Source organism: Hemiscyllium ocellatum, chromosome 12 (assembly GCF_020745735.1).
Source record: "Hemiscyllium ocellatum isolate sHemOce1 chromosome 12, sHemOce1.pat.X.cur, whole genome shotgun sequence".
Classification (NCBI taxonomy): Eukaryota; Metazoa; Chordata; class Chondrichthyes; order Orectolobiformes; family Hemiscylliidae; genus Hemiscyllium; species Hemiscyllium ocellatum.
The window spans coordinates 70170596-70446007 of NC_083412.1; the positions used below are offsets into that span (position 1 = coordinate 70170596).

The 275412-nt window shown below is 40.1% G+C and overlaps 8 protein-coding genes across 9 annotated transcripts; 3 read left to right on the top strand and 5 right to left on the bottom strand.

Annotated features, from left to right (window-relative positions):
• Positions 1–13924: 13924 nt before the first annotated feature.
• Positions 13925–58172, bottom strand: LOC132820820 (NXPE family member 3-like). Its single transcript, XM_060833152.1, has 7 exons — positions 57757–58172; positions 53767–53857; positions 36981–37158; positions 28567–29354; positions 26189–26262; positions 25852–26061; positions 13925–14535 (listed from the first exon to the last, which is right to left on the bottom strand). Exons 3-7 carry the CDS (start codon positions 37095–37097, stop codon positions 13982–13984), a joined length of 1743 nt encoding a protein of 580 aa, XP_060689135.1. The 5' UTR covers positions 37098–37158; positions 53767–53857; positions 57757–58172; the 3' UTR covers positions 13925–13981.
• A 44769-nt stretch (positions 58173–102941) lies between these two features.
• Positions 102942–150695, bottom strand: cep97 (centrosomal protein 97). Its single transcript, XM_060833658.1, has 11 exons — positions 150469–150695; positions 133652–133794; positions 130180–130338; positions 127320–127421; positions 127036–127149; positions 126370–126536; positions 121944–122108; positions 116269–116402; positions 109726–110509; positions 105868–105943; positions 102942–103736 (listed from the first exon to the last, which is right to left on the bottom strand). Exons 1-11 carry the CDS (start codon positions 150518–150520, stop codon positions 103029–103031), a joined length of 2604 nt encoding a protein of 867 aa, XP_060689641.1. The 5' UTR covers positions 150521–150695; the 3' UTR covers positions 102942–103028.
• rpl24 (ribosomal protein L24) lies at positions 150671–164796 on the top strand. Its single transcript, XM_060833659.1, has 6 exons — positions 150671–150773; positions 150900–150975; positions 160436–160546; positions 162053–162189; positions 162616–162679; positions 164674–164796. The coding sequence occupies exons 1-6, from the start codon at positions 150769–150771 to the stop codon at positions 164752–164754; spliced, it is 474 nt and encodes a 157-aa protein (XP_060689642.1). The 5' UTR covers positions 150671–150768; the 3' UTR covers positions 164755–164796.
• A 4397-nt stretch (positions 164797–169193) lies between these two features.
• zbtb11 (zinc finger and BTB domain containing 11) lies at positions 169194–207621 on the top strand. 2 transcript variants are annotated; one of them, XM_060833656.1, is made up of 11 exons: positions 169194–169745; positions 172545–172783; positions 175894–176125; positions 177660–178564; positions 181294–181470; positions 184153–184359; positions 193920–194064; positions 196176–196293; positions 200242–200400; positions 203626–203801; positions 205500–207621. In XM_060833656.1, the coding sequence occupies exons 1-11, from the start codon at positions 169436–169438 to the stop codon at positions 206132–206134; spliced, it is 3303 nt and encodes a 1100-aa protein (XP_060689639.1). In that variant the 5' UTR covers positions 169194–169435; the 3' UTR covers positions 206135–207621. The 2 variants fall into 2 exon arrangements, with proteins under 2 accessions (XP_060689639.1, XP_060689640.1); XM_060833657.1 differs by lacking the exon at positions 169194–169745 and adding an exon at positions 169879–170061.
• An 18602-nt stretch (positions 207622–226223) lies between these two features.
• Positions 226224–248675, bottom strand: LOC132821114 (PEST proteolytic signal-containing nuclear protein-like). Its single transcript, XM_060833660.1, has 5 exons — positions 248588–248675; positions 245895–246133; positions 242878–242952; positions 233403–233458; positions 226224–227388 (listed from the first exon to the last, which is right to left on the bottom strand). Exons 1-5 carry the CDS (start codon positions 248631–248633, stop codon positions 227265–227267), a joined length of 540 nt encoding a protein of 179 aa, XP_060689643.1. The 5' UTR covers positions 248634–248675; the 3' UTR covers positions 226224–227264.
• Positions 248676–254395: 5720 nt separating this feature from the next.
• Positions 254396–256585, bottom strand: LOC132820821 (tRNA methyltransferase 10 homolog C-like). Its single transcript, XM_060833153.1, has 2 exons — positions 256498–256585; positions 254396–255976 (listed from the first exon to the last, which is right to left on the bottom strand). Exon 2 carries the CDS (start codon positions 255891–255893, stop codon positions 254580–254582), a length of 1314 nt encoding a protein of 437 aa, XP_060689136.1. The 5' UTR covers positions 255894–255976; positions 256498–256585; the 3' UTR covers positions 254396–254579.
• A 467-nt stretch (positions 256586–257052) lies between these two features.
• txnl4b (thioredoxin-like 4B) lies at positions 257053–267164 on the top strand. The gene is made up of 3 exons (XM_060833154.1): positions 257053–257264; positions 261336–261487; positions 264964–267164. The coding sequence occupies exons 1-3, from the start codon at positions 257133–257135 to the stop codon at positions 265127–265129; spliced, it is 450 nt and encodes a 149-aa protein (XP_060689137.1). The 5' UTR covers positions 257053–257132; the 3' UTR covers positions 265130–267164.
• A 2960-nt stretch (positions 267165–270124) lies between these two features.
• LOC132820612 (putative protein FAM172B) lies at positions 270125–271156 on the bottom strand. The gene has a single exon (XM_060832816.1). The coding sequence runs from the start codon at positions 271154–271156 to the stop codon at positions 270125–270127; it is 1032 nt and encodes a 343-aa protein (XP_060688799.1).
• Positions 271157–275412: the final 4256 nt, after the last annotated feature.

Below are 275412 nucleotides of genomic sequence, written 5' to 3' on the forward strand. Positions count from 1 at the left end.
TTGGACTTTTCTCTCTGGAGAGAAGGAGGAAAAGCGGTGACCTGATTGAGGTGTACAAAATAATGAGAGGCATGGATAGAGTCAATAGTCAGAGACTTTTCCCAGGGCAGGATTGACTGGCAAGAGAGGTCATAGTTTTAAGATATTAGGAGAGAGGTATAGAGAGGACATCTAGAGGAAGGTTCTTTACACAGAGAGTTGTGCATGCATGGAATGTGTTGCCAGCCGTGTTAGTGGAAGCAGAGTCATTGGGGACATTTAAGCGACTGCTGGACATGCACATGGATAGCAGTTAGTTGAGGGGTGCATAGTTTGAGTTATTTTATTTTACGTTAGGATTAATATTCGGCACAACATCATGGGCCAAAGGGCCTGTTCTGTGCTGTACTTTTCTATGTTCTATGTTCTATGTTCTATGTTTATAATCCTAAACCACGTACTGTGATGTAGTGATGATACTATAAGCATGTCTATTAAAGGTCTGCTGATAGACTGATGATGAGATGTAGCATAATATTCCTCTTTTTCGAAAAATAAAAGCTTATCCCATGGAGCATGGAGTGCCTGGAGTTACAGGTAGATTCACTATGGAGCATCCATGAGGCTGAGAATGTCATGGAAAGCATGTTTAGTCATTGGTCACGCCACTAGTAAGGGCTACACAATTTGTTTTAGAATTCCTACAGTGTAGAAACAGGCCATTTGGCCCAATAAGTCCAGACCGACCCTCTGAAGAGTAACCCACCCAGACCCATTCTCCTCCTGTTCCTCGGATGCTGCCTAACCTGCTGTACTTTTCCAGCACCACACTCTTGATCCATTCCCCTACCCTATTACTCTACATTTGCCCCTAACTAACGCACCTAACCTACACATCCCTGAACACTATGGGGTAATTTAGCATGGCCAATTCACCTAACCTGCACATCTCTGGATTGTGGAGGACACTGGAGCACCAGAGGATCCCTACGCAGACACAGGGAGAATGTGCAAACTCCACACAGATAATTGTCCGAGGCTGGAATCCAACCAGGTTCCCTGGCATTGTGAGTCAGCAGTGCTAATCACTGGACCACCATGCCACCCCGGTGGTCTGGGGTGATCATCAGGAAGACGTTAATTGTGGGCAGGCAGCCATTCCCCTCTCAAACAGGTTTACTGTTTATGATATTGTTGGGGCTGGGACAGACCACTCAGGGGAAAGCAGCAGCAGCAGCAGCAACCAGGTCAGTGACACTATGACTGCCATTGTTGTACAGCAGGGAGGGTCAAATTGTAGGTGAGCAATAGTGATAGGGAATTCTATAGTCGGGGCACAGAATAGTGTGTTGTCTCCCTAATGCCAGGGTTAAGGATGTCTCTAAGCAGGCACAGGATATTTTGAAACAGGAGGGTAAACAACCAGATGTTGTGGCCTATTTTGGTACTAATGACTTGGGCAGAAAGAGAGATCAGGTCCGACAAAGAGAATTTGGGGAGTTAGATAGGAAGCCTTTGACAAGGTTCCATATGGAAAACTGGTTAGTAAAGTTAGATTATATGGGATTCAGGGAAGGCTTGCTAATTGGATTCAAAAATAGCTTAATGGGAGGAGAAAGAAGTTGCTGGTGGAAGCCTGTGACTAGTGCTGTTCCACACAGATCGATGCTGAATCCACTGTTATTTCATTTATATATAAACAGTTTGGATGAGAAAATAGGAAAGCATGGTTAGTAAGTTTGTGGATGACACCAAAACTGTTGGCAGACAGTGAGGAAGGTTATCTAAGATTACAAAGGAATCTTGATCAATTGGGCAAATGCACAGAGGAGTGGCAGATGGAGTTTAATATAGATAAACGCGAGGTGTTGCACTTTGGTAAAGCAAACAAGAGCAGGATTTACACAGTTAACAGTAGGGTTCTGGGGAGTGCTGCAGAACAGAGAGATCTAGGGGTGCAGGTACATAGTTCGTTGAAAATTGTTTCACAGATAGACAGAGTGGTTACAAAGGAGTTCAGCACACTTGAATTCATTGCTCAGATCATAGAGTATAGGAGCTGGGAAGCCATATTGTGATTGTACAGGGTGTAGGTGAGGCCACCTTTTGAGTTCTGTGTACAGTTCTGGTCCCATGGTGGAGGAAGGATATTATAACAGAAAAAGATTGACAAGGATGTTACTGAGATTGAAGGGTTTGAATTAATTATAAGGAGAAGCTGGATAGGCCGAGACGTTTTTCACTAGAGTGTAGGAGGTTGAGGGAATCCTTAAAGAGTTTTATAAAATAATGAAAGGCACAAATAAGGTGAATAGCAAAGATCTTTTCCCTCAGCTTGGGGGATGAGAGGAGAAATATTTAAAAGGGACTTTAGAGGCAACGTTTTCACACACAGGGTGGTTCATATGTGGAATGAACTGCCAGAGGAAGTGGTAGATGCAGGTACAGTTACAGCATTTAAAAGGTACTTATGCAGACCATGGATAATAAAAAAAGGTTTAGAGGGATATGGGTCAAACCCAGGCAAATGGGACTAGACTTTGGGAACTTGGTCAGCATGCAAAGGGTCTGTTTTCATGTTGAATGACTCTGTAAGTTAAAAAGTGGGACTCGTCGGGTTGTTCTTGTTTTTTTTAATTTCATTGAGGTGTGGGCAGTGGGGTACGAATGTGGGTCCTTTACTGAGGACAGACTGTTCAGCCTAGGGTTCCCCTAGGGTTGTGCTGACCACCTGCTAGTGAGGCCAGAAATAGGAGGATAATACAGTTAAATGTATTAAAGCATCAGCCTTAGCTTTATCAATGATGTGCTAGGTTCTTCCTTCTTTGAAGATGAAGAAATTTGCCCAGCCTCCACCAGTGAATTGTTTAATTGTTCACCACCAATAATAATTGGATTTGGCAGGATTGCAGAGCTTAGATCCGATCCATCGGTTGTGGGATCACTCAACTCTATCTGTCATTTGCTGCTTATGTTGTTGGCATGCAAGTAATCCTGTTTGGTAGCTTCACTGGGTTTACATTTTTAGGTATGCCTTGTGCTGCTCCTTGCATGCCCTCCTGGACTCTCCATGGAACCTGAATTGTACCTCTGGCCTTATGTAATGGCTAAGTGGAGTCTATGCCAGGCTATGAGGTTGTAGATTGTGATGGAGTACAATTCTGCTGCTGTTGATGGCCCACAGTGCCTTATGGATGCCTGGTCTTGAGCTGCTAGATCTAATTGAAGTCTGTCCCATTTAACACAGTGATTGTGCTGCACAACATGATGAAGGGTATTCTCAATGTGAAGGCAGGACTTTGTCTCTGCAAATATTGTGCGATGGTCTCTCTTACTGACACGGTCATGGACAGATGCATTTGCAGCTGGCAGACTGGTAAGGGTGAGATCAAGAGTGTCTTTTCCTCTTGTTAGTTCCCTTGCCACCTGCATTAGACTCAGTTTAGCAGCTATGTCCTTTAGGACCTGACCAGTTCATTCAGTAATACTGCTGCCACACCATTCTTGGTGATGGATATTGAAGCCCCTCACCCAGAGTCCATTTTGTACCCTTATCATCCTCAGTGCTTTCTCCAAGTGTTGTTCAACATGGAGGATTACTGATTCATCAGCTGAGTGAAGATGGTACGTGGTAAGCAGTAGGACGTTTCCTTGACAATGTTTAACCTGAAGCCATGGAAACCAGAGTCCATGGATGTTAAGAATATCCTCCGCCACCTCTGCTGGCTCTCTCCTGTCAGCGGAACAGGACAACTCCTGGGATCCTGGTAATGGTGCCTAGGACATTGTCCATAAGATATGATTCTGTGAATATGATTATCTCAGGCTGTTGCTTAACTAGTCCGTGAGACAGCTCTCCCCAGTTTGGCACTAGGAGGACTTTACAGAGTCAACAAGACTATTTCTGCCATTGTCCTTTCTGGTGCCTAAGTCAATGCCAGGTGATCTGTCCAGTTTCATTTCTTTGAGACTTTATAATAATTCATACACCTGAATGGTTTGCTCAGCCATTTCAGAGGGCAATTGAGAGTCAACCACATTGTTGTGGGTCTAAAGTCACATGTAGGCCAGATCAGGTGAGAATGGCAGATGTCCTTCCCTGAAGGACATTAGTGAATCAGATGGATTTTTCCCAACAATTGGCAATGGTTTCATGGCCATCAGTAGATTTTTAATTCCAGAATTTTTTTTAAAAATTGAATTCAAATTCCACCATTGACTGTGATATAATTCAAACCCAGGTCTCCAGGACATTAGTTGAGTTCCTGGTTTAATAGGCTAGTGATAGCTATCACCCCCACCCCACCCCCTCCCCAAACCCCCAATAAATGCCTTCATCAGTAATGGCATTGAGTGTAACAGTTGGCAAGTTAAGCTGCAATTGAACAGGCCACATTTGAATTTCTGGTCACCATACTACAGGAAAAATTCTAGTTCCAAAGACAAAGCCAGATTCCATAAAAAAAACACAAGTAATCAATAAGATGCTACAAAACCACAGCAGTGGCTACAAGGGATGAGTTAAGAAGGTGCACAAATGCCAACGTATCAAATAAGATTCAGAGTCACCCAAGCAAAAGGTAAATCTCAGAAGCAGACCAAACTTTCCATATCATTAAACTGACTCATCGTGCCAATGCTCAGAGGCAATCAAAAACTTTGACAACCATTAGCATCATATGTCCTGAAAAAGCAGGACACCGCACATAAAAAGCTAAAATCTAACTTGGGAGGCAGTATCAGCATATTATCAGTATGCATCCTAAAGGACCTGTAGCTAAGCAAGTGTCACTCTATGTCCCTGTTTCGGAAAGATCATCTCACAGGATATAATAGATAACCAATTCTGTGCGTTGGAAGAAATATACTGCAGTGTCAAAATGCAAGATCCTCTTGGCTTCCTTAACTCCTCTACCTCTTAGTTACTAACAGTCCACCAGTGATTATTGACCAATGTCAATGTAGTTTCAATTCATAAGATTCAAATGACATCCACTGGCATGGATCAGACCACATGGGTTGTAATTGAATCAATCAATAATCTACAAGGGTTTGACTTTGAAGTGTACAATGCATGTACTAGGATGATTACATCGGATTCATTGAGCAGATTACACATCCCATACAAGTAGCAAGATATCCCTTTTAATCCACAGTTGATGCTCTGGACAAGGTTAATCAGTTACCCATTGGCCAAAGCCAGTGTGAACAGATACATCTAGGAATGTCGGACAATTCTACAGAAGTGCCTGAAACGTATTGGTCATTTTGGTCAAACATAAGTGAACTTGGTATATCACAAGTCGTTTTCAAAGGCAAATATGCTTTAACACAAAATGTCTAATGCAAAGTTTTCATCTCCATGTTGTACGAAGCATGAGGAGAAACAATCCCAGGGCAGTGTCCGGCTCGGGGGCAAGCAATCCCAGAGCAGTGTCCGGCTCGGGGGGAAGCAATCCCAGAGTTGTGCCTGGCTTGGGGGGAGCAATCCCGGAGCAGTGCCTGGCTTGAGGAGAAGCAATCCCAGAGCAGTGCCTGGCTTGGGGAGAGCAATCCCAGAGCAATGCCCACTTAGGGGGAGCAATCCCAGAATAGTGCCCACTTAGGGGAGAGCAATCCCAGAGCAGTGCCCGGCTTGGGGGGAGCAATCCCAGAGCAGTGCCCGGCTTGGGGGAAGCAATCCCAGAGCAGTGCCTGGCTTGGGGAGAGCAATCCCAGAGCAATGCCCACTTAGGGGGAGCAATCCCAGAATAGTGCCCACTTAGGGGAGAGCAATCCCAGAGCAGTGCCCGGCTTGGGGGGAGCAATCCCAGAGCAGTGCCCGGCTTGGGGGAAGCAATCCCAGAGCAGTGCCCGGCTTGGGGAGAGCAATCCCAGAGCAATGCCCACTTAGGGGGAGCAATCCCAGAATAGTGCCCACTTAGGGGAGAGCAATCCCAGAGCAGTGCCCGGCTTGGGGGGAGCAATCCCAGAGCAGTGCCCGGCTTGGGGGGAGCAATCCCAGAGCAGTGCCCGGCTTGGGGGAAGCAATCCCAAAGCAGTGCCTGGCTTGGGGAGAAACAATCCCAGAGCAGTGCCCGGCTTGGGGGGGAAGCAAGCCCGGAGCAGCGTCCGACAGGGTGGGGATGCAGTCCCGAGAAGTGGCCGGCATGGTGGCGGGGAAAGCAATCCCGGAGCAGCATCCGAATAGGAAGAAGCAGTCCTGGGTGGATAACAATGCAGGGAGGGAGTCCTGGGTGCAGACTGGAGTGGGGAAGCAGTCCCGGAGGAAACTTACCCTGGAGAAGCTGAGAGCCAGAACGGAGCGGACTGGAGACTTGGAGCAAAGTGGGAGACGGTTGTTGGACTGAGCTCTGGCACAAGTAGAACAGACCATGTGTGGAAGCACCTGCCCTCAGCTACTGCAATGTAACGTTTATTTGAAATGTTTTTTAACTGACTGTAAGTTCAATCCTTTAACCATGTCTTATTTCTAACTTGTTCTTTGAACACAGTACAGTAATGCAACTACTTTTCTTTTTATTCCTCATTTGTATCTAAGATTTGCACCTACATACTTGTACCTAAGATGGTGCCAATAAGAGGTGACATTGTGAAATGTTTCACTGTATTGGATGCCAAACACCATTCTCTGTAAATTTAATGTTCATCAGTCAGAAATTTGTTCTGTAAAACAAAATGGAATATTAATTATTAAAATGCTTCAGTTGTGCTGTGTCTTTCCAGCATCCTTTTCCTTTTACATCCAAGTGAACATTATCATAATTACCTTGTCTGGTCCCACCCACCTACATTCAAGTTTTAAACTCCCATCTTTAGCTTGATCCGCTTTCACATCTGCCTTTCGATCATACAGAAATAGCTGACCTCTAATCTTTTGTAACACATGCAGCTGTTTGTTCTGCTTTCTCAAATCATTTAATCCTTTCACTTCTGGGTTCTGCTTCATCGTTACCAGTTACAATATTCCCTCGCAATCTCCTCCCCTTTTCATTGTCAACTTAAGTGGAGTTAATCCACTCGCCCCTGATGAGACTGGGCATTGCCCTCAGTCCCATCAGGAAATTAAATCACCCTCTCGTCTCTTGTATAGCATTTAGCTAATACTTTCTCCAATATCATATTCATTTGTTCTGTCATTTCTGAGCTCTGTGGTGAGTAGGGGATGTGAAATATTATTTGATTTTCAGCAATTTATAAACATGATAAAAACAGAAAGGTTAATGAGTAGGCCATCTACCCGCTCTTAAACCTGCTACAAGCCTCAACTTCTTGATATTACAAAAACCTATTGTCCATTTCTTCACATATTTTCTGCGATCTATCCTCCACAACCCTCTGGGGTAGGGAATTCCAGACATTTACTGATCTCTGAGAGAAGAAATTCCCTCGAGTTTCAGTTTTTAATGTGTTCCCTTATTCTGTAACTTTGTCCCCTAGTTCAAGACTGTCCTACAAGTGGAACCATCAATTCTGTCATCCAGCATTTGTACATCCTTATGGCGAAGGTACATCCTTTCCTTCCCCTTCTGTAACACTTTGTAAAGGTACCACATCTATTTCCTCCTGACCAATTGCTGCTGCTACTACTACGTGATGCTCAGAGCCTGTTACAACTGCCTTCATAATTTCCTCAACTACCCATCAGTCTGTTCCCTTCTCATGTGCTTTAACCGTTATCACTGCTGTCTTTATTGTTAGTGTCACAGAGTCATTCAATCATAGAGTTGTACAGCGCAGAAACAGACTCTTTGGTCAAATTCGTCCATGCTGATCAAATATTTTAAACTAATCTAGTCTCATTTGCCAACATTTGGCCCATATCCCTTTAAACCCTTCCCATTCATGTACCTATCCAAATGTCACAATTGTAATAGTCTCCTCCATTTCCTCTGGCAGCTCATTCCATACACGCACCATTCTCTGCAAGATACAATGTCCCTTATGTCTCTTCTATATCTTTCCCCTCTCACTTTAAACTAAAGTCCTCTGGTATTAGACTGCTCTATTCTAGGGAAAAGACCTGGCTATTCCCCCTATCCATGCCTCTCACGATTTTATTAACCTCTATAATGTCATGCCTCAGCCTCATCCTTCCAATGCTCCTTGGAAAATAGCCCCAGCCTCTCCGTTACTCAAAACCTCCAACCACCTCAAAATCCTAGTAAATGTTGCCTGCAATTGAATTAACCTTGACTGCCGTTTGAGGAAGACTGTTCCAAATCTCCACACTCTTTCCATATTGAAGTGCTTTCTAACATATCTCCTGAATGGCCTGGCCCTAATTCTGACATTATACCCCTGATTCCCGAATCTTCAACCAGAGGAAATAGTTAATCTTTATCTATCTTGCCATTGGAGGCAGTTCAGTGAAGTTCACTCGGATGATCCCTGGTATGGAGGGACTGTCTAATGAGTAAAGACTAAACAGTTGGGACTCTACTCATTGACATTTAAAAGAATGAGAGGTGATCTAATTGAAACATAGGGGATTCTTATAGGGCTTGCTTGGCAGGGTAAATGTTGAGAGGATGTTTTCCCTTGTGGATGAGTCTAGGACCAGATGGCGTCATCTCAGAATAAAGGGGCGCCAATTTAAAACCGAGATGAGGAAGTATTTCTTCTCTCAGAGGGTTGAGGAGTTTTGGAATGCATTGCCACAAAGCGCTGTGGGGACAGAGTTCCTGTTTATATTTGAGGCTGCGATAGATAGATTCTTGAATGTAGTAAAATCAAGGATAATGAGAAAACCACAGGAAAGGGAATGTGAGGAACATCGGATCAACTATGAATGGCAGAGCAGGCTCGAGAGACCAAACAAGTGAAAGTGAGGATTGCAGATCCTGGAGATCAGAGTGAAGCTGGAACAGCACAACAGGTCAGGCAGCATCCGAGGAGCAGGGAAATCGATGTTTCAGGCAAAAGCCCTTCATCAGGAATAAGGCCTTTGGGCATAAACCCACATACCAAGTGATAATATGTAAATAAGATTCTCCCTTCTGTTATAAGTTTGACACCAATTTGCTTCAGCTTTGTTGAACTTTATTTCCCAGTGTACAGTAAGAGATTCTCACGAAATTTCAACATAAGTAACCAATAGGCTTACATTGCAGGGTATACTTTTGCAAGAAAATATATCTTACTAATCATGTCTCTGAGCAAGGGACTGGGAGTTCCTTTCCCAAATGCTACATAATAGCACTGCAAAAATTGGGTGTGCCTGGATTGGAACATCTGCTGTGATATCTATCAATGTCAAATAATGTGCTGGCAACCGATCATTCTTCAGGCCCACAAATCACCAGTTGCCACTTGGAAGGGATTCTGGCCAGAGGAAAGGGCTGCAGAAGACAACGAGGAATGATGCAACCATAACCCACCATGAGTTAATATTATCAGCAGAAAAGGAGACAGAAATTGTGTGATCATTTTAAAATGGCAACTGAGATTGGAGTATCCATTTACATATTCATAAATATTTGAACATCTGAGTTTCAGATAACAAACAGCAGAATTCACCTTTCAGATAATTCCAATGTACTCTCACAAGTTCATATTCAGCTACCAGTAGATTCATAAATTTCAATACTGTCTGAAACAGGTCAGGATGAAAGAAAGTAGCACAATGCCATTAAAGTATGCAGTGTAATAATGTCATTATTCAATGGTCACACAATTGCACTACAATAGCTGTCTTATGCAACAGATTCTGGTTGGTATGTACTACCATGAAGAATACAGCAAGGTAGTTAAAATCAAATCAAGCAGTTCTGATTGATCAAAGATTACCAAAACCCCCAGGCACTTTTTAGTTGCAACATATGACATACTTGTACAAGTCCTTTCTGTTTGTAAAGTATGGGGCTTGTTAATTATGTACTGGGAACAATCCAGACATTAATATCTTCAAGGTCCTACTTTTTAATTATCTGCTCTAGTTCATGAAAATCGCATCATATGACCTCAATATCTGTCCTCTTTATGTCATTGGCACCAAGGTGTAATGCAATCACTGGATCACTCCCTTCATGTGTGGAATATTCGCCTCCCAGTGATTGCCTCTACATAAGATCACAAGATTTAGGAGCAGGAGTAGGCAATTCAGCCACTTGAGCCTGTTCCACTATTTGATATGATTATGCCTGATCTCAGGTCAGCCTCAACTCTTTTTTTCCAGCCTGCTTTCCATAACTCTTCAATGCATTATTAATTAACAATCTATCTCCTCCTTGACTTTACTCAATGTCTCTAGGGTAATAAATGCAATGGATTCATGAACGTTTGAGCGAAGTAATTTCTCCCTCTCTCTGTTTTAAATCTGCTCTTATCCGAAAACTATGACCTCACATTCATGATTGCCCCACAGAAGGAAACATCCTTTTTACATCTGTTTCGTCAATTCCTTTCACTATCTTACTTACATCAATTAGATCTCATCTTATTCTTATAAAATTCAAATAATATAGGCCTAAACTGTTCAATCTATCTTCAAGTCTGGAATCAATCCAGTGAATCTCCTCTGAAATGTCTTCAACATCCATTAAATCATCCCTCATAGTGAAGGAGATGTTTGGTATGATATTTTATTATTGGTCAGAGTATTGAGTACAGGAGCTGGGAGGTCATGTTGTGGCTGTACAGGACATTGGTTAGGCCGCTGTTGGAATATTGCGTGCAATTCTGGTTTCCTTCCTATGGGAAAGACGTTGTGAAACTTGAAAGAGTTCAGAAAAGATTTGCAAGGATGTTGCCAGGGTTGGAGGATTTGAGCTATCGGGAGAGGCTGAACAGGCTGGGGCTGTTTTCTCTGGAGGTTGAGGAGTGACCTTAAAGAGATTTACAAAATCATGAGGGGCATGGATAGGATAAATAGACAAAGTCTTTTCCCTGGGGTTGGGGAGTCCAGAACTAAAGTGCATAGGTTTAGGGTGAGAGGGGAAAGATACAAAAGATACCTAAGGGGCAACTTTTTCACAGAGGGTGGTATGTGTACGGAATGAGCTGCCAGAGGAAGTGGTGGAGGCTGGTACAATTGCAACATTTAAAAGGCATTTGGATGGGTATATGAATAGGAAGGGTTTGGAGGGCTATGGGCCGGGTGCTGGCAGATGGGACTCGATTGGGTTGGGATATCTGGTCGGCATGGATGGGTTGGACTGAAGGGTCTGTTTCCATGCTATACATCTCTATGACTTTAAGCGAGGGACAGAAATAGTACTCACTACTGTAAATCTGAGTTCCCTAATGCCTTCTCCAGTTACAGCAACACTTCCCTACTTTCACACTTTTAGTCTTTACCAATAAATGGGAGAAAGTGAGGACTGCAGATGCAAGAAATCAGTGTCGAGAATGTGGTGCTGGAAAAGCACAGTTGGTCAGGCGGCATGCGAGGAGCAGAAGTGATATTTCGAGCATAAACCCTTCACCAGGAACGAGGCAGCCTCATTCTTGGTGAAGGATTTATGTCCAAAACTTCAATTCTCTTGCTCCTCAGATATTGCCTAACCCTCTGTGCTTTTCCAGCACCACACTCCCGACTCTTTACCAATAAATGCCAAGATTCCATTTGTTTATATTTGCTAAACTTGCATACTAGTTTTCTGCGATTCATGTACAAGGACAGCCAGATCCTGCAGCGCTTTAGCACTATTACATTTCTCTCAATTTACATACTCGGTTGCCTTCTGAATCTTCAGCTTCCCTCACCTTCTGAATGAAGGTGCTATATTAGAAATCTTCCAATCCACAAAGCTTTCCCATGCCCAGGAAATTTTGGAGTTTTGTAAACAATGGATCACTAATCTCTGTTGCCACTTCCTTGAAGACCTTGGGATGTCGGTCATCAGGCCCTGGGAACTTGCCTCCTTTAATTCCAATAGTTTGCTCAGTACGTTTTTTTCCCCTAGTGATGATAATCGGTCTAAGCTCCTCCCTTCCTATCGCCTCTGCATTACCTGTTATTATTAGGATGGTACTTGTGTCCTTCACTGTGGAAACTGAAGTAAAATATTGATTTACCGGCTCCATTATTTCTGTGCTCCCCACTATTCACTCCTCAGTCTTTGCTAGCAAGGGACCAGCTACACTCTTCCTTTTTATACATTCATAAAGCTTTTCCTGTTTTTATATTTTGCACTGGTTTTATTTCAGATTTAGATCTTTTCAGATTTTTGGTGTCACGTATACTTAAGTACAGGAGTACAGCGAAAAGTGTACACATGGTGCCAACTTGGGTACCAAAGTACAAAGAAAAGCCTCAGGTAGTAAGAGAAATGGGAATTAAAAAGTTAAGCATTACATATTACTAAAAAATACAAAGCACAAAAGGTAACTTTGGTTAATCTTTAAAACCTCCCCAACCTTCCAGTCTGCCACTCATCTTTGCACAGTGGCATGCCTTAGTTTTTAGACTTTATATTATCCTTAATGCTCTTGTTTAGCATTAATACTTGTTGTGACTCTTATAATCTTCCTTCTTTCTGAAACATATCTCAGCATGGATGTCATGATTTGGAGATGCCAGTGTTGGACTAGGGTGTACAAAGTTAAAAATCACAAAATACCAGGTTATAGTCCAACTGGTTTATTTGGAAACACTAGCTTTCAGAGCACTGTTCTTTCATCAGGACCACCTGCTGAAGAAGCAGCGCTCCAAAAAGTAGTGCTTTCAAATAAACCTGTTGAACTATAACCTGGTGTTGTGTGATTTTTAACTTTCAGCACGGAGCAACTGAATATCACCAACTGTCCTATCTTTTTGTCTTCCCAGCCAGGCTACTAGGTCAGCTCTATCCCTATGCCTAAGTAATCACCTTTATTTAACTCCAAGTCTTCAGTGTGGGACTTGTTTCTTATTCTACCATGTTCTGATGCCTCTTCCCAAGAGGATCCTTTACGATGAGATAAGTCATTAATCCCACCTCATTACGCAATACCAAACTCAGAATAGTCTGCTCCCTGGTTGTTATTCGGAGGAAGATGTTGTGGAACCAATCTCTAATACATTTAATGAGCTCTCCCTTGAGGCTATCCTTGCTAATTTGATTAATCTAATTCTACCTAATACAGTTTACCTTGACATCAGGGAAACAATACACCATGCAGGACTCGTGACAATTGTAAGGAGAGAAACTAGAGGAGTTCACCTGATATTCACCAGATTTTAGAAGAATTGGGGGCGGAGGGAATGAATCTTCAAGAAATCTATAAAATCCAAACAGGACAAACTTAGGAATGAATCTCCCAATGCATGGGACTCCAAAACCAACAGTCAGATTCTAAAGACTGAAACAAGATTTTTTTTCCCCACCTGGTCTGATAAACCCTTGGAATTCTCAGCAACAGAAATTGGCTGAATCTAAAACAGAGTTAGATTAGTTCTCAGGGTTAAAGGATTCAAAGGTTATGTGGAAAGCCTAAGTTTAAGGTACTGTGTTGGTTGATCAAACATGATCATATTGAACAGCAAAACAGGCTCAGAGGCCTGCTCCTATTTTCTATGTTTTTTATCTCCCAACTGCATGTCTACTCTTCATTGTTCCCTTCTTTGTGGCGCCTTTCCTATTGTGGACTGCACATTTTTCAATGGATTCCTTCCTCACCCTCTGTATCTGGCATGTTCTTCATTTACCCAAGGAAAATTCCCACTGATAAAAAGGAAGACTGTGTTTGCTACAATCCTATCCATAATACAGTACTTAATGTTGCTTTGGAAAAATTCTCTGTTACACAGCAAACAGTTTGTTTGAGTTACATTTCTTCAGTAAAAATGGAAGTTTTGAATGCAAAAGTAAAATACTATTTGGCTCCAACCATAATGAATACACCCACACATTAAATAATTTTAAAATTATTCTTGTTTAAAAATGTGTTCTCATCCATGTTAGAAAATGCATATTAATTTAAGGCAAGTATATAAATCTAAGTTTTCTGATATCACAGATTTTGAATCCCACGGTAACTAAAACCTGTTTAGAACAGATTTAATACATAATTTATTTCTTTATTTATTTCCAGAAGAACACACATATGAAAGAAGTACATCTATTTCATTTTTTACAATGATTCGCTCAGGGTGTAAGTTATGTGGCAAGTAATGTGCTATCGTCATTTCCCAGGCATCTACAAATGCCACATTGATGCCTGTGAACATCTTTCTCATTATGATATCAAGCTGGTAGGAGTACCAGTCACTGTTATACAGACTGACATCTCCTGGAAGGGCCTGCACATTGGCAGTCTTCAAAACAACCACTGTTTCGGGACTCCTCCCTTTTAACTGCAAAATTGACCTGCGGATATTCTGTAGTCTTCTGATGTAAACTTCCACTGGAAAAGTGCTGAAATGAGACCATAAGGTGATAGCTATGACCGTACCCTTTCCTCCTTTAATTTCATCCAGTTCATTTGCAATGTAGTGTAGGTCCTGGCTCGAAACAGTGTTGAATCGGATTGGTGGGCCATGAGGATGATATTCTACCAGGATATTGTGTTCCAAATCCACAGCAAGATGAGGGCCTATGTTTTTTGGATTGTGAAGATCAAATATCTTGAGACCTAAAACAGAATAAAATTGGTTGAAATGCAATGCCACAATATTGTTGACGTTAATAGATCTAAACTAGGAAGGGTAGAGAATTTCAAAGAGACCACTCAAATGCAGCAAGATTTAAGCATGCTCATCTCATGAGTGAGAGACATAATTGTAATGTGATATCTTACAACAAGCACAGACCAGCTGACAAATAATCATGCACCAATATCCCACTAGTTTACTTCAATCTGTTAATCACTTATTCTTCTTTTACGTACAGGACATTGGCGAGGCCACATCTGGAATACTATGTTCAACTCTGGCTTACATGTTAAAAGGAAGGATGTTGTGCAAAATTTACAAGGATGTTGCCAGGTTTGTAGGGTCAGAACTTTAGGAGAGTCTAAATAAGCTGGGGCTACTTTTCCGAGAGCATCGGCGGCTGAGAGGTGATCTGAGAGGTTTATAATATTATGAGGAGCATGGATAGGGTGAATAGTCTGTCTTTTCCCCAGTGTAGGAGAGTGCAAAAGTAGAGGGCAGAGGTTTAAGGTGAGAGGGGAAAGATTTAAATGGGACCTATATTTTTCACACAGAGGGTGGTGTGTGTATGGAATAAGCTGCCAGAGGTGGTACTGGAGGTGCGAACCATTACAAAATTTAAAAGGCATTTGGATGAGTCTACGAACAGGAAGGACTTGGAGGGATATGGGCCAAATGCTGACAAATGGGACCAGGTTAATGTAGAATATCTGATTAGCATGGACAAGTTTGATTGAAGGGGCTGTTTCCATGCTGTACATCTCTATGACTACGTTTCTTCATCTTAAACTGATGCACAGAACTAGACCAGCCCGACTGCTTTCCTAGTTGCAATGCGCTGCCAATGCTAGCTCAGTTGTCTGGGCAGCTGCTTCATACTGAAAAATGTGTTGCTGGAAAAGCGCAGCAGGAATGATTCCTGAAGAAGGGCTGATTCCCAAAACGTCGATTCTCCAGCTCCTTGGATGCTGCCTGACCTGCTGCGCTTTTCCAGCAAAACATTTTTCAGCTCTGATCTGCAGTCCTCACTTTCTCCTAGCTGCTTTGTACTACAGAGTGATGCTAGAAGCATGGATTCTATCCCTGAGAAAAGCAGCAATTGCTGGATAAGCTCAGCAGAGAGAAATCATGGTTAACATTTTGGTTTAAGTGACTCTTCTCAGAACAATTCCTGAACTGGCTGAGGTGATCATGAGGGCTCTCCTTCTCAATCTCTCCCTTTGCCTGAGGCATGGGGGTGGTTTAAGCTCAGGGTCACCAGGTGTCTCTCTGTAATGAGAGCGCAACCCCATCGTCCTGTAGGACTACAATTATCTTACTTGGTATTAGTTAGGCACAGTGGACTATGAAATTCAATTGCCTCATTCCTGATGCAGGGCTTATGGCCGAAACATTGATTCTCCTGTTCCTCAGATGCTGCCTGACCGGCTGTGCTTTCCCAGCACCACATTCTCGACTAAGAAATTCAATGTTACTGATGTCGTCTGAAACATTTTCTATCAGTTGATCACAGTTAACAAAGACTGTCTCCTTTCCTGCAACTAACACAACTTCTTCACACCTTAATTCCTTTAGTCCCTGTTTGTTCATCTGTTTGCCTTGCTGCTCCTACTATTTTATTTTGTATTCCACTTCTTACACTTTTTTGTTATTTCTATTTCAAGCCATCTTCTAAACAATCATCTTCCTGCTTTTCTTTCCTTTCATCTTGGATAATGTGATATTTATGAAAGAAATGCACATGCTGAATCATTTTTAAAACCCCAGGCAGTACAACAAAATGGCTGACAACATCGAATGGATCAGATGTTGATGTCTGGTCCAATCAGGAAGAGGACAATATTGGATGGGGAAGAGAAATAGTATCCCAAGAGCTACAGCCACTCATATCATTGAGGGAAATTAGAAGCTTGAGCTGGGAGGACAGACATTGCACAGAATGAGACTGAGGATTCAAGGTTTTCACTTAGTGACAGAACAAACATCTGGCCCTATCGAGATGAATCAGAACAATCACTACAATTGCTTCAGACATGGGGACCCTCTGCAAAGATTTACAGGTAAAAACAGAAGCTCAGGCCTGTTATTGGAAAGAAGGGAGGGAGGTTGAAGCTAGGTCTGGAACCTAGGAACATGGCGAAGAAACAGTGAGGTGGCAAATTCTGGGATACTGAGCTGTAGAATCGTAAGATATGTAACCATGAATGAAACGGTCAGAAACATTTTTAACTGAATAATTAGATTAATCATACTGCTGTCTCTGTTCAGTGCACCACACACCCTTAAGGAATCCATTACAGTTAGGGTGCAGGTTGAACATTCACATATATGACCCACCTGCCAAAGATGCCAATCTCTCACAGTCACTTGTCAGAGTTTCCACATCTCCAGTTATTCTTCAACCTCAAATACATTAGCCTACACATAACGCTAGATAATCATTGTTGATTTACCTTCGATGCCACAGCATAAGAACATATACAGCAAAACAGAACCAAAGCAGCAAACCCTAAATCCTGCACGAGAGATGGTGCTTCACATTGTGGGGCAGGCTCCAACCACACTCTAGCATAAATAGCATCACAGAACACTAGAGAGGTCAGAATGATACTGCCTTGTGCCCATTCCCACTTCCCAATAAACCTTGCACTGCTACTTAGCATGAAGTGCATTATGGAGATCTTGCTTTCCATCTACTCTCACGACAATCCCTCTGCCCCCAGTGATCTGCTTTCAGATATTAAAGAACAGAAACCCAGAGAATAGACCAGGAGTAGGCCAATCAGCTCCACCATTCATCTGACTGTGGCTGATCATCCATCTCAGTAGCCTCTTTCCACTTCTCCCCATGTTCTTTGATCCCTTTGGCTCCAAGTGCTACATTCAACTCCTCTCGAAATCACATGACACTTTAGCCTCAACTGCTTCCTGTGGTCGGGAATTCCACAGGCTCACCATTCCCCAGATGAAGAAATATTTCATCTCCATCCTAAATGGTCTACCCACAGCCTCAGATTGTGACCTCTGGTTCTGGATTCCAACAGCAACATCTTTCCTGCATCCATCCTGGATAGTCTAGTTAAAATTTTAAAAGATTTCTAGGAGATACACCTCATTGTTCTAAACTCCAGTGAGTATCAGAGGTGGCACGGTGGCTCAGTGGTTAGCACTGCTGCCTCACAGCACCAGGATCCCAGGTTCAATTCCTCTGTTCCATTACACACCTTAAGGTCCTACCATTCACCATGAAACTCCTACCATGATTTGAGGTTCCAACAGACAAGACCTTTCACTTGTCTAGATTAAACTTCATTTGCCATTTCTTGGCGCCGTTCCCCAGCTGATCAAGGTCCTGCTGATAACCTTCCTCACGGTCCAAGATACCACCTATTTTAATGTCATCAGCAAACTTACTAATCATGCCTTGTCCATTCTCATCCAAATCATTGATATAGATAACAAGCAACAATGGGCCCAGCACTGACCGCTGACGCACTGCACTAGCCACATGCCTCCAGTCCAACAAGCATCCTTCCACTATTACCCTTTGCTTCCTACAATCAAGCCAATTGTGTATCCAATTTGCCAGCTTGTCCTGGATTCCATACGACCTAACCTTCCAAAGCAGCCTACCATGTGAAACTTGCTGAAATCCATATAGACTCCATCTGCTGCCCTTACCTTGTCAACCTTCCTGGTCACTTCAAAGAACTTTAACAAATTTGTGAGGCATGATCTCCCACTCTCAAATTCATGCTGACTACTCCTAACCAAACCCTGTTTTTCCAAACGCATTTATATCTTATCCTTCAAGATCTGTGGTGAGTAAGTTACTTGAGAAGATTCTAAGATTACTGGTCCATAGTTCCCAGAGTTTTCTTTGCACCTCTTCTTGAATAATGGCAGAACACTCACTACCCTCCAGTCTTCCAGGACATCATCCATGGCTAGCAATGATGCAAAAAAAATCAGCCAGATCCCCTGCAATTTCTTCTCTCATCTCTTGCATATATCTGGTCAGGACCAGGAGATTGATCCACCTTCATCCATTCTAATATATCAACACCTGCTCTAGTGTGATATGGGCTGTCCCCAAGATATCACCACTAACTTTCCCAAGTTCCCAGGTCTTCATGTCTTTCTCTGTAGTAAACACAGTCTCATCAAAGTACTGTATAATTACAACATGACATCCATGTCGCCCTACTCAAATCATTGCACTATGAAGTCCACTATCATTTGCAATTTTACTGCCTACTGCACCTGCATACTTACCCTCAGCAACTGGTACATGAGAACACCTAATTCCTTTGCTCCTATGACACCCAGATCTCATTGCACATCCCCCCCTCTCAACTTATGGCCATTCAGATAACAACATGCCTTCATGTTTTTTTCTCCCAAAGTGGATAACCTCACATTTATTCATAATATACTGCATCTGCCACACATTTGCCCATTCCTTCAGCTTGTCCAAATCAAAGTGAAGCATCTCCGCATCCTCCTCAAAACTCACCTTCCTAATCAGCTTTGTGTCATTGCCACCTTGGTGATATTACATTTAGTTCCGTCATCTGTGAACAGCTGGATCCTAGCACTGATCCCTGCAGTACCCCACTCTCTGTCATTGGAAAAAGTCCTATTTATTCCTACTGTTTGTTTCCTGCTGCCATCCAGTTGCTATCTATCTCAATACACTATCCCTAATCTAATATGTGCTTTCATTTTACATGCTAATCTCTGTCAAAAACCTTCTGAAAGTCTAAATAAAACATATCATCTGGCTCCACTTCATGAACTTTAAATGTTTATCCTGAAAAAATCCTGAGAGATAGGTCAAAAATGCCTCCTTTTCATGCTGACTCTTTCGGATCATGTCACTGCTTTCCATAGGCTCAACAACTAAATCTTTTTTCAATGGTATTAAGCTGATTCGTCTACAATACCTAGATTTCTCTCTGCCTCCTTTCTTAAATTAGAGGGTAACTGATGTAACCCCCCCAAAATCTGTAGGAACTGTTCCAGAGTCTACAGAAACTGGAAAATGCCCATCAGTGCATTTGTTGTCAGGCCTTGGGGATTTATCGGTCTTCAATTACTCCAAAACCATTTCCCTATAAATACTGATTTACTTCAATTTCTCCCTCACACAAAACCATGCTTTCTCCAACATTTCTGATATTACTTTTGATGATCCATTCTGAACACAGAACCAAAGTTTCTATTTTGCTTTCCATTACAAAATTTCCCTCTATGGGACCTACATTTGTCTCCAATCTTTTTTTTTCTCTTCACCTCTAGAAACTGTTCTAGAGTTGATGAAGACTGACAGAAGTTAACAGTGCACTGCTGATGAAGAACCATCATTTGATCCAGCACCTACAGTAATGAGTGTAAATATTGGCATTCTAGAGGCCAGCATAGAATCAAGAAAGGCACATGGTGAATTAATAAGGGTCAACAGACAGCAGTCAACCACAGAGAAAAAAAACCTCTCATCTGCTAGCTCACCAGAGTGTGAGGCCAATATGTTCTAGACTCAAAAAAACTTTTACTCTGTTTCTCGCTCCACAAATGTTGCCAGACCAAGTGAGTTTCTCCAGCATTTTTAGGTGTCTAAGATTTCCAGCATCCACAGTATTTTCTTTTTAATTTAACAGATCATAGAACAATACAGCGCAGATCAGGCCTTTTGGCCTTCAATGTTGCGCTGACCTGTGAACTATTCTCAGCTCGTCCCCCTACACTATCCCATCATCCATATACTTATTCAAGAATTGTTTAAAGCTCCCTAACGTGGCTGAGTTCACTACATTGGCAGGTAGGGCATTCCACGCCCTTACCACTCTGAGTAAAGTACCTGCCTCTGACACCAGTCTTAAATCGATCACCCCTCATTTTGTAGGTGTACCCCGTCGTACAAGCTGACATCATCATCCTAGGAAAAAGACTTACACTATCTACCCTCTCAAATCCTCTGATCATCTTGTATGTCTCTATCAAATCCCCTCTTACCCACCTTCTTTCCAATGAGAACACACCCAAGTCTCTCAGCCTTTCCTCATAAGAACTTCCCTCCAGACCAGGCAACATCCTGGTAAATTTCCTCTACACCTTTTCCAATGCTTCCACATCCTCCCAGAAATATGGTGACCAGAACTGTACACAATATTCTAAGTGTGGCCGCACTAAAGTTTGTATAGTTGTGGCACGATATTGCTGAACTCAATTCTTCTACCAATGAAACCTAACACACCGATAAACTTGGGTGGCAATTTTCACGGATCTATGTAAATGGATTCCAAGATCCCTCTGGACATCTACACAAGCAAGAATCTTTCCATTGACCCAGTAGTCTGCCTTCCTGTTAGACTTCCCAAAGTGCATAACCTCATATTTAGCTGCATTGAACTCCATTTGCCACCTCTAGCCCAATTCGGCAGTTTATCCAAGTCCCCTGAAACCTGTAACATTCTTCCAAACTGTCCACTACTCCACTGATTTTAATGTCACTTGCAAATTTACAAATGCATCCACCTATGCCTGCATCTAAGTCATTTATAAAAATGGCAAACAGCAATTGTCTCAAAACAGATCCTTGTGGCACACCACTCGTAACCAGACTCCAGGTTGAATATTCTCCATCAACCCCACACTGCCTTCTTTCAGAAAGCCAGTTTCTAATCCAAACTGCTAAATCACCCTCAATCCCATGCCTCTGCATTTTCTCCAACAGCCTACCTGTAGAACCTTAAAGGCTTTACTGAAGTCCATGTATACCATGTCAACTAGCCTACACTCATTTACATGCTTGGTCACCTTCTCAAAAAACTCGGTGAGGTTTGTGAGACACACTGCCTTTGATGAAACCATGTTGATTATCTGAAATCAAATTGTTGCTTGCTAGAAGATTATAAATCTTATTTCTTATAATCCTTTCCTACAACAGAAGTAAGGCTCACTGGTCTATAATTACCTGAGTCATCTCTACTGCCCTTCTTGAACAAGGGCACAACATTTGCAATCTTTCAGTCCTCTGGTACCTAAACCTATAGACAATGACGACTCAAATATCAAAGCCAAAGGCTCTGCTATTCCCTCCCAAGCTTCCCAGAGAATTCTCGAACAAATCCCATTCAGCCCAGGGGACTTGCCAACTTTCACTCCTTCGAAAATTGATAACACCTGTTCGTAACTAGCCTCGATCCTTTCTAGTCTAATATCTTGTACCTCATTCTTCTCCTCTACAATATTCTCCTTTTCCTGAGTGAAAGCCGATGAGAAATGTTCGTTTAGCACTTCTCAGATCTCCACAGAGTCCATACTCAACTTCCCACATCTGTCTTTGACTGGCCCTATTATTCTATTTGCTAAAGACTACTAGTGTCCTCTCTTTGCTCTTCTTAACTCTCTCTTTAAATCCTTCCTAGCTGATCTGTAACTCTCCATCGCCTCATGAACTATCTTGCCTCATCAACACATAAGTCTCCTTCTTCTGCTTGACAAGAGGAGATGCAATTTCTTACCTGATCACTTTCTCCCTGCCTGACAGGGACATACCTATCAAGGACACACAATATCTGTTCCTTAAACCAGCTCCACATTTCCATTGTCTGCATCCCCTGTATTTTGCTACCCCATTCTATGTGTCCTAACTTTTGCCTAATCATATTATATTTGTCCTTGCCCCATCAATAACTCTTGACCTGTGGCACGTAGCTACCCTTTCCATCGCTAAACTCAACGTAACTGAATTATGGTCACTCACACCAAAGTGCTCACCTATAACTAAATCAAACACCTGGCCTGGTTCATTACCAAGTACCAGATCCAGTGTGGCCTCCCATCTTGTTGGCCCTTAGACATACTGTGTCAGGAAACCCTCCTGTACACATTGGACAAAAACTGATCCATCCAACATACGAGAGCTATAACATTTCCAATCAATGTTGGGGAAGTTAAAGTTTCACTCCTACCCAGAATAATTTTGCCAATCCTCTCTTCCACCTCCCTGGAACTCTGCCGAGGCCTATAAAAAAACTCCAAGCAGTGTGACCTCTCCTCTCCTTTTTGTAACCTCACCCCACACTACCTCAGTAGATGAGTCCTCATCAAAAGTTCTTTCAGCCACCATTATACTAACTTTGACTAATAAGGCCACACCTCCCCTCTTTTACCACCTTGCCTATTCTCAATGAAAGATCAAAACCCTGCAACCTGCAACATCCACTCCTGACCCTGCTCTATCCATGTCTCCGAAATGGCCACAACATCAAAGTCCCAAGTACCTATCTATGCTGCAAGCTCACCTACCTTATTTCAGAAACGTCGGATGTTGAAGTTGACACACTTCAAACCAGCTTGCTGTCTGCCAGCACATTCCTGTGACCATGAAATCCTGTCCCTGTCCTCCCTACTCTAGTCTATGATTAAACCTCATATATCCACCTTTGTTTCATACCCCTTAACATCTTTGAGATTGAAAAATATTTGCCAGCCAGTTTCAAACATAATTAGACTAGAATTGATTGCTGTTTGCAAAAAGTAGAGCTTCAAACTACACCCCCACTTTGCATGAAGGAAAGTCTCAAGTTCATTCTGAAAGGTCTGTGATTTTGAATGGACATGATAAGCTTCACCAGTAAGTATCTTATGCCTCTAACATAGAACTCAAACTGAAACTGCTATTTTTACATGGACAAAGTAGATGATTAAAATGTGTAATATTTGAAAGTAAATGCTGACAAATGTGTGTCAAGAATGGATCTAGTTCAATAGTTTACTAAGCTGTTTTCTGGAAAATAATGTAATAGCAGCGGATGGTGGAAAGTACAAAAAAAAATTAAGTTAGAACACTAGAAGCTTAGTGGCAGAGAGCAAGTGCAGAACGTCCAGGCATATATTGAAATCTCATCCAAATATGGGATGAAGTAGATATGCCAGCACAGGTTAAGTCCCTACCAAAGAAAACACAGTGTAGTCATTTCCCATGAGGGGGAAATTTAGGAAGAACATATTGTATTCAAAGTCTGTTCCTTCTACTGGAGTTCTTGAATGAGCTGTACAAGACTGACTGTGCGTATGGGGTACAGTTAGTGTTGAGACATGCTAAGACTTTCATAGATTTTAGAAAAACAGATCACCATTCCACAGAAGAATACACCATGGGCTTTAAATGGCCAATATGTTCTTTTTCAGGAATGATTCCCAGAATTGTTCAGAATACTCCAAGCTTTGATTCTTCAAGTCAGTGTTTTAGATACTTAAAACGTGCCTTCCTACCCTCTGATATCAAACTCTTCAGATATCCACTGAGTTACCCTATACAAAGTACCTTTGTTTTACCCATGTTTGAAATAAACACTTATCTACATTGAAAAACATTTATCAATTTTAACATTGCATGAGGTCTGGCTCCAACCTGGCAGAGACATTATATTGAACGTGGAGCTGATTATTTGCAGCATGTGTGAGGGGGGCAGTGGCATGACACCTTTTGCAGAATCCAGCATGATGTAATGTCTGGTGACTGTTGTCTCAGTTTCAATATCAATCACAAGCAAAAGTACCCAATGTTTCAATGCTGCTACTGAAGCTCAGGCCCAGAGTGTTGTCATGTAAATCCAAAACCTTCCACAAAACATACTCATTACATCCTTACTAGCACCCTTTTAGCAAGGCATGACATGTGTTGTGAAGGAATTATTCAGAAGCAAAGCACACTGTCACGTTTAGACCTTGGGTCTTCCATAGTAGTGACACAAACAACATAATAAAGCCCAGTTTCAGTGTCTGTGACTGACTGATAACAGTATGACACTCATTCTGAAACACTGCCAATACAAGCTGAAATTGTTAAAATGTACAGAATTAAGATCATCTCAGAGGGCCTCAGCTTGACTTTCACATTGAAAATGTATACTTTCTACATGTACTGATTTGTACTGAAGGATGTTTGGAAATATGCACACTCACAGTCTATAGCATTCACCTTTAACTAACAGATGATACTGGAGGAGTATTCCCTATCTTCACTCGAGTCGGACAGAAACAACAGTCTCAAAGTATGGAGACAGCTGGTATTTGCTGCCCAAGCCAGTACATGACCTACGGTTTCCCCATTCTGGGTCCACTGCTCAGACTTCCAACCTCAATCATGATGCACAATCCAGATCTTCTCCCTGCGAATATAGGCATGAAAACCAACAAAACATTCCAGGGAGACAAAACTGAAGATTAAGAGTTACCTATTTCTCTTTACCTTGCCACTGTGACCACTCCTCACTCCCCTAACTTTATGATTAATGAGGGTCCTGAGCACAGACCTTAACTTCATTGAGTCTATCAATATTCCTCTGGGTGAGTGAGTAATGGTGGGTGGGCTGGTGCTGGAAATTCTTAGCTTTGGTGACAAGTATTTTGTTTGGGTAAGTGTTATTGCAAGCACTTTCCCAGTTCCTGCCACTAGGGAAATCCTTGAAATCCTGAGGCAATAAAAAAAAGTCATAGATGGATCAAAACAGATCTCTAATGACTTTTCCTGCTCATTGCAACAGGGAAATGGCCATGCCCTTTGCTCAAAGGACAAAGGTATCAATCATCAGAACTTGTGTACAGAGAACATCTTCAAATAAAATTGCTGGGGAGGTGCCGATGTTAGACTGGTGTGGACAGGGTCAGAAGTCACATGACACCAGGTTATAGTCCAATGGATTTGTTTGAAATCGCAAGCTTTCAGAGCATGGATTCTTCGTCAGGTGGAGTGGAGGGATGGGAAGCACACAGGCACCATTGTATGACCCTTTGATCTCTCTGCCTCTAAATTCTGTGCCTGTGTGCTTCTCTTCACTCCACCTGACAAAGCAGCAGCGCTCCGAAAGCTTGTGATTTCAAATAAACCTGTTGGACTATAACCTGGAGTCATGTGACTTCTGACCTCAAATAAAATTGTTAATAAAATACTCAAAGATAGAAGATGTTATGTCTGCAATACATATTTTTAACCTTTTCGTACTGAGTGGATCAGAAAGGTATAACAGCAGACCAAAACAATTTCCCAAAAGGATTTTGATCTTTTTGATCAATTCACCTGCATTTTTATTGGATGGTGCGTCACTTTCGATATTTTTCCTAAATCCTGGAGGTATTTTCTAATTGCTTTCCTTATTCAGATGTATGCTTTAGCCAATTATGTATAAATGTCATGTACATTTAATCCGGTAGATAAATACAAGTAAGTAACAAGATTAAACAGGCAGACAACAAAAGACGAGCAGGCTGAGAGTAAGAAACCCAACCTGGAATGAATTCAGTCAAATATTCAAACCACTGACGAACAGTGGAATCTCCAAACAGAAAGACACTTTTTCCATGAAGACAGTCTGTAATTTTTGCAGGAGTGTCGAAGCGGTGAATATTGCAGGTTGTTGACATCCACTGGTCCTTATAATAAAAACCAGATGGTGACACCATGGGCTGTCCCTGGACACATTCTCCAAGAGGTGGAGCTGCAAATAACGAGAAAATAAAGACAGAAATCACAATACATGACACATTCAGCAATCAATACATTTTCAAAGTTTCAATTATGGCAAATCTTTAAATTTAACAATCGTGTGTTTAGATATATTTTACCTGCATGAGGTGAAGGCTCCACCATTACATAACCTGCAGAACTGGGTAATATAGGCCTCTTTATGTTTATTGCACTGAAAATGCAAAGATGTACCACATTAAACCAGTGCATCACGATAAAGACCGACATGTATAGGAGGCAACCCAAATTTATTTTTTAAAGTAAAAGCCTAAACCTACACACCAAGAAACAGTTAAATATATAAACCTTTAACTTGAATTTAAATTCATAGATTTTACAATTAGTTATCATTATAGACCAGAGGGGAGAGAGGAGTTTTGGATGATGCACCTCAAAGCAGGTTTCTCTAGACATTAATAGCAGGAAGATTTATTGCTCAACAGCCAGCCAGATTAACAGGAAACTGCCCTGCTTTGTAGGAAAACCAATAGCACAAAACCGTAGCAAAAAAAAAATCCGACAGCGGGTGGGGCTGGAGACATTGCAAAAGATGGATCACAAGATCAGGGTGGAGAAAGAGAATGAGTAATTAGGGAGAAAAAGTAGAGCTCACAGGGACGGGGCCAGGAATGAAATCAGCCGGGGGGAGCCATAACTTGGACATAGAAATAAGTGGATCAAATAATCCTGGGGAGAAAAAGTAGATTAGTTTATTGGGTAACTGGAAAAATATTCCTGCACCTCCAGGCACACAATCAGTAACATAAAAAGCACTAATCTTTTGGATTTGGCTCTTCTTGCTGCTTTTACCTGCTTGATTTCCATTCATGACTGCAGCATTAAATAGCTGGTTTTCAGCTGAAATTAAACCTGTGAGCTCTGTGTAGGTTGATAGTGTTGCTTTCTCATCAGAGATCTACAAGGCCTTTTTGAGCAATCACTACTCCTATGCAAGATTATTCATTGTATATTGATTTTTATTCTGCCTGATATTCAGTATTTCACCCAACAATACACCTAAACCTCATTATCCATAGGGAACTGGAGCACTGTCCTCCTGAGAATGACAAAACTCCAGATAATGCTGTAATGGGAGTTCATTACCTATCACAAAGGACCTAGAAGTACTGAGTGATCCAACAGGATCTGTCAAGGGAATAAAAAAAGAGAGTGATCAGATCTGGAACCTTCCTCACATGTTTCTATCAGTAGTGAACCTGCAGATAATGAGGACCAGGAGTCAAAGCCAAGACAAATTTGAAAGCATCCAGTACTTCAGTGCATCATAACTCTACTGTACAGCAACATTTCAAAATCCATTCAAAATCTACAATGCCATTGGTATTTCCTTTCAAGTGCCACACAATATACCTCAGGTGTCCTTAATCCCACCAAACTCTCAACTACATCTCACTTTCCATCTATCTGATCATTATCAAATGACTGTTTGCAAGGACAGGTTTATCTGAAGGGAATAGAATCAGATGTGGTGTACAGTGAATTTCTTTTGTTCTTTCCTGAAACTTGCGCAATGGATAATAAACTGCATTTGTCAGCATCTCGATAGAACCTAAAATGTTCCACTTTCTTATTGCGATCGACCAATCATCTTCACTATTTAACATGGTAAGAAAAATTACTAATTGAAGACAACTGACACTTTGTAATTGATGCATTATAAATTTAGCATCACCGCAACACAAAAATTATGCAATTATTTATATTTTAGAACTATCCAGGGTTTGCATGAGAGATGTGGTATATTTTGAATATTCCACAATTTTTAATACATTCTTCTTTCTCACTGATTTCCGTCAGCACTTTGGCTCTGCCAATTCAGCAATTGCAAAACCCCCAGAGGTTTAAAAGAGTGGTATATAAATTGTTGTTTAATTTTCCTTCCTTCATTGAAGTAATACGTGAATTGTCTGAAATAAGTGATGACACCAAATCAATACACCAAAAACAAACTTCAAAATTCTCATGACAATTTCCAAAGATTTGCCCCTCCTTACTTCTGTAGCACCCTTCAGCCTTCTGTTTCAGATAACCTGTGTCCAATTCTGCCCATTGCAAATTTTCTATTTTAAAAATTGCTTGAACACTGGCAACTGGATCTTCAGTAGCCTACGCCCCAAGTTCTGGAATTCCCTTCCTACACTTGTTTTGCACTTTCCATCTCCTTTAAGAGGCTCCTTAAGACCTTACACTTCAACTAAGCTTTTGATTAACTAGCCAATATTTCGTATGTGGCTTAGCCATATTTTATTAGAAAACTCCTGTGGAGTACGTTTTGCTATGTTAAAGTCACTATATAAACTCAAGTTTTGTTGCCATTAAATACTGTCCTGCTTTTAACTGACATCCCAAAGTTGGGGAGTTTGGTTCTATATCTCATGCTTTTCTAATGATCTGATTGAAAATGAGGTCTTTTTTTAAAAAAAAACTATAAATAAAAAAACATTAATTCAATTACCTTTGGAAATAATGGTCCTCTTCTCCAATTAAGAGATTTTTCTCATAACCTCCTTTAAAATGGTTGATTCGAGCAGAGCAGGGAAGCTTCTTTGGTTTGTAACAGAACCAGGGTTCCCCAGTCCTGGGATCAGTAAAGTTACAGAGTGGTTTAGATGGAGACAAATAAAGATTACAGACAGTGGTCTCTGAAGTACCCCGATATTTGAAGGTACTTTTAAAATACACTCTTTCTGGCCGCTCCTGACGTAGCCTTTTAAGTGCTTGGACCCCTTCACTGGGATGAACCAGTAAAACAGAGACTTCAACTTTCCCTGACCAAGATAAATTAAAATTGATATAATAAATTCCATTTTCATTGTCTACAACTGTTCCTGCTGAACCAGCCTTTAAAGCTGGTGTGTGGATCCGAGCTTGGAGATAGTCACCCCCATATCTCTTTGGGTGACCTTCAAAATCACTCATCTGCAGCATCACTTGTAGCTGATCTCCCACATAGAAAGTCTTCGCAGAATTTAAAATTACAAAGCGAACATGTGCTGGGTCACTGCTTTTCTCAAAGGGCACAGCAGAGTTGGGTGATTTAGGCCATTCGATCATTTTCATAAGGAATGTTCCCTCTGACCTTTCTTCAGAGGTGAAGCTGTGATTCTGGTAGCCATATTGCAATAATCTGTCTGTCCAATGGAGATTCCTTGGCTCGGTTTTCTGCCTCATAGCAGAATAAAATTTTGGAGTTGGATAACTCCTCCATTTAGAATCAGAGCCAGAAATTGAATATTTATCATACTATGAAAAAGGAAAAAATATGTACAATTAATATCTTTGACACACATTTTATCTCCAAACATTCTTTCAACAAATAAAGAACAGAAGTGTAGCTCAGATAACAGACTTCAAGATTTCTACACTACAGGCAGGGCTTATTTGGATAACACACATGGGTTTGGTAGCATCTGTGGAAAGAGAAATGCAGCTAACTTTTCCAGTCTGGTAGAAATGTCATATTGAGCTTGAAATCTTAACTCAGTTTCTCCCTCCAAAAATGCTGCCAAATAAATGTGCTTAGGTTCTCTAGCATTTTCTGGGTGTGTTTCAAATGTCCAGCATCTGCAGTATTTTTGGCTTTTATTCAGGGGTTTTCCAGGCCTCCTGCAATGCCGCCCAAAAAGCCACTGAGAATGCACCAGCTACCTCACAACAGGATATTTATTTATTTAAGGGCAAGAGATCCAGCCTGATCTAAGCTAACAGAGCTGGCAGCTTTTACTGTCCAACAGTAGCCTCTGCATTGAAAACTGCCAGGTTACCTACTTGGCATAGGTCTGTTAGCTCAGAGAATTAGGTGACTGCTGCACAGTTTAGAATAATGTCCAACAGCACAGCTTTAATTCCCATTCCAGCTGGAGTAGACTTATGGTCTGCCTCCTTGCCCTGTTCCTGAGGGAATGGCACCACTTCTGACGAAAACAAAACCACAAAACGAAAACAAACAAGCTCCTGAAGGATCACAATGGGATAGATATGGAGAGGATGTTTACTCTTACAGAAGAATCATGAACAAGGGGGTCATGCTTAAGAAATAGGGACTGCCCCTTTAGAATAGAGATAATTTTTTTAAAATCTGAGGGTATCAGGAGTCTTTGGAACTCTTTTTCTCAGAAAAGATGGTGGAAGCAGAATCTTTGAATACTTAAGTCAGAGGTAAATAGATTCTTGTTAATTGAAGGAGTGAAAGGGTAGCAGGGGTAGGCAGTAATGCAGATTTGAGGGCACAACCATGATTTAATTAAGTGGCAGAACATGCTGGGGGGCTTGAATGTCCAATCCCTGTTCCATGTCTTATGGAAAACAGTTTAGGAAGAAAAGTCAGCAGATAGTGAGCCAAGGGCCAGAGAACAATGAAAAGGAGTGGAATCTTCTTTGCATTTATAGAGCAGGATATGTGTGAACTGTGCTCAGGACATGAAGCACTTGCTTCAGTAAGTTGACGCACAGAGTTTCAAGAAAAGGTTTTATTTAAAAATCAGTCCCATTACCGTAAAACAATGTTGACCAGTTTCCGAGTACTGACTGTTAGGAACGGAGTGGAAATAAGTTAGTACACGATTGTTAGGTGGGCAGGTGAGTTCTTTAAATTGTTGAAAAGATACAAAAATGGAAGGGAGAGTACACTTAAGCAGCTACATTTTAACTTGGAAAGTGTCAAAAAGAGCTAGAGCTAAACAGAGGACAAAATGCAGCCATAGGGAGCAGAACTCAATCTAAGTTGGAAAATGTAACATCAGAATTAAAATAATATGACATTGGTTCAGCAGAAGGAACCATCTGGTGTGTAATTACACCTTACAATCTGCAGTTTACAATAACTCGTCTGCAAATTTAAAGTTAACACACGGCAGGGCAACTCAGCTGCACAGAACTTGCATCCATTTGCACAGGTAAACATTTGCACTTCCTCACGATTTAGACAACAATACATATAGGAAGTGTTACTAGTCACAAAAAATGGAGCTCAGAAAACAGTTTGAATCACTGATGTGTATGTGTATATATATCACATTTAGGAAAGCAGTCACCCTGCAGGTTAAGAGAATGCAGGCAGATCTGAAATAGGTAACCACCAGTCAATTTAGGGAGGCAAGTGCTAAAGCCCCCAGTAGGGTCTGTTCTGTTATAATGCAGTAGTTCCATTCTCATGCAATCCCACATTCTAAGAAAATTGCATACTAGCAGCACCATTTAAACTAATGAGGCTGGAATCATGTTATAACCAATACATGCTTTAAAAACTCACACCTTAGATACAGTGTCCCCAATTCGTCAATCAATTTTGCATTAACAAAATGCACGGTATAGCAGAACAACGCATACATCCGGTTCACTCACCGCTGTTCTGTTTTACTATATCTGAGGGTTATTCCTTGGCTGACTGTCTGCTGATTTTCATCCTAAGCAGCTTTCACTGACAGTTTTCTTTTTGACAGTGTTGGTTTGCCACTGCCTTCCACTTTCAGGAGTGGGGCAAGAAGGTAGATCCCAAGTCAACCTCAGTTCAAAGTGACATTATTTTGAACTATGTACCAATCATCTAGCCAATGGAGCTCCTTACAGAAGTACAGCCAAAACTAATCCACAGTGCAATGTGTGACCTAGCTGCACAGATAGGAAGGGAAGAAAGAATGGAAGGGCGTAGTGGTGAGAGATTCAGTAACTAGGAGAACTGACAGCAACTTTTGCAGTCGCAGATGTGATCAATGGTATGTTGCCTCCCTGATGCCAGCATCAAGGATGTCACTGTGTGGCTGCAGAACATTTGTTTTTTGAGAGAGGGCGAACTTCCAGAAGTCACGGTGTACATCGAGGACCTTTTCCATTCTTTCCAACGGAGTAGAACGTACGAGTTCAGTAGGACACGGAAAAGCAGGACTTCAAAGACAGTAATTTCTGAATTACATCAAATGCCACAAGCTAGTGAGCACACAAATAGGACTGAATAAATGAACACATAGCAAGAGTGATGATGCAGGAGAGACTGCTCTGGGTTTCTGAGGTATTGGAACTGGTTCTGAGGCAGCTGGGACCTGTAAGAGGAGGATAAGTTACACCTTGAGAACTAATACCTTCACGGCAACTACTGTTGGGGGAAGGCCTAAATTAACTCAGCAGTAGGATAGGAACCTGCCAGGGAAGTCAGATAAAAAGAGAAGCAAACTGATAATGATAGGAAAATTAGAAAGCAATATTGAAAGACAACGGAACAAAGACCAGTATCAAATAGGGTTGAAATCTATTAGAATGTTCAGGGCATTCTACATTTAGGAACAATAAACAAAAGGGAAAGAGAGGTGAAGGTACTATTAATAAAGGGGAGGTTCAGTACATTAGTGAAAAATGATTTTAGATTGGAAGATCAGGATGTAGAATCAGTTTGGGTAAAGCCAAGAGACATCAAGAGGCAACAAACATTGCTAAAAGTTGTTTATGTGTCACTAGTAATAACATAGGGCAACGTATAACACAGGAAATTAAGAGATGCCTGTTAAAAAGGTATTATGGTAATCATAGGGGCTATAGAGACTCAGTAAACTTAACCAGTACTACTGCAGTGAAAGTTAAATTCCTGGAATTTATACAAGATGTTTTCTAAAATGCTGCATTGAGAAGCCAATTCGAGATTGGTCTATTTTAGATCCAGTATTGTGAAATGAGAAAGAGATATTAATAGTCTTGTAGAACAGCCTTTATGTTAAATTTGAAAGAAGTGTAATTCAATACGAAACTAGGGTCTTAAAGCTGAATAAACAAATAACGAAAACATGAGGTGAAAACTGGATGTGGTAAATAGTGAATCTATCGATCTTTGAGTGTATGAGAGTAGACAGGCAATGGCTGATGTTTAAAGAATTAATACGTGCTTTAGAACGAAAATGCACTTCTTTGAGGCAGAAAAACCCAACAAGAACTACCATGGCTAACAAGAGGAGATAAGGATTATAATAGATCAAAGAAAAAGTCAACATGGCTTCATGAAAGGGAAATTATGTCTGACTAATCTTGGATTTTTGAGCAAATATCAACCAGAATAGACAGAAAGGAACCAGATGATGTGTTGTATGTGGACTGAAAATGTGTTGCTGGTCAAAGCACAGCAGGCCAGGCAGCATCTCAGGAATAGGGAATTCGACGTTTCGAGCATAAGCCCTTCATCAGGAATGGCATTCCTGATGAAGGGCTTATGCTCGAAACGTCGAATTCCCTATTCCTGAGATGCTGCCTGGCCTGCTGTGCTTTGACCAGCAACACATTTTCAGCTCTGATCTCCAGCATCTGCAGACCTCATTTTTTACTGTTGTATGTGGACTTCAAGAAAGCATTCAACAAGCTACCTCACAAACATTAAGTCATATGGTAACAGATCAGTGCTAGAGGTAGCATATGAGAATGGATACAAAATTAGCTAATGGACAGGAAGTAGCAAGTGAGGATATGGGGTTCTTTTTCAGACTATTGATCTGTGGCATGGAGTTATGCAGGGATAAATGCTGGGACCTCAACTGTTTAACATGTACATTAATGACCTAGAAAAAAAAGTAAATGTACAATTGTCAATAAAACAAAATTGGTAGAAAAGCAAGTTATAGGAATTAAAAACATGTTAGAGAGAGAAATTGAGAGCATAAATAAGGGGGCAAATGGACATTAATGTGGGATGAGTGTCTTTGGAATACCTTGTCACAGTAAAGCTGTGGGGACAGAGTCTTGTGTATATTTAAGGCTGAAATAGATAGCTTCTTGATCACTAGGGGAGATTGAGACTTATGAGGATAACAGGAAAGTGGACTTCAGGAATGTTGAATAAACAATGATGCTATTGAATGGTGAAACAGGGTCAAGGGGCTGAACGACCTATCCTGGTTCATACTTCTCTTTTTATGGTCTTATAAAGTTGCCAAATGAAACGAGTGAGCTTGAGGAATTGGGAAAATTTTAAGAATTTCTACAAAGTGAACCAAAAAAAGTAGAATAGGGAAATAAAGTATAAAAAACAGACAGTAAATGCTTCCAGAGTACATTAAGTGGAATAAATTAGCAATGGCAGTTAAAGGTCAATTGTATATAGATACAACAGATGGAGGAGAAAGGAAATTGGTAGGAAAACCTAAACAAATACATAGTAACCTTCACAGAGGAAGCTCAAATTCCTCCCAAAACACTAAAAACACAGCCAATGTGAACAAAGAAAGAACAAGATAAAGTAGTCCTTCAAAAATTGGGTCTGCAAGTTAATGCATCCCCTTTATATCATGATTTATATCCCAGAGTGTGATAGAGATTGGTCGCAATTTTATGCACTGGTGATCATCTTCCAAACGTTTACTGAATATGGAATGGTTCTTGTAGCTTGGAAGATAGCAAGTGTAAGGGGACTTGGACAAGTTGCGAGAATGGAGGGAAAAACAAGGTAGGTGAAATATGGAAATCTATGAATTTGACCACATTGAAAGAAAGCAAACTAAAAAAGCATTCTTAAAATGAAGTGAAATTAATGAGAGTTGATGTCCAAAGTGAATTTGTTTTCCTTATACACTAGTCACTTTCAGCTAACATTCAGATGCAAAAAGCAATTAGAAAGGCAAATAATATCACAAAGGATTGGAGTTCAAGAGCAAAGATATCTTACTGCATTTGTATAGAGCCTTAGTAAGACCACATCTGGGGTACTGAAAACTATTCCTTTTCCAATGAAGGACATCCTTGTCAGCAGAAGGAGTTCAACACAAGTTCATAAGACTGATTTCTGGGATACCAGGACTGTTTTTGAGATGTGATTAAGGAGACTGGGCCTGTATTCTCTAAAGTTTACGACAGTGGGATGATCTTAAAAATATTTCAGCAAGAATATCTTTCATTACTTGAAATGCTGGAGATTATGAGTATGCTATAATTTAATGACACATATGAACAACAGCATAGAGATTCCTTTGGGCATCAATACTTCCCAACCCCTCTCAGCTTATAAAATATTCTACATTTCTGCAATTTTGTACCAAAATGGATAACTTCACACTTCCTCACATTATATTCAAGCAGAGTCACATTATGTCAGAGTTACATTATGTAGAGATGGCTTACCAGACTAACAATTGGAATGTGAGATTTACCTTATGAGGAAACAGTGAATAGGCTAGGTTTGTGCCTGCTGGAGTTTAAAAACGTCACAGCTGACTTGATTGAAACATACAAGATCCTGAGAGGGTCTTGACGGTTGTATATGGAAGATGTTTCTTCTTACAGGAGAATTATGAATTGGGGTGACTGTTTAAAAATTAGAGAATGCCCATTTAAAATGGAGGTGAGGCAATATGTTTTCTCTGAGAAAATCAAAGACGTTGGAAGGCTCTTCTAGAAAGGTGGTGAAAGAAGAGCCCTTGAATATTTTTAAGGCAAAAGTAGATCAATTATTATTTAACAATGGGTGTGAAAGGTTATCAGGGTTAGGCAGAAATGTGGATTTGAGGTGACAATCAAATCAACCATGCTCCTATGGAATGGAGGAACAGGACTGAGGAGCTCAATGGCCTACTCCCACTCCTTACTCATTTGTTCATATTCCATCTGCCATGTCCTTGCCCACTCAGAATCTTCAACTCTGTATAAAGCCTCCTTAGATATTTATTTTTTAAAAAAACATTCTCTCATGAGATGGGGACATTGCTGGCAGGACCTAATTCAGAAGATAGTGGTGAGTTGCAGTCTATGTGTTGTACGTAGACCCACACGCCCTTAGGAAGGGAATTCCAGAATTTTGGTTCAGTGACATATTTCCAAGTCAGGATGGTGAATGGCTTGGAGGAGAACTTCCCAGGGTCTTCCCATGCATCTGCTGTCCTTGTCCTTATAAATGGAAATGGGTCTAGACAGTTGTAGGTTTGGAAGGTGCTGTCAAATGAGTTTTGGCAAATTTCTGCAGTACATCTCGTAGATAGTACACACTACTACCACTGGACACTGGCGGTTGAGGTAGTGGATGCTGTGTCAATCAAACTTTGCCTTGGATGATGTCAAGCTTGAGTGTTACTGGGACTTAAATCATCTCAGTACGTGAGGTGTACTCCATCACACTCCTAACACATGCCTTGCAGGTGGTGGACAGGCTTTGGGAAGTCAGAAGGTGAATGACTCACTGAGTATTCCTGGTCTCTGGTCTTTTCTTATCCCATGACTGTCTACAAATTCAAGATTCCTTGAATAGGAGTAATCATCTCTTAATATCCACTATATTAATCCCCCTTAAAATCTTCAAAGTTTCAATGAGATCACTACTCATTCTTAGAAGCTTCAGCAAATACAAGCCAAATCTACAGAGTCTCTCATCATAGAATAAACGCACTATTTTAGGGAACAATTTAATGAATCTTCGTTGCAACAAATCCATAATAAATTTTAGTTCTTTCATAAATGTGAACAGCAAAACTGCACACTGCACATAGAGACAATGAACTTAAACTTCTTACTGATGCCACTGCACTGGTTAGTAAGACCCAAATTCACTATTCCTACTCTTCTGAAATCCTGATAGTGATTCTGCAGAGGGTATAATATTTACCTTCATTTGGTGGGGAAAGTGAGAAGAGGAAACAGACAAAACATCTTCAAGGCAGCTGTTGTATCCCTTCCAACAGGTGAGAGGAGTGGTCTGGAACCCAATAATCATCATATACTGAGCACATACAACCCAGCAGCATTCAAACTGGGAGAAAACACCAAAACTTTACCAAATTGATACTCTCCATTTCAACGTATGGTGCAGGAGAAACAAACTATCCTTTTTTTAAATAAACAATCCAACTTTAAACCACAGTACATGTGATCATTTTACTCCAAGTATGTTGGCTATATTGCTCTACATACCCTTATACTATGCAAATTTAAAATCAGCATCAGTACTGTCATCAGTATCAGCAATATGAAAAGGGATCGATGGACGTAGCAGGGAAGAGTAGTTTCTTTCGTGGTGCGTTCATCCATACTGGAAGATCACTCTGCAACAGTGCATAATCAGGCCAATCTCCACAGTTACTTTGTAAATCTGAAACAGAAGATAAATTTATAAATTTAATCAAGAAATCATTGGAATTTAAATGGTACACTCAAACATGAAGGAAGCTTCTGACCATAATTTCACAACATGCCCTGGGAAGTCAAATCATGCTAGAGAAGCAGAGGGTCAGAAATATAGCAACCTTCTGAAAACAATTAGCCAAATAATTATGAACTATTGAGTCTTACTTCAGCTATTGGTCAATTAAACTATATCACAAAGCATTTGGAACAATACAAACAGTAGCTGTCGGTGAGGATTTATTTAAACAGATCACACTGGAGCAACATGACAAAATTAATTAAAAAGAGTGAAAACACAGATAAAAGATAGATGTATTGATGTTGTTTCTCTGGACTTACATAGAGCACTGGAAAAGATAACATACAAACTCACCGAAAGCAAAATCAATTAATTTAAGGAAGTACGGTCATGTGCACAGAAAGCTGTCTATAGATCAAAGAAAGAATTTTCTCAGATTAAAAATTATGGTCAGAGCCTTTGCAAGTTCTTCAAAGTTAGTAGTCCAACACTGGCATTTCCTCCCAAGTCAACGTGCTCAATATCAAGGAGATAATCACACATAACCAACTCTGCTGGAGAGACATGTTGACAATAGACTCCAGAAACAACTCTGTTGCAGCAGAAGCTGCAAAGGGCTACAGAGGAAATGCTTTGAAAGACACTTTCAAATTAACCATGAAGAGAACAATCAACCCTTCAAATTCATGGGGTTCCCTGGCTTCCGAGTGATCAAAATGGAGAAGGTTTCTTTGAGAAGACACGAAACACATTTAACAACTTTATCAAAACCTACACAGGCAAAGTCAAAGCCTGAAACTGAACAACAAACATCTGAACAAGGCTGAAAATGTGTTGCTGGAAAGGCGCAGCAGGTCAGGCAGCATCCAAGGAACAGGAGATTCGACGTTTCAGGCATAAGCCCTTCTTCAGCAATGAAACATCTAAACAATCCAACCACCCAACCCTTCAATCACACATTGAATTTAGCTATTTCAGAATCCCTCAAAACTGAGTTAAAGCAATTTACCCCCATCCTAAGGAACTGCCTACAAAGGGAAGATATTGCAAGTTAAGAAATTTGCTATTGATTAATTTAATTCACATCTTTTAAATTTATTTACAAATTGATGGATGAAAATCAACTCTTCTCAAAGTTGATTCTGCTGAGAGTGATTTCAACTATGACAGTAATCAAGCCAAAAAAATGGCCATCGTCACATTGCAGGCTGAGTGATCTGGCCAAACACAAAATACAGGTAGTGTAGAGGTCCTCGAAGATAACCTTGCATACAAATTGGTTTTCTGTATTAAATACACGAGAGGGTGATAGTTCCTCAGAGTATGGTCACAGCCAGGTCAAAGCCACCACAAGCTGCTTAACCATATGGGAGTGGAGGAAGAATAACAGAAGAGCAGTACCGATGTGGGGGGGGGGGGGGGGGGGGGGGGGGGAAGAGAGGGGGGGGTCTCTCAAATCAGGGGAAGGGACAAATGTTTCTGTGGCTATAAACATGACTCCAGGATGGTCTGTTCCTTTTCTGGAGCTACGGACAAGTATGTCGCCAAGGGTATTCTTCTGGATGAAGGCACAATGCTAAAGGTCATGTTCTATTTCAATACAAATGACTTGGCTGGGAAGGAGATGAAATTCAGAAAGCATATTTCAGGAAACTACTAAGGAGGGCAGGACTAGGCCTAACCTTTTCACAGGGAAATATGCTAGTGCAGTTTGGGGAGGAACTAGATTGACAGTGGGATGACAGCTTAAGAGGAAGCTCAGATTTAAGGAAAATGAAACAAGCAATTTAGAAGATTAATGATGCAATGGCAAAAAGGATCAAAATGGAAATTATTATTAAAAAGTCTTAAAAGGCACTAACAGAATGCAAGTAGCATTCACAAAAAGACTGAGGATTTGTATGTACAAGAGGTAAATGGATAAGATTTAATTGCCATTAGAAAAAAAGTGATTATAGGGTGGTCAAGATCAAATGTATTATCAAATGATAGTCCACATTTAGGAGGGCTAAACAAAAATGTAAGAGAGGTGGGATAGCATACTTAATGAGCAATCACACCAATACGTTGATACTGGAGGAACTTTGTTCCAAAGATCAATATATACAAAGAGTGAGGGTGAAGATAATAAACATCAATGGGGAAAGAGTGTTGAGAATGGTTCAGAGAACACCAAAATGTAGTACTAATGCTGACATGCTGTTAGTTGGGAAATTAAAGAGGCATGTAAACATGTGTAATAAATAGGCAATTTTGATTTGCATATACCCTGGATTAACTAAAATCAACAGTAATTTATCCATCCCAGCATTAGTAAGGCATTTATAAAATGGATTTCTGGAACAGTATGTTGAGGGGCCAACTCAGGATCTGGCAATTTTGCATTTGGAATTGTATAATATGGATGGGCAACTAATAGCCCTGCTAAAAGGAGTCACGAAAAACAGTGTCTATAATATGACAGAACTTTACATGAAATTTGAATGTAATGTAGCTCATTGTGAAACTATAGCCTTAACTACGAGCCAAGGAACCTAAGGATACGAGGGCCAAGAATGAACTGGGAAAATACACAAGATTTGACAGTAGATAGGCAATGGCCTAGAATTTTAAAAATATACAACAAGGTCTAGAACAAATACGTATTCCTCCAAGGTACAATCAAAGAAAAAGGTGAATCAAGCATAGTAAGTGCAAGTAGTCAATAACTGCATTAAAGGAAATAGCATCTAAGAATGCCAGAAAGTATGATAAACCTGAGAATTGAGTGTAGTTTAAGATCAAGCAGAGGAGAGTAAAATATTGATAAGGAAACAACAAAAAAAAACTGTTTCTACTGATGTGAAAGGAAAAGCCATTAGAAAGGATAAATATGGGCCCATTAATGGGGAACAGGAACAGAAACCGAAACCAAATTGTTATTTGTTATGACGAAAGATGACTCAGGAAATGTCCTAAAAATAGTAAGTGACCAAAGGACTTGTGAAATGAAGTGCTAACAGAAATTAGCACTGGGGGAAAAAAAAAAGGCATTACTTCAAAAATATTAGCTGCACTCAGGTTTGATAAGTCTCCTGGACCAGATGAATTTCACACATGGCTGTTGAAGGAAATAGTAGTAGAAATCATGGATACATTAATGACCGTCTTTTTTCAAGATTACAGAAAGGTTCCTGTTGCAAATTAGCCAACATAACTTCCACAATTTCAGAAGGGAGAAATAGAGCGAGCAGAAGACTAAACTCCTGTTAGCTTAATTTCATAGTTGGGAAAATATTAGAACCTATTCTAAAAAGTATCACATCTTCTCATTTCCCCAGTTTTTCAATTATGGACTAGACAAAGGAAGATACAACTTTGAATCAAAATTTTAAAAGAGCTGTGCAAAGGGATAGCTGCAGTTTTAAAAATAAAATCGAGCACATTGTGCTAGCGAGTTTTGAGAAGATTTGAAGGTCAGATTGAGGTTCCAGATGCAGTTTTGCTCGCTGAGCTAGAAGGTTTATTTTCAGACGTTTAGCGACCATACGAGGTAACATCTTCAGTGAGACTCTGGACGAAGCAATGCTAGCGTTTCCTGCTTTCTATTTATATGTTTGGGTTGGTGGTGTCATTTCCTGTGGTGACATCATTTCCTAAGCAAAGCTAATGTCATTTACAAAATACCGTGCAACAACTATAACAAACACTACATTGGACAAACAGGCAGAAAACTAGCCACTAGGGTACATGAACATCAACTAGCCACAAAACAACATGACGCTCTCTCACTAAGATCCTTACATACAGATAAGGAAGGACACCACTTCGACTGGGTCAACACATCCATCCTAGGACAAGCCAAACAGTGACACGCACGAGAATTCCTAGAAGCATGGCATTCCAAATGGAATTCTACCAACTTGGATCCCATTTACCACCCCTGAGATAAACAGGAAATGACATCACCATAGGAAATGGCATCACCACCAGAAATGACATCACCGACCCAAGGAAACCCAAACATATAAACAGAAAGCAGAAAACACCAGCATTGCTTCATCCAGAGGCTCACTGAAGATGTTACCTAGTATGGTGACGAAACATCTGAAAATGATCTTTCCAGCTCAGCGAGCAAATCTACATCCAGAACATGTGTTGTATAGAGTGTTGTGCTTTGTAGACTGGGAGGGCAAAACAGACATAAGAATGAGAGAAATACCAGTAGGAATAGGCCATTCAGCTCCAGAAGCCTGTCATTATGTAAGATTATGCTTCATCTGCTTAGGCCTCTGCTCCGCTTTCATGCCAATTCCTAATAACGCACAACTTCTTGATATTTTTGAACTAACTGTTTACTTCCCCTAAAATACTTTAAGCGATCCAACCTCTACAACTCTTTGGGGTATAGAATTCTAATCATTCACTGCCCTTTGAGAGAATAACTTTCTTACCACCTTAGATCTGAAAGAGTGTCCCATTATTCTGGAACTATTCTAAAAGTTATAGCCTCATCGTAACTCATCTCTTGTTTAAAAAACCATCAATATTAATTTTTAAAAACCTAAACTATTAGTAAACTGCCATAAAATGTACATTACATTGACTCTAAGCATGCAAACATCACAACTGCAGCATATTTCAGTCTGTTTATTCCTGCCACCAAATACCCCTACCTGTCTTCAGTCGCAACAACCTGTCACCAATTAAGTTTTCTCATCCTGCCACATGTATAATTTTCAAACTGAATAGCTGCAATAAGAAGCTCCACCTAAACAGTCTGGAATATATGTCCTTAATCTTCTCCAAAAACTTTAAGAGGTTATGATCAGTACATACAATTGTCTCAGACACATGACTGGCAATAAATGTTGAAATTTTGTAATACCAACACAAAGCTGAAGGTTTCCTTCTCGATCGTGGTAATTTCCATTGATGATCACTCAATTCCTTGGGGAAATACTCAACAGGTCTTTATTTTCTCATCATCTTCTTGTAAGAGTACATTAACACCCAATCACTCTCACCAGTGCCTAACAGTTTTCAGGCTGTCAAATGCCTTCTGACAGTTTTCCATCCAATGAAACTTTCTGCATTTCTTCAATAAGTCAGTCATGTAACCACACTGTTAAATTTGGTGTGAACGTCCGATTTAAAAAACTCTCTCGAATTGCAGTACGTTCCGGTTCGTTGATGGTATTAGAAACTCCCCAATAACCTTTGTTTTCACATCCCATGGGGCCATCTGATTATATCCAATGACATGGCTCAGGAATGTTACTTGGGCTTTTACAAACTCACTTTTAGCCAGGTTTATCACCAAGCCAGCCTCTCAAAGTCAATCCACAATTCTGATAGATGATGGAAATATTCTTTCCATGAGGTTAAAAATCACCAGGTCGTCAAGTATACCATACAATTGGGTAATCCAGAAGTGACTTTACTGGTTAGTCTTTGAAATGTGGCTATGCATTTTTTATACCAATGGCATGAATTCATACAGCCCATTCAGTATCATGTTAAAAGTCCTTGCCAGTATCCTCTAAGAAAGTGTAACTTGGAAACATTAGCTGCTTGTCCCAGCTTCTCAATACAGACTTCCAAACATGGAATCAGATATGAAACAGACTTTGTAACTGCATTGACTTTGCAAATAGCCCACACAATCATTGGGTACTATTGGGTTTTGGCACCATTACAATAGGTCAGCTCCAACTAATGCAACTCACTTCCATTATGCTGTCTTGGAGTATGCGCTCAATCTCCTTTTGAACCAGTATCAACTACAAAGCAATAGGTCTAAGGATGCCACTTAATTGGAATACCATTTCTGATCTCTACATCAATTCGATTAGTACAGTCAACTCTTCTATAACACGATGGTTGCATTCTTATGCAAGCCCCCATTCTAGAAAAATCATGCTTTGGAAACAGCATTCAAGTTGTTATTGCTGTAATTGCATTATAACACATTTTGAAAGGTTGCACTGTAGAAACAGCATCCCCAATTTGTCAAACGCGTTACAGCAAATCCACAATGACGAAATGAGTTATAACAGAATGACCTGTACTGTCCAGCATAATATCACATATCTCCTTGTGATTGCAAGAAATCTTTCAAATTATTTCAATTTTCCTCTGAAGGTAACTCAATAATTTATCCGAAGTTTTAAGAAATTCCTCATTCCTCAACTTAAATCAGATAATGTCCAATTCAGAATCATCTGAACTGGTTCTTCACTGGTGCTATGTTGTAATCAGTACCACATTCTCCTTTTGCTTTCCTTCCCAATCAAAAAACATTGAGAATACTTACATGACACTTCTTTCTATCTGACATTCTGATCAAATGATTCACCTCAGTCACTTAATTTCCTTTCAATTTGATAAGACCCATTAACCTGGCTTTTAAAAGATTCATTTAACACTGGAAGTAACAAACACTTTATCTCTACCAGGTAAATTAAAAATTTTTGACTTTTTGTCTGCTTCCTGTTTCATTACATGCTGTGCTATTTTTAAATTCTGTTTAGCCAACCCACACAATCTATTTAATCTTGTCTAAAATTTGTGGTCTTTGAACTCTGACTCACCAATTTTTCCTTAATTTCAGTAGTCCTCTCACTTCATGCCCAAAAACTAATTCAAATGGAAGGAACTGACTTTGCTAAATTAATTTGGTCCATCCACAATTGTAAAAAATACAAATGGAATTCCTTTATGCAAATCCCATAGATAGTCTTGACTATGAGCCCTCAACATGGTCTTTAACATTTGATGCCACCGTTCTAATGCACCCGGTGATTCTGGATGGTATGCAGTGGATTTGAAATGTTTTATTCCTAAATTATCCATAACTTCCCTGAATAATTTCAATGTAAAGTTTGACACTTGATCTGATTCAATCTGTGGGTAGTCTGTAACTAATAAAAACATTAGCGTAAATCGTCTACAATCCTTTTAGGGATGATATTGCATAATGGAAATGGCGTCTGAAAATATAACTGGCACATCCATTATGGTCACCAAAAACTGAATAACTTTTTTTTTAAAAAAGGTAGGGGTCCTATGCAATCAATTAAGACCCTTGTAAAACATTCTCCAAATGAGGAAATGGGGTATTAAGGATGTTGGTTTTATTGTTGCTTGAGTTTTTACAATTACCTGATACATGTGACATGTCCATCAAAATTCAACCACATCCTTACACAATCCAGGCCAATAGAAAGGTTTTTGTATTTTGGCTCAAGTTTTCCTTGCACCCAAATGAGGTTCTATTGGTAATCCATGTGCTACCTGCAACACTTCCTTTCTACAGCCCACCGATAATACAACTTGATGAACTTCTGCCCATTTCTCGTTCACCTGAATATGTGGTGGTCTCAATTTCCTCATTAAGATGACATCTTTAAGAAAGTACCATTCTAGGGTACGCTCTGATTCTTCTTTGTATGATTTTTTGATCAACTGTTTTAGTTTTTCATCTTTCTGTTGCAATTCTGTTAATTTCTCTGGACTAAAAATATCCACTTTGTCCTCTGCCTAGCTTTAGGACACTTAATCCACCAAGTGTCATTTTTTTTTCTCAACCATTTGATCAAACATAGTCTCTGATAACTGTACTTCAACAAACATCCTTATCTTTATTCTTTGATTTTGTTACCATGTTACCACACAGTTAGGAGATATCCCAGGATATATTTCGTGTATTATCTCAGTTGCCTGATTTTCCGCTAGCTTTTCAAGTGCAGTAGGTATCACTCCCATCTATAATCCAGCTACAGCATCACCAAGGACAAATTGTATTCCTGAAACCAACAGTTCTTTAGTACACCAACCAACACTTCTCCATTCTATCAGACTAGCTTTATATAATGGAACACATCTTGTCTCACCATGAATTCCATACACTAACACTTTTTCTGGCAATACTCCTGAATTACATATCTCATCTCTCACCAAAGACTGACATGCTCCCCTATCCCTTAAAATTTTAATTTGTTTACCCGCTCCTCCTAGCATACAAGTTGGTTGCTGGAGGAACTTCGGCTTAGATTGATGAGCTGGAGTCTGAGCCTGGGACACTGCAGTACATCTGGGAGGGGAAGAGTTACCTGCACACTTTGTTTCAGCAGGCGGTCAACACTTGGTAGATTAAGTGTTACAAAGCCAGTCCTTTTTTCTCTAAAAAACAGTTCCTTGGCTCAAGGATACTCTGTCCTTGACATTTTTCAAAAGAGGTAATAAACCGGGTGGGCCTCCAATCAGACTGGTTTGGTACAGAGATTAAAGAGTATTGAGAGACTTTTTTGTTTCAATGTAAACAGATGAGACTTCAGGCTAAAGTGGTCATATTTTAGAAATTACCTGTATAAAGAAAGGAGAGTGGTCAGCTCTCTAACTGAGCAGTTTAGTTCCATCCAGAACTAGTTGGGAGTTCAACAGTAAGCTGTGTGGAAACTCTTCTTTCCCTTCTAACTTCAACCTGTAAGCATCTGACCCGTTTTTGTCCTGTATTTTAAAGGGGTTTGCTTATTGGGACTGTTGCGTATATTCTGAACAGTATAATTAAGTCTAGTTTGAATAGACTGAGTTCCGTAGGTTTTCTTTGTGTTCATTGTGTAATCTTGTGAATAAATTTTTGTCTGGTAGTCAACTTAGCTATCTCACTCCAGGCAATCTTCACTGTACACTTACTGAAACAAATTGACATTTGTTTAGATTAGATTAGATTACTTTACCAGTGTGGAAACAGGCCCTTCGGCCCAACAAGTCCATGCCGATCCTCCAAAGAGCAACCCACCCAGACACATTCCCCCTACATTTACCGCTTCACCTAACACTACGGGCAATTTAGCATGGCCAATTCACCTAACCTGCACGTTTTTGGACTGTGGAAGGAAACTGGAGCACCCAGAGGAAACCCACGCAGACATGGAGAGAATGTGCAAACTCCACACAGACATTTGTCTGAGGTGGGAATTGAACTCAGGTAGGTCCGTGACTGTCTTGAAAGGATATTTGGGTGAGAGCAAGAGCAATTCAGTTATTGCGTCCATGTCAGGACAAAACAATATAGACAAAGCGAGGAAAGGGGACTTTCTTGGAGATTATCAGACAGTAAGAACTAAATTGAAGAATAGGTCCTCAAGAGTTATTGTGGGATATAGGTAAATCAGTGTTACTTCTGCAATCATAATTACTTATGCAAGGTAAATGCACTCGCACCAGTGTATAATTGTTTCAGCCAAGAGCTGAATCAACAAGGATGACAACTATGTGAAGGAAATATATAATTGTTTTTGTATTAGCTGAAATGCGCATGCAAGAATGAAACGTGTCTGCAAACAATGGTAGATGTTACAGACAAATAGATAAGGTGCTGTGAGGGTTAAGCTAGATATGCCTGTATTTCCCGCTTCTGCAAAAACAAGAACCAGCCACAATCAAGAGGTCATAAGAGAGAGAGAGAGAGAGAGAGGAGAGAGAGACTTTAAATGACACTACCGATTCAGATCTTGTCTCGGACTGAAATTATTGAAGTGAGTGAGCTTCGTTTCTCAGAGTTACAAACTCCAGATTACTACCCCAGCCCTGTGCAAATTGGTCTAGGGACGTGTGATTAAGGGATGTAAACATGTGACTAAAGGAGTGGTCCAAGAAAGAGGGCTTCCATTTCATGGGGCACTGGCATCAGTATTGGAACAGCAAGGATCTGTACTCTGGGACAGTCTCCATCTGAACCGAGCTGAGACCAGCATTCTAGCAAAAAGGATAAATAAATAGTGTGGTCATCAGCAAAGTTTGGGGTGGGAGGAAGGATAAAACAAGGGTAAAACTCCAAGAGGCATAATGGTCAAAGCAGCAGGTTAAAGTCTGTGGGGGTGGGTTCAATTGCATGGAAAAGTATGACAAAAATGGCAAGAAAGGAGAATGCAGGAGAAGTTATTAAAGTCTCCACAATACACGATAGGACATAACGTTTTGAACAGGTTAGCAATATAACTTCAAGCACATTGGATAAAGAGATGACAACGAGAAGGGGGATGGTAAATACAGGACTGAAGGTATTGTATCTAAATGCATGCAGTATATAAAATAAGGTAAATGAGCTTGTGGCGCAGATTGAAATTGGCAGAATTATGTGGTGGGTATCACGGAGATGGAGCAGACACGATGGGCTAAATGGCCTAATTTCTGCTCCTATGGTGTCATGGGGCTGCAAGGGGATCAGGACAGGAAGTTAAATATCTTAGAATATCCATCCAATCAAAAAGGCAGGCAAGGTGGGCAGAGGGGTTGGGGTTGTCTTATTCGTAAGAAATGAAATATAATTAATAGCAAGAAATGATATAGAGTCAGATGATGTAGAATCGAGGAACTGTAAAGGTTAAAAAAGGGTATGTACAGGCCTCCAAATAGTAATGAGGATATGGAATGTAAAAGAAAATACAGGAGATAGAAAAAGGTGTGTAAGAAAGGTAAAGTTACAGAGATCATGGGGGGTTTCAATATGCAGGTGGATTGGGAAAACCAGGCTGGTAGTGGATCGCAAGAAAAGGAATTTGTAGAATGTCTATGAGATGGCTCTTTTGGCATCTTGTGGTGGAGCCCACTAAGGAACAATCAATTCGGGATTTAGTGTTGTGCAATGAGGCAGATTGGATAAGGAAGCTTAAGATGAAGGAACTCTTGGGAGACTGTGATCATAATACTGAAGTAATATGATCACCCATGATCATTGTAACCTTACTAATTAACTGTTCCAATATAGTAACACCCCATAAACATACCCACTTGGCAAAAAGGCAAAGTCAGAAACAAATTGTCTCACATGCGATCCAACAGCAGGGAGAAAAAGAGCAAGAGAAACTATTAAGCGAAGAGAGAGAGAGAGAGAGAGAGAAGCAGCCTCCAACCCTGTTGAGACTCCAACATCTTGATTAAAGCTAATAAAAACACTAATATCCTGGTCTGAGAGAGCTGGCCACACTCATCCTGCTTTTATTGTTCCAATCTTTCCAAAAAAACCGAAGGCCTCACAAGCTATTTACATTACCATTGCTGCTTGTCACGTCTTGTTCAATCTCTCAAAAAGAAACTGGGACAAAATAAAACCACAGCCACATTACTCACTGTTCCCTAGTTTGAGGTTCCTCCCAACTACAAGAAACATCTTCTCAACTTCTAATCTGTCAAACCTCTCAGAATCTTGTATGTTTCAAATCCCCCTTCATTCTTTGAAATTCTCATGAATAAAAACCCAATCCCGTTGAGCCATTCTTGATAAGTCAAACTCTTCATCTCTGGAATCAGCCCAGTGAATTTCTTTTGTACTGTCTCCAATGCCGGTACATCCTTTCTTAAATACGGAACCATAACTTGACACAGTAATCCAGGGTTGCCTCAGCAACACCCTGCACAATTGTAAGAAAACTGGACTATTTCCAAACTCCTCTCCACACCAAGCAATAACAGGCAAATTTCCACTTGTCTTTTTAAACTACTTGCTGCACTGCAAGTTAACTTTTTGAGTTACTTGTACAAGAACAGCTGCATCCCTTGGCACTGCACATTTCCTCTCTCCATTAAAATGTCAGCTTGCCTTTTCATTCCTCCCACCAAAATGTATGACCACACACTTTTCCACATTAAGTTCTACATGCCAAGCCTTTGCCCACTCACTTGACTCTGTCTAAACCCCCTTGTAGATTTCTTATCACCTCATCACAACAAGCCCACCCATCTATTTTGCATTATCAGCCAATTTAGATGTATTACACACCGACTCTGCCTCCAAGTCATTAACATAAACAGAAAATAATGGAGATGCTTGGACTGATTCTTGTGGCATTCCATCATTTGTCTCTCTCCAACCTGAAAATGACCTAATAACCCTAAATCTGTCTTCGGTTTTATCTAATCCTCAATCCGTGCTAACATTATCCCTAATACTGTCAGCTCCTACCTTTTGCAATAAGCTATTATGTAGCAGCTGATCAAAAGCCTTCTGCAAATTCAAATTCACATCTACCTGTTCCACTTTATCAACTTAGATGTTCTATTCTGAAAGAACTGTCAAATTTATCAAACATGATTTATCTTTCACATAACCATGTTGACTATGATTATGTTAAAGATTTTCTAAATGTTTTGTTATTCCTTCCTTAATAAAGGAACTCTAGCATTTTCCCAATAATAGACATGAGGCTCAGTGGCCTATACTTTCCTGCTTTCTGTCTCTCTGACTCCAAGAGCAGGGGCATCACACAAACATTTTACCAATCCACTAGAGCCCTCCCAGAATCCAATGTATTCTGGAATATTTTCACCAATGCCTTCACTATCTCTGCAGCTACTTTCTATAAAACCGTACAATGTGGGCTATCAAGTCCTGGTATCCTCTCTATCTTTAATGTCATTATTTTGTAAAATGCTTTGCCCTGTATGATAGAGACTTTATTCTATATTTATATAATTTATATAAATATATCTATACTTATACAATCTTTATTCTCATTGGTATTCTACTTATCTTTGAGAGGTTTATATGGCTCCAATACAAATTATTGGTTGTAATTAATTCATCATGTCCCTGTTTCCATTATCAACTCCAATGTTATATCCTCCAAGGTTACTTCATTTTGGCTATTCTCTTCCTTTCCATATAACTCTAAAAAAGTTTTTCTTGTCTGCTGTTATATTTAATTACAATTTATTTAGTGATTGGAACCAGATGAAACTCATTGGCTCAGGCTAACAACCCAATCAGCAAGCCCTGGGTGATAGCTATAAACAGGAAATTCAGGATCTCCTGACTTGAAGGACCAACTCATGCTGGCTGGCCACAGTCAGTGTACTGTACACAGGAAAATAAAGAGTAACTGTGACAGAATACTGGACTCTGCCATTATTTCACTTCCATAATCCATTTTCTCCTTCTATTAGCATTTCAGTCATCCCTTTCTGGTTACTAAACAAAATCCTAATCCTCTAACTATCAACTGTCGCTGTCTTGCACACCTTAGATTTTAATTAGATACTCTCCTTGACCATGTTTGTTAACAACAGGTAGTTCATTATGCTCAGCAAGTTCTCCTTTTAGCTGAAATAAAGTTTTACTTCAATGTCTGCCACTGCTTATTCACTGACTTCCTCATTATTCTATTTCTCCAGCCAACATGTGAGAACTCTTTTCTTCATCTTCTGTAATTTCTTCATATCTCAACATAGAGTTTGTGGCTTCTGAATGAAAGAAAAACTGTTTGATAATAACATTTTGGTTGGCTCCTGATCAAGTGGCTGGTGGGACAAGTGCAGCAAAGAAAACAAAACAAACCTTCTCATCTTCCATTCATTTTACTCTACAATACATCGTTGAACAAGTAACTTTCAAAGAAAAGCGAAAGAACACATTCAACCAACGCAAGAAAGAGAGCATTGATGTGCAAATAACCTTGGATCGACAGCAAAGAACTGAAAGGAATTGAAAAGAAGAGACTGTAGTAATTAACATTATCAGAACCAATTAATCAAAATCTTCGACAAAAACAAGGACAAAGACAGACTAATCCTTTCTTAAAACAGAGAGAAACAGAATATCAATAACTGTTCTGAGAGGCGGAAGATAAAGCTTGTAAAGGTTGGCAGAAAGTTGTTACAAACATAGCTACAAGAGGACAGCCAGGACTACAAATAGTTATTAAATGCAAGAATACAGAAACAGTACTAAGCATCATTAAACTACACCATGACTAATGTGGATGTACATTTACTCACTGAGCTGGAAGGTTCGTTTTCAGATGTTTCGTCACCACACGAGGTATCATCATCATCAGTGAGCCTTCGGATGAAGCCCTGGTGGTATGGCCCCCTTTCTATTCATGTGTTAGGTTTCCTTGGGTTGGTGATGTCATTTGCTGTACTTTTTCTCAGAGGGTGGTAAATGGGATCCAAGTCACTGCTTGTTAAATGCCATGCTTCTGGGAATTCTCGTGCATCTCTCTATTTGACTTGTCCTAGGACAAGTGACGAAACATCTGAAAATGAACCTTTCAGCTCAGCGAGCAAACCTACATCCAGAACCTCAATCTGAGCTACAAATATTCTCAACACTGGCCAAGACTAAAGTGTATCTTCATTCTACCCACCCATCTTGGTTCCATAACCCTCAATACCGTTTAGGAAAGGAGTATTACATTTCCATTGCCTTTTGAGAAGAAATGCTTTCTTATAAACACAATGTTCTAGCTCCAAATCTAGAGGTCCATACTCTTGTTCCATACTGATCACCACAGAAAATAGTTTTTGTCTACAGGATTGACTCAGATAATTTTGAACACAATTAATTACTGTTTAATCTTCCGTACACAAAGAATAGAAGCTAGTCCTCTCAAATTGTCTTCACAATTTATCTCTATAGTCCAAATATCTGATCATTCTGAGCTGCAACCTGACAAAGCCTAAATATCCTTGCTGAGTTGCAGTGCCCAGAATTTAGAAATTAGGTCACACTAAAATCTAATATGAAATAATGAAATTTCCACTGTATTCCAGTTCCCTTTTGTTAATGCTAGTATTCTAATGACCTTTTGGAGTTTTTTCTCCCCCATTACTTTCCAAGAGCTTGTTAATGATTGCAAAGACCAACAATTGTCACTGTTCTCCCATAGAATCTGACTTCTCAGCATTTAGAATTGTATTCAACTTTCTTCCAGTATAAAAGTAGGTTACCTCAAAACCTATTTTGAACTCTCATGTGTCACAGTTTTGACTACTCACTTAAAATGTCAATGCCCCTTTGAATTTATCAGCTTTCATATTATTTATGCTGCAAACTTGGAGCTGTCAGTATATGGCCTCTTAGTCCTTTCATTTGGATTGTTTATAAAAATAATGCAAAATTAAGCTTCCTGTATAGATTCTGGAGAAGCAGCGTTATCACAAATTTAATACGCATCTATAACCTCCTACCTCTGAAACAAATCCCTTACTAATTCTCTACCTATCCCATAAATTCCCATTTTTTTATCTGCAGTCTACGAAATGGATCCTTATAGAATGTTTTCCTCTAGACTCTGCCCCAGAATTTGTGTTGAGAACAAGAGTCACGCTTGCAATGCTCACCGTGATGATGGAATAAATCAAACAACCAGAAGTCACACTTGCACACAATTTCAGAAATGCAGAAGTTGCTGTCCAATTAATCATTTTGTTCCAGAAGCTTTGCTACCCAGATACCTCTCAGAAATTTAGCACTGAAATTCACAGAGGTGTCCTCATCAACTATGCACAATCTGTTTTGCAAGACATCAATTCCATCCCTTTATCTGGCAACAGTCTGAGGCTGAACCAAGCAGTTTGCAACCTTTGTGTTACATCTGAGCCAAAGCATATACCTACAGCATCATGGAGACCTCAGAGCCATACAGCATGGAAACAGGCCAACCATATTTCTATCAGAATAAATTACAATGGAACAAAACGGAATGTCCTTACTGTCACATGTATTCCAGTACAGGAGTACAAGAAAAGATTTTGCAATGGCCACCTTTATGGCACCATCTTATGTATAAGTACCTGGATACACATCTTAGAGTTAAAAACATATAGCATTATTACAGTGTAAAAAAAAGAATGTGGATAAGCACAAAACAGTGAAGAAGTCCAGAATGATAATAAGTGACCATGAGTACTTAAGTTCCAGAGCAGACCTGCATGCCCCAAATTACAAGACCACGCTGCCTCTGCGTGCCAGCCTCTATCTGCCGCCGCTCCAGGAATCATCCGTTTTTTTCTGCCCCACACTCACTTCATTCGACTCCACTCTCGAGGTAGGGTTGGGGGAGAAAAAAGCCATAAGAGGGGACTTTTAAAAAGGAGAAAGGGAGAGGGACTGGCGAGCAGAGGACCTCTGGCTGGAGCATCCTACCTCTACCACCATCTAGGACACAACCAACAAACTCAAAATTACACTAATCTCATTTGTCTGCACTTGGACCACTGCTTATTATGCCCTGGCATTTTAAATACTCATCCAGATGCTTTTGAAATGCTGTGGATGTATCTGTCTCCACCAGACAGCACAGCCTCTTGCACATCCTCAACTTCCATTGCACTGGTGGATGTTCTGTCAGCCATCTAGACTAGAGGCGATGGAGTTCTGTCCCCATATCTCTCTGCCTCTATCCTTAAGATAATCTTTAAAATGACTTCTTTAGTCACCTGACATGGTATATTTTTGAGTCAGATTTTGCTCAACAACCATCCTTGCAAATGCAGAGGGCTGTCCCGCATTATGTAAGTGCAAGTTGTTGATTCCAAACTCTTAAGAGGCACTGCATATACTTTACTTTCCCCCTTTAAGACACTCCCTAAAAAACTGCTTCTTTGACCAAGAAGCAGTTCCTTATGGGAAAAGCATCAAATTATGACTTATACTATGCCTGTGAAGATTATTGGTACATTCTATTATGTTTAAGGTGCGATATAAATGGAAACTGCTGCGTTTGATAATTAAACATCAGTTCGTCACTTCCTCCAAATATTCAACTGAGTTCATGATTCATGACTCACCCATTACAAATCCATGCTGGCTTCCTCTGTTTGGATTCTTCTGGTCTGGGCACTCATTTGCATGTGCTCACAGTACAATGCAATAATGCACCTGAAATCAAAAAAAAGGAAAAGTACATTTAAAAGGTCAGGCTAATTTCCAAGTTCAGAAATCTGCAGCCACACTTTGACCTGATTCTTACCATATTTTCTTCTCAATGAACAAAGCACAAGATAAGAGTGTGTTTGACAATCCCTATTCAGAGACCAGTTACTTATAAGGCCCAGCTCAAGTTCCCACAGATATTGACCCTGCTGTCCACGTGGTTCTAATGCTCACTCACCCTCCTACCCACATGTCCTGTTCTTGGCTGCTTATATTTCCCATGCTTCTTCATGCTCCACCCAGACGGTCTCATTCCCATTTCACCTACACCTAAACACATAGTCCATGCAATCAGAATGTTCTTGATTTCTCAGCAGGATCCAGCCCACCATGGGCTTCCAAACTCCATTCAATGCAGTCAAAATATTAGGGAAAAGTAAATTCTCTGTAGGCTGGTCAATGCTGTCTCAGGCTGAAATAAGCAAAGATGGATTTTGTACAGACATGACATTCATGGTAAGAAATAAATGAGCTTTGATCAGACCAAATGAGTACTTGCTCTGAGTCCCATATTGCAAATTCAACCATTAAAAACACCATCACGTAACGTGGTTATCTGAGAACTGAAAGACTCCCAAGCCTCTTTGTTGCAGTCCTTTTCACCTAACAGGCATATTTGTTCTACACTGAAAATGTGTTGCTGGAAAAGCGCAGCAGGTCAGGCAGCATCCAAGGAACAGAAAATTCGACGTTTCAGGCATAAGCCCTTCATCAGGAAGAATATTTATTCTATATTCAATCCAGTTCACGTTTTTAGATTTCCCTCTCTCAGCAAACAGTTTGCTGATAGCCTTCCCAACTAATTCAAACCATTTTGCTTCCTAGAATTGACCTTGCTCAGCGATAGTACCCAGCTTTACTCCAAACCCACCTACCAGGAACATTGCCCTAATTTGTCATGGTGTATACCAAGTGTATAATATGGATGAGAACAATCTCTCTCCAATTCAATAACCAAAGATCAAAGTCAAAGTTTTGGTTTCCACAAACATCTCCATTTCATTCCTGACAACTGCCTGAGGTTGACCAGACAGTTCATTATGTGGATGTCCCTTTTGACCTTGAACTAAGCATTTGAGAGCAATATAGATAATGCTAAAACTACCTATTTTCACCTCCATGACCGTGTCTCTCTGAATTGTTTTTTTTATTTAATTTTATCTTTAAATCATGAAAATGAAATAAAGGAAAAATAAGAGTTGCTATCTCTTCGAGCCTGTTCCGTCAATCTGTTAAAAATCACAACACCAGTTTATAGTCAGACAGGTTTATTTTGGAACGCTGCCCCTTCATCAGGTAGCTGTGGAGTAGGATCCTAAGACACAGAATTTGGAGCAAAAGATCAGCGTTGTGTGTGCAATTGCTTCGATATATTGCACAATTCCAGATAAAGAGCTTACGCTCCAAACGTCAACTCTCCTGCTCCTCAGATGCTGCCTGACCAGCTGTGCTTCTCCAGCACCACACTTTTTGCCTCAATGCCAGTATCACTTTTTCCTGAAGTAGTTAAAACTAAATCTAGTAACTCAGATATGGCCCAGCTTGCTAAACTAACTGCTTTCTCATTTTTGTATTTCATCACTCAAAGATCATGATTTGATTTTCCATTTGCATTCTGGATTACTGAATGCATTCTCAAAACCTCCCCCACTGTAAACACACATATTAATTTTATCATAAGCCATTTTGGGCAGCTAAAAATGCCTAGTGCAGCTTTTCATAGTATACATTTCCTCCTTGTTTAAACTGGAGGTAAAATGAGCAAGGTGGACAATGGGGACCCAGTGGACGTGGTGTACCTAAATTTTCAACTCCTTTATGAATGGTTTGACTGAAACTGCCTCCTGCACATTCTCAGGCAGTGCACTCCAGACATTACCCCACTTGCCAGGCACAAACAAAATTCACAGCATTTTTGCTTTGTTTAAATCTCATTCATGTAAATATGCACTCTCCTTCTGATGACACCAGAAGCAGAAACTATTTCTTCCTATCTATTTTAACCAGACCCCTTGTGATCTTGAATTTCCCCTCAACCTTTCATTCTCCAAGGAAATAAGCCCTATCTTTTCCAATCTATTTTCATAGCTGAAGTCCCTCATCCCTGGAATTATACTGGCAAATCTTTTTTGCACTATATCGAATGCCTTCATTTCCTTCCTAACGTATGGCACCAGAACTAAATGCAATATTGCAAATAAGGAATGAGTCATTAGTCAGAGAACAAAGTACCAAGTACATGAGACAAATATTTAGATTGTAGATTCATTTGCTCCAGTGTAGGAGCATCATAAAATTAGAGCAAGTAAGGCGGTTCCAGAGGCGCAGACATGAGGTAGAACTAGGTGTCATGAATATACATATCAACTCTTAAAACACATTAGAGTAGAAGAAACACAAGTTCAAAAAGGTACCAAGACACCTGAAAAAATCCAAATCACTGATCGTAAGGCTGACCAATCCAATAAATCACAGCCTTAAGGTAATCGGACAGTATTAGATTAGATTAGATTACTTACAGTGTGGAAACAGGCCCTTTGGCCCAACAAGCCCACACCGACCCACCGAAGCGCAACCCACCCATACCCCTACATTTACCCCTTACCTAACATTACGGGCAATTTAGCATGGCCAATTCACCTGACCCGCACATCTTTGGACTGTGGGAGGAAACCGGAGCACCCGGAGGAAACCCACGCAGACACGGGGAGCACGTGCAAACTCCACACTGTCAGAAGCTGCTCCCCAACTACAGACTGGTGTTCTCTCACTGATCAACTTATAACAGCAAACACAAAATGAGAGACTGCCTGTGATTAGAACAGTGAATGGCAAAAGTGAGCAAACCAGCTGGAACTCAAGGTATGAGTGTGGAGGCAGCAGAAAATAAGGCGAATGTGGCAGGTAAGAAACTAGTGAAAAGGGACAAGGCCAGGTCCCAGAGAACAGCAAGGCAGGCGAAAGCAAAGGACTGGGGCTGCAGGAACTGACGTAATGAATTCTTTGCAAATTAATTTGAACCCTCCAGCTTAAGACTGCAAGAATTCAGGAGCTACTATAACAGGGATAAAAATCTAATGGAGCATATTGCAATGAACACTGTGCCAGCTAGATTATTTCATATTGAACAGTTTTATCTCAAAGTTTTGCATTTATGCATTACACAAAATGGCTTGCATACTATAAACTACTAAAGTGCAGTGACTGTTGAACACAAAAATTGCGACCTTAATCTGTGAAAAGCTTTTTTTCCCCCCAGATTTAATTTGTGTCAGTTTTATATTAACTAGTTAACCTGCATCCCTTGTGCCAATTTAAGTAGCAGGGCCACCGAAGTTGTTGCTTTCCATGAGTGTTGTAGCTTTTAGGCTGAATAAAACTGTGATGATTGAGAATGTTGATGAATTATTCCAATTCTATTCTGAAAAGTCCAGATTGCCACATGTCAAATCAAATACAGAAGCTGTTGTTACCAGATAACTGCATAAGCTAAGCAAAGGTGATAAAGGAACTTTCAAAAACTAAAACATAGCCCTCAGAAATCTAAAAATACCCCTCAGGGAAATTCAAGCAGAGCCCTCGGGAAAAACCCACTGCATATTGGGCTTGAAATTTTCAGATGGTGGGGCCAAAGGGAAAGTGAGAAGAAAAATGAGGTGAAGGAAAAGGATACACTTATTAAGGGTTACCAGAAGTAATAGGATGGGAGTACAGAAGCCATTGAGGCGACTGGTTATCTACGACTTGATAGACCAAAGATAACAGCATGGTTAACCAAACATAAACATACTGCATTATGAAATTATTCAGTGACCCAGGTAGCAGTCGAAATAGCAGGTACATACCTCAATCAGAGTGCGCACATAATGCTTTCTAATGGATGAAAGAAAGTGTGGAAAACGCAATAGCTCCAGCACGTTTGTAACCAGCCCAGCAACGAGGAGAAAAGGTCAAATCTAACCGTCAAATATAATCCTAGCTCTTTTTTTTCCGCGAGGAAAGCAAAACCATCTTATTATTTCTTCCATTTGCGCAGAGACTTTACGAGAAGAGAGACCAAATAAACCGTGAGAGCTTCATTTATTGTTTGACCACCGCTTTCAGCATTGGTAATAAAAACTTCAAGAGCAGACTGGAAAATGCAGCTGTGCAGTCGATCTGAAGGGTTTTCTGATCAGGTGACAAGGGACAGAAAAACATTCCCCCGAATTATCACTGAGAAAGGATAGTGACAGTAGCAGCACTCCCCCTGTACCGCACTGTCGCCCTCCCACCCTGCCTCTAACTGCTGCTCAAGCTCTCAACCGCACTGCGTCCCCCTGACACGTGATTGAATGCTCTTCCAACCAACCACCATCCACCCCTCTGTCCATTGGTCAGCGTGTGGAATCCAGTCCCCGCCCACGCCACCGAGCCAATTAGACTATGGAGTCGCTGATTGACATTATTATTGTCCAATCGGACTGCACCTCTCCCCAGCACGCTCCATATCAGTGATGTTGGTCCGCTTGTGCAGCAATGCAGGTTAATAATTTTTGGTGCTACTGCAATAAAACTACACTAAAGCCGGTTTAAATGTCCTCGGCATATCCTTTCCTACTGACCTACCCACCTCGATGCTAAGTAGCAATTGCAAATATAATCTGAAAATGAGTCATACCGAACTCGAAACATTTACTCTTATTTCTCTCCCCAGAAATGCTGCTACATCTGCTAAATTTCTCCAGTTCATTTTTGTGCTTATTGCAAATATAATGCACACTGACTTGGAGTCAGCTGCAGTTAGCTCATCACATTGCCCCGCAAGGTGCATTGGTTGCTGCTGTTAGCACGAAAGAATAATCTGAAATTTATTAACTGATTTTCGAATAACAGAAACTAAACCTGCATTTTCTTCCATATACCCGCTACTTCCAGGTCTTGGGTTCTCTGAACTACGAGTTGCACATGGGATTTCATTGACCCACATTCCCAAACTCTTAATACCGTTGTGCTTTAATATTGATTGCTGCATACTTGTCCATCTAAAAATAATCTGAAATTTGGAATGGCTCGTACAGTTCCAAGATGTGTACTTTCGCAATTTACACTGAACACGATAGAAGGACAGGAAACCTTGAGTTTCCCGCAGGGACACAGTGGGAGGAAATTGTTGGGAGCTGCCTCTGGTAGGTGAAAGTAAGGACTGCAGATGCTGGAGATTAAGAGTCCAGAGTGTGGTGCTGGAAAAGCACAGCCGATCAGGCAGCATCCGAGGCTCAGGAGATTCGACATTTGGGCAAAAGCCCTTAATCAGGTTGATGAGCCGAGTGTAATTGTAACATTGGAGGTGGTGAGAAAGACAGCTAAAATGATTTTATTGCCTGATGGACATCTCAGATGTCGTTTTTTTTGGAAGGCTAAGTTGGTATTGCTGAATGAACCCAATCATCCTCACCGAACCTAACTCCTGCAGCAGGCCAACATGATCAGTGCCTCTGGTCTAAGCACCACATCTGTGTTCCAAATGATCACCTCGAAGGGTGATAAACCTCCGAATGTGGCACCCGATCTCAAGGAGGATCAGAAACTTTCATTTTAATTTGTTCATGAGATGGGGACCTTGCTGACTAGAACAGCACTTAGTGCCTAACACTTATGGAAAAGGTGATTACGAAGTGTCATCTTGTCCGACTGAAGTTTTTGGAGTGTAGAGGCACTCACAATCCTATTAGGAAGTGTATTCCAGGATTTTAACTCAGCACAATAATAGAACAGCTATAGAATTCTAAGTCAGGATAGTGTGAGTCTTGGAAGGTACATTGCTGATGGTGGTGTATCCATTAATCCAATATCTTTGTCCTTCTAAATAGTATTGATTACAGGTTTGAAAGATCCTGTCAAAGGAACTTTGGTGAGTTGCTGTTGTGCATCTTGTAGGTGATAAACATAGCTGCCCCTGTGCATTGGTGATGAAAGGCACCAGGTTGCTTTGTTTTGAAAAAATAGAATGCTGGACAAACCCAGCAGGCCTGGGATCAATATGTGTTCTTCTCAGGATTAATAAAAACAAAGTACGAAAGCTGGAGATCTGAAGTAAAAACATTAAGTGCTGGAGAATCTCCAGGATCAAAACAGACATTGATGACAAACTCAGCAGGTCTGGCAGTATCTATGGAGAGAAAACAAAGTTAACATTTCAGGTCCAGTGACGCCTCTACAGAACAGGACAGAAACTCCAGGTCTGGTCTTGTCTGTGTTGAGAGCAAGAGAGTTAATGTTTCAATTTGACTCTTCTTCAGAATGCTGGAGTGGTGTACAACAGAATGCAGGGGATGTCAGAATGTGGGGGTTGGCATGTGTTCTGTTACTCACCTTGCCTGCCCTCATTAGGTCATTAAACATCTTGTAGCACTGCCTCCAGCTGCAAAGGGTCATAGAGTCATAGAGGTGTACAGCACAGAAACAGACCGTTCGGTCCAACCTATCCATGCCGACCAGATATCCCAACCCAATCTAGTCCCACCTGCCAGCACCTGGCACACATCCCTCCAAACCCTTCCTATTCATATACCCATCCAAATGCCTTTTAAATATTGCAATTGTACCAGCCTCCACCCCATCCTCTGGCAGCTCATTCCATACACATACCACCCTCTCACCTGCCTGCTGCTCACAAACTCAGCAAACGTTACCCTTGCATGTTCAGTCTTCTCACATCCATGATGAACAACATTCTGCCTCCAACTGACTCAAGCATGATCCCAGGGAACAGTCAGAAAATCTGACAGTGCTGGTGTTGAGGGTTGACAGTTGGTGAATAGCTTCCTCATCTCTTCCTGTTGTCCTCTGTTGATAAGTTGGAAATAGATATAGTGACCATATAGAAAATGGAGCTCAGAAATGTTAACTAAAATGGCCCCGGCATATTGGCCGTATTTCCCGGCATCCTAAGCGACAGGCTAAGCGAAACTAATTGCTAACATAGCAATTTGTAAGAAGCCAGCCTAGCGGTAAACAATCCTCCCCACAGGTATGACGATGAGATAGTACATAGCACCAGATCAAAGGGCAACCATCAGAGGAATACTGGTGCCTCATTGTTTTAGAGCTGTACTAATGAATACATGTTTTGTTTAGAGCAATTTTTGATATCTGAATGTTACCTTGAAAAGCAGAGTAAGAATAATGAGGGCTATGTCAGACTTTAGAGATAGTGTTAAAAGCTTAACCAGATGGCTGTTGGTATCTGTGTGTGTGTTAGATTTAGAGCATTTTTGATGTGTAAGCTTCCAATAAAGTATGCTTTGATTAATACACTGTGCGATAGCTTAATGATACGGGACTCTGTATTGCGTGAGAAGTTATGTATAAATGTAACAACTTTCCCTATCAACGGTGAGAGAATCCACTCTTTAGTACCCAGCGTGGTCTAAGGTGGCTTTTCTCCCAAGCCTTGTTTGTATATTCGTATACTGACAGTCTTGAATAAAAACAGTGCTGTTGAAATGTGTTAATCAAGTGGTGGTTCTCTGTTCTTGGACAGGCGTTCACAAGAAGCCCAGGAGCTCAAGGCTGAGCTTCCACATTTTGGTGGCAGCGGTGGGATCCCAACGGAAGGCGGCTCCTGGTGACGGTTGAACAGGACACGGTCTTGCTGTGGCAAGGTGGACACGGGCCCAACTAGGACGTGAGTATACCGTTTGGGACTCACGACTAGTGTCTCCCCAAGTCAGGGGCGGACCTGGATCCAACTCACCGCAGCAGGAGCAGCTACCGGACGGGATCCAGAACGAACCAGTGAACAGCTTTTTAAAGGGACCACCACAAAAGCGCTGGGAGTGCTATAGAAGGTAGGACAATTTAATAAAAAAGCTGGGAGCGCGGGGAGAAATAAGAATAGTTAGATACGTACGGGTTTAAAGTCCCTTGAGGTTAGAGTCCCCATAAAAGCACCACAGTACGTCTGTGTGAGAGGGTTTAAAGTCCCTTGAGCAGGATCTCATAAAAGCACCGCTCACAAGTAGTTGTTTAGATACGTACGGGTTTAAAGTCCCATGGGTTAGAGTCCCCATAAAAGCACCACAGTACGTATGTTTGAGAGGGTTTAAAGTCCCTTGAGCAAGATCTCATAAAAGCAACACTCACAAAAGGTTAGGGAAAGTTTAGGGAACATTATGGGACAGTTCATGGATAAATGTGAGGATCCAGGATCATTAATTGTAACAGTCTGCGCAGAATATCCTGAGGATGCGCAGTCACTCAGGAAATTGTCAGGATGGCTAACAGAAAAATTGGGACCTGATGAATGGCCTGCAGGGGGTACGTGGAAATTGGAGATTGTAAAGAGAGCTACGGAGTTAGTATGGTAAAAGGGAACAGGAGGAAAGAAGGGTAAAAAAGTTATGGCTAAACTAAGAGATGCATGCTTAAAAAAGAAAGAGGAAGCTAAACAACAACACGAGCAGAAGGTTTACAACAGTTGGTTACATAATGCTACAAAAAGGGGGCTAAGTGTCACTAAGGAGGACTTCCTTTGACCCTCCATGAGCTCAAGGTTGAATGTGCAAATTTTGATGAAAATATTAACAAGAACAAACGGTTGGCCAACCAAGCGGTGGAGATGGCATTGTCAGACCTGAGGCTGGGTGCAGGATGGGAAGATAAGGGAATTAGTTCTAGGAATGTGGAATCCCCTCCCCAACCCCCTCCATCGGGTACAATACCCCAGGAGGCACGTAGTGAAAGGAGTTTTACCCCAAGCACAGGTAAAAAAGGATTCTAAGCATCTCCTCAACAAGCTGGCCGAGTTAGGTTATGTAGTTAACTATGACAAGGTCGTCATAGGCCAACGTAAAATTAAATTCCTGGGGGTAGAGATTTCAGCGCATGAGCGTAGATTGGCCCCGGATAGAATTAATCTGATTGTCAATACTCCGGCCCCTACCACGGCTAAGCAGATGAGACGGTTTTTGGGATTAGTTAACTTCTGCAGACAATGGATTCCTAACATTGCCCCCTTAGCAAAGGTTCTCACTCCCTTTACCACTGAGCGACAGCCCTTCGCTCTATCCGAAGCTGCACTTGAGGCATTTAACCAGTTGAAACAGGCGCTAATCAATGCTCCTGCTTTAGGGAGACCCCTCTATGATAGGCCTTTTCAGCTTTTTGTGGCCACTACCTCGGGCTGCGCGATCGCGGTTTTGACGCAGGACCATGGAGGTTCCCGTAGACCGGTGGCATATTTTTCTACTAAGTTGGATTCTGTGATTAGTGGTCAGTCTCATTGTATTCAACAACTGGCTGCTACGTATTTGATGGTGTTGGCTGCAGCAAACACAACGCTCCAACAACCGGTCACTGTTTTTGGTCCTCATGCAGTAGTTTCTATGTTGGGCCAAATGCAGACGCAACACCTGACCTCTGCCCGCCAGTCTCGCTATGAAATCTTCCTTTTAGGGAACCCCTTGTTGACTTTCAAATATTGCGCAAGTATTAACCCGGTAACTTTTATGCCTGACATCCCTGCTGAGACTCCTGTCCCCGTTCACGATTGCGCCCACAAAATCATGCTAGACACTAGGCCCAGATTTGACTTGACTGACCGCCCCTTCCCACATCCTGATGTCACTTTGTTCGTGGATGGTAGCTCCTCTGTAAACAAGAATGGAGAAAGGGTGGCTGGATATGGTGTAGTGGATGCGGGGGGTAGGATTGTGGAGCAGCATCGCCTCATACCCGCAGTATCCGCTCAGAAAGCTGAATTAATTGCATTAACTAGGGCATGTGAGCTAGCCTCCGGACTTACAGCTAATATATATACTGACTCTAGATATGCTTTCGGGGTTGCCCATGATTTTGGGACACTATGGGAAAATCGAGGCTTCCTCACCTCGTCGGGGACCCCTATCGTACACAGGGAGGAAGTCATTAATTTGTTACAGGCCATTCAAAGTCCTCGCGAATTGGCCATTATTAAATGTTCCGCGCACTCTGCCGGAACGGATCCGGTTTCTATGGGAAACAAACAAGCAGATGAAGTTGCTAAACAGGCTACGGAGCTCCCTGGCTCCTTTATGATGGTTCAGAGGAAATCTATTAGGGCCTCAGTTCCTGACAAGCCGCCTCCCTCCACCGCTGATATTGTTGCTTTACAGGGGGATGCCCCTGACAATGTACTTCATGAATGGACTGATCTGGGATGTTTCAAGGACGTTGACGGTCTTTGGAAAACCCCAGCAGGCCAGGTGTGTATGACTGATGTTTTAGCCGTCTGGGTGGTTGATGTTGTCCATCACTTAACACACTGTGGGGCTAGACAAACTGCAGATTTAGTCTGGGAATCTTGGTGGCATCCCAGTGTTCTGCAATTGGCTAGAGCACAAACTAAAAAATGCTTGACATGTATGCAGCATAACCCTGGCAAGGGGGTCCCCTGTGAACAGGGTAGAACCCCGCTGCCTGAAGGCCCCTTCGATACGTTGCAAATGGACTTCATTGAGCTACCCAGAACGGCCAAGTGTAAATATGTTTTAGTTATTGTAGATGTTTTTAGTAAATGGATTGAGGCTTATCCTGCAGCCGATAACAAGGCTGACACTGTTGTTAAGACTTTACTCAAGGAGATTATTCCTAGATTTGGTGTGCCGCGGACACTCAGTTCCGATAATGGCCCTCATTTTGCTGCCAGGCCTTTGCGGTCGGATTTGCCGTTGCCCCCAAACATCCAACCTGGTACCTTTGTATTGATCAGAAACTTTGCCAGAAAGCACGGCTTAGAACCCCGGTGGGAGGGCCCTTTCCAAGTCCTCCTTACCACCCCGAATGCTGTTAAGGTTGAGGGTCATAAAGCCTGGATCAGCCTACACCATTGCAAGCTTATTGGGGAGGAATGATAATAAGGGGCAGCTACTGCTGTATGTATTTTCTCTTCCCTTGACATAGGTGCCACTAAGGAAGGAAGACTGAAGAAAAGTGAAACGATGAAACCTATCCTCTTTCTCTTTGGCCTCTGCCTAACAGCGACATGGACATCAATGCAGACCGGTAACACCACCAGCGGTGCACCTCCCACTCTCCAAGGGCCTACAAGCAACTCTAGTGCAGCCACCGCGAAGACGTGGATAAAAACAGGCACCCCCGCGATGACTTCACACTCTACAGATGTTACTACTAAAATGACAAATGGTTTTGTGAGTATGGCACCACGTATTGCTTCTGATGGCCCCAATGGTACAGTAATAGTCCCGAGGAATCTCGTGAGTACTATGAGTGACAATATGACTATTAGCACCCCCCCCAATGAGTTTATCACTGCCCAGAGTGATAGGTACCCAGTCTAATAATATAAGTGAGTCCAGTCAGACCCTAGCTACCCCTTGCAACCTCATCGGGGATTGGTGGGTATGGAAACAGGAGAATAGCATAACGCTGAATAACACAGGCCCCACAAGAATAGTTCAGGTCAGAGTGAATGCCACGTGTGATCGTCATGGCCCAGGTAACAGTGGGTTTAACCAGACAATTTGTCCCTTGGTCGGCTTTCCTGACTACTCTAAGGCCACTTCTAATTATAGCAGCATAGTCATCCAAAATCTTGCATGGTCACAGGATTGCGTAGAGCATTTGCAAAACCTAACAGGAGTTCAACAGTGGTGTCCTGGATATAATGTTACAACTCTGGATGCCAGGACAGAATGTCCCCGTAATATAACAATTCACAATACTGGCATCTGCCAGGAAGTAATGTATGTATGCCTACGAGGAAATGGCACCAAATCCGAGGATACCTATACGTACTTAAATGATACACGCATGTGCAGCCATGCCTTTGTGAATAATACTGCAGCATTTGTTCCACCAACAGACATTTTGGAGCAGATTCTTTGGCGCCCTTCTGCCCAATTATGGGGTCATGCAAGCCCTGGACCAGATTCGTGATCTCAGTCACGAGCTTGAGGAAATGGCTAAGGCCACTGCTGATGCCCTGGGTCATTTGGAACACGAGCAGACTGCCCTACGAATGATGACCTTACAGAATAGGATGGCTTTAGACTATCTCTTAGCAAGCCAAGGGGGTGCATGTGCAGTTATTGGCCCTGAGTGTTGTACCTATATTGAGGATGAGAGCTCGGCTGTATATAATGACACTTCACTAATTAACGATGTTGCCACTAAAGCATATGACCTGGACCATTCAGTCTCAGAAGAGTCCTGTGCCTGGTGGAATTTACTGTGTCAGCTGTTGGGATGGCTCAAGTCTATTGGGCTGGACATTCTCTCCATTCTGGCCATCATTCTTGGCATTTGTATTAGTATCCGAATCGCTTGGGCCCTTATTAAGAGAAGTTGTCAGACTTGTCCCTCACGACGCCGATGTAAAAAGGAGACAAGCCCGATATGGACACAGAAGGAAGGATTGACACCTACACTTTTGACTGATGACAATTCAGATGTAGAAACAGGAAAAGAGTTTGCTCGACTTCAACGTATTAATATCTGAGGGTTATCATAAAATGATAAAAAGGGAGGAATGATAAGTTGGAAATAGATATAGTGACCATATAGAAAATGGAGCTCAGAAATGTTAACTAAAATGGCCCCGGCATATTGGCTGTATTTCCCGGCATCCTAAGCGACAGGCTAAGCGAAACTAATTGCTAACATAGCAATTTGTAAGAAGCCAGCCTAGCGGTAAACAATCCTCCCCACAGGTCCGAGGGTGAGATAGTACATAGCACCAGATCAAAGGGCAACCATCAGAGGAATACTGGTGCCTCATTGTTTTAGAGCTGTACTAATGAATACATGTTTAGTTTAGAGCAATTTTTGATATCTGAATGTTACCTTGAAAAGCAGAGTAAGAATAATGAGGGCTATGTCAGATTTTAGAAATAGTGTTAAAAGCTTAACCAGATGGCTGTTGGTATCTGTGTGTGTGTTAGATTTAGAGCACTTTTGATGTGTAAGCTTCCAATAAAGTATGCTTTGATTAATACACTGTGCGATAGCTTAATGATACGGGACTCTGTATTGCGTGAGAAGTTATGTATAAATGTAACAACTTTCCCTATCAACGGTGAGAGAATCCACTCTTTAGTACCCGGCGTGGTCTAAGGTGGCTTTTCTCCTATATTCGTATACTGACAGTCTTGAATAAAAACAGTGCTGTTGAAATGTGTTAATCAAGTGGTGGTTCTCTGTTCTTGGACAGGCGTTCACAAGAAGCCCAGGAGCTCAAGGCTGAGCCTCCACACTGTCTTTATTTTACCTTCAGCAGCAATGCTTCCTGCAGTCTTTCTGAGCCCCTTTTAAATAGGGATCCTTCCTTTGCCAAAATGTGGGTTGTCTTCATGCCCATGGTCTTCTCACTGGTTGGAAACCAGAGGTGTGGTGCTGATTCCAAGGGTGAGGTAAAAAAGATAGAATCCTGAGATTCTATCAGGATTCCTAATTGCCTGCTGGTCACCCTCCTCTTCCAGTAAGTGGGTTATTTCAGTAAAAATATTATCCAGTTAGTCCAAGGCAAATGTAAATCATCACAGATTTCTTAAAAGCAAATTATAGATGACCAACTTGATTGAATACTTTGATTAATTAATGGAGACAGTTAAGTTTTTTTTAGAAACTTCAAACAAGACCTTTGACAAAGTACCACAGAAGAAACTTGTCAGCAAAATTAAAGTCCATGAGAATAAAGAGACAGTGACAGCATGGATGCAAAAATGCTGAACGTTCAGAGAGACGAGAGTTATGGTGAATGGTTATTTCTTAGACAGGACCTGACTATATTGTGGTTTTCTCTCAAGATTGGTATTAAGATAAATGCTCTTTAGGGACATATGATAATGACCTGGTAGACACAGCATTATTTCAAAGCTTTTCAAAGTCAGGATATTGCAAGCAATTACAGCCTGGTTAGTTTAACCTTGCAGTTGAGAACATTCTAAAAAAAAATTATTCAGTATAGAATTAGAAGATACATGAAGACAATTGGGTTGATTAGTAAGAGTCAGCACGATTTTGAAAAGGGGAAGTTGTGTCTAACTTAGAGATGGAAACAGATGGAAACTTATGAAAACAGATCCTTTGGTCCAACTTGTCCATGCCAACCAGATATCCTGAACTAACATAGTCTCAGATCCCTCTAAACCATTCCTAGTCATGTACCCATCCAGATGCCTTTTAAATGTTGTAATTGTACCAACCTCTACCACTTCCTTTGGCAGCTCATTCCATACACACACGACCCTCTGCATGAAAAAGTTGCCCTTTTGGTACCTTTTAAATCTTTATCCTCTCACTCTAAGCCTATGCCCCCTAGTTCTGGACTCTCCCACCCCAGGGAAAAGACCTTGACTATTTACCATATCAATGCCCCTCATGATTTTATAAACCTCTATATGGTCACCCCTCAGCTTTCGATGGTCCAGGGAAAACAGTCCCAGCCATTTTAAGCCTCTCCCTATAGCTCAAATCCTCCAACCCTGGCAACATCCTTGTAAATCCTTTCTGAACTCTTTCATGTTTCATAACATCCTTCTTATAGTAGGGAGACTAGAATTGCACACAATGTTCCAAGAGTGGCTGAATCAATGTCCTATACAGCTGTAACATGCCCTCTCAACTCCTGTACTCAATGCTCTGACCAATAAAGGAAAACATACTAAACACCTCCTTCACTGTCCTGTTTACCTGAGACTCCACCTTCAAGGAACTATGAACCTGCATTCTAAGGTCTCTTTGTTCAGCAACACTCCCAGAACCTTACCATTAAATGTGTAAGTTCTGCCCTAATTTGCCTTTCCAAAATGCAGCACCTCATATTTATCTAAATTAAACTCCATCTGCCACTCCTTGGCCCATTGGTCCATCTGGTCAAGATTCCATTATACTCTAAGGTAACTCTTTTCACCATCCACTACCTCCAATTTGCAAACTTACTAACTCATATGTTCACATCCAAATCATTTATATAAATGATGAAAGGAGTGGACCCAGCACCGATCCTTGTGGCACACCACTGGCCTCCAGTCTGAAAAGCAACTCTCCACCACCACCCTTGGTGTCCTATCTTTGAGCCAGTTCTGCATCTAAGTGGCTAGCCGTCCCTGTATTCCATGTGATCTAACCTTGCTAACCAGTTCTTCCATGAGGAACCTTGTTGAATGCCTTACTGAAGTCCATATGGATCACGTCCACAGCTCTGCCCTCATCAATCCTGTTTGGTACATCTTCAAAAAACTCAATCAAATTAGTGAGACATGATTTCCTGTGCACAAAGCCATGTTGACTATCCATAATGAGTCTTTGCCCTTCCAAATACATGTAAATCCTGTCCCTCAGAATTCCCTCCAATTACTTACCCACCATCACTGTCAGGCTCACAGGTCTACAGTTCCCTGGCTTTTCCTTACCACTTTTCTTAAGTAAAGCCACCGCATTCAGCAAATTCCAGTGTTCTAGCAGTTCACCTGTGACTATCAGTGATCCAACTATATCAGCAAGAAGCCCAGCAATCACTTCCCTAGCTTTCCACAGAGTTCTAGGGTACACCTGATCACTTGAGGTTTTTTTTAAAGAGGTCATAGAAAGGGTTGACGAAAATAACATTGTCAATGTAGTTTGCATGGATTCCCTAAAGGCATTTGATACAGTGCCACACAACAAACCTGTGAGGAAAGTTATAGGTCTTGATATAAAAGAGTCAGTTACAACATTGGCACAAACTTAGCTGAGTGACAGGGAACAGAATAATAGTCAATGAGTTTTTTTGGGTTGGATGAAGGTTTATTGTGGAGTTCCCAAGGTATCGGTACTGGGACTTTTGCTTTTCCTGATATGTATTAATGATCTGGATCTTGGTGTTCATGGGACAATATCGAAGTTTACAGATGACACAAAACTTTGAAGAGTTGTAAACTGTGAAGAGAACAGTGTGGAACTCCAAAAGAGCATGGACAAGTTGGTGGAATGGGTGGATAAGTGGCAGAACATATTCAATGCAAAGAGGCATCAAGTGATACACATTGGTCAGAAAGCATTGAAAGACAATATAAAATGGAGGTACAATTGTAAAGGGGGTGCAGGTGTAATAGGACCTAGGTGTATCTGTGCACAGATCATTGAAGATGGTAGGAAATGTGGAGAGCATTTAATAAAGCATACAGTGTTCTCAGCTTTAATAATATGGGATTAGAGTACAAAAGCAAAGAGGTGATGTTGAATTTGTCCAAGATACATTTTAGACCTCAGCTGGAATATTATGAACAGTTGGGGTGTCACATTGTAGGAAAGATGTGAATACACTTCAGAGGGTGCAGAGCGATTTACAAGGATAATTCCCAGAATTAGAAATTTCACTAAAGAGGATAGACTGAAGAAATTGTGACTCTTCACCTTAAAGAGAGGAAGGCTGAGAAGAGATTTGGTAGAAGCTTTCAAAACCAAGCCCAGGCTAGGCAGGGTAAATAGGGAGAAGCTGGTACCACTCATAAAAGGTACAAGAGTGAGAAGGCATTGATATAAAGTAATGTGCAAAAAAAAAAGCAAAAGCGAAATAAGAAAAAAAATCATACAGTGAGTAGTTAGCATATGGAATGCTCTGCCTGGAAATTTGGCAGAGACAGATTTATGTGAGGCATTGAAAGGAGTAGTGAGTGATTGTTTTGGTTAGAAATAGTGTGCAGGATATGAGAAAAAGGCAAGAAATTGGCACTGTGTAATAGGCACAATGGGCCAAATGGTCTCCTTCAGTACTGTAACAATTCTGTGATTTTCCAGCGCACCAAATGCAAACAATAACAATAATAAGAAGGATAGATTTCAGGAGGATAGAGAGATTAATGAATTGGACAAACACATCACAGATGAAATTTATCATGCAGATGTGTAGAGTGATGCATTTTGATATGAAGAATGGGGAAGGACATTATGCACTGTACAGCACAACTAGAAATGTAATGCAGAAACAGAGAGACTAAATGGTATGCACACACAAGTACTTAAAGGACTTAAGCCAAGTTGAGAAGTCTTTAAATCAGTGATAGTTCTGATGAAGAGTCACTAAACTCGAAACGTTATCTCTATTTTCTTCCCACAGATGCTGTCAGACCTACTGAATTTTATAAAACAATTCTGTTTATGTTTAAAACCACATGCAACACTGGCTTGATTGATAGAGAAATAGTGTATAAAGGGAAAAAGAGAAATGATATATACATCACTGGAGTATTCAATGGAATGTTCAACTGTGGGGACCAAACTTTAATACTGATGTCAAATCCTTAGAAAAGATGCAGAAAAGATTTACTAAAAGAGATGCAGCAGATGAACAGAATTTCTGTGAAAATGCAATATGGCTGAAGCAGCAATAATCCTGAAACATGATTTGGAAATGAAATATGAGGATATACCTTGCCAAGAAAGACAAGGCAAGGTTTAGTCAAGGATGGGAATGAAGCACCGATTTCAGAGAGGGGATAGGATAGCACCTGGAAGATAGGGAGTGGTGAGACCAAGAGCAATGGGAACCTTGCCACTTTTGGACTATGTGATGCTTGTCTAAAACAGACCATTTTAGAATACAAGTAATTTACAATGTATCAATATCTGATGAATCCTTGTTGGGTTAGAGTGCTACTTCGGAATTTTTTCTGGGGTAGAATCTCCCAATATTGGCTCAATGAACAATCGTTAACCTGAAACTCCTGAGATAATTTCCTGAAGTGATCTGCCATATCAATTGACGTCACAAACTGGATATTCATAGCGGATCATCAGAAAGGCTCTGCAAAGGGGTGAGTATATTTTATTTACCACCCATGGTGAGTGCGGCAACCAGGAAACAATCTGGTCGAGTGCTAAAAGAATCTGAAGGAGTATTGGGACTGGAGACACCAAGGATAGACTGTGGAGGCTAGGTCAATTCCACATTGGACAACTCATGTTGGCTCCAAGGGAGCAAGGGAAGCCAATCCGCACTGGACAAGCCACACTAAGGCTAGGTCATATCCACACAGGACTAACCGCACTAGGACCAAAGATAGAGTAAACCATATCTGGACTGGGACTGTACAAAATTTGCAAAAATGGCACACACGTAAGTAAGGAGATCTTCCTTATACAGTTTATAGGAGCTATGCAGGTTTAAGAGCTGACCATACAGGGAGAGGCAGGAGTATGCTGGTGGAAAGAAAGAAGAAAAGTTATCAATTTTAAAATGGGAGCAGAAGGCTCCATCACAAGGTTCACAATGGAACAACAAGCAAAATTAGTTCAGAAAAATGCAGACAGCTGATTGGGACCCATATAATTTGCCTGTAGAACAGAAGTGTTGGTGGATGGGTCAAAACAGGGACCAAGAGCAGAAAGAAATGTTAGGAGCTGGTCTATATTTACAATGGACTAGACAAGCAAATGTAAAGATCCTGGGGAGGGGATGGCCGATGGTTACAGCTTGTTACATGTAGAGTGAGCATCCCATATGATTAAGCCCATCAGCAACCATCCCTACATGTGGGGACATTAACCCTCTGGTCCTGAAGACAATAACCAGTAAAACTAGTAGCTCCAGGAAATGGGCATAACTAAAACAGAAGGAAGAAATGATTATCATTTTAAATTTGACATTGTGCAGATGAGTTAATGTTAGCAGAACATGAAACTGCAAATCAGTTGCTGTGGTGGTGTCAATGAGGATATGGTCGAAATGGCTGAAAAATGGGGAGAAGGCATCCAGATCCATATAATAAATCACAGCTGCCTACTACACTACAGTGCGAGAAGGCAGTAACCCACTCTATTGTTAGATAGAAGTCAATGAAAGTTAGAATATTGTTCACAAAACATCTGTTCAAATCTCTGGAAATGGTGTGAACTATCACTTTTGGTTTAATGTGAAAACATTCTTTTATGTTGTATGAGTTCACAAAATAGATAACTTCAATTTGGAAGATATCAACTTCAACTTAGAATTTGGAATAAGAAATACTTTGTCCATATAATTTTCTGTAAGCAACGAAGAGTACAGCATAGGAAAAGCCCTTCAGCCCACCAAGCCTAGTTAGCCATGTATCAGTGGTAGGGAAATTACTGGAGAAGGTTGTTATGACGCAGAGGCTGTACCCTTCTGTTAATTAAAACTAAACACCCAGAAAAGCGCAACTCACCTCGTAATCTGTTAAACATGTGAGGGAGTGAAAGAGAACACCTCAATTCCATTATTTAAAGAAAAATAACAATTTATTTTCCCAACAGAAGACTAAACAAAAACTATTAGCAAATCGAAGCCCCCTTTTTCTTAACTAATTACTATCTGACCCAAACTCAAAGTGCTGCTCCAATAACATGATTATTAAACATTACATTAACTTAATCTCAAGTCCACACATCTCTGTCTTCTCCGCTGTCTTCACTCTTCCATCTGCTGATTTCCCTAGGTCATCTTCTTACTTTTTACTGCTTTTACAGGAAAAGCTATGTTTTAATAGAGAGAGTGCCTTCTTATTTCTTTGAGAGCAAGATATTAGATGGGCAGTTAGCTCTCTGGTTCTACGGCAGTTGCTGTACTGTTCAGTGGAAGTTGCTCTGAGTAATTTTCAAAATGCCCATGTTTTATACACCCCAGTATCATACCCTTTCATTGATCCAATGTTGTCAATGTAATAAATTCAAACTGAATTGCATTTTAGAACCTTGGCCATAATTTAAATTAATTGGTTAAATTTGAATTGTTGTCAAAACAGCAACCAAAACTCAGGTATCCATTTAACAGCCATTTGTTACATGTACCTATTTTGGAACAGCCCATCTCTTAGCTGTTCTGTTCTGGCAGCTGAGGATGTACTTTAAATTTACTTTAACATTCAGAAAACACTTCCTATCTTAAAGTGAACATACACTCTTTCGACTTCATAACAAGATTCTTAGGAATAGAATTTACTCACATTTGGAAAAATATAGACTTAGGATTGAAAGGCAGCATGACTTGTGGGGAATGTTGTTTTTCACAAACTTGAATGTTGGTTAAAGCCAAATACTCAGAAAAGCTCAACTCACCTCGTATTCTGTTAGAAGTGTGAGGGAGTGAAAGAGAGCTCCTAATTTCCATTATTTAAAGAAAAATAACAATTTATTTTCTCATCAGAACATTAAACAAAAACTATTAACAAATCCGAGCCCCCAATCCAAGTTTTTTTGAGGAAGTGTCAATGATGATTGAAGAGAGCGGAGCAGTAGAAGTTGTCGATATGGATTTTAGCAAAGCTTTGACAAGGTCCCTCATGGCAGACTGATACAAAATGTGAACTTACATGATATTCACAGTGAGTTGGTAAGATGGATACAGAACAGAATTAGTCATAAAAGACAAAGAGTAGAGGTGGAAGGTCATTTTCCTAACTGGAACTCTGTTATCAATGATGTTCTGCAGGGATCATTGCTGAGAGCCCTGTTGTTTGTATTATGTAAAAATGATTTGGTGTAGAATTAGGTGACTTGGATATGTTTGCCAATTTGAGTAGGGCAGTTGTGGATGGTGAGGAGGATTATCAGAGAATACAACAGGAGATAGACAGGCTGAAGACTTGGGTAAAAAAATGAGATGGAATTTAATCCAGATAAATGTGAGGTGATGTATTTTGGAAAATCTAATACAGGAAGGAAGTATACAGTAAATGGAAGAACCCTTAGTTGCATCAACACAAAGAGAGATAGGGGCATACAGATCCACAATTCTCTGAAAGTGATAACACAACTGGATAAAGTGATCAAGATGCATATGGCATGCTTGCCTTCATCGGTCAGGGCATCGAGTATAAAAATTACCAAGTTTTGTTTCTACTGTATAGACCTTTAGTTAGACCTCCATTGAACCAGGGTGGATCTTCTGGCTTAGTGGTAAGGGTTGAGTGGAGGATATGCCACGTTATGAACCAGACTAGTACACCTCAAAATATAGTAATAAGGTAGCTTACCCCCTATTTTTTTCTTATTTTAATAGTAAATGTGAGGTGCAGTGTCCGAGATGCAACTCGATTGGTCAAACTACTCGCTGTTAAGCAAAACACACTTTATTCATACACTATAGTTAAAAGGCAATCAAACAAAAAGGAACTTAGAGTCATAGAGTCATAGAGTCACGGAGATGTACAGCATGGAAACAGACCCTTCGGTCCAACCCGTCCATGCCGACCAGATATCCCAACAAAATCTAGTCCAACCTGCCAGCAGCCGGCCCATATCCCTCCAAACCCTTCCTATTCATATACCCATCCAAATGCCTCTTAAATGTTGCAATTGTACCAGCCTCCACCACTTCCTCCGGCAGTTCATTCTATACATATACACCCTCTGCGTGAAATAGTTGCCCCTTAGGTCTCTTTTATATCTTTCCCCTCTCGCCATAAACCTATGCCCTCTAGTTCTGGACTCCCTGACCCCAGGGAAAAGACTTTGTCTGTTTATCCTATCCATGCCCCTCATAATTTTGTAAACCTCTATAAGGTCACACCTCAGCCTCCAATGCTCCAGGGAAAACAGCCCCAGCCTGTACAGCCTCTCCCTATAGCTCAAATCCTCCAACACAGGCAACATCCTTGTAAATCTTTTCTGAACCCTTTCAAGTTTCACAAAATCTTTCCGATAGGAAGGAGACCAGAACTGCATGCAATATTCCAACAGTGGCCTAACCAATGTCCTGTACAGCCACCACATGACCTCCCAACTCCTGTACTCAATACTCTGACCAATAAAGGAATGCATACCAAACACCTTCATCACTATCCTCCACTTTCAAGGAGCTATGAACCTGCACTCCAAGGTCTCTTTGTTCAGCAGCACTCCCTAGGACCTTACCATTAAGTGTATAAATCCTGCTAAGATTTGCTTTCCCAAAATGCAGCACCTCACATTTATCTGAATTAGGTAAGGGGTAAATGTAGGGGTATGGGTGGGTTGCGCTTCGGCGGGTCGGTGTGGACTTGTTGGGCCGAAGGGCCTGTTTCCACACTGTAAGTCTAATCTAAATCTAATCTAAACTCCATCTGCCACTTCTCAGCCTATTGGCCCATCTGGTCCAGATCCTGTTGTAATCTGAGGTAACCCTATCCACTACACTTCCAATTTTGGTGTCATCTGCAAACTTACTAACTGTACCTCTTATGCTCGCATCCAAAGCATTTATGTAAATGAAAAAAAGTAGAGGGCCCAGCACCGATCCTTGTGGCACTCCACTGGTCACAGCCTCCAGTCTGAAAAACAACCCTCCACCACCATCCTCTGTCTTCTACCTTTGAGCCAGTTCTGTCTCCAACTAGCTAGTTCTCCCTGTATTCCATGAGATCTAACCTTGCTAATCAGTCTCCCATGGGGAACCTTGTTGAATGCCTTACTGAAGTCCATATAGATCACATCTACTGCTCTGTCCTCATCAATCCTCTTTGTTACTTCTTCAAAAAACTCAATCATTTTGTGAGACATGATTTCCTAAGCACAAAGCCATGTTGACTATCCCTAATCAGTCCCTGCCTTTCCAAATATATGTCATCCTATCCCTCAGGATTCTCTCCAACAGCTTGCCCACCACCGAGGTCAGGCTCACCGGTCTATAGTTCCCTGGCTTGTCTTTACCACCCTTCTTAAACAGTGGCACCACGTTTGCCAACCTCCAGTCTTCCGGCATCTCACCTGTGACTATCGATGATACAAATATCTCGGCAAGAGACCCAGCAATCACTTCTCTCGCTTCCATTTAACTCTCCTGGAAAATGTAACAGAATGATAGTAACTTTTTCAATATAATAACATACTATAGACACACCATTGACAAAAGGCAAATTTAGAAATCAGATTGTCTCATGTGCACTTCAGCAGCACAAGAGGAAAAGCATCCAGAGAAAACGTAAAGAGGAAGTGTAGCAGCTCGGAGAGAGTCACTTCCTTCCAACCCCACTGAGACCCCAGCAGCTTCTGCTGAAAGCCAAATAAAAATCCTGGCTCTGTGTCTGGTTGTCAGGCTGCTTCTATTTTACCAACTTAAAAAAAAACACAAGGTCTCACAAGATGTTTACTTTACTGGCTTTCCCCGAGGCCAAGGGGTGACCTTATATTGGTTTACAAAATCATGAGTGCGTGGATAGGATAAATAAAGAAAGTCTTTTCCCTGGGGTGGGGGAGTCCAGGACTGGTTTAGGGTGAGAGGGGAAAGATATAAAAGAGACCTAAGGGGCAAATTTTTCACTCAGAGGTGATACGTGTATGGTATGAGCTGCCAGAGGAAGTGGTGGAGGCTGGTACAATTGCAACATTTAAAAGGCATTTGGATGGTATATGAATAGGAAGGGTTTGGAGGGATATGGGCCAGGTGCTGGCAGGTGGGACTAGATTGAGTTGGGATATTCGGTCGGCATGCACGAGTTGGACTGAAGGGTGTGTTTCCATGCTGTACATCTCTTTGACCCGATAAGACAGCTCATTACCTCTGTCTTATATTAAAAAATCTCTTTCCAAAAATCTGAACCAAACAACTTCTTACAGCCACAGCATCATCACAGCCAGTCCATAGGTTGCAGATTGAGCTGTACTACAATTTTGCTACTTTTGATGGTGCACAGTGTCTCATGGTGCTTAGGCCTGCTACATCTGTTTGAAACCGGTCCCATTTAGTACACGGATTGTGTGGCACGTAACATGATGGAGGATCAGTAATGTTGCTGCTGAGCCATTCTTGGTGGTAGACATTTAAATGCCCATCAAGAGTACATTTCATGCCTTTGAACTCTGATTCCTTCCTCTAAACATTCAATATGGAGGGATACTGACTCATCAGGCAATGGAGGATGGTACATGGTAATCAGTAGGAGGTTTCCTTGCCTATGACCTGAAACCATGGTATTTCATGGGGTCTCGAGTTAATGTTGAGGACTTACAGGGAAGCTCTCTCAGATTGTATACCACTGTGCCATCACTCTGCTGGGTGTGTCCTGCTGGTGAGACAGGACATATCAGGGATGGTGATGGTGTGACTGGGATATTATCTGTGGGGAATGATTCCATGAGTATGACCATGCTGGCTGTTGCTTGACGAGTCTGTGGGACAGCTCTTCCAATTTGACACTAGCCCCCAATAGTTTGTAAGGAGGACTCTGCACGATTGATAGAGCTAGGTTTCCTTATATTTTGAGGGGTTCTGGCCTGGTTCAGAACATAGCATATCCCCAACTCAACCATTACCATCAAGTTAGGGGATCCACCCTGATTTCTGTACAAATAAATAGATACCAACTGTGAACAATGAACTGTCAACACAGAAGTCCACCAGTTAAAACGCTAATCCCCTTATAAACTCCCTCTTTACATACAGATAGACAGACAGACACAGACAGTTTATTGTTCAATATTCACAGAGTCTGTTGAGATGGGCCTTTTACCTTGTCAGGACATGATGCTCCTTAATTCTCAATCTCCATATACTTTCACTTGCTTGTGAAAAGTATTGAGTGGTCAGTTCACATTTACAAAGTCTCTGACTTCCTGGTTAAGAGACACAGCTGACAGCTGAGGATAGAAAATTGAACCTTCATACTATGAGTCATGGAGCACAGAAACAGCTCCTTCAATCCAATCAGTTCATGTTGATCATAATCCCAAACTAAACTAATTCCACCTGCCCGCACTTGCCCCATTTTCCTCTAAGTATTCCTTATTCATGTACTTATCAAAATATCTTTTAAATATTATAACTGTACGCACATTCACCACTTCCTCTAGCAGTTGATTCCACAGACGAACACACGCTTTATGTATAAGGATTGCCTCTCTGCCTTTATTAAATCTTTCCACACTCACCCCAAAAAATATGGCCCCTCCTCTCAAAATTCCCCCACTCTAATGAAAAGTTACCTGCCATTCACCTTATTTATATCCCTCATTATTTTATAAACCTCTATAAGGTCACCCCTCAAAACCCTACGCTCCAGTGAAAAAAGTCCCAGCCTATCCAGCCTCTCCTTATAACTCAAATTCTCCATTCCAGGCAAAATCTTTTCTGAACGCCCTCAAGCTTAATAATATCCTTCCTATAATGGGGCAACCAGAACTAGACACAGAGTACTTTGGAAAAGGCTCCATCCATATCCTGTACAAACTCAACATTCGCAAAAATAGCTCCTCTTCTCCAGAGTTTCAATGGTTTCTGCCAAAACATTCACACTCACTAACTATTCAGCTAAATCCAATCACATTGTTGTTGTCAGGCAGAAGCAATTGTCACCAACTACTAGCCACTAATTTACAGTCTAACCAGTAACATGTTGCCGGCTAAACCTCCATTCAACACAATCCTTGGCTCCAACTCATATGCAAACTAATCTCCCATTTCTGCTTGAACAAGAAGCTGTGTAAATAAGGAGGAAGTGAGGACTGCAGATGCCTTCCTCAGCACCTGCCTACGGAACTGACTGATCCCGCACAGATTCCGGACTACATTCCGACCAACAAAATTTGGACCCAACCAGGACAACCAGTACCTACAACAAATCCAAAGCCTCCAACAACAGACCTCCCTCCAGATCCTCTGCTCCACACTTGCAGCCATGCGTCGCTACCTACACTCCCTGCAATTAGCCCTACCCCAGCTCAGGACAACACTCTCACAGACCTGCAAAGGACCTCTACTGTTCTTCATCCACAGAAGAATCCATACACTAAACAAACAGTTCTTCCTAGCCATATCAGAAATTAAAGATAGTAAGTACCAAAAACTTTAAGGGACACACTTTCCTCATTCCTGAAGAAGGGCTTATGCCCGAAACGTCAAATCTCCTGTTCCTTGGATGCTGCCTGACCTGCTGCGCTTTTCCAGCAACACATTTTCAGCTATGTAAATAAGACTTACAATGAGCATCAACTTTCTTGACTTTTAAAAATGCTGAGGGGGATCCAAGATGGTAGCAACCTAGGAGGATCACATTTCTGGGCTCCGTGCCACAACATCGGCAGGACAGAGCTAGAACCTGGCCCATCCATGAACAAAAAAAAGAGTAAAAGTGCTAGAGAGCCTGAATATTTTACTTAGCTTCATTTTTTCTGCAGAAGAATGCCGATGAAAGGAGGGAGGTCACCCAGGGCTGGGATCGCAGCCCAGTCCACTGAGGTGGTGGGCCTGCTTACTCACCAGACCTCGGTTGAGGAACTCACCAAATCTCACGAGGTCCTGGGGAAGCAGATTGAAGAAAAAAAATCGAGGGAAAGCTGGCCCTGGTCAGCTTTATGCTGCAAAAGTACAAACAGTCGCTGCAAGACCTGAGGAAAGGACTGATGAGTTTGAATGCCAGGTCACAGGTGTGGGAGCTGAGGCTGATTCATCCAAGAGTTGGATTGAAGCCCTAGAGACTCAGGTCCTTGATTTGCTGGATCTGGTGGATGACCCTGAGAACAGGGACAGAAGAAAGAATCTTCGTGTTGTCAGCATGTCAGAGGAGACAGAAGGTGAGCGGCCAGTGGAATTCTTTGAGAAGTGGTTCCCAGAATTCCTTAGTTTGGAGACTGAAAAGGGAAGGATAAATATCGTGAGAGCCCACCAGGTCACAGCAGAAAGGCCAGGAATGGACTCATGCCCTCACCCTGTCCTGATATGGTTCCATTATTATAAAGACAAACAAGCAGTTCATCAAATAATGTCAGGAGGTTATTTAATATGATCCAAGTATGTCAACAATGATCGGGTACAGGGATTAGGGATCTCTCTAGATGCGGAGAATGCATTTGACTGGGTCAAGTGGCCATACCTTTTTTATACTTTAAAGCGGTTTGGCCTGGGCAAGGTCTTTATCAGATGGGTAAAGGTTTTGTATAGTGACCCTCTTGCCACAGTTCTCACCAATGGTGTGCAGTCAAGCAATTTCTATACTCTCAGGGGAATTCAACAGGGCTGTCCCTTATCACCATCGCTTTTCACATTGGTGATTGAACCGCTGGCAGAGGTAATATGTAGGGATCCCAATATATCTGCTCCAGAAGTGGGGACAAAGTTACATAAGATTGCACTGTATGCAGATAATGTTCTTGTCTTTTTATCAAACCCAACAGTTTGGTAGCTTTTCGGGTTACAAGATCAACTTTGCGAAGTCAATGGCCATGCCTATGGGTGGTTTCCCAAAAATGCCTGGTCCTGAGAACGAATCTCGATTTCCCTTTAAATGGTTACAGGAAGGCTCCCTTTACTAAGGTATATTCACTCCTCCCATCTTTGATTGACTATTTAAAACCAATTTTGCCCATTTATTCGACAGAATCAAACAAGACCTTCGAAAATGGGAGGTGCTTCTGATCTCTTGGCTATGTCAGATAGCCATCATTAAAATGAACATTCCTCCCTGCCTGCTGTATCCTACATGAAAGCTCCCTCTGCCTTTTACTAAGCAAACATTTAGAAGACTGAACAGCTGGTTCAGTTCCTTTATCTTATATCACAAGCAAACCCCCTTATTAAACTGACTAAACTGCAGCTACCCCACAGGCTGGGAGAAATGGTCCTCCCAGATATCAAAAACTATCAATTAAGCTGGTTGCTATCTTACATGAATGACTGGTCCTTGGAGGACCCTCATTCACTATAGTTAGACATCAAAGCATCTCAGGCAAGATGCCCCCTTACTAGTTTGCTGTTCTTGGACAAAATGACGGCAGTTAAAGAATATTGCCATAGCCTAATAGTTATTAATACAGTTAAAGCATGGAGGGCAATAAGTCAGCATGAGGGCAATATTGCCAAAGCATCATTTTTTACTCCCATAGATGATATGCCAGGTTTTCAGCCAGGGTGATGGTCTTGGGTTTAATACATGGGCAGCTAGGGGTGTGTCATGCCTGGGTGACTTAGTCGAGGGGGATAATATTGATATCTTTTGACCAGTTGGCTTAGAAATACGAGTTGCCCAATACAGACATCTTCCATTTTTTTCAAATTAGAAATTTCATACAAATTTCACACTTGTAACTGATTATTATAGATCTGACATGGAGAAGAGGGTGATGAGTGCTGAGAACGCACTTTCTGTCAGCAATGTCTATCATCTATTGGGAGAGGGCCCCTCTGATGAGTCAGAATGGCTCTGGAGGGTATGGGAGAGGGAGCTAGATGTTAAGAAAATGCAAGAAGGATCTCGATTTGCAACAGGACCAATGCCTTGCAATTAAAGATTCTCCACAGGGTGCACTTGGCTCCAAAGCACCTTTCAAAATTTAAAGTGGGAGTATCTCCAATGTGTCCGAAATGCAAGATGAGTGTGGGCACTCTCACTCATTCTCTCTGGTCCTGTCACAGGCTGTGGGCACACTGGAGCGCTATGGACAGCCCGGGACTGTCCAATAAGTCTGGGCTTGGATGGGTTTTAGGGACAAGTTGATTATAGCTAACAGATACTGCCTCAGGAAAAAGGCTTTCAAGTTTTAAAAAAAACTTATACAATGAAAAGGGAGTGGATAATTCTCCCAGCTCAGCTTTTCTCTGGTTTGATTTGGTTTGTGGGCAGTCTGGCTGTTCACTGAAAGCAGTCAGGCAGTTCTGAAGCTGCTGGACTCAAAGAAGCTGGTCTCTCCCTCTCTCTGACTTCTCTCCTATGTTTGATTTTACCTATCGTGCCAAGGTGTATTTATGGGGATTGTTGTAAGTATTGGAAAGAGCACCATTACATTGGTAAAATCTGTTGGGTTTTTGGATAGGTTAAGTTATTCTGTATTCTGTTCTCATTTGCTTGTGTTTCATTTGGTAATTAGATTAGATTACTTACTTCGCCCACACCGACCCGCCGAAGCGCAACCCACCCATACCCCTACATTTACCCCTTACCTAACACTACGGGCAATTTAGCATGGCCAATTCACCTGACCCGTACATCTTTGGACTGTGGGAGGAAACCGGAGCACCCGGAGGAAACCCACGCAGACACGGGGAGAATGTGCAAACTCCACACAGTCAGTCGCCTGAGTCGGGAATTGAACCCGGGTCTCTGGTGCTGTGAGGCAGCAGTGCTAACCACTGTGCCACCGTGCCGCCCGTAATCTTGCAAAATAATTTTGTTTGTTTAAAACTAAGTGGTTTGACCAGCTGCATCACTCCTGGATTATCCACAGTGCACCTGCTTAAAACAATCAGCAAAGTTAGGGTCTTGCCTACTTTCTTGAAATGTTTTGAGGAGGTCTGATCTGGTCCATAACATCATACTTATCCTTAAATACACCCATGTTATTTGCGTCAACAAATCCTTATAGTTACAGGTTTATAACTTTCCGCAACTATCCACTGAACTTGCAAATTGATTTTTTAAACATAGAAACATAGAAGAACAGAGCAGGAGGAGGCCATTTGGCCCTTCGAGCCTGCTCCACAACTCACCACGTCCTGTTGGCTGATCGTCCAACTCAATTGCCTCATCCTGCTTTCTCATAAGAACATAAGAACTAGGAGCGGGGAGGCCATTTGGCCCTTCGAGCCTGCTCTACCATTCAATGAAATCATGGCCGCTCTATTTGTGGACTTAGTTCCACTTAACACAGCCCCCATGCCTCACCATAACCCTTAGTTCCTTTACTGTTCAAAAAATTATCCATCTTAGCTTTAAAAACATTTACTGAGGAAACCTCAATTACTTCACTGAGCAGGGAATTCCATAGATTCACAACCCTCTGGGTGAAGAAGTTCCTTCTCAATTCAATCGTAAATCTGCTCCCCCTAATTTTGAGGCTATATCCTCTTGTCCTACTTTCACCGACCAGTGGAATCATCCTCTCTCCTTCTATCTTATCTATTCCATTAAAATTTATGTTCCTATAATATCCCCCCTCATTCTTCTAAATTCCAATGAATATAATCCCAGTCTACTCAGTCTCTCCTCATAAACCAACCCTCTCAACTCCAGAATCAACCTACTGTACCTCCTCTGCACCCCTTCTAGAACCAGTACATCCTTTCTCAGGTAAGGAGACCAAAACTGCATGCAATACTCCAGGTGTGGCCTCACCAGCACCTTATACAGCTTATGCAACATAACCTCACTGCTTTTAAACTCGAACCCTTTAATAATGAAGGACAAAATTCCATTTGCCTTCTTAATTCTCTGCTGCACCTGCAGACCAACTCTCTGTGATTCATGCACAAGGCCACCCAGGTCCCTCTGCACAGTAGTGTGCTACAATTTCTTACCATTCAAGTAATAATTGTTTTTACTGTTATTCCTACCAAAATGATGACTTCACATTTATTCCATCTGCCAAATCATTGCCCACTCACTTAAGCTATCTCTGTCCCTTTGCAATGATTCTACTTAGTGTCATTTGCAAACTTTGATACACGACACATAGTCCCCAACTCCAAATTATCTATGCAAGTTGTGAATAATTGCAGACCCAAAACTGATCCCTGAGGCACACCACTAGTCGCTGATTGCCAACCAGAATAGCATTCATTTTTCCCAGTCTTTGCTTTGTGTTGGTTAACCAATCCTCTATCCACGCTAATACATCGCCCATAAAGCCTTGCATCTTTATCTCATGCAGCAGCCTTTTGTGAGGCACTTGTCAAATGCCTTTTGAAAATCTCGATACGTCGCATCTACTAAGTCCCGATTGTCCACCACATTCATAACATCTTCATAGAATTCCAAAAGTGTGGTTAAGCATGACCTGCCCCTCATGAACCCATGCTACATCTGCCCGACGGGACAATTTATTTCTAGATACCTTGCTATTTCTTCCTTGATAATAGATTCAAGCATTTTCCCTACTACAGAGGTTAAGCTCACCAGTTTATAATTCCCTATCTTTTGTCTACCTCCGTTTTTAAACAGTGGTGTCATATTTGTTGTTTTCTAATCTGCTGGAACTGCCTCAGAGTCTAGTGAATTTTGGAAAATTACCACAATTTATTATTTCTCCTGCCATCTCTTTTATCACCCTGGGGTGCATTCCATCAGGGCCAGGAGAGTTGTCTACCCTTAGCTCCATTAGCTTGCCCAACACTCTCTCTTTCATGATAATAGTTGTTTCCAGGTCCTCACTGACCTTCATCTCTTTGTCAATGACTGGTATGGTGTTTGTATCCCCCACAATGAAAACCAACACAAAATACCTATTCAATGCCTCAGCCATTTCCTCATATCCCATTACTAAATCCCCCTTCTCATCCTCTAAAAGACCAATGTTTACTTTAGCTACAACTTTTTTGTTTTGGAGATTTACAGATATTTTTGCTATCTTCATATTCTGAGCTAGTTTTTTTTCTCATAATAGCCCTTTTCTTTATAGCTCTTTTTGTGGTTTTCTGTTGATCTTTAAAGCTTTCCCAATCTTCTAGTTTCCCTCTAATCTTAGCCACTTTGTATGCCTTCTCTTTCAATTTGATAGCCTCCCTTATTTCCTTAGACATCAATGGCAGATTGCAGGCATTAGTTATTTCTTTGTTTATTGTCCACCCCAATGTGATATTATTATTTGGTGGTCTACAAACTACATCTATCAGTGATTTTATTTCTTAGAATTTCTAGATAATTTCCATCCAAACAGATTCAACCTTATTCTTCACAGAACCTATACCATCTCTTCCTTCTGCCCTGATGTCGTCCTTAAATATCAGAGCTATACCACCTCCCTTACCTCCCTGTTGTCTTTCCAGATAGTCTGGTATTCCTGGATATTTAACTCCCAGTTGTGACCATCTTGCAACCATCTCTCTGTAATGGCTACTAAATCTTATTCATTCATGATTTGTGCCAAGCTACGACCATTCAGATAAAGTGCCCTTATGCTTGTTTTTGTACCCTCTGTATGAATTCCAACATCTCCAATAATAATATCTCCTGAGTTTTCCTTCCTTTTTATTTCTTTCGTATTCGGCCATATAGTTAAACCCTCCTACACAAATGCTAACCTGCTGCTTTCCTTGCTATTTTTTCCAAACCTTCCCCCGCACTTCCCCTACTCATGAGTTTAAAATCCTAGTGACCACCCTATTTATCCTTTTCACAAGAACACTGATTCCAGATTGGTTCAGGTGGACACCGCCCCATCAGTATAGATCCATCCTGTTCCAAAACTGATGCCAATGGCCCATGAAATGGAACCTCTCTTTCCCACATCACACCACACCACACCACGCCATGTGTTTACTTCCCTAATTTTCTTGTCCCTTGCATGTGGCTCAGATTGTAATCCGGAGATTGTAACCCTTGAGGACCTGTTCCTTAATTTCATTCCTAGTGTTTGATAATCCCCAAACAGGTCCTCCTTCCTCGCCTTACCTATGTTGTTTGTCCCAAGGTGGATCACAACAACTGGATCCTCAACCTCTCACTCCAATATCCTTTCAAGCCAGCCAAAAATGTCCTGCACCCTGGCAGGGGGCAGGCAATTACCATGCAGGTCTCATGATCCTGCTTGCAAAGGATACTGTCTATCCCCCTAATTATAGAACCTCTCATAACCTTTGGTCCAATTCACCACAAGTACTATATCTAGCCACCCCTTAAATACATTCAATGTTTTGGCATCAACTTGTGGCAACGAAGTCCACAGGCCCGCCACTGCTTAGGTAAAGAACTGTCTCCTCATCTGGATCCTAAATGGTCCACCCCCGAATCCTCAGACTGTGACCCTTTGTTCTGAACACACCCACCATTGGGAATATCCTCTCTGCATCTACCCTGTCTTGTCCTGTTAGACTGTTATAAGTCTCTATGAGATCCCCCCAACTCATCTGAATTCCAGTGAAAACATCGTAACCTAGTCAGTCCTGCCATTCCTGCAATCAGAAATTCCAGAAGAAGGGCTCATGCCTGAAACGTCGACTCTCCTGCTCCTTGGATGCTGCCTGACCTGCTGCGCTTTTCCAGCGACACATTTTCAGCTCTGATCTCCAGGATCTGCAGTCCTTACTTTCTCCTAGAAGATTTTAACCTACTGCGAATCTTCTTGCAAGGATGTCTTCCTTGAAGAAGCTCTCTTCCTCCCTCTACAAGGATTTCAGTGAGTCCCTCTCACACTGCACACCACAGGTCATCTCCTCTGCCCAGAAGCTCTTCAGCCTCGTTCTCAAACATTCCTGAAGAAGTGCTCATGCCCGAAACGTCAACTCTCCTGCACCTTGGATGCTGCCTGACCTGCTGCGCTTTTCCAGCAACACATTTTCAGCTTCATTCCTGGAATCAGCCTGGTAAACCTTCACTGCACTCCCTTTAGAGTAAGAGCATCCTTCCTCAGAAAAAGAGTCTAAAACTGCACACAATATTCTAGGCCCCATATATCTGCAACAACACAGCCCTCCTCCTGTACTCAAAACCTCTCACAATGAAGGCCAACATATCATTTGCCTTGTTTATCGCCTGCTGCACCAGCATGCCTACCTTCAGTGACTGGTGCACAAGGACACCCAGGTCCCATTGCAGATTCCCCTCTCCCAATGTACAGCCATTCAGGTCGTAATCTGCCTTCTTATTTTTGCTTCCAAAGTGAATTATCTCACATTTATCCAAATTATACTGCCATTATACTCCCATTTATTTGCCCACTCACCCAACCTGTCCAGATCATGCTGAAGCATCTCTGCATCCTCGTTACAGTTCACCCTCCCACCCAGCTTGGTATCATCTGCAAATTTTGACATGTTACATTTTGTTCCCTTATTCAAATCATTAATATATATTGTGAATAGCTGGAGTCCTAGCACTGACCCCTGTGGCACCCCACTAGTTACTGCCTGCTAATTTGAAAAGGACCCATTAATTCCTACTCTTTGTTTCTTCTCTGCCAACCAGTTTTCAATCCATCTCAATACATTGCCCCAATCCCAAGCACTTTAACCTCTTATGCGGAACTTTGTCAAACACTTTCTGGAATTCCAAATATATCATGTCAACTGGTTTACCCTTGTCAACTCTACTAGTTACATCTTCATAGAATTCCAACAGATTTGTCAAACATGATTTCCCCCTCATAAATCCATGCTGATTCTGTCTGATCCTGACACTGCTTTCTAAATGCTCCGCTATAAAGTCCTTGATATAGATTCAAGAATTTTCCCCACTGTTAGGCTTACTGGTTTATAATTCCTCAGTTTCTCTCTACCTCCTTTTTTGAATATTGGAGTAACATTATCTACACTCCAATTTGCAGGGATTCTTCCAGAATCTATAAAATCCTGGAAGATGACCACCAATGCATCCATTATTTCTAGAGCCACTTCCTTACATGCTCGGGATATAGATTATCAGGCCCTGGGGATTTATACACCATCAATCCTTTCAATTTTCCCAGCATCATTTCTATACTAATATTGATCTTCCTCAGTTCTTCCCTCTCATTAAATCTTGCATTCTCCAACATTTCTGGAATCTGAATAGTATCCTTTTTCATGAAGCCAGAGCCAAAATATGTGTTCAGTTACTCAGTCATTTCTTTGTCCCCTATTATGCACACCCCTGTTTCTGGCTGTAAGGGACCTACATTTGATTTCACTAATCTCTTTCTCTTCACACATCTATAGAAGCTCTTAGCATCAGTCTTTATGTTCCCTGCTTACTTTTGTACTGTATTTTTTCCCTTCTTAATCAATCCCTTAATCCTTCTTTGCTGAATTTTAAACTGCACTCAACCTATTGTTTATCTTGACCAATCTGTATGCTTCTTCTTGAATCAAATACGATCTCTAATTTCCTTGGTAAGCCATGGATTGCTTATCTTACCCATTTTGCTCTTGTGCCAGACAGGAATAAACAGTTGTTGCTGCTCCCCCGCGCATTCCTTGGATGTTTTCCATTGCCTATCCACTGTCATCCCTTTAAGTAACTCTCCCAAACTATCAAGGCCAACTCACACCTCACATCTTCATAGTTTATTTTATTAATACTCAGCACCCCAGTCTCCGAAACAACAGTCTCACTCTCTATCTTGATAAGAAATTCCATCATGCTATGGTCACTTATCCCCAAGGGATCTTGCACAGCTGGATTGGTAACGATTCCCTTCTCATTACACAATATCCAGTCCAAAATGGCATGCTGTCTCGTTGGTTCCTCCATATATGGTCAAGAAAACCATCCCATTTTTGGTTGTTTTTTTATGGCACCTAATTCTTGCTCTTGCCCAAAAATACAAACCTCTTTCAAGTCTACAGTAATACTATCAGCTCTTCCCTTAGTCTTCACCCAGCCTGTGGGTAACAGAAGGCAAGACAGTTCTACGTGTCCCAAACGAAGCCTGGGAGAAAGCAATCACTGACCTGAAATTTTGATCAGAGTGATTCCTTAATCGGCATGTACACAGGTTCCTTGCAAAATAAAGGTGGATGGAGGGCTGTCAAAACTGGATGGTCAGTCTTCCAGCTGCAGGGGAGCACAAACTGCTGTAGTAAATAATTGCAAGGCATGCTCTCAGGCACTTGTTAAATTTTTTAAAGAAGAAAATTTGTTTCGTTGATCAGTGGTTAGCATTGTTGTCTCATAGCATCAGGGTCCCAGGTTCAATTCTAGCCTTGGCTGACTGTGGAGTTTGTACATTCTCCCCATGTCTGTGTGGGTTTTCTCCCACAGGTCAAGTGAATTGCCCATTGTGCTAGGTGCATCAGTCAGAGGGGAATGGGTCTGGGTGGGTTACTCTTTGTGGGCGGCACGGTGGCACAGTGGTTAGCACTGCTGCCTCACAGCGCCAGAGACCCGGGTTCATTTCCCGCCTCAGGCAACTGACTGTGTGGAGTTTGCATGTTCTCCCCATGTTTGTGTGGGTTTCCTCTGGGTGCTCCGGTTTCCTCCCACAGTCCAAAGATGTGCGGGTCAGGTGAATTGGCCATGCTAAATTGCCCGAAGTGTTAGGTAAGGGGTAAATGTAGGAGTATGGGTGGGTTGCGCTTTGGCCGGTCGGTGTGGACATGTTGGGCTGAAGAGCCTATTTCCACACTGTAAGAAATCTAATCTAATCTAATCTAAAATACAGAATAAAAGCAGCCAGGCCTTGACCAACAGCCGCAGCTTATAGGTGCAATCCTATCCAGGCAAGAAGTGAGGTTCTACAGACCTGAAGCACTGACATACAGTGCTTCTGGGTAACCACTTCTAGGCAGTTGATCATACTCCCCAACTCCTGCAGATGGGAGGCCAAGAAGAAATTGGCTAATGTTGGGAAAAACCTTCTGGAAGCTTTTAGCCTGATAATTTTCAGGCCCTACTTTTCTCTGTTCCTAATGTCAACAGGGTGTGAAAAGTCAGTCTCTGGATCCTTTTGACATCTTCTCCAGTGCATCCACATCCTTTTAATAATGAGACCACCAAAGTGGGCCCAAAGTTCTACACATGTTTAACATTTCTTCTCAATGTTCAGTTTTTGAGGCTTATTAATCTGTGTCATTACTTAGGTATTTGTGTGTGGATCAAAGTGTATAAGATTCAGAATGTTATTGACAAGGTAAATGTCAAAGGAGTGGGTAAATCCGGGACAAGTGAGCGCTGTTTTAAAACTAGCGATGATATGGAGGTGCTGGTGTTGGACTGGGGTGTACAAAGTTAAAAACCACACAACATTCTGAAAGATGAGAAACTTAACAAACAATCCAGGTCTTTTTCAATATATAATTTCAGTTACATCACACTGTAAACTTTTGCTATAAATTCAGTGTCTTACAATCTTATTCTCCACGACGTCCTGATGAAGGAGCAGCGCTCCGAAAGCTTGTGCTTCCAAATAAACCTGTTAGACTATAACCTGGTGTTGGGTGATTTTTAACTCAGAAGACAGTGGAGGTGGAAGTGGAGGTCAGTGAATATTTTTATGGTGGAGGTATTTGAATTAGAACCACAAAACAATAGAAAATGTACAGCACAGGAAGTGACCATTCAGCCTATCTAGTCTGCCAGCCAGAGGGAAAAGAGACAAACCAAAACTAGGCACCTGTTCTAATCCCACTTTGTCTTCAGGTGCAGATTCAGTTATAGTTTCAATTAGTTCAAGGTTGGTGCCTCAACCAGTGAAAGTGTTAAAAATAAACATTGTAAAATAATATGTAAATTACGTGCTGTTTATTGTGAATAAACTGCCACAAAACAGGTAGTTCAACCAAACATAGAGAATTATGCAAATCATCACACTATAGGAACAGGTTTATCTACAAGATAGCAAAGGAATGATACAGATAATGTTTACAGCTAATGTTTACACAAAAAAGTCATAAAACTATAAGAGAGATCGCACAGGGGAGGATGATCGATAGTGACTCAAGCCACAGAAAATTGTTATGTTAAAACAAATTGTAGCCTGTAGTGCAAATGAACCAGACAGTATGTTCTTGCCTTCATACTAACTGTATTTTACTATAGTTATGTGTATGGATGTAATTATTGGTTAATTGTACCTTTATTCTACATGTGAAAAAAGCCTAATCAATAACATTGGATTTCGTTAACGGTATATCTCTTAATTGGTATATGTTAATTTCTTGTAACTGAATACAAAAGTATAACTATCTTTGTTTAGAGTCTTCAGCATGTTATTTTTAGATACACTGGAATTTCCTACTACAGCTTGCATGACAGCTTTTAACTCTCTATAGGTCACTCCCTGCAGATATATATCAGACGATAGTAGAGCGATTGCCAGTTTGTGGAATTTTCTGCAACAAACCACCAACCAGGCAGTGAATCCCAGCTATCCACCAACCTTTGGGTGAAAATATGTTTCCTCATATCTCCTCTAATCCTTCTACCACTCACTTTAAATCTGTGCAGCCAGTTAAGGTAAAAGGTTTATCCTATCTATGCTCATTATAATTTTTCACATCTGAATAAAGTCAGCTCTCAGCCTCTCTATTTTAAGGCAAACAAACTTAGCCTATTTCAATCATTCTCATTCCTGCAATTTGACCCCAGCAACATTATTCTAAATCTGCTCTGCACACTCACCACAGCAATTATGCTTTTCCTGTAATGTGGTGACCAAAACTGTGTAAAATATTTCAGCTGTGGCCTTAACAGGTCATGACTATTAAAAGTCTCAAATAAGGAATGAACAGGACAAAATCATCTGTCATCAATGTCGGCACCAGAAAAGACATTGGCTGAAACAACCCTGTCAAGTCTTCCTGACCAACATATGGGGCTAATCCAAAATTGGGAGAGCTCTCTCACAGACTAGTCAAGCAACAGCCTGACATAGTCATACTCACTGAATTGTACTTGCAGACAAAGTCCCAGCAGAGGTGGGGGCATTATGGAGTACAATCAGAAGATAGTTGTTCTGGGACTCCTCAAAATTCACTCTGGACTCCATGCAGTTTCATGGTATCAGGACAAACATGGTCATAGCAATCAGCTTACATTGCAATAAACTGCTTACTAACTCTCAGTTTGAGTTTTGCCAAGACTACTCATCTTCTGACCATTTTACTGCCTTGGTTCGAACATGGACAAAAGAGTTGAATTCTAGAGGTGAGTTAAGTGACTACCTTGATATCAAAAGCTGCTTGTAATCAAGGGTGGCATCAAAGAGACTCAGCAAAGTGAAGTCAATAGGAGTCAGGTGAAAACACTCCACTGGTTGGAATTATACCTAGCACAAAGGAAGATGGTTGTGTTTTATGGAGGCTAGTCAACTTCATGTCAGGACATCTCTGTAGGAATTCCTCAAGGTAATGTCCTAGGCACATCAATCTTCAGCTGCTTCAACAAGAGTCTTCCCTTTATCACAAGGTCTGAAGTGGGGATAGTCACTGTTGATTACACAATGTTCATCATTCTTCTTCACTCATCAGATATTGAAGTAGTCTGTATCCAAATGCAGCAAAAACACATTGTTGTCAAGGTTTGAAATGACAAGTGACAAGTGATACAACTGCCAAGCAATGCCCATCTCCAACAAGAGCGAACCTAACCGATGCCATTTAACATTCAAAGGCATGACCATCACTGATTCTAACCCCTCTATCAACATTCTGAGATTTCCCTTTTCCAGAAAATGAACTGGACTTGCCTTGAAAATACATTGGCTATAAGAGGTCAGAGGCTAGTAATGCTGTTCTGAGTTACAGACCCCTGAGTCCCCAACTCCTCCCCATAAATCAGGACTGTGATAGAATACATACCCCTTGACTAGATGAGTACGGTTAAAAACATTGAAGCTTCATAACATTCAGGACAAAGCAACATATTTGATTGCCATCACATCCACAAACATCGATTATCTTCACCACCGACCCTCAGTAGCAATGATGTCCATCATCTGCAAGGAGCACTGTAGAAATTCCAAAATGCTGAAAGGCCTCTGAGCCAGCATCTTTCAACCCACGATCACTACCATCTAGAAGGACAAAGACAGCATATTCATGGGAGCATCACCATCCACAAGTTCAACTGCAAAACACTCACCATCTCACTTTAAAATATATTGCCATTCCTTCACTGTCACTGGGTCAAAATCCTGAACTTCACTCCTTATTGTGGTGTACCTACACCAATTGCAACAGTTACAGCAACTGTGAAATGTTGCATATGCCACCAGTCACAGATAGCAGTGCAGTGGTGACGTCCATTGCCCATGATAAGACAGTGCGACATCTCGAGTTCAGCACCAGATCATCATTCAACATTTCGCCAGGGGATCCAACTGTAACCTTGGTGAAATGCAACCTCTTTGAACATCATTTAGTTCAATGATCTCTGCTTGTGTACTCACTGAGGTGGGTAATTGACCCTCTGAAAACTCAAACAAGAATGTTGCTGTGCCCTCGGATAACCCCTGAACAACAGCAATATAAGGGAATTCAAAGCTGAGGGAGAAGGCAGCAAACGTGTCTCCAGATTACGGTTTCCACACTCACAGGACATCATAACAATCTGTTCAAAGTGAAACATAACAAAGCTTTTCATTCAATTTCAGCCATGCACAAACATATTTACTAAACACTTTAGACCAATTGCTATGTTTGTCAAAACGTTATTTCAAACATTTTGTTAAGATCAACTTTGAAAATAGTATTCAAAATGGAACAGGAAGTAGCCATTCAGCCTATCTAATCTGCCAGCCAGAAGGAAAAGAAATAAACCAAAACTAGGCACCTGTTCTAATCCCACTTTATCTTCAGGTGCAGATCCAGTTACAGTTTCAATTAGTTGAAGGTTGGTGCCTCAACTAGTGACAGGGTTAAACATAAACATTGCAAAATAATATTTAAGTGACATGCTGCTCACTGTGAATAAACTCAAGGCCACAAAACAGTTGGTTCAACCAAACATTGGCGATCTGCATATCTCCCTCACTGTAGGAGCAGACTCATCTGCAAGATAGCAAAGGAATGATATTGGTAATGATTACAGCCACACAAAGAGGTTCCTAGAAAGAAGTCATATAAATATAAGGGAGATTGGATAAGGGAAGATGATTGATAGTGACTCAAGCCACATAAATCTTTTATATTAGTTGAATAACTATTAAAATTCTAAATGCAGAAGAACAATGCTATCTTACAGATGGTACAGATCTTAAAATGTTTGACAATAACTGATATTTTCACTGTTCATGCACATTCCCTAAAGTTTCAAACCATTTAAAAAACTTCTAACTTTTTTAAACTCACATTCACATCACCCTCACAATTAGATCTGTCTAACTCCTTTTAGATGACAAATGAAAAGACAGTAATAAAAAATTAATCCACTGACATTAATTCATTTAGGACATCAAGCCAAATATTATGCTTTATATATATATTTAAATGGCAGGTGATGTTATGCAATTTGCCGAGTTGGAGAATTTAAGCCAGTATTTCCTAATTGATGAGAAACTGGGACCTTTAGAGGAACAGAAGGATTAACAGCTCCATGTACAGTAACCTCTGAAAGCTAGTGGACTGGTATAATTGTGAAGCTAATAGAATGATGCCTTCCATCAAAAAGGTTGAAATAAATAGCAGTGGAATCATAGAACCACAAAAAGGTTATAGCACAGAAGAACGCCATTCTACATATCATGTCTGCACTAGCTACATATTCTCATTCCACTTTCTAGCACCCAATCTGTAACCTTGTGGGTTACAGAGCTATACATAAAAATTCACATTCCTTTAAATGAATTGACAGATTCTGAGCATTAAATTTCAAGCACACGCCACCCTTTGGGTGAAAAAGCTTTGTCTCAAGTCCATTCTAACCCTTTTACCAATCACCTTAAATCTGTGCTCACCTTTCCTTCCACTAGGAAATGCAGGTCATCCACTTCATCCAAGCTCTTCATTATTTTGCACACCACAATTAAGTCACCTTAATTTCCCTCTGTTCAAAGGAACACAAACTTAGCCGGTCCAGTATTGCTCATATCGACAATTATTGATTTACATTCTTGTAAATCTCCCCCGCATGCGCTATAAAGCAATTCTGGTCACTCATTACATGGAAGGCAGAACTGAGCATAAAACCCAAGCTGTGGCCTAACCAGTGTCTTAAATAGTTCTAGCATTACATTGCAGCTCTTGTATTCAAAGCTTCATCAAATGAAGGGAAGAATTCCACATGTCTTCTTTACCACCTTCTCTATTTATCTTTCCACCTTCAGGAATCTCTGCTGTTATCTTCGTCCTTCCCAAATACATAACTACGTACTTCTCGGAATTGAATTCCAATTGCCACATTTCTGTTCACTCAACCAAATAATTAAAAACTTCCAATGTTAATAGTCATTCTCTTCAATATGAACTACCCCAATTTATGTAGCCTGCAAATTTCCCAATCAGATCTATCACATTTAAGAATAAATCATTTATAACATATGTTGTGGACTAGCCAGACCATTCAAAACATTCTTAAGCTGTCAGCCCAGATGGTAACTTTGCAATTTCTTTCAGTAAGTGTACAGTGAAAATTACCTGGAGTAAATTAACTAGGTCGACGACTAGGTTTTAAAACGGACAAAATTTATTCACAAAATTACACAATGAAATTCAAAGAACAGAATAAAGAACCCCTACAGAACTCAGTCTATCCAAACTAGACTTAATTATGCTGTTCTGAATATACACAACAGTCCCAAAAAGCAAATCCCCTTAAACATAGTAAAAATAAAACAAAAGCTTACAGGTTAGTTAGAAGGGCAGAAGGAGAGAAAGTTTAGCAGCCTTTTCCACACAGCTCCACAGCTGAACTCCCTAACTAGTTCTGGACTGAACTGTGCAGCTAGAGAGCTGGCCACGCCCTCTTGACTTATACAGGTTGCTTCTAAAAACATAAACACTTTGCCCTGAAGACTCATCTGTTTACATATAGGCAAAAAGGCCTTTTATCTCTACCAAACGCAGCCGTTTGAGAGCCTGGCCTGTTTGTGTTCCCTCTGAAAAAAACCAAGAACATATTATACTTGGGAAAAGGAACAGCTTTTAGAAAAAAGGACCAGCTTTGAGACACATAAAAGGTATGAGACCCAAAACTAAGCCATGTAGAACACTACTGAAAATTGATTTCTACTTGCAAGTCCATCCATTAACCACTACCTTTATTATTGTCATTGAGTCAATCTTGAATCCAACTCAACACATTATTTTGTAATCATTGGGCTTTAATTTTTCTCAACAGTTTGCCATTTGGGATGTTGTCAAATGCCTTACTAAAATTCATGTGGAGGACACCCACTGCACTGCCAATTCTCCTTGTTACTACCTCAAAAAACCAAGCTAGTCAGACAACCTTCCCTTAACATACTGACTATCCCCAAATAACAGGTGCGTCTCCAAGTAACAGTTAATCCTCACGCTCAGTATCTATTCTTGTAATTTGCCCACCACCAAGGTCAGACTGAGCAGCTTATAATTATTTGGCCTATCCCCTGTACCCTTTATGAATAATTAAGTTGGGAAATCTCCAATCCTCTAGTACCTTGCCTGTATCTTTATCATCACCTTGTTTCTAATGGCCTGGTAAAATATCTTTGGACATTCTTAATTTCATTGACTAATATTTATTCATGTCCTCTCTGCCTTCTGAATTTCATTTTCCACTTCAGCCCTATATATTTCACAAATCTCTAAAAGTTTCCTGAAGTATTACAATTTTTTCCAGATTGTCATTTACTGTCTTCATTTGCTTTATCTTACTCTATAAGCTTCTGAGTTAGAAACGAACATATAGGCAAATTTCTGAGTCAAAAATACGCAGCAATAATGGCAGAGGACTTCAACTACCCAAATATCAACGAAGTGTGAAAGGCACAGAAGGCACAAATTAAACTGCATTTAAGAATACTATTTTTGCCACCATTTGACAAACCCAACAAGAGAGGAAACAATTCTAGGTTTAGATTTCAAGAAATGAAGCAACAATTCTCAATTTAGCTGAACCACCCTTTTTTCTTTGAGAAGAATATGTTGACACTATGTCTGTAGAATCTCACTTTTGGAAGGTTTCCATGGATTTGTCATGATTCAAGTAGCTGTAATCACTTTTCCCAGATCAGCCCTCAGCTTTGTAAAGTTTGCCTTCCCCCAGTTTACAATTTTCACTCCTATTCTCTCCTTTCCCATAATGATGATAAATGTAACTGTATTATGATCACTCACTCCCAAATTGTCAACCGTTGTTAATTCATCAACCTGCCCAGATTCATTTACTAAGTCAAAACCTAGAATTGCACCCTCTCCTGTTGGGCATCACACTTACTGGGATTAAAAAAAGTTTTCTTAAATGTTGTGCTGTCTGTACCATTCAAATTGCTTGATTCCTAGTTGATATTTGCGTAGTTGCAGTCCTCAACTATTATTGCCCTTTCATTTTAGTACTCCTACTTGACTAAATATTTGCTCCTCATTTTCTTTCCATTATTCTGAGTCTATCATGTACACTTTGCAAACGTAACTGTTGTTTTTTTTTGTTTGACCTTAACTCAAAATGGCCTCATTTGATTCTTCCTATCCCAACTATGGGCCTCATCTCAACCCCAGTAACTTGCACCCAGCATTGGACTCAACATCAGGGAAGCTTGAAAAACAAACCTCTTAAGATTGCTTGCAGCCATTCAGGTGAAGAGAATCCCTCTTTCAAATGTACTCATTTGCACACATATTTCCCTCTTCCATTTGCCTTTCAAGGTACATGCATGCTAAACTCTGTGTGAGGTTGCGCAATCTCCCCATGATTATTTGGGTTTCCTCCCACAATCCAAAGATATGCAAGTTAGGTAGACTGGCAATGCTAAATTGCCCATAGTGTCTAGGGATGTGCAGGCTGGGTGGGTTAGCCATTAGAAATATAGGGTTACAAGGCTAGAGTGGGTCTAGTTGGGATGCTCTTCAGAACGCTACTGTAGACACGATGGGCACAAGAGCCTGCTTCCACACTATAGGGATTTGATGATTCTTTGGTTCGTGTATTCCCCAGAGTAGCAACATGACCTCAGAAACACTTTGGACTATGTTTAATTTTCAACTATGTGCATGAATAATTTCCAAATGATAGCTCATGCAATCTTTTTCGAAAGAAAAGTGGAATGTCTGGATAAACACAGACCTTTATTTCCAGGGAAATCATGAGAATTGTGCAGAATTGAACTGTGTAGAATGAGGCATTGCTCTGACAAGGTGTAGTTGAAGAAAACAACATAGATCCATTTAAGAATCTGCCTCTAAATCCTTTCAGGTAATAAATTCCACATCATAACTCGCTACTGAAAAAGAAAGCTGAACTCATCACCTCAGTGGCTCTCTTGAAAGTTTACAAAAGTCTGTCAGTTTTGGGTAATCTATTATATCTAGTTTCTCTGATTTTCTCACATATATCAACTAAAGCAAAATCTTCTTTCCATTCTCTTCTGTACTTGACAGCTTTCCTATAATGCATATAGCTTTGAGTTCAAATTTGTGGCACCAGTGAGCAAAACTATTATTTTTTTGGCCCCATGTTAAACAAATACATTGCACCCAAAGGCAACATAAATGCAGTAACATTTTCTTTGAATGCATGCAAGTGTCATGCATTTATACCTCAAGGAAGATATCGGAGGTCATTCAGATTGAGTTCAAACGGCATATTTTAAACCTTAAATATCTTTAATGAAGTCTCCTTACAGTATCATGTTAATCATCCATGTTCCATTTTAATACTTTGATGATTTTAGCTCTCATCTTGTGTGCAAGTTATTTTTTTCCTTTCTTTCTTTGTTTCATTTAAAGTGCTATTCATAAGAAATAATAGATTGGGTCTACACTTGAAATATTTAACTTAATTGGTCTCGATGCCATTTGTTCTTGTTTCAGGTTTCCAGTAGCTGAAGTTTACCACATTTCTTCCAGCAGTTCGAGACTCAGCTGTTTCCTTATGGTGCCAGATTCCCAGCTGAAACACTGTATTTACGTACAGCTCAGGAAAAAGGTCAGGTAAATTTCATCACCACTCCAATTCAATTAAATGAGGCTGAGACACTGCAGCTGACTATTTAACTGAAAGTTAAAGTCTCCAGTACAATGCTGTTTTCTATTCCAGTGGATAGAATTAAAATATTTCACACTCCTACCGTAATTCTTTAAATTCTTAACACTTCCATTTGTTGTGTAAATATAGGAAATATTCCAAATCACACAATAGGTGAAAATTAAATAAAAGAGAAATGACAAATGATAAACTTTCTCAAACTTTTACTCAGATGCTTGAAACTCATTTTATTAAGTTTTAAACTGGTATACAAAAAAAGTATGAAAATATTCAAATAAATATAACGTAAACAAACTAGGCCACAATCTTGCCATTCAAATATAGAAATAATAGTTTACACTTTCATACAAAATAATTTTCTTGATCTGTACTTAATTGGGACAAGCTTTTGGGTGAAAGCGTGTGCACTCTGGTCAGGTTAAACAGCACCCAAATTTGGTAGGTTGTATTGTAATTGCTCAAGGTTAAATTGTGCCACAATTCAGATCAAGAATAGTTTTTCTTTAAGTCTACTAACTTTGTTGCATTCGACTCTAGAGAGAGAGTGTTCCAACTAATCCCTTCATCATAATTAACTTCCATCAAGCGATAATTTGGACTTTGGTCTCAATGTTGAGGTCATGTTGTGAATGGACTGACTTATCAGCTTGTATGCTAAATTTGTCAATCTTTTGGGAAATTAAGAACATAAAGTAAAACAAGGAAAAAGGATGATTGAATCCAAAACATTCTCTCTCTCCACAGATGCTGCCAAACCAGCTGAACTTTTACCAGCAATTTCTGGTTTTGTTTCAGATTTTCAACATCTGCAGTTTTTTGGCCCAGATTCCACTCACTCAATATCAAGTTGTTTCTCCCTTGATTATTAAATTAATATGCCAAAAGGGAGAATCCTAAAATTTATGAAAGTTGATATTTTGAGTAGAGACCCATCATCATAAAGTGAATTTCTAAAACAGTAACTCATTTGTGCTTTTCAGCTGATGGAACTCGCATTTTAATTTCAATTTGCTGCAACTGTTAATTTCCCCCATCTTATCTCTATAAAACAACAAACAACTTCAGATAACTCATGGTAAAGATTGCTTAGAGGAGGTAATAAAGTTGTATATATGACAGACATACACAGACTAAATTTAAAGATCTAATCTGAGACCAGGGTACAAGGTAATTCTGTAAATTGTTTGTGAACCTGAATTGCTTGTAAATCTCATCAGCTGTTTTAAAACATTAGATTATGGACTGTTTCAAATAAAATAGATAGCTGACTGTATTAAGTAAATCTTATGAACAAATGAAGATTAATATCGCTGCTCAGTTTGATAAATCAGTTAAGTAAACCACAAAATAAATTTGTTTTAAAAAGCCATCATGTCTAAAAAAGTTTATTACTATACTGATAACTTAAATTTGAATAATAAATAACTGCATTTCAAGTTCTTACCCCAATAAACATAGAAAAATTAAAAGTCTATAGTGTTTAAGCTAAGTTTAAAAATGGCAGAAAGAAGGTGAAAATTACTTTAATTTTGCAAAAAGATTGTTTTGCAGAGACACTAACCTTTATGGAATTGAATTATCGTAATTTTTGTCTTCAGTGGATGGTGCAGAGAATTTTAACTCCAGTATGCACAAATCTGAAGACTATGCTTTTGCTCCAAGAATAAACAAATTTGACCCAGATTTTAAAACCCTTCAGGTTAAACCAATGAAAATAATACCACAAAAATGTCTACATGGAAGACTGTGAATTCTCAGTGACTTAACAGTTTGCTCATCTCACTTCCTAACTCTTTTCTCCACCCCCCCCCCCACCCTTATGATTAACAATTCTTACATATGGCACAGACAATTATGGCTCATAGATTTTAAATTCATATTTCTGATGGGATATACATCCGTGAACCAAAACTAACAAAGGTCAAAAAGAACTTTGCAACATTTGGAAAAAGTGTAAAAATTGCCAGTAAAAATAGGTGGGTCTAGGTTACACTAAAGTAAAATAGTCACTTAATTGTTTAGATACTATTTTCTTTCTTTATGCTGCCATTGTAAAATGCAATTTATTTGAAAATTGTAATATTTGTGAGTAAGATCTATGTGCATATTTTAGTGGTTAGTTATTATTTGCCATAAATGTCAATAGAAACTACTTGAATGTATCAAAGATATATGTATCATGCATTTTATCAATAATCCTAACATCATGAGCATTTATATATTCATTACAGAAAATGAAACGATAAATCACTCAAGTAAGGAATCTAACTTTTTTCAGTGTTAGTAGTATTTTCTTCAGTTCAATTGCAAATAGCTCTCAGATCAGTAGCTTGTTTCATGCCACATATCTAATGTGTAATGAAGCTCAACAGGATTTGCTCCAAACCACAGTTACATATAACAAGACCTAATAGTAAAGGCAAAACCAATCTGTGTTGCTTTTTATTTCTGCTATAATTTCACAAAAGTAATTCTCCAGTAAATTCATTGCTCCACCTCATCACAGATAGCAGAGCAAAGTGCAGGATATATTTTCCAGGCTTTGACAAGTCAAAGTTAATTTTCTAAGTGATGCTAGGTAACAAAAGTTTGGTAAATTACTTGACATCACAATCCAGGCTGGGTTTTATCTTCACCGGATGCTCACAGACACATGAAGAATTATGGAATAATGATCAGGGGCAATAAGCTGGTTAAAGTAATGTCTCATTACATCCTTTTCTATGAATGGAGACCAAATGGTTTGCATCTCAGAACCATATTTGCAATATATCTCGTCAACTTCATCAATTTTTGGTTTGAAGTTCCAATAAATCTTGCTCTTTCCCAAGGAAGGACAAATAAATTATTCCACAATAGTAAAACAATGCACACTCGTAACTGCTTATGGTTTCATGTTTTTTTCTTAAAAAAACTCCATAATACATACTAAAATATAATGTTTCTGCTTTTGATTAACTGTTTTCTGTTGTCCATCAACTGTTCATAAATTAGAATCCTTGGGACATAAAAACTGTTTACTAACATAGGATAATTTAGAATGGAGAGAAATTATGGTTGCAGAAATCTGTCAATAATCTAATCCTTTCTTAGAGTAGTGCTAAATCAGCCCAACAAGAGCAACGTCTCACACACAGAAATAACTTCTTGCAATGAAGAAGAATATTTTTCGACCAATAAAGGCTACAAACAGAAACAAATTGGCAAACTAATGACATTCTAGATTGCTGCTACATATGTTTTACTAGTGTGGTGTGTGAAATCAACCCCAATGATACTGGAATGCAATAATCTTGGTTGTGCTACCATGCTGAGAGGAGGTGTCAAGGGATGTGTGAATTTTGAATCAGGAATTCTGAATGGCTCTGTACACCAACAGAAGAGAGGAAATCCTTTTTTCAGAACAGTAAAAGCCATTCAAAAATGTTAAGATTGTAGATACTGGGGCTGCAAATCATTGTTAGCTGGAATGTTGACAAGAAAAAAACTAAATAATTAAATGATAGTGTTCCATTTAAATCAAATCCTAACAAAGTTTCTGAAAATTGGTATCATAATTATCACGATAACATTTCATTTTCAAATGTAGCATTTTCAGCATATGGAATATTTCTATGCCTTCAAATATTGCTTTCACATAAGTATGCATCTAGTCAGAAAATGATTTTATTTGCACTGTTCCTAACTGACTGTAGTTATTAGTTATTGGCATCTACACAATGCTTCAGAATTGGCTCGTGACTTTTTCCTTGCACATCTACACAGTCCACAATGTCAATTTCAATGACACTCTCTTGTGCCTGACAGAAAACCTCTGGAAACTTGGTATTAGAATCTTCAGACATTTGCACTGAAGCACCACAGAGGGAATCATGAACATTGTTCATAGTACTGCATTCTATTCTCCTGCTAAAATTTGGTTCATCTTCTTCAGCATCTAGTTGCCTTAATGAATTAAGATACTGCTGTATAAGACTGTTGTCCTGTTCACTGTTATCAGAATTTTCTTTACTGCTGGGTGTGAGACTGGAATCAAGGGCGTCTGGCTCCTGAAGCTCTTCAGTCAAACACTCACTGTCTTTTGTAATAACACAGGGGACTTCTACAACTGTGTTCGTGCTCCCTGCTGAAGAACTACGATGAGAATTCAGGGAATCTTGGAGACAATTACGGGTGATGGCTGATGACTGAAAGCCAGAATCGGGAAATTCTTGCAATGAACAGCCCAAGTGAGTATCTTGTCCAGAGTTTGGACTCAGGTGGTTATTCAAGAGGGGAGACTGTGGCATGCATTGAGATGAGTGGATAAACGTATGTTGAGAGGAAATGGAATCTTTAGTGTCAGGCTGCAATACTCCATTCTGCTTCTGCGTCATGCACATTTGCCATTCTTGTAGGGTCCGAACCTGCATCAAAGATGAAAAGAACAATAGAATGAAAACCTGCCATCTAAATAGATATTTTTAATAATCCATAAGATTAAATGCATATACATATGTTTTGCACATTTAATATTAATTTCCAATCACTTACTTATTGGGCTGAATGCTAACACTCAAGAATGACTGGGTTGGGTTGGGTCAGATGTCAAAATTTTAAACCCATCTCCAAACTGTGGGATGATCCATTTGATGGGAAAGCCTGTAATTGGATTTGTGTAATTTCCCCTCAACCATTATGGGCTGGTGAGTATTCAGAAAGATGATTATTTGGTTTCCTGATTGTAATGTGGCAACCATTTGGAATTAAATAAGGAGCAAAGGGTAAATAGGAAGCTAATTGCAGTGGGGTTGGATCAGCCTATCATTTCTGTTTGGCAGCTCTGAACATGGAGTATTCATGTTAAAGGGGAAACAAAAAAGTTCTCTTCAAGTGGAATAGTTTTCTGTTTGGAGTCTTTAAACAGATCCTGGTATTGATGCAGGCCTCTGGGAATAGAGCAGAGACAGCGTTATTGGGGTTATTAAAGTTATAAAGAGCAGCATGTTGAAAACAGGAAAGACTACTGAATATGGATTGGATAGGACCATTGCTGCTGTATCAATACTGCCAATCAGACCAATTATAAAGGTATTGAAGAAGAGAGATTTCAGACATTGCGCCATCAGGATTGTTGTGACCTCAGTGAGAAACTGCTTACAGATCTCCATCTCCTCAATCGTAACCATGTCTGGTGACTTTAGATGGAGTATAGATAATGGTGAACGTCATGCTAGAGCCAAAATGATTATGTGGGAAGTAGAAGATTATACATTAATGTGGACGACCTTCGATTCAAAATGGACCAGATAAGTGGCCACAGAGACATAAATACATAGTGGCCTTTGGAAATTTTAAAAAGGCCTTGTAATGTACCAGTTAAACTTCATTGGTGTAGGGCATGGGAGTTAACATTCAAGTATTTTGTTTTCAGAGCCTGAGGTACAATTCAGACCCCATTTTAAAATTTTTGTATTGCTATTGTAAAGTCTTACATCTGCATTTACAGTGGAAACTTCCCAAGTTAATTTGTCAGACAGTAATTATATTCTACTCATAGTGGGTGACGCACAACAGTAAATGAGTAAAAGACGAACTCTGAAAAAAAAACAAATGATGAGTTTAAAGTGTGTTTTTTTCCAGCAGGAAAATTGGTCAACAGGTGAAGGGGCTCAAGAACGTCGACTATTTAGTTACTGTGTTGCTGAAGTGACATTCAATAGAAAGTGAAAATAGTCTTTCATAAGCTGTGGGTAACTAGCCTGGTCAGCTCTCCTTTGTTACATTGTAAATTTGGAGACAGCACCTAGGAATATATGGTGCCAGTGTTTTGGGATAGATTTCAACAGTGCTGAAAACGTGTTGCTAGAAAAACGCAGCAGGTCAGGCAGCATCCAAGGAGGAGAATCGACGTTTCGGGCATGAGCCCTTCTTCAGGAATTATCAAAGATAATTAAGATAATCGAAGATAAATCTCCTCGAAGATTTTAACCTACTGCAAATTTTCTTGCAAGGATACCTTCCTTGAAGAAGCTCTCTTCTCTCCTCAGATTTCGACAGTAGCAAGCGTGAAATTCCACAAGGAATGCTGTATATATACACACATCAGTTCAAGGAGAATACTCCCAATCACTATAATAGTTTGGTACTTTGCAGAATCATGTCTTGAGTTGCAAATTTCACCGGACACCTCTTGGCAGCAATCTTAAGAGTTTATCAGGGTCTGTTTTTGAATAAATATTGGGAGATCCAGATGCTTCCACTACGACACAAACCATGTTTTAAGGTATGTATGCTTTTTACTGGGCATGACAGTTCTATTTTAAGGTAACTATCTCAAGCTTCTGCATTATCCAAGTCCTTCTTCAAGGAAATATTAATAGTGTATTAGTCTAAATGTTTCCTTTTTTGATACTCTTTGATTATTGGAAATATGAATACGTGCAATATGCCCTTCATTAACAATATTCAATTTTAAAACAGTTATGTATTGGGAATAAATTCATTTATTTTTGGGATAAGCAATCTCATTGAGCCACAAGCATCAGGAAAAGTTACCTGGTTCCATAAAAACTTTATAGCTTCTTCCTGCACCATCCTCTGCATACGTTCTTCTTCATATTCTTTCCTCCATCTACAAAGGTCCAAACATAGATAAACAAAATTGAAACATTTTTGGAAAGCACGTATTCGAGAAGTAGTGAGTATAACGGAGAGTATGCAGGTCGTTTAGGACATATTGATGAGGGAAGAGAGTGAAGGCAAGTTAGAAAAATACTTTTTCTCACTTCCCCTTCAGCGATATTTCCCTTTAAAGATTCAGACACTTTTAAGAGATTCAGAGCCCCTTCAAAATCGATAACAGTGATTTTGCCAATGAAATAAGAAATGCTGAACAATTCCTTTTCCTCTACTAAATATTAATGCAAAATTCACAACATGGCACACCCAGTGAAATTCATAATATATGAAACACCAAACTTAATAAAATTAATGTAAGCAAAATAATACATCGAGAAAATAATGCATTAACTGTCAAGTTCCTAATACCAGAGGTTTTCATCCCAGGATTTGAAATTAGATGAGCATATTGCATATACCCTAACTACAGGCCATAAGACAAAGGAGCAGGTATAGGGTACTCAGCTTCTTGAGCCTCCTCTACCATTCAATGAGATCATGATTGAACGGATAATCCTCAGTGCCACTTTCCTGCCTTATCCCCATGATCTTTGATGCTTAGCAACTAAAAATCTGCCTACCTCAGCTTTGAATATTCTTAACGATCTAGCCTTAACACCTCTCCAAGTTAAAGAATTCCACAGATTCAGTGTACTCAGAGAAGAAATTCTTCATCTGTATTAATGGGTGACTCCTTACTCGGATTATATCCTCTGGCCATAGACTTTCCCACAAGGGCAAACAATCCCTCCGCATCTGCTAGATAGCTCCCTCAGAATCTTATATATTTTAATAAGGTCTTCTATTATTCTTCACATGTCCAAGAAAATCCCTCTATACACAGAATGAATGTACTAAAATATCTCTGGACTGTCTCTAATGCCAGTAATATCTTAGCTTAGATATGGGGAAAGTTCTGAAGAAGAATCACCAGACTTGAAAATGTTAACTTTGCTTTCTTCCTGTAGATGCTGCCAGACCTGCTGTGTTTCATCAGCAATTTCTGTTTTTTTGTACAAGGGGAACAAAACTATTCTAGCTGTGGTCTAATTAGCATCTTGTGCAATTTTAGCAAGAGTTCCCTATTGTAACACTCCATTCCTTTGAAAAAGACCAGCTGTCAATTTGTTTTCTCTATTACCCATGGAACACATATGCTAGCTTTTTGTGATCCATGCATAAATAATCCAAAGCCCACTGTACGGAATCTCTCTATTGAAAAAATATTCAACTCTTCTGTTCTTCCTACCATTTCTTAATATTATATTTCATCTACCAAGTTTTTGCCCACTCACTTAACTGCTTTATGACCCTCTGCAGACTCTATTGTTCTCACCATTTGCCTTCCCATTTATTCTTGTGTTACCTACAAACCTGGTGAAAGTCTTCCAAAGTGAACTTGATTTGGGATCCATCTGTTACATTGGAAAATTGCAAATTACTGTACTTTTCAAGACAGATGAAATAGGAAAACACGTCATAATGCACCAATTATCCAGTATCAGTTGTTGGAAAATTACTAGACGCTGGGCTAGATTTCTGCAAACCTTGGCGTGACTCGTACAGACTTTCAAGAGATATTTGGTAATGCTCTTCATAAAAAAAAACTTAATTAAATTTGAAACGTGGCATTGCAGACAGGTTACAGACCTGGTTAGAAAATTTCACGTAGGGACAGAGAACAGCAACAAAGACCAACTACTTCAAGTGACAAGATGTATTTTGCAGTGTTTAGCAGTGCTCTGCAAGGATCTATTTCAGATTGCAATAATTGACCAACGTTTTAATGACCTACATGATGGGAGGAAAAAGTGACATACCCAAATTTACGAAGACTCAAAAATCATCAGAATCAGTGTAAGCAGATTAAATGCAAGCATAAGTGTATACAGGTATTAATTAAGTGACTGTGCAAATAGATTTCAGTGTAGGCAAATGCAAGTTCATTCACTTAGACTCTGATTATCCACTGCATCCATGCCTCTCATAATTTTATATACATCTATCAGGTTGTCCCTCAGCCTCTGACACTTGAATGAAAATAATCCAAGTTTGTCAAAAATTTCCTTGAAGCTAATACAGTCCAATCCAGACAACATAGTGGTGAATCACATTGCACTCTCTCCAAAGCCTCCACATCTTTTTTGTAGTGTGGCCATTCGAACTGAACACAATACATCAAATGTGTCCTAACTAATACTTTTATACAATGATCACAAGACTTGGTGACTTTCATACTGATGAAGGCAAGTATGTTATATGCCTTTTTAACCACTTTATTCATTTATGTTATCACTTTCAGGGAACTATGGACTCACACCCAAAGATTCCCCTCATTATCAATGCTTCTAAGGGTCCTGCCATTTATTATATATTTTTCTCTTGCATTTGACCTCCCAAGATGCATCACCTCATATTTGTCTGGATTACACTCCACCTATCATTTCACTGCCCAACTTTTCAACTAATCTATACAAATCCTGCTGGATCCTTTGATAACCTTCCTCACTTTCCAAAACACCATTAGTTTCCATATTGTCTGCAAACTTACTAATCAGACATCTTACATTTTTATCCAAATCATTTATATGTATTACAAACAAGAGAGGTCCCAGTAATGATCCTAACAGAACACCACTGGTCTCAGACTTCCAATCAGAAAAACACCCTTCTACAAGTACCCGCTGTCTATGATTAAGTCAATTTTGAATCTAACTTGTCAACTCAACATTGATCATCAAATACTAGGTGGCATCGGTTTAAGGTGAGAGCTGGAAAATGAAGGAAATGCATGAGGCAAGTTGTTTTTTAAAAACACAAAGGATGGTAGATGTCTGGAATGCGCTGTATTGTTATATGTTCTAGGATTGCCCAAAGAATGAAAAGTGAGGAACAATGGAGAATCAAAATGAATTTAGAATCCAGGTACATCTCATTTAAATATCACGAAAAGACACAGAAAATGATCCAAAAGGTTTATGCAACATTAACCACTGCTTATTGAAGACAGAAATGCAGGAGTAGAAGTCATGCTATAGCAACATAGAGCTCTGGTTAGTCCAGTGCTCATGTCCTATGAACTATTCTGGGCACGAAACATTAGAAAAGGTACGTTAATGTCAAAAGGACTACAATGTGGACTTACCAAAATGATAACGTGTACTCCAAGGGCTAAATTACAAAGGAGGATTACACAAACTAAGTTTCTGAAAATTAAAAGGCAAAGGGGTGATATGACCAGAGTTCTAAAGTTAATAATGGAATAGACAGGATAGGGAGAAAGGTACTATTTTTACATAGAGTTGTAGAATTTATATTCAAGAGTGTGGTGCTGGAAAAGCACAGCAGGTCAGGCAGCATCCAAGGAGCAGGAGAATCAACATTTCAGGCAAAAGCCCTTCATCAGGAATTCCTAATGAAGCGCTTTTGCCCGTAACGTTGACCTTCCTGAGCCTCAGATGGTGCCTGATCTCCAGCATGTCCAGTCCTCACTTTTGCCTCAGAGTTTACCTTAGGACAACTAAGCCTCAGAGGCACTGTCTAAAACTTTGAGTCAGACCTTTCAACAATGAAGTTAGGAAATAGATCTACACCTACAGTGATAGAATTCTCATCTACAAATAGCAATTCATGCTAGATCAATTCTTAGGTTTAAATCTGAGATTGATTAATTAAGATATATTTAATCAGAATTCTCAAAAAGAGAAACGAACCCCTCCCTCTCAAGTATTTCACCTGATTAGTTCCTCAGTCAAGTACTGTACATGTTCCTGCATCCTACGCAGCCGGATTTCACAACGTACTTCCTTCCCCTTCTTATTGCAATTCCTGGCATAGAATCCTCGCCAGAGTGCTTGAATCTTTATGGCTGCTGTATTAATTTTATTTAGAAGTTCTGGATTTGGCTCAACTGTTACAGATGAACCAGATTTATCTGGCTTTGAGTCTTCTCCCAGCAGCTTCTGGTCAACTTCCATTTGTGGCTGTTTGGGGAATCTGTTATCCAGCAAACTGTGCTCTTTTGTTAATGCAGCTGACTCTAGGCATTTGTTTACATTTGAACCAACATTTACACATGATTTGATTGTATTGGATACATGGAACAATTTGCTGTCATTCCCTTCTTTACTTTTATCGATGGCTTTTTCCATCCATCCTCCATAGTTTTCTGTTCTTCTTGCAGCCCTCTGATATTTTTGATCATCGCTGTCCTTATGCATATCGCCAGTTTCCAAATGCAATGATGACATAACATCAGTCTCTACAGCCAGGATATCTCCCGGAAGCCTTAGATCGCTGGAAGGTGAAAGAGGAGACATTGCATTGGTTACAGGCATAAATGTAGACTCTGAAGAAAGAAGACTGCAATTAAGTTTGTCTTCATCAGTCTGAATATCCTCCAAGAAGAGCTCACAATGACAAGTCCCTGCAGTCTGTCCTGATGAGAACTGCTCAACTGTCTGACATTGGTCTCCATGGCCAGTTGGTCCAATCCATGTGTTAATTCGAATTACGGGTCCTACAATATAACAAAACAAAAGAATTTTAGCTTTGTAGCATGAAAGCAGAATTATTTTTGTGCTTTTGCACAGCAACGCTGTAAAATCTCATATTCTTTGACATCGACTCGGTTAACCAGCTCAAGGGAAACAGTCATGTTTGGTTTCTGTTAATAGGAAGTAGTGGAGGTCACAGCTGCCAGCATGCTATAACTGCCATAGTCTTCACTACAGTCGCCATCTCAATGTTAGATATGATATAGCATATCTTGGGTAGATTCACGGCCAATGATCATTCTTGGTGATACTGATAGCCTGTGGGAAAAGATGCCCACTTGATATCTTAGACAGAAGCTAAACCCATTCTTGATGAACAGTAAAAGGTTGATGCATATTACTTAATAGTTACATCACTTCAAAGATACATTACTTTCTCTTAATCTAACAGTAAATTCATGTTACTATTTTAGCTCCATGCTGTTAACATGCTTTCGAAAAAGTTCTACTTAAGGGATTAGCAGGTAAAGCTAAACATGGGATTGAGAGTATAGATTGAGAACTCATTGCTGACAGAAAACAAAGGAGGAATAAACAGGTCTTTTTCAAAGTGGCTTGTACTGACTAGTAGGGTACACAGGAATCATATGAGTCATACAGCATGGAAATAGATCCTTCAGCCCAACTAGTCCATGCCGACTAAGTTTCCAAACTAAACTAGTCCAATGGGCCTGTGTTTGCCCCAAACCTTTCCAATTCATGTACTTATCCAAATGTCTTTTAAACTTTATAATTGTGCCCATATCCACCACTTCCTCAGGAAGTTCATTCCACACATGAACCTGTTTGCATAATTTAAGTTGTCGCTCATATCGTTTTTAAATCTTCCTCCTCTCACCTGAAATATATGCCACCTTAGTCTTGAACTTAGGGAAAAGACCTTTGCTATTCACCTTCTCTATAAACTTCATGATTTTATAAACTTCTTTAATATCCCCCTCAACGTCCTACGCTCCAGTAAAAAAAAAGTCCTAGCTTATCCAGCCTCTCCTTATAACTCATCCTTCATTCTCAGCAACATCTTTGTAAATCGTTTCTGAATCCTCTGCAGTTTAATAATATCATTTCTAAAACAGGATGACCAGAACTGTGCACAGTACTCTGAAAGAGGCCTCACCAACGTCCTGTAAAACCTCAAAATGATGTCCGAACTCTTACACTGAACGATCTGAGTAATGAAAGGAAGCATGCTAAACACCTTATTAACCATCCTGTCTACCAGTGACACAAATTTCAAAGAATTAGGTACCTCAATCCATAGATCTCTCTGTTCTCCAAAATCACCCAATATTAATTGTATAAGCCCTGTCATTGTTTGCTTTATTAAAATGCAATATCTCGCTTTTATCCAAATTAAATTCAGTTTGCCACTCCTCAGCCCATTAACCCAATTGATCAAGATCTCTTTGTAATGTTAATGATCTTCTTTATTGTCTACTATAATACCAATTTTGGTGTCATCCGCAAAACTTACTACCCGTCATTGGACAAGCATATGGACGTACATGGAATAGTGTAGGTTAGATGGGCTTCAGATTGTTATGACAGGTTGGCGCAACATCGAGGGCCGAAGGGCCTATACTGCGCTGTAATGTTCTATGTTCTACCCATGTCTTCTTTATCATTATGCAAATCATTTATATAAATGACAAACAGAAGTCGACCTAGTACCGATCTCTTTAGGACACTGCTGGTCACAGGCCTCCAGTCCAAAAAACAACACCCTCTGTCTTCAAACATAAAGACAATTTTGTAACCAATTAGAAAACTTACTCTGAATTCCATGAGATCTAACTTAACTAATCAGGCCATCTTGCAAAACCTTTAAAACAAATGCCCCTCATAGAGAAATCATCAGTGTCAAGGCTGTGGACTGTCAGTTCCACTATGATCAGTAACCTCTCCCTGTTTGTTCTTCCTCTTAGTCTTACTGGCCTTAGTCTCAAACTCCTCCTTGGTCATTTTACTTGCTGACATCCTGGCTCCCACTCCCTTGTCACACTACTTTAAACTCTCCCATATGACAGTAACAAACCTCCTAGCCAGGATATTAGTCCCCCTCCAGTTAGGTGCAATCTGTCATTTTTGTACAGGTTCCACCTGCCCCAGAAAACATCCCAATGACCCACATACCTAAAGCTATCCCTCCTACACTAGCTCCTTAGCTATATATTTAATTTTACTATCTTCCTATTCCAAGCCTCACTGGCATATAGCACATATAGCACAGGAAGTAATCCTGAAATTACAATCCTAGAGGTCCTGCTTGCCAACTTCCTACATAACTCCCTGTGCAGACCTCATCTCTCTTTCTGCCTGTGTCATTGGTATGCACATGGACCACAACCTCTGGCTGCTCACCGCCTCCTTTCAGAATATCCTGTTCCTTCAGAATTTCCAATCCAACAACTGATGCTTTGGGAATAGCAGAATGATCAATGTGGGAGTGGGAAGAGAAACTATTGCAAGTAATAGTTTGGCTATTATAAACAAAAGTAGAACTATGTGAGCACAACTAGCCACATGATTGTGGAAGGCATTTGAGGAACATAGAGAAATCATCAGTGTCAAGGCTGTGGACAGACCAAGGAGGACATAAAGGATCGTTTGCTTTGGGCAAATAAGGTGTCATTTATGGCTTTGTTCACAAATGTTTTCAGTATAATGACAGAAGCATGGTCAGAAATCCAATTGGATTCAAATATGGAATCTTGGGAAACATGGGCATTGATATGGGTGTCAACACCTCATTCAAGGGCTAGGGAGAAGAAAGGGAAGCTGGAAACAGAGTGATAACTTGCAGAGCTGATGGGGGATTAAGGGTTAGTTATTGAGAAACAATGGTTACAGATTTGAAAAGAGAGACAGAACATTACCTGGGGAGAAAGAACCATTAATACTGGGATCAGAATTAGAAGTTTGTTGGCAAGTAGTTTAATGAAAATATGGCTAAGGAAGGTCCAATAAACAAAGTGAACTCAGGAGAGGGAATGAGGAGAGACAGGAACAATAAAAAAAAATGTAAATTCAGGGCAAGGGGAAATGTAAGTGTTTGGCTCAAATCCAGAGCAGCTGCAAATGTGCACATGACTAGATTCAGGGAAAATACAAAGTACATAGATAGGTGGTTACAAAGCAAAATCCAATAGTAAATGGGAAACAAATTGGAGACATTAGGTGAACATCCAGAGTTAAAGTCAGATGTCCAAGTGTAAAATAATATTTATATACATCAGCAGGAATGCACTAATGACCATCCAAATTTTTAATGGGTACAATGACCGAGGTCCAGAGACATTTGAGGGTAGAGTATCAAAGGACGTACTGATAGAGATAATTTTGGTGTGAATGAAGTTTCAGTAAGTGTACAGAATTGGCTGAAGGTCAAAACATACAATGGTAATGTTTAGGTCGCTCTAAATTCCAGGAGCAGAAGTTTATTTCAACTCAGTTTCTGGCCAGGCACATGATGAAGCTGAAATGCAGAAGAGAAGGCAGAAATCTTTCAGTCACAGTTGTGGGAGAAGAGTTGCAAATTAATAAACTCTTACAGTTTAGTCCAATGTAGTTCAAGTTCAAGTATGCTATTGATATCCAGACAAGCCTGGGAGTTTGAACTAAATTTTGGAAAAGATTCAGATCTTTAAGGAGATGACAAGGGGAGGGGATCAGTATTTAAAATTAATACACATGTCATCTAAACTGGCAATTAACTTGAATCTCAGGTTAAAATGCTTTCAATATTAGAGCCTGGAGAACTTAAAATAGTTCAAAGAAAAGATGAGAAAGAACAAGGGATGGGAGGAAATAGCCAAAGAGAGCTGTACAGCGAGGAGCTCTCTTTGGAACCGATTGTCTAGGTGCCATTTTGAAATAAGTTTTTGCTATTTTGCTTTGCCTCTTCATTGTCCTTATTCTTAACTCATTACCATATAGGAGAGATTTGCTCCAACCTATATCATCAATTTAAATGGTCTCTCATTGCTCCAACTACGGTCTTCCCAAGGCATTGACCCAACCTTTCCAATCATCAACACATCTCCCTGATTAGAAGTTTGAAATTCTCTGTCGTACGCAATCTTTCAAGAATTGATGCTACTAATCGGATTCATTCGAACATGCCCTGTTTCAGACTTGGGGAAAGCACAAGAACAGGAATGGATCATCTAACCCACACAAACCTATTTCATCGTTCGATTGGATTATGGCAATTCATAACTGCATATATTTAATACTTTGTTCAATTCTAATGCTGTTGCTAATGAGTGCTAGCTCGCTATGCTCTTCTACTCCAGGTTTATTATTTTCTGATATATAGATTTTGTTTCTATTTTCCCTATGAAAACATATTAAAGTTACAGAGATGTACAGCACGGAAATAGACCCTTTGGTCCAATTTGTCAATGCCAACCAGATATCCTAATCTCATTCTAGTCCCATTTGCCAGCTTTTAACTCATACCCCACAAAACCCATCTTATTCGTATGCCTATCCAGATGCCTTTTAAATGTAATTGTACCAGCCTCTACCATTTCTTCTGGCAGCTCATTCCATACATGCAATACCTTCTCCGTGAAAAAGTTGCCCCTTAGGTCTCTTTTAAATCTTTCTCCCCTCACCTTAAACCTTTGCCCTCTAGTTCTGGACTCCCCCACCCCAAGGAAAAGACTTTGTCTATTTACCCTATTCATGCCCCTCACGATTTTATAGACCTCTGTCCCCCCCTCAGCCTCCGACGGTTTAGGGAAAACAGACCCAGTGTATTCAGCCTCTCCCTATAGTTTAAACCCTCCAATCCTGACAACATCCTTGTAAATCTTTTCTGAACCCTTTCAAGTTTCACAACATCCTTCCTATACCAGCGAGACCAGAATTGCAGACAATATTCCACAAGTGGCCTAACCAATGTCCTGTACAGCCACAATATGACCTCACAATTCTTATACTCAATGCTCAGACCAATAAGAAAAGCATACCAAATGCATTCTTCACTATCCTATTGCCTGTGACTCTACTTTCAACGAGCTATGAACCTGCATTCCAAGGTCTCTTTGTTCAACAACATTTCCCAGAAACTTACCATTAAACATACAAGACCTGCCCTGATTTGCCTTTCCAAAATTCAGCATCCCACATTTATTTGTTAAGGCTCATTACAAAACTTGGATGTAAGTGGCAATTGTTTTATCTCGTATTACATAGCATTTTTGTTTCATTCCCTCTCCCTACTTTGGTATCATCTGTAAATTCTGATACTAAGTTACTCAGTACTAAGGATTAATGTAAATTATGCTGATGCTTGTAGAACACCATGTTCTATTTTCTTCCGATCTGAATGACTATGGTTATCATAATTCTTTGTGCTCTTTTAAGATAATTCATTATCCATTCAGCTATTTGCTTCCTGACTGCATAGGAGCTAAATTGAAGCATAAGCCTACTGTCTGTGACCATATTAAAGATCTTTCTCATTAAGTTTGTTCTATTTCTACTAGGTATCGAACCATTTTGAGTTGAGTTGTCAGAAATCATTTAACCCAACAGATTGCTGCAAAGCTCCTATATCACATTAAATTCATCAAATGCTAGAGACACAGGGGTTATAAACTAATTTAAACATAAAATCAAAAACATTGCATCCCAGTGCAAATAAAATGGAAGGGCCACACATTCAAACATACTTCAATCATTTTTCAGCTACTGTAAATTTGTGGATTCTTACCTTTTACATTATGACCATCACAACTTTGAGTTGGGCTGTTGCGTTCACTCTGAAATGACAATTCTCGGGTTGGACTTGATTGTGAAATATGGCTGCTATTCTGGAACTTCTCCAGAAGCTCCATTTGGTGAAGCCTAGCATCAGACCAAGAAAACAAAATAAGCTGCCCAGAATCTTGGGCTTTGCAAAAAGAGGCATTGACTACAAAAGCAGCCAAGTCAAAATGAACTTCTGGAAGTGTCTGGTTAAGCTCCAGCTAGAACATTGCATCCAGTACTAATCAGTGCACATGAGAAAGGATGTGAGGCTTTTTGAGTGGGTGCGTAAGAGATTTACCAGAGTAATTCAGAGGGAGGAATTTTAACTACAAAGTTAGGATGAAAAAACTGGGCTTTTCCTCCATGGAATAAAGGAGGATTTAACAAGATTTGATGGAGGTCTACAAGATCAAAGGAAAAAAATCCTATTAGCTGATAACACACAAGGATTATGGAGTACCAACTTAAGGTCATAGAATTTGTTTTTACAGCCCATTCCATCGTATCCGCACGAGTCATCAAATGTCCAATAATCCTAATCCCATTTTCTAGCACTTGATCCTTGGTGTATATGCTAGTACATTTCAAGTTCTCATCTAAAAAGTTCTTAAGTGTTTTGAGGATTCCTGCTTCTACCACTCTTTCAGGCAAGGAGTTCCAAATACCCACAACCCCTTGATGAAAAATTCTTTCCTCTAAACCTCTTTACATCTCCAGCTCCTTATCTACATACTGTGCCCCATGGTTATTGACCCTTTTAAAGGGGAAAAGTTGCTCCTAATTCCACAATGTATGCCCCTCAGAACTTTCCCCCTTCAGTATTCTTTGCTCTAAGGAAAATAACTCCAGCCTATCTAGTCGCTGTATATAACTGAATTGCCATTGCACAGATAACATCCTAGTGAATCTCTTCTGCATCTCTCTAGTGTAAATATATCCTTCCCATACCGTGGCAACCAGAACAACACACAGAACACCAGCTGAGGCCTGTTAATTTTTTCATACTGGTCTTGGGCAACAGAGTGATTGAAAGAGTATTTTCATAATGCACTGAGTGATTATGATCTAGAACTCACAGTTGACAAGGTGAAAGCAAAGATATTTGATGATTTTAATAGGAAACCGGATTGGCTCATGAGAAAAAGTCTTGTAGCATTAGTGGGATTGAGCAGGGAGTTGAACCGAATGGACTGCTCCATGGAGAGCAGACATGGACTCAATGAGCCAAACAACTTTCACAAGTCCCGCAAATGGTGCAATGTAAAACAAAGTGAATTTATTCCATTCACTGCATTGATTTTATGATCACTGTAATTGCCATTGAAAACACTTGATATCACGTTATATAATTGGACCTTAGTATTCAAATCATTTTCCAGATGCCTTAGTCTTTAGGAAATCTCTGCACCAGACATTTAATTATGGAAGGAAATTTTCAGTGGAACAAATTTTAGAGTAGTTGAAACTAAGCTACTGCTTAATTGCTATTACTTACTCTCAAATTCATAAAATTCCAACTATTTGATTTTAATATACGTATGATGTAGAGCATTATCCTCTTGAAGACTATACTCTCCAACATTGACCTCAAACCTACATATTGAGGTACAAAATTTCCCTTTATTTTATTTCTACAAACTGCAATCCCACAGGTAATAATTGTTAAGGTAATCAATAAATTCAATTAACATTGCTTCCTGAAAATAAAGTGTTCCCCAAAGCACTTGACATGATGGAAACTGAGGTTAACTACCAATAGGATAGGAGTTAGTAGACATCACTGAAGACAGAGACAGGTTTTAAGGATGGAGTTTAAAAGGGACAGAAGGTTTGCAAGACTTTTGACAGAACATTCCAGAATGTGAGGCTAAAGTCCAAGAAAGTTACATTAACCAACTTGAAATAGATGGGATTTTGGCAAACAGCAGATTACCACGTCTGGAGTAGAATTCAGAAGTATGAAGGATCCATAAACAATTGAATGGCCCATTTCATGCAATCATCAGCAAAGGAACAGCAGAGATTAACAACCATGTAGCATAAATGATCTTAAGCAGAATGTTGCCCTCTAAACAGGATTTGCAGCATGTGAACAAGACAGGGAATAATTTCAAGTGGAATCTAAATCAGGAAATATGAACTTGCATACTTAATTCATAGTATGAAAGCTAAATAGAGATATACAGATGGGGTTGATAGAAATATAAAGTAAAAAGAAAGAGTAAATATTTCTAACAACAATTAAACTTTGATGAATGAGGCACAACACCTTAAAAATCAACATTTTTGAACATAGGAGGTATGGTTAATAAGTTTGCAGATTACACCAAAATTGGTGGTGTAGTGGACGGTGAAGGCACTTTCCACAGTTTACAACTGGACCTTAATCAGATAGGCCAAAAAGTGGCAGATGGGAGTTTAATTTAGATAAATGTGAGGTACAGCATTTTGGAAAGGCAGATCAGAGCAGGACTTATACACTTAATGATAAGGACCTGGGGAGTGTTGCTGAACAAAACAATCTTGGAGTGCAGGTTCATAGTTTCTTGAAAGTGGAGTCCCAGGTAGATAAGATTGTGAAGTAGTATGCTTGCCTTTATTGATCAGTGCATTGAGTACAGGAGTTGAGAGGACATTGGTTAGGACATTTTTGTAATATGGAGTGCAAGTTTGGTCTCTCTGCTGTAGGAAGAATGTGTTGAAAGGCTCAGAAAAGATTTTCAAGGATATTACCAGAGTTGGAGGGTTTGAGCTACAGAGAGAGAGGCTGAATAGGATGGGGCTGTTTTCCCTGGAGCATTGGAGGCTGAGGGGTGACCTTATAGAAGTTTATAAAATCATGAGGGGCATGGATATGGTGAACAGACAAGGTCTTTTCCCTAGGGTAAGACAATACAAAACTAGAAGGCATAGGTTTAGGGTGAGAGGGGAAAGATTTATAGAGGATCCAAGGGGCAACTTTTTCACAGAGAGGGTGGCGTGTATATGGAATGAGCTGTCAGAGAAAGTAGTGGAGGTTGGGGGGAACCAATTACAACATTTAAAAGGCATCTGGATGGGTGTATGAACAGGAAGGGTTTAAGAGGGATATTGGTTGAATTCTGGCAATTGGGTCTAGATTAACTTAGGACATCTGGTCGGAATGGACGAGATGGACCGAAGGGTTTGTCTCTATGCTGTACAGCTCTAGGATTCTATTTCAAATACATTGAAAAAACTGCACAAGCTCTCTAACATTTTTGTTAAGGGGCAAGCAGCTTTACTTCACACCTGTATACATATTCTAATGCTACGTAAATTGGTGACGTATTGTGGAACAAATCTCAGTAGCAAGATCAAATCTGATAGCAACTTAAGGATTCCCTGCACGTTTAACCATGTGTGTGAAAACTCAAGAGATTGCTGTCTGAATTAGTCCCTAATAGTGGAGAGTACTACTGTATTCACTTCACCTTTATTCTTAATACAGACTTTGGCCAGCATATTTTGTAATGGGAAACTAATAGAAATTAACATGACAGAAATAACGAGGAGTGAGACTTTGTGAAAAATGAAATATTGGCAGTGACATTTAAATGAGCTGTAAATAATGAAGGGTGGAAATGGGGGAGGCGGGGTCAAGTGGGAACATTGGATTGGCCAAACCTACAAGTGACCAATACAATACTAGGTAAGCATTTCAAGATATTAAGAAAGCTGCAGCAATGGAAACAGATTGTTTTGGAGACAAATAGAAAACAATTTAGGATCAAAAAAAAAAGATTGAGGTTATGTCCACTCAGATTCAGTCTGAATGTACTGCTGGGCAGGTGAATAAAAATCAGGAATTAGAGTTGTAAGTCTGGGTAGTAAGAGATTAATAGAATGAATTGGATTTTGTCCATTTTTGACATGACATTAGACAAACAGATAGACTGTATTGAGGCAATCACCTTAATATTTCACAAAAATATCTGACATTATTGTTCTGAAAGATTAGCATAGATTAAATAGTCATATTCTGTAATGGAATTCTGTGCACACATATCTATCAAGAGCCAAGGGTACATTTTTATATTACTTATATGGAAATGTGCATAAATTATCTTACATTCAGCACTCCCAATGCGTTCCTAAAAATGGCTTGTTGAAAGAAAATATAAGGAACCATGCAATAAACGTGGGTTCACTTTCTCGACTTGTAATTTTTACATTAACAAGCTTATTGGTTGCCTTAAGCCTAACAGGTCCAAAATCCTCTTTCAAATTGCTCATACTAATATTTCATCTCCCACCTGCTGCTATGTTCTCCTGGCTCACTTGTCCCATGCTGCTAGTCTTGTTATGGACTGGGCCAGACCATCAGAACATTCTTAAGCAGGCAGCCTAGACCATAACTTTGCAATTTGTTTTGGCAAGTGTAAAGTGAAAATTACCTGGAGCAAGATAGCTAGGTTGACTACTAGGTTTTAAAAACAGACAAAAATTTATTCACAATGAAACACAAAGAACAGAATAAAGAACCCCTACAGAATTCAATCTGTCCAAACTAGACTCAATTATGCTATTCTGAATATACACAACAGTCCCAATAAGCAAACCTGCTTAAAAAAACAGTAGAAATGGAAAAAATGCTTTCAGGTTTAAGTTAGGAGGGCAGAAGGAGAGAGAGAGAGAGAGAGAGAGAGAGAGAGAGAGAGCCTGTTTCCACACAGCTGAACTCCTAACTAGTTCTGGACTGAACTGCTCAGCAAGAGAATTGACCACTCCCCTTTCATTATATAGGTTACTTTGGCCTGAAGTCCCATCTGGTTACATACAAACAAAAGGCCTCTCAAAATCCTTTTTCATCTCTGTACCTAACTAGTCACCTTGGAGCCAGGAGAGTTTTATCACCCCTTTGAAAAAAAATCAAGGTCACAGTATCCTTGAGAAAGGAACAGCTTTTAGAAAAAAAAGGGACCAGCTTTGTGACACCCTATACCGAACTCCTCACACCCTTCTGCTTATTCATTTCCTCGTTTGTCTCACTCACTCTCCTCCATCTTCTTATGGATTCACACCGTCCCACCTTGCCCCTCTCCAGAACCACTTGCAAACCTACCACCGTACCAATCTACACATTTTTCTCATTACTTTACCTTTCCAAATCCCCTACTCTCCCCTTCCTGCTCACAATCATCTCCCAAGTCCTTACTCACAATGAGGGGCAGGTGGTCGAGAGCAGTAGAGCGAAAAAGCTGTATGCTTAAGAAAACAGGCTTGATCAAGTGTAAATACAAAATAGTTCTTGGCACATGCTCAATACCCATGCTGAATGAAAATGGAGCTCCAATATTTTTGTGCTTTGTGTGATAATGAAACACGCTATTAGAAAGTGCTTTAAATGGAAGATACTGGTACAGGCTCGTGTTTAAATGTAAACATTTGGATATATCTGTATTTGTGTGCATGTATATGCAGACACGCATTATTTCTACATATATAGGTACGTATAACCGCTATTAATATCAGTGTATAAAACATTTGTAAATTCAGTATGCAAATACACTCCTTCCAGTAAAAAGAGAAAATTTTAAAATGGACTGATTATCCATTGTTTGTATATATCTACACAAACCATTTGGCCACTTTTAGATGGTGGGTGCAACTTTTTACCTCTGTTTACTTAGGATTTTTTCAAGTTTAGCATCCTCTGCAGATTGTAGTGCTGGAGTTGACGTGAGAGGACAAACTGATGCCAAATATTGAACCAACTGCACATGCTGACCAGGTCGAAATGATCGGCCTTTCCCTTGACTATAAAGCCACTCTGCTTTGAGACTGAAACAGAACAAGGTAGATTGTATAATGTCATTCAGTATATTTGTGATGTTCCTCACTTCCACTCAAAAAGTCTCTTCAAAAAGTCTCATTACTTCTCAATACAACTGAAGGGCTACTGAAGCTCATCTACCACAAAATACCAGTTACCAAGGTGGCGGTCAAGTCCTTTGTGATATGGTGGCACATTGGTTAGCACTGTTGCTCTCACAGCGCCAGGGACCTGCATTCAATTCCAGCCTTAGGTGACAGTCTGTGTGGAGTTTGCACATTCGTCGGGTTCTGCTTGTATTTTTGCTGGATACTCAGGCTTCCTCCCACAGTCCAAACATGCGCAGATTATGTGGATTGGCCATACTACATCGTATTGCAGTGTTAAGGGATCAGCAGGCTAGGTGAACGAACTGCGGTAAATATGGTGTAACAAGATAAGGTGAGGGGTTGTGACCGGGCAGGATGCTCTTTGGAGGGTTGGTGCAGAATTAATGGGCCAAATGGCATGTATCTGCAACTATAAGGATTAAGACCTAGCGGCTAACTAATATTACTGTCATGGAATTGGAAATCATTTAAGCACACTGAAAATCCTCTAGTGCTTCACAGAGAAAGCAATTTGAGGAATATTGCTTATGTTGTACAAAGAGAAAGTGAGGACAGCAGATACTGGAGATCAGAGCTGAAAATGTGTTGCTGGAAAAGCGCAGCAGGTCAGGCAGCATCAAAGGAGCAGGAGAATCGACGTTTCGGGCATAAGCCCTTCTTCAGGTATGAGGAGGGTGTGCCAATCAAGCTAAGATAAAAGGTAGGGAGGAGGGAGTTGGGGGAGGGGCATTGGGAATGCGATAGGTGGAAGAAGGTTAAGGGGAGGGTGATAGGCCGGAGAGGGGGTGGGCGCGGAGAGGTCGGGAAGAAGACTGCAGGTCAAGGAGGCGGTGCTGAGTCCGAGGGTTGAGATTGAGAAAAGGCTGGGGGGGGGTGGAGGGGAAATGAGGAAGTTGGAGAAATCTGCATTCATCCCTTGTGGTTGAAGGGTTTCTAGGCGGAAGATGAAGCGCTCTTCCTCCAGGCATCATGTTGTCATGGTCTGGCGATGGAGGAGGCCAAGGACCTGCATGTCGTTGGTGGAGTGGGAGGGGTAGTTGAAGTGTTGAGCCACAAGGCGGTTGGGTTGGTTGGTTGCAGTGTCCCAGAGGTGTTCTCTGAAACATTCCGCAAGTAGCCAGCCTGTCTCTCCAATGTATAGGAGGCCACATCGGGTGCAGTGGATGCAGTAAATGATGTGTGTGGAGGTGCAGGTGAATTTGTGACGGATATGGAAGGATCCCTTGTGGCCTTGAAGGGAAGTGAGAGGGGAGGTGTGGGCGCAAGTTTTGCATTTCTTGCGGTTGCAAGGGAAGGTGCTGGGAGTGGAGGTTGGGTTGGTGGGGCATGTGGACCTGACGAGGGAGTCGTGGAGAGAGTGCTCTTTCCAGAACGCTGATAGGGGAGGGGAGGGAAATATATCCTTGGTGGTGGGGTCTGTTTGGAGGTGGCGGAAATGACAAAGGATGATACGATGTGTCTGGAGGTTGGTGGGGTGATAGGTGAGGACTAGTGTGGTTCTGTCCTGGTGGTGATTGGCGGGGCGGGCTTCAAGGGCGGAGCAGCGGGAAGTGGAGGAGATGTGGTGGAGAGCATCATCAACCATGTCTGAGGGGAAATTACGGTCTTTGAAGAAGGAGGCCATCTGGGTTGTTCGGTATTGGAATTGGTCCTCCTGGGAGCAGATGTGGCGGAGGTGAAGGAATTGGGAATATGGGATGGCGTTTTTACAGTAGCCAGGGTGGGAGGAGGTACTCTAGGGAGCTGAGGGAGTCGGTTGGTTTATAGTAAACGTCATTTCCACCAGCTCCAAACAGACCCCGCCATCAAGGATATATTTTCCTCCCCTCCCTTATCAGTGTTCTGTAAAGACCACTCCCTCATTAGGTCCACACCCCTCACCAACCCAACCTCCACTCCCGGCACCTTCCCCTGCAACCGCAAGAAATGCAAAACTTGTGCCCACACCTCCCCCCCTCACTTCCTCCAAGGCCACAAGGGATCCTTCCACATCCGTCACAAATTCACCTGCACCTCCACACACATCATTTACTGCATCCGCTGCACCCGACGTGGCCTCCTATACATTGGGGAGACAGGCCGCCTACTTGCAAAATGTTTCAGAGAACACCTCTGGGACACCCGCACCAATCAACCCAACCACCTCGTGGCTGAACACTTTAACTCCCCCTGCAAGGACATGCAGGTCCTTGGCCTCCTCCATCGCCAGACCATGGCAACACAACGCCTGGAGGAAGAGCGCCTCATCTTCCGCCTAGAAACCCTCCAACCACAAGGGATGAATGCAGATTTCTCCAACTTCATTTCCCTTCCCCCCCACCTTTTCTCAGTCCCAACCCTCGGATTCAGCACCACCTTCCTAACCTGCAATCTTCTTCCCGACCTCTCCGCCCCCACCCCCTCTCCGGCCAATCATCCTCACCTTAACCTCCTTCCACCTATCGCATTCCCTACGCCCCTCCCCCAAGTCCCTCCTCCCTACCTTTTATCTTAGCCTGCTTGGCACACCCTCCTCATTCCTGAAGAAGGGAATATGCCCGAAACTTCGATTCTCCTGCTCCTTTGATGCTACCTGACCTGCTGCACTTTTCCAGCAACACATTTTTCAGCTTATATTGTACATGGCTGCTTAAAAGACATTTTGAAAAACTGTAGCACCAAGATCCACATTGAAAAAGATATTTGAACAATCAATTTCTTCTTCTGAAGAGCATTTCACTTACTAAGTAGTACCCTGTGTTATAGCATCATACAGAGCAGACAATAAAAATTGCATCATGTAAAGAATATATTCATTTGGGAGAATGTTGATAATAAGGACTTGACAGTTCACAAAGGCAGCTCACTCACTTTTTCTTAGGGCAACTAGAAATGGGCAATAAGTTATTGCCTTTTCAATGAAACCCATGGTGTGAGAATGAAATATTTCCTGGTCTCTTTTTGCAGGATAGATAAAAATTTAGGAAGCTGATATTTACAATTTATCTTCCCCTGTTTGGCTGTAAAATTCAGGAGAAAGTGGGGACTGCAGATGCTGGAGATCAGAGCCGAAGAATCGACATTTCGGAGTATAAGCCCTTCATCAGGAACGAGCCACAAACCTTCATCATTTGGCAACATCGTAAACTGGGATCTAATTCAATGCTGTGCAGGAAGCTGCATGAAATAACCAGACATCTGCTTTAATTTTTGTTGTTGCAACGAAGTAGAGTATACTAACTGACCTAGTTGGGTTCCTTTGAGTCCATTTCTTATGGCAGGACAGTGGAAACAGATAATGTAAAGAAGTTGCATGACATAACAGTGTCTGGAAACTGAGTGTCCAGGACCTCCATGGGTGCAAGAAATGAGTGCAGTCCTCAAGTCTGTTGTTTCAATAAGGAATAGAAGGGTAATAATCGAATAATAACGAGATATTGGACTGACATGAAGCTTACTTCCAGCATTTTCTGCTTTTTCATCCAATGTGAAAACAGCATGCCAAGACGAAAAATGCACATTAAGCGCATCTGTGTAGGACAGTGCATTTGTAAGTAAACACATTATCTCTTTTGGGACTTCAATCAAATCTAGATTGAAGATGTTTTACCATTGCATTGGTAAATAAAAGTTTGACAAGTCTCAATTCAGTTTTAACCAATTGAGAATTTATAGCATCTACCTATTCTTAATACGTATAGCATTAATCATTTCTCAAATTCAACTTATAGTAGCATCAGTAGGGGTTCTTTGACGTTAAAGCCTAATATCAAACTTGTATGTTGCAGCTAATCATTTAATATCTACAACTTTACAGGTTAGCTCTGCCCATTAACTTATAAAGTGCAATGATTTAATACATTACTTACTTACAGAAGACATTATAAAGTACATGCCTAATTCCCTGATTCATCTGGTTGGCAATTCCTCGTTCCGTTCCTGATTAGACTAGCAGGTCATATGACTCCGCCCTCAGGGATTGTCCTTGAGGAGACCAACTACTACAGTAACAAACCTAAAATACTTGTTACAAAAACTAGCAGAAAAAGTAACCTATTTCATAAGCACAACATTACCGTGTAATAGATATTCAGTGAACAAGGTTTGGTTTTGAGCTGAACGTCTTAGGTCTTATAAATTTCACATATAATTCTTCAACAGAAACTACATTTTCATTTACCTCTCTTTCTGTGAGATTACATAACCATCTAGAATCCGCAGGGTTAAACACCAACTGACTATATATGGTCTATAGTCAAATCCAGGGAGGGAGGGGGTAGCCATTACACAAGGATTGCTCATAATTGACAGCTGTTCCAACTCATGAAGGAATCCAAGATAAGAAACCTAATAGAAAACATCTGTCGTCATTTAAGCATTGGTAAGGAAGAAGCTTTATTACGACATGACGTTCTGTTAGCAACGAAAAACATTTGATTTGGAATGAAAATATTTTTAGTGAGTTTTGAGAAGATTTGTAGCTCAGGTTGAGGTTCTGGATGTAAATTTGCTCACTGAGCTGGAAGGTTTATTTTCGGATGTTTCATCACCATACTAGGTAACATCATCGGTGAGCCTCCAGTGAAGCACTGGTGTTAGTGAGCCACTTTCTTTCTAGAACACCAATGCTTCAACATAGGCTCACTGATTATGTTACCTAATGTGGTGATAAAACATCTGAAGATGAACCTTCCAGCTCAGTAAGCAAACTTACATCCATGTAAATATAGAATACAACTAAAAATAGATTGGTACTAATACTTGACATTACTGTTACAAATTTATTTAGCAACCTGAATGATATACGTTTTGCATTATTACTTCTAAGAAATTAAATGCGGTGTACCTCATTTAGATCTCTAATCTCATTCTCAGCTAGAGAGAGGATGTTCAAGTCTGGTGGCAGATGGCTAGAAGCAGACCGGAGTGTGGTGATAGTATTTCCATGCAATAGCAGTATCTGTTAAAGAAATATATATATATTTTCCAGATATATTCTTCAAAATAGCTCCATACATATTGTTTGAAAAAAAATGTGATTTACTGTTATGGGGAAGAGTAAAGTTTTCCACCTTGTCCTGAAAAAGCAATTATTTCAAATTAGGATCGACTATTGTTTGCATATCTTACCCGCAGAGACAAGAGTTTTGATAGGTCACCTATCAGGGAAATATTGTTGTCTGACAAATCTAAATGTCGAAGTGCCAAGCAGTTATTGACTGGTTCCATCATCTGTAAAAATCAAAACAACATGCCAGATTACAAAGGAAATTGTAAATCATCCCAATAGTCTCTGGAACACTGATTAAATAAACTATATTTTTGGAACATGGAAACCCACTTTCAGTAAAATCTTACTCATGAAGCAGAATATCAAACCATTTTTCCAAGGGCTCCTAGATGGCATACTCAGTCAAATGCTCTCTTGACATTGAACTCTCTTCATTTTAGCTCCTTGTCTATGTTTAGACCAAGGCTGTACTGAGATCAGGAGCTGTGTGGCCCTGACAGAACCCAAACTGAGCATTAGTGAGCAGGTGCTTTTATACAAGCGCTACCTGATGACCCCTTCCATCACTTGACTGATAAGGGAGAGTAGACCAACAGGGCAGTAATTGACCAGGTTGGATCTATCCTGCATTTTGCCAAAGTCATACATGGATGATTTTCCACATTTGACAGGTAGATATCAGTGCTAGAGTACAGTTCTGCTGCTGTTGATTGCCCACAGTGCCTCATGGATGCCAAGTCTTGAGCTGCTAGATTGGTTCAAAATCTGTCCCATTCAACACAGTGATAGTGCTACACGACACGATGGAAGTTATTTTCAATGTGAAGGCAGGTCTTCATCTCCACAAGGACAATGCGGTGGTCACTTTTACCTATGCTTCTGCAGCCAGCAGATTAGTAAGGATGAGTTCAAGTTTTTTTTCCTCATTGGTTCCTTAACCACCAGCCACAGACCCAGTCTAGCAGTTATATCCTTTTGGACCTGACCAGCTGTTGCCAAGTCACTCTTGGTGGTGGACATTAAAATCCCCCATCCAGAGTACATTTTGCTCCCTTGCCACTTTCAGTGCTTCCTCCAAGTGTTGTTCAATATGGAGGAGTACTGATTCATCAGCCAAAGGAGAACGATATGTGGTAACCAGTAAGAAGTTTCCTTGCCCATGTTTAACCTGAAGCCATGAGACTTCATGGGATCCGAAATCGATGTCAAGGATTCCCAGGCCAACTCCCTCCTGACTGCTTACCACTGTGCTGGGTCTGTCCTGCCAGTGGGACAGAACTTATCCAGAGATGGTAATGGTGATGTCTGAGGTTGGATAGTTGACAAGAAATGTCTCTGAAATATTCATTGTATCAGGAAGAGACCACTTGATCACTGCACTGAAAAAACATTGAAGGTTGCTGACTTGCCATGATCAAACAGTTATCAACTACACCATATTTAAAGCAATTTAACGAAGCTGCAGAGTTTTGCAACTGAAGTCATATGTTAATAAAGTGATGAAAGGTTCACTGTACCATTTCCTTCAAAGCCTTGGAAATATCCTGGGTAAGAACAAATGGTGCAAAGCTTAGTAAAGTCAAGATTTTAGAGTCACATTATTTAGGGAACAAAGTCACCAGTGGAACAGCAAATCCAAACTGACAGTCATGGATTAGGCTGGAATTTACAATGTAATAACACCATAATCTCACAACATTAAAATGAAATGATGCTTAAGCAATCAAGCAGTAGTTCAAAGGTAGAAAGGATCATCTTTATGAAGAAATAGGATAAGAAGTAACAATTTTTGTTGATGAAGGTGAAACGAACTGCAAGTAAAAGATTGAAGAGGGAGCATATGACAGATGCGTGGTCAAAAGACTATTTATCCCCTTGAACCTGTTCCTTTATACAATGAGAACATGACTGAATATGCGACCGAACTCTATATATTTGCCGCCATGTCCATGAATTCCTTTGCCCTACAAAAAATCATCAAATTTCAAATCAACCAATCAAGCTTCAATTACTTTTTGTGAAAGAAAGCCCCCTTTGTGCTGGTCTTTTCTAATTTGAATCCAGAGGTCTGGCTCTTTAGTTTATGCTCCTTTGGTCTGGATTCCAAGAGCAGAGGAAATAGTCCTTTCTACAGCTCTATTTGTATCCTTTATTACATTAAAATTTGATCAAACCAACACTTAACATTCTAAATTACAGGGACTACAACCCTTGATGTCTGATGTCATTCAATTAAGCCAATATTCCACTTCCTCCAAGGCTAATAGTCCTCAGGTGTGGCACTAAGAACTGCTCATATTTTTGCAGAACTGATCTAGCTTTGTACAGCGAAAGCATGTGTCCACTCCTCGATAAAGAGAGTAGTATTCCATTAGCTTTTCGCTTTGTTTCCTGGACTTGTTCTTGACTGTTTAATGATATGCATAATAATCGATATCTATGCCTTTTTGGATCTCTATTGCTCTTCGTTTTTCAACATTTACAAAGTACATTGTTCATTGTTTTGGCTTCAAAATGGATATCCTCACATTTGCCACTAAAATTCATTTTCCACAATTTTGTCAATTTATTTAATCTATCAATATATATAATATTACACTTCCATCTATGCTGCTTACAATGCCATTTTGCTTTCAGCCAACAACAAAATACAATGTGTGGTTTCTCTGTTCAATCATCCAATCATTAATGAATATACAGTGAATAATTGAGGCTCCAACACAGATTCTTGCAGTACACCACCAGTCACCTTCTGCCAATTAGAAGCAATGGCTACTGCACACAGCTGTTATTACTTGTGTTTGATATAACTGTATAGAGTTTGAGATAAAGAAGGAGAAAAAATCATAAATGATGCAAATTAACTTCATTTTGGTATTTATTTGACATTAAAAAATCCTCAAGTTATGATACTGCAAAACAAAACCATTTTATGTTGGGTAGAGGTAATTCAAATTTAATTAAATAAACATACAATACCTTAATGTTGTTTCCAGCTAGGTTCAGCCACTCCAGATGAACCAAGTCCTTCAGGCTTTCCACATTTCCAATACTGTTGTTAGGCAAGTTTAAGACTCGCAAATTGATCAGCTTTGCTACACCTGTCATCCGGACTAGGCGATTGTTGGCTACAGACAACTGCAATAAAATAAAACTTTTTTGTTTTACACATGTACAGTATAGAGAGAGTGTACCAGGTATATTCATGCACAATGAACATTCCTTTCCAACAAAATGAATATGTTCAGGCCATGCCTTTTAAAATTACCCAAAGGCTTTAGGAACTTATTGTTGATTGCGGCTTTCTCCACAGCAATATGTCAGCCAAAGTAGGCTTCCCAACCAATCTTTTTCCCCATTGTATAAATTGTTTGGATAATTTGAAATGCAGCAAGTTTGCATTTGTTTGGATGAATGCAAGGTGAAAGGTTTTAGCAATACGTCCCTCTTTTAGTAATTTTCAAGCTCTGTACAAGCAAGGGACTATTTTATTTATACAAACCAAAAGAAAATCAGAAACAAAAACAGAAGATACTGGAAAAGCTCAGTTGGTCTGGCTGCATCTGTGAAGAGAAGTCAGAGTTAGTCTTTTGGGTCAGGTGACCCTTCCTCAGAAATGAGGAAGGGTGACCGGATGCAAAAGCGTTAACTCTGATTTCTCATCACTGATGCTGCCAGCCCTGCTAAGCCTTTCCAGCTTCAACTATTATACCAAAATTCAGCAGGAGCTGGGGAATGTAGACTGGGAGCAGCTGTTTGAAGCTAAATCCACATTCGATATCTCGGAGGCTTTTAAAGAGAGATTGATTAGAGTTCAGGAGAGATATGGTCCTGCGAAAATGAGGGATTGAAATGGTAAGGTTAGGGAACCATGGATGACAGATGAAATTGAGAGACAAGAGAAGAGGAGAAAGAATGCATACATAAGGTCTAGGATACTAAAGACAGAAAGCTTTGGAAGAATATTGGAATGTAGGACCAATCTGAAACGAGGAATTAAGAGGGCTAAAAGGGGTCAAGAGATATCTTTAGCAAACAGGATTGAAGAAAATCCCAAAGCCTTTTTTTCATATATAAGGAGCAAGACAATAACTAGAGAGGGGGTTGGCAAAGGAGAAAGTTATGTGTGGATTCAGAGAAAATGGGTGAAATTCTTAACAAGTAATTTGCATTGGTATTCACTGAGGAGAGGGACATGACAGATGTTGAGGTTAAGGATAGATCTTTACGTACTCTAGGTCAAGTCAGCATAAGGAGGGAGGATGTTTTGGGTATTCTAAAAGGCATTGAGGTAGACAAGTCCGTATGGGATGTACCCAGGTTACTGAGGGAAGCAAGAGAGGAAATAGCTGGGATTTTAACAGATATTTTTGCAGCAGCCGTGAACACGGGTGATGTCCTGGAGGACTGGAGAATTGCTAATGTTGTTCCCTTGTTTAAGAAGGACAGCAGGGATACTCCAGGTATTTATGGACCGGTGAGCCTGATGTCAGTGGTAAAGAAGCTGCTGGAGAAGATACTGAGGGATAGGATCTATTCCCATTTGGAAGAAAATGGGCTTATCAGTAATGGGCAGCATGGTTTTGTGCAGGGAAGGTCATGTCTTACAAACCTGATAGAATTCTTTGAGGTGGTGACAAACTTGATTGATGAGGGAAGGGCTGTAGATGTCATATACATGGACTTTAGTAAGGCATTTGTTAGGTTCCCCATAGTAGGCTGATGGAGAAGGTGAAGTCGCATGGGGTCCAGGGTGTCCTAGCTAGACAGATAGAGAACTGGCTGGGCAACAGGAGACAGAGAGTAGTAGTGGAAGGGAGTTTCTCAAAACGGAGACCTGTGACTGGTGGTGTTCTACAGGGATCCGTGCTGGGACCACTGTTGTTTGTGATATATATAAATGATTTGAAGGAAGGTATCAGTTGCCTGATTAGCAAGTTTTCAGATGACACCAAGATTGGTGGAGTAACAGATAGTGAAGCGGACTGTCAAAGAATACAGCAGAATATCGATAGATGGGAGAGATGGGCAGTGGAATGGCAGATGGAATTCAATCTGGGATAAATGCAAGCTGATGCATTTTGGAAGATCCAATTCAAGAGCAAACTATACAATAAATGGAAAAGTTCTAGGAAAATTGACATACAGAGACATCTGGATGTTCAGGTCCATTGTTCCCTGAAGGTGACAACATAGGTCAGTAAAGTGGTCAAGAAGGCATAAGACATGCTTTCCTTCATTGGACGGGGTATTGAGTAAAAGAGTTGGCAGGTCATGTTACAGCTGTATAGGACTTGGGTTCGGTCGCATTTGGAATACTGCGCACAGTTCTGGTCACCACATTACCAAAAGGATGTGGATGCTTTGGAGAGGAAGTAGAGGAGGCTCACCAGGATGTTGCCCGGTATGGAGGGCACTAGCTATGAAGAGAGGTTGAATAGATTAGGATTATTTTCATTAGAAAGATGGAGGTTGAGGGGGAACTTGATTGAGGTCTACAAAGTTAAGAGAGGTATAGGCAGGGTGGATAGTAAGAAGCTTTTTCCCTAGAGTACAGAACTCAATTACTAGGGGTCACGAGTTCAAAGTGAGAGGGGAAAGGTTTATGCAGAGTGTTGGAGGCCTGGAATGCATTGCCGGTGGAGGTGGTAGAGGCGGGAATGATAGCGTCATTTAAGATGTATCGAGATACATGAATGGGCAGGGAGCAAAGGGATACAGCTCTTTAGAAAATAGGCAGCAGGTTTAGATAGAGGATCTAGATTGGCGTAGGTTTGGAGGGCTGAAAGGCCTATTCCTGTGCTGTAATTGTCTTTGTTCTATATTTAAGATGATTTTTATATCAATTTAACTCTATTAAATTCTAGTTCTTAATCTTACCATATGGAAATATTTTCAACACAAATGAGAAAGAGAAGGAAAAAGAAATAATGGAGTGGAAAAGCACCTGAACGTAACACATGGAGCAGATATGTACACTTGAGAAGGATACATTAATGCTTGTACTTGGCTACTAATATCATACTGTATTCTGTTAAGATGGGAGTCAAGGTAACACGAACCTACAGAAGGCCTGACCTGGAACAAGTCCAAGTAAGAATTCTAGAATACATTTCTGAAGCAAAATGAATATTGAACACATTTTTCAAAACAGATTTTCTTTTCTACAAGTACTTAATTGATTATATCAATGCATCTTGTAGGCTACTTTATAAGGAAGCATAAAATTGTATAGCTACTTCCCTAATTGGCCCTGATGTACAAGATGTCAATTTCATCAAATGTTCATGTTAAAATTAACAAGAGCAGTATGCCATGTAGACTACATAACATGTTACTTCTGTTTCGTCTAAAATAGTGATTTGATGCAGAGGTCATTGTAAAGATTTAGCACACTACGAGCACATGTCCTTTAAAATCTCACAAGAAATTTTTTTCAAAGAACACCAACTTGTACTAAATCTCCACATTTCTCCACATTTTCCAATTTAGTCAGTTGGTTCTTGTCCAGAATCAGAGTAAAAGTACTCGTCGGGCACAGCGCAACTGTATTCAAATGCTGCAGTCCCATCCCTGATAAGTCAACTATTCCACCTGAAAAATAAAAATAAAATCTAAATTAACATAACTTATTTAGCACGCATGAATTATTGGATCCATCCCATCCTCAATTTTTTTAAAAATAGCATTTAATTATGAACAATCATTTAAAAATCAGAGGATATCCTATTTACAATACAAAAGAATAATCAATAACATAATTTCCAAATTGTGAAAAATACCAGTCAGTAGTATAACAGAACAGGACATGCATGCTCCAATACATTCCAGCTCGAGAATGACATAGTTAGGGAGAGAGACATGTACACAGCAGCAAGTCACTCTTTCCGCAGAATCAGAGCGCTTGTGAAAAACCCCACTGGGACTACAGAAATCACAGCAGCAATGAAACATTCTGGCCGAATTACAGGTCAGGAGAAAACAAATCCATAGCACCAATAGTTTCCCATCGATTTAAAATTATCTAAGATTTTTAATACATCAAAAAGACCATAGAAAAACGAAAGAATATTGGACCATGTTTCAGAAGAAAAGGCCAGATTTCAGGCAAGTGACTATGTGGAGCCATCCAACATAGAACTTTATCATAGACTTGGAAAATCAAATTGGCAAAAGGTAGCCATGAGGAAGAATTAAGAGTGTATTCAAGACAATTTCCTAGAACAATACACAATGTATCCAACAATGGATCATGCTATTTTTTTATCTGGTAGTATGCAATAACGCAAGTTTAATAAATGATCTTCAATGAAGCAGTGACCATAACGTGGTTGAAGTTAGTATTTTGTTTGACATTGAGAAACTTGAGTGAACAACTGTTCTAAATTTAAATATAGAAAATTACAAACTGATGCGGGAAGACTTGCCAGGAGTGGACTGGGAAAGATGTTTCGCAAGAACAGCTGATGTTTAATTCATGGCGGCACGGTGGCACAGTGGTTAGCACTGCTGCCTCACAGCGCCAGAGACCTGGGTTCAATTCCCGCCTCAGGCGACTGACTGTGTGGAGTTTGCACATTCTCCCCGTGTTTGCGTGGGTTTCCTCCGGGTGCTCCGGTTTCCTCCCACAGTCCAAAGATGTGCGGGTCAGGTGAATTGGCCATGCTAAATTGCCCGTAGTGTTAGGTAAGGGGTAAATGTAGGGGTATGGGTGGGTTGTGCTTCGGCGGGTCGGTGTGGAGTTGTTGGGCTGAAGGGCCTGTTTCCACACTGTAAGTAATCTAATCTAATCTAAAAAAAATAGCTCATGATTCTGGAAAGATATATCCCAATGAGAAGAAAAGATTCTAGGAAAGGGATAAACCAACCATGATTAACCAAGTATATAGTAGTATAAAATTGAAAGAAAAACCATACAATGCGGCACAAAGATTACAAAGGTAATCCAGAGGATTAGGAAAATTTAAAAGACAACAACAAAATGACCAAAAAAAACAAGGAGAAAATAAATTTTGAGGGTACATTAGCAAATAACAAAAACAGAGAGCAAGACTTTCTTGAAAAATATTTTGAAAACCACAGCAAACATAGGCCTCTTTGAGAATGAGGCTAGGGAAACAAAAATGTGGAACCAGGAAATGACGTCAATCGGGATAATACTGTGTCTCAGTCTTCACAGTAGAGGAATCAAACAGCATTGCAAAACTACAAAATAATCAAACGGATTGAGTTGGGGAGGTGGAAACAGACAATAACTAGCTAATGCTAAGCAAACTAAAAGGGTTAATGGTTGGTAACTCTCCTGGTAAAATCCAACGTAAAATTTTAAAGTAAGTAGCTAGAGATAGTGGATGCACTGGTAATAATCTTCAAAGATTCCTTAGATTCTGGAAAAGGCCCGAAAGATTAGATAACTGAAAATGTAAACAAACATTCTTATACAGAAAGGGAGATAGATAAAAATGACTCATGTGGCACAGTGATGGTGTCCCTACCCCTGGACTGAGGGGCTTGGGTTCAAGTCCTGACTGCTCCAGTGGTGTGTAATAACATCTCTGAACAGGTTGATTAGGAAAATAGGTTACATTTGAAGAAAAGGTTAAGTATAGCTTAGCATTGATCCTTAGAAAAATGTTAAAACATTTTAAAATTACATCCCTTATTGTATAATAGCAGAACATTTAGAAACACACAATATAATCAAGCAGAGTCAGCATGGCTTCACAAAGGGCAAATCGTGATTGACAAACTCTAAGAGTTTGTTGAGGATGATACAAAAAAAGGGAACCAGTGAGTGTAATATATTTAGATTTCCAAAAAGTGTTTCCTCAGATATCACATATACATATACTTAATATGATAAGAGCACATGGAGTAGGAATAGTATAGTCACATTGATAGAAGGTTGGCTACCTAGCAGAAGACAGACAGTTGGGATAAGGAGACACTTTCAGGACAGCAATCTGTAACCAATGGAAGAAGATGAAGTCACGGGCCGGAGTAGTGGCTACACTAAGAAAATGACAAAGGAGAAGAGGGTCCAATGATCACGACAGCAACATCAGCACAAGGCAGACCCGGCTCTACTCCAAGGTATCCCAGCAAGCGAGGAGCAGGTGCTAGGCATAATCCTCTAGCCCAGACTCGCAGGCTGAGCCAAGGCTCCAAGTCTGCAGCTAGTCCTGCGTGCCTGACGGCATGGCAGCAACAGCGCCAAGTTTGCTTCCAGAGCAGGACCATATGGCACTAGCAGCAGCTACATCAGTGAGGTTGGCTCAGCGGAAGCTCATGGCAGTGAGGTGAGGTGGCGCTGGAGAATGGTGACTGTTTCTTCCAGTGGTAGCAGGGGCATGGCAAAGTGCAATTGCAGCAGTGAAATTAGCTTAGAGCAGGGACTTGAGGCATTGGGATGGAGGAACCTGGATCCAGGCCCATGACTCAGCTAAAAGAGGAAGGTTTACTAAAGACCAAATAACTTTATTGAGGTAAGAATATAAGATTAACTTCATTGTTTTATTTTTCTGGCTTTATATTCTATGTTTTGATTTATTTTCTGTGTTTTGAGATGGCGCTTGAGAGTGGCGATACTAAGCAACACTTTTCATTGTATTTGTAATGAATACACAACAATAAATCAAATGAAGTCAAGGCTGGAGGCACAATTTTTTCATAATATGTATTAATGGCGATGATGAGGAAAGCAAATGTACCATGTTTGCAGGTGACAAAACAGATGGGGTGACAAACAGTGAGGATGACACAAGGACTATCCAGAGAGACACAGACAATTAAATGAGTGGGCAAAAATGTGGCAGATGGAATGTAACATGGGAAAATGTGAGATTATATATTTTGACAGGAAGAATAGAAGAGATGAATGTTATTTAAATGGAGAAAGACAATAGAAATCTGCAACCAGAGGGTTTTGGGGGTTCTATTACATGAATTACAAAAAGCTACCATCCAAGTTCAGTGGGTAATAGGGAAGGCAATTGGAACATTGCCCACTATTTCAAAGGGAATGGAGTATAAAAATAGGGAGATCTTGCTAAAACAATTCAAGGAACTCGTCACATCATACCTGAAATACTGTGAACAGTTTTGGTCTCCTTTTCAATAAGAGATATACTGGGATTGTTGGCAGTCCAGAGAAAGTCCACTAGGTTGACTCCAGGTATGGAGGGATTTTCTATGAGGTTGAGGAGAGTTTGAGTAGGTTGGACTTGTACCACTGGCATTTAGAAAAATATGGGGAGAGACCTTATTGAAACATAAAAGAGTCTCAAGGGACTTAACAGGGTAGAAACTTCCTCTTATAGAAGAATAGAGAACTTGAGGGCATAACCTCAGTGTCATGTATCTATGGAACGCTTACTGCAAATGCTTGTCGAGGCCGGGTCCTTAAGCATACACAAGCCAAGACAGATTTTTAAGCAGCAAGGGAATCAAAGGTTATGGAGAAAAAGCAGGAAAGTGGAATTGAGGATTATCATGTCAGCTACGATCGCATTAATGGCTGAATGGCTTTCATCTGATGTGATGCTTTATGGAAACATAACTCAAGGACTGGTAGAACACATGCAAAGTAAGGACAAAAATAGTAGAAATAGTGCAGCAAGCAACCAACCTTTAAATCATAAGCATGTTCCTTAAAGAAATTTTCATATGCGAATATGCTATTCCCAATGCCATATGCTCTTCAAGTAAAACCTGAACTTAGAAATTAAACATTGAAGTTTACAGATGATATGCATTCACAAACACTGACTAATCAAATATGGACAGATTAGCTCACACTAACAAATAAGATCTTAAATCTTGTAGTTTGGCAGGAAACCACAGGCCATGACATCAACAGAAATCCTTTTTGTTCTTTACAAATGTCAGTTTCTACTCAATGAGAACAATCTTACTTCTACATGAGAAGGTTTCAGGATTGATTGCATAACATAGGCTGACACTTCAGTGCAGTATTGTATTTTAATCAGTAGGAGGTTTTCTTATCCATGTTTGACATGATGCCATGACAAGATTCCAGGGCAACCATGCCTCACTGTACTGCAGCCCTGCCAGAGTGACAGCACATATCCATGGATGGTCATAAGGCTGCCTGGAACATGATCCCAGGAACCACTCTCTCAGAATTTTACTTGACAGTCTATGCCAGGCTGTTGCTTGACTAGTCGGGTTGTTCAACTTTCAAACAAATCCCCAAATGTTCCTAAGGTGAACTTTTCAGCTTCAACTGGTTTGGTTTGGATGCATAAATCAAGTTGGTCCTGTGTTAAGGTTTACATCAGTTTGATAGAACTGAGAACTTTCTAGGTCATCTCTTGGGACAATTAAGAGTCAGCCACATTGCCACGGACTGGAGTATGGACAGCAAATTTGTTCCCTAAAAGGCGAACCTGATTTTGTTTTTACAATCATCAACAATAATTTCAAGGTCAACCTTAAGTTTGATTTTACTTCAAGGTGGCCACATCCATTGTACACAGCTCATCACTTTAGGCTCTAAGTGCCATCTAGTGGTGGCATTGGCCATCCACCCTTTGCCAAATTGTTTTTTCACTACACACTAACTTTTGAGGTTGATGAGAGAGATTTCCATCTCACCACTGGTTACCACATTCTGGACAGGATGAACAAAAGTATCCATTTTTGTTTCAATTATAGATGCAATATTTCGAAGAGGAAGGAAGGCGTACTTTTGATTCAAAGCATGCCTTTTGGCAAGAAGAGAAAATAACTAAATAATCGTCAAGTTAAATAGCAACATAGAAACCCGAAACAGGACCAATTAGAACAGAACATTAAAGAAAAGGAGCATTTGATTATACCTTAATTGGGTGTACTGAAATTGAACCATTCTAAGGTAGGGTAGCAAACTGGCCTGAGGGTCAAGTTTAAAACCATATGACCCAGTAAATCAAACCACTATTGGGAAATCTGCATTTCCCAAACCACCATATTTTTCAAGTGAAGCATGGATTTCCAATAAAACGTACAGCCATTTAAAGTGGCACCACTCACTTTTTCCTATACAGCAATTTGGGCCATTCCCTATAATTAATATCATTGAAATTGAAAATCCCTTTGACTGATATGGAGCAAAGTAACATGGTGCTCTTGTGGGCAATGGTAGCATCCCCATCTCTGGGCCACGATACCTGGGTTAAAGTCCTACCTGCTCAAGAGGTATGTAATAACATATCTTAGCAAGTTCATTAAAAAATATCTAGAATGTTAACAGCTAACATAGTATCTTCAATTTATTTTAAAACAGCTCTTAAATATGAAATTTTCTCTTTAAAAATTATTTTACAATAGAATGTATATCCCATTTTAAACCTAATTAGAAGCATTAAAACAAGGTTAAAACTCATAGCCCGGGTCAAAGGCAAATGCAAAGACAAACATTTCAAAAAGAAACAAACGACATGTCGCAATTAGCTAATGGTAAACACAAAGTAAAACTGAAAACTGTATGTAGTGGAGAGATTAAATGGGGCCAAGGATAGACCAGATCTAAAAGTTGAAGTTCTAAATTGGAGAAAGGCCAATTTTGACGGTATTAGGCAAGACCTTTCAAAAGCTGATTGGGGGCAGATGTTAGCAGGTAAAGGAACGGCTGGAAAATGGAAAGCCTTCAGAAATGAGGTAACAAGAATCCAGAGAAAGTATATTCCTGTCAGGGTGAAAGGGAAGGCTGGTTGGTATAGGGAATGCTGGATGACTAAAGAAATTGAGAGTTTGGTTATGAAAAAGAAGGAAGCATGTTATAGACAGGATAGCTCGAGTGAACCCTTAGAAAAGTATAAAGGCAGAGGGAAATCAGGAGGGCAAAAAGGGGACATATTGCTTTGGCAAATAGAGTTCAGGAGAATCCAAAGGGGTTTTACAAATACATTAAGGAAAGAAAGGGTAACTAGGGAGAGAATAGGGCCCCTTAATGATCAGCAAGGCGGCCTTTGTGTGGAGCCACAGAAAATGGGGGAGATACTAAACGAGTATTTTGCATCAGTATTTACTGTGGAAAAGGATATGGAAGATATAGAAAGTAGCGAAATAGATGGCGACACCCTGAAAAATGTCCAATTTACAGAAGAGGAAGTGCTGGATGTCTTGAAATGCATAAAGGTGTATAAATCCCCAGGACCTGATCAGGTGTACCCTAGAACTCTGTAGGAAGCGAGAGAAATGATTGCTGGGCCTCTTGCTGAGATATTTGTATCATCGATAGTCACAGATGAGGTGCTGGAAGACTGGAGGTTGGCTAACGTGGTGCCACTGTTTAAGAAGGGTGGTAAGGACAAGTCAGGGAACTACAGACCAGTGAGCCTGATGTCGGTGGTGGGCAAGCTGTTGGAGGGAATCCTGAGGGACAGTATGTACATGTATTTGGAAAGGCAAGAACTGATTAGGGATAGTCAATATGGCTTTGTGCATAGAGTCATAGAGATGTAGAGGTGTACAGCATGGAAACAGATCCTTTGGTCCAACCTGTCCATGCCGACCAGATATCCCAACCCAATCTAGTCCCACCAGCCAGCATATATCCCTCCAAACCCTTCCTATTCATATACCCATCCAAATGCCTTTCAAACGTTGCAATTGTACCAACCTCCACCATTCCTCTGGCAGCTCATTCCATACACGTACCACCCTCTGTGTGAAATCTTTGCCCATAGGTCTCTTTTACATCTTTCCCCACTCACCTTAAACCTGTGCCCGCTAGTTCTGGATTCCCTGACTCCAGGGAAAAGACTTTGCCTATTTACCCTATCCATGCCCCTCATAATGTTGTAATCCTCTATAAGATCACCCCTCAGCCTCTGTTTTCCCTGAGACTCCAGGGAAAACAGCCCCAGCCTGCTCAGCCTCTCCCTATAGATCAAATCTTCCAACCCTGGCAACATCCTTGTAAATCTTTTCTGAACCCTTTCAAGTTTCACAACATCTTTCCGATAGGAAAAAGACCAGAATTGCATGCAATATTTCAACAGTGGCCTAACCAATGTCCTGTACAGCCACAACATGACCTCCCAACTCCTGTACTCAATACTCTGACCAATAAAGGAAAGCATACCAAACGCCTTCTTCACTATCCTATCTACCTGCGACTCCACTTTCAAGGAGCTATGAACCTGCACTCCAAAGTCTCTTTATTCAGCAGCACTCCCTAGGACCTTACTATTAAGTGTATAAGCCCCTTTAAGATTTGCTTTCCCAGAATGCAGCACCTCTCTATTATCTGAATTAAACTCCATCTGCCACTTCTCAGCCCATTGGCCCATTTGATCAAGATCCTGTTGTAATCGGAGGTAACTCTCTTTACTGTCCACTACACCACAATGTTGGTGTCAGCTACAAACTTACTAACTGTACCTCTTCTGCTCACATCCCAATCATTTATGTAAATAACAAAACGTAGAGGACCCAGCACCGATCCTTGTGGCACTCCACTGGTCACAGGCCTCCAGTCTGAAAAACAACCCTTCTACCTTTGAGCCAGTTCTGTATCCAAATGGCTGGTTCTCCCTGTATTCAGTGAGATCTAACCTTGCTAATCAATCTCCCATGAGGAACTTTGTCAAACGCCCTACTGAAGTCCACATAGATCACATCTACCTCTCTGCTCTCATCAATCTTCTGAGTCTAAAAATCCTGCTGCAAGTCATACTTCTCCTGATTCCCCAAAGCCTCTCCATCATCTACAAAACACAAATCAGGAGTGTGATGGAATATTTTCCATTTGCTTGTATGAGGGCAGCTCCAACAACACTCAAGAAGCTTGACACCATCCAGGAGACGGCAGACCAACTTCATTGGCACCACATTCACGTATATTCCCTCCACCAGCCTACAATTGCAGCTTGTGTACCCATTTACAAGATGTAATGCAGAAATTTACCCTTTGCACGTTCCAAACCCATGACCACTACCATCCAAAAAGTCAAGGGCAGCAGGTACATGGGAATCTTAAAATTTCCTGTTAAGCCCCCACCCAGACTTAAAATTATATCGCTGTCCCATCACTGTCGCTAGATCAAAATATGACCCCAGTAGCATTGTAGGTGTACCTATACTAAATAATCTCCAATAATTCAAGAAGACTGTTCACTACTCTCTTTCCAAGGGAAGAAAGAGTAGGCAATAAATGCTGGCCCAATCTGCAAAACCTACATTCCCACTGACTCAATGAAAAAAAATCCAACCAGCGCTGAGCCGGCACTTTTTTTTATTTTAAGCTATTCAATAACGGGCTGTTGGTATTTCTGGGTCAGCCAATGTTCATTACCCATCCCTAAATGCCCTTGAGAAGATTATTGAGATGCCTTCTTGAACCATTGTAGTCCACGGAGGAAACATATACCCATACTGGCATTCTGCAGCACTTACAGATTACATCAACTTCTTCAAAGCAGTCGATTTCTGAAAGCCTTTCTTCTTGTGTCCCCTTTAGCTCAAAACACTCTGTTTGATGGGCCTCTGAGATCTTCCTGGGGATTCTGCACAATATGTATGCTCAAGGCCTGTCTTGTATAGATTAAAATTTAAAATGGCTATTATGCCAAAACTAGCAAACTATGCTAAGTATTAACCTATGCCTTCCAGTGCCTTTTAGTCAAGGTGACCTAAGTTTTCTAAACGGTCTCAGCCATAATCTTTTGTTGTGAGATATTTTTGTGAGTGCAGATGGGTTATTAACACTGACAGGGGGAGCTACTGTTCACTATATTGGTAATTCTTGGCAGGATCTATTGAATTTCAGTAGGCTGTGCATAACTGCTTCCCAGAAGAAGTACAACCTAATCCTAACAACAATTGAATATGCAAAGGTAGTAAGGAGACTTCAGGGAGCCTTTGAAAGATTCTTTGTCTATTTTAAAGACAGTGAGCATTACAAAATATATAATTTATAATACGGTCATAACAGTCCTCACTTATGCCATGTAAATGATGGACAGGCTGTGGAGAGTTGACAGTGAGAGTGAGAATGATAGTCTTGAGTTGAGGATCTTCGTTAACTGGTAGGAATGTTACTTGCCATTTGTAAGAGGAAGTTTGGATGTTGTCTCGATTTTGCTGCATTTGGACATGGACTGCTCAGTATTTGTGAAGTCTGAATATTGCTGAATCTTGTGCAACAAGAGAACACCCCTATTTATGACTTTATGAGGGGAGAACTGACAAGTAACAAAGTCACCAACAATTATTTGTGTGACTATGTCAGATACTATTTTCCTCTTCACTTATAAAAATATTTACCAGTTCATGCTTGGAATATTGACATCACCAGAAATACCAGTATTTGTTGCCCTTTCCTAACTGCCCTCAAGAAGGTAGGACCTGAATTACTGTAGCTACTCAGGTGTGTATAATTTTAGTATTGGGAAGGGAGTTCCAGGATTTTGATCCAGCATCAGTGAAGGACTGACAATTTACCTTCCAGATAGGATGTTATGTGGTTTGGAGGAGAAATTGCAAGTGATCGCATTCCCATGCATCTACTGCCTTGTTCACTTAGGTGTTAGGGTTTGTAACATGCTATTGTAAGTCTTAGTAAGTTGGCACGATATATCTTGTAGATTGTGCAAACTGATATGTGTTGTGTTGGTAGTTGCAAAAGTGAATGTTTACAGTGGTACATAGAATTCCAATCAAGCTGTCTGTGTTGATCTGCTGAACTTGAGTATTACGAGAGCTGTATTAATCCAAGAAAATCAATTGAGGTAATTCCAAGTCACCCCAATTTATATCTGGATTAGTACATTTATGTACTAGAACATTTTTTTTCAAACCAGTACCCCCTGAGCATCTGATATCATATCTTGAAACCTACCTTCTTCCTTTGAAAACTTCCTTTACCCTATTGTCTCAATTGCCTAAATATTTCCAGTTTTTGAACAGGACTTTAGCGAAATCATACTTTTTAAAAATTCATTCATGGGATCAGGGTGTCACTGGCTGGACCAGCAGTTATTGCCCATCCCTCATTCACCCAGAGAGCTGTTAAGAGTCATTGCTGTGGGTCTGGAATAACATGTAGGCCAGACCACGTAAGGATGACAGTTTCCTTTCCTAAAAGGACAATAGTGAACCAGATGGGTTTATCCAATAATCGACAATGGATTTTATGGTCATCATTAGACAATTAATTCCAGATCTTAAGAAAATTGAATTCAAATTCTACCATCTGCCATGGCAGTATTTGAACCTGGATCCCCAGAACATTATCTTGGTCTCTGGATTAACAGTCCAGTGATAATACAACTAGGCCATTGCCTCCCCTTTGCAAGACTTTGTGCTGTTTATCTCTATTTAAAGAAGGACGTCCTTGCATTGGAGGCAGTATTTCAAAGGGTCCCTGAATGAGAGGGCTATTCTTTGATGAGAGACTGAGTAAACTAGCTTTACATTGTCTAGAGTTGAGAAAAATTAGAGGTAGTCTCAAAAAAATTCATAATTTTGAGGGAGTTGAAAGGATGTACACAACTCATTTCCCCTGTTTGAAGAATCTGGACAGATGGGAGCACAGTCTTAGGACAATGGGATAATCATTTACAACTGAGAAGAGAAGAAATGTCTTCACTAAAAAGTATATAAATTATTGGAATTTTCTACACAAGAGTTGTTGAACACAATTAAGGTCTGAGATGGCAAAATTTTTGAGGTCTCAGATAGTCAAGGGATACAGGAGTCTTGCAAGAAAATGCCGAGACTAAAGATCAATCACAATTGCATTGAACAGCAGATCAGGCACTTTGGACTGTACGAGCTTGCTCCTAATTATTATGTTCCTCTCATTTAAACACACTCTTTGATACCCAAGGAAGCAATAGAAATAATACTCAATGGGAACATCTTGTCTTAATCAGAAGTTTGAGGATTCACATTCAGCCGAGTGACAGAGTCCATAATCTGTGCCGGCACTTCAAACATACAGCACTCTCTTTGTATGGCACTAAAGTGCCATCTTTCGGAGTGGATGGTCTAAATCCAATTAATGCTCTTCTATGCAGTATTAGAAATTTGTTTAGATCCTTTCAGTAGAGATGCTGTCTGACTTGTTTGTTTCTGTCTCATGCAGTTCATAGAGTCATACAGATGTACAGCATGGAAATAGATCCTTCCATCCAGCCTGTCCATGCCAACCAGATATCCCAACACAATCTAGTACCACCTGCCAGCACCCGGTCCATATCCATCCAAATCCTTCCTATTCATATACCAATCCAAATGCCTTTTAAATGTTGCAATTGTACCAGCCTCCACCAATCCTCTGGCAGCTTATTCCATACACCTACCACAATCTGCGTGAAAAGGTTGCCCCTTAGGTCTGTTTAATATCTTTCCCCTCTCACACTAAACCTATGCCCTCTAGTTCTGGACTCCCCGACCCCAGGGAAAAGACTTTGTCCATTTATTCTATCCATGTCCCCCATAATTTTGTAAACCTCTATAAAGTCACCCCTCAGCCTCTAATGCTACAGGGAAAAACAGCCCAATCCTATTTAACCTCTCCCAACAGCTCAAATCCTCCAACCCTGGCAACATCCGTGTAAATCTTTTCTGAACCCTTTCAAGTTTCACAACATCTTTCCAATAGGAAGATCAGAATTGCACGTACTATCCAACAGTGACCTAGCCAATGACCTGTACAGCTGCAATATGACATCCCAACTCCTGTACTCAATACTCTGACCAATAAAGGAAAGCAGACCAAATGCCTTCTTCACTATCCTATCTACCTGCGACTCCACTTTCAAGGAGCTACGAACCTGCACTCCAAGGTTTCTTCGTTCAGCACTCCCTAGGACCTAACCATTAAGCGTATAAGTCCTGCTAAGATTTGCTTACCCAAAATGCAGCACCTCGCATTTATCTGAATTAAACTCCATCTGCCGCTTCTTAGCCCATTGGCACATCTGATCAAGATCTTGTTGTAATTTAAGATAGCCTTCATTGCTGTCCACTACACCTCCAATTTTGGTGTCATCTGCAAACTTACTAACTGTATTTCTTATGCTCACATCCAAAATCATTTGTATAAATGTCAAAATGTAGAGGATCCAGCACTGATCCTTGTGGCACTCCACTGGTCACAGGCCTCCAGTCTGAAAAACAACCTTCCACCACCACTCTCTGTCTTCTACCTTTGAGCCAATTCTATATCCAAATGGCTAATTCGCAGTGTTCCGTAAGATTTAACCTTGCTAACCAGTCTCTCATGGGAACCTTGTCGAACGCCTTACTGAAGTTCATATCGATCACATTTACTGCTCTGTCCTCAATCATCTTTGTTGCTTCTTCAAAAAACTCAATCAAGTTTGTGATTCATGATTTCCCAGGCACAAAGCCATGTTGACTATCTCTGATCAGTCCTTGCCTTTCCAAATACATAGGAGAAAGTGAGGACTGCAGATGCTGGAGATCAGAGCCAAAAAATGTGTTGCTGGAAAAGCGCAGCAGGTCAGGCAGCATCCAAGGAGCAGGATAATCGATGTTGTGGGCATAAGCCTTTCTTCAGGAATGAAGATGGTGTGCCAAGCAGGCTAAGATAAAATGTAGGGAGGAGGGAGTTGGGGGAGGGGCGTTGGGAATGCAATAGGTGGAAGGAGGTTAAGGTGAGGGTGATAGGCCGGAGAGGGGATGGGGGTGGAGAGGTCGGAAAGAAGATTGCAGGTCAAGAAGGCGGTGCTGAGTCCAAGGGTTGGGACTGAGATGGGGGGGGGGGGGGGAGAGAGGAGAAATGAGGAAGCTGGAGAAATCTGCATTCATCCCTTGTGGTTGGAGGGTTCCTAGGCGGAAGATGAGGCGCTCTTCCTCCAGGCGTCATGTTGCCATGGTCTTTCCAAATACATGTACATTCTGTCCCTCAGGATTCCCTCCAACTTGCCCACCATCAAAGTCAGGCTCACTGGTGTATAGGTAAAAAAAATGAGGTCTGCAGATGCTGGAGATCACAGTTGAAAACGTGTTGCTGGTTAAAGCACAGCAGGTTAGGCAGCATCCAAGGAATAGGAAATTCGACGTTTCAGGCATAAGCCCTTCAGGATGAAGGGCTTATGCCCGAAACGTCAAATTTCCTATTCCTTGGATGCTGCCTAACCTGCTGTGCTTTAACCAGCAACACATTCTCACTGGTCTATAGTTCTACCACTTTTCTTAAACAAAGGCACCACGTTAGCTAACCTCCAGTCTTCCGGCACTTCATCTGTGACTATAAATGATACAAATATCTCAGCAAAAGGGCCAGCAATCACTTCTCTAGCTTCCCACAGAGTTCTAGGGTACACCTGATCAGCTCCTGGGGATTTATCCACCTTTATGCGTTTCAAGACATCCAGCACTTCCTCCTCTGTAACATGGACATTTTTCAAGGTATCACCATCTATTTCCCTACAATCTGTATCTTCCATGTCCTTTTCCACAATAAATACTGATGCAAAATACTCGTTTTGTACCTCCCGCATTTTCTGTGGCTCCACACAAAGGCCACCTTGCTGATCTTTGAGGGGTCCTATTCTGTCCCTAAGTACCCTTTTGTCCTTAATGTATTTGTAAAAACTCTGGATTATCCTGAACTATTTGCCAAAGCTATCTCATGTCCCCTTTACCCTCCTGATTTCCCTCTTACGTATACTCCTACTGCCTTTATACTCTAAGGATTCACTCGATCTATCCTGTCTATATCTGATATAGAGCTGAAAATGTGTTGCTGGTTAAAGCGCAGCAGGTCAGGCAGCATCCAAGGAACAGGAAATTCGACGTTTCGGGCTAAAACCCTTCATCGGGATATATGCTTCCTTCTTTTTCTTAACCAAACCCTCAATTTCTTTAGTCGTCCAGCATTCTCTGTACCTACCTGCCTTTCCTTTCATCCTAACAGGAAAAGACTTTCTCTGAATTCTTGTTATCTCATTTCTGAAGGCTTCCCATTTTCCAGCTTCCCTTTACCAGCGAACATCTGCCCCCAATCGGCTTTTGAAAGTTCTTGCCCAATACCGTCAAAATTGGCCTTTCTCCAGTTTATCTGGTCTATCCTTTTCCATCACTATTTTAAATCTAACAGAATTACGGTCACTGGTCCTAAAGTGCTCCCCCACTGACACCTCAGTCACCTGCCCTGCCTTATTTCCCAAGAATAGGTCAGGTTTTGCACCTTCTCTTAGTAGGTACATCCACATACTGAATCAGAAAATTGTCTCGTACACACTTAACAAATTCCTCTCCATCTAAACCTTTAACACTATGGCAGTCCCAGTCAATGTTTGGAAAGTTAAAATCCCCTACCATAACCACCCTATTATTCTTACAGATAGCTGAGATCTCCTTACAAATTAGTTTCTCAATTACCCTCTGATTATTAGGAGTTCTATAATACAATTCCAATAAGGTGATCATCCCTTTCTTATTTCTCAGTTCCACCCAAATAACTTCCCTGGATGTATTTCCAGGAATATCCTCCCTTAGTACTGCTGTAATGCTATCCTTTGTCAAAACGCCACTCCCCCTCCTCTCTTGCCTCCCTTTCAATCCTTCCTGTAGCAACTGGATCCTGGAACATCCCTGAGCCATGTTTCTGTAATTGCTAAGATATCCCAGTCCCACGTTCCTAACCATGCCCTGTGTTCATCTGCCTTCCCTGTTGGGCCCTTTGCATTGAAATAAATGCAGTTTAATTTATTAGTCCTACCTTGTTTCTGCCTGCCCTAACTGTTTGACTCGCTTCTGTCCTCAACTGTATCAGTCTCAGGTTGATCTCTTTCCACACCAGGTGCCACCGCCACCTTACTAGTTTAAATCCTCCTGAACAGCTCTAGCAAATCTCACTGCCAGTATGTTAGTCTCATCTCAGCCTCAACTCCACTGTCCATAACCCTTCAACCTATTGCTAACTAATAATCTGTACAAGTACTCCTTAAAATTTACTCCATGTCCCAGCATCTCCTGCAGACTGGAGTACTGAACTCCTCAAACTCATGACCTTTAGAGAGAAGTAATTTCACCTCATCTGTTTTAAATCTGCTACTCCTCATCCTAAAACCATGACCTCTCCTTCTAGATTGCCCCACATGAAAAAACATCCTTTTTATGTATACTGTGTCAATCTTCTTTAGCATCTTACATATCTCAACTAGATATCCTCATTTTTTTAAACTCCAGTTGAGGTATTACATTTCACAAATAAAAATAAGGAAATGGATTCTTATTTTCCAAGTAATATACAAATCTAAATGGAGCAAAGGAGTAAAATCATTTGAGTATAGAAATAAGAGAGAGTGAAAAAGATTAGGATGGTCATTAAAACTAGGTAATTAAAGTGCTTTTTGTGGAGGGACAGAATTGAAAGAAAACATTACGCTAAACATCTATCAAAAAAATTTTATAAAATCACAGCTAAAGGACATTAAAATCAAGTCATTATAAAAATGACAGCAAAGCAGTAGAGATAATGCAAAATGGTTCAGGAGGAAGTTACCAGAAATAGAGGGCTGTACTTCTGAAAAGAGGAGGCTGAGGGATGATCGAAAGTCTTTACAATTAAAGGTTTTGGCAAAGTGAACACACATTTCCACTTGCAGAGATCTTAAAAAAATACAGCCCACGTCAAACGCACGACTATCAAGAATCAGACAAATTAGCAGAAAAAATATTTATCCAGAATGTCTGAGAATGTGGAAGACACTTCCACAAGGGTGACTGAAACGAATGGCCACGATAGATGCATGTCTATATGCAGACCACCATTCGTTCTAGATGAAAACCAGATAAATCTTAAAAAAAGGTGTGAGGTATCTTCTGACAATTTAGATGAGATTGGATGGGGAAAGGCTGCAGGGGAGTAGAACAGTATCGGTTAGTTGGGCCAAATAATAGGTTACTATTTTGCGTTCCAAATTAAAATTACTGGGCAATAAATATAAAACGAAACAAAACGATACAAAACAATAGAATCGCGCGTCACTAGGGAAAAAGAGAAGGATTATAAAAAGTAAGAACGTTTTGGGGCAGGAATTCCATATACTAGTCATTTGTGGGAATGGTAGTTACAAGGCACTCCTCCCTGACAGTGATCAGGGAACTGCACAACTACAACCTCCACCCAGACTGCAGCAGCGACAGTACCCCCTCCCCCTGCCGCGGAATGTGGCGTGAGGGGGAACAAAAGAAACATGACAGCAACGACATGAAACAGCGAGGTGTCAGTGCAATCGGGCGGTTCGAATGCGATGCTCGGAGTCACAAACAAGCACCTACTTTTATCAGTTTTAAGCATCATGTCAGCATCCTCTCCCCCCTCAGCCGCCATCACGCAACAACTTCCCGCGTGCTTAACGCCAAGCAACCGCTCCGCTCACTGATTGGCTCCTGTCAGGGCTCGATAACACGCCACCTTTCTTTTTCGAAAAACAATCAATTCGTTTAAACTGTTTCCTCCAAACATATCCGCTTTAATTCTCCAGCCGCAATTTGCTTTATAATATTTCTTCCCCCGCCGGAAACGTAAAGGCCTTACCCACAATCCTCCTTTTCCCTCGCGCCATCTTAACTGTCGACATGAAGTGAGTGTTATCGTTAATTTAATCCGGTTCCATCCGCTGTTTTTGCCCTAAAATCATTCTATCCGCGGTTAAATTATGTTGCTACTTTATCAAAGCAACCGTATGATTGGTTATTTGTTTCCGCAGGGTCGAACTGTGCAGTTTTAGTGGGTATAAAATATACCCGGGTCACGGGAAACGCTATGCCAGGATTGATGGGAAGGTAAGCCCAAGGAAAGTTCTAAAGCAGTGCAATGCTGCTCTAACTCCGTCTTCAGTATGTGGGTTCGCACTGATCGCGTAGGGTACCGTGTGTTAACGTATTGCCCATGTGCAATAAAATCGTGTATCTTGCGATTCGTTTTGTCGAAATGTGAATGGACAAGGCCAGCATCCTCTTTGCAGATCTCTTGTTAGGAATCTGTACAACTCGATCTTGCCAAGCCTTGGCACTTGTTTCTTTTCAATATTAACATTCGGCCTAAATCCTTATTTTTGAATCAAGTCGGGTTGAGCCTATTTTTGTACTGACGTAATCCAATTTTATGCAGTGGTGTATCATCGGACTTTCTTAAAGTGAAGTTTTGGAGTAGTATTAGATTAGACTTAGTGTGGAAACAGGCCCTTCGGCCCAACACGTCCACACCGACCTGCCAAAGTGCGACCCACCCATACCCCTACATTTACCCCTTACCTAACACTACGGGCAATTTAGCTTGGCCAATTCACCTGACCCGCACATCTTTGGACTGTGGGAGGAAACCGGAGCACCCGGAGGAAACCCACGCAGACACTGGGAGAACGTGCAAACTCCACACAGTCAGTCGCCTGAGTCGGGAATTGAACCTGGGTCTCAGGTGCTGTGAGGCAGCAATGCTAACCACTGTGCCGCCCAATAATTTGATTAGATTAGATCACTAACAGTGTGGAAACAGGCCCTTCAAGTCCACACCAATCCGCAACCCACCCATACATTTACCTCTTACCTAACACTACGGGCAATTTAGCATAGCCAATTCACCTGACCCACACATCTTTGGACAGTGGGAGGAAACCCACACAGACACAGGGAGAACGTGCAAACTCCACACAGTCAGTCGCCTGAGGTGGGAATTGAACCCGGGTCTCTAGCACTGCGAGGCAGCAGTGCTAACCACCATATTCAGTTTCTAGATTAATGAATGTGGTAATTATTTAAACAGCTTCATACTTTTTTTAAAAAATGAGGTTCTCTGCTTTGGTAATGTTATGTTGGGTGTGCTTTAACACAAGTTCTGTCATGCCCTGGTGATAGTTGAAACCTGCATGAAATTAAGGTGCAAAACTTACTTTAATAATGTTAATGTTTTATTTTTGCCAAATAGTGGACATAAGATCCTTAAATAACCTAATCACACCTGGTTGTCTGAAAGTATCTTTCTAAGAATAGTTAAATGTTGCTGACTTATTCTGTCAAGACCTTTGCTGTGTTGGATGGAGATTCTGTTTGTATTGATAGTGGGAGTTATCTAAGTGCAAAGGATCTTGTAACTTTCCAATTAACAACTACTATACTAGTATAAAGCTCTGCTAGAGTGAAAAATCCTGGATGAAAACAGAAATTGCTAGTGAAACTCAACAGGTCTGTCAGTATCTGGGGGGAGAAAACCAGAGTTTAGATTTCAAGTCTGGTGACTGTTGATCAAAATTGGACTTAAAGTGCTAACTCTCCTTTCTTCTATAGATGTTGCCAGCAATGCTGCATTTCAAGCGATTTTGTTTTTTTTTCCCCTGGCCTCCGGTATCTGTATTTCTTTGTTTTATTTTAGTGAAAATGCTAGACTAGAAGACATGATTTGGAGATGCTAGTGTTGGACTGGGGTGTACAAAGTTAAAAATCACAACACCAGGTTATAGTCCAACAGGTCTAATTGGAAGCACTCGTTTTCGGAGTGCCACTCTTTCAGGTGGTTGTGAAAGCTAGTGCTTCCAATTGTAGTGTTTGCACTATAACCTGGTGTTGTGATTTTTAACTTTAGACTAGAAGACTTATTCTTTCACTATATCAAAATGTTTCAGGCAATTCTGCAACCACAGTCACTGGTATAATGCACGAACTTTGACACCAATTTTTCACAAAGCAAACTTTCACAAAAATCAATTTGATAATGATTAGATTCTGTGTGTTAACTGAGATATAGTTATGACCCAGAATACAAGATGTTCAAAATAATGCCATAAGATATTTTGTGCCCATGGTGAGGCCTTGGTTTGATAGACAAACAACACCATATATTTATAGCATCTTTAAATGTATTATAGCACCTTCCACATGCATCATAAACAGTATAGCTATGTTACTCAATGTCATATTGGCATATACTGAAAGCTGAGGCAAAAGTAGGTATTAAGAAGTGTCTTTGAAGGAGAAAGGTGAATAAATTGGATGGAGATGCTTCCTGAATTAATACAAGAACGTTCAGCCACTGCAGTTGAATGAAAATCAGAATTTGATCAGTACTTGATCAGAATTCTATTATAAGATCTAGGAATGGAAGTAAGGCCATTCGGCCCATCGAGTCCACGCCTCCATTTAATCATGTCTGATGGACATTTCAACTCCACTTACCTGCACTCTCCCCGTAATCCTTAATTGCTTGCGAGATCAATAATTTGTCAATCTCTGCCTTGAAGACATTTAACATTCAGGACTCCGTGGCAGTAAATTCCACAGGCCCACCACTCCGATTGAACAAATATCTCATCTCATTTCCCCCTCTAATTCTAAGGCTGTGCCAATGGGTCCTAGTCTCCCCAACTAACCGAAACAACTTCCCAGTGTCCTAAGCCATGCATTATCTTGCAAGTTTCTACTAGATCTCCCCTCAACTTTCTAAACTCTAATGAATACAGTCCCAGGGTCCTGAGCTGTTAATCATGTGTGAGGCCTAGTGTTCCAGGGACCATCCGTGTGAATCTCTGTTGGATACACTCCAGTGTCAGTATGTCCTTCCTGAGATGTGGGACCCAAAATTGGACACGGTATTCTAAATGGGGCCTAACTAGAGCTTTATAAAGTCTCAGAAGCACATCGTTACTTTTATATTCCAATCTTTTTGAGATAAGCATTACATTTGCTTTCTTAATCATAGACTCAACCTGCAAGTTAACCTTTTGGAGAATCCTGCCCTAGCACTCCCAGATCCCTTTGTACTTTGGCTTTATGAATTTTCTCACCATTTAGAAAATAGTCCATGCCTATATTTTTTTCCAAAGCGCAAGATCTTGCGTTTGGATTTCATCGGCCGTTTCCTGGGCCACTCTCCTAAACTGTCTAAATCTTTGTGCAGTCTCCCCTCCTCAGTACTATCTGCCTGTCCACTTCGTATCATCAGCGAGCTTTGCCAGAATGCCTCCAGTCCCTTCGTCCAGATCATTAATATATAAAGTGAACACCTGCGGCCCCAACACTGAACCCTGTGGGTCATCATTTGTCACTGACTGCCATTCTGAAAAAGAACCTTTTGTCCCAACTCTCTACCTTTTGTCAGACAGCTGATCCTCAATCCATGCCAGTAGCTCATCTCAAACATCATGGGCCCTCTCCTTACTCAGCAGCGTCCTGTGAGGAAACTTATCAAAGGCCTTTTGGAAATCTAGATAGATAGCATCCATTGGGTTTCCCTGGACTAAGCTGCCTGTTACCTCTTCAAACAATTCTAATAGATTTGTCAAGTACAACCTCCCTTTACTAAATCCATGCTGACTTGTTTAATCTGACCCTGCACTTCCAAGAATTTAGAAATTTCATCCTTAACAATGGATTTTAAAGTTTTACCATTATAACAAGGTTTTTTTTGTGGTATTCGAGGTAATTGTAGAGGTATGGAAGGAGTTGAATACAAAAGTGAGCATTTCACAACTAGAGTTGTTTCACCGGTCAACCAAGCGCAGAGATGATGGGAATGGTGTCTTGAGAGTTCGCAATGTTTTGAATGGTCAGGTTCATGGAGTATAGAATCTCATCTGAAAGGTGAAACAGTGCTTGAAACGGTATCGGTCTTGACTTCTGTGTTCAGGTCTTTGAGGTGGGACTTCAATTCATAACTTGCTGACTCGTGAGAATGTAACATGTTCTCCAATGGCTGACATTTCATCTCTGTTCTTTGCTGTTAGCATGGACAATTGGTCACAGCATCCAGGCTCGAAAGTGAAATATTTTCAGTGATGCCAGGCATAGAAACACAAAAGACTAACCAGGAAGACCGTTTGGCTTTTCAACCATATTTCTTCATTCAGTATGATCACAGCTGATCATCCAGCTCAGTAGTCTGTTCCCACTTTCTTCCCCATACCTTTTGATTCCCTTTAGTCATAAGAACTATATCTAACATTGTCTTGAAAACATTAATGTTTTGGCCTCAAATGCTTTCTGTGCCAGAGAAGTCGGCAGGCTCTCAATTTTTGGGTGAAGAAACTTCCATAAATAAGACACAAATGGCTTACATCACATCCTTAGACTGGCTTCCCTGATTCTGGGCTCTCTGGTCATTATCCTGGTAGAATTTTTATAGGTATTAGAGATATTCTCTTCTCCCCTGATTCTTTTAAAAGCCAGTGAATTTCAAAATAATGGATCCAGTCTCTTTCTCTCCTTTCGTCAATTCTGCCATCCCACGAATCAGTTTGGTAAGCCTCCGTTGCCAAAAATGCATCCTCAAATAAGGAGAGAGAAACTGCATACATACTCCTGGAGTGATCTCAAGACCCTGTACAATTTGCAGCCAGTCATCTCTGCTCCTGTACGCTAATCCTCTCATTATGAAGGTCAACATATCTTTGCTACCTCCTTTGCATGCTAAACCTGCATGATTACATTCAGTGACTGGTATACACAAACACCTGGTCTCGTTGCCACTCCCTTTTTGTCATCTGAATGGCATTTTTTTTAAACCAAAGTGGAAAAGTCACATTTACCCACATAATATTTCACCTGCCATGCAATTGCTCAATCACTCAACGTTTCCAAATTGCAGTGAAACATCTCTGCATCCTCCTCCAAGTTTGCTGTCATAATCAGTTCTGTCATCTGCAAACTCGGCAATATATACATAATTTTGATGAAGGAACTGAATGTGATATATGGTGATTAGCAGGGGTCCAAGCACTATTCCCTGTGGTATCAATGAGTTACTGTCTGATGCACTTTGATTTCTGAATGCCAAACAGTTCTCTATCGATGTTAGTGCACCACCTTTAATCCCATTTTACATGGTAATCTCTTGCATGGGACCTTGTTGAACACCTTCTGAAAGTCCAAGTGAACCACATCCGTTGTCCCCCCTTATCAACTCAATAGTTTGAGTTGTACAATATGGAAACAGACCCGTTGGTCCAACTCGTCCATGCCGACCAGATATCCTAGATTTAATCTATTGTCATTTGCCAGCATTTGACCCATATCCCTCTTAAACCTTTTCCATTTGTGTAACCATCCAGATGCCTTTCCAATGTTGTAGTTGTACCAGCCTCCACCACTATCTCAGACAGCTCATTCCATACGTGTACCACTCTGCGGGAAAATTTGCCCCTTTAGCTCACTTTCATCTTTTTTTCCCTTACCTAAATATATGCCGTCTAGTGTTGGAATCCCTCACTCGGGGGTTGGGAAGGGGTAAATAAAGACCTTTGCTATTCATCCTATCATGCCCCACATTTTATAAACCTCTGTAAAGTAATCCATCAGCCTCAACACTCCGGAAAATATTCCCACCCTTTCTGACCTTTCCCTGTTGCTCAAACACTCCAAGCCCAGTAACCTATTTGTGAATCTTTTCTGAACCCTTTTCAAGTTTTAACAACATCTTTCCTATATTAGGGAGGCCAGAATTGAAGAGTGTTCCCAAGTGGCCTAACTAATGTCCTGTACAGCATCAACATGACCTCCCAATGTAATGTACTGACCAATAAAGGCAAGTGTACCAAATGTTGACTTCACTAACCTGTCTACTGGTGACTCTCTAGTTTTCAAGGAACTATGAATGTGCCCCTCAGGTCTCATTGTTCAGTAACACTCCCAAGGACCTTACACATACATGTATAAGTCCTGCCTTCCCAAACTGCAACACCTCATGTTTATTGATATTAAACTCCCATTTGTCATTGAGGTAAAAACAATGACTGCAGATGCTGGAAACCAGATTCTGGATTAGTGGTGCTGGAAGAGCACAGCAGTTCAGGCATCATCCGAGGAGCAACGAAATCAATGTTTCGGGCAAAAGCCCTTCATCAGGAATAAAGGCAGAGAGCATGAAGAGTGGAGAGATGAGCTAGAGGAGGGTGGGAAAGTAGCATAGAGTACAATAGGTGAGTGGGGGAGGGGATGAAGGTGATAGGTCAGGGAGGAGAGGGTGGAGTGAATAGGTGGAAAAGGAGATAGGCAGGTAGGACAAGTCATGGGGACAGTGCTGAGCTAGAAGTTTGGAACTAGGGTGAGGTGGGGGAAGGGGAAATGAGGAAACTGTTGAAGTCCACATTGATGCCCTGGGGTTGAAGTGTTCCGAGGCGGAAGATGAGGCGTTCTTCCTCCAGGAGTCTGGTGGTGAGGGAGCGGCGCACATCACTTCCGCCCCTCACATCATCGCTGATGCCACATGCTCAGTGACTTCCGCCACCCCTAACTGCTGTGGTCACCACCACTTCCACCCCCACCAGTGCCACTCACCTGCATTCTGCTGACACATCCCCCACTGTCGCAATCCCCACTCCCCAGAACCCCGAGGGGAACACTACTCCTGCTCATGACATCACCCCCATTTCCACCACCACACTCAGTCCAGTTACAGGTTCTGCCCCACTCCCAGCTACACACCCACACCAGATCCCAGCTCCCAGCCCTGCCGAGTTTTCACCATCCCTCCAGATCTCTCCCTCACTGAGGATGAAGGATCAGTCCTCAGCAAAAGACTCGCCTTCATCCCTCTCCATCCACACATCAATGAATTTAATACACGCCGTGACATCGAACAATTCTTCCATCGCCTTCGAGCTTACTTTCACAACCAGGATTCCCGCTCACCTTCCGAGGACCCCTTCACCCCCCTCAACACACTGCATCCACCTGGACACTCCGCGCTGGTCTATTGACTGCCCTCGACCTCTTCATTTCCACCTGCTGCCAGGACATTAACTGCCTCAACCAGTCCCCCCTCCCACCCCCCCACCTCTCACCCTCACAACGCGCAGCCCTCCAATCCCTCTGCTGCCATCCCAACCTCACCATCAAGCCAGCGGATAAAAGGGTTGCAGTGGTAGTCTGGCGTACTGACCTCTACACTGCTGAAGCCAAACGCCAACTCGAGGACACCTCTTCCTACTGCCCCTTCGATCACAACCCCACCTCCAATCACCAAACCATCATCTCCCAGACCACACAGAACCTCATCACCTCAGGAGATTTCCCACCCACAGCTTCCAACCTCATTCCGGGAACCCTGCACTGCCTGGTCCTACCTCCTTCCCAAGATCCACAAGCCTGACCACCCTGGCCGACCCATTGTCTCAGCATGCTCCTGCCCCACTGAACTTACCTCTACCTACCTCGACACTGTCCTATCTCCCTTAGTCCAGGAACTCCCCACATACGTTCGAGACACCACCCATGCCCTCCACCTCCTCCAAGACTTCCATTTCCCCGGCTACCAATGCCTCATCTTCACCATGGATATCCAATCCCTCTACACCTCTATCTGCCATGACCAGGGCCTCCAAGCCCTCCGTTTTTTCTTCTCCAGACATCCACAACAGTACCCTACCACCAACGCACTCATTCGTTTGGCCGAAATGGCCCTCACCCTTAACAATTTCTCCTTTGAATCCTCCCACTTCCTCCAGACCAAAGGGTTAGCCATGGGCACGTGATGGGACCCAGCTATGCCTGTCTCTTTATTGGCTACGTAGAACAGTTGATCTTCCGCAGTTACACCGGCACTACTCCCCACGTCTTCCTTCGCTACATCGATGACTGCATTGGCGCCACCTTGTGCTCCCGCGAGGACGTTGAACAATTCATCAACTTCACCAACACATTCCATCCTGACCTTAAATTTACCTGGACCATCCCTGACACCTCCCTCCCCTTCCTGGACCTCTCCATCTCCATTAATGACAACCGACTTGACACATTTTTTACAAACCCACCAACTCCCACAGCTACCTGGATTACACCTCTTCCCACCCTACCTCTTGCAAAAATGCCATCCCGTATTCCCAATTTCTCCAGCTCATCTGCTCCCAGGATGACCAGTTCCACCACAGAACACACCAGATGGCCTCCTTCTTTAGAGACCGCAATTTCCCTTCCCACGTGGTTAAAGATGCCCTCCAATGCATCTTGTCCACATCCCGCACCTCCACCCTCAGACCCCACCCCTCCAACCGTAACAAGGACAGAATGCCTCTGGTGCTCACCTTCCACCCTACCAACCTTCGCATAAACCAAATCATCTGCCGTCTCTTCCGCCACCACAAAAAGACCCCACCACCAGGGATATATTTCCCTCCCTACCCCTTTCCCCTTCCGCAAAGACCGTTCCCTCCATGACTACGTGGTCAGGTCCATGCCCCCGTACAACCCACCCTCCCATCCTGGCACCTTCCCCTGCCACTGCAGGAATTGTAAAATCTGCGCCCACATCAACTCCCTCATCTCTATCCAAGGCCATAAAGGAGCCTTCCACATCCAAAGTTTTACCTGCAATCCACCAATATAATTTATTGTATCCGTTGCTCCCGATGCGGTCTTGTCTACGTTGGGGAGACTGGGGGCCTCCTAGCAGAGCACTTTAGGGAACATCTCCGAGGCACCCGCACCAATCAACCACACCGCCCCGTGGCCCAACATTTCAACTCCCCCTCCCACTCTGCCAAGGACATGGAGGTCCTGGGCCTCCTTCACTGCCGCTCCCTCACCACCAGATGCCTGGAGGAAGAATTGACCTTAGATCAAGTCAGCTGGTTTAATAATTCCATGGCTTATCCTTATCACATTTCTTTAAATAATGACAACACGTTAGCCAATCTCAGCCGTGGCTATTGATGATGCAAGTATCTCAGCAAAGGGCCCTGCAATCATTTTCCCTAGTTTCCCACTGAGTTCCTACTTCTAATCATCCTGTGCTTAAATCTACATTGTTCCAAATCCTTGGGTCTGTTGTTTATTCTGGCATATGTATATGCCTCTTTCTTCAATGTAATACCACCCCTAATTTCCCTTTTATTAGGTCAGCCACATTCCTCGCCCCCCCCCCCCCCAACCACCTCTGACATTTTATTTATTCCCTGTCCATTATTCCCCAGTTACTATAGTCAGACATTATTATTCATTGAAATGGTGGAGAGGTTTGCTGTTTGTGTATCAGTATCTGATGAGAAAGAAAGTTATGAGCTTTAACTGTGATTTTCAGGCTATTGTGTAGAATGGACAGCATGGACTGGTAAAACTGATCGGCGCAAAAGTTATGGATTTGAAGGACAAAGATTGATTAACAATTTTTTTAATTTAAGGCTCTAGTATATCTGTCACAAATAATTTGTGTTACAGCACAATGCGTTTTAAGATTTACAAGTTATTTTAACTTCTCTTATTAGAAAAGGCAAATAGCTGATCCTTGATGAGGTACGTAATGTGGTACTTTTTTTTGTAGGTTTTCCAGTTTCTGAATTCAAAATGCGAGTCAGCCTTCCTGTCCAAGAGAAACCCTCGACAGATCAACTGGACTGTCTTGTACAGGCGCAAGCACAAAAAAGGGCAATCTGTAAGTGAGAATTCTACACTTTGTATTAACAAGGAGAGAAGTTTGTGTAAAATAGTGGATTGTTTGTTTATCAGCAGTGTTACTTGTTGTAGGTATTCTGCTGGGTGGGTGGAACTGTTACTTTAAAGCAACAGGAGGGGAGGAAGTCCTAGTGGTATTGTTGCTGGACTGTTAATCCAGAAACCCAGGTAATGTTCTGGGAATCTGGGTTTGAATCCCACCATGGCAGGTGGTGGAATTTGAATTCCAAATTTCCAGTTATTGGAAATGTCCTTTTTGAAAGGAAACTGTCGTCCTTACCAGTTCTGGCCTACATGTGACTCCAGACCCACAGCAATATGGTGGATTCTTAACTGCCCTCTGGGCAATTAGGGATGGGCAATAAATGCCAGTCTAGCCAATGATCCCTTCATCCTTGAAGGAATTTTTGAAAAGGATGTTCTCCGAAGTGCACTTGGGTCATTGAGTTTTGTTATTTTTTTTGTCAGAGCTTAGAAATTAGAATATAGTCATCAGCTTTTAATCTTCAACTGACAGAACGTGTACTTCCAAACATTTTTGCCTTTTAAAACAAAAAACACCTAATTATGTTGACAATTTTTAGATTTATTCTGTAACGGTATTTTCTCCAGATGTATTTGGATAATGATTGAAACTGTTTCATATTGATGGCTTTTTTGGTTGTTGCATAGTTTTTAAGGACTTGGCATGATTATTTCTATACTCCAGTAGTTGATAATGCTCTACACATGTGTGTGTATATATAATGAATGTATCCTTCAAGGGATAGGTTGCTGTCTCCTGATGAGCATTTCAAATCAATTACATGTACTTGGTGTGCATTGATTGCGGAGAAGTTTTTTTTTCTGGTCTTATGTGAGACGTGATGATTAAAAACATCGTAGCCTGATCATTTTCATTCCCAAATTAGCATTTTGTGAATATTTCTGAAGTGGATTGAGATGTAATGTCCTTCCTAAATGTTTGAAAGTACTTCAGTTTGGCTCTCCAGTTCCTTGCCATTTTTAAAAACATTTCCAAAAAAAAGACGCTGACAAAATCAAATTAACAAACGTAATCCAAAGGTGTTACAATTTCCCACTTCTGCTATTGTCTTGCTGATATTTTCCCAAGAATAAGAGAATCAGCAGCCTTTTGTAACATACTTTTGAACTGACTTCTTGCCATGGTTGGTTTTGTTTTTAAGCAGCATTCACCCATCAAATTATTTCCTCAAGTAGTACTTCTTTAATGTAGTTTTTATTCTTCTGTATGTGCATCTCAGAATTGTTTTAGGTGGTTGCTTGGAATAATCCTTAAACGATGGCATTTTAGGGCCTGGAATATAATTATCTAATACCTTGACTAAAATGTTGTGGTCTTGGAAATGCACGATTACAGTAATTTAATCAAAATAAAGTTTGGTAGTTTAGCAATTTGAAATCATGAAATAAGAAGCACAAACCTTTTTTTTCAAAAAAGTCATCTCTTTTTTGTTACTACCAGGAAGAAATTCAGAAAAAGCGCTCCCGTCGTGCCGTGAAGTTCCAACGAGCTATTACTGGTGCCTCTCTTGCTGAGATTATGGCTAAGAGGAATCAGAAACCTGAGGTTCGCAAGGCTCAACGTGAACAGGCAATCAGGTGGGAATTGAGTATGGTTGAAAAGTAAAGTTGTTCTGTTACAAAATACTGTCGATGCTGTAACTCTGGAATGTGAATGAAATGTTGGAAAAACCTACAGGCCAGGCAGCTTCTGTGACCAGAAACAAAGTTAATGTTTCAGTTCAGTGCCTTTCAGCAGAATGGTTCTTCCTTTTTTTTTGGTTTTTGTATTGAAGTTTTCTGTTGTAAGTTACTGGTTACATGCATTATAGTACAATACTTTGAGATTTTCACAGCTTATATTCATGTATTTTTCTTAAACTTAACAAATTTATATCCAGTTGGTTTGCCATAGTATTACAACATACTGCTGTTTTTAATTGTATTTGTTTTGTGTGGGACCCTGAATTCCTTCCATACTAATAGCAGGGGCAAAGTTACTAACCATTTTTTCTTAATCCACAGGGCTGCCAAAGAGGCTAAGAAGGCCAAAGCTGCAACAAAGAAAGTCAGTGCAGCTACAGCTAAGGTAATGAAACAGATGCAACTCTTTAAATAAGTGCTTTGGTTCTTGGAAGTTCATTATTTTTCGAAGATATTCAGCCAAGCGGCAATAAATATCGATTTTTCTACATTGTGATGCCCATAAAATATAATTATTAGATTAAGTTGACTCTGATGTCTTGGCCTTTTCCCAGTATGAATGATCATAATCCACCAATTTTTAAATTTAGAGCAATTAGTGATTAGGTGGTGGCATTCATATCTGCTAATACTGCAGTTACATTTATAAACAACTGTTATGTTTATTATGAAAGTCCAAGTAGAATCCCTACAGTGCAGATTAGGTCATTTGGCCCATTACGTCTGCACCAATCCTCTTGAGTATCCAACCCACACCCACAAATGAAAATTGTAAACATTTTAAGGTGGAAATTTTTTATCCTCCCATTCATTCAAACAATGAGCATTGTGACAATTGTCAAAACGTTTGGTGTACTTTTTTATATATGAATTACAAATCCTGGAAATTAAACATGTTGACTTAATACCACTGAGAGGAAAGTGATAGAAGAAGTAATAGGTAAATGGGAGTAATGCAGTCGTTGCTGTATTTTAATTTTCAAAAAGCTATCAACTCATTATTGCTGAGTAGATTATGCCTCTGTCGTGAGATGTAATAAAACGTTATTGCTATACACAAGGTTGCATTGAAATGACACTCACTCAATAACATCCATGACAGAGCAGCCAACATTGTGCATCACCTAGAAAATGCATTGCATTAACTTCTTTGAAAGTTAAACTGACAAATGAAATAAAAAGAATGGTCAGAGGTTAAATATTGTTAATTATTGAGATATGTTAGGTGAGGATTGCTTCTTTCAGGTTAACTGAATTTCACTTCTGGAATCAGAAGTACAATTGCAGAGTTTTCAGTTGATTCCAAAATGATGTGTTAATACAATTAGGGCAAAATATAGAAATGTGTATGTATATAAAGGCATGCATATACTTGGAAAACTAACTTAAATATACATACAAAATATTTTAGAGTCTAAAGATATACAGCAGGCAAAGGGACCCTTCGGTCCAACGCGTCCTGCCGACCAGATATCCGGGAGGCATAACCTCATAATAATTGGTGTAGATTTAGAAGTGACTTGAGAATGAACTTCTTCACCCAAAGGGTTGTGGATCTGAAATTCCCTGCACAGTGAAGCAGTTGACACTGCCTCCTTGAATGTTTTTAAGGAAAAGATCCTTTTCTTTTGAGTTGTGAAAGAATTAGGATAATGGTGAACTGGAGGTTAGGTTGAGCTGAGTCCATGAAAAGATTAACTATAATCTTATTGGATAACCGAGCAGGCTCAGTGGGCCAGATGGCATACTCCTCCTGTATCTTAAATTCTTATGATGCAACCAAGTGAAATCATAAAAGGGCACTTAAGCTTATTTCTAAATGAGCAAAATTGAAAAGCTGTAAAGGCTACTTAAATCAAACATGGTGTACCATTTAAATGCTTTTGGCCTCTATATTGTAAACAAAAAATGTAAAGGCACTGGTTAAGGTGCAGAGAAAATTTCCAACAATTAAGCGCGGCTTGAAATTTATCCCCATCTGGAAAGAGAACATTTTTCTCTGAGAAGGAGAAGGCTAAGTATACTTGACATTATTAAAGGTTTCAATAAGTAGACAAACTTCACTTACTGAGAGACCAGGGTTAAAGCAAAAATCACTAATATTTCAAATAGGAGAATCAGGAAATGCTTTTCTAATAGTGGCTAGAATGTGTAACTGCCATAAGTAGTGGTTGAAGTAAACAGCCTGGATTCATTTAAAGGAGGGCTACATGGAGAGGAGGTAAAGCATTCAGTTAGATGAAGGATAGAAGAAGTGGCTTGCATGGAGGATAGATTATTTGTAGCCAAGTGACCAGTGCCTGTGCTGCAAAGTTTTATAATTTTGTAAATGGTGTAGATTTTAACATTGCATAATTTTCACTCTTTTTATATTTCTAGGCTACTCAAAAGACAGCACCCAAACAGAAGTTTGCTAAGCCAGTGAAGTCTCAGGCACCACGTGTTGGTGGAAAACGCTAATTACCTAATTGTATCTGTAAAATAAAACCTGAGTAAAATTCACTGATTTCTATGTCTCATCAATTCATATAAAATTAAACTTTAGAGGTAGGTAGTAGGAACTGTATGAATATCTTTACATGAGGTTTTATTGCATTGGACTTGTCTTGCAGCAGACTTGAATGTATTACAAAGGGTACTTCCACTGGAAATCATTCATAGAAATCGGAGTCCAGCAATCTTTGTTTTGATTCTCACCAACATAATTCTGATCAAGACTGGGGATTAAACAATAAATCTTGCTGTTCTGCATGTCTCAGCTCAACATCAACATTCTTCAAACTTCCAGACATTGTGTTTGTTTTGGCAGGTTGAGGAACTTAGTGAGCATGATCACAAGACAAAATAGTGCTCATGTAGGATTTTGATGATAAATTACTTTTAAAGGTTGTGAATCTTTGTGGAATCCTTTGTGTGAAAGTTCCCATCGACGAATACTTTTAAGAATGAGTTAAGCAGATTTTTAGTTTGTCAGGGAAATGGAAATGATGAGCCATTTTTTTAGGTAATTAGCCTGCAGCTAGTAAATCCACTTCTGATTGGTTTCATATGGCTTAACCTTGGTAAGGGTAAACAGGCCAAATCTGAAGACTTGAGTCTTCCATTAGGACTGGTAAAGCTACCAGTGTGTTGATGATTGTCTTTCTACTTTAAAAACTAATGTCCCATTTCTAACTGTGTTTCCTTCAAAGTCTTTAAATGGTGCATCCCAAATCCATGCTCATCTGTCCTGTTTTTTACTGCCTTGAAACGTCTTCAGATCCTGCCCTGTCATTAGAATAGCCTTTCATCAGTTATAAATTACTGGCTGAATGTAGCCTTAGTGCATCATCCATTCCAATCCTTTTGTAATCCTGGGGTGTTGGACATCTGAAACAAAAATGGAAATTGCTGGAGAAAGTCTGCAGGCCTTGAGTGAAAACACCATTAATGTTTCAAGTCCAGTGACTTCAACAACTGTTCATGTGGATTTATTGAACTTCATGAAATATCAAATCTGTATCCACTGTATCATAAATCTATCAAACACAACTCCTTTTCGTAAAACCACGTTGGCTCTGCCTAATCACGCACAAGTTGGATTTCAGCTATTTGAGCTATTGAACCTGCGTAGTACTGAGGACTTGGGGAGGCTGCAGAAGGATCTAGACAGTTTGGGAGAGTGGTCCAGGAAATGGCTAATGGAATTCAATGTGAGCAAATGTGAGGTCTTGCACTTTGGGGAAAAAAAAATACAAGCATGGATTACTTTCTAAACGGTGAGAAAATTCATAAAGCCAAAGTACAAAGGGATCTGGGAGTGCTACTTGAGGATTCTCTAAAGGTAAACGTGCAGGTTGAATCCGTGATTAAGAAAGCAAATGCAATGTTGTCATTTGTCTCAAGAGGGTTGGAATATAAAAGCACCATTGTGCCACTGAGACTTTATAAAGCTCTGGTTAGGCCCCATTTGGAGTACTGTGTCCAGTTTTGCAGACCTTTCTTCAGCCAGAGAGTGGCGGGCCTGTGGAATTCATTGCCGCAGAGTGCAGTGGAGGCCGGGGATGCTAAATGTCTTCAAGGCAGAGATTGATAAATTCTTGATGTCACAAGGAATTAAGGGCTACGGGGAAAATGCGGGTAAGTGGAGTTGAAATGCCCATCAGCCATGATTGAATGGCGGAGTGGACTCTGGGCCGAATGGCCTTACTTCCACTCCTATGTCTTATGGATGGTTGTCTGTTTTCCTTGAACAGTCTTATGACTGTCTTGTCTATCCTAATATGATTTAGGAATTACGTCATAATCACGATTTTCTACATGACCAGTTAGCACATCCTTAAGTATAAGGAAAATGCTGAAACCTATTATGTCAGCCTAACAAGCCTGTGATAATACTGCTTTTTTCACTCCTTTCTTTCTTGAATAACATGTTACATTGGCATATTTAGAGCACACTGCAATAATTTATTAGACGATCTCAACCAGTGCATCTACCTACCATCATTCCACCTATCTTAGAATCTTAGTGCGTAATTCACTAACCCCAGAAGAATATCGGTTATGGTCTCTTTAATCCCTTCAGTGGTGGTACTGAGCCACTCTTGATAATGGACATTAAAGAATCCCACCATGAGTACATTCACCACCCTTGTCAGCCACAGTGCTTCCTCCAAGTGCTGTTCAACATGGAGTACTGATTCATTAGGTGAGGGGGTTGAGCAATCAGCAAGAGGTTTTGTTGCACATCTGATCAGATGTCATGAGATTTCACAGGATCTGAGTCAATGTTGGACTATACAGGCACTCTCTCAGCTGTATATCACTGTGCTGCTACCTATGTTGGTTCTGTCCTGCCAGTAGGACAGAACATACCGATAGATGGTGATATTATTTTCTGAGACATTGTCTTTAAGGTATGATTCCACAAGTATAACCATATCAAAGTATTTGACTAGTCTGCAACAGTTTTTCCAACCTTGGCATTAGTTCCCAAAGCTAGTAAGAGGTATTTTGCAAACTCCTCTTCTGATCTAGCTTTCCTCATGCAGTTTACTCAAACTATGGAGAGTGACAAATGAGAACCTTATTTTTTTTAAAAAAAAGGAATGTGAGGACAGTCTGAACAACTACAAGCCAATTAGTTTATTATTAGGTAAGGTTTTAACATCCATAACCATGGGATAAAATTGCCAGTTCCTTAGCTGTGAGTGTGAGCATGTAAAAATAAGCTGATTGTGCTTGTCTAATCTAGAATTTTGTTTTGATTAGAGCAGATTGAAGAGAATACTGTAACATTTGTATAGTCTATAACAAAGCAGTTGTCAAATTATTGCAAATAAGGCTGATTAATAAAACCGAGGTTTATGGAAATAGGAAGTTCCTTCGAAATTTTTTTAAAAATTGGCATTAAAAGATAAAAAGTTGCAAGTTCTCATAGGTGGTTTTGTTTTTGGTCCAGACTTGGACCATGGTTTTTCCCAAGATCACTTTTTTCCTCCTATAAGTGACCTGAAGAGGCAGCAGGGTAGTAAAACAGAGACCCTAGGTAAAGATAAGTTTGAATTTCACCATGACAGATGACTGGTGTACTTGTGACTCAATTCCTTTCCCCGCCTGGGGGTTATCTTTGAATGGCCTTCTGGATAACACTTCTATAGCCAGTGATTTCAACATCCCATGAATGAAAAAGATTCATAGGTTAATATATGGTGTAAAATTTCAAAATGTGAGGGCGCAGGGAACAAATCACCAGCTCTCAGAACTTGTAGAAAAGCAACATAAGTTTACATTGATCCATTTTAGCAGAAGGGTCTTCGAGCCATACCGCTCTAAAAAGCCCTTTGGCACATTGAATCTGCACTGGTCAAAAACAAGCACCTAATTATTTTAATTCCATTTTCCATCACTTGGTCCATAACCTTGTATGCCTTGGCATCGTCAGTCACGATTAGAATGATCACGCCAGTCATGGTCAGGAAGAGCTAATTCCTAATGAAAGGCTCCTGCCCGAAACATCGACTTTCCGGCTCCTCAGATGCTGCCTGACCTGCTGTGCTTTTCCAGCACCACTCTAATCTGGACTCTGATCTCCAGTCCTCACTTTCGCCCTTGGCATCGCAAGTGCAAGTCTAACCATTTCCTGAATGTTGAAGGTTTCTGTCTCTCGCACGCGTGAATTCCAGATTCGCAACACTCCGCATTAAAAATAAAATGGCCAGACATCCTCCCCAAATCTCCTGACCTTTACTTAAATCTGTGCCCCGGTCATTGATCCCTCCACAAAGGTGCGGGGTGGGGAGGGAGAGTCACCTCCTATCTACCATAGGTCAATCATATCTCCCTTTAGCCTTGTCTGCTCCAAGGAAAACAAACCCATTCTCTCCAAACCGAAAGTACAAGCTGCAGGAAAAGTCCTGCACGTCGGTCACCACCTATGGAAAGAAAGCAGAGTTAATGTTACGCGTCCAATGAAGTTAACTGTGCTTTCTCCCCAACAGATCTGCTGAGTTTTCACAGTAGAAGCAATGGGCCATTTGGCCCGTTTCTCCTGCATCCGCAGTTCTTTTGTTTCATCCCGTTCTAACAGATTTCTCAAACTCTTCAGCCCAGGCACCATCCTGGTCGGGAGAGACAAGGTCAGAGTCACAGGCACAATCCTCCAGTGTCCGGGGGGGGAAGGGGTTAAAATAGAGTTGTCATGGTCCCGGAGAGAGACGAAGGGGGTTAACCCGGCGGTCTCCGCAGCTCAGGGAAAGGGGGGCGGGGGTGAACCGTACACTGTCACCGCGGACAGCGCCGTGCACCAGCTGCTGGCCCAACGTGCTGAGAGGAACCAGACACAAACTGGAGAGCCAGCAAGAGTACATCCGGTGCGGAGGTCACGGCCTGATGTCATCTCCGGTTGTGCAGCAGCCATTTTGTCAATCCGAGGAAACCTTTCCCGCTCCGTGCGTCCGAAACCGAGCCCCCTTCACAACACCCGAATATATATATATTTTAAAAAATTAAATAAAAACAACACTGGAAAGAACTTGTTGGTCGGAGAAACAAACCTCCTGTTACTTTCCTTTCTTTCTCTTTGTTTGACTTTAGCCTCTGTCGACCGCCGCAGCGAGGCCTCGGCTGGTAGCCACCCAGTGGGGGCCGGTGGCTGAGTGACATGTCGAGCGAGGAGAGTTACAAAGCCATCATCCGCTACCTGACCAACGAGAAGGAACCGTATGCGCCGGGGACCGAGGGAAACGTCAAGAGGAAGATCCGCAAGGCCGCCGCCTGCTACGTGGTGCGGCGGGGGACCCTGTACTACCAGAAGAAGCGCAAGGACCGCGACGAGTTCGACGAGCTGGAGGTGGTGCTGGAGGCCAAGAGCCGGCGGGAGCTGATCGCCTCCTTCCACCAGAGCGCCAAGGGCTTCCACCTGACCCGGGAGCAGACCTGGAGGAACATCTCTCAGAACTACTGGTGGAGAGGTGAGCGATGTTATAATTTTATTTTTCCACGGGAGATCCAGCCGTCCCTCTCTCCTCCTCCCCCCCCTTCCCTCCAAGCCGGTACGGCGCGTCCTCCCCGAGCTGTGGCGGAGGGCAGTGGGGAAGCTGCAGCCAGGGACACTTATGGGCGGGGAGAGCAGGAAGAAGAGAGGACGCGCACATTAATCAAGCGGCGGGGCCGCCGAGTGCGTGAGAGAATCCGGCCGCCCCCCGGTTCAGCAGAAACCTCACTCCCCAAAAACGCCACGAGCCTATTGTTCCGCCCGACCCACACTGACCAGGATTAAACATTTATGTAAGATCATAAACAATCATTTTGCATGGTACCGCTGAACTGCCGACATTTTAATTTTTCCATTGTGTTTCTGCACAAAACCTTTCTTTTAATAAATTGAAATAACTGGTATGAATGTTGCTAACGTTAATTTTTTTAAAAACTCAGATCAGCTTTGATCGGTCGATTTCTTCTATTTATGTTACTGCATTAATGTTGATGATTCTAAAAAAATGCTTGTCAGCCTGCTTGAAACATAAGGATTGCTAGACAAAAAAGCAGTCCAAGATTGATCTTATTTTCTCTGCCACCGTCCCAATACTGTCATGATGAAGTACTAGTTTAGTTATTGACTGTTCTAGGATTATCTGAAAGTGTAAAGGTAATGTCAGAATGCTTTCCTTTATTTGAAACCATCTGAAATCCTCTCTTAAACTCTCCTCCTCTGTTTCCTCTGCCCGGTGAATTGTTGTCTTTCAGACTGGAACGAGTTACTCAGGAATTAGTAGTTGTTAGGTCAGCATTTTTCTTAATTTATATTGATGAATGGGCAGAGCAGAATTTCAAAATTCACAGATGAGACAAAGCTGTGAACTGTGAGGTTTGTGATCGTCTTTCAAGGGTGTGGTCACATTGCACAGAGCAGATGAGCTTAATCCAGAGAAATGTCAAGTTTTATCTTTTGATAAGAAGACTGAGGAAAAACAAAATCAAATATCAAGTACAATTCTAAAGGGTATCAGAAAGACCCGGTTTTATATGTAGAAAGGGAGAGCTGGGTATTGTTTGTGTACTTGTGAAAGCCAGGCCTGTTTACCCTGAGGAGCAGCAGATCCTCAACAAATAAGTGAGCCAAGCATAGATCATTGTGGAACGTGGATTCCTTCTAAATATGTTGTGGAGACAGTGGCAAACTTTGGTAATATCACCGGGCTTGTAAGCCACAGCACCAGGTTAGTGTTCTGGAGATGTTTGTTTTCTACCATGGCATATGTTGAAATTTGAATTTAATAATAAAAATGGCCAAATGGACAACATGTAATCATTGTTGATTGTCATAACAACCCATCAGTTTCATTGATGTCATTTAGGCATGAAAATCAGCTACCTTTATGTGATCTGGTCTGCATATGACTCCAGACCCAAAACAATGTGATTGACTGTTCTCTGGGCAGTTAAGAATGGGCCATAAATCCTGGCTATTGATGCTCACATCCTGTGAAAGAATTTAAAAAATATATAATTTATTGGTAAGTTGGTATTGCTGATGAGGCCAGGATTTGTTTTGCTTCCCTAATTGCCTTTGGAAAATGTGGTTTGTTAAATGATATCACATTGGAAAATAGTTTGAGAAGCACTCTTGCAGACCTTTGCTTCACATATGGATAATCCAGGCAAAGCCATGTTCTGTTGTTAGTATGCAGTTCACTCTTTATTACATGGACTGACTGTGATAAATGTTGATGAGATGAGACCACTTTGGTTTGATACAATGTATTGTCCCATAATCTTTTTGGTAATAAATGGGGAAACTGCTGTTTCTGCCCACTTGAAGTCTAATAATTCCACCTATGTGAAATGGCTGAGAATCATTTGCATCTATTACAAATCATTAAAAATGGTGTAATCATACAATTCCTTGTCATAAAAACCTTCAAACTTTTGAAAATTTTTTGGCCACTCTCATTCCTGTTCTACAAGGGTCTATGCTTGGCTCACTTTTATTTGTCATATATCTGCTGCTCCTCAGGGAACACAGCCCTGGCTTCCACAAGTACACAAACAAGTACCCAGTTCTCCCTTTTACTACTTTTTCTGACCCCTCCACTGAATCTTAACTGTCCAATACTTTGAGATTCGATTCTGGCTGAGCAGAAATTTTTGTCAAAGATTACAAAGGCTAAAACCATTATTTTGATCACAAGTCCAGCTCTGTTATCTCATCAATGCCATATGTGTTCATGGTGACTATCTTTGGCTGAACCAAATTGCTCACAACCTTGGTGTCATATTTGATCCTGAGATTAACTTCTAACTGGGTATCCACACAATCAACAGTTTAACAATGCTCAACTCCATTCTGCCTCCATTCTGCTGAAACCCTCAAGCCTTAGCTGCTTGATTACTATTCCCATGACATTACCACCATGCCATTGTCTCCCGGGATTTGAGGTGGAAAAAAGAATATTTTGCATGATTGTGATTAGATTATTGAAGTGGCATCGTCCCGTACAATGTAATTTGCAATCTAAAATGTTTTGAAATCACGTTATTACTTTTTCAGTTATCCAGCCAGTAAAGAAACTTGTGCTAAAAATTTCTACTTGTCATGACATTAAGTTGAAGGAGTTTTGAGAAGTTAGGGTGTGCTAAACCAATTGAGTCTATTCTTTTAGATCTTTTTTTTAACCTCTTTCAAACTAATTTAAATCTGCCTTTCAAAGGCAAGTTGTCAGTAAATCATTTTTGTTTTTATTAATTTTAACTTGCATCTTTATTTTCAGGTATATTTAAGCAAGTGAAAGATTATATCAGAGAATGCATTCAATGCAAAGAGAAGGTCGATCGAAACAAGGCAGTATCTGCCGATACGATGGAAATCCTGGAGCAGTTGGGAATAGATACTCCAGTAATGGAGGATAGCAATGAAACTGATGATGATTTGAGTAATTCTGAGGGAAGATCAGTTGCTCCTGCAAGGCCTACCAGAAAAAAAACCATCTCAAAGCAAGAATTGGTATTTGTAAGTAATGCCTTAATAGAAAGCATAGCTGTTAAAATATCCATTAATAACTATTGCCACGAAGATAGTCCAATTACAATATGGAAAGGAGATTAAATAACTCTCAAACTGCCTAGCAAAAAGAACCAGGAAGTAACAATTGTGCTGTTGATGTTAAGAAAAACTGCTATTTATGCTTGATTTGTTTGCAATGTCAAAACACGAATGTCCTAAGCAGGGTGTTAATTAAAATAGAAAGTGTACAAATACTCTGTAGTAAAAATGAATTTTTGTTTCTTCAACCAAATTTCCTAGCCTATCCTGTTTTCTATCCTCTCATAGTATGATCTGACAAAGTCTAATATAGTTTTACAAACAGGAAGTAGTGTTTGACAGACTTTTTGAGAATTTTATCAATAGAATAGTTAAAGAGGAACCACTCGATGTGGTATAACTGCATTTCCAAATGGCAATTGAAAAGATACTACACAAAGTCATTAGGTAATATAATTCAAAGTAATGTATTATAGTAGATAGAGAATTAGTTAACAGACAGGAAGCAAATAATGGGCATGAATGGAACATTCTCAATTTAGCAGACTTTGACTAGAAGAGTGCCAAAAGGGCTAGAGCTGCGGCTGCGACTATTTACAATGTGTATTAATGACGGACAGAGAGGAAATAGTGCATCTACATTTGTTGGCAATACAAAGCTAGATGGAGACAGAAGTTGTGACAAAGACATGCAAAGATATAGACAGGTTAATTGAATAGGTAACATGACAGATGGAGTATTATGTTGTTTTTTACTTTGATCACAATATAAAGGTATTTTTAAAAGGTGTCAAATTTGAAAATGTTAATGTTCAGAAAGACTTCAATGTGATAGTTTAAGGAACTCAATGTCAGCATTCAGGTTTTGTTTTTCATTATTCATTCACAGGGTGAGGGCTTTGCTGGCTAGGCAGCATTTCTTGTCCATCCCTAATTGCACAGAGGGCAGTGAAGAGTCAACCATGTTGCTTTGGGTCTGGAATCACATGTAGGTTAGTTAGCAAGCAAATAAGGTGAATGGCATACTGATCTTCGTTGCAAGGGTATTGGAGTACAAGAATAAGGAGGTCTTGCTAAAAGTGATGCAGAAAAGGCTCGCTTAATTTTTCCCAATGATGAAAAAATTATCTTATGTTGTGAGATTGAGTATGTTCCCTGGAGTTTAAATGAGAGGCAAACTCATTGAAATATACAAGATTTTTAAGAATCTCTAAACTGAGAAGTTGTTTCTGCTAGAAAATCTAGAACACAGAAATTAATCTCAGGATAAGATGATGATTATTTAGTGTTGAGGCGAGAAATAATTCATTCACTCAAAAGGGTTGTGAATCTTTGGAGTTCTGTGTTCCAGATGCACCATTGTTTACTACATCTAAGGCTGGGACAGGCAAATATTGTAATCTCTCAGGAAATCAATGGATATGAGAAATGGGTGGGAAAATGTATTAGAACCCCAAGATAAGCCACGTTTATACTCAAAGATAAAGCAAGTTTGCTGAGTCATATCGTCATCTATTACTTCTATCTTGTGTTCTTGTATTTTACTCTTATTTTCCTGGAAATAGTGTTTTTCTAACTTATGGTTTTGTAGATATTCAAATGAAACCTCTTCATTTGTAAGTGTGTCCAAACATTGTGTCAGCCACCAGTTTGGGCAGGAAAATTTCAACAAAGTATGTCCCCCCATCACTTGTCAAGATGAGAGTTTGTGGGCAGGAAGGAACGAATTGCTCCAGCTGAAATATGTTAGCAGAAACTTAAATACAATCTTTTTGCATGTATTTACGATATTGCTGCTCATAAAACATAGTAGTTTTCTTTATGTCCACATTTATAGATTTCAAAAGAATCAATGTTCAACAGTCAGGAGTTGGGATAATTTTTTTCCTTCTCTTTCATGATTCTTGGTTCATGTGCAGTACTAAAATTTAATACTCCTTTGCTGACCCAAACAACATTAACTATTTCTCTAAACACCCAAAATATTTGTAATGTGTTTAACTTGGCTTCCGACGACATGATTCGTTTACCTAGCTAGCAAATTCAGTGAAAGTCAAGAAACAAATGTTTACAAATTTGTTTCTTTGAGTGAAGTTTATTAATTGAACCTGAGATACCTCAAATAATATAAAGCATTTACAAACGAAACAGGTGAAACTGAGAAAACTGTTTTGAGTTGCCATTCTTGAGTTACTGTTCCAAAGTCTTTATCTAACCTGTTAAAAAAATTTTATCACAGTTTCCAAAAAAATGTGCTATATTTGACCAGGTCATTATTTGTACATATACAATTTTTCTGAATTAGAGGTTATAATCAATGTATAATTTACAACATTTTTGTTGATTGATGGAAAACAACATCCCTTTTAGTCATTTTTCCCCACTTTTTTAGGTGTTACTTTTCGATCAATGTCATCAGCCCATAAATAAGTTAAATCTTAATGAAAGTAGTGCCTAGCATTTTCATATATGCTTTTGTGCAGGGATCTGGATTGTGATGAACATTCACAGGTTCTTGATGAGGCAAACTCTTGTATTTCATCATTTCTGCTGTTTGTCGTTTTATTCAGGTCTGCAATATATACTTTAAATTCTGTCCATCTGTATCTCTTAACTTCATATGAAACAACTTAAGGCAATGCTATGATGAGGAAGAATGCTATTCAGCCTCGGCTGGCATTTATGTTCCACACAGACCTCCTTTGTTTCAATTTATCTAACCTATCAGCATTTCCTCCTTCTCCCTTCTCTCTCATTTACTTAATAGCATTCTCTTAGCTATATCTACACTATTTGTCTCAGCTTTGCCTATTCTCACCTTGCTAAATATAGAAACTTATGTAAATTTCTAATTGAATTTGTTAGTTACAAAATTACACTTATCATTCCCAGTTTTGTATTCCATCGCAAGTGAAAATATCTTCTCTAAATCTATCCAATCGACCTCTAATGGAGCCAGATGGATGATAGTTAAAGATGGCATTATATTCTTCAAATAGTTGTTAACTAGTCAGTTATTGATTGACTTAAATTATTGCAACACATTTTAATATATATAAGTAAATCAATTTATCCAGGTGGATAGCAAAGGACTTGTAAAACAGCAATCTGAAAAGCACTGTCAAGTAGTGTTAGAGCAATTGAACGTTCAAAGACTGTTCAACCAGTTCTGTGATGTCACGCTGCTGATTGAGGGAGAGGAGTACAAAGCACATAAGTCCATTCTTGCAGCAAGCAGTGAATATTTTCGAGAACTCTTCATTGAAAAAGGGGCAGTCTCCAGTCATGAAGCTGTTGTCGATCTTTCAGGTATGAAATCATTGAGTAATTTTGTAAGTGACAATTATAACTATGAATTGAAGTGTTTATTATCAGTAAAAGATAGTATTTCCACATTTACTAAAGAATGAAGGTAAACTTCACATAATGACGTGAAACAAGTTTTTTTTCTTTTACTCCATCATTGGTCCCTTTGACTTGACCTATCTTGGTTACCTTTCTATCCTGAAGATGTTAATATTTCCAAATGACCTAGGTGTAGTATAATTTCATGGAGGCTGATCACCATCATGTGCTGCATCCAGATAACCTAATGACAGCTCAGCTATTCATTTGGAGACTGAACCATCCAAAGCTCACTCAGTCACTCCTTGGCTCCTTGTTGCGAAGTTAGGCAGAGGAGGTGTGATGAATCCTATATTATTGTTCAATTTTATATTTAATATGAGCTTTCCTTTGTAATAACAAGTCCATTTCTTTTGATAACTCATTTATGTGTAACTTTTTATGACTGGAGAATTCCTGCTTTTTAATTTTGTTGTCCTTGGGCTTTTACATTTAGCTGCAAATGTGTTGCTGGTCAAAGCACAGCAGGTTAGGCAGCATCTCAGGAATAGAGAATTCGACGTTTCGAGCATAAGCCCTTCATCCTTATTCCTGATGAAGGGCTTATGCTCGAAACGTCGAATTCTCTATTCCTGAGATGCTGCCTAACCTGCTGTGCTTTGACCAGCAACACATTTGCAGCTGTGATCTCCAGCATCTGCAGACCTCATTTTTTACTTTTACATTTAGCAGCAGTCCTCTCTGTTTAGCCGATAATACCTGAAAGAATTTGATGATCAGTCTGATTTCAAAGATGAATAGTAATGCTTTGAAGTTCTTAATCTTCGTGTTTTTCATTTTAATTTATTCTAGTAAGAAATGGCAATGATTGTAGAAACTGAGGTTTGATAGGTCATTAATTTAAAAAAATGTGTAATCTCACAACTTAATTGCATAACTGCCATAGTTGAACAGATCTCTTTGAGAATTGAATTACGTACTTAATTTTATTTCCATGTTTTAATCTGTTCTGGTTACCTTGATGCATGCACAATATATGATGTAGAGGCATGTTGGCTCTTGGTCAGTGATGTTTCTTTCTTATTATGCAGTGTCACGACTGAAATTGAGATTATCAAATCAAACCAATATTTTTTGTTCATGCTCTTAAACACAGCGCCCATCTAATTCGAACTGGTGTGTATATAAAATTAATTCCAATTTGACACGGTGGTTTACATATCCTTCCATTTATGTTAAACAAATTCAACTTTTCTTAATATAGTAAAGTGAATTAGGCTGTTTTCATAACTTGCTGAAATGCAACATTTTTTTCCCCATCTGGTAGATGGCTGCTCATTAATTTTGTTGTCATCAGGTTTCAACATTTTGGCTAATTGTGTACTGCAACAAATGTCCCTTAGTTTATATCCGACACTACCTGAATCTCATGATTGCACTGATTTTATAAAATGAGTGATGATGTTATTTGAAATGCTGTACTTTTCATTCCTTCTAGGGTTTAGTAAGACAAGTTTTTTGCCATTATTGGAATTTGCCTACACATCAGTCCTGGCATTTGATTTCTGCCACATGGCTGATGTTGCCACATTGGCACGACATTTGCTGATGCATGAAGTTCTGGAAATATGTGAGCATGTACACAAACAACTGGAGGAAAGAAAAATTACAGTCTACCAAAAAGGAGATGTGAAAACTGTCAATTCCAGAGACAACACACAAGGTATGGAGATTCCAATTAATGTTAATGCCGCAGAACATCAGGAACTTGAAACTAATGAAAACACTGATGGCTCCATAACAATGGTACTTCAGGAGTCTGAACAAATTCCTGCATCTGCTGAAGGCCCTCCATCGAAGAGGGAAGATGAGACCCCAAAAGAAGCAGTTATGCACGATTCAGAAGAGGCACAGACAGTTGAAGAATTATCAATTCAGCAAAGCCAAGCTATTCTGGACTGCCCTGCAGAATGTAGTAGTGATGAAAATCAGGCTAATGTTAATGAACAACCTGAACCCGTGGAGTCTGGTGTAAGTTTGCCAGATCAGGAAAATACAGAGACTAAAGTTGAGGGTGTGACAGAAATTCCCACAGCTGATGTGCAGATGGACATACCAACTGTTAATGGAAATGAGAATGAAGATCAAGTAAAAGAGGAGTCTGCAGATGTGCTCGGTAATAATGTGCCAAAACGAAAGCGTGGTAGACCACCAAAATTACATGACAAGCAGAAAGCTACAAAGGTTGCTGTTGCTTCTTCTTCCAAATGTCTCTTAGATGATACTTACAAAAGCAGATTACGACAACGTACACTAGCTGAAGGTGGATACATTCGGTTACACAAAGGTACAGAAAAAAAGCTGCGAGCCAGAAAAACAAACCTAAAATCTGCGACACAGCAGGTATGAAATTTCAACATGAAAGTTTTGCAAAATGGGAAGTTGAAAATGAAATGTCAATTTAATATCCCAGTCTAGAATCATGTTTGCTGGATTTTTCTAGTCTGATACAGAAACTCCTCTGCTGAGTTTTGGAGAAAATAGGACTTAGCATTAAGAGTCTAAATATTGCTAAGTTATAACAATGAATGATTGTGGTATATTTGATTCTAAATGGTACAGAATTGATTCAGTTAGCTGCATCTGGAGATTCTATCAGAACTTGGTAAACCTTTTAGACCTAAAGTATTTATTACATCGGTCTCAAATATTCACATTTCCATGTTTCTGTTCTTGATTTCAGGATTAATATCTTGTCATCTAGATTGGTGGTTTTGATTAACTTATTGAAAGTTTTGTAGCTTTAGCTTGACTTCATTCTCTGCACCTGAATCTCATGTTAGCTTGACAGTGTAAGAATAGCAGATTTCTTGACCTGTTCTCAAATTCTGTGGTGGGGTTTGAATTCTCATTTTCTGGATTATTAAGCAATTGTACAAATGGACATGTTAAAGTTATATGATTTGCATATTAAAAAAATTGATGATATCAACTAAAATTAACAAAAGGGTGGATTCTCTATCAGTGCTTCCATGAAATATTCCTGAGTGGCTAAGCCACACACCAGGAAGGCCCTAAAGTTACTAACTGAAGGTGGGTGGATGTCACAGGTTGCGTGACTTATCATATGCTAAACAAGAGAAATTAGTCATGATTCTTGCTGTTGTTCCAGTTCCTTTTGTTAGAATAGCACAACAAATAACTTCCAAAGAGGAAAGTATTAGTTTCAGTAGCTTTACACACACTGTCCAATAATTTTAACAATGGATATTGATAACCTGTGACATGAATAAAAGGCATTGAAATGAGAGAAACTGGACAGTGCCTTTGCAGTTGGAACTCAAAGATGCAAAGCTGGTAACAGTAAGACTGTTTTAGTGAAGCAATGTTTGTACTTCCTTCAACTTAGATGTCAGTGGTTGATTGTAAGGGCAGAGGAAAACATGTGATATGGATTACGTTATTTATTGACATATTTCACTTCTAATTTATTTGAAACCTGATCAGTGTTTTAGCGAGCTCCTCAGTCTTTTATAAGTTCAATAGTTTCAAAAATTAACTAAGAGGTAACTAAAAAGGTTTGTTTTGTGAACTTTAAATGATCCAATGTGACCCTTTTTTTGTTCAAAGGCAATAAATCCATTGAAGCAGAATACATTTTTTGGGCAGCTTTTTTGCAATTTTACGTATAACTGAGTAAACACTTCAAAGAATGTCCATAGTCATATTCCTTTGATCAAATGGTATAATTTAAAGTCAAAGAATCTGTGGAATGGAAACATTTGATTGACCATAACGATGTAACATATTTTACATAGGTACTTCAAAATAGTTTGATTTTTGAGAAACTGTTTCAATAGAGTTGAAGCAAGAATGTAAAATAAAGTATGGTATAGGTTGATTCTGTTGCAACACTGGCCCAGAGTCAGAGGCTTGTAGCTTGAAGCTAAATTAAATGATTTTAGTATGATATTTTAATAATGCAGGTGCTCTCTTTCTGATAGTTAAGCCATCTTTGTGTTGAGAAAATTTTGTGGTGCTTTTTGAAAAAGAACAAAGTGCTCTTGACAGTAAATCTCCGGCTGAACCAGACTTCGAAAATCTGATGTCATGCTTGATGTCAAAATGAGCTTTCAACCAAGTCCCTAGGCAATATTTCCACCTTCTTGACACCTCAATGTCTCCACTCTTCTCTTAGCTGTTATGGTGCTGAAGCCATTATCCATGCCTTTATTAACTCATTTGTTTATTCATCAAACCCCCATGGTTCATTGACCTATACAGGTTCCTGGTTGAGCAACAATTGAATTTTCAACTTCCATGGCTTGGCCCTCCTCTCTATTCTCTCACCTATAAACCTCCAGACATCTGTTCCTCTAATTTAAGTCTTACCCTGCCAAAACTCCTACATATCTGACTAGGAAACTAGATTTTCCATATCTACCTGAGTAGGCCGAAAGGCCTCTGACAGTGCTGTACTGAAATATTGTCTAAGTTGATGTGCTTATTCTGATATCAATTTTTACCTGCAGCCTTTTGACACTAATGCTGTTGTTTATATTATAATGGTGAGTCTTATGAGGGTGGTAAAGAAATGTCATTTAAGATCTTTGACAATTTTCACTCTGTGGAACAAATATGAAAGAGTCTGCATTCAGGGCATGTGCCTGAAGAAAAGATTGATCCTGCTGAAACCAATTTTCTTCTTCCATTATGAAAACGAGCTAGCTCTATTTTTGTTTTCAGCAATTTTTTTTAAGTTATGGATGGCACTTTAGATTATTGTGTCAATGATTTCCAGTTTTCAGCAAAGTTGCTGCAAAGAAGCATCAAGCAAACAGCAGAGATCTCTCCCTGCAAAACAAAGCGTCATTTATTCTCTGACTGCTATTACAAGCATCTCTGGGGAGATTCTGAGCAGTATTCCACAGGCTTGGGAATAGCTTTCTGCAATCATCGAGAGATAATACTTGGCCTTGAATAAAATAGGTACTAGTAAAGTATATAAAAATGTATGTCATCTCAAGAAAAGATTATTAGTGTGCTCCAAAAGCTTATGAAATGACCCATACGACTGCTTTACTGGTCTCTGTACTTCTTAATTCAAAAATGCTACACTATTTCCTCTACAGGTTGCCCAGAAGTTGGTGAAGAGAGGGAGAAAAATGCAACCGAAACGAACCCCGATGGAGGGAGATGATGTAGAAATGGAACATAAATGTAATGAATGTGGAAAGGCATTCCCAAAACGTTATACTTTGATGATGCACATCATGACCCACAATAGAACCAAAGAATTTAAATGTCCGGTAAGAATTCTGAGGAATTGAGAAATCAAGTGAAATATTCCCTAATTGTTTTATGTTTCTAATAGGGCCAGTTATTTTAGGTTTGTGTAACGTATATGTACGCTGAAATCAAATTCTAGACTCAGAATAAAGTTGTAACATAGAACATAGAAAAATACAGCGCAGTACAGGCCCTTTGGCCCTCAATGTTGCGCCGATCGAAGCCCACCTAACCTACACTAGCCCGCTGTCCTCCATATGCCTATCCAATGCCCGTTTAAATGCCCATAAAGTGGGAGAATCCACCACTGCTACTGGCAGGGCATTCCATGAACTCACGACTCGCTGAGTAAAGAATAACTTTACTGTCCTCAGTCCAATGGACTGGCAAATTGATGTAATTATTGTTAACTTGACAGCACTGCAATAAAAGGTGTCTTTTGCACCAATGAGTTGTTATATCCTTTTACACAAAATCTGCCTTAGGAATGGCAAGAAAGAGGAAGACCTAAGGAGATATTTCAAATTAGAAAAATCAAAAGTTACGTTTTGTTAATGGCGTAACAATGGGATTCATAACCCGGAACAAAAACAGTGTGTACTGGAAAAAAAACAAAGCAGGCCTGCAAATATCTGTAGAGAGAAAAACAAAATTAACATTTCAAGTCCAATGGTTTACTGGATCCAAAACATTAACTCTGCTTTTCTCTGTACAGACCTGCTGTCATGCTTCAGCACTCTCATTTCCAGCTCTTTGTGTGTTTCTCTTAACATAGTTGGTCATATGTGTTAATATCAGTGACTAGATTTGTCTCTGATGTCTTCCTATGATGAACCAACTCTCTCACTTCATGTTCACTAGTAAAGAATGGCCACTTGTATTAGGTATCAAAAGATTATTGATCTTTCTGGAGGTGCAATCCATTATTGAAAGGAGGAAAGGTGGAAAAAAGGAAGATATACAGCATGAAGACAGACCATTCAGTCCAACTTGTCCATGCCGACCAGATATCCCAACCCAATTGAGTCCCAACTGCCAGCACCCCGCTCATATCCCTCCAAACCCTTCCTATTCACATACCCATCTAGATGCCTTTAAAATGTTGCAATTGTTCTAGCCTCCACCACTTACTCTGGCAGCTCATTCCATACATGTACACCCTCTGAGTGAAAATGTTGCCCCTTAGGTCTCTTTTATATTCTTACCCTCTCACCATAAACCTTCCCATTCCAGGAAAAAGACTTTGTCTGTTTATCCTATCTGTGCCCCTCATGTTTTTATAAACCTCTATAAGGTCACCACTCAGCCTCCAATGCTCCAGGGAAAATAGCCCCAGCTATTTCAATCTCTCCATATAGCACAAATCCTCCAATCCTGGCAACATCCTTGTAAGTCTTTTCTGACTCCTTTCAAGTTTCACAACATCTTTCCAATATTAAGGAGACCAGAATTGCACGCAGTATTCCAAAGGTATACTTAAGAGAGAAATCAGGAGGGCAAAAGACAGAGGGTGGTGGTCGAGGGTTATTTTTCAGACTGGAGGCCTGTGACCAATGGAGTGCCACAAGGATCAGTGCTGGGTTCACTACTTTTTGTCACTTATATAAATGATTTAGATGCGAGCATAAGAGGTACAGTTAGTAAGTTTGCAGATGACACCAAAATTGGAGGTGTAGTGGACAGCGAAGAGGGTTACTTCAGATTACAATAGGATCTTGATCAGATGTGCCAACGGGCTGAGACGTGGCAGATGGAGTTTAATTCATATAAGTGTGAGGTGCTGAATTTAGGGAAAGCAAATCTTAGCAGACTTATACACTTAATGGTAAGGTCCAAGGGAGTGTTGCTGAACAAAGAGACCTTTGAATGCAGGTTCATAGTTTCTTGAAAATTGAGTCTAATTTAAATAGGATTGTGAAGGAGGTGTTTAGTATGTTTTCCTTTATTGGTCAGAGTATTGAGTACAGGAGTTGGGAGGTCATGTTACGGCTGTTCAGGACATTAGTTAGGCCACTGTTGGAATATTGCATGCAATTCTGGTCTCCTTCCTATAGGATGGATATTGTGAAACTTTAAAGAGTTCAGAAAAGATTTACAAGGATGTTACTAGGGTTAGATGATTTGAGCTATGGGGAGAGGCTGAATAGGCTGGAGCTGTTTTCCCTGGAGTGTCAGAGGCTGAAGGGTGATCTTACAGAGATTTTTAAAGTATGAGGGGCATGGATTTGATAGATAGTAAAGGTCTTTTCCCTGGAGTTAAGGAGTCTGTAACTCCCTAGGGAATAGGTTTAGAGTGAGAGGGAAAATGTTTAAAAGGGACCAAAGGGGCTCGCAGTTTTCACGCAGAGGGTAATGTGTGTATGGAATTAGCTGCCAGAGGAAGTGGTGGAAGCTGGTACAATTGCACCATTTAAGAAGCTTCTGGATGGGCACATGACTGGGAATGGTTTAGAGGGATATGGGCCACATGTTGGCAAATGGGACTAGATTAATTTAGGATATCTGGTTGGCATGGACAAGTTGGACCAAAGGATCTGTTTCTGTGCTGTACATCTCTATGACTCTAAGTGGCCTAACCAATGTCCTGTACAGCTGCTAAATGACCCTTGAACAGTAACATTTGGGCAAACGGTGAAACTAGCACTCCCCTTCAAGACTTTACAATGTTATAATCTTGGTTCATTATTTTCCCCATGGTTTAGCTCTGTGAGAAGGAGTTCCTTTACAAAGCCTCTCTGCTGTCTCATCTTCTACGACACAAACGGAACAACGAGCAAATAGATGAGAGTCCTGGAGGAAGGACAAAACGACAGTTTATCTGCGATATCTGTGGAAAAACATTACCCAAACCCTATAATTTACGACTTCATATGCTTAAACACACAGGTGTGAAGCCACATATGTGCAAGGTGAGAATTCATTGTGATTTAGCTGTGTTTTAAAGTTAAGTTTTCAGATGTGGTTAGATATTCTTCTCTGTTAAAAGTATTATATAAATGCATATTATAGGTGTTGTCGAGAAAAAGAAATGAGAGAGGCATGAAACCAGGGACTAATTTCAAATTATAAACAGTTAATGTGTTCATTGTTGGCCCAGTAACTATGCCACTGAGCTTCTCAATTTTGTTATTAATCAGCTTAACTAGTGATTTGAGCTCCCTTGTGTAATTAGAATGGATCGTTTTACCATGGCTTTTTCTAATTGAATATCCTCCTCAGTAAACAATTTTTGTTCTACCCTTCACAACTGAATAAATTTGTGTAATGTTAAATTATTATCTCTGATTACTGTTAGTAGAGATGCTGTAAAACTACAAAAAATTATCCTGTTGACAGAAAAGTAACTCCTGAGGTCAGTGATTCTGCTGCATGCAGAATATCATTTTGCATTACAAAAACTCTGTTCTAACAAAGTAAGAATATATGTCGCAGCTATTTATATGAGGAGCTTAAGTATGCTTTGAAATATTATAATTATTTACTGTAATATTTATTTATTCCATGAATTCTGATGTCTCATTACTATCATCGTACTGATATCTTTCAACTTATTATGTACACTATTTATACCACATATCGGGTGAGTGATGGAAGTAAGTTAAACTTAAAATATAATTACAGGCATGATTACCCTAGTTCCGATGACACAAATTCATTGGCACGTAAGTCTACAGCGTAGAAAAAGGCCCTCGGCTCACTGAATCTGCGTCGGTCAAAAACAAGCAACTCACTCTTCTAATACTATTTTCCAGTACTTGGCATATAGCCTTATATTCCTTGGCACTGCAAGTGGACATCTAAATACTGCTTAGATGTTATGAAGGTTTCTCCTTCCAGCACAATTGCAAGCAATAAGTTCCAGATTCCACCAGCCTCTGAATGAAAAAGATGTCCTCACATTCCTTCGAAACTTCCTACCTCTGACTTTAAATCTATTCCCCCAGTCATTGATCCCTCTACCAAGGGAGCAAAGTTACTTCCTGTCTACCCAATTTATATCCCTCGTAAGTTTATGCATCTCTATCATATCACTCTCCTCAGTCTCCTTTACTCCAGGGAAGAGAAGTGAAGACTGCAGATGTTGGAGAGATAGAGTCGAAAAGTATGGTTGGAAAAGCACAGCAGGTCAGGCAGCACCTGAGGAGCAGGAGCGTTGATGTTTTGGGCTAAGCCATTCATCAGTAATCTGAAGGGCTTATGCCCAGAATGTTGACTGCTCATCCGTGGATGCTGCCTAATCTGCTGTGCTTTTTCAGCGCCCTGCTTTTTGACTTGACTCCAATGAAAACAACTGTAGTGTATCTGATCTCTCTTCATAATTACAGCTCTCCAGCCTGAACAATATCCTGGTAAATTGCTATCACATCCTGTGAATAAATTGAATTCCTGAACTGCATAAGTATTTTAGCTGTGGCCTAACTAACATGTTATACAGTTCCAGCATCACCTTTCTGCTCTTAAAGTCTGTGGTTTGTCTAATAAAGACAGGTATCCCATATGCCGACTTAGACACTTTATTGTGATTCTGTTTGCCGAACTGGGAATTTGTGTTGCAGACGTTTCATCCCCTGTCTAGGTGACATCCTCAGTGCTTGGGAGCCTCCTGTGAAGCACTTCTGTGATGTTTCTTCCGTCATTTATAGTGGTTTGTATCTGCCGCTTCCGGTTGTCAGTTCCAGCTGTCCTCTGCAGTGGTCGGTATATTGGGTCCAGGTCGATGTGCTTATTGTTTGAATCTGTGGATGAGTGCCATGCCTCTAGGAATTCCCTGGCTGTTCTCTGTTTGGCTTGTCCTATAATAGTCGTGTTGTCCCAGTCGAACTCATGTTGCTTGTTGAGTGTGTGGCTACTAAGGATAGCTGGTCATGTTGTTTCGTGGCTAGTTGGTGTTCATGGATGCGGATCGTTAGCTGTCTTCCTGTTTGTCCTATGTAGTATTTTGTGCAGTCCTTGCATGGGATTTTGTATACTACATTGGTTTTGCTCATGCTGGGTATCGGGTCCTTCATCCTGGTGAGTTGTTGTCTGAGAGTGGCTGTTGATTTGTGTGCTGGTATGAGTCTTAGTGGTCACAGTAGTCTGGCTGTCAGTTCAGAAATGTTTTTGATGTATGGTAGTGTGGCTAGTCCTTTGGGTTGTGGCATGTCCTCATTCCGTTGTCTTTCCCTTTGGCATCTATTGATGAAATTGCGCGGGTATCTGTTTTTGGCGAATACATTGTATAGGTGTTCTTCTTCCTCTTTTTGCAGTTCTGGTGTACTGCAGTGTGCTGTGGCCCTTTTGAACAGTGTCTTGATGCAACTTCTTTTGTGTGTTTGAGTGGTTGCTTTCATAGTTTAGGACTTGGTCTGTGTGTGTGGCTTTCCTATATACCTTTGTGGTGAATTCTCCGTTCAGTGTTCTCTGTACCATCACGTCTAACCACACATGCAGATGACAAGCAACATGAGTTAAACTGGGACAACACTACTATTATAGGACAAGCCAAACAGAGAACAGCCAGGGAATTCCTAGAGACATGGCACTCATCCACAGATTCAATCAATAAGCATATCGACCTGGACCCAATATACCGACCACTGCAGCGGACAGCTGGAACTGACAACCGGAAGCGGCAGATACAAATCGCTTTAAATGCCGGAGGAAACATCACAGAAGCGCTTCACAGGATGCTCCCAAGCACTGAGGATGTCACCTAGACAGGGGACGAAACGTCTGCAACACAAATTCCCAGCTCGGCGAACAGAGCCACAACAACGAGCACCCAAGCTACAAATCTTCTCCCAAACTTTAGACACTTTATCTATCTGTCTTGTAACCTGAAGTGACTTGCAGGCATGCACACCAAGGTCTATTTGTTCCTTGATGCTTCCCAGGTTCCTGCTATTCATCATGTCATCCCTTGCCTTGTTTGTCCTGCTCAAGTGAGGCCACTTTTAGAATGCTGCATACAATTCTGGTCACCCTTCTAGAAGAATGTTGTTAAACTTGAGAGGGTACAGAAATGACTTACATGGATGGTGCCAGTGCTGGAGGGTTTATGTTATAGGGAGAGGCTAAATAGGCTGGTGCTTTTTTTCTTGGAGTGTCAGAGACTGAGGGATGATCTTAGAGGTTTATAAAATCGTGAGGGCCATGGTAGGGTAAATACCCAAGGCCTTTTTCCAAGGATAGTGGAGTCCAAAACTAGAGGGCATGAGTTCAGTGTGAGAGGGGAAAAACTTAAAAGGGATCAATGGGGCAGATTTTTCATGCAGAAGGTGGTGTATGTATGGAACGAGTTGCCAGAGCATGTGATGGAGATGGGTACAATTACAACATATAAAAGGCACCTGGATGGATATATGAAAAGGAAGAGATTAGAGGAATATGTGCCAAATGCTGGCAAATGGCTAGGTCAGATTGGGATGTATGGTCGGCATTTACAAATTGGACCAAAGGGTCTGTTTCTGTGCTGTATGACTCTAAGCGCATCACTTCGCACTAACATGGATTGAATTCCGTATGCCATTGATTAGACATCTGCCTAGCCTGGTTGTATCCTCTTGTAGTCTGAGGCTATCTTCCTCACAATTTACCACTCCCATCAGTTTTGTATTACCCACACACTTGCTAATCAACCTTCCTAATTCAAACCTTTATCATTTATATATACCACAAACACCTAGAGCGCCAGCATTGATCCCTGAGAACCCCACTGGACACAGGCTTCCAGTCACATGACATCCCTCAACCATTACCCTTTGATTCTGTATTGGATTCAATTTGCCAAATTTCCTTGGATCCCTGGACTCTTTACCTTCTCTCCCATGTGGGACATCACTGAAATATCTTTCACCATGCTTTCTCTTTTCAATTATAGCATCGTCTCCATGAGATGCTATGTATATTTAACTGAAGTTATCACAGTAGTAATACAACTGGAATATATAAGTATTATTAATTACTTTATCCTTCAAAAAGGGAATATGTAACTTCTTAAATTTGTCTTTCATTTCTGAATATGAATATCTGGTTGTTAATATCTGCAACACTTTTCAAATCATTTTTAAAAAGTGAACAAAATACAGCAAATAATACTGTTTGCTTTGTAATCAACAGACAAAGTATATTTTAAAATAGAGCCAAGAATGGAAGACTTAGTTCATGTGACATGAATGGTTCACAAATTCTTATATATTACTGAGTGAATGTTGATATTATTTGCATCTGATGGCATTGGACAAAGCAGAGCTGACTGTCATTCTCATCATCTCCAAAAAAAAAATGTGCAAATGTAGGATGTTAATCCAAACAGAAAAATTGGTGCAGAAATTACTGAATTTCCCCTAATGAATACTCAACCCAGTTTTCCATCATTAGAACTTCCATCTTTGAGTGAAACAAATTGGTAAGGATCTATGGGATCATGTTCAAATAACGATCAAAATCGATGGGTGTTGAAAGTAGCCTTTTTACTCAGCAACTGGAGTAGCACAGTTTGAGGCGGTGATGGAATCCCGAAATACAGTTGTTACAGTAGCTTTGATATAAACAGTTCTTGCGTATATTAACATTTTATCACTATGGTGTTACACTGTTTTATCTATTGTACACAAAGGTTTGGGTGACTTATGACCTGGGAAACAGGAGTTAGTTTAAACATTTGTTAAACGATGGCTGTTACTTCTTATGGGATTAAAATGTCTGTCTGGTCTGAGCTTGCATAAGTAAGGGGTATTAGTCCTTTTGTCCCTAGGCCTAGGTGTTCTAAATAAATTAGAAATTATACATGTACTTAATAAAAGAAATAAAGGATATTATTATGAACCAGGACAGACCCTCTCAAAGTATTATAAGAAGGTAGCCAAGACGTTAACTTTTTCTTATTTTAATGGCAGATATGAAGTGGATATTCCAGGTGTGGTGCATCTGCTCCAACCACTCTGCTTTAAGCAAAACAGAATTTATTTAAACACTATACAGTTGAAACATGAACAAAAGAAAACAGAATTTAGAAAAACATAACAGACTCGATACAGCTGCTTAATTAAGGAGCTGTTCCAATTCCCGTAACATCCCATAAACACACCCTTTGACAAATGGTAAATTCAAACACAGTCTCTTACATGCAGAAGAGATTTCAAAGAGAGAAACTAGTCAAGAATCATCTACTGAAGCATGAAACCTTTTTGCATTGCAGCAGCTTCCACTACAGCCATCAGCAGCTTGTCTTGCTGCAATTAAACCAGAAAAAAAACCTGAACTGGCCACTCTGCTGCCATTGTTAAAGTAGACATTTTTAGACATTTCAGTACCTCTGCCGTTAGACCCTGTTTTGAAAAAACCCAAGGATAAAATAGCCTTGTTAAAGTGACAGCAGCGTCATAATATTGAACTGATTACTACAGCTGGGTTGTGAGATTTGTTTACTATTTGCAGGTGTGAGTTTCTTTCATGCAGTTTAACGGAAGCACTGTTTTAATAGTAAATTTAGCGGCCCTGTTTAATATGTATTTAACAAATACATACTAGTTGGGGAAACTGTTCAGTTCCTGAGGGACGGTTGTTAAGGGCTGATTAATATTATAATCTTTTCATAGATTTGGGTGTGTCATGGAGACAGTGTGGCACTGACGATATTGTTTCTGAATAAGTTAGTAGTCTTTGATATTTATTCAGAAGCAGATTTTGATGTAAATAATAAGGGTTGAAGGTGTGAAGGAGCAGTAATGGGTTTGGAAGGAATGTCTTAATTTAGTTCACCTGGAATAGTAAAATGCGCTACAAAAATGCAGTATTATGTGTGAATGAATGAAAATGTTATTGTCAACAATGGGTTGGTCAAGCGTTATGAATGAATGAATGAATAGAAACGTGGAATGAATATAGCGATCTAGTGAGTGAGTTAGTAAAGATACGTCATAGAGTCATAGAGATGTACAGCATGGAAATATACCCTTTGGTCCAACCCATCCATGCCGACCAGATATCCCAACCCAACCCAATCCAGTCCCACTTGCCAGCACCTCCAAACCCTTCCGATTCATATACTCATCCAAATGCCTTTTAAATGTTGCAATTGTACCAGCCTCCACCACTTCCTCTGGCAGCTCATTCCATACATATATTACTCTCTGCGTGAAAAAGCTGCCCCATAGGTCTCTTTTATATCTTTCCCCTCTCACCCTAAACCTATGCCCCCTAGTTCTGGACTCCCCCACACCAGGAAAAGGCCTTGTCTATTTATCCTATCCATGCCCCTCATAATTTTATAAACCTCTATAAGGTCACCCCTCAGTCTCCAACGCTCCAGGGAAAACAGCCCCAGCCTGTTCAGCCTTTCCCTATAGCTCAAATCCTCCAATCCTGGCAAAATCCTTGTAAATCTTTTCTGAACCCTTTCAAGTTTCACAACATCTTTTCGATAGGAAGACCAGAATTGCACGCAATATTCCAACAGTAGCCTATCCAATATCCTGTACAGCCGCAACATGACCTCCCAACTCCTGTACTCAATACTCTGACCAATAAAGGAAAGCATACCAAACGCCTTCTTCACTATCCTATCTATCTGCGACTCCACATTCAAGGTCTCTTTGTTCAGCAACACTCCCTTGGACCTTACCATTAAGTGTATAAATCCTGCTAAGATTTGTTTTCCCAAAATGCAGCACCTTGCATTTATCTGAATTAAACTCCATCTGCTACTTCTCAGCCCATTGGCCCATCTGGTCCAGATCTTGTTGCAATCTGAGGTAACCCTCTTCGCTATCCACTGCACTTCCAATTTTGGTGTCATCTGCAAACTTACTAACTGTACCTCTTATGCTCACATTCAAATCGTTTATGTAAATGACCAAAAGTAGAGGACCCAGCACCGATCCTTGTGGCACTCCACTGGTCACAGGCCTCCAGTCTAAAAAACAACCCTCCACCACCACCCTCTGTCTTCTACCTTTGAGCCAGTTCTGTATCCAAGTGGCTCGTTCTCTCTGTGTATTGCATGAGATCTAACCTTGCTAATCAATCTCCCATAGGGAACCTTGTTTAACGCCTTACTGAAGTCCATATAGATCACATCTATTGCTCTGCCCTCATCAATCCTCTTTGTTACTTCTTTTAAAAACTCAATCAAGTTTGTGATTCATGATTTCCCATGCACAAAACCATGTTGACTATCCCTAATCAGTCCTTGCCTTACTAAATACATGTACATCCTGTCCCTCAGGATTCCCTCCAACAACTTGCCCACCACCAAGGTCAGGCTCATCGGTCGATAGTTCCCTGGCTTGTCTTTACCGCCCTTCTCAAACAGTGGCACCACATTTGCCAACCTCCAGTCTTCCGGCACTTCACCTGTGACTATCGATGATACAAATATCTCAGCAAGAGGCCCAGCGATCACTTATCTGGCTTCCCACAGAGTTCTTGGGTATACCTGATCAGGTCCTGGGGAGTTATCCACCTTTACCCGTTCGAGACATCTAGTACTTCCTCTGTAATATGAACATTTTGCAAGATGTCACCATCTATTTCCCTACAGTCTATATCTTCCATATCCTTTTCCACATACTGCTGCAAAATATTCATTTAGTATCTTCCCCATTATCTGTGGCTGCACACAAAGGCCACCTTGGAGATCTTTGAGGAGCCCTGTTCTATTCCTAGTTACCCTTTTGTCCTTAATATATTTTTTAAAACCCTTTGGATTCTCCTTAATTCAATTTGCCAAAGCTATCTCATGTCCTCTTTTTGCCTTCCTGATTTCCCTCTTAAGTATACTCCTACTTCCTTTATACCCTTCTAAGGATTCACTCGATCTATCCTGTCTATACCTGACATATGCTTCCTTCTTTATCTTAACCAAACCCTCAATTTCTTTAGTCATCCAGCATTCCCTATACCTATCAGCCTTTCCTTTCACCCTAACAGGAATATACTTTCTCTGGATTCTTGTTATCTCATTTCTGAAGGCTTCCTATCCAGCCGCCCCTTTTATCTGTGGACATCTGCCCCCAATCAGCTTTCGAAAGTTCTTGTCTAATACCATCAAAATTGGCCTTTTTGCAATTTATAACTTCAACTTTTAGATCTGGTCTATCCTTTTCCATCACTATTTTAAAACGAATAGAACTATGGTTGCTGGCCTCAAAGTGCTCCCCCACTGTCACCTCAGTCATTTACCCTGCCTTATTTCCCAAGAGTAGGTCAAGTTTTACACCTTCTCTAGTAGCTACATCCACATACTGAATCAGAAAATTGTCTTGTACTCACTTAAGAAATTCCTCTCCATCTAAACCTTTGACACTATGGCAGTCCAAGTCTATGTTTAGGAAATTAAAATCACCTACCATAACTACCCTATTATTCTTACAGATAGCTGAGATCTCCTTACAAGTTTGTTTCTCAATTTCCCTCTGACTATTAGGGGGTCTATAATACCATCCCAATAAGGTGATCATCCCTTTCTTCTTTCTCAGTTCCACCCAAATAACGTCCCTGGATGTATTTCCGGGAATATCCTCCCTCAGCACAGCTGTAATGCTATCCCTTATCAAAAATGCTTCTCCCCCCTCCTATCTTCCCTCCCTTTCTATCCATATGTATAACACAATATTTCTCCAATCCTAGCTTGATTTCTGGTCTCTATTGGTTATATGGTCTCAGCTGAGAATCAAGTAAAAGTATTACATTTGTCCATAGCACCACTGTGTAATGGAAGGAAAAAAAGATCAGGGTTCCCTCTTCTGATTAGTGTACAGTGATCAATACAGCCATTGGGTGAGAATAGGATCAAGTTTGACCTGAGTGTAAATAATGGTTGTCAAAAAATGCAGTGGTGGAAAAGCACAGCCAGTCAGGCAGCATCTAAGGAGCAGGAGGGTTAACGTTTCAAGCATAAGCTCATCAGGAATGTGGGGGGAGGATGAGAGATAAATGGGAGAGGGGTGGCGCTAGGGGGAATGTAGCTCGGAATGCAATAGGTGGATGAAGGTGGAGGATGAAGGTGATAGGTTGGAGCAGAGGGTGGCATGGATAGGTGGGAATGAAGATGGACAGGTAGGACAGTTCAAGAGGGCAGTGCCACATTGGAAGATTGAATCTGGGAAGGGAAATGAGAATACTGGTGAAATTAACTTTGATCCCATGTGGTTGGAGCGTCCCAAGGCAGAAGATGAGGCATTCTTCCTCTAGACGTCGGGTGGCTAGAATCTGGCAGTAGTGGAGGCCCGAGGACCTGCATATTCTTAGCGAAGTGGGAGGGTGAGTTGAAGTGTTCGGCCACAGGACAGTGGGGTTGTTTAGTGCGTATGTCCCCAGAGATGTTTTCTGAAATATAAATAATGGTTGGTTAAATTAAATGCCAGAAAGTATGCAATACCCATTTGGTGGTAACCCAGTCACTGTTTTCAGGACCTAACTGCAGCATATTATGTTGTGAAACAGACATAAATATACTAGTATTTTTACGTTCTCCTTTCTATAGATATGTGGAAAGACATTTGGCTATAAACATAGCTTAAGACTACACATGGCTCATCATGAAGGTAAAAGGGAATTCAGTTGTGAAGTGTGTGAAAAATCATTTGCTACAAAGCGCAGTCTTCAGGAGCACAACAGCGTTCACACAGGTACAGTAATAAAGCTCAAATACATAACAGTTTACAGTTGATAGATGTTGGGGAATAAGCAATTTCTTTTTTCCTGTCCCAGTGTAATTTTGCCAGTAACACTCAGGTCTCAGAGTGACACGAACAAGTGCAGAAATCCTGGTTCGACTCCACTTGGAGTACTTTGAGTAGATCTGGGTGCCAGTACACCTTAGGAAGGATATATTGGCCTTGGAAGGAATACAGGATGGGTTGCAAGAACATCTTGATATCAGGGGTTAAGTTATCTGAGGAAATTATACAAATTGATCTGTTTACACTAGAATTTAGAAGGTTAAGGGGTGATCTGATCAAAGTCTTCAAAATATTATCAGAAAAAGACAGGATAAATATAGATAAATTATTTCCACGGATTTAGGACTCTGGAATTAGGGAGCATGGTCTTGTTTTAATTCTTAGACTGCAAGAGAGATGTTAGAAAACATTTGCACACGAGATGGATGATAGATATTTGGAACTGTCTTCCACAAATGGCAGTTGATGGTAGGTCAGTTATTACTTTTAAATCTGATATTTCTTTTTTTTTTGAAGCTAATGCATTGAAAGATATTGGCTAAAGGCAGGTATATGGAGTTAGGTCACAGATCAGCTATGATGTCATTGAATGGCAGAACAGACTCAAGGGGCTAATTCCTGTTCCTATGTTCCGATAACATAGAAACATTTATTATATAGAAGGAATCCATTCGGCACAGAACTCTGGAATTTTCTCCCTAAACCCCTCTACATTTTTCTTAGAGGCTCCTTACCTATTCAACCAAGCCTTTGCTCATATACCTTAATATCCAGTTATATGGCTCAGTAAACAATTTTCATCGAATCATGGGATTCCTATAGTGCAAAAGCAGGCAATTCGGTCCATCGAGTCCACCCTGACCCTCCAAAGAGCATTCCACCCAGACACAACCCCTCCTGTATCCCTGTAACCTTGTATTTCCTGTGGCTAATCCACCTAGACACTAAATGGGCAATTTTAGCATGGCCAATCCACCTGACCTGCGCGCCTTTGCACTGTGGGAGGAAACGGAGCACCGGGAAACGCACGCAGAGGGCTTATTTGTTACCACTCCTGTGAAGCAGCTTGAGTGATTTACTATGTTAAAGAAGTTGTATGGATCTGTTATTGTAGACCAGTAATGAATTATCCTTATCCGGCTTCAACATAGTTGATTGCATCATTTGTCCTCAGCTTTATGGAACAGCTTTATGATTCCCTTCCCACCTTTGCATAACTTTCATCTAAGTGTGTCAAGGATCCCTACCCCCACCACTTCCTCACCTACATGTGTTCCTTGACAGCACTTGCTTGTTCAGGTGTTCAACTTTACAGGTAAGTTGATTGTATTCCATTATGCTTCTTGAACTCTCCATGGTCGCAAGGTTGAACTTTTAGGAGATTTTGCAGGAAGAGAGAAATGGAGAGGTTTTGAGATTGGGAAGACTGAAGCTGACATTTTGCTCTTCTACAAAATCAACTCAACACTTTCAGCTTTGACAAAGGGTCAGTTAATTTCGAAACGACAGCTTTTTTCTCTCCTTACAGATGCTGCCAGACTTGCTGAGATTTTCCAGCATTTTCTCTTTTTTGGTTTCAGACTCCAGCATCCACAGTAATTTGCTTTTATTTTTTTCAACACTTTTTGCTGTTGACTCCCATCATGCTTCCTGCTAATTGCCTCATTAAACCAGACTGCAACCTCAATCTGAACTTGCAACCCTATGTCCTGTCCTTCATGAGGATTATCTACTCCTGACTACTTCCATCTATCTCAGTCAATCTCCAGTTAAAACCCCCTTTGTGGCTTGTTTCTATTTTCTTTATTTGGAACATTTCATTTAAAGTACTGCATAAATGTGGTAGAACAAAACTAGGAATATATTTGAATGATAAGTATCTATCCTTGATTTTCCTATCCTCGTAATCACTTTCTTAGAAAACTGAAAGGTGTTCTATAAACATTTGATTAAACATGTTTTCTGTTTGTGTAGATGTATTCATTATAACATTTGTAGATTTGTGTTTTAAAGGCATTCTTTAAGTTTTGCAAGGTATGTTGTTTTAATTATTTCAGGTGAATCTAAATACCTCTGTTCAACTTGTGGAAAATGTTTCAAGCGCGCCTCTGGTCTTAGCAAGCATTTAAAAAGACATTTGCCAAAGCCGGAAGTCAGAAACTTTCAATGCACCCAGTAAGTTGGAAAAATGAATTTTAAAAATATATTTGTTATGCCTTGCAGGGCGATTGAAAGTATATTAGAAAAAAATGAATACCAAGAAGTTCCACATTGAGTGGAATAAAAAGTCTGAAGACTTGAATGTATAACATTTGACATAAATATTTAATGTGTTATATTTGCACTTAAAAAGTAAATTTGTTTAACATAGTTGCATGGTTAGGACTCTTCACTGGCCAGCAGCCACTAGTTACAACTTGCATTTTGAGAGAGCTGACTTTTGCTTTCATGGCTCGGATAATTTGTTCAATTCACATTCAGAGAAACTACCTATTTTCATTCTGTTGAATGGACTTATAAAGTGCAGATGATGCCATTCACATTACTGACCAAGTACAATACCTTTTAATGTGTGTAATGGTGAATTTGCCCTGCAAAATAATCGGTTATACAGTATTTAATTGTTACTTTGTGAAAATTAGGCAAGCGTGACCTCAGGCCTGGCTTTATACTAATCCAGTTTTAGATTTGAGATGTTCTGAACCTCAAGAATTACATACTAAGTGCATCTTTGCCTGAATCCTTAGCATCATTGGGTAATACAGCACAAAAGAGACCCTTTTGGACCATCAAACCTGTGCTGACTATCTACATGAATCCCACTTTCCAGTACATGGCCCATCACCTTGAACATGAGAGTTTAAGTACTCATCCAGTTTTTTAAAAATATTCAGGTTTCCTAAATCTGCTGCATTCCAAGATAGTGCATTCCGGATTCCCACCACCTTCTGGGTAAAAGTTGAAAAATGTGCAGGTTAGGAGGAGTTTCCATGCTAAAATCATAGAATCGTGGAATCACTACAGTGTGAAAGGAAGCCATTCGGCCCATTGAGTCCATAGCAACCCTCAAAAAAGCAGTCCAGCCCCCTACACTCTCCCTGCGCACTGTGATCAAATGGGCGTGCTAAATTGCTATAACCAGTACATATATGTTTGGATCATGGGAGGAAACTGGAGCACCCAGAGGAAACCCATGCAGACGTGGAGAGAATGTACAAACTTCACACAGGCAGAGATCGGAGGTTGGAATCATAGCCAGGCCTCTGGACTGAGGTAGCAGTGGTAACCACTGAGCCATCATGCTACCCAAAATTGCCCACATTGTCCAGGTATGTGCAGGCTAGTTGGCTAAACTAGGATAAGTATGGGTTACAGAAGTAGGTTGGGAGGGGGAATGCTGAAGGCTCAGGATGGGATATTCCTAAACTTAAGACCTCACTACTAATCACTCGGTCAACACACAGAAGATTAAAGCACTGGAACAAGCCCTCCAGCCCTCGAAATCTGCGCCAATCCAGATCCTCTTCTAAACCTGCCGCCTATTATCTAAAGAGCTGTATCCCTTTGCTTCCTGCCCATTAATGTATCTAGATACATCTTAAATAACGCTATCATTCCCGCCTCTACCACCTCCACTGGCAACGCGATCTAGGCCCCTGTCAACCTCTGCATAAAGAATCTTCCACGCATATCTCCCCTAAACCTTTCCCCTTTCACTTTGAACTTGTGACCCCATGTAATTGAGTTCCACATTTGAGAAAAGGCTTTTTGCTATCCACCCTGTCTATACCTGTCATGATTTTGTGGACCTCAATCAGGTTCCTCCTCAACCACCTCCTTTCTAATGAAAATAATCCTAAACTATTCAACCTGTCCTCATAGCTAGCGCTCTCCATACCAGGCAACACCCTGGTGAACCTCCTCAGCACCCTCTCCAAAGCATCCACATCCTTTTGGTAATGTGGCGACCAGAACTGTATGCAGTATTCCAAATGCGAACCAAAGTCCTATACAACTGTAATGTGACCTATCAACTCTTGTACTCAATACCCTGTCCAATAAAGGAAAGCATGCTGTATGCCATCTTGGACACTTTACTGACCTGCGTTGCTACCTTCAGGGAATAATGGACCCGAACACCTAGATGTCTGTATGTCAATTTTCCCCAGGATTTTCCCATTTACTGTATAGTTTGCTCTTGAATTGGATCTTCCAAAATGCATCACCTCACATTTGCCTGGATTGAAGTCTCATCTGCCATTTCTCTGCCAAACTAGATACATCTTAAATGACACGATTCTTCCTGCCTCTACCATTTCGGCTGGCAACTTAGGGGCGGCACGGTGGCACAGTGGTTAGCACTGCTATCTCACAGCACCAGGGCCTCGGGTTTGATTCCAGCTGTCTGTGCGGAGTTTTCACTGTGTCTGTGTGGGTTTCTCCTACACTCTAAAGATGTGCAGGTTAGATGAATTGGTGCTAAATTGCCCATAGTGTTACGTGTATTAGCCAGAAGGAAGTGGGGTCTGGGTGGGTTACTCTTCAGAGGGTTGATGTGGACTTGTTGGGCCAATTGGCCAGTTTCCATACTGTAGGGAATCTAATCTAAACTTTCCACTGTATCTACATTCTGCTGTATTCTCTGACATTCCCCTTTACTATCTGCTACTCCACCAATCTTGGTGTCATCTGAAAACTTGCTAATCAGGCAACCGATACCTTCCTCGAAATCATTTATATATATCACAAACAACAGTGGTCCCAGCACAGATCCCTGTGGAACATCACTGGTCAAGGTCTCCATTTTGAGAAACTCCCTACCACTACTACTCTCCGTCTTCTGTTGCCCAGCCAGTTCTCTATTCTTCTGGCTAGAACACCTGGACCCCATGTGACTTCACCTTCTCCATCAGCCTACCATGGAGAACCTTATCAAATGCCTTACTGAAGTCCATGTATATGACATGTACAGCTCTTCCCCTATCAATTAACTTTGTCACCTCCTCAAAGAATTCTTTTAGGTTTGTAAGACATAACCTTTCCTGCACAAAACCCTGCTGCCCATTACTGATAAGCATATTTCCTTCCAAATGGAAATAGACCCTATCCCTCAGTATTGTCTCCAGCAGCTTCCCTACCACTGACATCAGGCTCACTGGTCTATAATTACCTGGTGTATCTCTGCTACCCTTCTTAAACAAGGGGACCTCACCCATATTCAAGGATGCTGCAAAGATGTCTGTTAAAGCCTCAGCTATTTCCTTACTTCCCTCAGTAACTTGGGCTAGATCCTATCCTGATCTGGGGACTTGTCTATCTTAATGCTGTTTCGTGTCTACCTTCATGCCTTTTGCCAATCTTAATGTCATCTGCAAACATATCATCACGCCCATAAATATATATATATATATCACAAACATTAAGGGACCAGCACTGATCCTTGTGCAAATGGACACAGGCCTCCAGTTACACTTCTACCACCACCCTCTACCTACCTCTACAAAGCCAATTTTGAATCCAACTTCCCAAGTTACCCTGGATTCCATATGCTTCTATCTTCTTTCTCAGTCTCCCATGTGAGATTTTGTCAATGGCTTTGTTGAAATCAACGTAAACTATCAAGTATATCTATACACCTAATCACTGCTTCAAAAATTTCAATTATATTTGTTCATCCTGACCTCCCTCTGAAAACGCTATGCTGACTCTTCATTGATCAAACCTTGCCTCTCCAATGGAAATAAATTCTCTTCTTCAGAATTTTCTCAAATGGTTTCCCTACCACTGATGTGTGACTCACTAGTCTGTAAATGCCCTTCAATTCTGGTGCACCTAATGTTCAATGATTTCTGTAAGGTTTGTTTCTGTTGCCACTGACATCTGATTAGGTTGGACCAAGCAATACTATGTGTAAATTCTGGGTTCAATTGTATTTTTTCCATTTAACTCTTCAGTCTGGTCATAGTCAGGTTGAAGTCATGCAGATGTAGATCTGATTAAATATTTTGACTTTGAAAATGATTGAAATTAGATTCACATGCAATAGCTTAAACAGCTGACAGTACTAATTGGTGTAAAGCCTAATAAGAAAAGACTTATGACAAGTTATCTTTGTTTTTGTAGATGTGAACGAAGTTTTTATGAAGCACGGGATCTGCAGCAACACTTGTATAAGCACCTCGGGGTGAAGCCATTTCAGTGCCAGATCTGTGGGAAGTGCTATAGCTGGAAGAAAGACTGGTATTCTCATGTAAAAGCACACTCTGTTACAGAGCCATATAAGTAAGTGATTCTTCTCCAGGAAAAATAATCTTCATCCAAAAAATGTTTAAGTCCATTCAGTATCCCCAGTGGTTAATAAGATCGTGTTTGGTTTTGGTTGTCAAAAAAAAAAATTGGAAGCAAGTTCAAAAAAATCAATTGAGAAGACATGTATATTTGTATTTCTGGTTGAGTGAGCAGCATATTCTTTTTCCAGTTTTCTGAACTCTGAATATGAGGGCCAATTTTAGCACTATCATTGTTGCTGTGATCACTTAACCTGAATCTTTTCCTGGCTGTAAATTTCAATACCTCATCATAATTTAATTTAGTGTTGAACAGCATATTAATTAGAATTTTAAACATTATTCTGAGAGTTGAATTTAAGGAGTAGGATTTTTAGTGTTCAATAATTCCTAAGTCATCCCACAATATCTTAGTGATTCATTATTTAAAATCTCAGGTTCTCATCAAGCTATTGTTATTTGTGTTGATTTTTTTTACAGACAAAACACACGCACTGTTTCTAGTCATTCGGTAGTTATGTACACATTCCACTTCTATATTTTGTCAAGTTGTTTTTGAGACTGTTTAGATAAGCAGCCATTTTTTGGGAAAACTGAATTGGTCTTGAAAGGAATATTGTTGAATTCAATTTAATTTCTATTTGCCTGGTTGCATGTCTGTTTAAAACCCTTCCAGGCATTAATTAATTTGATTTAATTTTACTTACCATTTGGCATCCAGTTAAGTTTTAGATAAGATAAGGAAGGAAAGTCGAAGAAACAGCACTATATTTGCACCCCCAATCTTTTTGCTCAAACAATAGAACTGAACGTTTATGTAGCAGATATCATGCAATTTGGATACCAGTTCTGAAGGAGGAACAACAGACTCCATGTTAACTTTGTTTTCTCTTCACAGATATTGCTCAGCATGCTGAGTTTCTCCAGCAAATCCTGTTCTTGTTTTTCACATCTCCAGCATAAGTAGTTCTTTATTTAATTTTGTTGAGATATTGGAAGTGGTATGCATGAAGGCCAGAAGTTTGATTTTCTTTTTCATCAAACATCTAATAAAGCATTGAATAAAACCAAGTACCACTGGGAAGAAACTATATACAGCTTTTGTGAAACTAGACTATGTGCTTTCAATATCTCTGATTTGCTACTTGGGAGTGTTAAGCAATAAACTAGCTTGATTTAAATAGAATAGAATAGATGTGGGCAAACTAGTGGATGTGGTATGTTTGTATTTTCAGAAGGATTTTGGTAAATTGCACAAAATCAAACCACATGGTGACAATATACTAGCTTGGATTGAGAATCCGTTAGCACACAGGAAACAGAGTGAGGAATAAATGGGTCATTTATTTGCAATGGTAAGTGTGGTACTGCAAGGATCAGCATTTGTGGCCCAGCTATTCATAATCTATAACAAGGATTTGGGAATAAGTTGTAATATTTCCAAATTTATTGATGACATGAAGTTAAGTGAGGGTATGAGTGATAGGAAGAATGTAAAGATGTTTCGGGGCAATTAAGATAAGTTAAGTGATAAATGATTTAAATGTAAATATAGGAGGATGGTAAGTAGGTTTGCTGATGACACCAAAATGGTGGGGTAGTAAACAGTGAAGAAGATTATCTCAGAATGCAACGGGACCTTGATCAGATAGGTAGAGGAATGGCAGGCAGAGTTTAATTTAGATAAATGTGATGTGTTGCATTTTGGTAAGGCAAATCAGGGCAGGATTTAATGGTAGGGTCCTGGGGAGCGTTGTCGAACAAAGAGACCTTGTGGAATAGGTTCATAGTTCCTTGAAGGTGGAGTCACAAGTAGACAGGGTAGTGAAGGTGATGTTTAGTATGCGTACCTTTATTGGTCAGTGCATTGTTGAAGACAGTGGGGTGACCACTTGGTAAGAAGAACAAAATAGTGATGTATTATTTAAATGGTGATAGATTGAGAAAGCTTTATGTACAAGGGGACTTGGATTTCTTTGAAAGCAAGCATGCCAATAAACGGGAAAACCAATACTATATTCATCTTCATTGCAAGCGGATTTGAGTATAGGACCAAGAAAGTCTTACTGCAGTAATACTGCTCCTTGGTGAGCTCAAATCTGGAGTATTGTGGGCAGTTTTGGTTTCTTTTCCTTAAAAAAAAGATATATATTCCACAGAGGGAATGCAGCAAAAGTACACTAGGCTTGATTCCTGGGATGGCAGGTTTGTTGTATGAGGAGAGATTGAGTCGATTGGGCTTTTATTCACTAGAGTTCAGAAGAATGAGAGGGGATCTCATTGAAATGTATATTATTCTGACAGGGCAAGAGAAAGTGGATGCAAGGGAATGTTTCCCCTGGTAGGAGGTCCAGAACAAGAGTTCACTGTATCAAATTATGTGGTAGGTCATTTTGGAATGATGAGACATTTGTTCACTCCGGATAGTGGAATTCCCTCCCACTGAAAGCTGTGGAGGCAAAATCATTGAATAAATTTAGGAAAGAAAAGACACTTTCATTAGCTAAAAGTGTTGAGGGGCATGAATAGAGAATGGGAGTATGATTTTGAGATAAATAATCATTTATGATTAGGTTGAATGGCAGAGTTCAAATAGCCAAATGGCCTACACCTGTTCCTGTTTACTGTGTTTCTATTTCAGGTCTTAAGTTTAATCATAGATTAGAGCCCCTACAGTATGGAAGCAGGCAACTTGGCCCATTGAGTCCATGTCGACTCTCCAAAGAGCATCCCACCCAGATTCACTCCCCATACCTGTAACCCTGTATTTACCATGGGTACCCCACCTAGCTAGAGGTAACCCACTTAGCTGAAGGAAACCCATGCAGACACACGAAGAATGTGCAAACTTCACACAGTCACCAGAGGGTGGAATCGAACCTGGGTCCCTGAAGTTGTGAGGAAGCAGTGCTAGCTTGTCAGCTCAAAATAACTGGTAATTCTCAAGCAAAAACGGAAATTGCTGGAAAAGCTCAGCCAGTCTGGCAGCAGCTATGGAGAGAAATCAGACTTAACATTTCAGACTTAACAGTGACACTTCGTAACTGTCCAAAGAATTACTCCAATTCCGCTCATTTATTGAAGATTAGATGTGACTTTAAATGTGACTTTCTTTGACTAAATAGAAGTTCTGGCTCACTTCAATATTGCCTCACCGAAGAAAATAACCATCTGAGACCAAAGAAGCAGTATGTGCACTATTGATATTTTCTACTTTCAGGTGTAACGTCTGTGGAAAAGAATTCTTTGAGAAGGCACTTTTCAGGCGACATGTAAAGAAGGCCACTCATGGCAAAAAGGGCAGAGCCAAGCAGATGCTTGATCGTACCTGTGAGCACTGTGGGAAAAAGTTTTCCCAACTTAGAGAATATAGGAGGCATATGAACAATCATCAGGGTAAGTTATGTTGATTTTAAATTTGCTTTTCAGCCTAACATGGACAAATTGATTATCACGTTTCTAAAATTTGTAGGTGGTTTTCAGGTAACACAGTGGTGGAAAAGTTGAAATCTCATAATATGGCTCATTTTCAAAATGATGAATATTTAGGAAAATAATTTGAGACATACATTTGCCTTTCACTTTGCCTTGCTACTCAGCTGATCATGTTGATCTAATGATGAGTGTTATTCCCTCTATCCTCCTTTTGCTCCTCTCTTCCTTAATGAAGTGGCTTATTCCTCATTTGGCAGGTTAATTGGCTCAGAATATCCAGCGATATTTCATCATTTGTAGTGTATTGAACTTTGTGCCATCAGTTGAAGTGTATGATCCTTCATGTTTGAAATACTTTATTCCTATTTTGTTTGCATATACTGTTTCCTTTTGCAAATAATTTGGAATAATGCAGTTGACATGTTCTTTCTGAAGCAAATGATGACAGAGAGCTTGCTGCACAGGGAACAAACATTCCATTCTCCTAGTTTCTCCTTCTCGAACGCATCTGTGTCAGTACTTCTGATTTGTCAATGTGTTTCATCAACCAAGAATTCCATTCCACTGTGGTTGACTATGTCTGGCCTGATTCCCACCTCTTCTCCACCATATAATCATAATGATTCACCTTGTTCTCACCCTCCACACCACTAGTCTCTGAATTCAATGCATCACCCTCTATTTCCAGCACCAGCTGCCTGATTCCACCGCTGAAGACCTATTCTTCTCAACTCCCTTTCCTGCCAAAGGGACTGTTCCTCTGCAACACTGGTCCAGTCAGTCACTCTACACCTTTCCCATTCAATTTTCTACACAAGTCAGAATATGCAACACCTGTTTTACTTTTTTGTTTCTTCATTGTAGAAGACCCCAAATATTCCTTACAGTGATGTGCAGGTACATACTTCAACGTAGAATTCTGTATTCACTGCTCTTAGTATAATCTATTATGCATTGACAATGCAAACACTTCACTGCTTTGCGAATACCTACAGATGTATAGAACTGAAGTTGCTGTATTAAAGTACAGATGGATATTCTTTTTGTGGATAATACATATCAAAAAGAGTTCTTACTATTTTAGGAAAGAAAATAGAATTAGTTCAATACCTACTGGGAAAATGAACAAGGTCTTTCTTTCCTACCTTTAATTTTCCTCTTGGTAGGGAATTGTTTTCCAGCAATATCACAAGACAACAATTAAGAATGAGAATTCTGGCTACATTGTTGTCTTCTACCCTAAGTGGGGATTCAATTCAATTGACTTACCTTCTAACCAAATTATAAACAGCAAACCTAATATTGTATAAGACTGCGATAATCTTGGCCTGTATCATATAATGTTGTAATATACAATGCAGTTAATAATTGAATTATTGAGTTGTATCTTTCAATTTGAAATCATTTGTGAGTGTGCAGTTGGATATTCATGGAATTTGCTTATCACAAGATATTCACTCACTTTGACTTATGCCTAACATTTTTGCCTCAAACAATACTACCACAAACAACTCATCTGGCCAGTTTATTGTTTTCTATTTATGAAACCTTGCTGTGTATTGTAATTGTCCTCCTCAGGACGACAGAATATAAATGGAAATGAAATTTTATTTTAAGTAAAGCTGATACGTTGCATAAATTATTTCTCTTTTTATTTAGGAGTGAAGCCATTTGAATGTTTGACTTGCGGTGTAGCCTGGGCAGATGCCCGTTCTCTCAAGCGGCATGTCAGAACACACACAGGAGAACGGCCTTATGTCTGCCCAATATGTAATGATGCATACATCGATGCACGTAGCTTGCGCAAGCATATGACTAAGTTTCATAAAGAGCAAGTTCCTGGCAAAATAATGCTAGAGAAAGACACGCTTCAGTTCCACAATCAGGGGACACAGGTAGAACATGCAATTAGAATCTTAGCTGCTGACATGAAAGATGAATTGGAAAAATCGGACTTAATTGGTGAAGAAATTGAAACTGTCATAGTCACTGGAGAAACAATGGGAGCTGTGGAGGCGGTGGAGGCAGTGGAAGCTGTGGAGGCAGTGGAAGCTGTGGAGGCGGTGGAGGCAGTAGAAGCTGTGGAGGCGGTGGAAGCTGTTGCTTCTGTAGAACCTATTGAAGCTGTTGGAGTTGAAAGCCAAGATGAGGCATTGCCCACATTAACGGACCATGGAATTATGCAGGTTGTCAACTATGTACTGTTTCACCAGCAAGGCCAGAAGCTTACTGAAGTTGGGGAGACTGTGGAAGTTGAGGTTGCTCATACTGGAGAAGCTGAAGAAAATGCATGAGGAAATTGAATGATTTGGGACATGTCCTAATAATTATTGACAATGTGCAGATTACCCAACACCAAGTAAAATGGAAATGTATTAGCGCTAAAGTGTTACAGGCAAATAACTAGATAATGGTCTTGCAGAGGTTGGTAATAAATAATCGACAGTCATAATAAGTATAGGTTGGAATCTTCACCAAATAATAATTAAATTTAACAAAGGGGAAATGTTTGAGATGTCAACCAGAAGATGTTTTGAACATGTTGATCTTTATATGAGAAGAGATGAGCTTGTAGCATTCTGCAGCAAAGTGTAAACTTTCACCCATTTTGGAAACAATTTACAATTTTCTTTCTTGCTTCCTTATTTTGAGCATAGGTCAGTTTGCAAATAAATTACTTCAGTGGAAACATTCTTCTATTAGTACTTATATTGGAGATGAGCATATGTAAATTGCAACATATACACATACAGATTTTTCAAAAAGCAGAAACAGATCTATGGTTGGAAACAATGCATCTTTCATTACCTGCTCTTAGGGGAAGAATGGGCTGGGAGTGTGGATGGATTAATTTACTATTGTGGGTATAAAATTGTGGACAAGAAGATCTATTGGAAGGAAACAACAAGCTTTGGAAAAAGTGGCAAAAGGAAATTTAATAAGCACAATGTTTCTTTGAGGGAGTAGAAAATAAAGGCTGGATTTCCAAATTCAGAGGGAGCTTAACTTGTCTTGTTAGGGTTATTGAAATTTTGGGTAAGTATTTCTTCAGTTCATGGTTAAAGAATACTAAGGATTCCATTATTGTCATGGCCATAAAATCAATTAAAACAGCAATTTCATGTGCTGTCATCATTTTTACAGATTCCCATTTGTGCTGAAGTGATCTTAAGAAAGCTTAACTTGAGTATGATTGAAAACACCTAAAGATTGTTTACATTCTTTTATGATATACTGCAGACTTGAGTTGAAGAAGAGTAATGTAAACCTGGAAACACTAATCCCAGGTTACAAGGGAAAGTGCATTTCTGTCAAACAGGAGGCCTTCAGTGGGCATATGAACCTGAAATGTAATTAATGTAAATTAATGTGCATATAAAATAGGTTTATACATTTATTGATTTATGCATGTCTGTACCTTCATAGTCAAGTCACGTGCCTCTGTTAATCATACTATGTATGTAAGTGTGACTTTAAAAATAAGAGTATTTTCAAATTGCGCCTATTAAACCACTGAAAGAGTGATTGTTGTTTCTGAAAAACACACCCAAAGTCATTCCAGAAGTTTATTAGGGAAAAATAATTTAAACGTGCAATCAAGAGCTTTTTTTTGTTTTGGTTTGTAAGATATCTGTCTTGTCTGGCTGTAAGCTTTCATGCAGAATTATTAAATTACAAAAAAAACTATGCAGTCTTGTTAAACTGAACATTGCGTCAGAAAATACTTTTGTATAATGCAGTAAAACTGGAATTGTTGCTTAACTGTCAGTAAGATCTTTGGTTGCCATGACTGCTGAATAAAAGGATTTGCATAATGTTTTAAAATAAATGAACTACTTATTGTTATTTTGGGAAAACTAATAAAAAAGTTGAAAGACTGGAGCAACTGGGCTTGTATACCCTTGAGTTTAGAAGACTGAGGGGGGATCTGATTGAGACATATAAGATTATTAAAGGATTGGACACTCTGGAGGCAGGAAACATGTTACCGCTGATGGGTGAGTGCGAACCAGAGGACACAGCTTAAAAATACGGGGTAGACCATTTAGGATAGAGATGAGGAGAAATTTCTTCACCCAGAGATTGGTGGCTGTGTGGAATGCTCTGCCCCAGAGGGCAGTGGAGGCCCAGTCTCTGGATTCATTTAAGAAAGAGTTGGATAGAGCTCTCAAAGATAGTGGAATCACAGGTTATGGAGATAAGGCAGGGACAGGATACTGATTAAGGATGATCAGCCATGATCATATTGAATGGTGGTGTAGGCTCGAAGGGTAGAATGGCCTACTCCTGCACCTATTGTCTATTAAGTTTGCTTCAGATTGTTACTACCTTTTTGGCAAAAATGAATACTATTATTTGATACTGAATTCATAGTTTCTTTTATGTTCAAAACACAGGAGACATAAAGACCCAAAGGCACAATAGAGAATTGAATACATGATGTTGAAGATTATTTTTAGTATCATACTGTATCAATTGTATAGAACAGTTTGGAATTACAATGTTCTTGAGCCACAATATCATTCTTAATTGTTCAGCCTCCACCCTGCCTTCTAGATGAGAGAATTGAGGTATGATCAACGGTCAATCCTACATAAGCAGTGGATAGTTTTATGTTTTTTAAAATGATACTAAAGATGAGACCATTTCTGTAAATTATACAAGTAGTGTGTATGGGAAAGTGACCAACAATCCTCAAACTTAACAAATATGAACAAATACAAAAGTCTGTTTTGATTTAATTCACACTTCTCTCCATCCATACATCTCAACAAAAGATTTATCTTTAAAATACATGAAGTTGCTAGTAAAGACAGCAAAGTGTATTCTGATGCAAGTAACCTTTTAATGGTATAAGTCCACAGGCTGAATGACTTGAGGATTTGGTAAGTGGACATTGTCTGAGCAAGTGAAACTGACAATGGTGCTTAAGATTTTCCAATTGTGTCATTAGTAGATATCAGCTGGAGGACCATATGTGGGATTCTTCCATCAGTTGCCCATTCCTGCATCAAGCAAGTGATGTATGCATTGTTTACAGGGACAGCAGAATATATCTGACTTTGCAACCAATAAGATGGATAATGTCAGGCTTTCCTCAGATGCAGAGTGTTTACAGAACACATATATGTAGCCATTAAATCATGTTCAGAGCAGTCAAGTGTATTTGTGAACAGGAAGAGGCTAGTGAAACTGCTCCAATACAGCTACAGTGTGGAAAATTGCCTATGAATGACTTGTATACAAAAGTATGACAAATTCAACTCAGCCAATTACTGACCTATCACAATCCCTCAATTATTGGAAGAGTGACAAAAAGGGTCATCATGAGTGCAATCAAGCAGCACTTGCAAAGGAATAACCTGTTTACTGATACTCAGATCAGCTTCCACCAGGGTCACCATTGACCAAAATTTGAACTGGACCAGCCATACAGGTACTGTTGCTACAACAGCAAAAGTGGGTAGGAATTCTTCATAATGTAACTCAGTCCCCAAGTCCCCAAACATTTCCATTATCTATAAGGCACAAGCGAGGAGTATAATGGAATACTTTCCACTTGCCTGTTTGAGTTAGATTTGACAACACTCAAGCTTGAAACTATCAGGACAAAGCATTAGAGCTTTAATAATGCCACCTGTCTCCTTGGCAATTGTATCAGGTTAAACAAGTCTGTTTACAAACTAGTCATATTTGATACTCAGTTGGCCATCCAGTCATTACTTCAAATTCCGATTAGCATCTCTGTATCATTATTAGACTCTGCTCCGAGTTTCAGTCATCTCCTGCTTAAATTGTTAGACTTCTGTACCATAATAGAAATCAACCTAGTGCATCTTCTCTAGACTTCTTGTTGACGTACTCCTTTTTGCAACTGTATCAGTCTCAGACTGATGTATTTCCTCATTATCTCCCTGGGTCCTTCCTCCACCACCAAACCCCATCCCCAACTTAAATCCTCCTGGGAGATTTGCTAGAGCTGTGTAGGAGAATTTAAACTAAGTGGGGTTGGACTTGGGGTGGGGTGGGGGGGATAGTAAGGAAAGAGAGCAATCTGAGACTGAAACAGCTGGCAAAAGGACTAAGTCAAACATGCAAGGCAGGGCAGGAACAAAGCAGAGAATGAGGTAGGACTGATAAAACTGTGTTTCTTTCAAAGCAAGAGGCTTAATGGGGAAGGCAGATGAACTGAGGTCTTGGTTGGGAACATGGAACTGAGATACCATAACAATTACAGAGATGTGGCTCAGGGATGGACAGAGCTGTCAGTTCAATGTTCCAGGTATAGATGCTGTAGCAGGGATAGAAAGGAAGCAAGAGAGGAGGGAAAGTGGCATTTTTGATTAAGTATAACATTACTGCTGCACTTAGGGAGAATATTCCTGAGAATATGTCCAGGGAGGTCATTTGGGTGGAACTGAGAAATAAGAAAGGGATTACCTTATTGGGAAAGCACTATACCCCCCCCCCCACACACACACACACACACACACCCACCACCACCACCATTAGTCAGCAGGAAATTGACATAAATTTGTAAGGAGATCTGAGTATTCTGTGAGGAATAATAGCATGGTATTTTGCATTAGTGTTTATTGTGGAGAAGGATATGGAAGATATAGAATATGGGGAAATAAATTGCAATGTCTTGAAAATATCCATATTAGAGAGGAGTAGGTGCTGGACATCTTAAAAACACAAAGGTGGATAAATCCCTAGGACCTTTATGTGTACCCTAGAATTCTGTGGAAAGGGAGGTAAGAGATTGTTGGCTCCTGTGCTGAGATTTTTGTATCTTCAGGAGCCACAGGTGAGATGCCGAAAGACTGGAGATTGCCTTATGTTGTATCAGTATTTAAGAAAGGTGGTAAGGAAAAGCCAGGGAAGTATCAACCAGTGAGCTTGACGTCAGTGATGGGAAAGTTGTTTGAGGGAATCTTGAGGAACAGAATTTACATATATTTGGGAAGGAAAGGACTGATTACGGATTGTCAACATGGCTTTGTGCATGAGAAATCGTGTAACAAGGATTGATGAGGACAGAATGGTGGATGTGATCAAGTGGACTTCAGTAAGGCATTCGACACAGTTCCTCATGATAGACTGGTTAGCAAGGTTAGATCACAAGGAAGAGAGAAACACTAACCATTTGGATACAGAACTGGCTTGAAGGGAGAAGACAGAGTGGGGGTGGAGGGCTGCGTTTCAAACTGGAGGCGAGTGATCTGCAGGGTGCCACAAGGATCAGTGCTAGATCCACAGCTTTTTGTCATTTATATAAATGATTTGTATGTGAACAGGAGGTATGGATGTGTAAGTTTGTAAATGACACTAAAATTAGAGATGTAGTGGACAGCGAAGAGGTACAACAGGATTTTGGTCAGATGGGCCAAAGGGCTGAGGAGTGACAGTTGGTGTTTAATTTAGATAAATATGGGGTGCTGCATTTTGGAAAGGCAAATCAGAGCAGGACTTACACACTTAATGGTAAGGTCCAGGAGTGTGTTGCTGAACAAAGAGACCTTTGAGTGCAGGTTCATAGTTCCTTAAAAGTGGAATTACAGGTAGATAGTGAAGAGAGTGTGGTTTTCTTGCCTTTATTGGCCAGTGCATAGAGTATAGGAGTTGGAAAGGAATGTTGTGGCTGTACAAGACATTGGCTAGGCCACTTTTGGAATACTGTATGTAGTTCTGGTCTCCCTCCTTGTGGAAGGATATTGTGAAACTTGAAAGGGTTCAGAAAAGATTTACAAGATGTTGCCATGGTTGGAGGGTTTGAGCTATAGGGAGAGACTGAATTGGCTGGGGCTATTTTCCCTGCAGTATTGGAGGCCAATGGGTGACCTTAAGAGGTAAAATCATGAGGAACATAGATAGGGTAAATAGGCAAGGTCTTTTCCCCAGGATGGGGATAGCTAAAGCTTTTTGGCATAGGTTTAGGGTGAGAGAGGAAAGAAATAATAAGGAGCTAATGAGCAATCTTTTAACTCAAAGGCTGGTGTGCATACAGAATGAGCTGCCAGAGACCATGTGGAAGCTGGTATGATTACAATATTTAAAAGGCATCTGGATGGCTACATGAATAAGAAGAGTCTAGAGGTATATTGGCCAAATGCTGGCAAATGGGACTTGATTTATATAGGATATCTAGTTGGCATGGACGAGTTGGACTAAAGGGTCTATTTCCATGCTGTACATCTCTATGGTTCTAAATCTTGAAATCCCTTTCCAGGGAAAAGACAACCACCATTAACTTTATCTATCCCCCTCATGATTTTATAAACTTTATAAGGTCTCCACTCAGCCTACTACGCTCCAGTGAAGGAAGTCCCAGACTATTCAGCATTTCTTTAAAACTCAAACCTTCCATACACAATAACATCCTGAACCCTCTCCAGCTTAATAATATTGTTCCCATACAGTATTCCAGAAAAGGCCTCATCAATGTCCTGTACAATCTCGACATGGCTTCCAAATACCTCTACTCAAAGGACTGCACAATGAAGGCAAGCGTGCCAAATGCCTTTTTAGCCACCCTGTCTATATGTGTAGCAAACTTCAAAGAATTATGTACCAGTATCCCTTGATGCCTCTGTTCTACAATACTACCCAGCTCCTACCATTAATTGTATCAGCTCTACCAAAATGTTTGTTATACCAAAATGCAATACCTCATATTTTTCTAGATTGAAATCTATCTGCCATTTTTCAGCCCATTGGCCAATTTGATCGAGATCCCTTTGTAATCTGAGAAAACCTTCTTCACTGTCATCAATGCCACCAATTTTGGTATTGTCCACAAACATACTAACCATGCCTTCTATATTCTCATCTAGTCATTTGTATAAATGACAGTCAAAAGAGGACCTAGAACTGATCCCTGTGGAAATCACTGATGACAGGCCTCCAGTCTGAAAAGTAATCCTCCATCACCACTCTGTCTATTGTCGTTAAACCTCTGTCACACGTTGAGGTTTACTTACAACTTGACAAGTAGAACAGGTTTTACAAAATTTCACACATTGTGCATAATTCTGACCAGACACAATACTTGTTTATGGGTGCCTGAGTTTTTTGAATCCTCACGTCCTGCAATGGGAACTTCATATGCTATTCACAATATCTCCCTACGACAGCTGGGTAGTACAACTAGCCGATGTACAACCATCCATTCTTCATCTGTGGATCTGTGAGGAAGTCTCTTAACTTGGAAGATAATAGTAGTCTGGAACTCTGTTGGCGTCATCCTCTGTATAAGCTGATTTCTAATTTAATTCAGGATCTGCCTTTAGTGCTATCGTACTATACACTTCACCTAGATTATCTTCACTCTTCAAGGAACTTTCAGCTGCTCTTAACCATTTGTTTGTGGAGACACATCAATCCTTATTGATGGATTTAAAGTCATAGAGATGTACAAACATCCTTCGGTCCAACTCGTCCATGCTGACCAGATATCCTAACCTAATCTAGTCCCATTTGCCATCTTTTGACACATATCCCTCTAAACTCTTCCTATTCATATACCCATCCAGATGCCTTTTAAATGTTGTAATTGTACCAGCCTCCACCTCTTCTTCTGGCAGCTCATTCTATCCATGCACCATCGTTTGCGTGAAAACGTTGCCCCTTACGTCCCTTTTACATCTTTCCTCTCTCAACTTAAACATATATCCTCTAGTTTTGGACTCCACCCCAAGGAAAAAGCTTTGTCTATTTACCTGATCCATGTCAATCATGATTTCATAAACCTCTATAAGGTGGCCCCCCCCAGCCTCTGACGCTCCAGGGAAAATACCCCAGCCCCTTCAGCCTCTCCCTGTAGCTCAAACTGTCCAATCCTGGCAACATCCTTGTAAATCTTTTCTGAACCCTTGCAAATTTCACAACATCCTTCCTATAGCAGGAAGACCAGAGTTGCACACAATATTCCAAAATTGGCCTAACCAATGTCCTGTACAGCTGCAACATGACCTACCATCCCCCATACTCAATACTCTGACCAATAAAGGAAAGCATGGCTCTGGTTGCAACACATGAAAAGAAAATGCCAGGAATCTGTCCCTATAATTGTTTCTTGTACCAGGTTTGAGATTTCTGTATGCCTTTAGTCTTGCCAAATCATCACACAGGAGTCTACTCCCTGAACAGGGAATGTTTATATTACTCAAAGAATTACCTCTCCTGATAAATTATATTCTAATTATACTTCATATAATGGAACCAGAACATACTCTTCACCAATCCCATTTATTAACACCTGAGTTCCCATTGAACTCTGTGAAGGGAAAACCAATTCTTTCTCCAGTAAATGTGATTGTGCTATCCCTGTAATTCTTATTATGGTTACAGGTTTAACTACCTCACCTGAAGGAAAAGGAGTCACCTTTCCACTTGACAAAAATCCTCTTGTCTACTTTACAGATTTCTTCACTAATGACAGAATTCACCTCCACTTTTTTTCTTACAGTTACAGCTACAACCTGGCCCTTGATATTATATTTTGTGTTCCCTTCTCCCATTCATTTTTACTAACTCCTCTGGGTATAAGAAATTACAAGGATTCACAAAAACAAAAATTGCCAGAAAGGCTCAGCAGGTCTGTCAGCATCTGTGAAGAAAAATCAGAGTTACTGTTTTGAGTCTGGTGTTCACAGTTCGTTTCGCTCTTATTTCAAATGCTTTTTTAAACTTGCAACTTCCAACATACTAAACGTGCACAACCCAACTTATTACAATAGAAATATTTGAGATTCTGAACCTCATCTCCATTCTCAGCAATTTCTTCCTTGCTCTAAGGAGTACTGGATGTGTTCCCTACTGTCAATTCCCTACCCTAGCTACCCATCTTCCTTTCACTCTCCCACTTCCTATTTATCTCAAACATTTGGGGTACAGAAACAGGTTATGGATTAGTTCGTAATTGCCAGCCATTGTAGCAGCTTGTCTTGCCATTTGCTATCCTTTGGTCTTCATGAGTTCTGATTGCAGAATGTAAGGTAGTTTTAAATTCTTCTAAAAGAATAATTTCTCTATGAACTTTTGGTCCAACTTGTCCATGCTGACCAGATGTACTAAATAAATCTAGTCCTATTTGGAAACGTTTGGCCTATATCCCTCTAAGCCTTTCCTATTCATATATCCATATCTTATCAAAATTATTCTATTTAATTTTTTCAATATCAATATACGTTTGTGCAGACTATGTCCTTAAGGTCCAAAACCTCTAACTGCACACTTCTAGGACCAACCCATATGCTTTTCACGTCATCATTATCCCCAGAATATTCTTCCAACATGGATGCATAAATCTTCTGTCTTCACCGGTTAATTCATTTTGCAGGTGCAAGGTCCAATCTGTTTTTGGCACCTCATTTGGGTTGCTATGTTCTCAGATGACATGAAAAATACATTCACATCCTTTTCTTCAAATGTTGGCAAAGCCTACACAAATTTAAACATCTCCTTACTGAATTGTGGATTGTGACTAAAACTTTCCTCTAAGTCTTCCCAAGTCTCTGGTTTAACTTGCCTAAACTGTATCACCTTTGATTTAAATTCCAGTCCTCTCCTTTTTATCCTGTTCTTTTTCATCTCTTCCTTCTGCCCCATTTCCCCCCTTCTTTTGGAATTCCATCTCCAGTTTCTTCATTTCCAATTGCCTTAATTCCAACTTAAAGTTTATTGATGCATCCAATCTCTATTTCATTAAACCCAACTGCTTCAATATTAAACCTATACTGTCTGCTTTCTTACCTTGCTCTTGCAACTTTTTTTGCAGTCAGCTGGCCAACCCTACTAGTTTAACTTTAGTTACAACCTGCAGGGAGAAATTCTGACACTTAAAAACGTTTAACAATTTCCAATGCCATCTTAAGTCCATGTACAAATTTGTTGACCAATTATTCACTCCACACATCAAAATCCAATTTGAGATCTACACGGAGATCCAGGATTAGTCCCCAGTTATGTAATGACACTAAAGCAGATGGTCAAATCAAATCAGTCTCCCTATCCCTGTATTCATAATGTAGTAAAATTAAAATACTCAAATGATTCTGAAAATTGACTCCAGTGTTTCCTAAGCAGCCTGTTTGAACAACCAGTGCCAGATTTTGTGAAAAATTGATACTAGACACCAGGTTTATAGTTTATACAAAAGATTTAACAGTAGCTTTAGCAGAGCAATTATCTAAATAATAAGAATGTAAGAACTAGGAGCAGCAGAAGGCTGGCTGGCCCTTCAAACCTGCTCCACCATTCAATAAGATCATGGCTGATCTTATCATGGCCTCAGCTCCACTAAACCCACCCTCTCATCATAACCTTAATTCCTTTATTGTTCAAAAAATTATCTAACTTAGCTTTAAAAGCACTTCCTGAGGAATCATTGAATTCCTATAGTGTGGAAACAGGCCCTTCGGCCCAACAAGTCCACACAGAACCTCCGAAGAGTAACCCATTCAGAGCCATTCCCCTACCCTATCACCCTATATTTACCCCCGACTAATACACCTAACCTATACATTCCTGAATGCTACGGGCAATTTAGCATGGCTAATTCACCTAACCTGCACATCTTTGGACTGTGGGAGGCAACCGGAGCACCCGGAGGAAACCCATGCAGACACGAGGAGAATGTGCAAACTCCTCACAGGCAGTCACCCAAGGGAGCCTCAACCACTTCACTGAGCAGGGAATTCCATAGATTCACAATCCTCTGGGTGAAGAAGTTCCTTCTAAGTTCAGTCCTAAATCTGCTCCCCCTAATTCTGAAGCTATGCCCTCTTGTCCTTGTTTTACCCACCAGTGGAAACATTCTCTCTACTTCAACCTTATCTATTCCCTTCATAATTTTATATGCTCCTGTAAGATCTCTCCCCCCCCCATCCTCAGTTTTCTAAATTCCAATGAATATAATCCCAGTCTACTCAGCCTCTCCTCATAACCCAACCCCCTTAACTCCAGAATCAGCCTAGTGAACCTCCTCTGCACCCCCTCTAGTGCCAGTATATCCTTTGTCACGTAAGGAGACCAAAACTATACGCAGTCCTCCAGGTGTGGCCTCACTAGAACCCTATACATCTGCTAATACATTGCCTGATATGCCTTGCAAATTTATCCTACACAGCAGCCTTCTGTGTGGTATCTTGTCAAATGTTTTTTTTGGAAATCAAGATACACCACATCTACTGGTCCACCATGTTCATAATGACTTGATAGAACTACAAAAGATTAGTTCAACATGACCTGCCCTTCATGAACCCATGCTATCTTTGCCCAATGGGACAATTTCGATCTTGTTATTTCTTCCTTGATTATAGATTCAAACATTTTCCCCACTACTGAAGTTAAGCTGACTGGTCTATAATTCACAACTTTTGTCTACCTCCCTTTTTAACAGTGGAGTCACACTGGTTGTTTCCAATCTGCTGGAATCGCCCCACAGTCCAGTGAATTTTGGAAAATTACCATCAAGTGCATTTGCTGTTTGTCCCACTAGATTTTTCAGCACACTAGGATGCATTCAATCAGGGCCAGGAAACTTGTCTACCCTTAGCTCCATTAGCTTGCTCAACACTACCTCTTTCATGATAATGATTGTTTCCAGGTCCTCACCCACATTCGTCTCTTTGTTGATTACAGACATGTTATCCATGTCCTCCACTGTGAAGACCGACACAAAATACCTTTTCAATGCCTCAGCCATTTCCTCATATCCCATTACTAAATCCCCCTTCTCACCCTCTAAATGACTGTTTACTTGAGCCACTTTTTAAAAATTTTATATATTTATAGAAACTTTTATATTCTGAACTGTTCTTCTTTTTCGTAATCTGTCTTACTTTTCTTTTTAGCTCTTTTTGTGGTTTTCTGTTGACCTTTAAAGACTTCCCAATCTTCTAGTTTCCCACTGATCTTGGCCACTTTGTAAGCCTGCTCTTTCAATTTGATAGCCTCCCTATTTCCTTAGACATCCATGGCAGATTACCCCTTTTCCTACAGTCATTTCTATTCACTGGTATATACTTTTTGCTGTGCACTTTGAAAAATTACTTTGAAAGTTCTCCACTGTTCATCAACTGTTCCACCATAAAGTTTTCCCTTCCAGTCTACTTTAGCCAACTCCTCCCTCACTTTGTTGTAGTCTCCCTTGTTTAAGCAAAGGACCCTGGTATTGGATTTTATCTTCGCACTTTCCATCTGTATTCTAAATTCAACCATACTGTGATTGGTCCTTCTAAGAGGATCCCTGACGATGAAATAATTAATTATTTCTGTCTCATTACATAGGACCAGATCTAGGATAACTTGCTCCCTTACATACTGTTCAAGAAAACTAACATGGATACATTCAATGATCTCCTCCTCAAGGCTACCCTGATCAACCTGGCTCAACCAATCGACTAATGAATGTGAGTGAAACCCAAACCTCTTAGATTCTAGATCCCACCCCCACTCATAAGACAGATGCGATTAAGGGATACTTCAAAAATAAGGAAGTAATGACATGCAATTGGCCAGTTCACTTGAGTAGTCTCCCATGATCCATAGTCTCACAGGCACATGTACCTTGCTGGGTTTCTGAAGACAACAATACATGCAGATAGCTTCCAGTAGGCTGAGAAGCATTCACTTAATTATTGTAACAGATTTTATTCTCTAAACTTTCAACAAGTTGATTATGAGAGGATATGTCGAGTGTAATCATTCTTGCATCCTGTAGCTTTCACAAAGCTCCTTTTGACAAAACCAGAGTTCAAAACCCATCTCAAACTTTGGTTTCTTTGTTTATTATTTTTCATTCAATTTGTTGGGCACCATCACTCCCTTCATGGCCCATTAGTTTTCCAACATTTACCCTTGGAGCATAATGACTGTCCAGGGTCAAAACACTTTATAAAGTACTTTGAACAAGAACCAAACCACATTTGAGTTCCAGGCCTGCTCTCAAACAAATAGCAGTTTGTTAGTTTTTTTTAAAAAAGACAAGCTGCTACTTTAAATCCAAAGGTCATCTTAGCTCAGCTTCAAAGCAAAAATGATAAAAACTAAAAATAAAAATCAGTTAAGGTTCTAGCACATACTATGCTGTTAGGGAAAGCATTCCAGGATTTTGATCCAGGGATACCTAAGGAATAGCAATATATTTCCAAGTCAGGGTGGTGTGTACTTGGAGGGGAACTTGCAGTGACTTTCTCATGTATCTGCTGCCCTTGTCCTTCTCGACCGAATTGGTCATGCATTTGGAAGGATTTTCGAAGGACTTCATTTAGAAGAAAATAGGGAAGAATGAGGATGAAACAAAACATGGGGACATAGAGTTAAGACAGCTTGAAATGGAAAGGGAGGGTAGAGAAAAATAGAGGGATGGGGATTAAAAGAACTTAACCTCCAAAGAGGTGGGGGAATTAAAGTTGGCCATGGAACCATTTGGAGCAAAGAATGGTGGAAAAGGTGTTAGTTTTAGAGAACAGACAGAAGGAAGCCAATATAATAAAAGGCTGGATCTAAAAGTGATACAAAGAATATGATTCCACTATCATAAGACTGGACATCACAAAGTCAATTATTCCAAGTTAATTGGAAGACCAATTTCAGTTGTAGGCATGTCTGAGGTATCTTCTCAAACTGAAACATCAGGAAATAGGTTTTAAAACTGTGGTGGCACAAAAAAAAACGTTTTCCTTAAGATGTTCTAAGACATGGCTCAGGACAGTCATGAAATTGGATTTTGAACTAGTGACATCTGGATTTTGGTCTGTGTATGAGAGAATACACTGATTAATCTGTCCATATTTTTGGAGCTGTGATTTCTTTTAAATCTGTATGAGACACACCCTGGTGTGTAATAGTGCTTTGTCTGCATTTAGAGTTTTACAAAGGGAAAGTAAGTATTGAAGATCATTAGGCTATCGTCATCAGTCGGATCAGCGATTGATTTTGTTTCTATTTAGGAGAAAACACCCATTATTGGAAAGCTCTGTGGTTCAATTCATAGCATCTCAGAATCCTTAAAATGTGGCAGGAAGCCATTGAGTTCACACCGACCTTCCAAAAAGCATCCCACCCAGACCAAACCCATCCCAACAACCCTGTATTTCCCATGGCCAATCCACCTAGCCTGCACATCTTTCAACAGAGACAGAAAACCAAAACACCCAGAGGAAACCCACACAGATACAGGGAAAATGTGCAAACTTCACATAGACAGTCACCCTAGGATGGAGTCGAACCATGACCCTGGTACTGTGAGACAGCAGTGCCAATGTGCCACCCTAGAGTGCATAAAAAATCTGGTGGAAATTATATGAATGAACGTTTCTCCTGAAAAAAGTAGGCAGTTCAGAACTTTTCTGAAAATAGCTTATGTCAATGTAAACCGTTTTGTTTGAAAGTTACGGCCAAGATATGTATGTTCAAACCCTGAAGTTATTTCAAACTGGGAAAATCCAAGCTCAATTGTGTGAATGGCCAAGGAAAAGGCTATCAAATTCCTAAACTGGGAACTAAAAGTCAAAAATGAACTTTTAGATGTGATAGAGAAGGGAACTTTCTCTCGTGTTTGGACAGTGAAGACTTGATGGGATAAATGGGAATATGTGTTCTGGAATCTTTACATGGAAATAACTTTGTTTATTCTATTTTATCCTTTCTTTTGTGTAATAAATTTATTTATTACTGCATGTTTATGTTTCCATGGGAGACCATCTTGTAAAATAAAAGAAAAATAGTCTGTCAAGCCAGAGCTCAGTCTGTAATGATTTATCTAGTGCTAACATCAGCAGGTTTCATGACAAGCTTATCATTTATGAAATGAATCTGCAAATCTGGAATGGAAGTATTTTTCAATTTTATGTTCCATGTACAGGTAGTTTTCCTACAATGTTGTGGTTGCTGCATTCCAAAGAAACCTTGCTTAGTAGACATTTGCTTCACATAAATAATGGGGCCTGTGGGAAAAGTGGGGTTGGGGCAGCCCAGCAAAACAAATATCACTCACCATCACTCAAAAATCTAATATAAAGTATCACACATCCTGAATGAAAGTTGAAATCATTTTTATTAATGAAACAAAAGTAAATTTAACACAGTACATTTTAAAAATGTAAGAAAGCTGTTCCCTGTGCAGTATCTCTCACAGAAAGCTGCTCTGTCGGCAGCTGACTGCATGCACAGAATGGAGCAGACTTCAATGTAGACATCAACTTGTGCACAGAATGGCGAGGATATCGCTGCATGTGCAGAATGAAGCACGCGAACTGATCCACGCTGGAATTATGTTTTTAAGAGGTAAGCATTCTCAAAAATACCATTCCCTAATTCTTCAGTGATGTTGCAGCCAAAACGTGCTTTCAAAAAATGCGTTATCCCAGAACTACTTGTACCATGTTCTTGCCCGCTCACTAAGCCCTTCAAAATCCGTGTGAAACCACTACTCTCCTTCTTCACGACAAAACAGCTTAGCTTTGTGTTGTCCACAAATTTAGAAATATTACATTTGTTCCCCAAATCCTTAAAATTTTACAGTTCAGGCCATTCAACAAAATTACTGATACATATTTTGAACAACTGATGTCCATATACTAGCCCTCAGCCTGCCAATGAGTGACCCATTCACTCCTGCTCTATTTTTTGCCTGTTAGCTAATCCATACTCCAGGCAGCATCTGAGGAGTAACAGAATCGACATTTTGGGCCGGAGCCCTTCATCAGGAATGAGGCTGGGAACCTTGGGGGTGGAGAGATAAATGGAAGGGGGTGGGGCTGGGGAGAAGGTAAAATGTCAATTCTCCCACTCCTCAGATGCTACCTGACCTGCTGTGCTTTTCCAGCAACACACTCTCAACTCTGATCTCCAGCATCTGCAGACTTCACTTTCTCCTAATCCATAATCCATGCTAGTCCATGATCTCCTCTCCCATATGCTTTATATGGCCCTGATACTCCATGGAGTCTTTACAAAAATGCACATTGCTCCCTGCAATCTTTTTTGGATTTCACAGAATCTCCACAGTATGGAAACAGGCCCTTTGGCCCAAGTCTGCACTGACCCTCCAAACAGTATCCTACCCAGACCCATTCCCCTACCCTATTACTCTACATTTACCCCTGACTAATGCACCTAACCTACACATCTTTGGAATGTGGGAGGAAACCAGAGCACCCAAAGGAAACCCATGCAGACATGGAGAGAATGTGCAAACTCTACACAGTTGCCCAATGCTGTAATCAAACCCAGATCCCTGGTGATGTGAGGCAGCAGTGCTAACCACTAGGTTTTTCAAATGCTCCTCTTTAGAGAATCCAGTAACCAAAATATTGGTCAGACAACACTGAATACCTGGCAATCCACTCAAAATTTGGTCTATGGCCTCTGGAAAAGACCTGACACTGGTGTGATGCCATAAGGAAGTCGCTTGTAGTGGAACAGTCCCGTGTGTCACTACTGTCAGCAGTAGCTGGGACAATTTCACGACCCTCGTCGGCAAGTAGGCCTGCAATCCATTTTTGAGAATTTCTTTCCCAGCCAGTCCACGGAACAGGGGTATTGATGTAGATCAATTGTCAATTTCAAGCCTGAGACAGCTGGATGTTTTGTAAAGCAGAGGCACTGAGGAACTGGAGGTTAGGATAAAAGTTAGGTCATAGACTAGCCAGAATCTAAATGGTTAGTGGAGCAACCTCAAATAATTAAATAGACTTCTCTTACAGATGGCATCAATTATTTAAGTGTTATCTGCACAGTAAACTAGTAAGAATGTATCCCTGTATTCAACTCAGTCTTTCATGATTCCGGACATAAAGAATTATACTTCATTCATAGGTCATGATGCACGACTGCTGTGATTGATCTAACAAGACTAGCAACCAGTATTCATTTGGACAAGGATAGGTGGAAAAATCTAAAAAGATTGTTAAATTAGCTAATATACTGAACTTTGGACATGGATGTGGGCCTCTGATCAAAAAGTGGTTGGAGGAACATTAATTGGTACTTTCCAAATCAGAAAAGGCTGCCTACTATAATTTCTGGTACAACATATTGCATGGCATTCAATCATCAACTTACTAAACACAAATTATGCGAATTTTTAAATAATGACAATCTGCTAACCCAGAAACATTTTATTATTCCTGCCCAACTTGCAAAATTTTACACTGTCAATACAATTAAAAATCACATTTCTTTAACAAAACCTCATATTGAAACAGACAACCAGAAGCTTCTTTATAAACAACACAAATCTTAGAGAAGATGAAATAAAACAATAACATACAAAAATACTCCAAGTCTTAATGTTCAAATCCTGCATATAGTTTGCGTTTACAATTGAGATTCCTTGCAACTTAAGTCATGAACTCATTTTGGTCATGCAAAAAGGGGCATGATTCCCACAGAATAAAAAGGTAACCTTGACTGTAGATTTATCATTGCTGGTCACAGCAACAGAGGATTTTAAAACAGATTGCTACAGATCTACGTCAGTAATTAAGGAATCATGCACTGTTTCAGTGACAAGGCAAAAAAAAGGAAAATTTATGAGCAGGTCAAGGCATCTATATTAATTAAGTTTGACCATATGAAGTCATTCTTCAATGGACAGCCATTTGAAACAATCTGCTCACTTGGCACTACATCAATTCCCATTTCATTAACTTTTACAAAGTAAAATATATTCTCCCTAGTATCAGAATAACACTCAAATTTGACCTCATAGGTGATGCAAATAATCTTGTGCATTTACATTTTAAAGCAAATTGCATTTTGTAGGTCAACAGTCAATATGGACTCCTGCCATAACAGTTTCAATTATAGCTTTGCAATGTTGAATGATTTCCAGATTTGTTAAGTTCCTGCATTTGGTGGAACCTGAAGAATTACAAGAAACTGAAGAATTTTTTTCTCTCTCGCTGGGTTAAAAACCTTTTCAAACAATTTACTAATTACCTGTTTTGGGGAAAGAGAAAGACATAGAAACATGTGCACACATATCTATCAAGGCGAATCAACTCAAACAGCCCACAGAAATATTAATATGAACAGATTCTCTAACAGAACTTCCACCAAAATTCAAATAATTGTGCTCAACCCAATCTCAGATTCAGGTCTGTGATGTAGCACTTAAGTCATATGAAGAGATGCCTTTATAATGATAATAAGCACTGTAAAGCAATCCACTATGAAGGCTGTAACCAACATTTTAAGCTTGCAGTCAAGAAGTTTCTATATCCACAAGAGTGCTGAATTGGAGAGATTGTTGTTGACAATGTACATGTTTCTGATGCTTTTGAGTGATCCAATTACAAGTCATTGATCCCATCTTACTGAAACAAGCGAAGAAAAGTTTTCACTACCTTTGATACTTCCAGAACAGTTCACTTGTTAAAAAGAACTTTAATTGCAAGAAACAAGCTCTTCCTGTAGTGTTATTTCCCTTTTATCATCAAATTTTCTTCCCTCTTTTCGACAATTCAGTACCCTGTGGTCATTATTCATGTGGGAATTGACAGTGAGCATCAGCATACTATTGAATGGTTATGTATTTCAAAGCAAATTTGATTGTTTCCTTACCTGACATCCACATGTACATGCTTCTCAGTAGGGTCCATGAATAGTAATCCACTGAATCAAACTGATATGGCTAACGCAGCATCCTCTATTGAGTGTTTTTGTACCAATTTATACCTCTCAGGCTGATTACTCAAGTTTGCTGGCAAAATGTTCCCAGAGTCACATTATTAATCACACTGAAGATTATATCTCTTACACTAATGTATGAGACAACTTACGAAACTTTTACTTGAGTGGTTTTAAAGTAAAGACAAAGGATATGGAAAGGTTCTTAGAATGAGAAATGCCAAATTTCTTAGAGAACATTAGTCAACTTTGTCTCTAGTTTCAATGGACGACTAGAAAAGATTTCATTCAAAGGTGTGGTTATTGTTAATTCTCCAGTACATTCCCCAAGTGGATATTCCTTGTGTGAGTTCAGTGAATGTTGATAGGCTGACCAATAAGAAAGTAAATCATTAGCAAGCCTAATATTTTCCTCAAGTCACATCAATGTAGTCAAATATGCCAGCATAAGCCACTCATTAATGAGCATAAAGCTTTGCTAATTCCACTCCTACAGTGGTGGTACCATCACATTCTCCTAGTGGGATTTCACGTATCATGCAACTGCTTCTGACTTACCAGATGCTATGAAGATAATTCATCCCCATTGTATGCTACCCTGGCTACAAACTGCACTCAAACGGTCTACAAAAAGCACATACCCAGCCCTGAAAGAATGCAGACAGAGATATAGACCTTTTTGAGACACCATATTTTGATAATTAAATTAAGTCCTTTATATGTATTGGGTGAGAAAAGGTTATTAATCGCCACAATTACTATCCTAAAACTTGGCAATCCTTGTTTTCAAATGTAGTGAAGCAACTATCTCAGCAAAAATGATTTTGCACAACCTTGGTATCAACCTTAAATTCCACAAAATTTTCCTCACATTAAGTGCAGTATTTACAGCAGAAATTTCAGGTACATTTCACTAAAAATGGCTTTATTAAAAAACGTTATGGCATGAACTAGGTAGCCCAATTTTAAATATACTTACACAATCCTATCAATCTTATGTAAAGAGACAGTTTGTAGTGCCTGTAATGTACAGATTTGCAAAAAGAGAGATAAATATATATTTAGGTGTTGCATTGTCAGATGTTCTTATTGTGTTATGGCCTTCAGACTAATCAAAACAAACATTATATTGCAATCAGGTGATATCCTCTTGGTCAACCCCATACCATGAAAGCACAGTCTACTGACATGGGAAAATGACTACTACCCATATCACTATGTACAATTTTTTTATATATCACATTCAGGATTGTGAATCATCACAATACACTTTCCCTTGATTCAGAAATGCTTAAATGGGAAATCGTTCTTCAATTTTGTAGCAAACTAACAAATGTAATTCTAGATAATCTATCAGAATTTTACTACAAATAGCAAACAGCTAACATTTTTGGAGATCTTATTTATTCTCCAAGGATGTTATTCCTAACCTTCATATCTCTGGCAGATTTATACTACTTAAAATATTGAGCTGGGAAGTGGAAGAAAATAGAAGAAATGGTTATATAGAACTTACGACAGATAGACTGCACTACAACTGATACAGGAAGGCCTTCCATTCTGATTTTTAAAGAGTCAATCTAAACTCAGAAATGAATGCTTATTGTAAAATGGGGATTAAACACACTAAAGAATAGCCTAAACCAAGTGCATTAAATTACCTGATTCAGCGAAAGATTAAGAGCACAGAAATGAGCCTTCCAAACTTCTAATGTTTGAGTTATCAATGGAAGAATGCCATTTGGTGTACTGGGAAGAGTAACAAATCCCAGATTAGAATTTATTATTTATCGTGGGTGTACAGAAGAACTAATACAAGACTTGCAAAGGCTGAGAAAAGACAACAAGAATTTCAATGAAGTTGTGGATAGAACCACTTCAGTTAAATACAGGTTGAGCTTCCTAATTCATATCAAATCGGCACTTCTACAGCTGTTGTCAACTGTTATTTGTTGGACATGTCTTTTGGGAATAGAAGTGAAAATACTTACCACACACTAATGTATCATGCCAAATTTTGAAAGTTAGGTTAACATGACTCCATTAATAATAATCTGCAATAAACAAGTTCAGTACATTGTAATATCAAAGGGATTGAAGACAAAGGATATAGTTTGTCCTTCCCATTCCATATATACCGATTGCCTGTGCTGCACTGCTAGCAGGGAACAGTTGCCTGGCAAGTTACATTATTCCCATTTGAGTTCATATACAACCTAGGAATGCCTCACTAGACCAAGTGTTTGCTGGAAAAAGGTGTGATACTTGGAAATCTGAGTCTTGAAATAATTCAGACAAGTTTTGAATTTTTTTGAGTAACATGAAATTTGCTTAAACCAAAAGTACTTGCCTATTATAAAATGTAAAACAGTTTTCAGGAGCTTCGCAATTAATGACCATGAACTTTTCAATGAAGTGAAATTTAACTGAACTTTCCTTTCCGATTTTTAACTGATATGTAGACATATTACTTTCCAGGACTCCAAATGAAATAACCACAGTGGCACACTAAAAATAATCAAATATAGCTACTAGAGGTGAAAGATCTTAACTGCAACTTCTGTGTTGAATATTTCTGAATGAAATTTCTCTGAAGGGGTCACTTACTGTTTACTAAACACATTGCACTCATTACAAGTTATAGTGAGAAAGTCTTTAAGTATACATTATACACATCACTGAAAATAGTTTCCATTTCAAAGCAATCTAGAATGTATCTCAATCTCTACAATTCATTTCCACTTCCCACAGCTCACAATTCTGCATTTTCAATAATAGCATTTAGTCCTCGTCTCCAAAGTTCCGCAGCTGACTTTTCATCTTCCGCTCCCACAACCTCTGGTTGTCAGAAAATCCTTGTTTTCCCTTGTTAAAAGAATTTGGTCCTGCTGACGTCGGTGTTTCTCTGAAGAAAGAGATTAAGTAAATTACCAAAATATTTAATTTTAAATATGTGTAAATGCAATAATCTGCTACTTCAATGCATAATGGAATGTCACCATCTCATTATGGGAGTTTGTAAACTACATACATTTATAAAAGTCACAGCATACATTTCGCATAATTCATCATCCTTGAAACACTGTTTAGTAAAACAAAGGTATAAGATTAGATTAGATTCTCCACAGTACGGAAACAGGCCCGTTGGCCCAACAAGCCCACATTGACCCTCCAAAGACTAACCCACCCAGACCCATTCCCCTACTCCCTACTAATGCACCAATCACCATGGGCAATTTAGCATGGCCAATTCACCTGAATTGCACATCTTTGAATTGTAGGAAGAAACCAGAGCACCCGGAGGAAATCCAAGCAGACACAGGGAGAATGTGCAAACTCCACACAGTCACCCAAGGCTGGAATCAAACCCGGGTCCCTGGCGCTGTGAGGCAGCAGTGCTAACCACTGAGCCACAAGTTAATTATAGTATTTTAAAATTAAAGCGGCTCAACTGATGGCTTGAGGTAGCAATTTTAACTATTTGTTTATCTAAACATTCAATTGTGGGCGGCACAGTGGCACAGTGGTTAGCACTGCTGCCTCACAGCGCCTGAGACCCGGGTTCAATTCCCGACTCAGGCGACTGACTGTGTGGAGTTTGCACGTTCTCCCCGTGTCTGCGTGGGTTTCCTCCGGGTGCTCCGGTTTCCTCCCACAGTCCAAGGATGTGCAGGTTAGGTGAATTGGCCATGCTAAATTGCCCGTAGTGTTAGGTAAGGGGTAAATGGAGGGGTATGGGTGGGTTGTGCTTCGGCGGGTCGGTGTGGACTTGTTGGGCCGAAGGGCCTGTTTCCACACTGTAAGTAATCTAATGAATACAATATGCAAAAATTGTATTGCTTATCCTACATACAACAACCATGGTACTAAGCTGCCACACACAACAACCTGACTCAATTACAAACCCAGTGACTCCCATAGTTACCATGACTATAGTTCCTCATTCCTTGCCTCTGGTACAGAGACTATTCCAGTCTCTCTGTTTCTCCATTTCTGTTGTATCCATGAGTGTTTTTAACTATTATTTATAAGATTTATTGCCCATCCCTGATTGCTTTCAAGTAGTTGGCTGTGAGTTGCCTTCTTCAACTGCCGGATTTAATGCTGTCAGGGAGGGATTCCAGAATTTTATCCTAATGGAGAACTAACAATGACATTGTTCCAAGTCAGGATGGTGCAGGAACTTGCAAGTGGTGGTCTTCCCACGTATTTACTATGTGTCCTTCCAGCTGCTCCGGTTCACAGGTTTGGAAGATGTTGTTGAAGAAGTCTTGAGTTTTTGTTGTGCATCTTGCAGATGGTTCATACTGACATTGCTGCAAGTGACAGTCAGTGGTACAGTATATGCTGAAGGTGTTGGGTGCCAACTGAGCAAGCTGCTTTGTCCTGAATGATATTAAGCTTGAGTGTTGTTAACCTCCGTTTAATCTCCGTTAACCTCAACCTCCTCTGCTCCAGTGAGAAAAGTCGCAATATTTCAAATCTACTTTTATATCTCAAACCCTCCATTCCTGATAACATCCTGGTAAATCTTTTCTGAATCACCTCCAGTTTAATAATATTCTTCCTATAACAGGGTGAACAGACTTGAACAAAGTACTCCAGAAGAGACCTCACCATTGTCCTTTACAACCTCAGTATGACACCTCAACTCCTGTACTCAAAGGTCTGAGTGATGAAGGCAAACATGCTAAACATCTTCTTGACCATTCTGTCTACCTGTGACACAAATTTCAAAGAACTATGCACCTGAACCTCTAGGTCTCTCTGTTCTACACCATAACCTAGGGCCTTACTATTAATTGTATAAATCCTGCCTTTGTTTGTTTTACCAAAATGCAGTTTCTCAAATTTATCCAAATTGAGCTCTATATGCCACTCCTCAGCCGAGTGGCCCAATTGATCAAGATCTCTTTGTAATCTTAAATAACCTTCTTCACTATCCACTATATCACCAACTTTGGTGCCATTTGCAAATTTACTAACCACTCTCATCCAAACATTTATATAAATGACAAACAAAAGTGGATCCAGTACTGATCCCTTTCAAACACCGTTGGTCGTAGGTCTCTCATCTAAAAAACATGCTTCCACCATTACCCTCTATGTCCTACCATAAAGCCAATTGGCAAGCTCACCCTGAATCCCATATGATCAAACTTTACTAATTAGTCTACTTTGCAGAACCTTGTCAAAGGCTGCAAGTAAACAACAAGTACAGGACCAGTCTGCCCTCATCAACCTTTTTAGTTACTTCAAATTTCCCACATTGTTAGATAGATGCCAGTGTTGTTGCTTTACTGGGACAGCTTGACTAGAGGTGTAGCAAGTTCTGGAGCACATGTTCTCAGTACTACTGCCAGAATGTTGCCAAGGCTTATAGCCTTTACAGCAGCCATTGCCTTCACTCATCTCTTGATATCACGTAGAGTGAATCAAAATGGCTCAAGACTGGCAACTGTGATGCTAAGGATCCAAAGAAACCATTACACTGTGGAAACCAAATGAAGACTGAGTGTCTCCTTTGTGGAATATCCACATTCAGACCATATGCATAACTGCAAGCTTCCAGAAGTATCTTAATTTAATTCTTCACACACTCCTACTCTGACCCCATTGTTCTCGGTCTCCTCTACCATTCCACTGAAGTTCAACATAAGTTTGAGGAACAGCATAATCAATGTAACGGACCAAAACTGTCCTGAAGATAAACTTCCAAATCTCCTTGAAATGCATTATTTTCATATTGTCAAATATTTATTTAATCTTAAAATGAGCACCTCCTTTAGAGGAAATCTCATTTCTATTAATTTTAAAAATTAATGTGATGTGGGTGTTGCTGGCTAATTATTTTGGAAGTGAATTGCTTGCTTTGCCATTTCAGAGGACAGTTAAGAGTCAACAATACTGATGCAGGTCTGAAGTCACACGTAGGCCAGATGGGGTAGATAACAGATTTCCTTCTCTTAAGGACATTAGTGAATCAGATGTCTTTTTTTACAGCAGCATTTCAGCATCTGCCCCAATAGGATTCAAACCCAAGGCCCTGGGGTCCTGGATAACCAGTCCAGTGACATTACATCATACAACCACCTCCCCCCTCAAAGCTTAGGTAGGTTTACAGATTTCAGTATTTCCTCCATCCATTTGAATGATGTGTTTAAAGTTTAAAATTTAAAACAAGTTATTTGGAAACTGTTTTCATGCAATTTCTGCAAAAAATTCTTTGTTTTCATTCAACTAAATATAGATAAAAATTTAGTCAGCTTGTTATTAAACTATGATACCTAGAATTAAGTGAGCATTGATCACTGGATTGAAGTCATTTGGTTCTGACAGCAGTACTCTTATGAAATAAACAGCTAGTGATTCATAAATTTTTTTAAAATCAAAATTTCAAAACCATTTAATTCAATAATAAAAGCACTGAGAGTTCAGCCACGTGGTGTCTCAGGGAGAAAAGTGAGGTTGGATGACCTCTACTTTAATGCCAGCAGTATAGAAGTGAGATAGATGAGTTAAGGGCATGGACTGACAAATGGACTGTGATGTTGTGGTCATCACAAAGAGGGAGGGACATGACTGTTAACATTCCAGTCTATAGAATCTTCAAGCAGGACAAGGAGAGGGTGTGAAAGTGGAGGTGGTGTAACATTATTAGCTACTAGTCAGTTACTACCATAAGGTGGTACAATATCTTGGAAGAGTCATCAAATGGGGCTTTGTTGGTAAACACAGAAATAAAAAGGGGGCAGTAATATTGTTAGAAGTGTATTATACACACCCAGTCACTAGTTAATTCACTAAGATGCATAAAAACAATTCAAAACAATACTGAGGAAAGTAATGAGCTAACATATCAATTTGTGGTTGAAATGTAGGAACCAGGCATCCACAGAAGGAATAGGAATTTCCAAGAAATAAAAAGGAAAAGAAACATGTATGTCAGGTCCAAAGTGAGCAAACTAACTTGAGATCCTAAATGAGCATAAAAAGTGCAAGGGAGTACTCAAGGAAACAATTAAAACAGATGCGGGCAAGATTAGGGAAAATCCCAAGATATTCTACAAATATATCAAGGGGAAGAGAACAGCCAGGGAAAAAGTAAGGTTTATTAGGGACTATGGGGTCAATCTGTGTTTTCAGCCAAAAGATATTGGAAAAGTGTTAAATGAGTATTTCACATGTCTTTTCCTGGGAACGGGAGGATGCAAGTACAGAATTCAAGATGGATTGCAAGGTTTTTCAACAAATTAATATAAGAAGCAAAAAGGTATTGAAGGTTGTGGCAGATTTAAAAATGGACAAATACTCTGGTCCAGATGAACTGAGACAAGGGAAGAAATTACTGGGGCCCTGACCCAAATTTCCAAATCATCTCTGGCCACGAAGGAGGTGTCAGAGGACTGGAAGATAAGAAGGGTGGTAGAGATAGAAAAGGGAACTAAAACCCGTGGTAGGGAAACTATTGGAGAAAATGGACAAAGAAAAAATTAATCTCCTTGCAGAGAGGCAAGGTTTGATCAGTGATGGCCAGCATAATTTTGTCAGAAAGACCCATGACTAACAAATATACTGGAATTTTTTGAGGAGGTCACTAAGTATTTGGATTAAGTTGGGGCAGTTGATATAGGTTATATGGATTCCAGCAAGGTATTTGACACGATCCCACATGGGAAACAGAAGGTATAAGCTCATGGGATCCAGGTTAACCTGGTATGGTAGATCCAAAATTGGCTGACGCTTGCTATACAGTGGTGTATCACAGGAATCAATGGGGTGTGTGTGTGTGTGTGTGTGTGTGTGTGTGTGTATGCACATGTTGCAAGGATTGTGGAGCTGGGGAATGATAAGTAGGTTCACATAGAACTCAGGTGGTTGACAGCAGGAAGAATGATAAACAGATTGATCTGATGGACATTAACCCTGATAAATGCCTTTGGAAGAACCATCAAGATAAGGGAATGTTCAATGAAATGGCAAGACACAAAGAAGTTCAGAAGAATAGAGGGATCTTGGGGTGCTTGTCTACAGATTTCTGAAGGTGTCAGGACAGGTTAATAGAGTAGTTAAGAAAGCACACCTTTATCAATTACCGCATAGATCAAAAATGAAGGGAGATCGTGTTAGAGCTGAACTTAATACTCCGGCTGTGGCCGAACCAGTGTGTAGTTCTGGTCACCCACTACAGGAAGCATGCGATTAGACTGGAGAGGATGTAAAGGAGATTCACCAAGGTGTGCCTGGGATAGAGCACTTCAACTAATGAGAAAGGCTGGATAAGCTTGGCTTGTTTTCTTTGGATTCAGCAAACTTAAGTGATGTTGAATTTGCATATAAGATGCAAGAAAAATGACACATGCTAATATTGATTGATGTCAGAGTTTGTCTTCTTTTGAAACACAAAGAAACTAACTCCAAAGCAGCTTATTTTTAAACTAATTCTGTTTAATTCAATAGCTTTGGAAGCAATAGCTTGGAAGCACTCTATTTTAAGGATTTCCAAGTGTTTAATTATCAGTAAAGCAAGTTTAAAAAGGCATAAAAACAACCGCAATCTCAATGTTAATGCCTGTGCTTGACATGGAATTAAATGTCCTGTGGATATATACAGTACAAAGTAGATTTTGATAGGGCAGCATGACATTAATAGAACATTCAAAAGGATGCAGTTAAAACTGATTTTCCACAGGAGCCAAATCAACAAATGACTGCTCGGGAGACGATGAGAAATATAATTTCTTTTGATGTGTTTGTGAACAAGTGCATTATACTGCTAGTTGGTATTCTTTCCAAGCTTTAATCTGGGTTTTCAGTATTATTTCATTATTTCTTCCATCTAAACCGAAGAGTAGCTTAAATATGTCTTGTTCCATATAATGCTTAGAACATTACTTTTTAAAAATTATTAAAACATACCGTCCCATATTCTTCATGCGCATTTTTGCTTCAGGAGGCATTTCCTCTGGTTCACTCTGCAAGTAGAAATAAAGGATTCAGTTAACCACCAATCAACGTTTTTGTAGAGTTAACATTTTGTGTCCAGTGACCCTTCCTCTGAACTGATACTGACTAGGTAGAGAATGTATATATGATGAAGACAGGTTTGGGAGGAAAGGAGTGGGGTAATGGGATGAGTGGATAGGTAGAGCCCAGAGAGAAAGAACAACAGTTAGGCAGACAAAGGGATGCATAACAGTATTCCAGGGAGAAAGAAAAGCTGATAATATTTTATTTCATTTAGTTTGGTTTTGAAAGACATATAAGATAAATCACAAGTACCCAGGCCCACGGGTATTAGTTAACTTACCCTAAACACTGGCAATCAGAACTATTATTCACAGTCAAATATGCACTTTTTGACAATGCTCATCCATTTTTAAAAGGACATGGTAACAGCAAACTTTCTAGATTCTGGCTTGGTGGTGCTGGAAGAGCACAGCAGTTCAGGCAGCATCCAAGGGGCAGCTCCTTGGATGCTGCCTGAACTGCTGTGCTCTTCCAGCACCACTAATCCAGAATCTGGTTTCCAGCATCTGCAGTCATTGTTTTTACTTAGCTAACTTTCTAGTACAGCCAGGAAACATAATCAGCTCCTAGTCAAAAGCATAAACTGACCATTGCCATTCTTGAGAACTTCACAGCAACCAGACTTCAAAACCACTGCAAGTCAGCTGGTAAAGATTTTGAACCAGCAACTCTGATAATTTCCAAGTCAGAATGGTGTGCTGTTTGGAGGGGAACTTGCAGGTGGTGATGCTCTGGCCCATTTGTTGTTTTTCAAATGGTAGGATTAAAGGCATGGAAGATGATACTTTATTGTTGAATGCATCGTGCAGATGTCCACAGTGCTGCCACTGTGTGCTGGTGAAGGCAATGAGGGTTTAAGGTGGTGGATGGCATGTTGATCAAGCCGTTCTTCAATATTAGATAATATCAAGCAGAGTGTTGTTGGAATTGTACACAATAAAACAAGTAATGGATCAGGGGAAAGGTTTCTGCTAGTTGAAGTTATACATAGCATGAAGGAAGGTAGTTGTGGGTTTTGGAGGTCAATCATATCAACTCCAGGACATCCATACAGGAGCTTGTCAGGGTACTGTTCTTGGCTTAATGATCTTCAGCCAATTCATTCGGGACTTTTCCTCCAACTTGAGGGTAGAAGTGATGACATTCACTGATAATTGCATAATGTTCATAACCATTTCCAACTCCCGAGATATTTGTGCCACACAGTGTGAATCAATGATCATCTCCGACCATAAAAAAACTAATCATCATGCTTTGACATTCAATGGTGTTACTAATGCTGAATGCCGCAACCGCCAACATCCTGGCAGTTACCACTAACCAGAAAAATACTGTGATTACAAACATAAGTCAGAGGCTATGAATCCTGCAGCTAGTAACTTATCTCCAGGTTCCCCAAAACCTATCCACCATACACAAGTCAGGACAACTCACCAATGCTCTTTAGACAGTGCCTTCCAAATCGAGAACCACTGGAAGGGTTACAGATATACTGCCCTCTAAGCCACTCACCGCCCTGATACGGACATAAATCTCCACACCTTTAGTGTCACCAGGTCAAACTCTGAGAACAAATTCTATGGCAGCACTCTGGATGTACCCACAGCAAATGAACAGGAGAAAATCAAGAAGGCAACTCACTGCCACCTTCTCAAGAACAACATATGGTGAAGATTGTGACACCAAGGTGATTCAGTGGTTAGCGCTATTGCCCCACAGTGCCAGGGATCTGGGTTCAATTCCAACCTTGGACAACTCTGTACACAGTTGGCATATTCTTCCTGTGTTTGCGTGGGAAGGGTTTGGAGGGATATGGGCCAGGTGCTAGCAGGTGGAACTAGATTGGGTTGGGATATCTGGTTGGCATGACAAGTTGGACTATCTGTGAGCTGTAAATCTCGATGACTCTATGTGTAGGTTAAGTGGACTCGTCATGCTAAATTTTCCATAGAGTCCAGAAATGTGCAGACCAGGTATGTTAGCCTTGCAAAATCGAGTGGAGAATCTAGGTAGAATGCTCTTCGGAGGGTCATTGTGGGCCCTTTGGTCTGCCTCCACACTGTAGGGATTCTACGATTAGGTGGATGATCTGAACCAGTTTAGCAAAGATCAGTCTTAGTGGTTGCAATGGGGTGCTTGTGTTTTAAAGATGGTGGAAAGGCTTTGGGCAATAGGTGAGTGAAGCACACGAGTAACCTAAGCACTGATCTGTTGCTGCTCCAGTTAAATGTCCGGTTAGTGGGAAGACACAGGTCGTCAATGTGGGAAATTCAGCAACAATAAGTAACTGTTAAATGTCCAAAGGTGATAGTTAAATCTCTCACATCGGAAACAGTCATTACCAGGCAGCTGTGTGGCACAAATGGTTTTTGCCACACATCAAAAAAATGCTTGAATGTTATTCAGGCTTTTCTTTATGCAGGTAAAGATTATTTCAATACGTAGCTGAAAAGTTGTCTATCATATTGAACACAGTGCAATTATTACCATTTTTGACGATATGATGCAGGAAAGTCATCAATGACGCAATCGAAGATGGTTGGCTGATAGGAACTCTTGCCATGATGCCCTACGGATATGTTGATTAGCATGCAACAATCACAGTCATTATCCTTTCTGCAGACTAATTGCCACTGACTTCAACATTGCTAGTTTTCCCTGAGCCCACACTCAATCAAACGCTTTGACATAAGGGCAGTCATGCTTATCCCACCTCTATATCCACATCTGCAACAAGGCTGTGATGAGATATGCAGCCAAATGACTTTTTTCAAAACTGAAAATGAGTATCAGTCAGCAGATTATTGCAGAGCAAGTTGCTGTTTGACAGCAATGAATTTCAGCAATAAACATTGAGTGGATAATCCATTTAGGAACCCAACATATTTTCACCATTCCGGGATCAACAGTAAACCCTGGGGCTTGCAATTGGCAATAGAATCCCTACAATGTGGAAGCAGGCCATTTGGTCCCTCAAATCTATACATTCTGAACAGCATCCCACTCAGACCCACTCCCCTACTACTCTATTCCCCCCTAGACCTGCATCTCCCATAACTAATCCATCGAGCTGACACATTCCTAGACACTATGGGCAATTTAGCATTGCCAATGCATATGAACCACACATCTTTGGATTGGGGGGGGAAACCGGAGCACCAGAGGAAACCCATGCTGACAAAGGGAGAACATGTAAACTACACACAAACAGTCACATGGCTGTGACTGAGCCCAGGTCTCTGGCATGTTGAGGCAGCAGTGCTAACTACTGGGCCACGGTGCTGCCCTGTCAAGACCACATTGAATTTGTCCCGCATTTTGTGGACAGGACAAACTAGGTAGATGTCAAAGTTATGAGTATCGGGACAAGTTAGCTAACGGCTAACTATTGGTACAGAGAGTCAATAACTTCTGTTATATCCAGTGCCTTTTGAATTTTTTGTATACCACCAAGTGATTCCAAGACATCGGAATTGTCCTAAATAGATCATTCACTCGAAATTTCTGGTTGAATGTGTTTGCAAATGCTTTATTCAAGTTTACAAATTGATGTGCTAGGCACTCCATCACTGAGGATGGGAATGTTTGTGAAGCATGCGCCTGCAGTAACCTATCCACTACAATTCACAACTGGTGGCCGCCATGAAGAAGTTTGGCTACTTTTCTTTGTCTATTGCATGTTGCTTTTGATCACACATTTATGCTTATGATGCAGTTTCATCAGGCCAGCAATTCATTCCTAGGTAGCTTGCTGCTGCACCTTACATGCTGTGCTCAGCCCTCATTAAACATAAGTTGATCACTTGGCTTGATGAGAATAATAAATGAAAAATATGCCAGGACAATGGGGTTCTAGATTGTGGTTGAATACAACTATTACAGCTACAGTCCAGACCATCTCATGGCTATTCAGTAGTAAATTGTGAGACCTGCCTTGAAACTACCCAACTTAGTATGATGATAGTACCACACAATACAATACTAGGCATCCTCAGTGCGAAGCAGGTCCTTTTCCACAAGGGTTGCCCATTCTTACCAACATCATCATGAACAGATACATAGCATCTGGTGATAGGTAGACTGGGGAAGATGAGGTCAAGTATTCCCTCCCCCCCCCCGCCGAGGTTCTCTCAACATCTGACAGAAGCCTGGTCAAGCAGATAGGTCCTTCAGAACTGACCATTTCATAATCGATTTTAGTGTAATTGAGACACTCTTGGTACTTTTGATCTGACTCCCAGATTATATTCTCTTATTGCTTTTGTTAATGACAGTGCTTCTTCTAAGTGGTGTGCTATGTGAAGAAATGCAAAGTCAGCATCTACTGGATGGTGGAAAATTGTAATCAGCACAAAGTTTTCTTGCTCATGTTTGTCCAAAGGATTCCATGAAGTCTCAGGGCAACACTAAAGATTCAGACAGCCTTTCCTTTGGGTTTACCATTGTGCCCCCACCTCTGGTGGGGATAATGATGGAGAAACCTGGAACATTTAATGAAAGGAATGGATCAATAAATGACATTGGATCATTGTTTGATTCATTTGTGGGGCAGCCCTCCAATTCTGCAGAAGAATCTGGATAGGGTGAACCCTTAGTTGCTTCCAATGCCTATGCCAAGACCACCTGGTGTGACAGTTTTATTTCTTTTGACTTTGGTGGAGATGTGTGATACAACTGAATGTCATGTCCAGTCATGTGACCTGTTCTGCTATAACACGGTAGTTGCATTCTCGTGTGACCTTGTGCTATAGAAAATCACGCAACAGAAATAGCAGGGCCTATGGGAAAAACAGGGCTGGGGCGAATCACCAACATCAGTAAAAATCGAAACAAAAACAGTAGTTGGCCAAACACAAGCAAAAGCACAGTCTAAGTAAATGTTAAAATCTTATATTTTAATGAAATTATACAATAAAGTTAACACTTTAAGGGGTTTCTAAGTTTGCTGAGTTATGACTGCAAACGACAGGGACTGAGGGTCATCACTTTCAGGTGCAGTTCTGGATGCAGGGCTACAACGAAAGAAAGTATTGAGTTCAGCAGTGGATGACTGTGGTTCATTGTTCTCAGACTGTTTCTTGGGGGTTGGCTTAAAAAAGGCATTCAGGTTTTATATATCATCCTTCTTCTTTCATGAAGAAGCTGTTCATTGGATGCCAGATAAGACTTTATGCCACAAAGTATTATCCTGCTGCATTCTGCACTATAGTCATTGCTTTCTAAGAGCTGCAACTATTTCTCAACTTGATTAGATTCCTCTCCAGTAGAAATAGGCGCTTCAGCTCAACATCCTCACACTGAGCCTCTAAAGAGCAACCCACCCAGACCCATTTGCCTCTGACTAATGCACCTAACACTACGGGTAATTTAGCATGGCCAATACACTGACCTGCGCATCTTTCGACTGTGGGAGGAAACCGGAGCACCCGGAGGAAACCCATACAGACATGGGGGAACGTGCAAACTCCACACAGACAGTCATCCAAGGCTGGAATTGAACCTGGGTCGCTGGCGCTGTGAGGCAGCAGTGCTAACCACTGAGCCGCCGTGCCTCCCTTTTTAAAAAAAAATCTGTGGAACAAATTTCACCTCAACTCCCCTCTTAACTTTCTACCCTCACCTTCAATCTATGCTTCCGATTATTGACTCTTCTTGATTAGATTACTTCCCTCAGGACAGAAGACAAAACAGAAGTGGCAAGTGCTTGTAGTGCTACATCCTGGACTTCACAATCTTCATCACGAGCTTCAATTTCCCCCACAGAAACAAGTTTTGTGGATCAGTTTCCGCTTCTTCAAATCCAATGTGTTTTGCAAGAGTGACACAATGTTCTTTGATTGCTGGAAGCTCCTCTGACGACTCAATGCATTTAAAGTCATGAACAAAATCTGGGAGAAGCTTCTGCCAAACTGCATGCAAGCAGTCCTTATTGATATCACCCCAGGCTTCCACAATGATGCCAATAGCATTCTTAATGTTAAAGATCTTCCAAAATTGAAGAACACTGTCTTCATTATCCCCCTCAGTAGCTGCAATCAGCTTTCTGAATGTGCATCTTAAATAATACGCTTCAAAACCTGCCATTGCACCCTGGTCCAGGGATTGAGTGAGATGGTTGCATTCGGAAGCAGAAATTGCATTTTGGTGTTTTCAGAAAACTCATCGATGGAAGGACATCTTGGTGCATTGTCCAGACTGAGGATAATCTTGAGATCCAAATCTTTTCTCCTACAATAATTTCTAAATACATCCTCAAAGACATCAACGATCAGGTCAGAAATAAATTGCCCCATGTTCCAACCTCTTTGTTTGACCTGAAGTAGTCACCTAGAGTGGATCAATGAGGAGAAAGTGAGGAGTGCTGTTGCTGGAAATCAGAGTCGAGTGTGCGGTGCTGGAAAAGCACGGCATCCTGATGAAGGGCTTTTGCCCAAAACATTGATTCTCCTGCTCCTCAGATGCAGCCTGACCCACTGTGCTTTTTCAGTACCACACTCTCAACTCTGGATGGAATCAGGTAACAGCAAACGGGAGTTCGCATTTTTAAAAAAATTCCCTAATTCTCCCATCGCATTACGGCCAAATTGCGTTGACGAAACACACGTTATAGAAAAAGACCTGTATCTCCTTTCCAACAGGACAGCATCATTTGTGATGGCTATTAATCTTCCTGACCTGCATTATTACTTCAAGTGTCTCCATGAATTTACCCTTTGCTCTTGCCCATTTGACAAACACCTGCTGCCTGTTAGCAATATCATCAAAAAGCAGAGAAATAGTTTTATTTGCAATATTGAGATTTACCTCACTGCTATTCTTGAATCATTTCTTGTTGCTAAATTATCAGATTTTGAAATCCGGCATCTAGATTTGGATAAGAGATGTTCCTAAATTAAACATTAGAAGGCTGAATACATTTTTCTAACCCTGCTCCAAACTCTACTCCATCGCAATCAATTCCATTCCATGGTGCTGGCAGTGTACTCAACAATATGGAGTCTCTGAATTATTAAGTCCTTTCTCAGCACATCAACCTATTGATTCATAGAACAAAGAACAGTACAGCGCAGTACAAGCCCTTTGGTCCATGATGTTGCGCCAAGCATTTATCTTAATCTAAGATCAACCTAACCCACACACCCTTCAATTTACTGCCTTCCAGCATGTGCTTGTCCAGCAGTTGCTTGCTTACATGTCCCCAACAGTTGACAAAGGGCCTGTTATTGCGCTGTTCTGTCTGACGTTCCAAAAAATTCAGGTGTTACCAATGTGAAAAATCCCTGCCTTCCCTCAGTACAAATCAAGGCAAATGATTGAAGCAGGTTCAAATTCTGACTGAAAAATCTGTGTGTCAGGAAATGCTGGTTCACGTTTATGAACAGAAACTCTTACAGACTAATCCACCTGTCTTGGAAAATGTGAATTCCCAACCCCAACCCGCCTAGTGCAAATGAACAGTATGATGCGGCACATGAAAATCATTTACAGAAATCAGCCTTTATTGGTTCGGCTACCACTCCAAACATTCCAATTCAATCTGCTTCCTTAGAATTGCAAATCAAGATTCAAATGCTAATTACAGCGTTAACAGCAAGCCAATGGTTTGATAGCTGCTGTGCACTCAAAATGCAAGATCCCCCCCCGAACTCTACTTTGATTTAGTCCCTGCCCTCCCCTTCACTGTTTGATCACACAGGATTGCCCTTTGATGTGAAGAGCACTGCTTGTCACTGGCCACCCGGGTGTTTTCCTATCTTCTTGGTGGTGGAAACTGAATAAAGATTCGTGCACTTTGTGTGTCCCACACCTACACACACACATCATGGGTGCTGGGGAAAAATAAGCACTATCGCAGTTAGGCGGTAGTGTGGGGGTTTTTTAAAAAAATCAAAACGCAAGATCTAAAATACAAAATAAAGCCAAAAACTCAGTAAGCAAAACCTCAGCATCTGTGAAGAGAAAGCACAGAAAGTAACGTTTCGCGTCTAGTGACCCTTCTCCCGAAGGGTCCAGCAATTTCTGTTTCGTCTAAACATTAGAACCTGCAGCACCACGCATGAAGTCAGTGATCAACTGCTCCTTTATTCGATTGATGTATGTGCTCAGTAGCTACCAATGCTTGTATCAGGATGAGACGGAACCTGAAACAAAGGATGAAGGTTCTGAAGCCCTCTCCCATCCTTTCACACGCTTACATTCAATGTGCACTTGGATCCAATTGCTCTGCACAACCATCTGTAGTGCAGCCTCAATCAACAGATAGGAATCAGAAAGCTTCCCCACACAATCACACAGTACAGAAGAGGCCCTTTGGCCCTTCGAGTCAGCACTGACAGAGCTACTCTAAGTCTGCACGAGTCCCACTTTCCAGCACTTCGCCAAGTACTTTTTCAAGGTTTTGAGGCTTCCCACCTCACTACCCTCCCATGCAGTGCATTCAAGACCCCCACCACCTTCCGGGAAACAGCTGCTTTCTATCATGACCATAAGACCACTGAAGGTGGCACACTTGATAAAGTTGCTCAACCATTTGAACAAAACCATTTCTTTAAATAAGATATAATTAAGCATCTTGTTTCCCACTCTCAACAACAGACATGAAATTAAAACGGGGACTCAATTCTGCCAACAGGATGCACATTTCTGCACTTATGTCTTGAACTCATAACAGAAGAACAGAATAGGTTATTCACCCTGGCAACAGTATGGCGCAAAACTACTTTGTACAAATCCTTAGTGTCACATTTGACCCTAAAATGAATTAACGAACAAATATTCATGCCATCACTAAGGTAGGCTATTTGTATTTTTGTCACATTTCCCAAATTCAACCTGGTTCAGCCTATCTGCTGCAGAAACTCTTTGTTTTGCATCTTGACTATTCAAACCCCTCAGTATTGGTTGGTTTCCACATTCCCACTCCTCTAACCCCATAACTCTGACTTATCTACTCACCTACTTCTGTCTCAGAAATTCAAGATCTCAGTCACACAACCATTTCTTGCTTTGTCGCCAGCTACATAGGCCAGAGCTTTGGATTTCTCTCTCCACACATCTTCATCGTTTTATCTTTCTTTCCCTCCTTGAAGCTACTCTTTATAAGCAACCAGGCTTGACCAAGATTTTGGTCATCTAACCCAATACCTCCTTATGGGGTTTGATACATTTTACTTCATAACACTCTTGTGAAACATCTTGGAGTGTTTCATTAAGTATAAGTTGTTCTTATTAGACTATTAAGTTGATCGAGGCATTTTTATACAATCTTCACCCACAATATATTTTCCTCTTGTTTTCTCAGTGAGGGAACAGTATGACTCCTAACAGCTAAAATGTTATAGATGATTTAAAATTATGTACTTACATCTTCATCTTCATTGAATACAGCGGCAACTGAAGGTTTCTTTGGAGCTAAAACAGGTGGACTTTCTTTAGGTTTCTGGGAATAAAATTAAATTATAAGATTTCAATTCTAATTGTTCACTGCAGGTCAAATAAAACAAATATGGAGGTGTCTTAAACCAGTTTCCCAATCAGATGCAAAGGGATTGTGTTTTCGGTCTTAGAATAACCCAGATATAATAACCTTAACACAATTTGCGTAAGAACATCATTCCTCACGCATAAAAATGAGCACAGCGAACTTATTGATTATTCCCACTTGCAGGGGTTTTCCCCATTGCCTTCATTATATTTCCCTTCACCTTCTTACCCAAATGTCTTTTGAACCTTCCTAACAAATCTGCTTTCATCATTCTTTCTGACTGTGCATCTCAGATTACGAGTTACTTTGTGTAAAAACAAGATTTCTTGGTACTCATTCGCCAAACACTTTAAATGATGTTCCCTGGTTTCCATCTTGTCACTGGAAAGTCTTTATTTAATCAATTAAAATCATTCAAGACTTTCAAAGTCTGCTTCAGATCTCCTCTTAACCTGCTCAAGAAGAAAAATCCTAGCTTATGCAGTCTCCTTACATGACCAAAATCTGCCAGTGTTGGTAACGTTCAGTACTTTAGCACTCTCTCCAAGGTTGTCACATCATTCCTAAAATATGGTCTCCGAATTGAATACAATACTCTAGTTAAGGCCTAAACAATGTTTTTTAAGGTTTAACATGATTCCTTCTTTCTGTACCATATTTCTTCAAATAATGAAGCCTAGGCTTTCATATGCTTTCTGACGACAGTTAACAAACTTACATGCTCTCAAATGAGTTCTGATGTAAAGCCACAAATAATTCCGATTGAGTATTGCAATGTTCCATATAAAACAAAAAACTACTGCGCTAATTTTCCTTCTTGATGCTTTACCAATGATTCTGAGTTAAAACATACTCACCACAGGGAAAAACTGTGCTTTGTCTCCTCTATCAAACCACCTTGAAAATCTATATTATACCCTCTCCGAGCCATTTCATTTCAAGAAGAACAATTCTAATGTTTCCAACCTTTCTTCAGAACTTGGCAACATTCAGGTAAACCTCTTCTATATATTTTCTCATGTTTTTACTGAATCACGCTGACCAGATTATTCACAATACTTTAGATGAGATTTTCAAAGTTCAAACATAACTTCTCTATTTCACTTATTCTATCCTTTTCACCAAGCCTGACAATTTGTCCTGATGCCTTTAAGAATGTGTGCATACAGACAGATCCACTACTCTTCAAAAACCAGGCCAATCAGAATAGACTACCTTTCCTACTAATCCTCCCAATGTGCCAGTCAGTCAGGTAACAAAAACCCAATATTACCCAACTATAAGAAACTGCATGAAAAGGACCATTCTTGGCCAAGTGACGTAAAATTACATTGAAGTAATTTGGTCAGAATGCAAAAACATGCTTCACATCTTACAATGCTTCTTGACCTTTCAACTAGTTATCTAAATTTTCTTGTTTATCTTTTGGCCATTGTGTCACTGCCAAAAGAAGTCCTTTAATCCAGTTTTTAAGCTTAATGTGCAAAATGGTTTCAAATTCTAATATTTCTGACCAATAAAGAGAGAGCAAATGTGACGGTGCCAGTGACTTAGATTAGTGAAAGTATCTCCACTCTATATATGCAAAAACAAGTGAAATGGAATGTGCCAGGTTGGGTAGTTACAACAAGTGTAAAAGAGTACAATAAACTGATACACAGTTTTACATAAATAGTAATGGCTACTCATTTTGTTTTTACAGTGGTTACTGGCAGATTATTCAAAAGCAGATGTTCCAAGAATTATCAAATCCTAGTTCAGTGCCTGAACTAGAGTTGAGATAACTTAACTCAAAGTTCATGGATCAAGTTTGTGATCTTCTTGGTTTATAATGTGCAATGATATAAAGGATTACCATGCTCAGCTATTTAGAAAAAGGATTTCTTAAAGGAAGATGCAGCAAAGCACCTCTTTCCTCACCCTCAAAGCAAATATGAATATTAGCAATAGGTACTTATCATTCTAATGAGGAATAAATCTTTGCACTTGAATGTCTCTTAAGTCATTCAATCACTCAAACTTGTTTTATAATTCAATTACCTGTGGCTAAGCTGTTCCATAACTACATGTATCCACCTTTGCTCAATATTGCTTGGTATCTTTTACCTATTAATAATCTACTGATTTCCATCATGAAAATGCTTAGTTTGTCCTATTTTATTATGTATTCCTTAAAATAATCTGGAGGAATGCAATATAGCTTATGAATATTTTGAAAAGAATATTCCAGTGTATGTGTATATATTCAACAGTAAAGCAGGTATGATTCAATATGAAATTGCACACCTCATGTCAGCATCAAAAGTATGTTAAAGTGAATAAAGGTCTTATTATAATTGTATACTCCTAATTCAAATGTGTAGCTCTGCTTGCAATTCCTTTGTCCTACATGCTACATTTACTAAAGTTAAGCAAAGCATTTAAAAGGTAATATTCAAGACTTCTACTGAGCAAACCCTCACCTAACATCAACTGCCTACAAACATCCTAGAAATAAACTTCCTGACAATTCTCAGCATAACTGTGTATTACCATTTCTAATCTTTTACCAATTAAAATTCTCTCAAGTAGAAGGCTGAAGAGAACAAGGTAAAATCGTAGCAAGTTTGAAATAAGTATATATTTTATTTGATGCTGAATACAAGCATTTAATATTGCTTTAATGTTCATATGAGGGTCAGACTTTAATTAACTGCCCCATTCCAGAGCTCGAATTATGACTTCAGCTAAATTTCTGATCTAAATTCTTCCTCCCTTTTCGTGCTGAACATAAACAATTCAATGCTGCAAAAACGCATTTAACATCAAATAAAGAATGAATCTGCAATTAGAAACATCCATTATGATAAACAGTAAATAACCATTTGACACATTGAAAGCAAAAATAAATTACTTACATTTGCTCCTAATTTGATGGATATTGGGGCTGGTTTCTTTACGGTCATACTTCCTATTGAAAATCCAACTTTGGAAACTTTTGCAGGGGTTGGTTTGTTGTTTGCATCCCCGGAAGCAGAATCATCTTGATTTTTGTCATCAGCTGCTCTTTTCTCTGCACTTCGAGATGAACTTTCGCCTTCATTACTGGAAGAAACAGTCTTAGTTTTCACAGTTTTCTCTTCCTTCTCTTCTAGTCCTGGTGGAGTCGAAACAACTTACCAAGATGAGATACTTTTATCGAGCACTTTGGTGGATGCAGCAACCTCATTAAGTATTAGGGAGCTTCTGTGAGTATGCACTGACTGAACCAGTAGTCTCTTCCACTGTTTGTCAGATACAGGAGATGCAGGCACCGAGAAACCATTTCATAGATGGATGGACTCTATATTTCAGTTTCAGGGCAGGATTAATCCAGTGCTCCTGTTTCTTGGACCCCAAAGGAAAATTCACAGGACCAAAACAGTACAGATTTTGGTAGACCAAAGGTCCACAATGAGGAAATATTCACCAGTGACTGTAAAATTGCAGACTTTCAAGTGTTACATTATAAGCCATGTTGGGGGAACGCCAGAATGACAACATCCTAAAATAACTGATGACAAATATAGTGCCAAAATGGGCCGCATTTCAAAAACAATGGTTCACATAGTCAAGTTATGATCAATTACTTTAAGACCTATAGTCCGAGCAATTTCGGTTTCTACTTTGTGAATTTTAAAGTCATTTGTTTTTCATTTCTTACTCGTCAATAATAACAGCCAACAGAATATACATTGTTCCATGATCAAATATATTAGATAATTCTTCAAATCTCTGATATTTGAGTTTGAATTTTGATTAAAGTTAATTTTGAAGACATAGTTCAGAATGGCAAATGAGGCAAAAGCTTAATAAGATTAAATAATTTAATCTATATGGGTCATCTGCTCCAGAATAAAATTTATTCCAAATAGAATAACTTTAGTTAGGCTTGCTAGTTTTCAAAAAAAAGTTCCACCTGGTTTTAAACAAGTCACTTGCACAAATGTTTCAGATTCAAATGGTTTAATACATGCACTAACTGTCAGCTTTTATTTCAAAAGCACATACCCGTTATTAAATAGCTTCTGCACCCCTGATGTGGAATCAGCTATTGAGCCAAAATATTTTCCTTTCATTAGCCTTACAGTTAGTCAGCCAGAAATGAATACTATGATAGAGATTGATACCAATTATATGCATACACATAATACACAAACCATTAGAATTATGTTCTGCTTTCAACTAATCACTATGGTTTTTGGTATTTATTTACTGCTTGGTAGCTTTGTTGCCCAAGACTGAAAAGACTTAACAACAATTTAAGAATGCTAATCAGAGTGGTTTACTAAGATCGAGGTTGTTAACAGCCTAACTAAAAATGGCAGTATGGTAAGAGCATAACACATTTTTTTACAATTATTTACAGGATAATCCTACAGCTAACAATTGGAAATACATTATTTGTGCATTAGATGTTCTAAATTCCAAATATATCTGAGAACATGATTTACCTCAGCCAGATTAGATATTGTAATTTTTAAATACAGTATTATATTCAATTCTAGAGCAACGCAACAAAGATGCACTAATTTAATGTTTACTGATTAAACACAACTAGTACTGTATTGGTCCTACTGGATTTTTCGTGTTGCCAAAATCCTGAATCACTGAATGCATCCAGCACGATTTTCACATGGCGTTTTGTTATGAATTACCAGTCATTACATATATTAAGATATTTAAACATTCCTTAAAAAAACAAACATAAAATTTATGATTACAAATTATTACAGATACAATAAATTGGGCTGTTGTTATATTGCCATGTGTTATTCTTGATTGGGACTTAATCAGGTGTTTGATTTGAATTTCAGATACTATTTATAAATCATGAACATACATAATAAAAATTTGCTTCGATGGCAATTGGCAAAATTAAATCAATTATCAAAATTGTATATGGCAACAAAACTCTATACATACTCCATGCTGTCTTTATCTACTTTTTAATCAGAATCTCAGCCACGAATATGTACACTAGGTCACAATAAGATTTCCTTGTAGTTTCCATTTTGCTTTACAAGACTTTAGCAAGAGTTAAATTGCAGATTTCATAGCTTTAAGTTCTTTTTATAAAAAATAGCCAGATTTGTGTATTAACATACACAAGAAAAATTGCGTTTCCCAGCTTAATTTGTTTAAAAGGTCCAAAATAGTTATCGTTCTCAGTGAATGTTTTGTTAAAATTTTTCGCTCGAGGACCAGCAATTTAGTACTTAGGAAATTAACACCAATAAATCGGTACTTAAAAATTGAGTTTGAGATTTAAAATATTTAAGGGTGATGTAATTCTACAAACAGGATTAATGTATTGGAGCAAAAAAAAAGACACTAATTGCTCAGGGCTCGGAGCCTGTACACAGTGGCGAGGTGGAAAGAGACTCGAGGCCCGGCCCAGTCCGCCCGCCTACTGATCCCGCACTGGCTGCACAGCCTCCTCCGGAGCGGGGCAAGGGAACCTCGCTTTACGGTTTTTATTATTAATTTCGTCCTTTGGCTAATATGAAAACATGTGGATTTGTACATCCTGCCGCGCTGTGTGCGTAGTTAAAAGAGTATGAAGCGGCACCTTCATCTTGCAGTTTCTCGAGCTCCGAGCGTGTTTCCTCCGCCATTTTCAACCAACTTCAAACCGCCAACAGCACCCTGGGAGGGGCGTGACGCCACTTCCGGCGCCCCCCTCCCCCCTCCCCCCTCCCCCCTCGCCCCTCGCCCCGGGACTGCTTCCTGTTTGAGGAGAAGGGGAGAGCGGTATCGCAGTTGAGAAGAGGATGTAATGGATTGATATTCTTTCCCACTGCGTGGGTGGACTAGGAGCACTAGTAGAAGTTTAGCCCCTCCACCCTGCTCCATCACTTGATACTATAATGGCTTAGCCTCGACTCCACTTTCCTCCTTGTTCTCCACAGCTCTTCAATACATTACTCATTAAAATCTCTTCCACTCCTACTTACATTTACTCTCAACGTCCAAGGAGCCACTAGGGCAGTGCATTCCACAGATTCATGAGGATTTCATTGTCACGTGTACTCAAGTACAGTTAAATGTATGTAATGTAGCCACATATGGTGACATCTTCGGTACCTTGGTACAAAAAAAGCTGAGGTATAAAGTAGTAAGAGAAACGAGAATTAAAAAGTTAACCATTAAATAGTGGAAAATAAAGAAAGAGGTAATAGTTTGCATTAAAGTCTTTCATAGTTCCAACAGTAAAAAAATAAAGTAATAAGTTACAAGTTCAACAGTCTTTCTCTTCAACAGGACCCTTTGAGGGAAGTAATTAATCCTCATCCTTGTTTTAAATCTGCTACACCCCTCTCCTAAAACTGTTGAGAAGTGACATATGGAGTTTAATTTAGAAAAATGTGAGGTAATGCATTTTGATAAGGCAAATCAGGGCAGGACTTATATGATTAATGGTAGGGTCCTGGAGAGTGTTGCCAAGGGAACTTGGCTTACAGGTTCATAATTCCTTGAAGGTGGACTCACATGTAAACAAGGTAGTGAAGAAAGCATTTAGTATGCTTTCCTTTATTGGTCAGTGCATTAAGTATAGGAGTTACAATGACATGTTGATGCTGTACAGGACATTGGTTAAGCCATTTCTGGAATACTACATTTAGTTCTGGTCTCCCCTGTTATAGGAAAGATGTTGTTAAAATTGGAAGAGTCCAGAGAAGGATGTTGCCAGGGAGAGGTTGAATAGGCTGAGGCTATTTTCTCTGGAGTGTTGGAGGCTGAGGAATGATTCATAGAGGTTTATAAAATCATGAGGGGCATGGATAAGGTGAATGGCCAAGGTCTTTTTTTCCAGCATATGGGAGTCCAAAACTAGAGGGTATAAGTCTGAGGTAAGAGGGAAAGATTTAAAAGAGGCCGAGTGGTAACAATTTCTCAAAGAAGTGCATGAATGGGAATGAGCTGCCAGAAGAAGTGGTGGAGGCTTATACAATTACAACATTTAAAAGATAACTGGATGGGTACATGAATAGGACTAGTTTAGAGGGATGTTTGCCTTTGGTAGATGTGTTTGTTGAAGTGTTTCATTCTGGCTCTCTTCCTCAAACTTTAACTCAGGCATCAATTGTTTTGCTTTTAAAGAAAGGCAAAGATCCCTTACTGTGTGGTTCATACCATCCTATAAGTCTGCTAAATGTTGACTTTAAATTATTGTCAAAACTATTGGACCGACATTTGGAACCATCATTCCTTCTATCATATCCTTGGATCAAATTGGATTTACTCACAACAGGCACTCCTTTTTAATCTTAGGCAGGTATTTAACATTGTTTACAATTCTTTCTTAACCACTCTCCCTGAGGTTTTGAAATGTTTAGATGTTGAGAAAGCTTTTGATAGAGTGGAATGGAATTACCTTTCTTTTCCTTTGGAGAAATTTGGCTTTGGGAAAAAATTATTTCTTGGATCAAACTACTCTATGCATCACCGTAGGCCTCTGTTCAGACCAATAAGATGAATTCTGATTATTTCTACCTTTATCATTCCACTAGACAACGTAGTCCTTTGAGTCTTTTGTTTGCCGTTGTAATTGAACCTCTGTCTATTGCTCCACAGACTCATCCTGATTTCTTTGCCATTATTAGAAATGGTGTGGAGTTGAAGGTTGCTCTCTATGCAGATGACCTTTTGCTATTTGTCTCAAACTTATCTCTCTCCATTCCCACCACACTTTTAGTTTTAGAATCTCTCAGTAAGCATTCTGGGTATAAATTGAATTTTAGCAAAATTGAGATATTTGCTATCAATAAGCCTGCCAGGGAATACCCACTAGATAATTTACCATTTAAAATTGCCAACTTTGGTTTTGTTTATCTTTGTGTAAATGTGGATAATTAATGAGGCAATTTCTACAGGAAAAATGTTGAACCATTACTGGTACAAATTAAAGGAGACATCAAATGATGGTCTCTCCTTAATTTGTCTGTTGCTGCTAGAATCCCAGTAAAATGAATATCTTTCCACAATTTTCTTATTTCTTTCAATTCATACCATTTTTTCTGCCTCTTTACTTTTTCCGTACTTTTTCTTTCTTTATTTGGAATAAAAAAAACCATTAGGTTACAAAAACAGTTGTTACACAGGTGAAATGGCACTGCCGAATATTTTGTTTTATTGTTGGGCAGCAAACATTAGAAATTTGAATTATTGGCTCCAATATGAGAACCTTGATGCTCTCCCAATTTGGTTGACTATTGAGGCAAATTCCAACCATCCTGTAACATCACCTCTCCTTTCTTCAACCTCTACTTACATGAACATTGTAATTGTTTTTTCCTGTCTCAAAATTTGGTTTTGATTTAGACGCCACTTGGGATTTAATTTATTTTCTACTAAGGCACCATTGGCAGCAAATCATATTTTTCCTCCATCTTTAGTGGACAGTGCCTTTTCTGGCTGGGCTAAGTTAGAAATAAAAACTGTGTAAGATTTATATGGCGATAGCATTTTTGCATCTTTTCAACAATTAGTTGATTAGTTTTCACTTCCTAAAAGCCACTTCTTTAGATATCACCAAGTTTGCAATTTGTCTTTAGTTCATTTCAGGTTTTCACCGCTCTTCCTAATTATTCTGATTTTGACATCTTTCTAGAACTGCTTTCTTCATTAAAGGGGGCTAATTCAGCTAATTTTTCAAACATTCATAAAATATTGGTTTGATTCTATTAAAGCTATCTGGGAGGCAGATTTGGAGGAAGTAATTCCAGGTGATGCGTGGGATGAGATTTTACAAAGGGTGCACAGATAGAAGATCTGTGCAAAACATTGTTTTATTCAATGCAAGATTCTACACTGTGCCCACTACAACAAAGTTCAACATGCAAAAATATTTGAGGAGGTGTCTCTGTCCTGTGATTGGTGTCAACAAACCCCAGCAAATTATATGCACGTGTTCTAACTTTGCCCTTATTTAAATAGATACTAGACTGATATCTTTGACACCTTATCTGGTGAAAATCTTATTTCTAATGCTATTACAGCTTTTTTTGGGGTGTCATTCTCTTTACCTAATCTTCCTTCCTCTAAAAAAAGACATGATAGCATTCACTATCCAATTCGCCAGAAGATTGTTATTGTTAAAATGGAAATCCGTAATTCCACCTACCTATACACACTGGGTTAGAGATGTACAATATTTTCTTAAATGAGAAAAGGTTAGATTGTTCTTATCTGACTCCTCTAATAAATTTACAAAAATCAGGAACCCTTTTCTTTCATATGTTAAGGGTGTTGTCTTTTTAACTGTTCCAGACTGAGGTATCTTCTGTTGTGGAGATTGTTTCTTTTTTTGCTAATGCAGTTATTTTACTGCTGGTGTAATTTATTATAGTTTTGTGCTTTGTTTATGTTTATATTTATTAGGATTTTTTTGTCATTTTGTTTCCTTTGTATTTTGGGGGAGGTATGTGCCGTGAGGAGCGTGGTTGGAGTTTTGTTCACGTCATTTTTTGCTCGTGTTTGCACCTTGTTCTGCTGTTGTTTTTTTTTGGAGAAAAATCAATACAATGTTTTTAAAAAGACGGTTATGGGCCAAATGCCAGCAAGTGGGACTAAATTAATTTCAGATATCTGGTTGGCATGGATGATTTGGGCTGAAGGGTCTGTTTCTGTGCTATACAATTCTATGACTCTATTTGAAGCATAAGCCCAGCAGGAACAACAATGTACCACTTCCCAGACTGTTACTGGCTTTACTTCCTCTAGAGGAGGGTGGCACAGTGGTTAGCATTGCTGCATCACAGCACCATGGTCCCAAGTTCGATTCTGGCCTCGGGCGACTGTCTGCGTGGAGTTTCCACATTTTCCCCAAGTTTGCGTGGGTTTCCTCCGGGTACTCCGGTTTCCTTGTGCAGGCCAGGTGAATTGACCACACTAAATTGCCTGTAGTGTTAGGTGCCTTAGTCAGAGGGAAATGGGACTGGGTGGGTTACTCTTCGGAGGGTTGGTGTGGACTTGTTGGGCTGAAGGGCCTGTTTCCACACTGTAGGGAATCTAATCTAGTATAAAAGTTACCATCCTTTGACTCTATCCTCATTATTCAACAACCTTACAGAGCCTGTTTATACCTCTACCTCAAGATGTATCAATGTAAATACACCATTATTTGTCTGCACTTGTTCCACTAACCTAATTTTCGCCCAATTTTATCCTGATTCCTTATACAATCCCCCTCACCCATATCCATGACATTTCAGATGACCTCCAATCAAATCAATTTCACTTTAGTGGTCTTATTCAACTCCTTTCTATTATGGAAATCCACACCTCCATCCTCAGAAGACAACTAGCAGATGTCTGAATCTTCCTTGAATAACAACCCAAATGACATCACATCCCTCTGTGCAGTTGAACTCGCTATTACATTGAACAGCTTTTTCTTTAATCACACCAACTTAATTCTGATGTAGAGTCTGTATTTGAAATGGTAATTTGATTCACAAATGCCACTCAACCTCACTGCAGTAGCTATGGTTTTTAGGATGAGACGGCAAACTGACCCTTCATTTTTCTTCTCTTAGGGTGATGTAAGGATTTCATAGCACTACTTAAAAAAAGAGCAAGCCCTCCCCCTCCAAATAATTTGTTTCACTTCTTAATGTAATTCTACCATTCCTAAAGAACATGGTTCATACTGCCATGAAGTTCCAAAAACCACAAGTCCTCAAGTATCTTGTACCTTAGTTATTCTACTGATTCTACCTAATGAATTGCAGCAGGGGGAAGTGATTGCATAAATTATTAAATATAATCCCAATCATACGCTCATTCAAAATTCACACCCAAGTAATCTCAATAGTAGATCCTAAACAACTATCAACAGTGAGGAGCTGATTTGCTTTTTAAATCATTGTATTTGACCTCACCATCCCTCAACCAGACAATGTTCTCAGCTCCTCACTGAACTATTCTGTGAAAAATATGTCTAACTCAATCCAGATACAATTTGTTAAAGGCGTCATTTTATTTCCTACTAAGGTTGTCTGCAATTGATCATTCTGCATAAAATATGAAATGGAAGGGAAATGATATGATTCTCACCATTGGTTGTTTAAGTTGTTGCCATTGGTTCTCCAAGTTATCAAATTAAATTCTTGCCAGAGTATTTGCAGGGTGATTGGGTATGTGGAAAATCAGTTTGCCTAATCCTGTTCTTGGTGCCAGTAAGAGTTAATAGATTCCAAATTGGTGAATTTTGGCTAATTTTTACACAGTCAAAGTCCTGAAGAAGCAATCTAATTTGGAATATTGCCAACTGCCATGGCAGAAACAGCCTACTGACACTAGCTAGGGATTAAACTCAGAATGTCCCTAGTATGTATGCTTCAGCTAAACAGTGAATCATTCTCTATTTGACCTGTGAGCTAAATATACAATTTTTATTATAGTTTTTTTCTCACAATTATCATCTAGAATCAACACACAGTGGTGGACAGGTATGCACAATAGTCAGACTTGCATCTTCTGATATTTCAATGCAATATGAAAATCAGTGTACTAATTTCTTCCAGGCAAGTCAGTACTTCAAAATGTTTTAAGGATCTTTAATCTTCAATCAGCCACCATCTTTTTTTATCTGATGATTTTTCTACACCTTGATTTAAACTTAAAGTTGACTTTTGCCTCCTGGCTTTCTTTACTGGTCCATTGTCAATTCTTGTCTTGTTCTGGTGATTTTTAAATTGATTGCAGTATTTCTGTTCTGGAACTGGAAAAAATCCTTCATGTTTTCTTTTCGGAACAAATTTGAGAGCTTCTTGCCAGTTACCGGTTTCTTTCACAGTGAGCAAAATGCTGATCATTTGATTTAATGTAAGGTTTTTTGCACCAACATCCCATTTCAAATACTCATCCAAAGGAAGACGTGCAGTTGCCAACTTTAAACGCTTTGCATTTGCAAGGGACAATCCTGTCTGAATTGACTTATCAACAATTGACCCAATGATGTAGATTTTATCGTGCTGAAAACTCTTCAATACAGAAGGTGAATCTGCAGTTAAGTACACAAGCTTGTCTTTGGGAAAAATGTCAACATACGACTTTTCTGTTACTGTTATCAAGAGTCTATCCCAGGCATCTCCATAACGTTTCAAAAGCTCCTTATGATATGATCCCTCTGGCATCATGTTACAGAAATATAAGTGGAATGGGTCTAAAGATTTTCTGTTGAACCCCTCAGACTCCAGTAGCTGAGAGACAGTGTTCTCCATTTCTCGACGTGCCATGTATCTTTCATAACTCATATCAAATACCAGTGGCTGACCAAACAGCATAGACTGTGCAGCCCTCCAATTGTACATTACATCAAAAGACCGCTGCCAGAATTGTAAAAGGAATGTGTTCTTTAATTCAATTCCTCCACCATTTTCTTTTTCCTTTTGAAGAGACTCTGCTCCTTCTTGTTTTATTTTTCGTTTCTCCTTTGTTGCTTTCTTTTTGCCTTCTTTGATAGCTAGATACTTCAGATATTTTTTCTTTGCAGATTTGGAAGGTAGTTCTTGAACTATGCTCAGTTGCTCTTCAGTTATGTTCTCTGGCACAGCCTTTCCAGCCAGTCGCCACATTTGAACCATTTCTCTTGTAGCAGCAGAGGATGCATCCACAGGATCTTCAGAGGGGCATGTTTTGGGAGCTTCTGATGCAGTTTCTTTCATGATAGTCTTCCAAATATCTAGGTCTAATTTATCAGGGCTGACTTTTTTTTCCTCATTCTTTGTGCATGATGTTAAAACCAGCATCCTGTGGTGTGGCATAAATTGGCATCTGATCAAAGGCACTTTGTTCTTCACACAAGTCTTTAACTGCAGTCTGCAATGCCCAGCAAAAGTCTGGAAAATATGGGCAACACGGAACCACATAATAAGTTCCAACAAAATTCAAAAATTGTTGCAACACAAATATTCTCCACAATGTTCGAATAAATCCAAGGAAATGTTAAAACCTGTTATTAGAAACAGAAAAGTATTAGATGGATTATGAAATACATTTTCGAAATTAAATATAATTTCTTGCTGAATCTATTTGGTCTGAAACAAAACTCTTCATTTTCACAATCACCTGATGAAAGCTAGTTTGCTTCCACTATGACCTGGTCCTGTGTGATTTTTAACTTCATTTTCTAAAACTGTGTTAAACGACTGCACACAGCACTTTTTCATCCCTCCCAATTTTCTCCATTCCTACCTTGGAGAGACCTTGCCTCAATAAAATGGACATTCCCCCCACCCACTTGAGATCAGAGTATAATGCTTTCCGCAATTAACATCAAACCAGACGGACTTCCTAATGGGTGTCACTGGTTTACGGTTAACTTCAAGAACTTGCCTTGCTCGGTTTCCTTCTCTCGTCAGGCTACAGGGGTGCTTATAGGTATTTGAATTTCAATTAGACTTATACACAATAAATTAACAGACAAACGATGTCCAAGAGCAGAGGTTGCACAATAGACAATATCGCGCGAACCTCTGAATGAAAGAATGAAGTCCCAGTTCGAATTTGGAATTTGGAACGCGGTGTAGAACCTTGCCCGGATCTCATTCAGAAACACAGCAGCCGCCTCAAAGAGGGAAAGGTCACTGCGCCTGTTCATCTCTTTCCCCACTCCCTGAGCATATCCTGTCTTAACATTTAAAACAAAACTTCCACAATACATTAAAAATGCAGATTTATATTTAAAGCATAGTTTTTAAAATTCTGAAATGACAGGTGATTTGTAAAACCATTTTTTAATCAGCAACCGATCATAAAACACCTCCAGGGTAATATTAACAATAACATCGCATGTGTCCAATTTAATTTATTCGAGACGTTTTCACTTTTCACTCCTTGCTCACCCACAGAATGCATACAACTGGCATTATTTTGTGATGTCATTTATTATCGGATAATATATAGCAAACTTTGAGGCTTTATTTAATCACGCTGCTTGATTATTATTGAGAATTTCTTTGATAATTCTTGCTTAGTGTTTCAGGGGAATTATTTCTAAGTAGTCCTATGACAGTTTACATCCGGTTCGAGGCTGGCTTCTCCCGCCCATGCCGCTAATGAATTTACGTTTAACCGTTTATTTCGATTCGCTTTTTCTCTGAGAGAAAATGAGCTTCTTGCTGCCAAAGTTACAATCTAAGAAAGATGTTGACCACGTTATAAAGACCGTGGCTGAAAGGGTACTGGTTCTGCGTTTCGGCCGTGATCAGGACCCTGTGTGTTTACAACTGGATGAAATTGTAAGAATTGTTACCAGAGCTGCTTCACTTATTTTGAATGATTACTTTCATCGTGTTTCACTGTTAGCAGGTTAAATACTTTATAGTTTCAGCTTGGTTCAGATGGTAGAACTCTTGGCTCTTAATCACGGAAAAGTAAATACAGTTTCTAGAATCAGGTGCTGTGTAAATTAATATTTCATTGTTATTTCGGAAAACTAGTCTGAAAGAAAATAGGACCATTCCTAAAAAGGCTAAAGACACGAAAGAGATTAAGTGTGTGTCGTGCTTCATATTACTGTGGTGGTGCGCGCAGGTTGTGTTTGTTTACAACAGACGTTGCATTTAAAAAAAGATCGTTATGGTCAAGTTTTGAGGTGAGAAGGTGCTTGAGCTCAGGTTATTGCTGAAATAATTTGCTGCCAGTGCAGTGAAGCCTTCTTTGTCTTTAGATGTTTTTACAACTTCACATATCCCAATCTCTACTACCTTTTCTAGTCCAACTATTTACCCTGGTCTGTACCCCTCCAGTTCTGACTTTTTTGTGCTTTTAGTCTCGCTACCGTTAATAGTGGTGCATTCAGTAACCCAAACACTAAGCTCTGCATTTTCCCCACACCTTTTTTGTTCACCTCTTTTTAAATTATTCCTTAAAAGCCACCCTGTTGAGCAAGCGTTTGGTCATCTGTCCTTATATCTACTTCTGTCTCTTGGTTTCCAAAGGTGTTTCTTATCTACTGTGACAAGCCTTGAGATACTTTACTATGTAATGCTGCGATATAAATATGTGTTGTTCATTCAAAGATTGAACCATAATATGCTGCATAAGGACATCTCATTGAGTTTGCCAGAAATTAACTAGTGGTGTATCTCAGGAATCAGTGTTGAGACCACAATTATTTACAATTTATATTGATGATTTGTAGTTGGGGACTATGTGTATGGTGTCAAAATTTGCCAATGACACTAAGATGAGTGGCAGACCAAAGTGTGCAGAGCACTAAAACTTTGCAGAAGAACATAGATACATTGAGTTAGTAGGCAAAGGTCTGGCAGATGGAATATAATGTTAGTAAATGTGTAAGTCATACATTTTGATAGGAGTAACAGCAAAATAGATTATTACTTCAATGGTAAAAAATTGCAGCATGCTGATTTGCAGAGGAGAAAGTGAGGACTGCAAGTGCTGGAGATCAGAGTTAAGAGTGTAGTGGTGGAAAAGCACAGCAGGTCAGGCAACATCCGAGGAGCAGGAGAATCGACATTTCGGGCATAAGCCCTTCATCAGGAATGAGGCTTGTGGGTCGGGGCTCAGAGATAAATGGGAGGGGGTGGGTTTTTTGGGAAACGTAACTGAGAAAGCAATAGATGGATGAAGGTGAGGGAGAAGGCGATAGGTCAGAGTGGGGAAATGATAGACAGGTCCAGAGGGCAGTGCCAAGTTGGAACCTTGGGACTGGGATAATGTGGGGGAGGGGAAATGAGGAAGCTGTTGAAATCAACATTTATCCCAAGTGGTTGCATGGTTCCAAGGCAGAATATAAGGCATTCCTCCTCCAGGCATTGGGTGGTAATGGTTTGGCGGTGAAGGAGGTCCAGGACCTGCATGTCTTTGACAGAGTGGGAGGGGGAGTTGAAATGTTCAGCCACGGGGCGGTGGGGCTGGTGGGTGCGGGTGTCCTAGAGATGTTCTCTGAAGCGATCCGCAAGAAGGCGTCCTGTCTCCCTGATGTAGAGGAGACCACACCGGGTGCAATGGATGCAGTAGATGACATTGGTGGATGTGCAGGTAAATTTCTGATGCGGAAGGATCCCTTGGAAGTGAGGGGAGTGTTGTGTGCAGGTGCAGGTTTTGCACATCCTGTAGTGGCAGAGAAAGGTGACAGGAGTGGGGTGTGGGCTGGCGGGGAGTGTGGACCTGATGAGGGAGTCATGGAGGGAATGGTCTTTTCGGAACACTGTGTGCAGATTTGGTCTCCTTACTGAAGAAAGGATGTACTGGCACTGGAGGGGGTGCAGAGGAGATTCACTAGGTTGGTTCCGGAGTTGAGGGGGTTGGCTTATGAGGAAAGGTTGAGTAGATTTGGATTATATTCGTTGGAATTCGGAAGAATGAGGGGGTTGGATCTTATAGAAACATCTAAAATTATGAATGGAATCGATAAAATAGAAATAGATAGGATGGTAGGTGAGACCAGGACAAGAGGGCATGGCCTCAAGATTAGAGGAAGCAGGTTTAGAACTGAACTGAAAAGCAACTTCTTCATCCGAAGGTTATTAATCTATGGAATTTCTTGCCCAGGGAAGTAATTACACAACTTCAGGAATCGCATTTAAAGCTAAGGTAGATAATTCCTTTATTTTTCAAAAAAGTAACGGGTATGGTGAAAACACAGGTAAGTGGAGCTGAGTCCACAAAAGGATCAGCCATGATCTTATTGAGTGGTGGAACAGACTCGAAGGGCTGGACGGCCTACTCCTGCTCCTAGTTCTTATGTTTACATGTTTAAATTTTCAAATGTTCAGAATACATTTGAGCACCTTTTTGGCAGAGGAAAATATTGATTGGAAAAGATGTCATGTGTATTATCGCTTGCGATATGGAACAGATGACAACATACTAAAAAAGAATAAAACTGGTTAATGACAGCAGTAATGATCTTAACAAAAACATTTAGAAAATCTTTCAAGGTTTGTTCTTGTATTTTAAGATACATAAATTCCTTATGAAGGTGTAGAGATGTGCTGTATCTTTAAGAGGATTGAAGGACTTAGCAGATACAGAGAGTACTGGAAAATTTAAAATGTAACATTTGGTCGAACAACTAGATTAGCTGGGTTGCCTGGATACAAAACCAAATTCAAATTCACTCAATCAGTTTAAATTATGCCCCAAGATACCAAACTCCAATCAAGTTTGAATTTAGTATTTTGACAATATTAAAACCAATGAAGTGATCCGATGTTTTGGGAGTATAAAGTGGGAAAAAATTGAACAGTTGAGGGAGAACTGCCAAGCCACCACAATCTACAGACTGCCCGCAGAACAGCTGTCTTAAAAGGTACCTTTATCCATCAATGACCTGTGAAACAGAATCCCTAAGAAGAAATCTACAGACGAAGAAAGAAAGACAAGGTTCGTCAGCTGGTTGGTTTTGGAATATGAATTTTTCGGTAAATCTTAATTGGGGGTTTTATCAGACCAGTATTGTAGAGGGGAAAGTACAATATAGGTTATAGAAAGGAATTGAAAAGAAATTGTTAGTTAATTATTCTCTGTTAGACTTTTTAAAAAAAAAAGTTAATTTTTCTTTTTGGATAGTCCTTGGTCTCTAGAATTTTCACAGATTATTGCACGAGGTAAATCTTTTCCGTGTTGCTGGTTTAAATTGGCAGAGGCTGATTTGCCCCATATTGTAACACTATTGGCAAATTATAACAAGGTACAACACTTCATCATAGATTATAATCTATTTTTAAATAATTTTATTCATATTAATAAAGCATTTGTCTAAAACTAAAATTATTACCTCAAAATACCCTCAGATGTGAGTGAAGATATTCTTGAAATATATGCAGTCAAAAGAATACATTGCATTTTTGGGATAATTCTCTTTATGTTCCCTGAAACAAATTTCTATGAAAAGTTCTGACTTGAGATACTTTCTTGATCTTTGCCAATACAACAACAATCGCTGAAATATATGTTATGATAAGAAGTGTATTTTTTTCTCTTTGTTAATTCAACAGGTTATTAATGTCTGGTTAATCCCATTGTTGTTGTCTTTATTTTAACATTAAGAAACAGGTAATGGCTATTAACTGTCTGAACATATACTGTGTATATGCTTATGGCACACCTGTAATGCTGATGTGGAATAAAGAGTAAGACTGAGGAAGTCCCATAAACAGTCACCACAAAGAACAAGATTTATGAAACATAATTTCAATCTCTTCAAACTCGATCCAATTTGTCCAAATCTGTTGTTTAAATTCTGGTGAATATGTTTACATTAGTTTTCCTTGTGAAGCAAAATAATGATATTGAGAACTTAATCAATATAAAGTTTTTTTCACCTTTTTTTTCACTAGCTTTCAAAAACTGCTCATGACCTGAGTAAAATGGCAGCTGTTTACCTGGTGGATGTTGACAGTGTCCCTATTTACACTCGCTACTTTGACATCAGTTACATTCCTTCCACAGTTTTTTTCTTCAATGGCCAACATATGAAAGTGGATTATGGGTAAGATATTTTGCTTTATAAAACATTTATGATTCAGTATGTGGATGTACCTACTAGAGAGGTTGCAAAACTAGACTTATTCTTGGGAAATAAGGCAGGGCAGGTGAATGAGGTGTCAGTGGGGGAGCACTTTGGGGCCAGCGACCATAATTCTATTTATTTTAAAATAGTGATGGAAAAAGATAGACCTGATTTAAAAAGTTGAAGTTCTAAATTGGAGAAAGGTCAATTTTGACGGTATTAGGCAAGAACTTTCGAAAGCTGATTGGAGGCAGATGTTCGCAGGTAAAGGGACGGCTGGAAAATGGGAAGCCTTCAGAAATGAGATAACAAGAATCCAGAGAAAGTATATTCCTGTCAGGGTGAAAGGGAAGGCTGGTAGGTATAGGGAATGCTGGATGACTAAAGAAATTGAGGGTTTGGTTAAGGTATTGACAGGATAGATCGAGTGAATCCTTAGAAGAGCATAAAGGAAATAGGAGTATACTTAAGAGGGACATCAGGAGGGCAAAACGGGGACATGAGATAGCTTTGGCAAATAGAATTAAGGAGAATCCAAAGGGTTTTACAAATATATTAAGGACAAAAGGGTAACTAGGGAGAGAATAGGGCCCCTCAAAGATCAGCAAGGCGGCCTTTCTGTGGAGCCACAGAAAATGGGAGAGTTACTAAATGAATATTTTGCATCAATATTTACTGTGGAAAGGAATATGGAAGATATAGACTGTAGGGAAATGGATGGTGACATCTTGCAAAGTGTACAGATTACAGAGGAGGAAGTGCTGGATGTCTTGCAACGGTTAAAGGTGGATAAATCCCCAGGACCTGATCAGGTGTACCCTAGAACTCTGTGGGAAGCTAGAGAAGTGATTGCTGGACCTCTTGCTGAGATATTTGTATCATCTATAGTCACAGGTGAGGTGCCTGAAGACTGGAGGTTGGCAAACGTGGTGCCACTGTTTAAGAAGGGTGGTAAAGGCAAGCCAGGGAACTATAGACTGGTGAGCCTGACCTCGGTGGTTGGCAATTTGTTGGAGGGAATCCTGAGGGATAGCATGTACATGTATTTGGAAAGGCAGGGACTGATTCGGGCTAGTCAACGTGTATGGAAAATCATGTCTCACAAACTTGATTGATTTTTTTGAAGAAGTAACAAAGAAAATTAATGAGGGCAGAGCAGTAGATGTGATCTATATAGACTTCAGTAAGGCGTTCGACAAGGAGACTGATTAGCAAGGTTAGATCTCATGGAATACAGGGAGAACTAGCCATTTGGATACAGAACTGGCTTAAAGGTAGAAGACAGAGCGTGGTGGTGGAGGGTTGTTTTTCAGACTAGAGGTCAGTGACCAGTGGAGTGCCACAAGGATCGGTGGTGGGTCCTCTACTTTTTGTCATTTACACAAATGATTTGGATGCGAGCATAAGAGGTACAGTTAGTAAGTTTGCAGATTACACCAAAATTGGAGGTGCAGTGGACAGCGAAGAGGGTTACCTCAGATTACAACAGGATCTGGACCAGAGCGCCAATGGACAGGGAAGTGGCAGATGGAGTTTAATTCAGATAAATGCGAGATGCTGCATTTTGGGAAAGCAAATCTTCGCAGGACTTATACACTTAATGGTAAGGTCCTAGGGAGTGTTGCTGAACAAAGAGACCTTGGAGTACAGGCTCATAGCTCTTTGAAAGTGGAGTCACAGGTAAATAGGATAGTGAAGAAGGCGTTTGGTATGCTTTCCTTTATTGGTCAGAGTATTGAGTACAGGAGTTGGGAGGTCATGTTGCGGCTGTACAGGATATTGGTTAGGCCAAACAGGCTGGGGCTGTTTTCCCTGGATCGTCAGAGGCTGAGGGATGACCTTATAGAGGTTTACAAAATTATGAGGGGCATGGATAGGATAAATAGACTAAGTCTTTTCCTTGGGTCAGGGAGTCCAGAACTAGAGGGCATAGGTTTAGGGTGAGAGGGGAAAGATATAAAAGAGACCCAAGGGGCAACTATTTCACGCAGAGGGAGTACATGTATGGAATGAGCTGCCAGAGGAAGTGGTGGAGACTGGTACAATTGCAACATTTAAGAGGCATTTGGATGGGTATATGAATAGGAAGGGTTTGGAGGGATATGGGTCAGTGCTGGGACTAGACTGGGTTGGGATATCTGGTCGGCATGGATTGGTTGGACCGAAGGGTCTGTTTCCATGCTGTACATCTCTATGACTCTATTTGTAAATGTTGATTATTATGTTAAATATCTTGTTCAATGTGGAGTGAAGAAACACTTTCTCTTTGCCCTATCTGACAGGGGTAGCAATCACTTAAAATTAGGCTATATTCAGCAGTTTTTTTCAATTGAAAATGACTGCTTCAAATCTTTCCTTTTACCTTTTAGCTGTTAAATCATATCTTAAGCTGTCACTATTTCTGCAGTATTTAATGTCTGCCTTACTACCACCTTTTGAATCTCTTGTCTCAAATAAAACTTCTTTTTTCTCCAATCCCAGTTAACCTCATGTCTCCATTGCTTCATTTGCCAGTTTCCTTTAATGTGTATCCACATTTCTCAATCCTTACAATAGTGGAAACTGTCCAGAATTACTGCTTCAGAAGCTTCCCCACTACCAAAGTTAAACCTACTGACATGCAGTTGTTTTTAAACAAGTGTATAGCATTTGCAATTCTGAAGCCATCTGGCACTGCCTCCACCCTGGCATCTGACGAGGACTGAAAAAATGTTAGTGCCTCTAATTTCCAGTCTCCCTTGCTTCTGTATTTGGGTTATTCTAGTGACTTGGAGAACTGCAGTGAGGACTGCAGATGCTGGAGAGCAGAGTCGAAGAGTGTAGTGCTGGAAAAGCACAGCTGGTCAGGCGGCATCCGAGAAGCAGGAGAGTCAACCTTTTGAGCAAAAGCTCTTCATCTGGAATGAAGACCCCCATTCTCAATGAAGAGCTTATGCTCTAAACATCAACTCCCCTGCTCCTCGGATGCTTCCTGCTATGCCTTTCCAGCACCACACTCTTAGACTCTTATTCTAGTGACATATCAACTTTAATTGCAGAGCCATTTTGTAAAATTCTCCTCAACAGTCTGAAACATTTCCTATCTCTGAACCACATTGTCTTTTACCTAGACAACATATTTTTCCTTGGTAAAACTAGATGAAAAGTATTGATTTAGTACATCAGCCCTGAACCTCCAAATGTAAATTTCCAAGTTAATCCCAACTGTTCCCAACATAGCGCAATCCTCCTTTGTGTCATCTCTCTTATTTATAAAGTATATTAGTGTAAATTATTCAATTCCAGGGGAATGGGTCTGGGTGGGCTGTGCTTCGGCGGGTCGGTGTGGACTTGTTGGGCCGAAGGGCCTGTATCCACTACTGTAAGTAATCTAATCTAATTTAAATTCCATTGGGATTTTGAAAGTAAAATTGTGAACATTGGCAAAAACGTGTTTCCATTCTGTTTTGGTTTAGGTCTCCAGATCATACGAAGTTTATTGGATGTTTCAAAACAAAGCAAGACTTCATAGATTTAATTGAAGTAATATTCCGTGGAGCAATGCGAGGAAAGCTAATAGTACACAGTCCTATTGATCCGAGGAATGTCCCAAAGTATGACCTTCTTTATCATGGCATCTAAATGGACTGGCAGTATGCTGTGGTTTGCAAATATTTAAACAGAATGCAATATCAAGTCATCAACTGTTCTTCATTTGTTAAAGAATATTGAGATTTGATGCAAAATGGATAGTCCACAACATTAATCGGCAAGAAATTTCTTGTAAAAACTTTGCAAGAATCACGGTGAACAAACTCAACATGACAAGTTGTTCTATTGCTTAAAATTTCAGTATCCTGCAGCTGCAAATCTCAGCTCATTGGCAGGTCTGCCATCATAAACTTGCCTTAAAGATTAGCTTTGGAAAATGAGTTCATTTGACTGAGAACTGGTGTTTTCCCAATTAGCACTTGATAGAAATTCAATAAACAGGAGTTTTTCCAGGCTTTTTTAAAAATTATATCTAAGAAATAAACACTAGACATGGCAAACGCTATTGGAAAAGGAAGTAATAGTTAAAACAGGCAAAGGAGAAATAGGAGTAATGCTGTTTCTGCATGATTACACATCATTCTCGTACCAAGGTAATAGGCTTCTAATCCATTTATACACTCGTGCTCCTTGGAGTTCATTGGTGAATTTGTTTTAATCTCCAAGTTTTACTATGGTGTAAAAGTGCTTACTTCTGGTACAGGAATTTGAATCCAGTTCATATACAGTTCTAATGGATGGACATAAAGTTCATCACATAAAATAAGTCACCCTTACTGATTGTGGTTACTCTCAACCTTATTTTTCTGTCCTAAATAAGGTTGCTCCTACAGATTTGGTTCGCGATGGAACAGTAACTTTGTGCTGCATTGAGAACATAACTACTCAAGTCAAAACCTACTGCTCCCATATTATTTAATCAGCAAAAGCATTATGTTCTACTAATCTTGTCCCTCACACCTGGTTCTGTATGACACCTGCATCTTTTCGATCAGAGTCATGAACGAGAAGTTGGTGCTTTCTTCAGACTGTAGATGGGGCAAGGTGTAAAGCCCCTTATCACCGAGCCAGCTGATATCAGTTAACTCAGCATACACCTGAAACTTTGTCAGACATTCAGTAATGGGAACAATGTACTTTGCTCACCTTGCATGTGTTTTATAAAAGTGTATTCTGTATAATTTTGATTTGTATGTTGGCTCTTCTAACCAACTTCACATTTTGAAGGATAAAGTAAAATATTGCAAAATTAGAATAATTGTAGATTGATTCCTGATTAAAAGGTTTCCAAAAGAGACAGAGAGCCTGGGATTTAGTAATACTAACATCATCAGGACTTATAGTATTAATGGTAGTGGGTAGGGTTCTAAAACAGACCTAGGAGTTCAGGTACATAATTCTTTGAATTTTGCATCACAGGTAGACAGGATGGTTAAGAAGATGTTTAGTATGCTTGCCTTCATTGCTCAGATGTGAGCATAGGAGTAGTGTACAGAACAGTGGTGAGGCCACTTCTGGAGTAGTGGATGCAGTTCTGGTCACCCTGTTATTGGAAGGATATTATTGAACCGCTGAAGGTTCAGAAAAGATTTACCAGATGTTACTGGGAATAGAAGGTTTGAGTCACAAGAAGAGGCTGGATCAGCTGGAACTTTTTCGCTGGAACATAGCAGATTGAGGAGTGACCTTATAGAGGTTTATAAAATCACAACAGATATAGATACTGTGAAAGGCAGGTGTCTGTTCCCAAGCGCAGGGAATTTCAAGACAAAGGGTCTTTAAGGTGAGAGGAGAAAGATTTTTTTAAAAAAAGCAATGGTTTGTGTGTGGAATGAACTGCCAGAGGAAGTAGCAAATGAAGGTACAGTTACAACATTTAAGACATTTGGATAATTATATAAGAAGTGTTTGGACGAATGTAGGCCAAGCACAGTCGAGTGGGACTAGTTTAGTTTCGGAGAATGGTCAACATGGACTGGTTGGACTAGATAGTCATAGTCATTCAGCACAGAAACAGACTAAGAACTCCCACTAAAGGTTGATAAAGGATGGAAACAATTTTTCTCACACTTAGAGGCATCATTTCTTAAAACATTTAGCGCTTAAATAAATATTTAAGAATTGATGTGGTTACAGTTTGAATCTATCATTTTTGACCACAGCACACACCTTTAAAGAGGTATAGTCTTTGTTTGTATGTCTAACTTTTTTCCTGGAGATGTTGAGCTATACATTCAAATGTTAAATTTGTCACATGTAAATTTGTTTAGTGTCATTGAATGACAAACTTGCAGTCACATGGTGCTGTCAGCATATGAACCAATCAAAATGCTATCTCAGTGGTGTAATCAGACAATAGTGATGCCATTCAGAGATCAACATATCAAGTAGATTTTGAGAGGGTATTGGGTTAGGCCGAGGAAGGAATTTTGTAGCATAGCAGGTCAACCACTGAAAGCACAGTTGCTCGTGGTAGGGCCACTTTGTTTTATCATTTAACCAATTTCTTAATCCAGTGGATCAATTCAATTTTAAGATCACTGGATTTTAAATATTTTCCAAGCTTTTAAAGCGACAACAGAATTGTAAAAGTTTACAATGGCTTCATCAACTCCACTGACAGATTTTCTGTTGGCATTATTGGGGATTGTGGAGAGTCACAGGTAGTCTTACAAGTTAAGACTTATCTAGTGTAATTATTTTAGTTTGGATTCTGAGAAGGGACACGTAGCTTTTTTAAAAAAAATTAACTGTTTAAGTAAAATTTACTAACTTGAACAAAGGAAAGAGGCAGTAACAGGGAAGTGTGGTTTCCTACGTAGCCATTTTTATTATACAGGTCAGTCACCAACAGTGTTCACATTCAATAGTATCTCATGATCATTTGGTTCAAGTTACTGAACAAATAGCTATGATTTTAGAATTGTTTTTTCTAAATTCACATTGTGTTAAATAAAAACAAATTTAGTTGGAAGCAATGTTTCTTCCTAGAACATAGAACAGTACAAGCCCTTCGGCCCACAATGTTGGGCCGAGTATTTATCTTAATCCAAGATCAACCTAATCTACCCATTCCTCAATATACTCCCATCCATGTGCTTGTCCAGCAGTTGCTTAAAAGTCACTTATGTCTTCGACTCTACTACCACCACTGGCAGTGGTTGTCTTTAAGTTATAAATCAGGAGCCAAACCCAGAACTAGCCCTTATTCAATTACAATTACATGCTGCATCTACTGATGTGTCATTTTAATGCCTTTTTCCTTTCCTTAGCAAGCACAGATATGGGAGGAAATCAATTTTCCATTTACAGAATAGGAACATTGCTGACAAGACAAAAACTTATTCATCTTGTTTCCATTACCTATTTGCCCCTTAGAGGTTTCTTGGATTATAACTGTCAGTGTTGTGATGTTGATTCCTTAATGCATTTAGTTTGTGCCTGAGTCAAAATTCTGATGCACCCAAAGATCTGATGATAGATCTAATTCAGATGGTATATTTCCACACACCTGTTCCCCTTGTCCTTCTCTGGTGAAAGTTTCAGACTTGGGGAATGCTGCTGAAGATGCCCGAGTAACTTATTGTTCTAATTACTTTACAGTGGGAATGTAGTACATTGAGGAGTGGAACAGCAGAACCAAGTCCAAGCTACTCTTGAAATAATATCCATTATCCAGAAACATGGTGTATAGTAACCACGTGCATGAATCATGGTATTTTCACCTTCCTCCATCAGAAATGGAGACCAATTATTTCTTAGTCATAGAATCAGATATTTCAGTCCAACCACTGATCCCAAACTAAACTAGTTCCACATGCTTTTGCTGGCCCTTATCCTTCCAAACATTTCCTAATCATGTACTAATCCAATTGTCTTTTAAACATTGGAACTGTACCTGCCACTTCATTTCCACACACAAACCAAAAAAAAAGTTTCTTACCTTAACAGTATGCCAGGTCTTGAACTTCCTACCAGAGGGAAAAAGACACTTGCCATTCACCTTATTTATGCCCCTCATTGTTAGAAATCTCTTAAGGTTTAAATCTCCTCAGCCACCTATGCTCCAGTGAAAAAAATCCCAGCCTATCCTTATAATTCAAACCAGCAACATCCTGGTAATTTTTTTTTTGAACCCTCTCTAGCTTAAATGAGATCATTTCTATAACTACATGATCAGAATTGGAACTACTCCAAGAAGTGGCCTCAACGTGCGACATTACTACAAAATTAACACTTAATGGATTTTATATCATAAAAGAATCATGAGATCCTAGTGTCATCATCTTTTGCAGGTAGGTGTTGGGATGTTATGTTGAACTAATCAGTCAAAACAGAGATGAGGTTGGTTTAGTTTTATTCCAGTCAAAATTAAGCTACAACATAAAAGACAATAAATGTAATTTATTGACCATTCTAAATAAACTGTCCAGTTGGTCAGAATTATTGTGGTCTATGACATTATTTAGATACTTTTTTTTCCTCAAAGTGGTCTAATGTGTATTACGCCACGCCACTGACAGACTATAAAAGTTCAGAACAAAAAATTCTCGAAGTTCACACGAAACCAAACTGTAACAATCCGGTGGCGGCTAACTGAACACAGTTAGTGGCACTCGAACACCTGGTTGTATTTCGAAAGGACAGTTAAGAATCCGTTGAACACACACGCAAGTGGCAAAATGGAAAGCTTTAATTTCGTTGTAGAGGGGCAAGTGTTGAAAGATACTGAAAATTCGAGGTTTTACAGCAATTCCCCCCTACTACCCCGGCTCCTGTATATAGGAACAGGTCAAAGATATCAACATGAACAATCGAGTGACCAGAAAGAACTCTACAAAAATCACGTCTCCCTATTGTACTTTCACTGTAAAAGTAAAAGTCTTCATTGGATAGTTTGGAGTTAGTCTGGGCACGTGTTTACAACTTTGCTTTAAAGATGCCACGCAATCAACTGCTAGATAGCCCATAATATAGTCGAGAAAACAACAATAGAGAAACACGTTTCTCTTTAGAGTGCTTGGTATTCATGATTTCAAGTTACCAAATATTGTTGATGTATTTGACAAAATTCGGGAAACAACTCTACATCTTTCCTTGTTTTCTATAGTTTTTCTTACTTAAACTTCTTGTAAGAATTGGCGATCGAATGATGCGATTCGTTTTCTGCATATTTGAAACTTTCTTCAAGTGCTTGAAAATGGAGTGAAAGCAGGTCATCGGTGCCAAGTGAGGTTTTTCAGTGCCGGCGGAAACCTGCGCGCAGCCCATCCTCAGGGAGGGGACAGGCTTGTCCAGAGGTTTGGCACTCAGTAACCAATTACGGCAGTGCTTTTCAATCCAATCGCGACCAATTTGCCCGACGTTTTGGTGATCTGCATCATGAACGGAATTTATGAAGGCCACAGCATATACTTTACTCATGACATCTCGACGTTCATTTAGGAGATTAACAAATATCAACCCGCCATAGCCATGCGCTATAAAAGCTACACTGTTATCCGGACACTTTGATATAAACTGGTCCCAAATGTAGATGGTGTACGCTTCTGCACTTTCAACACCCCCCATTACTATCTGTTCAAGCTTTAATCCGCTTTCATCGGAATCAGGTTGCTTTTTCTTTTCAGCGTCATCGTCTTGGTTAACAGCTATGAAGTCATTAGAATTTAACACGATTACTTCATACCGCTCACTCAAAGCTTTCTTGATAAAAGGGATTTGAGTGCCGGTGTCCAGGCAATCGTGTAGAATCAATTGCTGGGACCAGCTCCCAGCCCTGATCACTCCACGGTCTTGCATCAGAACAATCAATTTGGAAGGATTGCTCAAAGCCCTTTCACTTATGAAGCAGAAACTTCTACCGACATTAACGGGAATATAGACTCGTTTCAGCCGACATTCTTTCTCCAAGAGTTCGTAGACATACTCGGCCAAAGTTGTTCCAAAGGCTTTGTACCATTGGTGGTTCCAGTTGGTTGCATTACTATGCTGTTTAAAGACAAACGGCTCGTTTGTTTCAGTATGCCTCAGCTGTCCTTTTTCATTGAAATAGTATTTGAACTTTTTCAATTTTTCAGCACTTTCTAATTGCTGATGAATCGTTGGTTCTTCCATTTTCTTAAACAAATTCAACCTAGTTTTTCGAATTACCCAATAATTCAGTAGTTAATCTACATTAAACAAAATATACTGTTAACTTCTACAATCCGGATCAGTTTCGGGGTGATATATACCGTGGCCCATTTGCTTACATCATTGGTTTAGCAATTGGTTAATTAGTTACTGAAAATGTGACGGTTTTAGAGTTCTTCAATAGCTACTAAGTGAAAGTGTATTTGAGTTTAGATAAGTCACCAATTAAGTTTTTACTTAAATGAATATATTAACTTGTCCTCCTTTCAAAGATTTCAGACTCAGGTGTTGCCATTTATTCAATTCTTCAGGAGCAAATTAAATGCAAAATTAAGGACATTTTGATTCAGCACTCATTAATGCTACTTAAACAATTAGTCAAATAATAAATTCAGCTGAACTTAAATAGATTTTTTTAACTTAATGTCTGTCTGCTGAGTATTAATATAAATTTAAGGGTGTAGTAATAGTGTCCTTACTCCCAGACTAAAATATGTAGGTTCAAATCTTGTATGCCTTGGAGTTTGTAGGTTGCTTTATTAAAAAAACAAAACTGAGCACTTACTTGCTCCCCTCTTTTTCTACTGTTTCTACTAATTTCTATCTGAAAATTCATTTTGTATTGAAATTTGAGAGTAAAGCATCTAATTTTGATGAATTACATTATATGTAATAACTAGTCCATTATAACTATTAACATTTTTGTCAATCACATTACCCTTTTAGATGTCTAAAGCAATGGGGTTATTAGAGTTGCTTTTGCCCAACTAAAAGATCAAAATCCCCAAGCCATTAAATGAATTCCTGGGCCATGGGAGCTGTGTGAACTTTGTCAGATTGTTGAGCTCATTTAAAAAATGATTCCTTACCACTGCACGGTTTGTTGTGTGAGCAATCCGGTAGATTTACTATCCACTTTTCTGGTCAGGATCAACAGACTCTGCTTGGTCTAATACAGCAGAAGAAAATTGCTTTCTAGTCTAACACGAAGAGATCATTATCTTAAACAAGATATTCATCTTATGGTTATTAATTACATATTACACTGATGTAATATTCATTGTTACAGGGACAATGAGGAAGATAAAGATGGCAATTATTCCTCTTCAAAGATCTGAAGATCATCTATCTATATGACATTGTACTAACAATGAAATAGGAGCGGAAGTAGACCATTTGGCCTCTATAGTTTGCTGTGATTCAATAAGATCATGGATGACCTGTTTGTGTCTTGAATTCAGAATTTTAAATGGGGAGAGTATTCTGGGAATTTGACCCAGTGACAGTGAAGAAATGGTGACTTATTTCCAAATCAGATGAGGAGTGTCTTGGGGGGTTACTTGCAGGATGTCATGTTCCCAAATCTACTGTCCTTATCCTTCTGGATGGTAGTGGTTATGAATTTGGAAGGTGGTGTTTAACAAGCATTCCTGAATTTCTGCAGTGTATCTTATTGGTATATTGTTCTAATAGATGAAAGTGAGGACTGCAGATGCTGGAGATTAGAGTCGAGAGTGTAGTATTGGAAAAGCACAGCAGGTTAGGCAGCATCCGAGGAGCAGCAGAACTGACATTTCGAACAAAAGTCCTTTATCAGGAAGCCTTTCATCATATTGTCCTAATCCTGAGTGTCAGTGGTGGAGGGAATAAACATTTGTGGATGTGATGCCAATCAAGTTTTGTTCTGGAGAATGTCAATTCAAGCAATGTATTTTTAAAAAAAGTTATCAGTCTCTATGCTTGAATGGTGGGATTATCCTATGAAGAGAGATTGGGCAAACTGGGCTGGTATTCTTTTAAGTTTCAAAGAATGATGGGGATCTTATTGAAATTCACAAAATACTTAAAAGATGTTGTGGCTGTATGGGAATTAGTTAGGCCACTTTGGAATACTGCATTCAATTTTGGTCATCCCTGCTACTGTAAGGATGTTGTGAAACTTGAAAGGTTTCAGAAAAGATTTAGAAGGATGTTGCCAGGGTTGGAGGGTTTGGGTTGTAGGGAAAAGCTGAATAGACTGGGGCCATTTTCTCTGGAGCGTCTGAGGCTGAGGGGTGACCTTTATAAAGGTTTGTAAAATCATGAAGGGCATGGATATGGTAAATAGTCAAGGTCTTTTCCCTGGGGTAGGGGTGTCCAAAACTAGAGGGCATGGGTTTAAAGTGAGAGGGGAAAGATTTAAAAGCTATCTAAGAGGTTTTCATGTAGAGAGTGGTGAATGTATGGCATGAGCTGCCAGAGGAAGTGATGGAGGCTGGTACAATTACAACATTTAAAAAGCATCTAGATGGATATGTGACAGGAAGGGTTTCGAGGATATGGGCCAAATGATGGCAAATGGGATGTTTAGGAATCTAGTCAGCATGTACAAGCTGGACCGAAGGGTCTGTTTCCATGTTGTATATCTCTATGACTCTATGAATATATAAGGTAGGTGCAGGTAAGGTTTTTTCCTGGTGCTGAGTTTTGAACAAGGGTGCACCATTTAAAAATAAGGGGAATGCCATTTAGGAATGAGGTGAGAAGTTATTTTACTCAAAATGAGGTGAATCTTTGGAAATTTCTATCACAACACTATGATGGTTCAATCTTTGAGTATATTTAAAGTAGAAATTGCTCTATGTTTATCAATGGCATGAAAGGTTATATGGACAGGTGTGGCTAAAAGGCAATGGTTGGTTCAATCAGCTGTGATAGTGAACAAGCTTGATCATAGAATCCCTACCCTGGAAAGAGGCCATTTGGTCGATGAGTCTGCACTGACCCTCCAACCACCCTATCTCCCTAACTCTGTATTTCCCATGGCTAATCCATCTAGCTGTAGTAAAAAGTGAGGTCTGCAGATGCTGGAGATCAGAGCTGAAAATGTGTTGCTGGTTAAAGCACAGCAGGTCAGGCAGCATCCAAGGAACAGGAAATTCGACGTTTCGGGCCAGAGCCCTTCATCAGGAATACCTGATGAAGGGCTCTGGCCCGAAACATCGAATTTCCTGTTCCTTGGATGCTGCCTGACCTGCTGTGCTTTAACCAGCAACACATTTTCAGCTCTAATCCATCTAGCCGTCACATTCCCAGACACTACGGGTAATTTACCATGGCCAATCCACCTAAAGTGAACATCTTTGGACTGGGGGGGGGGAGCCAGAGTACCCGGTGGAAATCTTTGTGACACTGGGAGAACATGCAAACTTGACAAAGCTGAATCTGAATCCTGGTGTTTTGAAGCAGCAGTGTGAATCACTGAGCCACCATGCCTCTCTGAGCTCCCTGATGGGCTGAATGGCCTACCCATTCCTATCTTACTTGCAGTATGTTTCCTAACCCTGGCTTCTAACCTGTTCTTATTGCCACAGTATGTATATGGTTAGTTCATGTCAATGATAGCTCCAAGGATATTGATAGTAGGAGATTCAGTGATAATAATGCTATTGAATGTCAAGGGATAGTAGTTATATTACCTGTTATTGGAGATAGTCATTGCCTAGCACTTGTGGACACAAATGTTACTTGTCAGCCCAAACTTGGCTATTGTCCAGGCCTTGCTGCATTTGGATGACTTCAGTATTTGAGGAGTGATGAATGATGCTAAATGTTGTGCAATCATTCGTGAACATCCCCAATTCTAATTTCTTAGAAGGAAGGTAATTGAAGCAGCTGAAGATGGTGGGCCTAGGAGACTATTCTAAGGAACTCTTGCAGAAATGACCTGGAGCTGAGAGATTGATCTCTAACAACTACGAGCATTCTTCTTTATGCTAGGTATGACTCCAGCCAGCAAATATTTTTTCCCCGATTCCTATTGACTCTAATTTTGCTGGGGTTCCTTGATGCCACATTCAGACAAATGTGTCGCTGGTATCAAGGGCAGTCACTGTCACATCACTTCTGAAATTCAGCACTTTTCTACATGTTTGATCCAAGATTGTAATGAAGTCAGGAGCTGACTGACCCTGACAGAATTCAATCTGAAGTAAATGCTTCTGATGATGCCCTTGATAACACTTTCTATCGCTTTACTCGTGATTGTATAGACTGAAGGGGTGAGAATATTTTTTGTACAGTACAAAACTGAGACAGTTTTTTGCATTTTTGGGTATGTGCCAGTATTGGATATAGGCATGACTAGTTCTGGAGCTCACATCTTCAGTATGCTTGCCAGAACGTTGACAGGACTTATTGCCTTTACAGTATGAGTGCATTAGAACCATTTCTTGATATCACTTGGAATAAATTGAGTT

What these genes read in the sequence shown, in the direction of transcription:
- LOC132820820 (XM_060833152.1), bottom strand. Translation starts at nt 37,097, where the DNA reads ATGGATGAACGCACCACGAAAGAAACTACTCTTCCCTGCTACGTCCAT. An exon ending in GAGGACCATTATTTCCAAAG is followed by an intron (nt 26,263 to 28,566) that starts GTAATTGAATTA and finishes TTGCATTTTCAG; the next exon opens with TGCAATAAACATAAAGAGGC. An exon ending in GGAGCCTTCACCTCATGCAG is followed by an intron (nt 26,062 to 26,188) that starts GTAAAATATATC and finishes CGTTATTTGCAG; the next exon opens with CTCCACCTCTTGGAGAATGT.
- cep97 (XM_060833658.1), bottom strand. Translation starts at nt 150,520, where the DNA reads ATGGCGGCTGAGGGGGGAGAGGATGCTGACATGATGCTTAAAACTGAT. An exon ending in CAAAACTCTTGTCTCTGCGG is followed by an intron (nt 127,150 to 127,319) that starts GTAAGATATGCA and finishes TTTCTTTAACAG; the next exon opens with ATACTGCTATTGCATGGAAA. An exon ending in AAAATCCTAAGTAAACAGAG is followed by an intron (nt 116,403 to 121,943) that starts GTAAAAAGTTGC and finishes GTCTGATGCTAG; the next exon opens with GCTTCACCAAATGGAGCTTC.
- rpl24 (XM_060833659.1), top strand. An exon ending in ATGCCAGGATTGATGGGAAG is followed by an intron (nt 150,976 to 160,435) that starts GTAAGCCCAAGG and finishes TTTTTTTTGTAG; the next exon opens with GTTTTCCAGTTTCTGAATTC. An exon ending in CAACGTGAACAGGCAATCAG is followed by an intron (nt 162,190 to 162,615) that starts GTGGGAATTGAG and finishes CTTAATCCACAG; the next exon opens with GGCTGCCAAAGAGGCTAAGA.
- zbtb11 (XM_060833656.1), top strand. Translation starts at nt 169,436, where the DNA reads ATGTCGAGCGAGGAGAGTTACAAAGCCATCATCCGCTACCTGACCAAC. An exon ending in TGAAGCCACATATGTGCAAG is followed by an intron (nt 184,360 to 193,919) that starts GTGAGAATTCAT and finishes TCCTTTCTATAG; the next exon opens with ATATGTGGAAAGACATTTGG. An exon ending in AGAAACTTTCAATGCACCCA is followed by an intron (nt 196,294 to 200,241) that starts GTAAGTTGGAAA and finishes TTGTTTTTGTAG; the next exon opens with ATGTGAACGAAGTTTTTATG.
- LOC132821114 (XM_060833660.1), bottom strand. Translation starts at nt 248,633, where the DNA reads ATGGCGGAGGAAACACGCTCGGAGCTCGAGAAACTGCAAGATGAAG. An exon ending in CGAGAAACTGCAAGATGAAG is followed by an intron (nt 246,134 to 248,587) that starts GTGCCGCTTCAT and finishes CGACTCCACCAG; the next exon opens with GACTAGAAGAGAAGGAAGAG. An exon ending in TATTCAATGAAGATGAAGAT is followed by an intron (nt 233,459 to 242,877) that starts GTAAGTACATAA and finishes TTCTACTTGCAG; the next exon opens with AGTGAACCAGAGGAAATGCC.
- LOC132820821 (XM_060833153.1), bottom strand. Translation starts at nt 255,893, where the DNA reads ATGTGGTTCCGTGTTGCCCATATTTTCCAGACTTTTGCTGGGCATTGC.
- txnl4b (XM_060833154.1), top strand. Translation starts at nt 257,133, where the DNA reads ATGAGCTTCTTGCTGCCAAAGTTACAATCTAAGAAAGATGTTGACCAC. An exon ending in GTTTACAACTGGATGAAATT is followed by an intron (nt 257,265 to 261,335) that starts GTAAGAATTGTT and finishes TTTTTTCACTAG; the next exon opens with CTTTCAAAAACTGCTCATGA. An exon ending in CATATGAAAGTGGATTATGG is followed by an intron (nt 261,488 to 264,963) that starts GTAAGATATTTT and finishes GTTTTGGTTTAG; the next exon opens with GTCTCCAGATCATACGAAGT.
- LOC132820612 (XM_060832816.1), bottom strand. Translation starts at nt 271,156, where the DNA reads ATGGAAGAACCAACGATTCATCAGCAATTAGAAAGTGCTGAAAAATTG.